The sequence below is a fragment of the Amia ocellicauda genome, chromosome 6 (genome assembly GCF_036373705.1).
Source record: "Amia ocellicauda isolate fAmiCal2 chromosome 6, fAmiCal2.hap1, whole genome shotgun sequence".
Classification (NCBI taxonomy): domain Eukaryota; kingdom Metazoa; phylum Chordata; class Actinopteri; order Amiiformes; family Amiidae; genus Amia; species Amia ocellicauda.
The window spans coordinates 11,046,897-11,335,254 of NC_089855.1; the positions used below are offsets into that span (position 1 = coordinate 11,046,897).

General features: G+C 37.5%; 7 protein-coding genes across 19 annotated transcripts; 3 read left to right on the top strand and 4 right to left on the bottom strand.

Annotated features, from left to right (window-relative positions):
- Window positions 1-12,942: 12,942 nt before the first annotated feature.
- mpc2b (mitochondrial pyruvate carrier 2b) lies at window positions 12,943-19,653 on the bottom strand. Its single transcript, XM_066706117.1, has 5 exons — window positions 19,297-19,653; window positions 16,228-16,268; window positions 15,907-15,991; window positions 14,662-14,773; window positions 12,943-13,497 (listed from the first exon to the last, which is right to left on the bottom strand). The coding sequence occupies exons 1-5, from the start codon at window positions 19,394-19,396 to the stop codon at window positions 13,443-13,445; spliced, it is 393 nt and encodes a 130-aa protein (XP_066562214.1). The 5' UTR covers window positions 19,397-19,653; the 3' UTR covers window positions 12,943-13,442.
- A 706-nt stretch (window positions 19,654-20,359) lies between these two features.
- dcaf6 (ddb1 and cul4 associated factor 6) lies at window positions 20,360-61,021 on the top strand. Of its 5 annotated transcripts, XM_066706118.1 has the most exons (21): window positions 20,360-20,642; window positions 31,225-31,286; window positions 35,409-35,501; window positions 36,582-36,767; window positions 37,568-37,681; window positions 38,699-38,834; window positions 40,511-40,722; window positions 43,404-43,497; window positions 44,034-44,153; window positions 44,282-44,563; window positions 45,213-45,371; window positions 48,178-48,237; window positions 51,099-51,213; window positions 51,812-51,927; window positions 52,362-52,698; window positions 55,300-55,341; window positions 57,031-57,169; window positions 57,618-57,774; window positions 58,163-58,251; window positions 59,341-59,446; window positions 60,495-61,021. In XM_066706118.1, the coding sequence occupies exons 1-21, from the start codon at window positions 20,555-20,557 to the stop codon at window positions 60,557-60,559; spliced, it is 2,772 nt and encodes a 923-aa protein (XP_066562215.1). In that variant the 5' UTR covers window positions 20,360-20,554; the 3' UTR covers window positions 60,560-61,021. The 5 variants fall into 5 exon arrangements, with proteins under 5 accessions (XP_066562215.1, XP_066562217.1, XP_066562216.1 ...); XM_066706120.1 differs by lacking the exon at window positions 55,300-55,341 and having other exon boundaries at window positions 52,362-52,674; XM_066706119.1 differs by lacking the exon at window positions 55,300-55,341 and having other exon boundaries at window positions 20,361-20,642.
- Window positions 61,022-61,349: 328 nt separating this feature from the next.
- Window positions 61,350-69,621, bottom strand: gpr161b (G protein-coupled receptor 161b). Its single transcript, XM_066706123.1, has 6 exons — window positions 69,300-69,621; window positions 66,860-67,262; window positions 65,064-65,788; window positions 64,034-64,141; window positions 62,989-63,114; window positions 61,350-62,734 (listed from the first exon to the last, which is right to left on the bottom strand). The coding sequence occupies exons 2-6, from the start codon at window positions 67,216-67,218 to the stop codon at window positions 62,439-62,441; spliced, it is 1,614 nt and encodes a 537-aa protein (XP_066562220.1). The 5' UTR covers window positions 67,219-67,262; window positions 69,300-69,621; the 3' UTR covers window positions 61,350-62,438.
- A 6,400-nt stretch (window positions 69,622-76,021) lies between these two features.
- On the bottom strand, window positions 76,022-127,833 carry LOC136750945 (inositol polyphosphate-4-phosphatase type I A). Of its 9 annotated transcripts, none has more exons than XM_066706131.1 (26): window positions 127,690-127,831; window positions 116,955-117,061; window positions 108,603-108,798; window positions 108,018-108,062; window positions 106,962-107,080; window positions 106,476-106,592; window positions 105,334-105,413; window positions 104,937-105,048; window positions 104,033-104,123; window positions 101,301-101,448; window positions 100,960-101,090; window positions 99,261-99,365; window positions 98,684-98,792; window positions 97,576-97,593; window positions 94,644-94,830; window positions 94,246-94,464; window positions 93,651-93,789; window positions 90,560-90,592; window positions 89,429-89,601; window positions 88,463-88,586; window positions 87,752-87,878; window positions 87,060-87,200; window positions 86,628-86,725; window positions 86,099-86,211; window positions 83,961-84,115; window positions 76,022-76,931 (listed from the first exon to the last, which is right to left on the bottom strand). In XM_066706131.1, the coding sequence occupies exons 3-26, from the start codon at window positions 108,700-108,702 to the stop codon at window positions 76,799-76,801; spliced, it is 2,817 nt and encodes a 938-aa protein (XP_066562228.1). In that variant the 5' UTR covers window positions 108,703-108,798; window positions 116,955-117,061; window positions 127,690-127,831; the 3' UTR covers window positions 76,022-76,798. The 9 variants fall into 9 exon arrangements, with proteins under 9 accessions (XP_066562228.1, XP_066562230.1, XP_066562225.1 ...); XM_066706129.1 differs by lacking the exon at window positions 76,022-76,931 and adding an exon at window positions 77,653-81,064 and having other exon boundaries at window positions 127,690-127,832; XM_066706133.1 differs by lacking the exon at window positions 90,560-90,592.
- Window positions 127,834-145,569: 17,736 nt separating this feature from the next.
- slc9a2 (solute carrier family 9 member 2) lies at window positions 145,570-162,300 on the top strand. The gene is made up of 12 exons (XM_066706134.1): window positions 145,570-145,910; window positions 148,851-149,314; window positions 152,141-152,391; window positions 152,643-152,860; window positions 154,332-154,531; window positions 155,125-155,214; window positions 155,459-155,529; window positions 156,053-156,217; window positions 156,328-156,424; window positions 156,873-156,989; window positions 157,526-157,613; window positions 159,205-162,300. The coding sequence occupies exons 1-12, from the start codon at window positions 145,646-145,648 to the stop codon at window positions 159,621-159,623; spliced, it is 2,445 nt and encodes an 814-aa protein (XP_066562231.1). The 5' UTR covers window positions 145,570-145,645; the 3' UTR covers window positions 159,624-162,300.
- Window positions 162,301-168,688: 6,388 nt separating this feature from the next.
- slc67a2 (solute carrier family 67 member 2) lies at window positions 168,689-173,959 on the bottom strand. Its single transcript, XM_066706135.1, has 6 exons — window positions 173,843-173,959; window positions 172,855-172,942; window positions 172,125-172,168; window positions 170,723-170,852; window positions 170,106-170,315; window positions 168,689-169,772 (listed from the first exon to the last, which is right to left on the bottom strand). The coding sequence occupies exons 1-6, from the start codon at window positions 173,942-173,944 to the stop codon at window positions 168,991-168,993; spliced, it is 1,356 nt and encodes a 451-aa protein (XP_066562232.1). The 5' UTR covers window positions 173,945-173,959; the 3' UTR covers window positions 168,689-168,990.
- Window positions 173,960-177,115: 3,156 nt separating this feature from the next.
- On the top strand, window positions 177,116-183,420 carry tmem182a (transmembrane protein 182a). The gene is made up of 5 exons (XM_066706136.1): window positions 177,116-177,368; window positions 178,447-178,567; window positions 179,714-179,809; window positions 180,801-180,938; window positions 181,625-183,420. The coding sequence occupies exons 1-5, from the start codon at window positions 177,222-177,224 to the stop codon at window positions 181,846-181,848; spliced, it is 726 nt and encodes a 241-aa protein (XP_066562233.1). The 5' UTR covers window positions 177,116-177,221; the 3' UTR covers window positions 181,849-183,420.
- The last annotated feature ends 104,938 nt before the right edge of the window (window positions 183,421-288,358 follow it).

Below are 288,358 nucleotides of genomic sequence, written 5' to 3' on the forward strand. Positions count from 1 at the left end.
ATGCCTTTCATGATTTTGAAGACTTGAATCAAGTCCCCATATAGTCTCCTCTGTTCTAGGGTGAAAAGGTTCAGTTCCTCAGTCTCTCAGTAGGACATTCCCTTCAGACCTGGAATAAGTCTGGTTGCTCTCCTCTGAACTGCCTATAGAGCAGCGATATCTTTCTTGAAGTGTGGAGCCCAGAACTGTCCACAGTATCCAGATGAGCTCTAACTAGTGCATTGTACAGTCTGAACATTACTGCTACTGCTCAATTCTACACTTTTGACAATATACCCCTAACATTGTTTGCCTTTTCTTTGGCTTCCCCAAATTGTTTGGATGGAGAAAGTGAGGTGTCCACATAGACTCCCAGGTCTTTCTCATGCGTTACTTCATCTAGTTCTGTTCCTCCCATAGTGTAATTATAGTGGACATTTTTGTTAACTGCATGTAACAATGTCACTAAAGACCTCTTATCCCTTATTTCACTTATATTGGTACTCCAGGTGTAGCCATCTGAGGTCAGAGATCCCCACCTGGGATTTGAACTGCGCACCACTCCAGCGCAGCAGTGTTAAGCCCTCTATGCCAAAGGGCCTGTCCCACTACTGCAGGCTCAACACTGTAATAATTTTATTGAGGGATTATGTCACTTTGCAACATGCTCATTATGTACCGAATGAGCCCAATTACACAGACAGATCTCAAACATCTTTACAATATACATATACAATAAGACACTACTTGACCCTCTGCACTAAAACCATTACGTGTTGTATAGTACACCTAACGCCACAACATCCAACATGTGCCCATGTGCAATATTCTCCTTTTTGTGAAGAACAGGAACAATGGGGAAAGAGTATCACAGAGGAAGGAATAATAGGTCATTGTTCTGCAGCACATTGTAATTATACATTACAAAAGGGTCTTTTACAAATAGAGCCATACTGTAACAGGAATGTTTACTTCCCAATGGAAAGCTGCTTCATTAATATACATGAAAGGACCTCACATGACAAACAATTTACTCAGTTGCTTTTAGTAATGGACTTACAGTATTATTCCAGATTTTATGGTTTAATTCTAAGGTGTCTTCATTAGTTTTCATCTCATCTTCCACAGCTAGGGCAGAGAATACTGGATGTTCTTTTAGAAGTGGGGTCAACGTCAGTCAGGGTCATGTAGCAAGTCAATTTAAAAACAGTGTTCTTAGACAAGCAACAGTCAATTTCAGCCAGCAACAAAAAAGCCAAAACTCAGTTCTGCTCAAGTGACAAAATGAACTAAACCCAAAGACTTCCTTATCCACCCAACTCAATATACAGTGGGTGCTTTACCCTAATATTTGAGGGGCACCAGTGCAAGAGTGATCAAGAGGCATGTAGTGTTTTAAACATCCACCATTTAAAACAAACATGAAAACTTGCAAGTATTTTAAAGACACAAACCACCTCACCCTGGGTATGGGCTTCTGGGATGTTGTGCAGTGTTTGACCCCTTACCACCTGTACCAGGGTAGTGAGCGTTCCATAATCTAGGATCAATGCATCATATGCATGCAATTGGTTTAATATAGATGTTACCGCCTTAAATAGGGGCAACACACTACAAGACCATGCCACCTCTTGATTTATGAGAGGGGAACTCATACTATCCACTCTCTCCCACAGGCAGGCTTGACAGGATCCCAAGACAATCTCCACATGCACAGGTAAAAGGAATAACAGTTTATTACATTAAATTCCAGTCAGGGCACAAAGACTGTCCTGGATATCAAAAGTTGTACAGAAGCAAATTAAATCCTAGCTAAAACCACCTTTAATCCCCAAGCACTTAACACTAAAAACCCTACCCAAAAATATAAGAACTAGTAAATTATAAAACTACCATTTCCATACAACTAACAAACACGCAAGGACACCAATAACTTCCTCTTTCACAGGTGCGATTAGCCCTCGACCCGCACAGGTAAGTGAGGTGGCTCTCCCGTGCCCTCTTCCCAGGAGCCCAGCCAGCGCCCTGTTGGCCAAACGGACAACTAAATGATATAATAAGTGAAAGAATAATATAATAATTAATCAATTAAGTGATATATTGCCCGTCATTCCCCGCCTAGATTCATTCAGTTGTATTTAATAATCAGGAGAGTCTTTAGACTGCCAGTGAGAGAACAACTTCAATACTGGAATTAAAAATCTGAAGACACTTGTCTGCATATCACAAGACATTTTGTATAATATATGATTAACTATGTATTATTTTCTTTTATAGTATGCATGTTACTATCAGTGAAAGTGTGTGAGATATTTTAAGTAGTAGTGGTACTTGCGTTAATATAGATACGCTCAGATAAGCTAGGCGGAGCCAGGGCACACTAACTTCCCATAGGTTACGAGCCATGTCACCCTATCTTACATTATTGTAAGGGGAGATTGAATGGCTTTAGCAATTCGCTCAACATGACGCTTTTAATGGGCAAATGTCTGCCTAATTAGATAAAGACAAAATACGGTATGTGAAAGAGAAAAAACCCTCAGAATTTTAATTTTAAAAATCAAAATTTCCACATTTAAACTAGAAATGTTCACTTTAAAACTAAAATGCTGTAGCTCCAACAAAAATGAGGGGGTGCATTGTGCCTCACAATCTACAACATGCCTCGAATAACAGATCTTATAAGATTCTACTTTACACTTGCGTTTAGTAATAATGAGATGTTGGCAATATTAGCACATGGTCATTGTGTTATTATAATTTACAGAACTGTCTTTGAAGAGAGTTTGCTGAAAACAGCAGCATAAAAGGAGAAAACAGTATTGGGACTTGGTTTGAATTATAAAAATGATCCGATTATTGTGTAATGTTCTATAGTTTGAAAGAATGATGTATCAATTTAATAAATTAACAATCTGAGCCTTTTCCTCATTATTTTGTTCAGTATGTCAGGGAACAGAGCAGATTATTTTCCCCTTTTCCTGTACTGTTAAATTCAGTCTGAATTATGTATATATATATTTAAAAAACAACAATTGTTCATTATTTCCCTCTCCAATGGCATTTCAATCTGAAGAGAAGGGAATTGTGAATAAATGAAAGCAGAATGCATTCATGTATACATTAAATGGTGTTTGAGGGACTCCCCAAAAAAGTATCCTATTAAACAAATCCATTAGTTTTACACACACATATATTAAACGTTTTTATATATTTGTAATCTATTCCAAATAAGACTGAAATAGATCAACATAAAAATGTGAGTCCTTCCTATGGGCTTTAACGTAGCCTATTTGGTTGAAAAACAAAACTAATTGTCTTGCCATTACTCATTACGTCATGTTCCTACACCTCATAATTTTCTCAATCTCAGATTCCCAAAAGTCAGAGTTAACAATTCTGAATGGTAATATTCATGTCTGGAATAAGGCAAGACATCTGTCATTTTGTCCAGACCCATGAAAATAAGTGCTATTTTCATGACCTAGAGATATTTTTCAGTAACAGGGTGTTCTGTCTGGAATTGAAGTATGCTTTATTGGTCTCTTCACATACAAACCTTTCATTATTACAGCAGTGTGTTCAACGTTCACTGACTGTCCTTTAAATAACGTAGTTTTCTCTTATATTGACACAAATCAAACATATTGAATGTATTGGCTGTGACCAAGAAACTGACAAAAAAAAACACATTTATTTTAACACAAGGCATCCCCGTCCTCTTTTTATTGCTATATATATCAGGAAGTCCAGATGAAAAGGAGAAACAATAGTTCTTTGCGCCTCATTGAAGCACTGCATATAATCACCCACTCACAGTAATTATGGGTGCAATTTGTGATCAGTGTCTCTAGATCAAACTTATACTTGCAATAAATCTATCTGGTATATCTACACTCAGGATTTTTTTAAACTAAACCATTCAACATGTGTTGTTCTTTACACATTACACAGACTAAGCATTGTAATATTTAGGAAAGATGCCTTATTCTTTACAGTACATGCTAAAAGCTATACAGAATGTCAGTATTATTAACCCCTATTTTGTGTAGAATTTAAACACATTCTATTACAATTGCACTGAATCAACTGAGAGCACATGAATCTGACAAAATAAGATGGAAATGAAATAAATGTGATTGTTTTCTTAAGGGATCTATAATGAAAGCTGGTCAGTGCATATGATCCGCTTGCTTTCAGTAGTTACTCTACACATATACCTCTCTATAATCTCTCGAAAGTGGACCTGCTCTGCTTAGATGCTTAATGTAGGCTGAATTGCAGGGTGCCATGGCTGCTGGTTGCTGGATCAGCCCGGACTCTCCACCTGTACAGAGTGCTGCTGTGAATTACAATGTGTCGGCTCAGCGTTGCTATCTGCGGCTGACACAGTTGTTATTGTAACCAGCAAAGCATTGTAGCACAAGGAGCCATGTCTTCACAGAGCAGCAACCTCTAAAGAGCCATTTGGGAATGTGACTTATGTCTTTTAATGTTATTAAAAGCATGGATAAATACAAAACTAGCTGCATTAAGACAGCCCATGTTTCACTTATTCTCTATATGCTCATCTTATAAAACCTCATGCTTCGTTTCTTTCAAGCTGCTCTTCGGTAAATCCAGGCGCTTGTCTCAGGAGGGCTTTTAATGTAAATAGAGGTGAAATGAGAACCAGTTCTTTGTGCTAAATGTCAGGCAGCCTCTGAGACCAAAATGGCACGTGTATTTCTTATTTATATATTCATAAACACATTCAATAATATAAGCAGTGAACATATTTCAGATTCCAAATGTGCTTTTTACAAATGTGCTTTTGTCCTAATGAAATCAGGTCAGAGATGTGTAGTGGAATAACCCATTGTTACCATATTATGCAATGGTCAGTGTAACAAATGAAAAGATTCCCCATGCTTGTAATCTAAGATGGTCGCTAAGAAGAGCGTTCATGCTCTCTCCAGGACACAGAGGTCAAACTGAACAGCTGCAATCACTGGACCGTCGGTCTGTGTTCATCCTTCAGGTGTTCATTGTGTATTTGTATTAAGGCTAAAACCTGCAGTTTGTCAAAATTAAAACTACAAAAAAAAAAAAAAATATATATATATATATATATATATATATATATATATATATATATATATTAAACTATAGTGTAGAGTCTAATCTCTGTATGCTATACCTCATACCCTCTAGCCATTAGGTGGTGATACATTTATTAGACCTCATAGGTTTGTATCTGCAGATCAGGGCTGGACTGCTGTCACTCCGACACTTCTTCAGGGACACTGCAGTCGGCCCAACCAGTGTCCAGTGATCCCCAGCTCGCTGGCTCTTTTTCACACACCGGCAGAGGCTTACACAGAGTTGTTTTTCTTTAAACCCGCCCTCTTTGAAATTAATGAGACCTTTAGTGTAAAAGGCTTTGTGATGCCCTTCCCACAATCTCACTCTGTGCAAACACAATGTGTGATGCATGTGTTTTTCATATGCCACAACTGGTCCCCTTTTTTGTGTATTTAAAATATACAGGATGTATTTTAAATGTATATTAGTCTGCGATCTAAATATTTATTTTATAAGTTGACAATGTATGTTAAGGTTAATGTCTACAATTTATTTTCAACTTATAAAATAAATATATGCATTGCAGACTAAAACATATTTAAAATATATCCTATTTATTTAAAATATATACAAAATTTTTAATAAAGGATCACACATTTCTACTAGGTATTAAAAATGTGTTCCGTATCGGCCACTTTAAAATCAAAATGAAGAATTAACACACAAACAAGTTATTTCTATGTACAAAGACTTTAATCGGTTCCAAGTATCCTTGAATGCCTTGTAGAAAATCGAGTAATGCTCATGGAAAGCTTGTGATGCCCTTATCAGCTATAATGTATGGGTACTGAATCTGCAATGTTTTTGGGTGACAAATTTGAAATTGATTAGGTTGGCTGTCAATGTGCAGAACATCCACGCCGTTACTGTCACTCTAATGTTTCAAGAAATCCATTCCTAGGCCGGCTGATTTGATTGGTATTAACATCAGATCTGTGTGTGCTGTGTGAAGAAGAGCAATGCAGCTGACAGCCAACAGCAGGCATTATAAATGTGACGTTAGGAGCGATTTTGCAACCTGGCACTTTGGATGCTATTTCTGTACTCCCTCTCTGTAGCTCATTAATCACGTAGCCCTCTGTAAACGTGCATTCCCACGGGCACGGGCACCACACGCCTTTTGTACCTGCTGGCCAGGACACATCGTACATCATGAAGCACTGCAGAAAGGCATGGCGTGTGCGTGTGTGTGTGTGTGTGTGTGTGAGCGCCTGCCTGCCGTGCAATTGTACTAATTGTACTCATAGGCGTGTGTGTCATCTTGTGCCATTGTGGACAATCTCCAAAAAAGCTGCTAAACTGGGTCTTGTCATATGTTTCTTGTGTTGGGCAGTGGGACTTTGGATCCGATAGTGTTAGGGATTAAACAACTTTGAAATTGCTGCAGCACATACGCCTTGACAGTACAACTTATGATGAGTCATCCCTGTTCCCTAGGCAACCGCCACTGGAGGTTCGAGCTGCTAATTTAACCCAGTCGGGCTCCGGTCCACAGCAAGACAATAACAACTGCAATGGAGTCGTCTGTTTAACACTTCTTTTCCCCCTCTGGTTTCCTTCTTCTTAACACTTGGGGTTCCTGAGATTGAAAGAGCTGTTAATTTATCTTTTGGTTTCTATAAGAGGGATTCTGAATTTGAACTGGAGATAGTTATTATTGCATTAACCCCATGTATTATGCAATAATTGCACTACATGTATGCACGAATAACGTGCGTGTGTGTGTGTGAATACACGTATGAAATTCATAATACATTAATTTATTTCTAGGGATCACGAGTGCATTTTCTCAAGGGATGGCAAACTGGCTAATTTCTTATGTCTGCTAAACCTCCCAGAGCTTCCAGAGCAATCATTTCTCAAACCTCTACTTTGTTTCAGTTTATTTTTTATATGCAATGGAAAGCCATATACTATAGAATTAAACAATCAAAGAATCTGTAGACTTTATTTGTCTTATCTGCATGTAACCAGGCTCACAGTGATGAGCTTGTTATGGTGAGGTAATGCCTTTTTTCTAATAGTAATATATTTCCTTCTGACATAGTTAACAGTGATTGCATACTTTATCACTGATTAAGATGTAACTCTATGTATCAAATGCACTCAATATATTAATAGCTGCTTATGGTAAGTATTTTCCTGTTAACCAACACAGTGATGTTAAAAGGTTTCGACTTTGTATGCAAATTAAATGCTGCCATCCAATTATAATAAATTCAAATATTTAAATTATTCCACTTCTAATTATAAGTGATACATGGGCTATATCAGGCTGTCATATTTTGAAACATATAGTTCTTAGGTTATTGTGCTCCTCTGAAGGTTATTTATGGGCATTTACACTGACATTCCCTGTAATCTGCAGCCAAAAATGCAATTCCATTTTGTTCCAAAGATATGCGCCAAATAGGGAGAAATTTGAATATATATTAAATGCTTTTACTGGTCATGCTGACATGTTCTGGTATCATTCTGTGACTCAAATGCCTGCTCTTTATTTTCAGACCTTGGATACATCTAGTTGTATCTGGAAATTAGTTTGCAATGCATATTGGGAAAGATGTTGCAGATGTCAACACTAAGTGTCTAATTTCAATTACACATATCCACCAGCGCTTGAAATGTATCATGAGCTGAGGAAATTGCCTGCCAAACTGGAAAATAGAAAGTAACATAAAGAGAGACAGAGAGAGAGAGAGAAAGAGACTGGCAAATGAACAGGTAGAATTTAAAATGCATGACTGATGTATTGCTCCTTGCCTGCTTCCAATAGCTCTCTACCTACATGAATCACATAATTCACGTTGTCTGCCAGGAACAAGTAGAACAGAGTACAAGTACAAATTGCAATATGGTGCTTCTCCACTAGATGCTGCAACCCTCATATACTAACTGTAATCATGAACCCTCCTTTTATTCTTAAAATACATAGTATGTGAAATATTATAGCAGCGCCAGGAAGGTGATATGTTTGTAATTATTTGACAATTCTCTAGACACACACATGGTCCATTTGTGGGCTTAATGCTCCATAGAACTAATTTCACACTTTTCGCACCAAGGTTGGGATTCATGAGCATCGTTCTACCGTTTTAATGTAGAGAAGGTGGGAGATTGCAGTCTTACTGTAAAAAATCAATATTATCAACAGACAGGCAGCACTGGATACTAGTTCGCAGTGTCTACAAAAAAGGAAGTAATCCAAACCACTGTCAATATCCGGACATTCAGAATGATTTATTTTCAATGAAGGGGACCTTTTCTTATTAACAGATATACATTCTTGGTCCTTTCATTTGATTTTCGCCACCTTCTTACAGGTTGTAGGTCTACATCATCTAGAGAATCCAAAAGCAGCTTTTCACTCATTATAATTCAGCAGAAAGAAATAGAAAACTAGGAGAACAGAAGTGCTCTGTCATATGCCATAAATGTTAATTACAATTGTCATTGTAATAAAAATCCTTACCTTCTATCTACATGCTATAAAAGAGCTGAGGTGGGTGAGAACAGATCTGAACTAGACAGAGGTCTCGGTGGACAACAGTAAACCCCAAACATCATAATGTGTTTAAGGCCTACTAATCACATTAAATAATTTTTCTGTTGTCCTTATTCAAAATACATTGTTTCTGTGCCAACTGTGAAGAGCATGCATAGGCAACAAATTTGTGCTGCCTTTATAATATTTTATTTGTTTTGTTTATTGCTCATCCATTTTATTTCATATGGAAAGTGAAGGTGGCTGGTCCCAGATCCATTTTAATAGGCACAGTTTTATTGTTGTGGAGGATAATAACTTACTAGGATGAATACTCAGAACAAACCGATACATAAAAGATGAACATTAACAGAGTGCTGAGATACTGCGATGTAACTCCCTCAATAATTGATATTGCATTTCCAGAGAACATGCTGGGCTTCCTGCATGTTTACGATTCTCAGAACAGATAACTGCTCGTGGAAACATGGATATCTGGAAACATAGGAATCCGATTCATGGAAAGTTTGAAAAAAAAAAAAACAGTTTCTATAAACTGATATCCATCCTTTATATCTGAACTCCTGAATATTTACAATATCTTTTTATAGGACCTAACTTAAGCCATTTGTGTATGACATTGGACAAGTCCATTCATTTTGTAGGAACAACATCTAATTTTTTGGCCTTGTGGTAAAATATGTACCTGGTGAAAGTATATATTATTTGTCAAGTAGAAACCTTGTTCCTTAGAGTCAGCGTGATGCCTAGGCAGAATTTAGCTTGGATCGAAATTATAATATAAGAGCTCACTCAATTAGTGCATAGAAAATATAGATGGCACTGATATCACTGGTATTGATTTCTGTGCCAGGAGCAGCACAGGGAATTAAGTAACTTGTCATTCAAAGACTAAAAGATTTAAAGCTATCTTTAATGTACAGTATTTTCAGTAGCCTCCGTATTGCCTATGGTGGAGTCACTGCTCCACCTAGTGGGCCTCATTGGTAACAGCAAGCTCACAATGCAAAATGGATTCACATAAATAGGCTGTATTTCTTTTTAAACAATACATTTCTCTGGATGAATGTTCAGACTTAGACGTTAACTTTCAACAATGCGTTCCCTTTCTTTCCACATGATTTATATGCAGTCCCTTGCAAATTATTCAGACCATTCTTATTGTGTACCCTACCCTTCCCCAGTCTGCCAATAAATACATAAAAAAAATATATATATATATTTTCTCCTATAACCATCTGCCATCCAAATGAGTTTTAGTTTTTCTCTCCTCTGTGCCTAGTTTATCTTAAGGTTTAAGGTTGATGTATTTTATTGATTTACTTTGTTGTTGTATGTTTATCACCCTGTAAAGTGTTGGGTGGCTGGCTACCCTGCAAAGGGCGCTACACAAATTGTAGTTTCACAATTTTGTTGTAGTTTTTCATATTTTTTAACTGAATATTTTATTAAAAACTTGAATGCTCAACAGAAGAATTAAAAGGGTGAGATAAGCTACAGTAAATGTCAGCAAAAACTAAAGAGAAAAACAGAAATATGTTGATTGAATAAGTATTCAGAACCATCAACTCTATTTGACTCAAATCTCCACAATATTTGGTGGAAGCACCTTTGGCAGCAAGTCTTTTGGGGTGAGTCTCTACCGACTTTGCACAATGGCTTGGTGCAATTTGTGCCCATTCATTGTGGTAGATTTACTCAAACTCTCTCGTTTGCTTAAGGATTGCTTAAGGACCACAGCTCTCAAATCTTTCCACAGATTCTTCAAGTCAGGACTTTGACTTGGTCACTCTTATTCTTTAACCACTCCAATGTAGCTTTGGCCTTGCGTTTCAGATCATTGTCCTGCTGAAAGGTGAATCTTAAGTTTTAAGTCTTTCGCAGACTGTAACCAGTTTTCCTCTGGTATTTGCCTGCTTTGCATTGCTTTACTTTGCTCCATCCAATTTTCCATAAATCATAGCAAGCTTTCCAGTCCCCTCTGAGAAGCATCCCCATAGCATGATGCTGCCACCTTGAGCATAGGGATGGTATTGTCTGGTAGATATGCTTGCTGTGTTGGCTCTGCATCAAACATAACACTTAGTATCTACACCAAAACGTTCCAATTTGGTATCATCAATTTTGCAGGTCCTTCAGATGCTTTGTTGCAAACTCCAATACGGGCTTTGAGATGTGTTTGTTTTTAGTAATGGCTTCCTTCTTGCCACCCTGCCATATAGACTATTGTTGTGAAGTGTTCTGGATATTATGGACTGATGCACATTTTCTTCTATCTCAGCCATTGAACTGTGTAACTCTTTCAAAGTTTCATTGGGCTCACAGTGACACCATCACCAGTTACCTCCTGGCCCAGCTGCTCAGTTTGGAGTTACTGCCTGACATATATCTGGGTGGTACAATGCACCTTCCATTTCTAGATGATTAAGTAGACTGTGCTCACAGGGATACTCAGAGAATTTTACATTTTTGTACCTTTCTCCTGACCTGTTCTTTTCAATTATTTTATACCTGACTTGCTTTGAAAGCTCATGTTTGAGTATTTACTTGAAATTCACTACCTGACCAAAGAACCTCACAGAGTCAACTGTTTCTATTCTGAAATCATGAGAACCACAATTATGGCACACAGAAGGAGGCCTTTCAACTAATTGTGTGGCTTGTTAAGGTCATTTTGTGCACCTGAATTAATTTAGGTTTCCCACACAAAGGAGTTAGAATACTTACACAATCCACTAAATTTAGCTCAGTTTATTATGGGAATTGTTTGCCTCAGTTTTCACAGCACACAGAGTATCTGTGTGGTGGCCCTGCATCCCTGAAAGAGAGAATAGCAGTACACATTGAATAACTAGAATGTATTAATTATCCACTTTGAGATGTCAAGATTTACCAAAAAGAAACAGAAAAGATACTTTAGTGATATAGTCACTTTGTTTCAGTTTCCATGCAGAGGTCAGCAGGTTTTCATCAAGTTTTCTACTTTTCTCCATTCAGTTTCACATACACGTGCCCCAGCCCCTGCCAATGAGAAACATCCCCATAACATGATGCTGCCACCAGGATGCTTCACAGAAAGGAAGGTGTTCTTTGGTTGATGCGCTGTGTTGGGTTTAACTTAACGCTTTGCAAGTTCGTTTAGTTTTGGCAGACTGTCAGCCACAGATGGCTACAGAATTTACCCTGTTTTTTTTCATACTTCAAACAGGACTCAAGGTAAGCTTTTCTGAGTAACATACAGGCCAGATTTGTGGAGTGCTTGGGATATTGTTGTCATAGTCACACTTTGACAAGTCCTGGCCATAAAAGCCCATAACTCTAAGTTGCCATTGGCTTCTTCGTAGCCTCTCTGATCAGTCTCCTTCTGGCTTGGTCATCCAATTTGGAAGGACGGCCTGGTTTAGTGAAGGGTCTTGGTGGTGCCACACCTCCCACTTCTCAATAATCATCTTGACCGTGTTCCAAGGGATATTCAAGGCCTCTGATGGGTATAAAAAAATAAAACAAACACCGGTCTCCTGATCTGTACCTTTCAACAACTTTGTCCCCGAGTTCTTGTGAAAGCTCCTTGGTGCTCATGCTTGAGTCCTTGCTTTGAAATGCAGTACTCAGCAGAGGGAACCTACAGGAGCTGCTGCATTTATCCTGAAATCAATGAATCACTACAATTTAGCACAGATGGAGGCCACTTAACTTGGTGTGCGATTTTGAAGGTGATTGGTTACCCCTGAGCTAATTTAGGATTATTACAAAGGGCATAGACACTTATCCAAACAAGCCATTTCAGTTTTTATTTTTAAATCAATTTTCAACAAATATTCTAGAACGTTTTTCACTTGGAAGTTGTGGGGTAGGAAGCGTAGATAAATAAAAATATATTTAATTCCTGGCAATAAGACAACAGAAGATGAACATATTGGCACTTTATTATTAAATGCATATTTGTGAAGTGTGTGTCAGCTCCTAGTGAAACTATAAACTATCATAAAAGACAATAGAAAAATTAATTAAATCAACCCTCGCTAATAAAGCCTTTTTTGCTAATGTACAACCAAATAATCGGAGTGCAATTTCCCAGTAAAGAAAATAAAGGCTTGTGAGAGTTCATCGATCTTTCAGTGCATTTTATTACCAATGATAAAGGATCTGAGTAAAAAGTGTGTTTGAAATATCTTTGGTTTTAAAACAAATAATATGAGTAAGGTTTACAATATCAAGAGATGCATGAAATATTGCTTTACAGAGGACAAGCCATCTTTGGAATATCCAGAAAACGTATTAAAATACAAATCATCTTTCATTAAAATCTATACATATAAATAAATAATGACAGAGACTGTTTTAAAATTTATTGGGAGACATTCCTTATACAGTGTTCAAGACAATACCAGGCATTAATTAATAGAAAAAAATAGGGTGATGATGTAACTAAAAACAAAGCAACACCACCACATACAAACATTAAACTTCTACTCAGATTACTCTGACAAATATTAACAAAAAGGATATTTTTATGTCAGGAATAAGCAGCGATACAAATAAATGTCTCGAAATAGTCATTTTAAATACATTGCTATTTAGTTTTGTTTCATTTGTGCGTTGCGAGTGTACCGTTATGCAAGTGTTTTAAAAGTTTAAATGTGACACCGGCAATTTCTTCAACCCTGATAAGTTAAATGATCTCCATTTTAAAGCTAGATAATAAAAATCTTTTTTCGGCTGCTTTTCTCTTAACAAGAAAGGCACGGGACGATTATAATTTAGAAGCAGGAGACAGTAAACCCACTGGAGGGTTCCCTTTGAGTCTATGGGATCGGATTGCCTGGATTCAGTCTCAAGACTGTAGCGCTGCCTGTTCCTTCTCCTTAGCTTTGAGTTCCTGTTTGTACCTGTGGGAGAAGGGACAGAAAGAACCATCCTTAAGCACGGTCAGTTCATTAAAGAAAGAACATTACTACAGTCACTTGTAGAATAGCCTATTTATTCTTTTTTTTTTTACTTAAAATGTATGGTTTCCATTCAAATACCATCACTGATTGAAATGGGAATATTTTTCTCCCCCTTTAATGCTGTAGAGATACAAGAGAGCTCTGTGGTGAATGGAAATGCATGACCTGCAAGTTTTCAGAAGCCGAGACATCCTGTATTTCCTAACTGTGCGAACCTCATGCTTATAAAATCACAGTGCATCTAGGAAACCGATAAGGGAAGCTTACTTAGAACAAGATATGGCCGTTTAAAGACAAAAAAGAAGCAGAAGCAGAAATATAGTCAGGACAAAGTCAAGTACCACAGTATTTTTACAGATTGTTTAAACAGATCACCTGACCTCTTTTTACCAATATGGAATTTGTGTTATACGTACATGTATATTTTAAAGCGAGATCTCCAGTAACTAAAATGTGTCGGACAATGCCGAGATTACAACAATGATTTAATACATTTAAATGTAATTCATGTTTTTGCATGGTGAACACACTTTTCTACTGATTTTCTGAGCTCCCAATTCAAAATATACCATTTAAATACCATTATGAGGTGGTTTCACTGACTCGTCATAGCAGAAGTCTTGAAGTATCCAATTTTACATAGAGTCTCATCAAGGTTGGTGAAACCAATAAAATGAACATTTACTTTGATCCCTGCTGCTTTCGCCTATTTATTAAAGCCACCGAAGCGATCTTACCCTCTGTAGGAGACATTTTTTATATTTTAGCAAATTATGTTCATACACTTTCACCCCTGGATGACTAAAGGTCAACCTTCTAACAACAACAAAAAACAGCTTTTCCTTTCTTTTCCAATTCAGCTGTATATACTGCATTTTTCTAATTATTATAACCTGTTTCACCAGTATGCGTAGGAAAGTGAAATGTCTGACCCACATTGAATCTTGGACAGACAAATATCAAATAATTGAGTTGAATGCCTTTCTAGAAGTTAGATATTTATAAAAACTGACATGACTATGTGAAAGATGCACAATCTGAGAGGCAGGATCCGTCTGGTCTCGATATAGTGTTGGCATTTTCTATGGAAAGAGTGACACTTACTTCCAGATTCGGTAGAGCTGAGAGCTGCCAGCACAACCTACAAAGAAGTTAACAGCAAAGAGGTTCCAGTTTTTGGGAATAATCACCAAAGAATATCTGGACCATATTAAACCTGTAGAGAAAGGGGAAAAAAGTAAGGTCTTAATACATTTTATTCTCACTGAAATATACAATCATACCTGTGCTGAAGATTCCAACTTCCAACCAATTAGATAATGAAGATATTTTGCACACTTCTCACATATATCCACCCGTGTGCTTACTGTATGTGCAATACAAAAATAACACTTAATCGCACAGGACATGATCATAAATCCAGCGCTGGTTGTAATGCCTGCAGAATATCACTCTAGAAAAAGTTAACCATACTTGGACACCAAGTGTACACCCATCCAGATGTATGCGTGTGTGTGTGTGTGTGTGTGTGTGTGTGTGTGTGTGTGTGTGTGCGTGGTGGAGGGGTCTTGCTAAGAGCAATGCATCGGTTGTAACAGAGTACATAGCACTTTACAGATAGCTCTTTAGGTTGAGATGTATTTTATGAAAGCAGGGCACATCCACAGGGTATACTGCACACCACACAGAGACCTTATTTTGTACTTCCTGCATTTAATGCTGCAGTAGGGATGGTCAAAGATAGACAAGCCAACAAGAGAGCAGAGAGTGTAGGCTGTATAAAGATTTACACCTGCACTTTATAACATTTCATCAGCTGGGTTTGGAAACTAACCGCTTTATAAACTAAACCAGTCAGTCATAAAACCTGAAATGTGTACAGTGCCCTGAACTCTACCCAGTTTGAGAGCTTCAAGAATAACCAGATAACTAGTCTTGATTTTTAGATGGCAGCAAAGAATGATAGTTCATTTTTCATTTTGGTGATGCCACTTCGAGTAAACTGCCACATCTGGATCCAAGCAATGCAGCCTCCATGTTATAGGTACAGCATACAAACCGACAATTGGTGAGATATTAAGACTGGGGGAAACTCAGCAGCCTTTAGAGATTCTTGCTCTTGTGTTGGGGTTTAACAGTGGAGTGAGACAAAGCTTCAGAAACAAATGCATATGTTAGAGGTTCATATGCACATCAATATAATATTAAATCAGCGTGGTTAGAATTCAAGGTGATTTTCTTATAATAAGATTTGCCTAACATTTTCCAGCTCTTCAGCTAGCATGACCAAATAAAGTTGTAATTGGCTGAACCCCACCCATATAATGAATACAAAATGTAAATTATTACCTGTGGCTGTCAGTACGCAGGACTGAGAGGTACTGAGTTTTTCTGCAGGTCGGGTCATATCTGCCAGGCCAGCAGCTACCAAACCCTGGAAACAGAGTATCAGTTAGAGCCTACTCCCACCAACTGATCAGGACACCACACAGGCCCCGGGGTTGTGCAACAGATAGAAGTCATTTTGAAACAATTTCTGTAAAACAGAGAACATCGTCCTTTCTGACTTGTGAAATTTGAAGTAGCAATATTTCAGGTAAACAAACAAACAAAAACATACAGCCCAATAACAGATTATACTTATTTTATAAACCGTAAAAAGACACTTACCCATTTAAATACTGGTGCCCAGAAGAAAACTGTTTTTGGCCCTGTGGATAAGAGATAGATAAAAATGTATCAAATCAATTAAGTTGTACAACTAGAAGAAAACATAAATAATCTCTTAACTCATACTATGACATGCAGTAAAGTAAGAGATGAATGTAAAATTACTTTCATTTGAACAGAAGCGTTCATATTGTAAACATTTCATGTAGGGCTGGTTTCACAGACCCAAATTAGCACTAGTCATGGGCTTCCCAATGTTATTTTAGGTAGAGTAGGTCCTAGACTAGTGCTAAACGTGGTCTGTGAAACCAGCCATTAGTGTTTAGAAGATAATCCTAGATCAAGACGTTAACCTTTCCACAGAGGGGTGCTAGCTCTTACTAAGCGTGATGCTCATTTTAAGAAGATAACTGCTGACAAACGTAATGTCAATTACAGATCACTGAACAGATCAAATACAACCAAAAACATCACAAAGCGCATTATACTGCTGTGTCAATCTCATTGTGTACAGTTTCTTAGAGGTACTTAATGCCCTAATTCAGTCAAATAAATGATGCATACATAGAACCTAAAAATACTAGGCCTAATATATAATATAAATGTGCAAAACAGATTTGTTTCTAAAATAACAAATACCTTTTGAATATCAGCAAAATACAGAGAAAAATGTGACTCAGTAGATGCCGGTTACTTTCATGTTAACAGCACTTAATACATTTCAGATTATATTTTTGCTCTAAAAGACAGTCGTGCCCTTCAATCCAAAGCCTCAAGACCAATTCCTTTCTTTTAGAGGAAGTATTCCACATTTTAAATTGATGGAGTGAGCCTAGAGCCCTCAGCCAATCAGTGTGGGGGGAGTTGGCCCAGTCCCGCCTACTCAGTCACATGCAAGGAATGTCCTCAGTCAACTTTGTTCAAGGGAGACAATATTAACTGTTGGTTTAGGATCACAAGTGAAGGGAAACGGTTTCATCAGATTATGCAGTGATAACCCCATACAAATAGATCACCGGCCCTGGAATTGGGTAAGGGGTCAAGCATGTTTTGCAGTGATTCATCCTATTAATAGTGTAACTTGCTTAGAATTTCAAAATACACAACATTAAGAACAAAAACAGACAACAGGTGCACTAGCCTATATATCCACTACAAGCACAAACAAATATATCGTGCAATAATAGTAATAATAATAGTACTACTCCAAACCCCCTCCCCAGATGCTAAAAACACATCTAGAGCAGCAGAATTTGCCTTACAAGTGAAAGGTATGAGAATACACTACCTATGCTCAGAGTGTAGGCCGAGTTCTAGACTGGCCTGATCGAAAGAACAGATGGTGAAAGTATCAAATTATATTATGGATATCAAAAGCAAAGAATCGGTTCTATGATAGATGTTTCGGGGCAACGATAATTTGTGTCTTTGTTTTCTCCCAGAATCTGAGGATTGCTTTCCTCAATACTTCATCCTGTACAAAAAGTGCATAAATTCAAATATTAGGGTGTCCTTTTTGCTTGATTGAAAGTGCATGTGTGTTTGTAATATTGAGACAATGTAGTTACAGCAGACATGCAAAACGAATAAAACAGTGACATTTACAACTTGGGATGAGTAGAAGGAAGGGAGTGTTTACAGGTTTTACTTTCAGCCCCTAATTGTGTTGTGTCCGACTTTGAAGCAGACTTATTACTGAAAAACAGGTTTCACTGCATTATTTAAACAACTATTTTATTATGGTAATATATATTTGACACTTTTTTTTCAATCCAGTATGGTTCTATAAAAAGTCTAACTCTATACCTGTACAGCAAATTCTAGGACACACAATGCTGCTCATAATACACCATCTAGCAATTAAAATATTTGTGTATAATAACGATTGTATAAATTGAAGAACACTTTTTCCATGGTATGCAGATAGAAGGCCTTGCTGCTTTTCCTTAAATGCAGCTTGGCCATTTGACACAACATTATATATCTGCAAGGTGGCATAAAGGTCTTGTGGACAGATTTCAACAAAACTATAAACACTGACATGTGAGCTACCTGAAGGATGAAGTATTCTGTGTCCTAGTGTATATTTTCACCTTCTGGATGACGCATCTTATGCAATATAGCAAATGTGTGCATCTTAAAAGAAACTTAAATGAATGTAAACAAGATAACATTAAAATCACAGTTCACTTCTGACTGTGCCTGACACCTAACTTTGTCTTGGTTAACCACAGATTATTCACCTACAGTAGACGTTTATATTCTACACTATCGAGTAACGTTATTCAATATACAGATTCCTGCAAACAAAGTTGTAGACAGCTGGTTCTGAATTAAATCCACTGATTTCAATTATGCATCATGTAAAAGAGCATGCGTAAACAGTTCACTGAAACGGAAACACACCAAAGACGTTGATCTTTTTCAAAAGCAGGCCGTGTAATATGAATTGCAACCCAGCTATATTTGCACCAACCAAATTAGGATTATTCATGTGATGAATACAATAATAATTTGAGATTATATTAGGCAGACTTTAAAAAGGATCCTCCTAATATCAATTTGGTGTCAAAGTGCCTGCAACCTTATTGAGTGGCATAAACTGAAACCACACAAGAGCAGCTATTGTTTGACACGGTCACTCCTAGATACATAGGCAGCTCAACAATAATAAGGTCAAACAAATGGCGTGACTTAAAAATCCCAACATAACATTGTTGCAATACATTAAAAACATGATGTCAATCTGTATTGGCCAATGCATGAGTCAATAAAAAACATCCCAGTATTGATCCTACCCCCCAAAGTACCTAATTCCCTTACATTTGTTTATATTAATACATGTCAGAAGATTGAGTTGACAAATCTGAGCTCACTGGCTTTACTGGACCAATCAACGTGCACACAGTGTGTGAAGTGTCCCGATTCAGTCTTAAGACTAAACATAGTGAGCAGGACGACATATATCAATATACCACAGTATTTTCATAGAAGCAAATATCCGGTGTCAAAAAGCAACACGTTATGCTATTTCGACAGAGCCGTAGTGTTAAAACGCGCCACCATTACCTGCTGGATGGTTGTAAATGGGTCTCAGTTTAGCCGGCAAAATATGCTCGATTTTGTCCAGCATCCTGTGGTAGGAAGCTCGGAGCCCGATCGCAGCCATTTCTGGTACTGAAGTGAACGAAAAAAGCCACTAGACTGAAGAGCACTATGGAGGGTAGAGCAACCTTACTGGTACTGTAGTAGAGACCTAAGGCAAATAACAATCACACAACAATGGTCCCTATCTATGGCTTATTTTCCCCCAGCTGATGCCCTACTTTCGACCTTCCAGTGTAAGCCCTTTATATTGTCCTTTACGCTCCCTCCTACTGACAGGAGGCAGTACAGACTAGCATCACGGGAGAGACGGTGGTGTTTTAGGAAGTCGGAGCAAGAATCACTAAAGCGCGGTGCAACCGAACCCCCAACAAGCGCGTCTCTGATTGGCCAAGTCCAGCCCAACCCCCCAGCTGATTGGTCCATCGTTTACGGACAGGACTGGACTTGATGCTGTAGGAAATCCACATTCTTTTTCGACTCCTCACTTTTCACGTCAAATTAGTTTTATTATATATATATATATATATATATATATATATATATATATATATAATACAAATCTGGCACATAATTGGATGACTTTGAATATAAACCGAGCTGCAATAAGTAGTACACACACAACTATGGCCAATGTTTTAAACCTCAAAAAAACATGTCCTTTCTATAGCTCTGAAAAATATTGATATTCTTTCAGAACACTGGTTTCTTTGAATCGTCTTGCATCTTGTGTTTTGATAGTGATTGCTGAACTTAGAAAGTGTTTGAACCAACATGGCGACACAACAACAGTTTCTTCAGCGGCCCGGATTTCAAAGCAGTATTCTCGAAACCCACTAATAAAAAATCAGGTTCGCGATCCATTTGTTAGCGAAGCACGTTACGCTAGTAGCGTGAAGAACTTCTCAAGCTTAGACCTTACGTCATCGAAAATAAAAAAAACATCCTCCCGTCCCCCTTCCGAGATCTCGCGTTGTTGTGTGGACGCCGCTCATTGGCTGTTAGATTCGCTGGGGCTGGAGGAAGGAGAGAAGTAAATAACAAACACAGTCGGGGACACCGAGGCTGTGATGTGGGACGGAGACGGAGACTCGGGGTGATTTAACACACGACACAACGGATTGAAAGACCAGCAACGACACCTGAGGAAAAACGACCCCCGGGGGGAATGGATTCCTAGTTATTTCAATGTTATGTTTACAAGGAAGAGGTTTTGAGCACCATGTCCTGCTCCGGTAACCTGCTTTGGGACGTGAGAAAGCGCTCTATCGGGTTTGATCAACCTAATGCCGTCAGGATTAACTACCTAGGTAAGAAACACGGAGGTGGCGAAACTCACCCCGCTGCTCTAATGCTAATGCGATTCCCGTTCACATGACAGCTGTCAAGCCGAGCCATTGGCCAAGTCTTGCCTTTTCTGCAGACCTTTTCCTTTTCGGTGGGTCTATTTAACGTGAAAACAAACGCTGATCGATATTGCTGTGCGTTCGAGTAACTGCGGTGAAGTTGGGCAGCCAGAGCCGCGCAGGGGGCGAGAGAAAGCCGGGCTCGCTGCGGATCTGCAGGCACTGTTTCTGGGCTGTTTTTAGGAGGCGTTTGGCATTTCCGCAGTTCGTCAGCACTACGGCTCTGTACTAGTATAACTCCTGCGAGGATTGACGTGCAAGTCCTGACTTGACACTGTGTAGCCCAGCTGTGGTCATCTTCATTACCCCTTGCATGGTTTTGCTACTTTACTGTACAGCACTTGCACCTTTATAGCATTGGAGCAATAACAACACTGCACCTGTTTTGTAGTGTGCATGGCAGCCAGCAAGGTTGGTGTGTTATTTATGACGAACATGTATAGTTGGTTGAACTTCAAATGCGTATTAGATTTTCCTATAGTTGAGTGAGTAGCTGTCCGTTAAATGGAAATGTATTCTGCAGTGGAGGATTTAAAATGTTCCCATAGTAGAAGTTATTCAGCATATGGTTAAGAAAAAAGCAACCCATACATCCCTGCATTATGATGCTTCCATGTTTCTGAATGCTAAACCTCACAAACCTTAAAATAACTCGCTTTGATATTAATTGAAAGACAAGAACACCTGTATAATATTTTAGCTTGATGCAATTTCCCACCATCAGTTCATTCAGGGATGTACCATTTTGTGGTAGGAGACCATCTCAAAACATCAATGAATACAATTGCATCAATCGCAAACGAAGACATGTTTTTCTTTAAAGAAACCCCAGAGAAATCCATGCATCACCCCACACCCCCTCACATTTTCTCTTTATGAATTGTGACAGGCAGAATCGCTTCATGTGAATTATGGACAAGTTTAGGTTACACCGAATTGCATGTCATATCATATCATATCATATCATGATATCGTTCATGTGTTACCTTTCTTTCTCCTGTTTTCGTAATCTTTCTCGGAAAAAAATAGAATAACACGAAATAAATACCCCATTACCTACTCCTCTTATACAGTTGTATTCATAACTTGCACAAGTGCTTTAGTTTGATGATATCCAGTGTATAATGAATGGAGGATTGGAGGAGCACATAAAATCATAAAATCCAGGGTTGTCACAAAGGGCTGAAATCTATCCATTATTCTGCAATGGAGGGTTTAAGATGCTCAAATAATAGAAGTTGGCCAGCATATGTGCCCAAAAAAACATAACATGTTCTCAGAAACACCTGCACTCTTTAATAACATGTTTCCACCCTGCATCTGAAAAGGTCTGGTTTAGTAGGTGTTTCAGAGCACTGGATCTACTTCATGACATAAGCTACCTACTCTTCAAAGTCTACTTGAGATAACATTTATGAAGTCATACTGCTTCTTATAGTGTAGTGGCACTGAATTTGTACTATACATGTACATTTTGCAATAATAATGATGATCTATACAGAAAACCCAATTTGTCTTATTTTAAGAATGGTCACCATTAGAAAGCATGATATACACATTTTCACTGTTCTTAGAATTTATTTATTTTGTGTATTTTTATTAGGAAAATGAAGATGAATTGAGTGTTTGCAGATATTTCTGGAGGGAAGTTTAAAAAATAATCCGCAAGCAATATTCTCTGGACTGCACTTCCACATAAATACAAATAACTATCTTAAGTTAAACTTATAGTCATTTCAACAGGCTGTGCCACTGTAATCAACACTGAATACCAGACCTGCATTCTTAGACAATTATACTATTTTCATGTAACTGATCATAATACAGAACTTTTTTGTATTATCAAAAATATAGTTCTGTGCAGAAAAATCACAATCTTTTAACCAATGGAAGAAAATATCATGTTTAGAATACTTTTTCAGTTCAGGTCCATAAGGTTTTTGTGCTAGGAGCATTCATTTCATAAATATCTGTCTCAATGTGTGTTCAGTATTTATTTGTTTAATTTTACGCATTTCGAATTTAGCCTTGCCACTATTACAGTATAAATGGGATAGACTTTGGGAACACATGATTATGAAAAATAATCCACTTCTCAGTGGCAGTGCCTGCATGGCCGATTTGTATTTATCTCATAGGGTGTGTGGCTTGTTGCCAAAGGATGAATAATTTATCATAATCCAGAGCTCCCCACTGTATATCGTGTACTTATCTCCATAGCTGTCTCTGAAGGATAAGCACCAAATTCCTATGCGCCATCACTAGCTGAAAGTTGGATAGAATCTGGCACTTTTCTAAAGTCTGTGTATTTACAAATGCTCATTTGATTGTCGAGTTATTGAGAAATAAATGAAATAACTGACTAAGATCATTTTGGGAGCATTGTTTTGTATGATATAATATTAGGAGCTTTATATTTCTTTTTTTTACCCAACACATTTTTAACAACTGTCATTGTGGAGAAAACTTACTAGTCTGATCATTGGTGTTTAAAATATTGTACAATCCAAAAGTAATGAGTTGAAATGGCCACATTCAAATTTAATTTGTGTTGTATGCTTTAAATAAAATATGAAGTGAATTATTATTGTAATATATCTCTTAGCATTGATTATTGTATAGTCTGGGTTTCCTAAGGTAATTCTAGACATATTTTTTATTTTAAAATATAAAAAAAGTTTAAAAGCAATTGATAAAAAAAATATTCCTTCAATTAGAATTAGAATTGACCATTTGCATTAAGGATGTTTTTATGCCTCTTTGGATGTGGTTCTTCTAATAACGGTTCTTAATATTATAATACATTTCCTATAGTTAAACCAGTGGATTATGCTATTGCATGTTTTCTTTACATTGTAAAGATGTAGACTTGACAAATTTAGAGTTTGAAATTTGTTCTCCACTTGGATGTGGGCACAACAGTGTGCTTAGATAGTAAATTGTGCTTAACAGGCATGTGTCCCAGGCAAACCTGAATTTGTGTCCTGTGACAGAACAGCGACCTCTCATTCAAAAAGGCCTTTGTTTGCAAACAGACTTGGGTCATAATGCCACACTGTTATGCAAAGGATGTCTTTGGAGTGGTTCTCATTTGAAATTCATGACAGACTTTTCTAAGCGTTTTTCTAAGTAGTTCCCTGTGGAACAGGTCCCAGTCATGCCTGTGCTGTCAAACAAAGATAATAGTATGTTTTCAATGACATTGGAAAGAGACTTTTACTTTCCATGTTCTCTCATATAGACTATTAATAATAATACAAGTTTTCAAAAAACAAAAACATGTAAATGGTGTACAAGAAGTGGCGATGTGTCAGCACTGAAGTGGATGTAATCACATATGGGTAGGATTGCAACATGAATATGGCCTGGCTGGTGTGTTATTTCAGGACGTCCTATTTTTCGGATGGTGTGGTAATTTATTGTTTAATAATTATTAATGTAATCTCATATTGTATTTGACACACAACCATGTTATTGAGCGTGAGTTTGAGTGTGGATTTGAACATCAGATACGCTCCCTTCACAAGCCTGGTCCCGTCTCGATTGCTGTCGCAGCTGTTGTGAGCTGTAAGCATAAACCCTCTATAGTATTGAAAGGGAAGGGTGGAGCGAAGTAGTTACGTTTCCATTGAGGAACTTGCTTTGGAAATGGGTTTTTTGTTATTTTCAGAAATGAACTAGAAGATGTACTATTTTAACAGTCAGTAGAAAATGGGTGTCAAAATATGTTTGGGATAAAGCACTGGTCCGTTGTAGAAATTGTGGAAATAAGAGATTATCCATGGAAATAGTTAGGACTGCTGTAATGTTTCTTAAGATAACTGGGAGTGACTGTTGTTGCTCCTTTTGCAGTTATTATTTTTTGTTTATGTTGTGGGAATCTGTCAATATATGGGCATGTGGCATGAGGCCATGTTTTTTTTATTTAGTTTTTTGTACTACCTCTTATGGCTTTTTTTTGGCTTTCCCCTACAACAGTACGATGATACTGCCATTCTGTCTGTTGCAAAGGGATGGTAAATCCCCGGCGTCCCACACCACAAATGGAATCGCCCTATGTATAGTGTTTTCTTCTTCATTCTGACAAAACTGAGGTAATTGACACTTCTTATGCCACTTGAAGTGATTTATTCATCACACTATGATAATTATTGCTACAATAGGATGTTGGGGTCTATAATTAGTTGTCTGACATAATTACATTTTTGATTACAAGATTGGGGATCCAACATTATTTAATTTGTTTCATATGGTGCTTTATTTAGATTAACAAAACCTCTTTGGGAAGTGGCCAGCAGAACGATTGATTCAGCTTCTTTGTCTTCCTGTACCTCTGTGACATACTGCTTTACTGTGTACAATTAATCTGTTACAGCCTTTAAACTAACGTCTTTGTGGAAATTATTTCACACTATAGAATGCCTTCCTCTGAACATTTTAAATGCAGTTGAATAACTGGAAAAACTTTGCATCAACTAAATGGGTCTATGCTAATTTGTTTTCACTAGATGAAACAAAGAAAATAGTTCTACAGTGCATGAATACACAAACATCTTTGCACATCATGCTTGTCTTGACATGTAAGGTGTACAGTATTACACATTACCTGTTTAGCATATTAAGCTATACTCATGATACAAAGCAGGAGGCACAGATTAGTGGTAATCTACTTTTGTAACACTACGTTGTACCGCTGGCACAAATGTGTTTGTTTTGGTTTGCTTGTTTTCTTTTTCTGGTAGGAACTTTTCTGCTTCACTTAATTTGCACTTAGGCAGAAAGCAACACTGATAGGGTATCTTTGGCAACAACAACAACAACAAAAAAGTTTTTGTTTTTTAATGTATTGTTTATTATTTTTTTATTATTATTATTAATAATTTTATTTTATATACAAGTATATTGTATAATTGTATTACTACTCTTCAGAGGCAAATTGATTGGAATCAATTGGTTCAGAACAGTAACTCCTCCGAAAGTGTAGTAAAATTGGCTTAGATCATTTTTGACAACCGCTGTGAAACATGCACCAGTGCTTCTCAACCCAAGTTCTGGGCACCAATAGTCCTGCTGGTATTTATTTACTTAACTGGCATCTTAACTGAACTAATAATATGCTTAAGTTGACTTTTTCAATCGAGAAGAATTAAAGTGCTTTGTATAATGAATGTATTAAACTTGAATCTATTTATAACTTAATTTGGCACACTAGCTAACAATCCTAATTTCAAATGATGTACATTAATTATTTTTGTCCATTTCTGATGTTAACAATGTAGTGTACGGCTTTTGCTGCCCTTTTCTCAAGTAAGTGAAAATGGTTTGGCATAGGCAAAGTGTAGCAAAGATGTTTCTTTGTAATGAGAATGTAAACCATGTGGCAAATAATTATCATCCATGCAATATCAATAACACTATGGTAATCTTATCAAATGCAATTCCATAACAATAGGCCTACTTACTGAAGCATTAACTTAAGTCACATCATACATTTTTATTTTTTTTATTTTTTTTCCCCCAATCGATGATAGTGTGGTCTGACATTTTCATAACTGTACATAACAATTTAAACCATAGCGTATGAGGCTTCAGGAGTGCTATTGTACTTTGCAATATCATTCCCAGTCAGTGTTGGAAGATCTCTCTGTAGACTGGAGCGTTGGTTTGCGGGGGACTGTCGGGAGAAGTGACACGCAGTCACTGAAATGCCATGCTGTTGTTCATCAAACGTAGTCTATTTTTAATAGCCCTGTCCAAGGTTATTTTAAGAACATATCTTCTCTTGTTAGCTGCAGCATTTAGAGTAACTTTATGTACTGAAAGATACATTGCATGAAAGGATGACTCTTTACTTTCTTAGTATTGTAATAAGATAGATATTTAACTTTGGTGGATCAATTTGTTATTTATAATTTTATGAACAGGAAAAAAACAGATTGTGTTAGACATTCTTGATTTAAATTACAGTTTAGACCCATCTATACACAATTCTGTACATAATTACTATAATGGGTGTAGGTGTAGAATAAGACCACAGAACAGATGGGAAGATGAAATAAGACATTTTGCAGGTGCTGGAAAAGGAGGACATAGATCAAAGCAAGTGAAAACATCTTGGGGAGGCCTTCATCCCACAGTGGATTAATAATGATGAGATAAAATACACACACACATATAGTACTTTAATTTATATAGACGGTACTTCAACTCTTTCTGGCTTAATCTACTAGTGATCATACATTGAGAATTTCTTGCCCCAAAGGTCAGGTCAGGCCAGGTTTCTAGCTATCAGTGTTCTTCTTTGGTGTGTCTGTTTTCACTCTTCCAACTCTTGGTAGGAAAAGTCACGTTCTGCTAGGCATTGAGCTTTGTATTATAGCATGTTGTTAGGAGCTGTCAGTGTTAATAGAGAGTGAATACACACAAAAGTGCTTGTAACCAGATCAGGGAGACAGGCTGCTGGGGAATCTAAATATAGATGTGGACTTGCCTGGAGTCAGGGTTTGTGGTATGTAAACCCCGATGAAGGTTAAAAAAGATTTACCTAACTAAGGCAGACAGCAGGTCTGTGTTGGTAGCACTGCAGTGCATTCCATGGCAGGACCAGGCTTTTTGTCCTTGGGTTGCTTTTAACTGCTATTCTGTTGTGTAAATTGTCCGGTTGCAATCTCGAGTTGACACTCCAGGAGACTGATTCTGCCGGGGAAAGGGGGCCTTGGAATTCCACTGACCTAACGGTGACATGAAGTGAGTGATGATGACGTGTCTGTTTAGCAGCATCAGGTTCATAAACAGCAGTGACATTTCAGAAACTCACAGCCCAGTCAGAATCACTTTTCATCTCTTGCCCCACATTTTATTTCACAACTGCTTTCCTGCTTCTCCCACGCATGTGGGCATTTTTAGTATCTAAACTATATGCTGCTGTGCTGAATTGTGGATAGTATGTACTCGGTAATTAAAACAATCACACTAAGATGGTGAAACTTGAATTGGGGAGATGGAGAATGACACTGTCAGTTGTATAAGACGGGCCAAATTAAGTTTAGCTCTTTGCAGAAGTAAAACTAATACCTAATACACACATGATGATACAATATTCACATTTTCTTTCATAACAAATAAATACAATTATTAAACATAAGGAAAGGAATTAAAAAATATATTTTTGCAATGGATGATACATGATAGATGTGGTGGAGATTAAAGCCTAATGAAACTCAGAAATGTAATCTTATACCAGTAAACCAAATTATATGAAAAAATCAAGGAATATACATATTTTATTATATATATATATACAGTTAGGTCCATAAATATTTGAACATTGACACAATTGTCATCATTTTGGTTCTATACGCCACCACAGTGGATTTGAGGAAACAATCAAGATGTGCTTTAAGTGAAGACTTTCATCTTTAATTTGAGAGTAATTCCATCCAAACTGGGTGAACGGTGTAGGAAATACACCAAAGCTGCAGTCCAGGCCTGGCAGAGCATCACCAGGGAAGAAACCCAGCATCTGGTGATGTCTATGGGTTGCAGACTTCAGGCAGTTATTGACTGCAAAGGATTTGCAACCAAGTATTGAAACTCACCATTTAATTCATGATTATGTTAGTTCATCCAAATACTTTTGAGCCCCTAAATTAGGGGGATCACACATACAAATGGGTGTAATGCCTATACCGTTCACTCAATTTGGATGTAACTACCCTCAAATTAAAGATGAAAGTCTACACTTCAAGCACATCTTGATTGTTTCCTTTCAAATCCATTGTGGTGGCATACAGAGCCAAAATGATGACAATTGTGTCACTGTCCAAATATTTATGGACCTAACTGTGTGTGGGTGTGTGTAATATATATGTATATAAATATAATTTTATATATATTGTTATGATATTCAGGGAAATGCTTCTCTTTCAAAAGACCAAGAAATTCACGAGCTGCACCAGACTGTGATTGTGCTGGTTGAGAGAAACGGATGCTGATAAGACAACACGAGATTTGCTTACAAAGTTCATGATGTGATATAAATGTGCTTTGTGAGTGGTATTTTTTCCATTCATTTTGGTGATGTGTCTTAAGAACAGAACTGTATGAGAACTGTGCAGGCAGTCAACATTATGAATGTAATGGGAACTCTTCTCTGGAGAAAACAACATGATGTGGAATTGAAAACGATTGCTTATTTCTGCTGGGAAATCGTTCCATTACTGAGCTTCAAATGGCCTTTTTTCTTGGCTGTTATTGATGAGCCTCACTCTAAAGCGCCTAATGAACTGCCTGCAGGATAGCCATCACCAAAGCACTGTTATTTCTCAACCTGGTAGCCAAAGCCATTGATATTTTGTTTTGTTTGGTTTCTTATTTAAGCCACTACATTCATGGTGATTTTCAGGTAAATATGGAATTTCATGTTCTTAGGGTGTATTACAGTCCTAACCTTGCCATAATCCTCAACTACCAAATGCTTTTTTCTGCCTTGTTTCGTCCTGCCACTGAGATTAAATTGGACAATACTATTAAGTGTTGGTTTGTGACCTCATTCCAGGTCACGGTGTCTGTTTGCACTTCTTAGCTCCTCTGTTTTTTGAGGCAGATGATGCTATAGTTTAGCTGTTTTTTATATGTAAGGATTATCTTCATTGGTAACACGTTTTACATTCAGATCACTCCTCTATTGTTAGCCAGTGTTTATAGTAGTCCTGCTATGACTTTGAGGTGCATGGAGATGAGATTTACATCCCTTTCATTTTGTTACTGTTAATAAACTGAAACATAAAAGTAAACTGAGACGAGCAGTTAAGATTCTTCAAGCTAAGATTCTTCTTAAGCTTTTTTTAATTTTTTTATTCAATCTCTATTATTTTTCAAATTAAATAATTAGTGTACATTTATAATTCAAGCTACGGCTACGTATGATAATCCATATATAAATACAATACAATATAATACAATGTAATTATTTAATTGCTAATAACTAATTATTTAAATATACTTTGTTTTAAAGGAGTTTGTGTTTTTAAAAAAATCAAAGGTATAACCTCTTTATTGTGATGAGAAACGATCTTAATATGAAAAGCCAATTATTTTTTTATAAGAAGCATATGAAAGACCATATGAACTGAAAAAGTGGTCCGGCAATATAATTTATGAGGATTCCTGTGCCCTATTGCTGAGAGTCCTCTCTTTTCAGTGTTCATAACTTTGGTATTCAGTTGTACATAAGGTAAGTGCATTTTGTACCGTGTGTGTTACTGTATTAGTTGGTGGCTGTAATCTCCATTTGTCAAATGATGTTAACAGTGTTTAACAAAAAGTTTGTTACAGGGAGTGTCAGCTCTTTCTACCAGTTTGTTTAATTACTCGTCATAGTCATTCATTCCAAATTACATTAGTCCTTTAAAACCAGAAACTGTTATTACACTTGCACAGCTGATAACCCGTCAGGTGAACAAGTACAGAGTGCAGCAGCTGTCTCTCCAACAAATGCAGCACCCAAAGAACAGCTGGTTACACGTTTCCTCTTGTGAACAATCTGCCATGCTTCATGTTCACGGGATTGGAGCTATTCATTACAGTGCTATAAATCAACAATTATTGATTTGAAATGCGGAGGTGGTATTTATCAGAGACTCTTTAAATAAATGTTTAGGCCATACCTAAAGAATACTGTATCTGGCCTGTCCGATTTCAGTCTGACCGGTGTTTGTTGTAAACGCATGACAGACAGGTGAGAAGAGGAATTATTTTATGTAGCTTCAAAAGACAATGGAGAATAAAATCCTACATTGCTTTAATCGTCAGGGGTTGCCATGTTGTAACCCAGAGGTACCTGATTGATTTGTCTAAGGTGCGCTGTCCCCGGTGTCTCGGCACATGTCCATAATTGACACTATCCTATATTCCTTCCTATACACCTTGTGACAAAAATGTTTGAGAACCTTATGGTTTAGTACTGATGTGTCAGGCTGTAAACTTCTTGGAACAACTGTCATTTCTAATTTAAATCACAATTTGATAGAAGTCTGACCTAGACATTTTTCATAATAGGTGTAACAAAACACCAATGCAGAGGGAAGTTTGTTTGGAAACTTTAAGATTCATTCTTGGGAATGGAAAATGAAATAGCCTGTGTAAATACGTTAGAAAAACCAAAAATATTTCTGTACATTAATCATGTGCAGCAACATGTTAGGGCAATCTAAAATCACTTTAAACACAATTGAGTGATTATAACAGGCTTACAGGCTTTATGTAACTTGAACATCAAATCCTTTAACAAAGTGCAACTGTAGCTTGCCAGTAGCTTTGTTGCATTGCATTCTCAAAAGGATAACGGACTGACAAATCATTATGGTCAAGATATGTGTTTCAGGACGGAAAGGCTGACTTTGACAAATATTATTTTCATGCACTGTACCTGAATATTAGAAAATTACATGTTTAACGGCATTTTTTGTTGTTGTTCTTATCTCAGGAAGAAGAGAATTTGTCCAAAGATTAAAACTTGAAGCAACCCTTAATGTGCATGATGGTTGTGTAAGTATAAATGCATTTGTGTGCTGTAATACTTGCAACAAGATAAGAAAATCTCTGCTGCCTCCAGTATGGTTCCAGTATAGATGGTGAAATAGGAAAATTAAGTTAGTCTGTCCTTTGTTTTATGGGCAGCATTGTCTGGAATTATAATAGTGTCTCTGTTTCTACTTATTTAAAATAAAGGTCATAAGATCATTTCAGTACATTCTGTAAGTGTTTTTCTTTTTTTTTTGGGGGGGGGTAAATCATGGGAATTGTTTCACTGTTCGTGGGAATTAAATTCTGTACTACCGTTCAAAGGTTTGGGGTCACTTAGAAATGTCCTTGTTTTCCATGAAAACATACATGAAATTAGTTTGAATAGGAAATAAAGCAAAATGAATGGCAAGGTTAGAAATTATGATTTTTAATTGAAATAATAATTGTGTCCTTCAAACTTTGCAAGAATTATCCATTTGTGGCAATTACAGCCTTGCAGACCTTTGGCATTCTAGTTGTCAATTTGTTGAGGTAATCTGAAGAGATTTCACCCCATGCTTCCTGAAGCACCTCCCACAAGTTGGATTGGCTTGATGGGCACTTCTTATGTACCATACGGTCAAGCTGCTCCCACAACAGCTCAATAGTGTGCTGTCCACTCCATTATAGAATAGACAGAATACCAGCTGACTGCTTCTTCCCTAAATAGTTCTTACATAGCTTGGAGCTGTGCTTTGGGTCATTGTCCTGTTGTAGGAGGAAATTGGCTCCAATCAAGCACCATCCACAGGGTATGGCATGGCATTGCAAAATGGAGTGATAGCCTTCCTCCTTCAAGATCCCTTTTACCCTGTACAAATCTCCCACTTTACCACCACCAAAGCACCCCCAGACCATCACACTGCCTTCACCATGCTTCACAGATGGCGTCAAGCACTCCTCCAGCATCTTTTCATTTGGTCTGCATCTCATGAATGTTCTTCATTGTGATCCGAACACCTCGGACTTAGATTCGTCTGTCCATAACACTAAATTCCAGTCTTCCTCTGTCCAGTGTCTGTGTTATTTTGCCCATCTTAATCTTTTCTTTTTATTGGCCAGTCTGAGATATGGCTTTCTCTTTGCAACTCTGCCTAGGAGGCCAGCATCCCAGAGTCGCCTCTTCACTGTTGACGTTGAGACTGGTGTTTTGCGGTTTCTTGGCAATTTCTCGCATTGGAATAGCCTTCATTTCTCAGAACAAGAATACACTGACAAGTTTCAGAAGAAAGTTCTTTGTTTCTGGCCATTTTGAGCCTGTAATCGAACTCACAGTGCTTCAGATACTCAACTAGTCTAAGGAACGCCAGTTGCTTCTTTAATCAACACAACAGTTTTCAGCTGTGCAAACATAATTGCAAAATGGTTTTCTAATGATCAATTAACCTTTTAAAATGATAAACTTGGATTAGCAAACAACGTGCCATTGGAACACAGGACTGATGGTTGTTGATAATGGGAATCTGTGCACCTATGTATATATTCCATTACAAATCAGCCATTTCCAGCTTCAATAGTCATTAACAATATCTACACTGTATTTCTGATCAATTTGATGTTATTTTAATGGACATAAAATTTGCTTTTCTTTCGAAAACAAGGACATTTCTAAGTGACCCCAAACTTTTGAAGCATAGTGTATATTGTAGATCAAAATAAATTCTTAATCTGAAGAGATTTTAAATTATTTAAATTAAATTAGATTTTCACTGTTATTATTACTGTTGAGCTCCTTTAGTGCAAGTATCCAAGTGTTCTTTACATGGGGACAACAGTAAATTAAGAATACATTGAGAATCCTTAAGACCAATTTGCTACATTAATGTAGAAACACTGAACATTGAACAGAAAGTAATGTTTGTGTATATGTAGGTGTGCCGTGTGCCGTGTGCCGTGTGCCGTGTGCCCAAGGTTCTGTAGTTGTGAAATATCTGCCTCAATTAGGAACTGTCAGTTTCACCTGCTCTACCACAGCAAACATAAGAGCCATGCTATGTGTTTATAGTTGTGGTTGAAAGCATTCACACATTGATTTAATTTTTTAAACCCAAATAACTCAAATAGTATTATGTCAAATAGTACGGCAGATTTGTTTCCTGTATAGTAAAGAGTGCAGATTTGTTCTTCTTTTTAGTATTTTAACTTTCTACAGCTGGATTTCCTTTAATTACAAACAGTCTTGGCTAAATAGTCCATGTTTGCCTAATAACCCAATAAAAAATTGTCATCCTTCAATCTTTTCTTTAAAAAAATCAGAACAACAACGTGCTTGACTTGCATTGCTTATGCTATAGGTTTAGATGAAGCATCCAAAAAACCCTTTCACTTGACGCAATTTAGACGCAACTCGCCGTATATCCCTGCAAAAACATGACATTGCCGAGGTGCTAGTTGCCTACGACTGGTGATATTTTTGTTAATGATAAATCCGCACTGATCAGACAGCCACGACGAGACCATCCTGATTGTTATGATGGAGCAGCAGAATTTTTACAGTGCAGGCTGTAGTGTTCACTGATTCACTGTGGCTGCACTTTCAGGCGCAGACGCAGGGTATATGAAGTCAGATTGTGTTAGCGTACACTGAAGGAAAAGAAGGCGTTCAGCTCAGGACAGACTCTTGCTGGATGAATAGGGCAGTATTTGCGTTTATGTAGAGTTATACAGCTCTATGGGATGTGTCACTGTCGCAGACATCGCTGAGGCGTACATTAGGCACGGTTGTTCGGAGTAAACAAATCCCTGCACAAAATGGAAAGACTAGAGGGAAGAGAGCAATTTAATGTGGTGTGCATCACATAGGGAACACACTTGGACACTGTCAATCAGCCCTATGAGTCAAAGAATGTATAGAAATTATTTTCCATTAACTCAAACGCACACGTGTATTTTGCAAAGTGACATGTTTTTCCACAGTGCATTATAAGGAGAGCTCTCCTACCTTCTAGATATGGAGATACTAAATTAAACATTTATATAGATACATTGCTTTAATCCTTTTTATATTCCGAGGCCTGACCACTGAGCTGGTTTTTCATAGCCGTATTCATGAGACATCTTTTTATTGAACTAATCGTAGAACAGTACAATTGTCCCATTGTCGGGAGCAGACTCCATAATGGTGTCCACTGTGCATTTCAGCTGAAGTTCAGTTTCTATTCAGAAACATGTAGGCTACAATATGTATTTAATCTTTACATTGTAGTGAAATTAAATTTTTAAGGGTTTGAAATGCGTTATACCCAAAATATATTTAACACATTTCTGCTCTTCACTTAACTTCTATCTTTTTGGAGAATGGTGATAGTTATTCTTTAAATAAAACCGGTTTCCACTAATTTATTTTTAGATACGTAAAGTTCTTTGTTTTTATTTTAACAATATTTATGTGTATTCTTCAAAATAGAATACCGAATTGGAGCTGAACACAGAGGCATTTTAGGCAGAGAAAGGAGTGTACATATTGCTTTGTATGAAAGGAGTGGCACAGAAGACTAAAAATAGGAAAAAAATAAGCTTTGCTAACGGCTGCCGCAGTTTGGGTTAATGAAATATTGACTGATCAGACTCTTAAAGGCTAAGATGATACTGTCTCACACTAGAAGATAATTCAATAGCCACTACAGCAACCTTTCTTTTTTTAAGAAAATGGTAAAGAACTGTTATATTTACCAGTTTTAATTTCTCTCTCAGTTGCACATAATTTCATAGTAGGTAAACCAGATAAGATATGAAGTATGGGATTTGATCAAATCAGCATGCATTCACAAGTCCCTGGTTATTACAGTTAGGTATGATTCCTGAAGTAAACTAAAATAGATTTGGTTAAGCAGCCAGCATTTTATGTGTCTGCATAAAATATTTTTTTTAACTTAAAATATACTGCAAATTTTACATTTCGTGGTATGGGCTGGAGGCAATGTTTTGTTGAGCTTTTGCACAGCCTTAAATGTTAAGATTTTTGTTTGAAGTTTCAGAATTCCAGGAATAGTATTACAGTGTTCGTTTTGCATGTCTTTATTTCTTAACCTTGACCTTTTTAATATAGATAAATCAGTAAATAGTTCTCTTGTGATGATTGGATTGCATTGTTTTTTTTAACAGGTAAATACAATATGCTGGAATGATACGGGAGAATACATTTTATCAGGATCTGATGATACCAACCTGGTTATAACCAACCCCTACAGCAGAAAGGTAGGTTAATAATAGGGCAGCAGTGTGGAGTAGTGATTAGGGCTCTGGACTCCTGAGTGGAGGTTCGTGGGCTCAATCCCAGGTGGGGCACTGCTGTTGTCCCCTTGCTCCAGTAAAATGCCAGCTGTATAAATGGATTATTGTATGTAAAAATAATTTGATATATTGTAGCAATTGTAAGTCGCCTTGAGATACAATTGTCTGCTAAGAAATATAATAATAATAAATGCATTATGTACAATCATTTATACCATGTATATTTGGTATTAAAATAAAAAAGTCATACACGGCACTAACAAAATATGAATTTGGTTGTTTATAAATATCAAATATATCTTGCATATTCTTTCTTTTGTGTCATTAAATCTTGGTGGCATCAACCTTTGTCTTTTATAAGGCAGCCCCAAGCTCACAGACTGTGTAACCCCATTTACATCGATCAGCCATAACATTATGACCACTGACAGGTGAAGTGAATAACACTGATAATGTCATTATCATATCACCTGTCAGTGGGTGGGATATATTAGACAGCAAGTGAACATTTTGTCCTCAAAGTTGATGTGTTAGAAGCAGGAAAAATGGGCAAGCGTAAGGATCTGAGCGGCCCCACCTCACAACTTACAGGACTTAAAGGATCTGCTGCTAACGTCTTGGTGCCAGATACCACAGCACACCTTCAGAGGTCTAGTGGAGTCCATGCCTCGACGGGTCAGGGCTGTTTTGGCGGCAAAAGGGGGACCTACACAATATTAGGCAGGTGGTCATATGTTATGGCTGATCGGTGTATATTTTGGTAGGGTTATGGATACAGAATTAATGTGTTTGTTTCTAAACTCGGGCACCCATTTATCTCTGTCTAACCTAGGGAATGTGTCACTGTTACAATTGTATTCAAGGCTCACCTTGTCAGGTGTATATATATATATATATATATATATATGGTTATGGCAAAAGGAGCTTTTAAGGTTACTTTTCATACTTTTTTCTTCCTCAGAAGGGGATATGGAAAACGACAAAAAAATGTGAAGCTTCTCTATGTTGAAACCCATCTCAGTCTTGTCACTCTCCTATCTGCAGGTCAAAGCCACCATTCGTTCAGGGCACAGGGCAAACATATTCAGTGCCAAGTTTATGCCACACACCAATGATCAACAGATTATTTCCTGCTCAGGAGATGGAATCATATTCTATACAAACACAGAAAAGAGCCCAGAGGTCAACAGACAGTGCCAGTTCACCTGCCACTATGGGACAGCCTATGAGGTAAGAGAACAGGCAAACCACAAAAGCAAAATATTAAAAAAAAATACAAATGCTGTGTCTAATAATTTAAAAGTGTGATGGTGTCCTGTGATTATGAAAAGTATCCCTTTTATATTTTTTGATATCAAATAATAAATATACCAAGTTAAATGATTGCCCTTGGCCTCTGTATTATTCGTTTTCTTGTATGTCCTGTCTGCAGTAATATTTCACTAGATATATTTCTGTGTGCATTTAGACCATTAAGGCACTAATATACAGAACATAACATGCTGAAGGAACAGTACATTAATCATTAAAATAAGTGGCATTGAATCAATTACTCTGAAAGAAATTGATGTGACATTCCTGATCAAATGTGTGGTGATAATTTGCATAATAATAATAAAACAGTATCAGCATTCCTATCTATGTGGTGACTACCATCAGAGTTGCATATTCTGCAATGCTAAATAATATATGAAACACAAGAATACATTTTGGATAAAATCATTTTTTTTTACCACTTTCCAATTGCAAATTTCAAACCATCTTATTTCTACAAAACGGAAACCCACCATCAAACACAGAGATGTCTGTGATTGACAAATTGTAAAAAGATTAAATTGAGTCTGGGTCTTGCTCCATAACTGAGGCTGTATAATAATAATGTATTCATATATTTGTCAACTTTTATGTTAATTTGTTTTTACCACATGTTTTTAATAGTGAGCAACAGAAACTGATAGCATGCTGCTTTGAAAATAAGTCTTGGTCAGTGAGTGCATAGATGTGACTGGATTTGTTTCCTCTGTTGGCAGATCATGACAGTCCCAAATGACCCCTATACTTTCCTGTCTTGTGGAGAGGATGGGACTGTTCGGTGGTTCGATGTCCGAATGAAAACCAGCTGCACAAAAGAAGAATGTAAAGATGTAAGAAATTTATTTTAGTTTATTTCAATGCCTTTAAATCCGTGCACGTCCCATTTTCTTTTTAAATGTATTTAATATACCAGCAGTAAAAAATGTATTGGTTTCCCAAACTCTCACACTACACAATTCCACCTGTTATCTGAAGCTGAGCAGCGTGGGATGAAATCTTAATATTAAAGCACATCCAGGTAAAGTATTCTGGAGAAATAAAGAATGCTTCATGTATTTTTTGTCTTCCTGTCAAGGGGATTAGCCTCCAAAAGTTTCTTTATTATTTCTCATGCAGAACTTTTGTTTTTCTCATTTCGTTTTCAGACCACACATGTTCAAATACGTCTCTTCTTGTTAATGTAAAAAAATGGGTGACAAGCCATTATTATGTTGTTGTTGTTTTCTCTACCCTTGTGGCTGAGCATTTAGTTGGGAATGGGATTGCTGTAATGCAGGTTTCTGTTAACCTCATCACAGACATTTTCTCTTTCTCTCTTTTTTTTTTTTTTTTTTGCAAAATCAATTAAATGCCCTGTTCTGAACCATGATGAGCCTTTCATGCAAGGCTGCATTTTGATTAGTTGTTGAAATATGTGGTGACTATGTGCTACGTGCATTTTGAAGCCAGAAACACTTTTGTGGAAAAGTCCCATTGAAAAGCAATGCTGTATTCGCATTGTGCATAATCAGCATTATAATGTTTTTGAAATCCTTGTTAGAACTCATTAATTATTTTTATGGGAATGATTTTGCTTCATTGTACATACATTATTGATTAAATACTTATTCCTGTCTTCCTTGGATTTTCTGTTGATGCCATCCTCATCTTCCCTTAGGCTGCCTAAAATATCTATCTACAAATACATTATATACCCCCTACAAACAGATCGATTTAGACCAGCATTCCTCAAATTTGCAGCTATTACACGTTTGATTTTGGGATATGTAGGCTACTCCTTTGTTGTTACCACTCTGTCTGATTTAAACAGGCTTTTGAATAATGTTTGTTTTCCTCTTTTTGATCAGGACATTCTTATTAATTGTCGGCGTGCTGCTACCTCGATCTCAATCTGTCCTTTGGTCCCCTATTACCTAGCAGTGGGTTGTTCAGACAGCTCTGTTAGAATATATGACCGGAGAATGCTAGGCACAAGAGCAACAGGTGAGCACAATTGTTTTGATCTGAAAGCCCTTTGTGAAAAGTCCCAGGTGGTGATAGTGTTTTACTTAATTCAAGGTGTATCAAGTTCAAGTTCTTATCAGTCACCAGCATATATGACTCAAAAATGCAAACTTAATTTCTATCCTTTCTACATCAGCATCCTTTTTTGACAGAGAACTGCTACTTTCAATATGGCACCATGAGAGTCATAAAGGCTCTGAACATAATGTGCTGTAAAGCCCAGAAGAGGCAGTTTCAAAGGCATTTGTGTGGTGCCAGTATAACAATTAGTATGAATAATGTAATAGTGACATGCCACAAATCAAACTGCAATATGAACTACTTGCACTACTTGCTACTTTCCCTCTAATTATTGATTTCAAAAAGATGAGAACAAGCTAATAGTTAATTTAATTTCTGAATCTGATGTATCATGATTCAACCAATAAGATGCACCCTTTTCTTCTCAGACAGAGATTTGTCTCCCCGCCCCTTTATTAGATTACTGTTATGCTCTATCTTTGTAGATACTCGAGGTGCAGTACAGTCTGCATTGTAGGGGCTGAGGAGCTTCTGGCCCAGGAAGTTGGATTGATTGTACCTTACTTTTTCAGACATGCTTATTATTATTTCAATTTAAGTACACTATTAAGTTGGTATTTTTTAGCTCCCACTAGAGGGCAACAAATTACAATACATTTTGAATAATACTAGAATTACAAGACCATCAAGTTTATTGTAATTTGTATTCATCAGAGTGATTTGTAGAGAGATTGTTTATAGCAGAAATTCATTGTTGTCGTCCCCCACATCTTTAAAAACATAAACTACTGACACTTATTTTGTGATATTTTGTGTCGACTACTTTCACACTTTCCAGAATAATTTAATTTAGACACCTTCAGCAGAGAAATTCAAGGTTTAGCAAATACTGACTGTAAAGACTTTACTAGGGTTTCTGTTGATGTGACTGGTTTGTTTTTCATTTTAGGCTGTTACCTTGCATCCACCCACTGTATTTGCATTTCACGGTACTGAACCACGCAATATGCCCACATAGGCTGCGTCAGTGTCCCTAGTGGGCTGTTTCTTTTGTGTCTTTTTCTGCACATCAGACAAATAAAGTAATGGGAAAGGACAGGCACTTTCATTTGCCCGGTGGCCCTTCCCTGCCACTGTCATTCCCTGCTAGAGTGATTTCAATCTTAGAGATTTAATTTCACCACTGAATACAGAAGTGACCCGGGATTGGAAAATGTTTGTCTGTGTACACAACCTCTCTTCGGGATTGTCTTAACCTAGTTTGTTTAGGAAGTAAGTATTGGCCAATAAAAGATTAATGCAAAAGCAGTTTTAAACATTCATCTTGCTGCAGTTTGAAGAAGCGGTTTGGTTCTTCCTCGAAAGACCAGTGACCAAAGAAGCCAAAGTACAATTTCAGTGAGAAAGCTTTCTGTAGAGCCTGAGAGGTTGTAAGGACTTTAACTTAACCATGAGTTTCCAGGTGTGTGATTCCTTTGAGCTTTTTCTGCAGAAGAATAAGAAAAACAACCCGGCAATTTAGAGTGTATTGTTTGGGTTGTTTTCTTTGGTATTTCACTGTATTGAACAAACTTTGTACGGAAGTGTTTTGCTACGTGAGTTTGAAGTTTCTTTCGTTGATTCTGCTTGGGTAGGCAACTACATGGGCCGAGGCACGACAGGGATGTGTGTGCGCTTTGTCCCGGCTCACCTCTCCAACAAGTCTTGTCGTGTGACGTCCCTGTGCTACAGTGGAGACGGCCAGGAGATCCTGGTCAGCTACTCTTCGGACTACATCTATCTGTTTGACCCCAAAGATGACCAGGCACGCGAGCTGAAGGGGCCTTCAGAGGAGAGGAGGGAAGAGGTCAGTCGTGAGAGTCATGCCACCGATTACCTACTGTTTGCCAACTTACTGAGTCTATGGCATTTGTGTCTTAGACCTACACCAAACAAGAATTCTGCTCTGTCCACGATTTGGAAATTACAAACTTGTACCCTTTTGGAATTAAAATTATTGTCAGAGGTCACATTCTACTAAGATACGTCTCTTTAAGATAGTCCTTGAAACTACTTTAAATACGTTTTTTGTCATTTTGTATATCGCATATACAAAGAAAAAGTACAAATACAAACAAATATTCAGACCAGGCAGAGTCACTGAGTTACATTAGCTCAACTGAATATACAGTTGCAGTAGCACGGGACTTGCACATCTCCTACTGGTCAGAAGGATAGAAGGGGAACTTAGTCATCAACTTATTAGTTAACTATTTTGGAGTTTTAACACTTTGAAGAACCTGCCTTACCATTTCTGATTGAAACTTATTTTTAATGTGTAAATATTATTTAGGATAGGATATTATTTCGAATATTTTTAGGCCTTCAAATTTTCAGCTTTTCATTTTGAATTATGTCCCTCTAACTATATTTTGAAGCAATTCACTTTGAAATATTCAGAGTTTAAGTTAATTTAATAATGACCAATTATGTCTCCTAGTCAGGATGCAGGTTACTGACAACCAATTAAAATGAAGTAATGATAGTAATGAAAATCGGAACAGAGAAGTTCGGTCCCCAAATATTTTGTATAGTTTCAATTTATTATGCTTTTCGGTGCATTGTGCTTGTTTCCATAACTTAGGCATCGATTGTAGAAAGAAAGAGAGTGAATAGTCTAGAACACCTTTTCAGCGGGGAGAAAATCAGATTCCTCTTCCGAGTATTCAGTGAAGAATGGGACCTCAATGCACCCTTTCAGATGTGATCTATGTTTAAACATGAGCCGTCAAAAGAAGCTTTTATACCCATCAATCCTCGTTCAGGAAGTGTCGATGCCAACAATGAGAGCGCAGCCACAGTCGACAGAGGCTTCTCTGAGATTACTACTGGGCTCTTATCAGCCTGTCACAAATACTCTTCGTCTGAGAAGCAGAGACAGTGAGCACTAACGTTAAGAATGCATCAGAAACGCATTGTTCGCTAAAGTGTCTTTGGAGAGCAGAATGACCCTGGTGACAGAAACCAGAGACGGCCGCACCAGTGGCCAAGTGGCTCTCTGTTGAGCGTCACAAATGTGACGAGTCCTTAGCAGAAATACTCTGTGGGCTTATGCTCTGAAGACGGCCCTGGGAAGCGACAGCATTGGTTGTATAAGAAGGTTTGGAGTATATGTATCTGAAAAGTGTATGATTATGTTATCAAAACATTCAAATAAGGTCTAATTTTTATTTAATAGCCTTTTGTCATGCTCCTTAACACCCAAGTTTTTAGTTTTGAAATCCATGCTTAAAGCTGAGGTCTATTTGAAACTAGTCTGCCTTTATTTACAAATTTGTACCCCTCTTTGCTAGTGTTGATGGTGCAGTGTTGTATGATCAGGCATCTCTGGATGAAATGTGCTCAATCATATGCCTTGTCCCTCAGCTGTGCCTGCATGTGTTCAGCTGCGTCTGCTTTTACTAATATCAGATTCCTTTCCAAATACAGCAACAGGCATCTGTGATGTTAGTGTTGACAGAAATAGCTTTGGAGATCGAGCACAATGTGAACCAGAGAAATGTGTCTCCCTTTTTTCCTTCCCCTTGAATAACCCATGCATTTTTACAAGGATAAACAGATTGTGTTTTTGATCCTTACAAAACAGTGAGCTTTTTATCACATTCTTGGTGTGAGGGCTATGAAAAATGTAGGATTTTTGCAGGACATTTTAAGAGTAGATTTTTTTTGGCAGGAATGTATGAATATCCCATATACAATAAGTGAATCATGAGAAGAACCTCAGAATCTTAGAAGAATGAGAGAACAAATGATTTTCGAATTGGTATGTTTTTTGGTTGTTGTTGATGTTCTATTCTAAAGGTATGCTGAAGTTATGCATTGCTTTCTTACATACTGTATTTTGTAAGCAGTTTAGAAAACGCACTGTTCTGGTGAAAGCACAGAGAAAAGTCATATTTCAAAGTGATAAGGTTTCTCTAAAGTATGCCTTATAGAGAGAACCTTTTTTTAACTGCCATTACACATGTTTTCGGTTAAATTGGTTGTGTGTGTTTGCAGATTTGGGTGGACAGGTAATGAATCTGCTGAGATAAGCAAATAAATTCAGAACACGCACAACAAAATTGCTTTGTAATATTTCATGTGCGATACAGAAGACCCTAATAAAAAATAAAAAAAAATAAAAAAAAGCTTGATTCATTTTGCGGCTTAATGTTGCTATCTCATAAACACCTAGTGTTAACTGACTGCAGATCATAAATATGCCATCTTTACCATCTCTTTCATTTTGAATTTATTTCATTATTAAATATATATGAAATAATTTACGTCAAGCTGCCTTTCTATAATACTGGAGCCGTGTGACATTCCATTAACTTTCAAGGCATTAATATTGTGTGAAAAGGAAATATAAAAATGATTTTAAATGTACTAGTCATTTTCGACATGATTTCAGTTTCTGTCTCTTAGCCTAGTCACAGCTTTCACTCAGAGAGCCAAAGTGGATCCCTATACACCTTGACAGTGTGCTGTCTTGTGTGTTGGTAGCTGCGGCAGCCTCCGGTGAAGCGACTGAGACTACGGGGGGACTGGTCAGACACGGGGCCGAGGGCGCGCCCCGAGAGCGAGCGCGAGAGAGACGGTAAGATGGCACAGACACTCGCACAGGCTGAACACAAGAGGGATTCAGGCTTAATCTGGAGGTTTAGGAGGAAAATAAAAATGGGAATGGCAATAAGATTCTCCTAGTGACCCCTAGAGTCCCTCCTACATAGTTGTTTCAAACATGCTGGAAAATACTTGTGTTTATTAAAAGGCTCAAGATCTGCTAAAAAAAGAGGGATGTGATTTAAAATGCAATCTCCTAATCCAATGCAGGCACTCGATGTTCCTTCAAGAAAAAGTGCTTTGTAGCAATCTCATCTCCTTAACAGTAATAGTCTTAGCTGTTTAATCAGTCTTTACAACACACCAATAATCTGTCGCTTGAGTAGTTACAGATACAGTCTGATCGGTTAGTCTGAGGTCTCCTGATCATTGGCTACCGTGAAGATCATAACGTAATAATCATAATCTTACTACGCGTTCCTTGTAGCCCTTTCAGATTTTTTTTTTAGATTTATGCCTTTTATTAGCAATATCAGCAAGGTCATTAATGAGAACGATTGGCTTTTTCAGGAGAGCAGAGTCCCAATGTGTCCCTGATGCAGAGGATGTCAGACATGCTGTCTCGATGGTTTGAGGAGGCCAGTGAAGTGGCCCAGAGCAGCAGGGGTCGCCCACAGCCACGGCCTCGGGGTAAACCACTTCCTCCTTTGATAGAACTTGCACTTCCTGTGGCTGGCAGCTGCTTACAGTCCTGTGTGTCTGGTACCTTTTTACTTGAAATGTGTAATCTCCCGTTTTTTTTTTTTTCTCTCCCCCAGGCACCACAGCTCGCCCCGAAGTGGCCTCGGCCAACCCGGAGCCAGCCGCCCAGGAGCAGAGGTCGTCGGAGGGGTCAATGGAGGTCGAGGCTGCGGCTGAAGCGCTCCCCAAGTCCGCCTCTTCGTCCTCGTCCTCTGGCTCCTCTTCCACATTGACTGCTCCTGCCCCCTCTACCTCCTCGTCCACTGAGAGTCCCCCCTCCTCGTCCCTCCTCTCGTCCCCTGACGCCGAGCAGCGGAGCCAGCCTGCGGCCCCCTCGCAGCCAGAGACGGCACAGTCTGGTAAGGCCAAGGAAAATGGTCACCCGAACACCGCACTTCGCACACGACATGCGCTATGACCTCACTGGATACCTGGGCTGGTTACAGCCTTTTCTTTATTTGTGATTTAATATCACTGTCACGGCAGCTCTCAGAGGTAGGAATTTTATTGTAGGAACATGGGGCCACATAATAGTACATGGGTGAAATTAGGTTATTTTAATTCACAAGGTAGTGCTTAGTTTGAGCATTTTAGGGAAAGCAGTAATGTTTTATGACCTTACCCTTTCGCCTTCATCGTCATGACCATATCTGTCCTGCAATACCCTGCTCTTTAGTGCCACCCAGCAGTAAATTATATATAATTGATAATACCTCAGGTTTTCTCTTTCCTTGAATACAAGTCTGGGGAGAACAACATAAATATGCAACATAAAAATCAATGCAAAGGTTCATGAGTTTATAACTGTGGTGTTATGCTTCAGAAAGTATTCAAAGAAAATCCAGGACTCCCAAAACATTCCCCCAACTTTTCTGAACGTGCTTCATAGGGGATCCCCCGTAAAGCAGCAGCCACATAGTTCTTTTCTTTGCATCGTGATATTTCTCTCCTCCTCCTTGCTTTGCCTACCCCCCCCATTCACTCTTCCTCTATTTTCTGCCCTGTCAGAGCCCAGGCGTCGTGGGGTACCGGTAAGTGTAGTGTGTAGGCGTTTACAGCGGCTGCTTCTGATGCCTGACCCTCCGGGACGGAACGAGCGCCCGCCCCCCCGCCCCGCCCCCGAGCGACCCTCTCCGGGGGCAGACGCACAGCCCACCCCCCCTGCAGGTTACCATTTTTCTGAAGGGGCTGCCAAAGCTCCTGTCAGAGTTCCCTAACATCCTACTGGCTGCTTAATAAACCAGGCTTTTTGGAGTGATGCACACGTTGCCCCACAGCTGCCCTTGCACTGCTTTTGACAGCCACACACCCTCACCTTGAGCACCTGGGATGCACTGTGTACGCATACAACCTCGAGGGCCGTCTGCCGGGCTTCATAACCACGTTCTCTTAAGGAACAGAGTCATAGACCTTGAACTCTACCCGTGACATTAAAGTGGGTTGTGTCATTAATTGTGTAGTTTCTCTTGGCGGGCAGGACCTGTTCCACAAATTCTGATGCAGAAGTTAATGCTCTGCAAAGTTTGCTTTCTTTTTTTTTTTTTTTTTTACTTACAAAAAATAAGTAACAAGTTTTACCAGATATAAAAAGAAAAAAAACGAAATTTATAAAGATGTTCACGCCCAATATCAGGATTATATGAGACATTATCAACTTTATTATTTCAGTCTTGCCTTTTTTTTAATACTGTACACTTGTCTGTTGTTTCTGATCTGGAGAGTATTTTAGAATTTGAAATTCTTAACAAATAAGTTAATGAATTCCTCTTTTTTTATGTTTACCTATTTCTTATGATGATAAACAATATTTTGTAGATGTAATGTTTATAGATTAATCTGAGTGGTATCATTTAAAGCTGCTTATTTGTGGCTCTTATCAGTAACAAGTGCCAAATGCTCAGTTTAGCAAGTCTTCTTTATATTGAAGACTACTCTGCAGATTTGATTTCAGCCGAGTAAACTCCAACTCCTGAAATCTGCCCAAGAAGTAGTGAGTCTTTAGAGAAGATGTACTGCATATAATTGGAAATCAAATTATATTTATTACTCTAAGTGGCACAGTGTATTAATATATTAATGTGAATGTATAGACATAGATTCTGATGATGACAGTTAATTGTAGGACCAAACCACAAAGCATTTGAAAGCACATAAATTTGAATGAACGTAAAAAAAGATTCATAACTTTCAGGCAAACGATGTGTAATTCTGTGCTTGGATTGCTCTCTGCTGGGACATTTTCACACTTTTTCTAAAATGAAAACTCTTGGTTGCCCGAGTTGGTCTCTCTTTGGTAGTCATGTTTTCTAAAGATCATTAGGCAGGTTATAACAAATTTTGTGAAGGTTACTTACTAGTTAAGTATTTATTGTTAGAGTTCCATTCATATCTATATTTTAAATGGTTTCGCCTCTCATTACAGTCCTGGATAATTAAGAAATTGACTTTTCAAACCATGTATAAGTTCTCCAGTTTAGAATCTGTTCTGTTATGCTCTAACGTAGACAATCCAAGTTAATGGAAAAAACATACATTTTTTAATATAAATTAAAAAAGCAAATGTGCATCATGGTCATGTGAATTCTGATTGGATAGCTAGTCTAAGATATTCTTTGTAGGCCTATCAGTGTATTGTGCTGGTCTTGTCATTTCCCTGATTTGATTTGTTTCACTAGATTCCTTTGGGTAGCTGCAGGGAGTTTTACCATACAGAAAATGTTTTGATAGCACAACTATGATAAGTGCACTCGTGCTTCATGATTTTATTTATTAGAAAAAGCCATTTGAGTTATGTTGATGGTGGCTTCTGAACAACAGAAAGAACTAAGTTTGGAATAGTTACATTGCATGTGAGAAGCCAGGTCTGAAGCAGTATGATTGATGTCTGATATGTAATCTAAGCTCCTCAGAGCTCCCTGCGAAACAAGATCCTCGCCCAAATCAGTTGACTTTGCAGGTGTTGCTGGGTAGCATTGCAAAGCAGGACAGAGTTTCTCTGCCGGTGTCCTCACTCTTTATCTGTTGAGTAATGAATATGACAGCCTTATTTTTTTGCCGGATATTTTGTCGGGTTTCTGAACTTGCAAACTACAATGATAATTACAGACACCACAATGATAAGCATATCTATAAGGAAATACTATGGGTCTACACTTTCAGTGAATTGTGTGTTGCAGCTTCAGTGTGCTATGTCATACTGCTGTGATCTTCACTCCATCGCACCCCAATTTCATGATTTGCTTCGAATGTCAAATCTTAAACTGAAAGAAAAAGAGTATTTTACCTGTTTGACCAGTTTATCATTTTAATAATTTGAATGATTTTACTACACAAATTCCTCGTGCTTCATGGTTGTATTGTCGGCACACTTGGTGTTCCTGCTGTTTTTGTCTTGTGCTGGTGTGACCCCAGCATGCTTGAGTGTACAACAGTGCATGCAGTGACTGAAGGGAGTGAATACAGTGGAATAGAAATGCATGTTTACAAAATTCTTCCAATTATATTATTATGGAAACATTTTTTTTTTTTAATTTAGGAAAGGTAATCTCCTTTTAAAGTAAGTGAGAAGAGGGGGGGTGGGGGCAAGGGCTGGGCAGAAGGTTTGAATAGAAGCTGGAAATGTCATTATAAAACGTGGAATGTAATTGGGTATTCTCACATGCCGTTGGATGCTCTGTTTTTAGTGTGCAATTGAACTGTCTCTTGGCCCTAATCTAATTAAAGGTGAACTACTTCGGTTTTGTATATTTAAGGCAAAGTCAATACAAGAGAGTATACCGTAGAGAGTGAGTACTGTAGTCACAGGACTGGCATTGAACCTGTTTTTTTATGTCCTTTTCCACGACTGGCTGATCTTGCTGCTTTTACACCTCTCATGACTCGACATTCTTTGCAAAGTTCTTCTGCTTCCATTTTTTTTTTCCTTACTCTTTTTTTTTTAAGTTTTTTAGTTAAAGTCTCATTTTTGTTACAGATTCTCCCTCCTCTGTGGTTAACAAACAGCTCGGATCCATGTCTCTCGATGAGCAACAGGGTGCGTTCAGCCAGAGTTCTGGCGAGCCCGTCACATCTCTCCTTACGTTTGCAAAGCTTTCTCTCTCTCCATCCCATTCCATGCAAGTAGAAATGCCTGTTTGCTGCCGTGTGGTTCGCTGTGCACAAGATCGTCTCACCTCGCTGCACAGATCAAAGATACTGCATGTGTTGGCTTCATCGTTTTTTTTTTTTTTTTTTTCCTTTTTTCCTTCCATCTGTGGGTTTTTCCCTCTGTCTCCAGCCCTCCCCTCTCCTTTTAAAAGAATGAAGGAAGTCATTTTAGAAATCATGGTGTGTTTCAGAACATTGATGCTCAATTATAGATCAATAGTTTTCGTTTTTTTTGTGTGTTAATTGTGAGCTTTTTTCTTATTATTTGGAGATTGATGTGCTTTTTTCATTTTGCTTTTAATTTCGAAATTTGATGGAAGCATGAAAAGCAAAAAAGCCTGTTGATTTTTCTGTGTATCCATTACAGACATACGGTGTGTGTATACAGTGTACAGTGTAGAGTTATACGTTGTGTGTATGTGCATCTATATATGCGTGTGTTTAATTTAGTATTTCTCAGTCCATTTTGTTGTCAAGCTTTTTACTTCTAGACTAGCTTAATCCAGATTTCTTCTGTCCTTTGCTTTTTAACCACTTGACATTTAGAATTGCAAGTGAAATTTATTTTCAAATACCCTGCTAATTAATTAAAAAAAAAAAAATCTAGTGTTTTGAGCCCATTGCCTTTATCATCACTGTAAAAATATACACAGGTCCATTTGCCTCTTTGTTTGTGCACCACTGACTTTTATTGGCCCTGCAAGTCAGTAGTAAAAGCACTATATTTCTCTGGTCTTATTTTTTCTGCTAGGGTTCTTTGTCCCACCATCCAGACAGGCAAACTAGCACAGAAAGGTTTAATTGTCCCTAGATTTGCCCCTTGACTGAGCCATCATCAGTGTCTTTGAGCTGCTTGTGTTTCATGTAAAACTAGACATAACCTCTCTTTCATTTATCTCTTACCATTTTCATTATGCTTTTCATCTTTTTGTGCTCAGATCAGTTCAAAACCTTCAACATAAAAATACAGATATGCCTTAAATTCAAATAAATAAAAATACAATAAAAACAGAGGCAATACAAATATTGTCCTGCAGTTTTGAACTGATGTGAGATTTGTAATCAATAGTAAATATAAATATAGATGAAGCTAGAAGAGAAGTAAAAGACAAGCTCAGTCTTGTTTCCTGAAGTGTTATTTGTGTACATTCCTTCAATTTGGTCATAAAAAGAGGAGTCATTTGACAGGGTTATAACTGTAAGTGATGTTTATCTGTAAGGGATTTGGTATGAAACCACAGTGCTGTCCCGTGATGCTGTTTATTGCTCATCTGTCTTTGTAAACCTAATTTTTGTGATCAAACGCTTTTGTCAATTAACATACTCCTTATTAATTCACCATGACACGCACTGCATGCCTCCCCCGATATAAATATATGCGTGCATATGCGTGTGTGTGTGTGTGTGTGTGTGTGTGTGTGTGTGTGTGTGTGTGTGTGTGTGTGTGTCACCTGTGTGTACATCTATGTGTGTTTTTTCAAGCAAAAATAGGGTAAAAGTGTAAAGAAGTGTAAAGAAAGATTAATTCAATTCAATTACAACAGGCCCTTTATTTTGAAACCGAAAACGGCACACACAGTTTGTTAATATTATTTGAATTAAAATTAGTCTCTGAATTTCTTATCAATATCTAATATGTGACTTTGTATCCTGTATTCACTTGGACCAAAATGCTGACAGCATACTCAGACCGGATAAATATTAGTTAAGAAGTAACGCTGAGCTCAAGAAACATTTCCTTATATTTATAATTTATACTTCAGTCTTGGAGATCTAGGCTGTGTTGTCTTCTCGTGTATGTAATGCATGATGTTTCAGAGGGGCCTAGGTGTAGGAGAAATTTAAGAGGGACTATATGAGATTCAGTAAAACTCCAACAAAAACCCAAAGTGTTTGAAATCAGCTAGCTGGTGTAGGGGGTGAGGTTAAAAATGTTTACTGCAGCAGCTGTAATATTTTAAAACTGTATTAGAAACTATTGTGTTCTGGTGACTCACCTAAACAGAAATATAGTACAATGTTGATGTTCATTTTTACAAGATCACGCACTCATAGTTTGTACATTGTGAAGTCATAATGGTCTTGATTTTCCATTGATTTGTTACTATTGTAACAGAAGTTGTTTTACAGTTGCAGGCAAATACTGAGGCAAAGTGCTTTCCTATGGAAACCTTTAGGGGGTTCCACTTTCACTTTAAATCTCCATGAAAAAATAATTTAAACATCATACCTTTGTATTTTGTGAATATTGTAAATTATCTTCATACTGGTATTTAGCAGTAGAAGAATTTGACTTGAATAAAATAGCCTAGGTTTGGTTTTATATTCACTACTGCATGGTTTACTTATTTGATTTCATATGACCTAAATTTGCAGCTCCAGTGACATTCCTGCCTCTGCAGAAAACAGACATTGAATTGTTTGTAATGAGAATTGGGATTAGATTTCATCAGACCCATAACGTATGCTTGGCTGAAGAAGATTTACTCTGGCTGAGCTGTAAGGCTTGGCAGAAATTACAGAATTAAATTTTTCTTCTCAATGTTGTAGCCCTTCTGTAAACAGCCCTAATTGTCCTTATGGTAGTCTATCATTTATCATAAGCATGTTAAAGGAATTCAAAGTGTGGACTTAAAAGGACATACAACATTTGCTGTTTTCGTTAGTTATTTGACAGGAGAGTAGAGATTTGGGCCCCCTCTTGGCTCCAGTATGTTAATTCCCCTTCCACCCCTGCGATTGTTTCAGGCAGTTCAGAAGGTGCCAGTCCCCGCACTGGGACAGGGGAGCCAGTTCTGAGTTTGCACTATAGCACCAAGGGCACCACGACCAGCACCATTAAACTGGACTTCACGGACGAGTGGTAAGAGCCAGCACAAAGCACATATCCCCAGTCTGGCTGGGAGATCGAATTAAATGTATCTAGATTTGATATTTCTTTCTTTCTTCTGGGGGTGGTATTGGATTCTCACAGTGGCCGTATTTTGTCAAAAGTCACAACATTTATTCTCCTGTGTTCTGAAGAGAGAAGTTATTAGAAGATCTCAAAACAATTGACCATGAAACTCAAGTAAATCGAACTGAACTATTTACTGCAAGTAAAAATACACTTGTTTATAAGGCAGTACTATTATTTTGCATAGAGACTCGGAAAATCTGTAATTAATTCCATAAGGATGATAAGCTTGGTGATTAAATTAAATATTAATGCTAATTCTGATTGGTTTATTAACGGTTATCTATACATATCATTTATTGCACAGAAAATTCTTTCCTCCATCTGCATAGCCTGTGCCAGACCAGTGTTTCTAGGTTAAGAGGTTAACCGAGAGTATGTTGGAAAAGTAAACAATGTTGGGGCCAGCCATGGTGGCACAGTGGTGGTGTGAAGAGCTTCTGGCCTGTCCTCCCATGGGGCTGTGTGCTTGCTGGGTGACTGTTTCCTCTCTGCCTCCTGATAGGAGCAGCACTGCCTCCAGCTCCAGAGGTAGTGGTGGCCACAGCAAGCCCGCAGAGCAAGAGGACTCCACGAAGATGCAGAGAAGAGAGGAGTCGGCACCGGAGAGCATGGAGGCAGGTAGGACTGGCTGTTGGTGTCTTGTTTGGTTATTGATTATACCGTAGAGACTTCAGGCATTGAAAAACAACAATTTCTCTTTGAGTTTAGACATAGACTGAAAGTATTGGTGAAATTCAGTTTCATGAGAACTTTGATCTAAAATCCTTTCAGATCATGTAGGCTTACACAGTTATCAGTTTTACATATCGCCCAAATCACATCTTCACTTGAGCTCTCATTTGCCGCGACCTCTGCATGATGATGCAATCACTGTTAAAATAGGAAAAAAGACAATCGAAATTCGTATCCTTCATTTGTACCTACTTTGTAAAAATGTCAGGAATTTAGGACACTGTTCATATAGTGCCATGTAGTGGCACTGTTCAGCTCTTATATGCGTTTCCAAATGGTGACTGCCAGACTAAAATGCATTGTCCTCTGTCTGATCTCAGCGTCTGCGCTGGCCGTACAGCCCGAGCCACAGGAAACTGGCAGTGTGGAGCAGGCTGGCGACCGCAGCACAGAAAAGGCCTCCTCCAGCACTCGGGACAGTCCTGTGACCGAGCCCCCCGCAGAACCACTCCCGGCTGGAGAGAGCGCCTCTTCCCCAGTGCTGGAGGCGCAGCAGGGGGCGGCTGTGGAAAACCCCAGCCAGTCGTGCCGGCGAACCGAACCGGCGGGAGAAAGCAGCGGGGAGCAGCCCTCGCGCAGCTACCAGGACTCGGATGACAGCGACGACGACCCCATTTTAATACCTTCAGCAAGGTATCGTGCAGGACAGGGGCAGAGGTATGTTACGCACTATGTTCTCGCAGCAAGTACTGCAAACCACGCTCCTCTGTTGGAGTATTTTGAAGGGCTCTTACTTGAGATGTTTGTGTCCCGAGTGCAATAGTAAGTTCGTGAGAGCTGCTGTTGTGGAGGGAAGTTTGAACACCTTATGATTGTTGAATATGCAAAACATGTTGCTTTTGATTTAGTTAGTCAGCTTTATAGATGATATACTACAGTGTCATCAATAATATATTGCTTCACAACTTTTAGTTTTCTGGCTGTAGTTGTGTTCAGACATTAACGGGTGTGTCTATGCAAACCGTGATATGGATGCATTGTATGTTTCTGTGTTTCTTCCTCCTCAGTTTTTAAAAGTCTATTAAAATAAACATTCGGATTCACATTATATTGACACATGCAATGAATAAACGAACAAAGGAAGCTTAATTAAAAGCAGTCTACTGAGCAGGGCTAGGCATTTAACCAAGTACTAAATAAAAACTCCAGAGGAAAATGTTTTTCTGCTTTGTTCCACCCAGTCAGAGAAGCTGTTCTTCCTCACGGCTGCCTTCCCAGTTTTCTCCGTGTTTGAATTAGGTCCCTGATGACATTTTCTTGCCAACCAGATTTTGAGATGTGTACAATAAGTCCTTTGAAGGAAGAGTGAAAGGGACATGCTTGTTCATGTCTCGACTGCCCTGCTTTACATAATTTGGTTGCGTACCACCTTGACCTTTGTAGATACTGTATGTTGTTCTAAGTGGGGAGAATTAAGTGTGGTTGGCTTCTCTTAGTGTACCCAAGGGACTCGTGAGCAGAGGGAACAAACGCTTAACTCTATCCTACAAGCTTGACTAGAAAATTCTCAAATGATTTAAGTTTTTAGGAGGTTGCTCTTTATTATTAACTTCAGTTAAATGTCTTTTAGACCATGGAATGAAATGGTTAATTAGGCCTCTCTACTATGTATGTGTGATAAAGTATCATGTCAATACAATTACATTTATGTGTCCTTGACGTAATGGATTATAAAGGGAAAATAAGCATCTAAACACATCTTCTCAATTGGTAGGGCTTCTGGCCTTTGCTTGTTGTTGCCCTGTCAGCAAACTTCTGAATTAAAGTGCTCTTGGCCCTCATAGGGACTGTGCAAATCTTCAGGATGGGGATTTCCCTATAGAGGCCCACATAAGTTTGATGTAAGTGCTGGAGCTGAGAGTTACAGTAGAAGCCTAGCAGATCTGAAGTGTCCTATGCTTTCTGAGAGCAGTCTCAAGCACAGCCTGCCAATCCCTGAATGTGCTAATGTATCCTGCGTTCAGTGGCATGTTGAGCAGCCTGGGCGCGTTGTGTGAAGGCTACCTTTCTTGACCTGACCTGGCGATGCAGTCTTAATGTGATGGGTCAACTCAAGCTTGATGTATTCAGCATGGGTAGCAACTAGGTTATTTTTCTGAAACAAATTAAGTTTCATTTATGATGATCATTTATTGTTATTATGATTGGCTGCAGCAGTGTCTCTGCTTATTATACGTTTCATTGGCTTTTCAAAAAAATGAGGTACAGCACTGACACCAGTGCTGGGGCTGATGAATGTGCCTCTTGTTTACACAGACAAAACCTTTTAAAAACTGAAGGTCAGTTTCACTCCTTATGCAGCAGACTTCAAAGGCGAAGACCAATGGAAAAGCACAAGAACAAGGAAACTAATTTGTCATAGATGTGCTTTTTAAAAATCAATGGCTGTTGTTCCCTTAATGCTCAACAAAACAGAGTTTCCAATATGACCAGTTCACGTTGGAAATCTAATCGCATTTGGACAGCTTGTTACTGTTGTACATGAGACATGTGGCATTGCTTTAGTGAAAGAGAAAACATACCAGTGTGAATATCCAATATCCAATATTCTCATCTGAATATATTAGTTTATATCACCTGCCTTTTCACATTATAGCATCTTTCTTGTTGCAAGCTGTGTGTCTTCTGCACAATTATCTTGTTGTATTAGCTGCTTTTATTATTTGCCATTCTAGCAAAGGGCAGAATTGATCAATTTCTGCACTTCTTTAGCCATGGCAAGTAACGCCCTGAGCAGAACGAATATCAGAGAATCAATCCAATCATAAACACTATGGTGTTTGACCAGCAAGAAATGAAAGCGATATGTATGAGGATATATTACTCGTGTAAGGCCGTGAGAAATCAAGCTAAACAATGTGTAACCTGAAACGTGGCTCAAAGCCTAACTTTTGATGCCTAACCTTTGATGCACAACAGAAAATTGCTTCATCCTGAAAGTGTTTTACAGATTTGTGTCTAAATGATTTGCCCTTGGTGGGATCGTAATCAATTTCTAAATAAGACATGTCTTACTCTTTGGAGAGATGTTTGAGTGTATGATGTAATTGTTCATATAGAGGTGGATGACCGAGATCCTTACATTCCTTACTTACTTTTATGCACATATATTCATTATATTTTATCATTAGCTGTTGTAGCCAAAAGTGACTGTACAGTTTGTAAATATATATGTGCATTGTTCTGTTCTGAAAACAGATTACTTTCTGTAGTTAGTTTCCTAAGTAAAGTTTGTAAATATTGTGTTCCCTCCAATAGATTTAATTTCAGAGGATCAGCAGTAGGTGATAGAATGATAAGGTAATTTAATATATTTCTTTCTTACTAAAGTGATGTTGATCTGCTTAGAATGATTCTTTTAACTTTTTAAATATTACAAAAATAGAAAAATAAACCTCCAGGGTTAATTTGATCTATTTGCTATGCATCAATGTGTCTCACTAGAGCTGCAATGTAAAACTAACCTGTAGAGTGTGTGGTGTGAAAAGACACTGTTTGTGTGCCACTGCATGTGTGCATGTATTAGTTTAATGCACTACCATTCAAAACAAACTGCAAAGGAGGCTGGGGTTTGCAGTTTTTCTCCCGATTCATGCACCAATAAAAGCATACAAAGTAGGTAAGCAGCAATGACAGGTCTGCTAGGTTGATAAGGACAGCAACACATTTAAATTGCGTGCCCAAGGGCATGCCGTCAGCTTCTTCAGCTTTAGGCTAAAGTAGGGTCACGTGACTCTTACACTCAGCCTTCTGTTCTCCAATACTTTTAAATCCTGTTGGCACAGCACCATATTGCCTGGGCTTGCAAGTGTATCGTAGATATATTTCCTTCAAAGTGTACCACCTGTAGGACTTGAATCAGTTGCTAATAAAATGTCAGCACAACTCGATCCCATACAGTTGAATAGCTCATTAAAACAGCTTTGTAAATTTTGGAGAAAACAATGACAACAATATAAGAATATGTATATAAGAATTAATTGAGGTCCTAAATCATGAAATTATACCCAGGCCATGTATTCTAGGTAAAATTAAATTATTGTGTCTGTTTAGATCAATGCAATTTAAGCATCTGCTTCAAACTAGTTTGGGCCGGACTGCAGATTCCTCCGGGCCCTAGACTTTTGATTAGATGATTTCATCAAACCAGCATACTGCAGGGGCAGTCACAGCATTTGTGAGAGCAGTCTGGGTCATAAATTATGTGTAATTCAGAAGGATTAATCTGTAATTAAACACATCAGATAAATAAAGCAGTTTCATGCTTGTTTACTATAGCTTTTGGGAGTATAAATTTGCTAACCTTTTATTAAAATAATCCAAATGGTTTGTATGATAAAGGTATGCATACCTTATACACAGTTTAAAAAAAAAAAGAAGGACCGGTATCCGTCTAAAATAGAATCAAACGGTGATCAAGCTCTTACTCACAATGTGTAATAATAAGCTTGATGTTTCTCAAATTAAAGGCACTTGCAGTTCAGATGGCCAGCCTATTTTGTTCCTCAGAGTTTGGTCACCAAGAGCACTGCCTCCCCTGTTTAAGAGAACCAGAACCAGAACAAAAATGGAAGTGCTATTTTCGATCTCTCTACAAGTAATTGAAATAGAATTCAAAACAGCTGAAGCTTCAGTCATATAAACATCAGCTACAGAAATGAATCATACTTCTCAGAATTTTCCTTCCAAAATACACAAATATAACTATTACACATCTTAAAACTGAACCACGAATCCATGATTTACTATAATGTTTCACTGGACACACTGAAGTTCATGATAATATCATTAACCTCTGATCGGGGATCTGTAACTTACAGATGTAGAATTGACAAGTGAAAACTGTGGCTGTTTTCGGTGTCACCTGAGCAAACTCGTACAGTCCGCCCCTTTACCCACCGCCTTCAGAAGAAGCGTCTCGGCTTGAGGGAGAGAGGGTGACGCGTGGTCGGTTTGGGAAGGATAACAGCTGCCGCTTCTTCCCCGCAGGCGCTCCGCTGCTGCCCGCATCCAGGAGCTCTTCAGGAGGAGGAAGGAGAGGCGCGAGATGGAGGAGAGCGAGACCCAGAACATCAGGAAGCCCACCGTCAAGATGGTCTACAAAGGCCATCGCAACTCCAGAACAATGGTACAGTAGGATATCGTCTCTCGCGTCTCTCGCCATGTACACTCCTAACTCACCGGCCATTTCTGCAGTTATTTATTGAGACTAAGGTACCCTAACATCTCATTTTACATTTACCTAAAGGAAGAGAAGACTGAAAAGTAAATACAATAATTTCGTTCTTAACTTTCATACTTTTAAAGGAAATCTGGGAATTGTAAACCAGATTCGGTCTGTAAAGGTACATAGCCATATGTTTTAGATTATTTGCACAAAATAACAAACAAACAAATAGTCACACTGGATCAGAGAGGAATGCATGTGATATAAAGAGGATTTAGCTGGCAGGCGTGTAGAAATTGCTTGAAGGATTTTCAGATGCTGCTGTTGTTTGTTTGTCTGTCTGTGGGAATATATGCGTTTGTTTGTTTACTCGTCTTCTCTTTTTTCTTCCATCTCCTTTTTGTTTTAGATAAAAGAGTCCAGTTTCTGGGGGAATAACTTTGTGATGAGTGGCTCTGACTGTGGGCACATCTTTATCTGGGATCGGCACACAGCTGAGCATCTGATGCTGCTGGAGGCTGACAATCATGTGGTGAACTGCCTTCAGCCCCACCCCTTTGACCCCAGTAAGTGTGTCCAACTAGCATGAATTCTGTATAGCGCCTTTCACCTTGACAACGCAGTCCCAGTCTCCAATGCTACATTCAGACATACAAACCTTTAAAGTGCACTAGTGTAGCTAAAGGGCCTCCTGCTCACATCCCAGACAGCTTTACTCTTGTAAAGTCCGTAAATTGGGAGCTTTTGTGGCATTCCTAGTTTCAGAATTTGTGGAAAATGCCTTGTTGTGTTTTAAGACGACATTGTGAAAATGTCACTAATAAATAGTGCTGTCAGCTGTTTTACGGAGCAACACCCTGGGGTTGGATTCTGCCACATGTGCTTTAACTGCGAGACATAACTTCTACAAGCATGTCTGTGTGAAGTCCGTCTAAGCCTGGCTGTATTTTCCAGTTCTGGCTTCATCCGGAATAGACTATGATATCAAGATCTGGTCACCCCTGGAAGAGTCTCCAGCTTTCAACCGGAAGCTCGCCAAGGAGGTAGGCTATGTTTCGCTCTTCTTTTTCCTTGCATCTCAACAGGAGAGATTCAAATATTCAAACTTCTGTGCGTAGAGGCCTGCGTCTTATAAATAATACAAATAAATAAATAATGGGAGCTGGAGTGTAAAGGGTAAATATTTCACTCAGCTCTTAGTTTTCATGGTTGTTACTTCCCTTTATCTGTACAGTTATAGTTACGTCTGCATTTTGGACCACTGAGACCTTTTTTCAATCTTTTTCTTTACCATAACTTACAAGAGCCCTTCCCTCCTCTGTCTCCTGTACATGCCTAAGAGAACAGCTTGGTTCATGCTGTTAGAAAGTCAGTTCTCCCATACATCTCTCACTGGCAGCGCAGGCACGAGCTCCCAGAGGTGTGGGTGTGTCACCTGTGGGGCGGGTTTGCTTGGTCTAGCCGTAGGCAGCCGAACGCTAATGAACTAATGGAAGCGCTGACTCCTCTGGCCCTGAAGAATGAGGCCTTTATTCATCAGCCTGGTCCAGCACTGGCTCTGAACTGCTGCAAGGCCTGAAAAAACACTACTGGCTTGAGAACACATGCGTCTCTGCAAGTCATACTTCTGTATTTCACTTCATTGCAGTGGGTTGTTACAGGAGAATTTGTATTTTGCCTTTCCAGTACACATTTTAAAATCTACATGGTTTGATGGGTATTTCCCATTCTTGCTCCCACTGCAGAGCGGTGTAAAGGCTTGGGTTGTAACATTAAGCATGCAAAGCCATTTTTAGACCTGCTTTCTGTCCCTTAGCTTCCACTTCAGTTTAATGAAATCTGGAGGAGGGGGAGAAATTGTAAACCTGTCATGTTTATCATTATATCACTGCAGGAAGAGAACATGTCTGCCTTGTCCATGTATGTTTCATATTGCATTCTTATACAACCTTTTGGCATAGAGTATTGACAATATGAAAGTAATCTTGCCTGAGTCCGAGACCAGATAATTGTATGTTTAGCATTTTATATTGTCTGTACGAACAATACCATATCATAAAATAAAATAAACTTCTCTGTATTTAGTCTGCCAACTCTAACTAATTCTATTCCCAACAATTGCCTTTCTGTAGGTAATCACCCGTAACGAGCTGATGCTTGAAGAGACGAGAAACACAATCACAGTCCCGGCCTCTTTCATGCTGCGGATGCTGGCTTCACTAAATCACATTAGAGCAGGTGAGCGCACACTTCACACGAGCAGGATTACTGCAGTATTTTTCAGAAAATCGTTATTGGAATTCATGTAAACACTGTTTTCACAAAATATAGCAGCTAGTTCTAAAAGTGAGATTCATGATTCACCTCGAACATGGGTTTTCAAATCGGTCCTGGAGTTCTCCTGCCCCGGCTGGTTTTTGTTCCAACCGAGGTCTTAATTGAACCCTTAATTGAACTAATAAAAAGCAATATACTGGTCAATTAAGTAACTGACATCGGTTGGAACAAAAACCAGCAGGGCAGGAGACCGGTTTGAAAAACACTGCCCTAGAATTTCAAAAGTCTTTTAAAAGAAATTCCCAAAAACTGTACAACCTTTATTATACTTAGCCTACTCCTTGAAATTTGAAATCTCGTCTAGTTTCCCCTTTTTTGTTATATACAGGTCACTGATCAAAATAATTCAGCTTCACATCCCAGACATGGAAAAAATTTGAATACCTTTCAGAAAAATGTACTGCACTACCAAATATAAATGGAAAACAAATCGTGCCATGGGATCCAGAAAACAGTGGGGTTTAAAAAAAAGTTAGTTTTTTTTTTTTTTTTTAACAGATGTATGAAACAAGGAAACTACTGTATGAGCTCATTAACTGCCACGCTTGGCATTTTAATCCATTCGGCCCACTTGCTACAGCCTAAACAAACCTTTCTTGTGAAACCTCCTGTATCGTCTACATACTATTAAACGTGTTCTATTGAACATTGGTTCATTTACCAGGTGTGGGAAGTTGTAGGCTTTAAGGCTTGCATGTACTTGGATGGCAGGTTTTTTGGTATCGGGGGATGAATCTGTAACCCTTTAATAGACATGTTACCGGTCAGTGGCTAAGCAGCTGATGGCAGAATCTGGCCACTAAATATGGTCTGACTGTTCTTTCAGATTTATTTGTACAGGAAAGGAAAAAAGGTAAATTGTGCAGTAGGAAAATGCATTTACAAAGTGCTAGCAAAATCCATATATAAATGATTGACCAAAACCCTTGTCATTTTATTCCCCCCACAGACCATTCGGAGGGCGATCGCTCAGAAGGTTCTGGTCAAGAAAATGAGAACGAGGACGAAGAGTAGCCATTTTGATTTTTGCTACAAAGCACTTGAACATTGAGATTTGTACAAGTAAACTAGAATATTTTCCTTACAGAGCATTAGTGCAATTTTTAGCTTTATTTCTTTTCTTTTTTTCCTTTTTTCTTTTTTTAAGAACATAACTTTATTACTAATGTTTCCTTGTGGACGAATTGCATTTGGAGAAAGAGAGAAAAAAAAAAAAAAAAAAAGGTGTGAATGCAAGCTGTGGCAATCTAACAGTGGAAATGAAAAAAGATTTGGATGACCGGCGCTGGCGGATATAAAGTGCAATATTCTTTTTCAAGAGAAAATGTTTGAGCTTGGATCAATGTTAAAGAGTGAGTTTTCATTAATGTAGCGAAGGGAAAAGAAATCAAAACTTTGTATACTTGCTGTTGTGCATGCAGATTTAAAAAAAGGATAAATATGATGCTTTTCAAGTAAACAATTTTGTTGTTTAAAGAGTTAGTGACGTTTCATTATCAAGGATAATCAAGGATTCCCTCAGATGGGTCAGATCTCCCTGTCCGAAAAAAAACAGAGAACCAAAGATCAAAGATGAACTGTTACGTTCAGCTATTGAATGCCTTATTCACACTACAACACCACCTGTCAGCAAAGGAAGGTATCCTTTCTTTTGTGGCCTACAATTAAACCATTTGAAAGAGTGATATCCAACCACAATTTTCAAAATGGTCTTGTTCTGTTAGCATTCTCCTACTACTAGTAGAATCCTCTAAGGAGTTTCCTCTAAACTTCACAGGAGTTACACAACAAAAAAAGGCACAAATGATTTGAGTATTTTTTAATACAATATAAAAAAATGAGGGGAAAACAGACTAACAATATTAAAATACTGCTTTTAAAAGCACAAAACTAGAATAGTTTACATGACCTACTTGATTGAAGCCTCTCACTGCTTCCGTTTCTCAGTCCCAAGATGCAGTAACATTTCATTTCAGCAGTTTCCAGAAAAAACAAATGTTTAATAAATCCGATGAATACTATATTACTCAAATACAGTACTTTACAGCATGTGGCATCAGTAACCACGATAGGACAAGACCCCAATGGAGTCTTCTACGCCTAGTAAGATACCGGTTTGCACACAGGATCCAGGAAACTTATTTTAAAACCGAAAACACTGTGGTTATTAAAGCTTAAACAGTAATCATTTGTTGGGAACCGTAAATGGAAAGAAGTACAAATTCCCAATATTTTGGTCGGCCTTTGAAGAATTTGGAATGCTGACCTGCTTCCTTTCGAATTCCTGGATGAACTGATGACCTCGGCTCTATGAGGCAATTGAAAGTGTCCGAAGGAGCAAAACGCTGAATACTGCATCCTCAAGTGCAAACGTACCGACACACTTCACAGGTTCTACAGATAAAATTCAACTTGGTCTTACATTTTCAACACCACTGCATGGATAATATATTTCCTTATATATTCATGGCAACCGTACTAATTTGTGGTTTAAAATGGTAGTACCTTATGCTCTACTTTAAGCTTCAATATACACATGATGTAGTTGCATATTTCACTTGAACACTTGTTGTTCTGGAAGTTAAAAATACTGCATATGATTCTCCAAAATAGAAACTTCTACCACATGTATGAATACATGAAAGTACTTTCATGTATGAATACATGAAAGTACTTTGTTCAATAGTAAGATCTGCACTTACTGATTTTATGAGTGGAGGGCGAGAATTTCACACACATTTTCACACACGGGCTTACATCACGTCCAACTATAGTCTCGGTTTCAAATGTTTTATTTTCCTCATGTAACAAAACTACAAAGATGATTCAGGATCTGAGCACCTCTACAGCACACGGAAATCTCCACAGAGGAAACTCATAATAGTGATTAATTTCAGGCACAGATTTCTTCGATTTCATCTTCGTCCTCCTCATTCCCGTCATTTACTATTCCTTCATCGATGCTCTCCAGCCTCAGTCTCTGCCCATTGAGGTACCTGGGCCCTCTCTGCGTGCCCCCTGTGATGCCCGGAGCGGTCCGCAACGCAAACAGGCTGCCCGGCAGGGTCTCGTCCCCAAACAACAGGAGCTTGGCATCAGTCTCGATGGCTTTGGCAAGGCAGGAGGCGTAGCTGTCCAGGGACTTATGAATCTCTGCCTTCACTTGGACTGTGGAAGGAGTGGAATTTTCTAAAAAAAAAAAAAGAAATTAGCTTTAGAATTCAGATTGAGTAGCTGACATATTTATTATTAAATCGCTTAAAAAGGAAATTTTCTATAGCCATAACATGAATAATTATTTGACACACATGTATAAGGCAGACAGTAACAGCTCTGCCTTCATCTGAAATGCCTCTGGTATGAATTTCCACACAGGAATATCCATATTTCTTGAATCGTGAGTAGAGGGTGTCTTCAGGCAGTCGGGCAACTAATGGAGATACCTTTGGAGTGTTGCTCCAGCTGGTCCTCAAAGGTCACCGAGCTCCGCCGCTTGCCGGAGGCCCCCCCGTGGTGCGAGGCATGCGTGCCGTCTGACGTGAAGTCATCCAGCAACATGAGGTCGGTACCTGCAAGAAATACACTCTTTAGATGAGACCAGACACCAGAGCCTGTTTATTCAGGTGCCAGTGAAAGGTGCCGACACATTCATTCTGGTTTACTCATAATCACAGGTAGCCATTTTCCTTAAAGTTAATAGCAAGGCTACACATTCTCCACATCCCATTTACAGTCATAAACCCGACCCTACTATTTACACATTCTTCAGCATGATCTGTACAGATTGATTCTGAATGAATTCTGCTCAAAACAGAATACAGTGAACACTGCAGTATCACAATACAGGAGAGGACTGCAGCATTGAAGCAGTGAGGCTGACAAATGACCTCCGATAGCCAAGCATAACAAAGGCCCCGAGGCTACTGCCATGAAACCGACAAGTCTGAGCTCCTGCAGTGATTCAAAGAAATGTTTGCCTTAACAAGCATAGATGCATGAGAGTTGTGATGAAGTGGATTCGAAGGTCACAGTTTTCAGATTCCCTAAAGGGGAGGATCCCTTTTGCATAACTAAGTGTTCTGACAACCAAGAACCTTTATACTCTGTAAAGATATATTTTGAAATGTCTCATTGCTATAACTTCATCAATAAAAGAAATTACATGATAGTATCATACATTATTCAGTTGTTTTTCTGTCCAATTTTGCTTTAGGATAAAACAGTGTAACGTCAATTATAAATGTGCACATTTGTCTATTCCCTCAGCAACATACTGAGCAGCATTACTGCCAAGAGACTTTTGTGCCACCTTTAATGTCACTTGCAGAGCTCTGATGTTGTGATCAACAATCCAGGTTACTGTTCTGAATAATTACCTGGGAACCAATTAGAACCCTGAGATGCAGAGGTGAAAGGCCAAGAAGCTTAATTAACTCATCAACTGACAGAAGACCGACACTGTCCAGAGGACCCATTCAGGCCCCTCACCTGAGTCTTGAGAAAAGCTGAAGCCGGTGTCTCCAGTGCTGCTGCCGTGTCCCAGGATCTGTCCTCCTCCTGCCAGTATTGCGGTCAGATGTGGAGACATCCCCAGATCTGCGATACACAACACCATCAGCACGGCAAACACTGCACTGCCCTCTGCACCAGAATCTGTGCAGAACAACTAGGGACTAATGCTTCAAGTTCCGTCTTACTTAGTACCATGTTGAATCAACAAAAGGTTAGTTGTTTATGGGAAAGTAAGATTAACCAAATTTATTTTTGACAGGTGAGGGATTATTAAATATACACGTCAATGTCTGTTTGACATCTTCATCGTGTGTGTTGATAAAACTAAAACAGAACCCATACACACACACACTTCTACAGCACACAATTCAGAGGAGCTCAAAACACACAGAAACCACACAGATATTACTCCAATAATGCAGTGGTCAAGCTGGGACAACAAAACAAGGCCGTAATCTGGATTTATTTAATCTGTGAATTGGTTTTGGGAATCATGAAACAAAGTTAATATGGAAATCCTATTATTTAGAACATTCTCCTTACAAAATAAGTTAATTCTGGATTAACTGACATACATCGACTGTATTAGATTGTATTAGATTGAATGCATGACTGAAGGCCCATGTTTTCATGTTGTTGTCTTTTGGTTTTGGTTTTTTGGGAGAGGGTTAGTTCAAAGTCATATCCACATGACCTGAAATAATTATACATTTAAATTTAACTAAAATTAAAATACTAAATTAACTCTGGAGAAAAACAAGCGAAGCATGTTCATAGGCACTATTATATTAACACTTGTAGTCAAGTTCGAACAAGATCTATACAAAGAGTGAGGCTTAACCCTATATCCTAGAAGTGAAGAGAAAAAAAGTGAAATACATCGGGGGGCTGGCAACTCAGGACCCTATAGCAGAGGCTTAATACAAGAATACGTAGTGGTTTCCTGCCTCGCACCTCAACCTGGCCCTGGTCTCCTGCCTAGAACAGACAGAAAGCAGATGCTCACCAGTGATGCGGGTCGAGATGCTGACCAGCCTCGAGGTCCTGTGGCGAGTGACGAAGGACTCCCTGTAATAGCGGTCTCCGAAGCACATCCCCAGCAGCTCTTTGCGCACAGTCTTGTTCCACAGTCCATAGATGAGAGGGTGGCAGATGGCACTTGTGAAGGATAGCCAGGTCACCAGGGTCTCCAGGCCAGGAGAGACGCTACCTTTCCCCCACAGGGTTTCAGTGCTGATGACGGCCACATAGGGGCCCCAGGTCACCACGAAGGCCCCCAGTACCACCAGAATAGTCACGAAGGCCTTGCACTGGTTTCCCGAATAGACCAGGCCGCTGCTTCTGCGACTGCCGTTGGAAGAGGTAGAAGTGTTGGAGTTCTTACGGCCGTTCTTCTGCGAAGAGGTCTCTTCCTGGGCCACGACCACCGTCCTGCAGTGGATCTTACGGGCTTTGATCCGTGCCACCCTGAAGATAAATCCGTAGCAGACTGTCATGGCCAAGAAGGGGAGCAACGTGCACCAGGAGATCCAGAAAGCCGTGTAGCTCACATCCTTGTGCCAGGCAGCTGTGCACATCCATTTGTATTGATCAAACTCAAAGGTGGACCAGCCAAAGAAGGGCGGCAGGCAGCCCAACAGGGCATGTAGCCACACGTAGACAATAGCCACCACTGCACGGTTGCCAGTGATCTTCATGGGGTAAACCATGGGGTAGAGAACAGCATAATACCTGCAGGAACAGAAGAAGGTTCAGGTAAAGGTCTCTTCCCCAGTTGAGTTATTATAACAAAAGTCAGGGATGGTGGGACAGTGAATCATCCAATCCACTCATGTCCAGGTCTTTGATAAAGCTAGCTCCTAAATTGTGTAATTGAATTAACTAAATCAAAACCATTAACTTGCTGATTGTGCCAAAATCATGCAGCAGAACGAATCAGAAGATCCAATATTTGACAACCAGGCAGCTGACTTCTGCCACAGGGCTGCCAGACAAACAATGAGGATTTTCATCTGAATTTCTGACTGCTACGAGTACTATTTGGAAGACGAATGTTACTCTCTTTCTCCACGTATCTCAGAAACAAAATCATTACGATGTTCTAGTGGTGAGAGTGGGGTCAGTCTAGGGTAGCTGACTCAAAACATTGTGCACTCTCTTTCAGGACTCTTCCCCAAAACAAAAATATGAAAGCATGATCATACAATTTTAGCCTGGCTGCCACGGACGCTATTTTAAAACAACTCCAGCTGAGACGCAGTACATACATCGGTCATCAAGAATGCAAAAAGCAACACTTTGAAAGGGAGCCAATTCAAGGTATTTTGCATTGTTTTACATTCAACCGTTTAAGTGAAAGCTGAGATTTTTTATGGTGATCCTAAATGTGCGACTGCCAAGGACAAAGTTAATGTTGCGGTTTACAGCAGTAGAGGCAGTGTTTATCTGATGGTGCTCTCTGCTCCTGGTGATCATCCAAAATCCTCATGAGGAAGGCTGCAGGCTTATAACACTGAGGGTAGGCAGTGAGGGCAGCTTTAAACAAACAGCCTCCAGAGACAGTCCATGCAGAATATTTTAGCCACTTGAAGAATGTAGCCTGCCAATGATCTTTGGGTAAATCTGCCTCTATAGGCCTGCCAAGCCAAACAAACATCAATCATTTTGTGTGCTTGTAAAGTAAAAGCACTTGGAATGGTGGGAAATGTGTCATTTCTTATGAGTGATGAAAATAACCCCTCATCTTCCACCCTAACTTCAGTCCCTTCACTATTAGAAGCCTTTTCAAAAATCATATCTTACCTGTCAATGGCGATGGCGCCCAGGGTGAGCATGCTGGCAGAGCTGATGAGCAGGTACAGCAGGGCGGTGAAGTTGCACCACACCACCCCGAAGATCCACTCGCGCCGCACCGAGCTGGCAACGACGAAGGGCAGCACCAGCACGGACAGCAGCAGGTTCGACAGAGTCAGGCTGAAGACAAACTTGTTGCTGGGCGTCAGCAGATAGGGCTTCTTGTACAACGTCACCACGATCAGCAGGTTGCCGAAGAAGACGAGCAGGGTGATGGCGACGGCAAAGATGGACTCGACCACCACGACCCCACTGCCACCCCCGGCCGTGTCGTTCGTGGGAGACGTCCCATTGCTGCAGCTGTTCATTGTGGGAGACGGAGAAGTGGAGCAAGGGGAGACATGCTTGGCAACTGCAGGAAGGAAGGAAGAAAAATAATTAAAAACAAGATGTAAGCCGACATCAACTGCCACAGGGTTGCCCGAGAGACGCACAGCAGCTCAAGAGCGGGAGTCAGGGCTGAACAACTGAAAAACTTGCTAATTTTAATCTGAAACTGTATGGTACACATTTCTATAAAATGTAAAAATGCTGCCTTTTTTACATATGAGTGAGTCTATATTTTTGTTCTGGCAGTGAACAGCCCATTGTGAAAATCATGAAAGGCACCTTTTCCTTGCCTGAGCATTGCCAGTCAACGTCAGCACCTACTAAAAACAACTGGAAAATGGAGAAACATGCCAGTTCTGAAGTGAAAAAAAAACAAAAACTGTACACACTTTTGGGAAATACTGAGAAATTGTACATCTGCAGATCATTTGGATGCACAAAAATTGAGAATATGCACTATGAAAAATCATCATCAACAAATGTATATATGCATTTAACAAAACAACAAACACGATTCTCCCTTTTCGGAATATTTGAACACTAGAACTATACAGGCTGCAAGCCTTTCTTCTCTCTTGCAGATACAGCTGTAGTTTTAATAGAAACCCCTGTTTGATCAATCTGAATAATTTACACCTCATGTAGATTTAATTGGGGAACATAAAAGAGAGACTTCAATGATAATTTTGATACAGAGCTCTGTTTCAAACTACTGGAGCATTTCAGACCCACAGGTGTATATTTCTTGGGAATACCCTGAACTTCTAGTAGTTTTCACTGATTTGAATACATCAGTGATGATGCTGACTTATTTTACTTTCTATTATTGTTTTCAAAAGCTGTATATAAGCTGTATATATCAAATTGAACAGTTCTCATTGTAAATCTAAACATACTTATATATTAATCAGCTATTTCAAAATGTCACAAAACAGTCCTAATGCCAATGGGGTAACACATAAAGACTTATTTTTGTGTTTGGACACGCATTCTAGATGACCTTTCTGCCTGAATTGCCAATTACAGAGGGAGCTATATCAACACACTCTGTGGCTAGCAATTTAACCTGTCCAATGTGCTAGTTTGTATTTATTATCATCATTATTTAAAACTAGTAGATTTAGACTAGGGGTGAATGGAAGATTAGTTTTACATTATACTTTGCACAGAAAACCTCCCTCACTTTTTAACATTTAGGGCCTAGAGCACATGAGTAGCAGTCAATTCAATCTGGATGCAGAATTCTCCACAACAAAGTATTTTTGACTTATTATTGCATTTTTATAGGGATACACCAACGATAATATAATAACTAGCAATTCTACTTGACTGTACTTAAAGTAAAAAGCTTTGCAATCTGTAAAGAATGGATAATGAAACAAGGCCACGGATCAATAATTACTTAATAGGGGAAATTATAGGTCATTTTTGTGCTGACGACGTCTCACAACCGGCTGCCGCACTACTGGAGTCGCGTCTCTATTTGGACACATGAGTCTCCCTTAAAACAACTGTCGGCCTCATTATTTTAATGGATTTCCTCTCGTCTAGCCATTCGTTTCCCCTGTAAGGAAACAATGTGACATCCTTTAAAAAAATAATAATACTAATAGACAGACATCAAAGCACTCATTGTATCGATTACTGAAGACATACTAACAAAAAATAATAATTAGTAGATTAAACGTCTGAAGTTTATAACCATGCATTTTTACACACACAGATAGATATACATAATATACAAACAGATAAGCATACTTCTGTGTATGCACAAGTTTCCACATGACTTTGCAAACAAAGATCATTTTATATATACACATCACAGATTTGCAAACACACACACACACACACACATATATATATATATATATATATATATGCAAACAACTATCATTTGTTTAGAATTTATAGTGAACCTTTGTGGCCACAATTTGCCTGGGATGGAGCCTAAAGGTCATCAAACATGTCTAAGCCCAATGAAAACTTGAATGAACACCCTGCACCCAAAACATAAAATGCAAACAAGAACAAAAAACGCATGCATTTGATGTAGATTTACCTGATCTAAAACCCCTGTCTCACGCCGACTTCCAGCCATGGGACGCAGATAAAACACTGCCCGATCCCTTTGTGTGCACCGGAGCCTCCCGGTCTCTGCTTTAAAAGTTCCTACCTCCGCTTCACTCCCATCCCCTGAGACGAGAAGAAAAGGGCGAGAAAACACGCAAAGAAGAGCCCGGTGCTTTCGCGGGGTCACAGTGGCAACTTTCCATGTTTCCTCATTGCAAAGTTTTTTTTCCTTTATCAGCTGATTCAAATCCAGCCCAGCAGTCCCGGCTGCAATGGCGCCCGCCTCTGCTCCTCTCTCTCTCTCTTTTTCCCTCTCCCCCCTCTCTCTCTCTCTCTCTCTCTCTCTGTGGGTGGTCTGCTCCGGCCCTGGCCTTAACCCGACATGTGTGATTCAGAAAGACATGCATGCACCTCTTTCCTCGGGTTTCATTAACTTTTCTTACAAGCAAACTATTTTTTAATGTAATTATTTAAATTGCATACATTTAATTTTAGCCCCCGCTACATAAATAATGCATACAGAGTGTTTCTGTCGAGTGAACAGTGCAAGTAATATTGTGGCTTATATTTCTTAATTGTGATGTACATGACCATCAGAATTATGAGTATAGTCGATACTACTAGTATTAATAATTATATATACATGAACATATTTATATATTACGGCACTCCAGGTTGCGCAACTCGTCCGTACAGTTTCAGCACTCTGGACCACCAAGGAAGATCAAACATTCCCGCAGCGCCGCTCACCCGCGTCACATGGGCGGCTTGTAACCTATCAGAGGGAACCACACTGAAGCCAACATGGAGGCGGCCATGGTTAAAGCCTGCAGCGGTGCCTGTGTGGAAATGTTCAAATGTGAGGTTGAGATTGCAGATTAGCGTCAAATTTGGATATTTAGTCAATGGCTGCTCGGATGTATTAAACAGGAATCAAAACATCTGCCCATAATCTTATTTAAGATCAGACAATGAAATGGCCATACAATTAAAAAGATTGCACTAAGCATAATGTGGTCCAATCATATGTTGAACATTTACGTCTACTATAATGTACGGTTATCTTTTGTTGTTCCTTGCAATTACCTCTACGTGGTTTTGGTCGTGTATGCTGTGCTTTTATACTTAATTTTAATTCAGAAAACTGTTGATGTAGTGGCTGACAGTGTGGTATTTGTAAGCAGAGCGTGTGTGTTTGGAAAGAACGAGTTTTTATTTTTCTGGCGATTAATTTCCTTCTCAGCTAAATTATGTAAAGCACAAAGGTGAAGAAAAGCTAGCGAGGAACTCCACCAAGTGGCCACTTTTCAAAGCGTTTCTTACTTTACATCCATGTCTGAGTTGTTCACTGGACAGTCAGATGCAACGTGTGTTATATATGGTTATTTATATCAATCTCATCATCACCATTAGCTTATATACATTACTGCTGGATGAAGGCCTCAAGATTTTCCATTTCCATTCTGTATCACACCTTAAAAAAGTTTATTTCTTCTTCCCATTTTTTTATGTGGTCATCTTTGTCATCTCTTGGGATCCATTTGATCGCATCCTTTTTCCACCTCTGATCTGTTCTTCTTGCAACATGTCCAGCCCATATTAACATTTTTACTCTTTCAATGTTACATTTGTTTGTTCTCCAATCCATTGAATTATTTCCCCTCTTTTTGTTATTCCACGCATATATCTTTCCATGCTTCTTTGTCACCTGCAGGTTCTGTAAGCTTTTTGCAATTAGTGACCATAAGTGAGCACTGGTAGTATGCATTGATCAAACAGGTAGATTTCATTTCCACAGTGTGCGGTTTCTTCCAAATGCACTCACATTTTTATTCTTTATTTATTCCATAATATCTGTCTGTGCTGATTTGTTGTCCAAGGTAAATTAAAACTGAAGTGCCTGGTTTTGGGATAATTGGGCTCAGTGCAGCACATTAACTATACTATCGAGAGCCAAATATCTTAGAGGACATTGATTACTGTGAAAACGAAACCGTATCTCGGGTTGTAGGTGGTTTTATAATTAAAATAATGAGTTTAAGAACTCGGCTGTTTCTAAGGGGAGTTGCTTTCCTATCATGCAGGAATCAAACAATAATAATGGTAATACTTAGATGAATTTACTACACGTGGGCTAGGCGTCCACAGTGTTGTAAAAATGGGTCAGTTTGCTTCTATCCATCTCAAGATGCTCATCTCACTTGAGCATTAGCTGCATCACTGTTCTCCCTCCTACCTGCAGTCTGTCCAACTCTTCTCATCCTCCCCTGCTGGTTGCCTGCTGGTGCCTTCCCCTTGCTCTCTTGCTCCCACTCCAGCTCCTTCTCCTGCCCATGGTGGAGTCAGCCGACCGCAGACATCGGGGCCGCATCACTGCCACTTCACACACACGCAGGCAGCACTTGCACCGCAGATCCTGCAACCTGCTTCTGCCCACGGCTACGCTGTCCCACTGCTCCACAACAACGTGGTCTCGTTTCACTGCACACATGACCTGGATTGTATTTTCTGTCTATTAACTTCTGCTCTGTATTCTATACTGTACCACTTTTTTAATTAGTCTTTTACACAATGTCACTTCTTACATGTCTGAGATTTTTGCTTTTATAGAAAGCTTGGCATTATGCCACCCTTGTACAATGCCTGGATAAAGGTGTGATCCAACTAAAACAGTCAATTAATAAATACATCATGTAACTAGAAGTGCTTGAAGTTCTTACAATAGTTGCAGATGTAACACTGGCCTAATCCACTACACAATTGGAAATAGTGGCAGGAGAATGTAGTCATGAGTTCTTTTGGATTACATATACTAGTAGTGAAAAGACTAGAAACTACACCTTACTTTGGGACTACTCAATTAGAAATATTAATTTCTTTACAGTGTGACTAATACATCTAATACATTTGAAAGTTATACTTGGAAAGAAACTAAAAAAAGATTAATATGCAGTAAGGAGGACACAATTACTGCCACATTCACATTCATTGGTGTCATACTTTTAAAAGCAGTTGAACATTAAATACACATTTTTAAATGAAGAGGAAGTTTATCAGGACATTTTTCCTTACTGGTTCCCTCTTTTGAATTCACTATCCCTCTGCCAATTGGTTGTCCAAATGTATTTAACACATTAAACAATTGTGAAATATAACAATTTTCACATATGTCTATGCCATTTACATTGGTGGGAAGACTGGCTATAGAGAAAACCAGTTTACACATGTAGTCCATCCTTACTGTACTGTAAAAGGGTTTTCACAGCTTATTACCACAGAAAGGGTGCAACTCTTCCCCTGGAATTAAATAATGTAGTTCTCGTTTTTAATATACAAGAGATTATGTCTTAGTTTATTACCATCTATTAGTTGTAGTATTCTCTACTACAGTGTTCATACTTTGGGGATTGTAGAAGAATTCCCAGTGGTAATTATCTCTTGCTGTAAGAAACAGATGTGCTTTCAGTAGTATACACCAAATATACAGAGCATATCAGAAGACACACATTGTATTATTATTATATTATAAGTAGATTATAATATTAAGAATATTAATAACTTCAACAATACTCATTTGAGGCACTATAACATGTACAAGTGAGTATATAAACCATTTCTGCCTCATAATGTAGTCTTTATTTATCTTTCTACAGGTGTGGTGATTAAGAGTTCCCAAAGAAGTTATGGATGACCAAAGAAATAACAATTCACTAGAAGTCGTAAGATATTACTGTCAGTTCATTTAATTACTTAAGTTATTGAGGAAAGCACGGGGGTGGGGGGGGGGGGTTGAAAAGCACATTTTTACAGCAAACCTATATCTAAAAACATCTGCTGTGAGTTTAGCAAAACATAAAAATGTTTAATACAGTACAAAGAAATAAATAAAAAATAAAATCCAATGCATAAAACTTGGCAAACGGCATAAATCTTGAATTATACAGTGTTTATAGTTAAGGAACGTGAACTAAATAAAAATTTAACTTTAGGTACTATAACAAAATAAAAGAAAAAAAATGTATGGTTCTTAATATTTTACAATAAAATGTGTTGGGGAAAAAAGTAAAATAAGAAAATACTGAAGTGTACACAGTACAATTAGACAATACAAATTGCATTTCACAGTAGTTCTTATTAATAGGACCCTTTTAAGCAGTACATAAGTACCTTTAAAGTACATTTATATGTTAAGCTTTGCTACATGCATTTAAAGTAAGACACTTTCCATTCGTAGTAAATACAAAATGCTAATAACTTGGTGCTCTCATCAGTTCTGCAGGCCAGTGAATTTCACACACTTTTTGTGTAGACAAGACAGAATAGAAAGTAGTTAGTTTAAGGGATTTCAATGCTTAAGTCACAACAGACGGATATGCTAACTACTGGTTGCAGTGGCATCCATCACCTTTAAATACCTAATTGGGTGAAACATGTCCAAGCAAATTATTTGGGGGAAAATGTACTGCAATTGCCTGTATTGAACTGTTATTTTCCCTCAATGAACAGCACTGTGAAACACACTAGATTCAATATACACTAAGGATAACCATGAATGTTGAAGAGGATTTTCCTTAACCGTACATATCTGTGCAGCGATTGTCTAAATGGTTTGTCTAGTAAGTGAATTTGAACCAAATATAAAGCAGATATTTGAAATACATCTAAAAGTTATTTTTTTCCCCTTCCTCTTAGTACATCTACATCTTTGTCTTTCAGTGAAAATGTATTTAACTGAGGAATGAAGGTTAATTTGGCTGATGCTATGTGAGAAAAGGTTCCTTCATTGTGCCAAAGCAGTGCTGTACACTGCAAAAAATAAAATCATACAATAACATTTTCTGGATTAAAAGGTTGAGTCCTTTAAAATAAATTAAATAGATAGTGAATTTCAAAGGCACTGTATTTCGAAGCAACTGTGGTGGATAATGCATCATTGTGAAGGACTGAACTGAAACAAAACAAACTTTCAGTACATGCCTAAGTGTGAAATGTAAACACTTTCAGTAATATCCAATATTAAAATGAACAGGTGCATATGGAATGTATAATTATCATAAAGGAAGTGACAGGTTTTTTTTATAGTCTTTTGAGAGCAGTGTAGTAATCAACAACTGTAATTAGTGCCATCACACATATAACATACCGAAAATAACAAAATCACTGTATCAATGGGACTGACACAGCAGAACTCTCCATAAAAGCACATTTACTTCTGAATGCACTGATAAGGCAGTTGTCTTATATATATATATATATTCCCATTTTCTATATATTGCCATTCTTTAGCATTTTGTGGTTCTACCAAGCTAGAGTGTCTCTCAGTCTCTTTCCCAACGGTGATATACATGTGAAGGCAAAGCTTTAATCAGCAGCTAGGCATTCAAGATATTATTTATTTCTCTCCCTAACCCCCACCCCCAGAACATTTGCTTGGTATTCTGCTGTGGTATTCTGTTGTGCAATTTGAGGTTGTAATAATCTAGTGTCTGCCTTCCACCCCAGTACTGTCAGAGCCGCCCACTTGTAGGTAAGGGAATTTCATAAACCCACAACATGAATCATGTCATGCCTCTTACTATGCCTAGATGATCTATCATTATAATAATTACTATAATAATAAACAACATCATTTAAATTAATTTAATAAACTCCCAAAATGGAATAGGCAGTGTTCTTTAATCACTGGAAACAAAGGGTATTGTTTGGTAGGCAGACACTTGGTATTCTAACCCTGAATTGTTCATGCTCCACCAGTAGTCCTGATTTGCATTGCATTGTCCTTGGGCAGCCAAGGATTGTACAGTGTACGTGGATTCCACTGTATTGGGAAAGCCGTGTCCCATATGGCACAGGCAGATATAATGTAAGCAGCAAAGCTCCATGAGAGAGGGTGACATGGTCATCAATTCAAGCAGCTGCACATGAACAGTAATGGTAACAGAAAACAAAAAGCCAAAATGGCTGTGCTATGTTTTGCACTTTTGCTGTAATTTTGTTTATTTTTATTTGTTTTATTATTTAGTTTTGTGCAAATTTGTTGAGACACAAGAACACAGCACACCCAAGAGCATAGCAAAGCATATTCCAGGGGAAATTGGGTTTTGGGACTTTGGGGGCACGCAGCTATAAAAATCAAAGAGCAGATAAAATCTTAAGCAGATATGCAGTCCATAACAAGCTCAGAGACTTCCTAGTTAAGTACAGTACTGATAGCAAAACTGTTTTTTTTCAACTAATGCATTTGCTGGATGGGATTGGTTTAATATTAAGTTAAGGATATGAATGATTGAAAAGTCATTTTCAATTATTAAAACCATTATTGCACAGGGTCTCTGCTATTTTAAAACATTTTAATTTCTAACCTTCGGGTCTGATTTTCTCAGAACACGTGGACTGCATTTCACTATGAAATCACTTCCTGGACTGTTCCAGCCCTGAACATCTTTAAAATCTCACACTGAAGAGTTCCCAGACCACAGTCTGCAAATTGTCACCCTCCATGTCAGTGACATATGAAACAAAGCAGAATATAAAAGAGCCTTGACATTTTAACATACAAGTCTCATTATGTTGTTTGGGTTGCCTGAATATTCAAACATTTTAGATAAAACAAATATCTGTGTATAATTTATATATATATATATATATATATATATATATATATATATATATATATATATATATATATATATATATATATATATATATATATATACATACACACACATATACATATATATACACACACACACACACACACATACACATACACATACACATATATACACACAAATACACAGAAATATTCTCATTAATTGTATTTGGATATATTGGACACTACACGTTACTGCATCTACCAAAATGAAAGCAGCTTACGTACAAAAGTATCCATAACTATTAACCTGAAATAGTTGCACTGCATGTACTTTACAGACGGTGGTGTGTAAACTCTCAATGATAATTGATGCAAAACCCTGTGATATGATTGTGCTGCTAATCTCAGTGCGATCCTAGATCTTCATACATAAAGCATTGTTTCTGCAGAGCTACCCAAGCATTCGATATGTTAGCATTCGATATGTCTATGATTATCCACTAATGTGGGTGCATTGTCATGAATGTGTTTTCCTCGACAACCACAATGCTGGTTTCTTTTTCTTATGAAAGGACTGTTGTGTCAATGTGCGAACATACACTAAACTGGTATTCAGTCAAGGGTTATTTTTTGTCCTCTAAATCTGAGAAAGCATGCTCTACCTACAGTATATTCTTCCATGGACAGTGGAATGACTTATTGTGTTGAGACCTTAAAACAGACTTGCTGATATGTTTCTACTGGTCTTGTTGAGTTGCAGGTGAGTGTGGTTGTATTTAAATTATATATACAGTATATATAGATCACAGAACTTTCACACCTATCATTTTAACAGTGAACTGCATTTCACAAACGGGCATTTGTTGCTTTTAAAATGTGTCTGAGGCGTCCTATCAAGTCTCAACCTTCCCATAGGTTCCCTCCGGAGGCCTGTAATGTTTTGGAAAAGCCTTCAACTGCAGAGTGTTAAAAGCATACTTGCGACATCCCACATTCTTCATGGTGTTTTCCCGCCGACAACCCTCACTGGGGGGAGAACAAGTACAGAGAATGACAGCAGTGAAGAAACAAAAAGGCTGTTAAGACAATGAGAAACTGAACAACCTTCTAACAAGCGCTAATAGCAATGGCTGATGGCAAGAGAGGGTGAAAAATGGACTGCAGTCAGCTTTAGAAAACCATTTTCACAGAACAGAACCTAACAAAGCAAAACAAAATCAGAATTTAACCAAAACATACAAGATTGATGCAGATAATCCTTTCACCATAAGTAAATGGATTGTTTAAATAGGCCATACACACACAGTATTGGTTGAGTTCCATCACCGTACAAATTAAAACATTGTTCAAGAGATTGAGACAACACCCCACGACCTAATACAGATAAGGGATTCTGATATGCAAGTGTGGATCTGATTACAGACATTCTTTGGCTAAATCCCGTTTGGCTGAGGGGCGGCAGGCATGCCATGGGGCAATGCTGCCACAGCCCCTCCAAATGAAGCAAGCCAAGGGGCACGGACTCATGAGGGGGAGGAATACAAGCAGCACACTCTAGCGAAATAAGAGCTTTTCTTGTATCTACAGGAGGACAGGACGTAAAGTGTGATTTTGGGGGTTGTCTTCACTTCCTAACTTAAATGGTTTTACTATGGCTTATTTAATTGCAACACTGGGTAAGGGGTTTAGCAAGTTATATGTGAAAGCAAACTCAGTTTAACTACTGAGAGGTTGTAATTCGTGTACAACAAAAACAACATCATGATACTGCGGAGAGAACTTCATGTGTGTAGAAACAATGGAGATTTGACATTGAATTTCCATACATTTCCACATTGCAGAACTTTAGTTCAGTCCTTCCTGATTCAAAAAGGTTATGCAATTTTTAATACTGTCTGCATGATGGGTGTGCTTGCCTTATCACAATCAGTTTTAAAATAACTAGTATTAAAAAGTCTACTTCGATTTTATTTATTTTGTAACAATGCATTGACTTCATATACAATAAAAAGGAATGCCACATGCTAATGATATAAAAGTTATTTTGTATATTAATGTATTCTCTTAAGACAGAATACTATGAAAAACAAATATAAAGTAAAAAACAAGAACCTATTCCCTTTGCCATGGACACTGTAAGCATTTAATATTTTCTATAAACAAGACCGAAATGTTCTGCTTCAATACCATATGTTGCCCTACAGATAAATAGACATTCACTTCACAAGACCTTGTGTCATGGATTACAAATGTATTTTTATTTATCAGTATTTAACCTTGTCTTTCACTTTATGTGTCATGTCAACATGTCTGTATGTCCTGCTGAGGAGATCAGTGCAACTTACTCCTGGAGCAAGCCGGTGACAGAGTTAAAATCTGTATATGAAGTACACACATCAGTGTCAGATCTCATCTGGCATCTGTGTTACACCACCGTGTCTGGGCTGCCTTTCCACATTTGCATTGCCCAAGTATTGTAAGGCTTTGTCTTTGAAAGCTGTATCCTGTGCTTAACACAGACTGTACAGAATAATACATTATGATGGGCTGATATACTATGGACACCTGGCAGAATCTGGGCAGACCACCAGCTGTAACTGACCAGCTGTCAAAAGCTCAACATCATGTACCCATACCCTGGGCAATCACCTGTTCTGAAACCTGTTAAGCTTGTTTGTTCTTCCAGGACTTTCCTCTAAAGTCAATTTCAGATTAAACTAGAGACCTCCGAAGAAGGTCCTGTAAAGGAAATGGGCTGCACTTGCACAACATTCGAAATGATTCAATGAGTGCTCCTTTACCCATGACAATGATGACAATTACAATTAGTAAAAGTCTCCATTTTCCCTTTATACAGTTCTCAATTTTACCTTATAGGGAAGTGTATTTGTGTTTCATTTCTCCTTGGAATTTTCTGTCTTGCAGAAAGGTGTTACTTTCTTCTTCAAAGACAGAAGAAGGTTAGTTATAAAACAGATGGTATAAAATAAATAATTCAATTCTTGTAACATTTACACTGTGCCACAAAATATACTGCTTGTATATATTCTTAGGTATGTTTAGTTAAAATGTAAACAGTAAGAAGGAGGTGTTATATATTACAGATCATCTAATTTAATTTCACTTCAGATGTGATATGTTAGAGGCTTTTAAACTTATTTGTGATGGAGAGAGGTATAATCTGAACAGAGCATGTTTTTGACTAATCAATGTGGACAATAATCAGGTTTATTTTTGTTAGTGTTATTCACACTTGTCTTTGTGGTTGGTTTCCTTATCATTATGACCTCCATACCTGTAATGGCTACTCAACATTTGAAAACAGTTTAGGTTCATAGATTCATGCTCATCTGTACATCCAACTGCATAGTCATTATATCAATTTCATGGATATCTTATGGGTACAAAGTGGCCCTTATGAAGCTTCACAGGTGAAGATCAAACACTTTATATCATGTCAAAACTGCTATTGATTTCCTGGACGTGGAACTAGTTGAATTAATTGTGAACAGACATAGTTCCTTTTCTCAGGTAAATCCTAAATTGTTCAGTTCTTACAATTATGAAGATAAATAACTGAAACCAAAGTAGTTACTCTCGATTACAATGAATGGTCCACATTTAAAACTATTTTACCATTTTAAGCAGGGTGAATCACTTAATGTCAAAGATCGGAGGATAAGGCTTTAGTTTTAGTGTTGAAGAAGATGTGTGTGATACAGAAATCCCCCTTGTTTGTGGTGTGTACAGGTATCTACATCATCTTTACTAAGGTTTTGAAATGCATATAAATGCTGAATGAAAATCAAGGCGTGTCACATCCAGTCTAATTTTGTACCACATGTTATTGATGTAGAAAAATGCATCTTTTATATAGTGGATAGAGATTGTATGTGGGTGGTGCAGTAATTAGTTCACTTATTACTTCTCTCCATCATATCGGAGAAGAATACTTAAATCTGTTGGATTTTGGTAGCCTATATAGAAACCTCAAATCTCAAATGTAAACCGATATAGCTTTTGGGAACTTATATATATATATATAAAAAAATGTATTATTAGATATTATAATTATCATCATTATTGTCAATAAAAACAACAAATACTTTTGTATATGACACAGGAAACGTCGCAGTTCTGTAGAATGACTACCATTAACTTGCTTTCGTTTCAGAAGAATATCCACCCTAACTCATTATGCTTCCTTAACTGAGCCTAAAGAGTTATTATCTACAGAGTTTTGTTTAGTAAGATCTCTGAAGGATTTATAACCATTACAAATATTTGAAAAAAATAGCAAATTTTATCAGCTCATTCACACACAAAGTACAGGGACACCAATTCTGCATCCTTAAGCACGTCCTCCTGAAATACATTCCTCGAAAATAGTAGCTAATTTAATCGATCCTAACTTAGCAAGTTAATCCATTTTTCACATAAAATAGTAATAAAAGTGCATTAGTTTAACTAAAGCAGACACAATCTCCCTGCTAAAGAATGGGAAGACCTGATCTGGACAGCAAATATCAACATCAGTATTGTCCAAAAACTGGCAAATGTAGAAAGTCAGCTAATTAAAAATAGTAGTACTAGCTCAGTTTTGGCTCTTGCCATAAGAAATAAGATATATAAGGAAGACTTGAAAAAACCAAGCAGACAGCGACAAAAAGGTCTAGAAACAGTAGGACAGAAAAATGGACTGTATAAGAAACCCTTTGTATTTATTAGAACTATGAGGTACTGGGAAACTGTGATAAAGGATATCTTTAGTGTTTAATATAACTTTTTTTATAATTTCTGCTAAAATAATTTAATGTGTATTTACATCAAGGTATGTTACAAAACTCTTCTTTCTTGTAAGATAAAGTTTCTTTGAAATAAAAGTAAGGCATAATTTTGAAATGGCAGGGGCCTGGGCCACACATTGCCCTGTGTCTCTTTGCGAACGGGCTGTTACAGGGTCTTGGGACTGCTGTCTTCACTTGCAACGCATTTTAGCCAGTAGGTACGCTACACTCAGAAACAGCCAAACAACAAGTAAGTTGGGGCTCAGGGCTAGTAAAGGGATAGAGTAGAGAAGGCTGGGGTCTAGCCTGCAATCACGGATGGGCAACAGGCCACTCAAGTTCTTCTGTGTGACCACTTCCCGTGTTCCAATGCTGTGAAAAGGGAGAAGTCGGAGGGAAGGGGAGCGAAAGAGGAGGTATGGAACAAAGACATGCAAGGGGGGCAAGATTGCCATGGAAATAAAAAAAATATATATAATAATTCATAATAATAATAATAATAATAATAATAATAATAATAATAATAATAAAATGGAGACCAAACAAATGAAACAGATACAGGGGAGGAAAGCCCGGTGAAATGGTATAGAGGCCAAAATATATGAAAACAAGGAAAAGGAAGGAAAATAATAATTGTGAACCCAAGGTGGAAACAAATTACAAGAATTAAAAAAAAAACATCACCAAAATCATATTATTAAAAATAACCATCAAAATAAAAGAGAGAGAGAGAGGATAAAAAAAGAAGAGAAAAATAAGAGATTTTCTGTAGACTTTTGGAAAGAAAAGAAAAGACAGGTAAGAAGTGGTGATGGTTTTTCATGTTCAGTCTTCGGGGAGGCCAAGCGGAGGGCCATGCAGCATGGTCATGCTTGTGCATGCGGCGGTCAGTGGGCGGCTGGGCAGGAAGGCAGGTGAACATGAACAACCATCTTGGATTTCACCCTCACTCCTCCAGAGAAACTCTGATGACATTGCAAGGCTGGATATTTGGATGTTTTTCCTATGTTTAGTACCATGTTTATGAGTCTGTCAGTTTAAAAGCTTTATGCCTAGTGAAACATCAATGCTGGTTCAGGATTTTTGTTTTTTTTCCTAGAGACTGATCAGCTAAAGTGTTGGTCTTCAGAATGTACTAGCATTGTAGTCGTTTATGAGTGCCATCAGGAAAGGCCTGCATGGTTGGCACTGAAGCAAGATTTATTATCAATGCAGCATCGGTACTTAAACCACTAAGACAAAGGAATATATCCAGTGACACAAACCAATGTGTCAGAAAAAAAAAAAAAATCACAAATAAGGTTCATTTTTAACCCCCTTGCTTCCCAATACTGACATTTTTTCCCATTAAGGTTAAACATGTCCAATTTCAAGGCCCGTTAAGTAACAGACTTTGCAGTAGTCTCTTGTAAGAGGACAGCAAAAAGTGTTTTGGTGTTAGAACCTGGTCAGATCCTCTTAAAGTATGGTCCCATGTTTCCATGAGAACTCTTACACAGTCATCTTAACCCACTGTTTTACTGACCAGTCACTAAAAAGCATTAGGAACACTAGGAATAAATCTCCTAAAGGACGAGATTTTAGTTTTTGTATGGTAGCTCCCTGCACGCCATGTTAGTTAGTTCAGATGAATCAGGGTCAAATCACAGAGAAATGTAGAAAGGATAAGAAAACTGAATGCCAGGAAATTTATGACAGTACACACAGAGGTATGTAAGAATGAAGGCAAGCAAGGACCAAACAGCATTGAACTACTACAGCAAAGGGTTTAGGGTCTTATCCTTTCTTTTTTTGGGTGTACTTTATAAAAGTAATCATGAGACGATTTAGACAGCATCATAGCTTGGATCGCACTTTGATTATCCTTTAGGAAGCAGTGTCTCAGCAAACAGGTAGTTATGAATGAGATATGAGCGATGAAAAATGCATATGAACAGGTATGAACTCCATCTGTAGTTTGATGAAACATTCTTGTTGGCAATTTGCTGGACAAATAACAAGCAAGTGTTATTGCTGAAAAAAAATATTAAGCATAAGGAACAAGTGCCAACTGCAGAGAGAATGGGTTCAGAACGGTTCTCATATTTGTAGAGGATGTGTTGCACTCTTTTTGCTTTGGCTCAACAAATTCTATATTTTTAATGAATAAACCACAGAATGGGAAAAAGCCAATTGTATGTCTGTTTATTTTCATCCTATAAAAACATAGAAAAACTAGAAAAACTGTCCCCTCTTGACGTGACATCTTACTTTGTCCAGAAGGGAATTGTATTAGATATTGCTCACTCACTTCTGATGGTTATGTCCCCAGATCTTCCACCATTCCCACCTGCAAAGACCTGATCTCCTGTATTAATGAACAACTGGTCTGCCACAGTCTCAACATAATGTCTAATTCCTTAATAGGCAATACGTATATATACAAAGCAGCAAACTAAATATAAACCCGATCCCTTATGGAATTGCAATTCGTTCCTTCTTCCAGACAAATCACAGTTAAAGTTTGGCTCTACAAAATGAATCAATTAAAATGTCCACTTTTTACTGCATTGCATTGATTTAATATCTCTCGCTCACTGGCTCAGCTATGGATTCAATGTGTTAATCACGGTTCTCTTTGTAAATCATTCCTTTTAGGTGCATGCACATAAGAAAGCCATTATTCTATTTTTACGAATGTGTCTTGTGATTAAAATTAGGGAACTAAAAAAGTGCAAAACAGTAAATCATTAACCACACAGGAAGAATACCTCAGACTGCTAAACTATAAGATACTTTCCTCGCTTTAATCTTTCAACATTCACTGCCACAGACACCCCAATTAGAAATACCATTACATAAGGTTGTTATTTTCTCTCCATAGGTAAACCAATTAAAAAAAAAAATATATATATTTGTTTGCCAATTCTGTCCTTAAAAATAAATGCAAGGCACGTGACTATTGAAATAGATCAAAACCCCCAGAGTATTCCTTGTTAGATGAATTTGTCCAATTTCTGTAAAATGCCAATTATCCTGAATTAGCTAGATCAATATTGTATGCATAGATAGAAAGAGAAATAGGCAGAAGATCAAAAAGAGGAAAAAAAAACATACAAAGGGAGCCTAGAAAGATTGTGAGGAAAATGTGCAAATATATACATTTCATCTAGTGATGAGAGGTAGATATCGCTCAAGGCTTTTTTACGATCATTACTGAAATTGGCGATAGTTCCATCTGTAGTTTGCACTGTCCCATGTTAGGAGCGCCAGGCAGTGGGATACCTACCTCCGCATGCAGTCCAGCGCCTGTGTGAAGACCTGGGGGGCCATGCCGTGCTCATGCTGCAGAATGAGACACTGCTCCAGGGTCACAGACATGGCCGTCCTGTCCTTGGCACTTTTACAACTCGTGAAGCGAACCCCATTTAGGCGACGGCAGATCTGACAAAAAACAGGAAGACGCTTCTATCAGGGCCATTCACTCAATAATCATTTGAAGGACATCCCTGCCATGGACCCCACTGTTTTCCAAGCCCCTAGATAGTGAAAGCCATTGCTGAAGGTCCCTTAGTGGACAGTGGGACATGCAAACCTGTCTTAAACTAAAGGCCAGTTTTCATCCACAGACTGGGATCCAAATCAGTTTGGATACATTCACAACTCTGCAGGAAAGAATTATGCTTCTGTATGTAACACGTGACTGACTAATCCTGGCGTGAATGGGTTAGGCAGGAAGACTTACTCCAACTGGAGGAAAGCATACGGCAGTGCCACCTGCTTCACTGTATTCTTTCTGTGCCAATAACAATATCAAGATACAGTGAGGGAAAAAAGTATTTGATCCCCTGCTGATTTTGTACGTTTGCCCACTGACAAAGAAATGATCAGTCTATAATTTTAATGGTAGGTGTATTTTAACAGTGAGAGACAGAATAACAACAAAAAAATCCAGAAAAACGCATTTCAAAAAAGTTATCAATTGATTTGCATGTTAATGAGGGAAATAAGTATTTGACCCCTTCGACTTAGTACTTGGTGGCAAAACCCTTGTTGGCAATCACAGAGGTCAGACATTTCTTGTAGTTGGCCACCAGGTTTGCACACATCTCAGGAGGGCTTTTGTCCCACTCCTCTTTGCAGATCCTCTCCAAGTCATTAAGGTTTCGAGGCTGACGTTTGGCAACTCGAACCTTCAGCTCCCTCCACAGATTTTCGATGGGATTAAGGTCTGGAGACTGGCCAGGTCACTCCAGGACCTTAATGTGCTTCTTCTTTAGCCACTCCTTTGTTGCCTTGGCTGTGTGTTTTGGGTCATTGTCATGCTGGAATACCCATCCAAGACCCATTTTCAATGCCCTGGCTGAGGGAAGGAGGTTCTCACCCAAGATTTGACGGTACATGGCCCCATCCATCGTCCCTTTGATGCGGTGAAGTTGTCCTCTCCCCTTAGCAGAAAAACACCCCCAAAGCATAATGTTTCCACCTCCATGTTTGACGGTGGGGATGGTGTTCTTGGGGTCATTCCTCCTCCTCCAAACACGGCGAGTTGAGTTGATGCCAAAGAGCTTGAATTTGGTCTCATCTGACCACAACACTTTCACCCAGTTCTCCTCTGAATCATTCAGATGTTCATTGGCAAACTTCAGATGGGCCTGTACATGTGCTTTCTTGAGCAGGGGGACCATGCGGGCGCTGCAGGATTTCAGTCCTTCACGGTGTAGTGTGTTACCAATTGTTTTCTTGGTGACTATGGTCCCAGCTGCCTTGAGATCATTAACAAGATCCTCCCGTGTAGTTCTGGGCTGATTCCTCACCGTTCTCATGATCATTGAAACTCCACGAGGTGAGATCTTGCATGGAGCCCCAGACCGAGGGAGACTGACAGTTATTTTGTGTTTCTTCCATTTGCGAATAATCGCACCAACTGTTGTCACCTTCTCACCAAGCTGCTTGGCGATGGTTTTGTAGCCCATTCCAGCCTTGTGTAGGTCTACAATCCTTGGAGAGCTATTTGGTCTTGGCCATGGTGGAGAGTTTGGAATCTGATTGATTGATTGCTTCTGTGGACGGGTGTCTTTTATACAGGTAACGAGATGAGATTAGGAGCGCTCCCTTTAAGAGAGTGCTCCTAATCTCAGCTCGTTACCTGTATAAAAGACACCTGGGAGCCAGAAATCTTGCTGATTGATAGGGGATCAAATACTTATTTCCCTCATTAACATGCAAATCAATGTATAACTTTTTTGAAATGCGTTTTTCTGGATTTTTTTGTTGTTATTCTGTCTCTCACTGTTAAAATACACCTACCATTAAAATTATAGACTGATCATTTCTTTGTCAGTGGGCAAACGTACAAAATCAGCAGGGGATCAAATACTTTTTTCCCTCACTGTACATCTCTGCAAAGAGCTGGGTTTCCAGTACCTCTGCAGCTTGCCACAGGATGTCCACATTTTTGTTTTTTCTCACATGGACATTCTGGCCCAGGAATCTCAGTAGTTCAGGCAAGCACGTCTGACTGCGTGATCGAGGTAGACCTGCAAAGACAATCACAGGACGAAACACAGTTCAAACTATTGGGATACATTATTTAAAAGTATTTCACCCATTTGTTCGATTTTCTAGAGATAAACGTGCCGTCACGGGCAGAAAGACAACAGGTAAAATGACCACGTTTCTTATTTCCTATTTTTGTAAAACAAGAATCTGAATTGTAGATGATTCTCTTCAGCATGCTCTTTGAAATGTATGTATAATGATTTGTAATAAAAATGTAAAGATATACATTATATTATATATATTAAGTAGCCATAACTCCATTAAATGGGACACTATAATCGCGGGACACAATAGATTACTGCACTTGGTGAAATAGTTGACTTAGACATTTGAAGTTGCACAATATTTATGGTCATTGTATCTTACGTTGAGGACAAAACTAAAGTGTACTTACAATCTTCAGGTAAAACTTCTTTGAACTGTTCGTAATAGGAATTCAGGCGAGCCAGGCTCTCCATGTTAATGATTTCTTGCAATGACGTGTCTCCAAACCTTTTAAATAAAGAAGTTGATAATGAATAAATTACAGCAGCTGATATAAATATTTCAAAAACACACAAAAGCACATCCTACACAAGCTCAGGAATTAAAGTGTTCTCCATCCAAAAGGCATCATCACACTACAGTTCTCAGTTCAGTACACCTGCCCCTTAATGTCAGGAACATATTATGCCAATATGAAACTATAACTACTGTGATGCCAATGCGTAGACGTTGTATATATGGTACATCACAAAGTGCCTTATTTTATAAAGTGCTTCAAGGTCATATCAAGACTCGACAGATTCTAAAAATAAGTCCACTTTCTCAGACAAGGTGGTCTTACTTCTCAGCGAGGGTTTGCTGTTCGTTGATTCCCACGTTAAAGAGCACGGGCTGGACTCTCAGCAGCATCCCATTCTGGATCTCCCGTGGCAGCGCATCAAACATGGTCCCCGGCAGAGGAATCCTCACATTAAACCCGTCTCTGAAATCAAAGGCACATAGAAGTCTGAGGTTATCAAGTTGATTCGGCCCTGACTGAACTGATTCAGTGTGGGCTTCTGCTTTGTTTTACTTTTGTCTTCCGGGCGGAGACACAAAAATGTACTGAAATCACGGCTATTAATTTCTATGAACCCCAAAGAAGGGAGAACAGTCTTGACTTCCGATTTGCACAGTACAACTTCACTGCAGAAAACCCCACAGAAAGCATGTATCTGTCCTGCCTAATGATCATTATGTGGATAAAGGTCAGCTGCAAAATCATCAATCTGAAAATAATATTTTCTGCATTTCCTACGGTTTTCATTATGAAATATTTTCCAACATTTTAATCAGAAAATACAATTCTAGAATACTCATCAATCTGCACCAATACAGAAAGCTATGGTTGTTTTTCTATCACATTTATTGAGTTTATTGACTGTCTTTCAGTATGAATCTCTTTTAGTCATATCTACTTGCAGGAATGTGATGTCATAACTAATTATAGCAGACACAGACTGACTCTGTGAGCTGCTGTCTGTGACAATATACCTGTTCCCTGTGATGACTGGCAACATGTCCATCGAGGAGCTGGAGGTAGCCTGGGTCACCTTGAACGTCACATTTCTCAGGTCCAAGATTCCGACGCTCATGTCCTCCAGCATGGCCAGTTCCTCCCCTTAAACAGAATTACCACAGGGAAAGTGCATGAAGGAAACCGGCCTCATACGTTAAAGTATTATTGAGGCTGCACTTCATCAGTCAATCATACAATCAAGCAGGCAATTCCAGTGAACGCTTAACATCCCATTCTCTAGGAAGGATCAGCTTCTCATATTGTTGGGCCCAGCATTGTAATCTGTAACGTTATGATGCATCTGAAATGTGGGTGTTGACTTAAATAAGCAATATGGGTGTGTTTATCTGCTTCTTCTTCCAGCCCTCATTACCAAGGGTAGTTCACTTTCGGTAATGTATGGTCCTTTTCCTTGATTTAGCAGACAATATCGATACTACCTAGTATAAAGAATGGACTATGTACTATGGGAAGAAAGTTTGTTTAAATGATTATCACCTACATTAGTTTGCTTTAATGTTTCTTCATAGTAGCTTAATGCATGTCAAGTGAAGGCCTTCAAAGACATTAAATGCATTTGATAAAAAAAAAAAAAGTCTTCCATTAGCCGGATTAGTCTCTCAGCAAAAGCTTTTTCTCCAATTATTTATAGTATTACATATGTATAAAAATATTTTTATTTTTACCATAGGTACTTAGTAGACTCTCAAACTGCGCAAGGAGGCCAATGGTATAAAGTTGACGTAAGAAGCCATCGTCACGAAGGCAATTTCTCAGCTTGATGATAAATCCGCAAATAAGGGCAGTCAGCTGAAATGAAAAAGTATATATATATTCATATTTGGATTTAGATAAGCACATCACAAGTTAAAAATAAAAGACCTGAAGAAGAAACTGCAACATAATTTTGTGAAAATGTTTTGACATGGAAAGTGCCTTTATTATATGAATATAAAGCAGAACAAAAGTTCTATCTGAGCATGATTACATATATTCTGTGACCAAATAATCAAGCCAAATAAAGCCACTCTGTCGAATAAAACTGCAGTTTTTTTTAGCGAGCTTCCAATCAGATCTGGTCGTATCTTTAGGCGCTGCTGGTAATCCACTTATAAACAAATAAGGTCAAAGATGGCATCTTATTTATTTGGTTTTATCCTCTCTAACATTCTCCTTCTCTCTGTTGGAAAAATAATTAAAATAACATTAATATAGGAGATGGAACACAGCAAAACCCCGGAGACCAAAGCAGTTTTTTCTTTCAGAAGCAGGTTAACTGCAGCGCAGGCACATTACTTGTGTAATGACAACAAAACTTTATTTTTGTAGACTGTTAATTGACTAATGAGCTGACCATGTATTTCTATCTAGATTTTTCTTCACACTTACATTACAATAGATTTGTGACATGTACAGCTATTTAATTATCCTTATAGAATGATGATGCATAACTGCACTGTGTCATGAAGAGATTCATTATGGTCCTGGCAGAAGTTACAGTAGCAGAGTTGCTGCTACACTAGGAGTTGTGTTGTGTCCGCACACTAGACTTATTAGCGGCAGCTGACCAATGTCAGTGATTCGAATCCTGGGGCGTAGCTGATCAAGAGAAAGTGTGTTTCATAACACAGTAGGGAAGCTCATTTACTCACCGTCTGACAGAAGACCACATCCCTGCGATACTGCAGGCTGAGGTCCATCGCGATGGTTGGTGCGGTATCTTGCATTAGCAGGAACACCATCGATTTCTTAGCTTTATCGCTCATCATAGCTACACATTCGGTGAGAGTTGTGAGCAAAGGATACAAGGCTTCACTCCACTCCCCTGAAACAACAAGGCCAGGGCAGTTAAACAGACTGTCTTTTAAAAAAAAACCACACACATTTCAGTCTTTAAACCCCGAGGTGAAGTAAAAATCCTCTTAAAAATTGGAGTTAATCAAAAGTGAATCACCGTAAACTCAATAAATACTCTCTATTATTCACAATTCACCATACTAAAGCAGTAGGAATATCAATGATCAGAACATGACAGTATAGGTGTTGGGTCAGTGTGGTCAAATAAAAAACAGCATGGTGTGTCTGCAGCATTGTGCCCACAGTGGCAGTGTGAATCCAGGCAGAGATTACACTGATGGTGCCATCTTCCGGCTTTCCATGGGTAATAAATAACTATAGACTAGGATCACTGTCTGTCAAGCAAATCATCTGGTGAGACTTGAAAGCAATAACTGATACACAATTACTCAGGAAGAAATAAATCAGGACAAAAAAAGATTTGCGTCTACACCCTGCCCCACCCCAGAAAGAGACACTTTCTTGTCACTCGATGCTGTAACTATATTATATATATAACTTGAGAGACTTTGTCTTCAGCCATTAGGTCTCTTTCCGGTCACAGCTCTTCAGAAACAGGAAACCTCAACACAAATATTCTTTATTTAGAATGTTGCGTATATATTTGTGAGCTATCATTGTAAACTGTGGCATTTAGAAAAAAAAAAAAAATGAATTTCACTGCACTGCTACAGATTGGTGTCTTATCTAAAAGCATGTTAAAGAAAGAAAGAAGTAAATCACAATTTGAAACTAAGGTTCTCTTAAAATATCAAATTCTTTTGTTTCAGAATTCATTTATGATGTACGTTCACTTCAATGCCTTATTTACAAGGGTGGGGGGGTATTGGAACAGGAAATTACTTAAAACTAGCGGAAGCACTGCGTTGCAGCAACAGAAGAAGAGATGTTGTCAAGCAGCAGCACTGCATGGAAGGAGCACATACCTGGGGTGGCCTCCTCAGCGGGGGAGCTGCAATCTAGACAGAAATGGAGGTGCAACATGCATGGTTAGGAAGCAGCACAGTCAACACGGCTAGCTCTCAGACACTGGCTTCATTCACTGGCTAAACTAGGCTTAAAGCAGTCAGAAAAAGGCGATCATGAAGCGAGGAGCAGGCTGCTATATTCAAATCAAAACGGATATACCTAGGTCTTGAGTCAGCAGCAAGGAAATTAAATAATAATAGTAACAGAGCAAATCATCAATCAATACAAATAAACAACAGGATTTAGCTAAAGGCACAGTGGCATCGGATTGCCATCTGAAAGCTTCTGAAGAAAATGTTCTTATCTAGGGTTGTTTGGTCAAAATGTGTTTGTTGATTCATCATGAATCCTTTCTGTATTTTCTGCCCATTGTCAGCCTACCCAAACTAGGATTAATATAATCAAGAGAAGCATGTGCACCTTATGTCGAAAGGAAACAGGTGTGTTTGAACTTGCTCCTTGAATAAGAGTACATTAAAAGTGTTGTATACATAATTAACCTTTCAAGGGTCCTTAGGGTAGAACCAAGCTTAGCTGAATAATTCCTAACCTCCAGGATCCAGCCATGCAACACGCAATGTTGGGCTTATAGTGAAGAAATCCTCTCTTCATGAACTAAAGTTACTTCTGTATTTATTGTGCACACTTGCACTTTTTTCAACATCTGCTATAAGGGGAAAATGGCAGTGAGAGTCAGTGAGCAGCAGGAAAGCCCAATTGTGAAATAAAGGATCTTAATCAGATTTTTAAAACTAATTTTGAGAAGTAAAAAAAAAAGTTACTGTAGTACAGATATTCCGTTAATCCAGCTGTTGATATAAAAAGGGTTGTGAATCTGAAATATTTAAAAATAAATTAAAGTTCAGTTTTATCTTGAATCCACCTGACATCTACTGCATTGCAGCTGGGCATCAGAAAAAGTGTGTGTGAACATTAGTCTTTCACCTGCTTTGTGTCTAATGTAAAATAACCAAACAATTCTCACGTATGTTTTCAAAACAGTGGCTGTAGCCATTTTTGATCGACTGCCTTTTAGAAATAAATGCAAATTAAATAAAAACACTGAGCAGATTGCATGGCATACAGGACAAAGTGCTTTTTGTAGTACTTTAGATAAAACCTTACATTTTCTTTTTAGGGGGAAGTTGATAACATAGAAGCTTTTGTGTGACACATAAAGAAAATGTCAGATATTAATTCCAGTATGAATACATTAGCAGGAAGTGAGTGACATATATTGTCTAACCAACAAGAGGGCCAAAATGTCTGCTTAAGTGCTTAATAGTAACATTGGACCAAACCCAGATACGAGAGGAGTAAATCAGAAAAAGGCTGGAACAGCAATATACAGCAAAGCAAGGCAGTTTGCCAGTCAGTTTGCCAGTCGCAGGGATTGTTACGCACACTGAGAAATGGGAAGAAACATTGTGGAGCAGCAGCAACCAAGCTTGCATGGAGTTACACATGCATTTCTTAGCAGACTATTACATTTTTACCTTTAGATATATTAGATTGCTGGACAAACTAAGCACATTGTTTCTGTGTTGACCCACAAATACAGTTGTACTCAAGGTATTCACACTCTTCATTTAAAATAATGTTATATGGTCCTTAATTTAGAGTAATAATTACTGTTAAACTATACTTATTGATCAATATTATATTTCCATCCACTCAAGTAGGCTCTTTGAGGTAGAAATGCTAGTGGAGCCCAGGTACAATACTATAATAACAATATTAAATAGAGATGCAGAGGACAGGGATTTAATATAACCAAATTTAAAAAAGAATAATAAATAAACACACTTAAGTTTTTCATATGCCTTTAACAAACTATGTGAAAATATCTTATCCCCCCAAAACAAAACACCTGGATAGCCAATAGTGGCCAACAATGAACAAACACAGGATCAGACCTTCATGAATATACAGCTAGTAGGACAACATACAAGATCTTAATTTTGGAGTGAATGCTTTTACTGTAATTTAACCATATTCACAATATCAACAATTTGAAAGATGGAATGTAAACTTACACACACACACACAGCCAAATAAACACACGCAACAAGGGAAGGAAAGGTCAGAGGAATAAAAATGCATACTTTTCAGATGTTAAGCCACATGTTTTGGAACCAAAGGTCTGAGTAACAAAACAAATGTGGAGAATTAGCCATTTACAAAATAATGGTCTTAGCAGAGAAAGAAAGAAAGAAAGAAAGAAATAAAGAAAGAAAGAAAGAAAGCCATAAATCAGCCCTTGTACTCCCACAACACACCATGAAAACAAATTAAGTAAAAATGACATGCAGATAGAAGTAATAATAATCTGAAGACTGGGAATGTGATGAAAGTGTGCCTTTGTGCCACAGAGAGAGAGCATAGGCAAACCTTTTGTATGTTAAACTGGTTAAAACAAGAAGAGCATATGTTACAATTTTTATTTTTTATTTATTTTGCTAACAAGACATACCAAAGTTGCATGTGATGAGCTTGGCATACACCCAAACTTTTCTTTCCTATTTCCCTTGCCTTTGTATTCTGTCTAGGTCACCATTGTCTGCATGGCTATCATGTACTTCTGTACTCATTGAATGTAAATGATGATGTGTGCTTAAAACAGAGCTAACAGGAATACAATGTTTTGAATGGCTAGATGAAATGTCCAGGGTTTTGAAACCTAACACCTAGAACTAAACTGCCATAACTCATAAGTGCCATAAGTGAGGCAAATATTGTGTTTAAAGCTGCTGAAGGCCTTGGAAGATGAAGAAGATGCAATTCACATCAAGTCTTAAAAGCACATTTTGTTGCAGATGTAAATACGTCTCAGTCAGATGAGTCTAGCATGGATTCTAGAACTATCAAAGAAAAACTACTAAAGAGAAAAAGAAAAAAACAAAGAGGTTCACCCATACGCACTTGTATCACAGGGAGAATGGCATGCAGAGAGGGCTGGAGATGATGAGGGTGATGGTGAAGATGAAGATGAGTTAGTTTCTTCCATGCAACCTGGATTTATCCAGTATGCTCTGCTCTCCAGGTTACCTTTCTTGCTGGAGCTGCTGAGGTCGCACTGGAACACGTCCTCACAGCTGTCACTCTGCAGCCGGTCTTTCTGCAGCAGCTTGTCCACACGCTGAATGATGCACTCCAGGCTCTTGTCAACATTGAGCCACACTTTCTCCTACAGGAAGAAGCAGCATTATAGTCATAGAAGAAAATAAAAACAAAACAATTTCTAAAGGCCTAAAATGAGAAATTCCTTTCTTTGAAGCTCACTCTACAGGGGAAGCTGGGAATTTCCTTGGCCTTGCTAGTTTAGCCACTGATGCTTCATAATGTTGACTTTGTATACAGACCAAAGTAAATGGACCAGAAAAGCGTAAATTATAAACTTTTACCGTATCATGTTTTAGTTGTAGTAGACAGTGGCTTCTGTCATCAAATTAAAAAGATACAGGTTTGTACTTTGCAATTTGCAGATAGATAGTTTTGATTTGGTTTAGCCCACTGTCTTGATGATCAACTGAAAACATCCAACATCTTTTAGTGGAAAATACCAAACAGCTGTAATGGAGTCACTTGGAGAATGCCCTCCCAGATGGTGCGCCCTGCTCCCTGCTGTCATCTGCTAACGTACCCATTCCTCCTCGTGCCAGTTGACATGCAATGACGAGCGGCTGTTCTTCCCAGTCCACTTGGCCACCAGCGTGTCCTGGTCATTCCGCAGCATCACCTGATCGACGTCCCCAGCCGTGGGTGAAGCTTTCGAGGCGATGTACTCCGGTCGAGCCGCGTTCAAGGCCTGGATCGCATTTGCCAGAAGCTTGCAGTCGCACACTGTAACCAGCTGCCTGGTCTGTGTTTCAGAACAGGGCATAAATGTGAGGAAAAAAAAAAAAATAATCACAAAATGGGAAGTCCACCATCCTGAAAATAGATTTGATAATATTTGATATTCACTCCTCTGCAGATCTAGAGGCACTCCAATGAAGTTCACCCCAGGCTCTGCCTTCATGTACCTTCAGCCAAGCTCACCTTGTCTGCCAGGATGGCAAGGGTCCTCTCCAGCCCATTGGCAGAGCGATCCTTGGCTGCTCTGGAGAGCCTCTCGGCGTAGTAGCTGACCTGTGTCTTCAGGGTGTTGATGTGTGCGATGATCTCCTTGGCTCTGACAATGTCCTGAGGGATGTAGACAATGGACTGCGAGCTGGACACAGCGCTGCTGGAGATGGGAAAGCTCGTGTCAACCTTGGGCAAGGTCTTTAAGGTGAGCTGGATTTACATGGTATGGGGGTAATGATGCAAGGGGCAAGATTGTGGTGGGTACCCTTTTTGACAGACAAAATGCTAAACAAGTAAGAGCTTTAGGCATTTAGAATCATCCTTTTGGCTTTTCTTGGCAACAGTTTGAGTTTCCTTTCACAAAGCATGGCACAAATTACTTTCTAGTAAAATTATCATAATAAATTACACACAGTTGCTCTTCTTGTCCAAATTACACATCTGTTTTTATACAATTCTAACACCAACAAAAAAACAATGTTACATCCTCAACTTGGGAAAAAAAAAAACAGTCACCTGTGTTTTGCCGTAATTTAAATTATGTTCTACATCCTTCTAATGTGTACACCTGATCCCCAGTTTCTGCTCATTAAAAAAAAAAAAAAGTTTTAATGCTAATGTGTCCTCTACCCATCTTCTGGTATTAAGCTTTGGGATATATTGTACTGTAATGTTGCTGCTTTGTTAATAACTAATTAAGGCAATAGCACTTCTAGTAAAGATTAAAATAAAATCCGGAATAAAACTATCTTATTCCACTTAATGTCTATCAAACCTCTGAGCTGACACCATTGCGTAAAACGAATGTAAAACTGTATTTAAAATAAAACTAAAAAGTACACTAACAGTAAAACTATAAGATAGTCAGAGCTGAAGTGTCATTTGCCCCATGTTTTGTAAAAGAAAATCCAGAAATGCAGAACTGCAGAAGCATGGGGCTAAGGTTCTTATTGAGTCCTTACTGAGCCGTTTTTCCAGCCCACGGGCAAAATGCATCCGAGTTGTGCATCAGCCCTGAAAATCCAATATGCGGATAGTAAAGGTTACAGATACTAGAAGGCCATGCAGCCAATCTTGCCTGTCTGGTTGCTAATAACTCTTTAATCCTCATCAAGCTGCTTCTTGAAGGACATCATTGAATTAGCATTTACGTGCTCATTTCGCATGCCCAATCAAGACCAATGCACCGGTTCACGATTCAACTGTAAATCCTGGCCTTGGTTATTTCTCTCAGATAGCTAGGGTGATTTAAGAACAACAGTTTCTTGTTGTGTGTAGTAGGAGAGAAAGTGTTTTTTTTAAGTTCCCATATGCATAATGCAATAAGATAAACGTGCCATTAAAGCAGTGAACAGAGGTGAACTGAATCAAACCATGCATCTCTCATAAGAGTTCCTCCACAAATGGTGATGCCTGTTCTTTCAGTTTTTTAAAACAAATTATATTCTAATTTCAATGTCAAAGGGAATTTGCTTCAGTAAAAAGAAGATTTAGTGAAAATGTTTTTCAAACTTTTTCTACAGGGAAGTAGCATTTCTATTGAAACTTAACCTGACTTGCTTGCGTCAAAGCCAGTAACTGGAACAAAATAATGACTTACAGACACACAGACTTACAGATGTACATAGATGTATACACTGTATAAATGTACATTGTTTTCATTATTTGTAAAGGGGTTCCAAAATGTTAAGTTACTAGATTTTTAGTTTACTAGAGTAATGAACAAATACAAAACAGTTCAAATCAGAATAATTTAAACCCACTGACAGATTAAAATAAATCATTGTTATAAACTCATGACCTATGTATTCCTTAAATTATTGCTGCTTTAAAAAAAAAAAAAAACGTTTTTACTTCTTTGTCTTAGGTGAAGAACGAGAGGTAGACATTGTTTATTGTATTGCACTAACATACAATCTACGTCTTTATGCTTTATATCAGATATTCTGCTAACACACCCAGCTAATCCTTTGAGTGAGTGCATGCACAGTAATAATAATAAAAATAATAATAACGATTATTATTTTATTCTTAATCGTTAAATAAAGGTTTGTTAACTTAAGTATCAACAGTGATGCAGGTGATTCAGACTGCAAGATGCTGAGTTATAGTTGCTCTGTTGCCTCTGTCAGATGTTTTGCATACTGTATTATCAGGTGCTGTATGCTGCTTACGTCTGATCTAGGGAATTCAGGTCACTTTCATACCTCAAGCATTTGGGTTACATAATGTCTGAGTAAACAAACCTGTGACCGTATATAAGGTCTTCAACCATTAGTGGCCATAAAGTAACTGAGCATTAGTTTTCTGAATTGTGTGTTAAATAATGGCCAGTATATATATATATATATATATATATATATATATATATATATTTTTTTTTTTTTTTTTTACTACCCAGAAACTTAACATATATGAATACACCCCCATGTCATTGCTTAATTAAAACATGGCGATTTTGATCTGTCACAATGTATGAAGATTTAATCAGAAATAATAAATGATAAAATAAATAAAAATTCACAGTTACACACTCATCCTTTAAGAACACAATGTTGCAGTTTTCACTGTGCCATCACATATATTTCCTTTTTTGGAGCACTGATGGATTTCCAGAGCACAGTACGAAATCTGTTAAAGAAACCCCCCACAGGAGCTTTCAAAGCAATTTGATTCAGATACGTCTGACCACACAAAAACTGGGGTTTCCAAACAAGCAGCACCATGGCAGGAAAATAACACATAACAGTTAAAGACAGTCAAGGTCAGACATCTTCGAGTCACAACAGACAGGACACATGAATAAAGACTGCTTAAGATTTGCATAAAAAACATTCATTGTTTCATGCAGACTGACAAGGGAAAATTAACTGAAGAAAAAATAATTTAAATACTAGAAACTCACCAACCCTCCTCATAAACGCTGATTAGAAAACAAACAAGCAATTAAAAAGCAATCAAATAATAAACCTTTTTAGACAGAATGTTGCTTTTTAGGCAGCATTGCAGAACAGGCAGGCAAATCAAACGCAATTTAAAGCACATAAATAACTAGCTTTGCAAAGGAAGAAAAATATCCGTACAATATATAGCCAGGCAATTATAGGAGAATTGAGAAAACACATTTTAAATTAAACACTTCTGAAACATAGCTAAGATACTCTTTATGTATAAATATCTTTCGTATAAGTAACTTTATGTTAATAGAATACGTAGTTAAATAGACTCAATAACATGAATTGCTTACAGGTAATGTCTTAATGATAGTTCTGGGACAATAAGGGATGCAATGGCTTCCACAAAGTCCACAAATGTATACAATATTTGCTTTAAAAATGTATTTAAATATTGGTGATGATATATGTTTATAGACAGTTTGCCTCACTCTAAAAAAAGCAAAAAAAAAGTCAAGAAATAATGCAAATAATGTAGAAGGCATTCTAGATTTATGATAGAAACATTGTTAATTTAGGTTTTTTTAAAGCAAGGCATTCTATTTAAATTTAATTGTTGAATAAATCATAATTAAAGTAGGAATGAACAGCATGCTTGGCTGAATTTATGCCTGCATTATGTCAAATGGTTATAATTATGACTTACAGAAATCAAGAAAATTAAGCGATTTCATTATAAGTAATAAATACCCCTGGCATGGTCATATGATCTGGTTCTCATGCAAATTAGTTCATGTTAATTGGTTAAGTTAGGGAAATAAAACAGAATAACAGCCAATCACAAGTGTGAACTGACTTTCTCCCGTTTTATGCATCTGAGAAGGCATCTCTATTTTCATACAGATTATAATTTTAAAATACAAAATAGACAGTGCAGATGTATGCTTTCAAATTCATGTAAAAATTAAATAAAACCTTTCACAGTAAGCGTAAAAATAAATTAAAAGCTGGGAAGCAAAATGAGTCAGAAAGCACAGACAGAAAGGCAAACACTGCACATTTATACAAGCATTTTTTACAGTCATGTCACTGAGATCATGATTTCCCTGCTGGACTTACTGCTTTTTGGCCTCTTCAAACTTGTGGATGAGCTTCCGGAGGCCACTGTTTTTGAAGCCCTGGCAGTGTGCGGCTGGAGCTCCGATCGTCACAATGTCATATGTGTGATCTGGAGAATAAAGACACAGAAATACCATATATAATTCACAGGCTTCAACATTTAGTGATTTCTGATCCAGAAATAGGACAATCACTCAATCACTGACCCTGTTATCATAATGTATTAACCATGCTCTTCACGGAAACACTGTAGACATAAAATGCATCTACTTAGACTCATTAACATCCTTGTTTATGTCTTCTGCTTTACTAATGGGTTCCCCTGAAGCCTATGCAAACATTTTGCTTCAACTCTTTAATGGCACTCAGCATGAGAGATGTATGGTATATGTAATGGGGTTGTGAAACATTATCATTGACAGTTTAATCATCATAGATTATGGAGGGAGGAGTCAACTTAATGTGCTTGACTCCTGTCGCGCTGCCCCTGAAGCAAAAACTAAATACTCAAACGTGAAAAAAAAAAAAAAGTGATTTTGTTGTTCGTCCCTTCATCTCAGAAGAAACTGAGCATTACCCGAGCCAGATTCATCCTGCACTCTCATCCTCTGGATATGGAGGTTTGTTGGCATGAATTCTAGCTTCTTTTCTGCTTTCAGATTGCTGGCTTTGAAGGAGGGCCCTGTGGAGACAGAGTGATAAACTGCTAAAACTTTGAGATAATTCAACAACTCGTTCAAAATCTATGATTAGCTCTGAGGCAACCGAGCTGCTTTCCAGATATCCAGACACAGATTCAAGAAGGCATGCATTTATTTTTAACTATCAAACCAAAACACAGTCCACAACCGGTTATCATGATTTATGAATTTAAAACAATCCTCCCAGTAATAAATGGGTCTAAACATTGAAAAGAATTATGAATCCCACATGAAACATTTCAAAACACATCTACAAGTACAGCTTCTGGTTACATTTTAAGTGAATTGTTTTCCTTTTTTGAAATAACACATCCTTGGCCTTGTTTGGTCCTTGTTTTTAGTCCATCATTCAGTGAACCTTGATAAAATGAGTTCATTCAACAGGTGCCTTGCACCATGTCTGAGTAGCTAAGCTCTTCCTAAAAACACACTCATATCACAAAGTGCGTTCACTGTATTGAAGCAATACAGATCCATACAGTGTCAAGTCATTTAATTCTACTACTTGTACTACTAGTACTACCACTATAAATAATAAGACTACAAATCTTCTCTTCTGTAGACCTCTCTCATATGTATGAACGTACTTTGAATACTGTATTTCTTGGGTACATAGTATAACCACAATGTTCTGTATATCTATATACAAAGGCATTATCTATATATAAAAGGCATTCTCATAACATGCTAGGCTATATATTACATTATGCATTCTGATAACATGAAATATATACTTCTCCAACTACATGTTGCTGTAAAATAAAAAACTTTACTTAATTAATATTTCCGGTAGAAAACTTTGCTTCATTAATAGCATAAAGGCACTAAAACAGGTGGAATCATTTCTTCCTGCAGTATATCATTTTTCATAGGGTTACTTTACAACCACAACCACATTTCTCTTACCCCTTGCTGAGAAGTAGCCTAGGCAAGGGTCAATAATAGCAACACACTGAAACACACGTCACAATGTTAACCACCAGTAGATTATGAAGGAAATGAGCTGCATGCATCTGTAAGCACTGTTCAATAATTTTCTACAATTTGAAATTTATGTGGGGGTGTGTGTGTGTATTTCTTCAATGACAATGTCTTTTTAAATTGCTTTACAGCTCAACAATCTCACGGACATGACAGAAACATGCATTTCCCTTCTTAACCAAGGATCAAAATTGACATATGATCAAGATCGGCCTTCTTCCTGATATGAAAAAATAAGACATTTCAAATTAGAGTGGGCAATAATTTTAGGTTTGAGCAATAAGCAGACCGTTCCACCTTAATTGGTGGAATACTTAATTGGTTTATACTTGTCAAATCCTGTATGGCTACAAAATGGGCAGAGAAATGACTAGATATTATTAAATTCCTTGGTGGTTCAGATATGATGAACTACAGTGAGCTGAAGCCCCAGGTAAAATATATCAAAGGTGTTAAAAATAAAAAGATGCCAAGGAATAATTCGTTTTTTTGAATGCCAGAGTACACAGGTTCAGTAAGAATACAGACTCAATCTTCAGGAATAGAGACAGCATGTCACACAGCGTGGCTGGGGAGAACCGAGGGAGTACTGACCTTTGTACTGGTGGAGGTCTGTCAGGGTCTCCTGGTAGGTGAGGATGATGGTTTGGTATTGAGTGACAATCTGCCGCCGCAAGCTCTCCCAGCAGGGAGACAGTTCCCCCAGCTCCTCCAGCTCACAGACTCTGAGAAACACAGCAGCATTACAGTGGACAGTCCTTGTCCTTGCAGTGCCACAGAAGTGACTGTACTACAGACATAGTGGACAGCTCTCCTAGTGCAGTTTTTGTAGAGAATCATGTAAATATGGGAAAATTGGGAGGGAGTGATCTTTTCACAGACAATAAAAAACAACAACAACACATCCCTCATAAATAAATGAATCCCCCCTTTACCTAGCAGCGTCTTCCTCGAGAAGGAGCTTGACAAACTGGCGAGGTATATTCAGAGAAAGCACGCTCTCCGCCATCTGCTCCAGGATGCGCAGGTGATTGCCGTCCGTGGTGGGGAAGCGATACATTCGGCTCATGGTGCCCCCGAACACTGGGAGCACAGGACAGGACACACTTATTTCAGTAAGGCTTCAGACATGGAAAGAAGCCTTTGTGGCAAAAAATTGGCAGTGCGCTGCTGTCCATTTTCCTTGTTGGCCTCGTATATAACTCGGGTAGGAACATTATTACTGAAGAGGAGTCACAGACCAGCGGGAGATCTGTACCAGTGGGGCAAGACGGCCCATGCTGCAAGACAGGTTTGAAGCGGTCTGGCTGAGACATGCATTTCCACGTTTATTCAAAACCGAACTTCAGAGAGTGAGATTACATCAGAAACAAATCTTGTCTGATGATGCAGCTGACAGATAATTGATGACAAATACTGTTGGAGATGTGGACATTTCATCTTCACAATTAGTGGTTATACACTTCAAGAAACTAAAATAAACCAGGTCATTTTTTCAATAATAAAAATAATAATTATTATAATAATCATCATCATCGCCACATTACATTTCACCTAATGTACCGGAATATATTTTGTGCAGAAGCAACAGATCACATATTCAATAAATGTTTCCAAAAATAAATTAAAATGTATCTGTGATTAATTACATCCTTGCCAATATTTTATCTCTGCTTACAAACAGTTTTTTTAGGTTCTCTCTCACACTATTTATAACTGTGCTGCAGTGACCATCCACAGGGAAAAAAAAAAAAAAAAAAAATCTACAACACCCACAGTATTCAAACTGGACTGATGGAGGGAGTTGTTGAAAAGAGACCAGCTGTGCTTCTTTATATCTCAGCTTGCAGTGTTTATTAGCGGCCATCTGCTCTAATGGTATTTCACAACACGCCAGAGCCGTCTGCCACAGGTACGATCCTCAGAGCACAGACACTTGTGCCAGTTTAAGGTTTGATTTATAATTATGAAAGCAAGGGGTGCAATAAAGATGTAAGCCCATTTTTGCTTTAAAATTCATTTTAGACGTGTTGTGTGGTGAACGTGTCTCCCTCACACTGCACTGCAGTTCAGTTCAGTTCATTTGAACACGTCCACAGTGAACAGTTTGGGAAATGTTTTTGTGGCTATAAATCCTGTGAAAGAGACAGTCTCTGATGTATTTTATTCCCCCCTTGTTAATCTGCATTCACTTATCACTGCAAAGCAGCACAGGAATTTTAATGTTTTATTTAAGCATGTAAAAGGTACTTAGACATTTCCATTTTCATCTTAAGTCTTTGAAAGAGATTCTTCCGCTTCAGGCTAGAAGAGGACACGTGTCTTAGGACTGTTTTGTTTTTTTGTACTTTGGCTGCACTATGGTTTTGACAAAATGGTGTGAGACAACTATTGCAGAATTAATTACCAAGAGTATCGATACAGATTGAATTAAGGCAATTTAAAGTGCAAGATCTAATAAGAAACATTTCAATTGCCTCAAAAGGGGAGAGCAATTCTAGATTCAATTTTATTGGTACAGAATACCCAAACTAAAACAAAAACTGAAATAATTATCTTTAGAACATGAATTACCACAATGTTTGTGACTGCTTAGTTAAGGAACTGGTTATTTGCAGATAGTCTTACTGAAGTGGAAGTGCCCCACCTTGCTAAGTGTGAAGTCTGAGGCTGAGCATGTAAACACATATATGAAGATTTTACTCCAACATAAGGAGCGTCATGTTGCGTTCTGCAGCAGTCTCCGAAAATTGATTCTAGGTTATTATGTTGATCAGTTAGGAATACATTATGCAGGACATGTGAATTAGGAGTACACAGGCATATATTTGAGGCAGTAAATAGAGGTGAAGATATAGAAAATCTAAATATATGGGATTCGTGAGTTTATAATGGTGTGATTATTTAACTCACTCTCTGCTTTAATAAAAGCATATTGCACAAATTGCAGGGTAAACTACAACCACTGGCAAGGTGAAAGAAAATGTGACGTACATGTACTCATAGTTATTCTTTCTGGAACTTCTTACAGAAGCTAATTGTGGCCTTGTTATATAACAAAATGGCTGATATGATTCATCATGCTAGTGCCCACGACAAAATGATAAAGCTTACACAACTCAATATACCATTAAAAACAAAATAACTTTTTAATTATGCCAACTGTGTCTCCCGTACACAGATTTTATATGGCCTACTAATTTCTCTGTGTTGATCATTAAGTGCAATTACTGTCTTACAGAAGCTATTTTCTGCCGACGTAAGCAGACACCTTGAAGGTCGTTTTTATCGGTCTTGAATTTAGTTCATATATTCAGTGGGAATTGACTCCACAGATAGCTTACTTAATCGATATTTCCCTGCCTGAAGTGCAGCAGCTGGTGTCAGGCCTGTTTTTCCTCAGTTTCACTCACTAAACCCAAATACAAGATCCACTGATCTAACAGTTAAACAAATACAGATTTACAACCATTTCCCACACATGCAAAATAAACCTGTTATTCAAACCAAACCATCTTTACCCGTGGGCCATGGTGTAATTCCATATGATCGTGTATTTCCCGGTTTGTTGCCGTGCCAATTGTTAATCAACTATGCTTAGTACTAAAAGCCCACAAAATACAGCACAGAAATAAGAGAAGAAAGGGAAAACATCTCTAGGCCTCACCTGATTTCAATAATGTATCCTTGCACAAAGACGCATATTTTGCTCTGATTCCTAAAGACTCTGTCAGGCTTTCATCAACCGGGAGTACCATCTGAAACAAAACATAGCAATCCTGATATAGTAGGCACTGCAAAACTAATTTAATTAGCACGGGGCATTACCAAATCAGATGAAAGGAATGGCAGACCTGAAGTAGAATAAATAATCAACCCTGGTGTCTATTCATTGTGGCCGATGAGCTAGTGGGTACAGACAGAGCCCATGTCCTTGGAAAATAAACCTCTCAAAGAATGTGTGCCTTTCATATTTTTACAATTTCAATACTCAAACAGATCAGTGTGCTATTTTAACTTCATGAAAATATGTATTTACATATTCTGCTACTTCTGCTAGAGTCATAATCTCAAAGCTTTTGATCTCTGTATAAAGCAGCCTAAGTTGCCTACTGAAAAGGAAGTCATTTTTTCTCCATTTAATATAAACACTGTCTGCACTGGAGGCACAACAGTGTACGCCGAATACTGAAGGAGGCACCTAGATACTATTCTGATCTTAGTTTAACTTTAAAAGCAATACACCTCAAAGTCCAATCTAAATGAATGTAATAATATATAACTGTGGAAATTAGATAATGTTATGTGATGTCAAGGAAGGCTTTGCTCTAGTCTGTTACCAAGGAGATGGTAACATATGCGCAGTGAACACCTGAGAGTGTTTCGAATTCAACAAAACAAATGTACACAAAAAATCTGAATCCAAGGCTTGTTTCATGGGTCACTTCGGGTGTCATAACATTTTCATCACTGTATAAAAGGTTTAGCTGCTATGGTGACAGTTTATAATGAAATATACCACGCTTACTTTTGCACACAGTGGAATACAAACACAGAGAGACATTGTTTACCCTTCCATTGATGGTATCAGGCAGCCTTGGCACCGGAGCCCTTTGGTCTCTTTTCTCCTCCATCTGCCAGGCTATGATGGTGATGTTGCCCACTCGCTCATTCTCAGCAGATCTGCAGGGGCAGGGAATCCCTGGTTGTTACTGTATAGCTCTTGACAGTCATTGTGTGTTGATTTGGGAACAGCCCAACAGGAATCTATGCATTGCACTAGTGTAATTACAAAATAATTGAAGGAGAACTATGACTTTGCTCTCATGCTGCTTAGTTGAACAAATGCACCAATGCCATACCAAACCTTACAAAACACATACATAAAATAACTTAAAACTGGAGGGAAATCATCAGCAGTGAGTTGTTTGTGGGGACAAGCTGCCCTTATAATGCATCATCATTTACCTTAGCATTAAGTGTAGCCGGTGTTGCTTCTCTTGCAATAGTTCTTTCACTGGGAACATGGCAGACCCCAGCAAATACATCTGGTGAGAGACACAGAATGGTAGTTTACTTCAAAAGGAAGACCCAAGGTTGAACACACATACTTCATCAGACACAAATATGTGCTACTCATAGAACCTAAAGTACCAGAATGTTTTATTTTTTTCCCCAGATGAGAAACGTAATGTTCTCTGTGCTCCTTTAGCAAATGACATGTGAAAAGTCATTGTACTGCACTGAATATTTCAACTCATGTGAAAACTTAAACTATTATTTGAGTATCTGTTGGTTCACATAGATATATGGCTTAAGCTTGAATCGACCGATATCAGACAGAAGAACAATGTACAAGTGTTAATACAAATGGAGAGAAATGCACACGCAAGGTGAAAATAGCCGCCAGGTCTCCGCTCCAGTTTGCTGAGCTGTACGAATCACCAGGACGATTGCAGCGTGTTAGTGCGTCACATTGGGCAGTGTGGGGCGGGCTGCTCTCATCTGTCAGTGACCAGTGAATCAGTATCTAACCACGGCCCATTTATTTAAAATAGAGAACGCCCACTTCAGTCACGGAGCGGTACTTGTTCATGAATTAATCAAGAAATTGACCGCTGAGCAAGTGTGGGAAGTCAAAAGGCAGCGTAGACTTAATGGGGAAGAATGAGGAGAATGATAACACTATATAACACAATTTTTATTCCTAGGTAGTAAATGTTATTTCCTAATTGCTTATGCCTCAAAAGTATCGAAAATGGCTATTATTCCCCACAAACTTTGATTTTGTGACCAGGACATTGATATTTTGAAATGTAACTATATCCAATGAGGAAACGGGCGACTGTGTCTTTTCGGTCACATGAAGTCAGGAAAAAACAACATATGAATCCAAATTAACTAAAGTAATACAAAAATGACTACAAAAGATTTAGAAGCGAGTAGTTTTTCGAGATTAAAGTAGGATTGAGGTGCCCTTATATAAACACCAGCACAAACAAAAAAACATGCAACCCCAGGATCATCCCGTGGGACGAGTATTCCCAAACCTCCTCGCACACTCGCACCCCAATGGGAATAATTTTCACAAAGGCCGAGCCTCTCCTTACCGTGCCCTGAGACCGGTCCTTGACATCATACACAGAGAGCTTCACCTGGGTCTGCTGGTTGATGAGCGAGTCCTGGAAGAAGGCAATGCTGCTCAGGAATATGGGGTTACTTGTGCCCTGTGAGGAGAGAAACAAAATGTCAACAGGGTCTCAAAGTGTTCATTTCCTTTGTGTGTAAACATACAAGAGCTTTAACTTGATCCCCATTTCATCCTCACAATGTCTTACTTAGACACATGCATGTGGTGGAACAGATAACTGCAAAACAGCATTGGATTTTGCAAGTACAAAATAATCTATATAAGGCATTGTTTTTTGTAAATATTTGTATACAAATATAAATCTACAAACAGGGATTATATGTGTTCTAAATTACATTTAACCCCCTATGTCTTGTATAGCATATTCAAATATCTATGACAAAAGTAGACAACCCTCCATTTAAAAAAGGAATACAACTATTTATTTTGATAAGGATTTTCTCACCTCTATTATCTCTGTCTGGGCATGTTTTGTCCAGAATGCTTGGGGTGGTGTAGTGACACTGACTGCAACAAAACTATTTGGTTTTCGATCCAGTGCTGGTGTGATTAATTCACTGCAAGCTGGGGAAATAAATCACAAAGCACTAAATTAACTACAGAAAGAAAAAAAAAATATTGCATGAATGCAGTTGGTCACGCCTTCCAGATTTTTTCCGAACTTTCAAAATATGAGCCATGTAGTTTCCCACCACGTGAAAAAGAGTGAACCTGTCTCCTACTAGAGGTTTACAACATGACTGTGAGGTCATCTATTGTTACATATACTAAAAAAAAAAAAAATACAGTTCAATAAACATGCTGATGTTATGACAATAATAAACACCTTCACAAGATGTAAACTTGTCATTTTCTTTCTGTGACACTGTACTGAAGCAACTACAGTTCACATTATATAATTTAAACCTGTCTAGTATCTCACTACTAAGCATGTTTACACTGGTCTGTTTTTCATCCAAGCAAAAGGTTACTCTTTGAATTATCTTTATTTAATTTGGTCTGGCAGCTAGGCAAGACTTGGGAGTTAATTTATATACCTGGGACTTACACATAGTACAGTCTTATCAAGCAACGAAATGTTACCATCATATGATAGCAAAGCATTATAAAACTATGCATCCATCTTCGAAACTGCTTATCCTGGTGAGGGTCACAAGGCAGGTATACACCCAGGATGGGACGCCAGTCCATCACTGGGCAACAGACAGAGACGCACACACACACACACATACACACAATTTAGAGAGACCAAATCAACCTAACCCACATGTCTTTGGACAGTGGGAGGACACCGGAGTACCCACGCAGACACAGAGAGAACATGCAAACTCCACACAGAGCGGGGACTCAAACCCAGGTCCCCGGAGCTGTGAGGCAGCAGCGCTAGCCACCGCACCGCCCCGAAGCAATACATGTAAAAACAAAATCTGCATCTAGTCATTTAAAAGAAAACATTTTCCATTCTGTCCACACACATTCCTGCCGGATTATGTCTACTCACCAACACTAAACTCTAAAACTGGCTCGTCTGGATCTTGGCTGTTGCCTAAAAGAGAAGAGCAAACATGTATTAATTGATGTGACAGTGTCAAACAAAAAAATAATGCAGACCAGGGGCTAGACTAAATGAAAACTAAACCTATATCCTATCGCTTTGTAATTTATTGTCAGAAGCCACATTCTTCCGTTTCCGAGTTCAACTCGATTCATGAGGAGGTCAAAGTTTTCATTTGGTCTAGCCCTAGCAGTCAACAAACCAGATATACAACTCCTGTGCAAGAGCTTAAAATATAAAGTATTCATGAGGAACTAACTGCCATAGCACCAGATAAAACCTCTCGTCTATTTCCCAATCGTAAAGAAAATATGCCCGCTTAGATTACAAAGCTATTTATTTTCAAATTCTGACTTGTTTTAGACTGTAGGATGATGTTCAAGGTCAGACTCCTACAGAGAGATTTTCAGTGAGCTGCTTTTTATCAATTATCAGTGAGTCTGGGTATTTTAAGCCTCATGGGCCTAAACATGAGGTGTGGAGGCTCAGCTATGCCACCACAGCACCCCAAGAAGCACAGCGTCTTCACACCTGCCAGAGTGAGGCCCAGCATCTCTGAGGAGAGGTCGAAGGTGTTGGCGCGGTACACGGACCATGGCCGGTGGCGGGGGCTGCGCTCTCTTACGGACATCTTGTCATGAGGGGGGCCAGCTCCGGTAGCGGGCAGACCTTCACGGGAGCTGGGGGATGCCGTGCCTGCCGGTCCTCTTCAGTCTCTGCTGTCAATCTACGCCGAGGCATAGAAGAAGAGAGATGAGGTGAAGAAAAGAAAACAAACCCAAAGAACACTGCATTTACATGCAAGTGAAGGACAACCAGACATCTCTGCAAGACAGGGAGTGACAGAATTATTTGGGTCATATTTATTGTTAAATTAAAGGCTTGAAACGATGTTTAAATATTATTGAGTTTGGAGAAAAAGGTAATGTGCAGTATATGGTACATTTTAAGTCAAAATAAGGCGTGAAGTGCTGTATATTCGTGTCCTACTTCTGCATTAATTTTTTCGGGGTTATAAATAGTTGTTTCACCTGGCTGAGATACATTTCAATACAATCTAACTATTGCAGGAAGTTCATTTTATTGGAATGAAAACAACTATGATAGGACCTTTACAAAATCTTTGACATAACATGGTATCCCGTCTCACTTTATTTGTGCAATGCAAATTGTCTCCATTGCATACTTATTGGCCATATTTCCTTCTCTGATATTTTTCATGCCATAATTAGTCATGGTGGATTATAATATCAATAAATAACAATAGGAGGGGTAAGACAAGAGCACAGGCTATGCAACAAATAATATCTCGGATAATAGGAAATTACAATGTGCAATTGCCCTTAATTGGATTACTGTGTGTTGGTGACATTTTACTGATGCTCTTCATCTGTTATTACACTTCACATTTGCTGCAGGAGTACTGCAGACAAACAGGGCAATGTGGAAAACAACTCCACAGGGTAAATATGGTCCAGATTCAGTGAGTAGATTGAAAGTGTTGATTTGCTTTTTCTAGCAGAGAAGAAAACCAAACGCAGCTGCAGCTTGGTTAAATATGAAACCCGTTTGTATATATACATGTCTGTAGGTTACAACCTATGAAAATATTTGCTGCATCACTTTAAAAAAAAAACAAATCTCAGACATTGCAGTTCATAAAACTTCTTCATATTAATATTTATTTTAATGTATCAATTTATTTCAACAAAACCTGCATAATAACACTGTATGATGACCATGCCATTTAGGACATTATGTTTAAAACACATCTCTGTGATTGATTCTAAAAGATAAAGTCATTTTATGTAAAGGAATTATAAGACCGATCTTGAGGAATGCTCTAATGCGCAATGTGAACAGTACCGTACCCACGCAAGCCTATCATCACTGCCTGAAACACTCAGGGGGAGCAGACGCTTCCTGATCATTAAGCATGCACATCAAACGTAATGAACATGGCTGAAAAAGACAGGATACTGTTCCGACAGTCATTGAGTGCAATTCGAGCCTCAGTGTTTCGAGACCACTCATGAGCAACCCACATGTTGGTGCTGAATTGACAAATTAATAATTATTATTGAGCAGCGGTGGTAGTCGTATTATTTAAATTACAAAGCACGTAAAACATGAATTGCTGATTTCAAATGCCTATAGTGTCTATCTCATTAACCACACGATCTAACAAAGATGGAACAGCTAACAGCTTCGACTGTGAAGACCCAAGTTTGTTCTAGCCGGCTTCTGTCCACAGTCCCGTGGCAGCGATTGGTCAGTTGTGCACTGACCTCTGGGAACTCCAGCCAAATAGCCAATAATGGCAAATAGCTTATAGGACAAGCCCTGTCCTATGGTGGAGCTCCGTTACTGGATAAGCCACTCAGGGGAGTCAACCTGCTCAGTTCATAGATGGAAAAATACATTACCCTCACAATGTATTTTAATTCACGTTTGTGCTCAATTTCACCTCAAGTTAGTTCAATCAAAGATTATTATTATTATTAATAATAATAAATAGAAATTGTTCAAAATCCAATTGACCCTCTGGTTAGTCACCCCTGCACTTTGTAAATGAGTATGACTGCCCAAAGCAATACAGTGTAAACAAGCTAGAAGTGAGGAATATGCAAATAAAAGCATCAAGTCTTTTTCTCCTTCACTCTCAAATAATGAGAAATTATTCAGCTTTTCTCTCAGTTGGAGCCTTCAAATTCACCGGATTTTTCTTTATATTAAAATTAGTTTAAAAAACACAAAATTATTTACTCTACTGTAACCCAACTGTTTCACAATTGAGTGTTTAATCCACAATACAGATACAGAGAACCTGAATACCACAAACACGTTAAAAGCAATTTATGCTACTAACACATTTGCTTATAATATTCAGTATTTAAAAACAAAGAAAGAGGAAGTTTGCATCACTGGTATATGCTGACAATTTAAAAAGCACACAGTTTATTTGTTTTAATGATTAATGAACCCTGATTCTGACAAGTTTGACAGTTCTCTTCTGGTTATTGCTCAAACCTCCTTTAACTTATACTTCATCTGCAGAGAGACTGCTGTTCTCCTGCCACCTGGGACACACGCTCTCTCTCCCCCTGCACCTTCAATTTAGAAGTGCTTCTCATTATGTTTGAAATTAGCAATTAACCCATTTAAATCTAAACCAAGAGCCTCCCAACAGGAGACCTAGGGGCTCCTACAGAGACCAAACCACGTGTTTCAATACAAAACTCCCAATATACAAAAGCTTTGAATTGCTACTGCAAAATATTACAGAAATTGTGTGTTTTGGGTTCAAACGAACAACTACAATATTACTAGTTTATAAACTCATATTTTTTTTGCTATTAATACCGTGGTACCCTCGTCACTGTCCTGATGTAGTCTGAAGGTGAAAATGACGTGACAAAAAGCCAACTCCATTTCTGCTTGATGAATTCATTTTGATATCTATAAATCAATTTAAATCACACTTCAGAAAAAAGTGGACAATCCAGCAATAAAATATATTTTAAATCTGGTTTAGGTTTGTGTGTATTTAGGAAAAATAGAGTACATAATTACCAAAAGCCTATTGAATTTATTCATAAACTAAAAATTGATTTCTGGAGGATAAACTCAACAAGTACTTCAACAGTTACCTACAGCTGTTCTTATCGATTTATGTCTCAGGTTAAAACAGACTGTAGTTTGTGTAAGTACTGCAAATGACAGGCTCGGGGGTGCTCTTTTAAATGTATATCCTACACTTGACATCTCCTTGTTGTCTGTTAGAAAACAATGGAGAAAAATACTTTTTTCTCAGTAAAACTGATGCATAAAATTAAACTAGTAATAATAATGGGCAGAATTTTCATATTATGCTGAAAACTTCAACTCAGTCAAATGAATAACATAATAACATAATAGTATATGTTTAATAGTCAATGACAATAGTCATAAGGATTGTTTCATTTTTAAATTTGTACATTTTCTTGTTTTTATTTTTTTTCCTTATGAGCAAACCATGAGCACATAATTCTTGGATCCTGGTTTATTAATTTGTACTTCACTACATTGTCCACACAAATGAATAAACTATGTGCCCAAATTAATGAAGCATGTACACAAATGGATACACAAATGCATGTGCATAAATTGATCTCATGTTTGATTTTTTCAACCTTGTCACCCAGGGGATTGAAATGCATGGAAACATGGAGTTCTTCTTCACAAGGTCACAACAAATAACATTCAGATAGACCTAATTTGTAAGATTTAGCCTGAAATGGGCTGCTGATATATAGAAGGGGTGTCCTCGTTATAATTGGAAGATAATTATCTCTACATCTCTAGGGGGGACCTACGTGCATAACCTACCTCAAAAGCTCATTTTTTGTAATAAAGAAAAGTTCCAAACTAATTGAGATGTAATAGTTGAATAAGCAATAACTTTAAAACTGTGCTGGAAATTATTTTTGGGAATTACAATAATTTATTGTGTGCATTTTAATTAAAATAAGACTAAATACAAAAAGGGTCGATGGTGTTAGGGTGTTCAACTAAAGACTGATTTTATCATTCGTAAGGACTGTGTTTTGATCACTGACTGTCTAGTGCAGTACACAGGATATAATAACAGGAGGAAATGTGCCTCTAGCTTCCCAGCACTTGGCTAGTTGCTTGTAAGAGTGAACTGGAGAATGGGGTCATTCAAAAATAGTTGCATTCAAACTACAGTATTGAGGATGATGTGAAAGAACACAAACAAATGAATGACATAACTAATTGCTTGTTTATAACAAAATAAATACATGTTGAAGGGCATATGAAATGAACTTGGGGATCAAAATTTTCCTCCAGTCTTGTTTATTCTGTTTATTATTTCATTACTCGAACATGGGTTGCTGCTAACAATCACTTTACAAAGCAGACACAACAGCATTTCCCTGCCAAGTGCAAAACAAAAATCAATTTCAAATCGTGTTAGATTTATGTGGAAAAAGTGCTTGAATATATTTTGCAATAACCAGATATCTTTTATGCCATTCACAATATAGATTTTTTATGAGAATATCTGCACAGCCTTTTAATTCCAAACACACTGAGCAACATTTGACTTTCAAGCAGGAGTGAGAAAAAACTAAATAACACCATTTACTGAAAAGAAACTATAAAAAGTTGATAAACTGATACAAATTATTTAAAAATGCGCCCAGTAGGATTTTATATGAAATAGCTAATTTATTTTCTGAATTGTTTAACTATCTTTGAACTGCATTAACATGGAGGGTTGAAGACATATTCTAGGATGTATATATATACACATATATATTAAACATGGACAGGATCGACATAATTCCTCACACCAGGTGATTCCTCTCTGTGCTACAGTAGAAACCCTGAAAGGTACACTTCCTCCTCCCAGTTAAAATATACTGTGATCCTGCAGGGCTGTAAAACAAAGCCACTGTTTGTTTTTACATTCCAAAAGCATAATTAACAATTGGAAACTAGCCAGCACCTGCCTTTAATGACTACTGTAAGGGGACATATAACAGCAAACCTTTTTGATGAGTAATCAAAGTATTGTGCATCAAGGAGATGGCCATAAAGTTGCACTCATTTGCATTTTTATAAACCTGGAGAGGATCTACAGGGAAGCATACAATTCATATGACTTAGCATTTGGATTGATGTGAGGTTCTACTAGCAGCAAGCTCTTATATTAATCTCGAATGAGAGAGATGTAATTTCAAGATGTTTATTAAAAATTGGAAGGTGTATGGCACCACCAAGACCCTGCCTAGATTTGGCAATCCTTCCCAACTGGATGACTGACTGACCAGACAGGGTGCTATGAGGCCAATGGCAACTTTGCAAGAGCTACAAAGGATCATGGCCAAGACTGGTCAAAGTGTGTATGCGACAACTGTATTCCAAGCACTCCACAAATCTGGCCTGTATGGTAGGGTGGCAAGAAGGACCCAAACCCAACACAGCCCATTTGTGAGGCATGGTGGTGGCAGTATCATGTTGTGGGGTGTTTCTTATTGGCAGGGACTGGGGCACTTGTCGGGATAGAAGAGAAAAATCAATTAAACAAAGTACAGAAATGTCTTTGAGGAAAACTTGCCCTGAGCAAGAAAGCTGAAACTGGGACAGAAGTTCAGCTTTCAGCAGTGGCTAAGGAACAAAAAGGTAAATTTTCCTGAGTGGCTCAGGTAGAGCCCTGACCTAAATCCAAATGAAATATTGTGGCATGAATTGAAAATTGCTGTTCAACAACGCTCCCCAAGGAACTTGACAGAGCTTGAACAGTTTTGTAAAGAAGAATAGTAAAATATTACCAAATCTACGTGTGGAAGAGACCAATCCCAACAGACTCACAGCTGTATTTGCTCCCAAAGGTGCATCCACCAAGTTTAAAGTGAGGGGGTTGGAAACCTTTCCAATTATAATATATTTCAGTTCTATATGTGCAATATATATTTCTAAAATACATTTTTTTTTCCACTGAACAGTGTGGAGTATGGTGTATAAGTGGACAAAAATCTAAATTTAAATTCATGAAACTTTGAGGCACTAACAGCAAAATCTGAAAATGTTCAAGGGGGTGTAGACTTTCTATAGGCACTGTGTACAAACCATAATGGGAACTATGGGAACAGGGGGGAATTAGGGGGGAAATTTTGCATTTTTAGTGCAGCAGCCTTATACAGACATAACAGATATGTTGGGTAATGCTGTGAACATTAGTGCTCATTTACACTAGCCATGCCCCACTTCTGACGCATAAGTGTTTTGGAACATATGACTAACTTTGAAGATATCTCATAGCTTGCATTTTTCCTACAGCTTTGCCAAACCTGTCCATCCTCAAATATGATTAGGGAGACGGGGTGTTTGAACGGTGTCTATTAACTGCATGATTACTTGTATCCCATTTCCACCTGTGTATGTGTTCCAGTTTGCTTTCTGATTTATTCTGTGTTGTTTATATTCATTTTTAATTTTCCACACTAATTCCCCAAATCTGTGGGGCACATCCTCCATCTGCCTCACAAAGCTACAGATGTAGCTTGTTCTTACAGCAAGCAGAGACAGTTATTGTTCAGATTACTAGTCTTTCTGTGTGTCCTCTTCTAATGAAATCAGTTTATGATCATGAACATCAAGCCATATAGCTTGACAGATAGCCCAACTAAAAAAATGGTGTCCCAAATTCATTTGCACAGAAGACCTCTTGCTGTAATATTTGACCTTCAGCTAACCCAAAACCTGAGATTTGGCATTTAATGAACAAACAATACTTTCTTTTTTAATGGAGTTTATAAATTCAGGTGGAAGACAACACCCATCTCGTGCCTGACTTCTGCCCAGCCAAGCATAAGTAACGGGCAACACACTCACTTTTCCAACATTCATTGATTTGCACATCTTGTCATATGATAGGTACTATAACATAGCAAATCATAAACATGGCCCATGCGGTTTATCGTGTCCTTAATCGTCCTATTACTGCCCATTTGGACACAATTCTACATTCTACTATCACTGCCTTCTCAACTCCCAATTCCCCTGTTTCACTAAAAAGATATTTAAGCAAATTAATACACTCCAGTCAGTGTCATACTCCTAATCTAGGCCTGCACCTCTGAACCCATGCAATAGCCAGGTACAGAGCTTTAGTTAGAGATTTGCATTGCTCACAGAGATTAGTTATACTACATTACCTTCTAAATCAATTCCCAAGCCTAAGTGTTTTGGTTTTATTTTCAGGCTCCATTGCTGTAGAAGTAGTCTGAGATTTTGATGCCCAAAAAAGGACAAATCCAACATTTTGACAGCTCTGGCTGCTGTACAGGGGCTGAGGAAAACATGAACTCCTCGGCCAAGATACAGAGATTATTTTGAGATATGGGCAACGTGCTGATGAAACAGTGAAGAATGGGACAGAAGGACACCAGCTTTGATCAGAGTAATAAATCTATGCACAAACCACATCATTTTTTATTTTAAAATTGGTGTCAGAACTGGTGGATAGCTGATAAGATCGCATTAAATATAGAAAGAACATTTGCAAATAACACATGCTTTAAATAAAAACGTAAAGAAAAATCCAATTACCAATGTCTCATCTGGCAGATACTTACAGATATGTGCTGTGCTTTTTTTTATATATATATATATATATACTGAACGCAACAGATATTCTTCAAATAATATAAAAAAATGTATTATAATAAAAAGTGATGCATCAGTGGGAGCTGCTAATTATAATGCCAAAACTAGGCTACATCTCATTTGCGCAGTTCTGGCCATTCACAGTGACAGACTTCTCACTATGCTGCCACTACTGTGTATGTAGTGAACAAAATAGATCAAACACAAATAACACTATTATTTGTCTACCAAAATGTGAAGCTTACTTTTTCATTTACAAATCAATGCATCACTGTAGCGTTCAAGCACTGGTATCCCAATGTGACAGGTGTTCGTTAAGCAAAAACAATTATTCCGCTCACGTCAGAGTCACAGACATTTAAACAGCCGTAAACAGTAAGGGGGGTACAGATTTCATTCTCTAACAACTTCACTTCAGAGAAAGAAATAGAAATGTCACAAGGTCAAAATAAAAGAATACGCATCACCCTCTGCTGTAACAAAAACACTTGAGAACCACAGCTCCCTTAACTGCAGGTCTAAAAACAGCAATCTGAACTCCCCAAAGCACGGAAATAAACAAACAAGTGTGCCGAAGAGATGTGCATGGCAGTACATTGAAAATGAACAGAAATACCAAGATCAATTGAACAATGTAGTAGAGTATTATCACTCTGGAATTATGCCACTGTGATCTCCAGTGGGCGTCAAAACCGTCGATTCACTTACTCGCTCTGCTCGGAGGGAGTGGTGTCTGTGTGTGTAGGGAGGCGTGAACAGCTCCTGACAGCGAGGCCGATTCGTTGAGTGCGAATAGTGAAAGCCACGCGGAGGTACTGAGGAAGATAGAGGCAAATGGCAAAATGAGGCAAAAACACTCCAAGGCTAAAAGCTTCACTTTGATTTGAATAGGCATAATAAAGTAATGTCAGTGAAGCATCAGAAGACCAACGTTAAAAAAAGTTAATTAAGTAGTTTCTTTAGATTCACTGTAGGCCTATATGAAGCAGTGTACACTCTAGCCACTTTATTAAATGAATTTTATATTTTATATTGTTGTTCCCCCAGGACAGCACAGTTTACCCCTTGTTGTGCAGTCCCACTGAGGAAACTTCAGCCAGGTATATGGAAAAAGTAAATACGAAATAGAAAAGTATAATTAATGTATAATCTGAATAGATTCTATGAAACTTGAATTACTTTGGAATTTGGAAAGCAAATTACATTTCTTATATATGGAAATGGAAATGGTTTTGGAAAACACTTTGCCAATGCAGAATAAAACTCCTGATACGTCCGCATATCACTCACAGGAAAACATTGAGTGACCTCAAATACCAAGAGAATAAATTGTGTAGCTCCTGCTAATTCATAAATAATGTTTAAGTTACATGCAAAGCAGTCACTTAACAGTGCATTTATTTAGGTTCCAAAAAAATCTAATTTTCCCAAAAGCCAGGACCACTCGCCCTCGAGCAATTAAAGCATAAAAATGACCTTCGGCTATTGCAGGAGCCTGATTTCCAGGAATTGTCTCCACACAAGTTTCACATGGCAAGTACTAACTCATGCTCATTTAAGTAGGCTTCTTATTTAACCCTTACTCACAGAAACAAAGAAAATACTTTAACTGAACTCATGTTGTTGTTGTGTAACTGCCACTTTAAGGCAGAGAGCCTATTGTGGATGTTTACATCTGTACGTCATGCTCCAGTATCCACGTGGTCCATTTGTAAGAGCAAGTATGCCATTGAGGCTGTCCAGATGGTTTAATGAAGTCATTTAATGCATCAATATGAATACAGATCAATGGGCTACAATATCGTGGGTTACATTTCATTTTAAATAACTTATCTAAAACCAGAAAATAATCATAATTTACATGTCATGTTGATGAAATGTATTCAAAGTTATCAGATCAAAATACTTCTGGTTCTCCACATTATTGTGGTTTATATAAGAACCATATATATTTAATTCCATTATGTTCTATTAGCAGAATAATTTGGAAAACAAACAAGAAATCAAAAGTCTTAAAGCTATTAAAAAACAGCAGTTGTATGTAAATCACTTAAGTAAATTCATAGAAAAGTTGTGATGATGCTGGTCATGACACATGTAAATATTCTTTCAAAATGGCACTAGCTAATTCAAGCACAGTTCTCATACAAGAACATGTCCTGAATATTTCACACTGAGGCCTGTAGCTGTACAAAAATACACAAAAGAGGAACCGTTGAGTACTGCAACAGAAACAGAAAATGTAAGCACTTGCTAAGACACACACAAGACAGTAAAATGGGGCATATCCATATCACGATCCATATTAAAATTTTACATCATAACCAAAGATCATGTCACTATATTCATACACAAACAAACAAATTCATAAATAAAATTAATTCTGCTCAGATGTGAAGTTGGTGAACAATTGTGCTATAAATATATTCACACACTTCAAGATATTAAAAGAAAATTATTTCAGTTTCTATCTAAACATACACTATTCACGTTATGCATCTCAAATGTGGTCTTAATACCACAGAAAATGCTAAACTATACTTTAAATGTAATGTAATAGTCAACCTAAAATATAACAAAGAGTATTAAACACCTTTTAGCAGAAGAAAGGCAGTATTGATATATTTAAGCTATACGTCTATATAAACATGATGTAAGGTAGGCAAAATTAAATGAGAAAAAGTTCCGTATGAAAATCACCTATTGAGAGCAACCTTACACATAAAAGATCTGTTACATTTACATTTAGACTGTCTTCAGATGTTCAGCAAATCTGTAAAACAGTTTTGTTTTGTAACCATGTATAAAGTGACAAAGACATTACTGAAGTATGGCTGCCTATATTTCTTATAATCTATATTTCCATGCGAGAGGAAGATGTCATTCACTCAAAGTAATGTATTACTTAATAGACCTAGTGATGTACCAAAGGGATTAGTAATTACACCTGAACACCCTTCGAGCTTTACCAGTTAATGTGTCTTGTTGTCTGTGCTTGTCTTTGCACATAACATGCATAATTATTCACTTACCACTGCAGCCAGAAACCCTTTTGAGCAAGTTTTCCCAGCTTAACAAAGTAGAGCTAAGCAGCTGGTTAGGCTGTCAAAAGGAAGGAAATGCATGCAGATACGTTCATTTCAAGGTTCACTGAATTTTCACAAAAATAAACAACCAACCAACCTTAGGCTAAAAAATGAAGAAAGTCAGCTTTGTATTTTTCCCATATACGTATATGGAATATATATATTCCATATGTTTGCTTTTTATTATTTTAAAAAGCACAAAATATTTGAATTACCTTAATTTTAAAACTAACAAAACTGTAGCTACATTTAAATGATTTTCAAGGTCTGCTGAAGTGACTTCAAAAATACAACTCACCTCAAAACAAGGAACTGTAATCTTCCTTGTTGAAACACACTGGTTTCAAAATGCACATATCAACACATCCCAGAATCACACAGACAAATCACCTCCACTAGGCACAATTACAGACCTTGTGGTTTTGATTCTTTACTCATTCCTGTCAGAGCCGTCAAACGTGTAACAGTCACATCCACTTCTGCCATTTTTTGCTTTCATAAGACAAGTTCTCCAGCAAATATAAATAAACGATATACCATTTGCAAATGAGATCACCCGTTGGCCAGTTAAGACAAGAATGTGAGTGGTGTCAAAATTGTATATCCTTTTTGTTCTGTGTGTTGTTTTGAGGTCTATTTTTAAAATAATGGCTGTGAAAGTAAAAAATGACACATTTCAGTTGGTGTGATGTCAATATCAACAGGAAGAACATGTTTCCGAGTCACATCAGGGCCATATAATAATAACTTGATCTCAGCCACTCTCTCTCTGTCTCTCGGCTCCCATTCTATTCCACGTTGCCACCACACATTAAAAATACAGCATAAGATAAGATCATGATAACACTGATTGCAACATAAAATAAAAACACTTTCAGAAAAAGAACAAAAAATAGCATCTATTTTAAAAGGGATAAAGGATAGGTTTCCTTTATTTTCTTCAGGTTTATGTTTTTTTCTAAAGATAAAAAAAGGTCAGAAGAAAATCATAGAAGATCGTACAGCATGTGGGTATGTTGTGTTCATACAGACTGTAAATCTCAGCACAAGCATAAAACATTTACCAGGCCAAGAATGCTGCAGTGCTCTATGATGTATGTGCGGCACTCTTTGCCAAGGACAAACACACCAAAAGCTCCTCTCTGCTACACTCAGGCTAAGAGCTGCCCCTTGCAAAGAAGACCTCTAAGGACCTCCTAACATGGCTGCCTCTTATCATGTTATATGGCATATTCGATCATACAGCGCACTCCCTTCACTCACAATTTCCCACATTTATTTTCCCACTATTGATTAGCCTCTCTCTGCATCTTGAAAGAGACAACCCACAGAATGAAAGACAACAATTACATCTCAGTTGGCATCTTATTAAAATCAAATGAATGGGATTCAAAGAGAAGGGGTCTTCATAAAAGTCGGGTTCCTCCTGTTAATGTAATGCATTAAGATCCCACCCCACACCCCTGCCATTCAGTGAATCATACCTCATATCCGTATGCACTGAAGCATCGTTTCAAGCGATCGGTAGGAGGAAAAAGGGCTAAAGCTATAAATCCAAGCTACGGAGCCCGACTGCTTTTTTCTGCAGCAGCAGCAGCAGCAGCAACAGATAATCAATAGGAGTCTGCTAGAGCTCCATTCAGGGTACTGTTATACTGAAAGCAGGCTGCCGTGACTGCTGGTCCGTGTGACTAAGAGCTGTGAGTCACAGACACACAGGAGGAGCCTCGTTTTACTACTGGCAGCTGGAGTGCTAGGCAATGCTCCTTGAAAGACAGACCTCAGGACAAGAGGGTTCAAACATGAGGCTTGCCTGTTCACCTCTGAGATGTCCAAACACTACTCTCGTTGGTTCTCTGAAACCCAGACCTCAAGAGCACAATGAGAAAAACATGAATATCCTCCGTTAGAAGAAACAAAAACCTAGAATTTTGCATGAATCAATGATAATATACTTTGGAGATCTTTCGGTATATGCAGTTTAAGATTAGAGACGTCAGTCATGGATTAACTATAAAAATATATAGCCGGTGGCTCCTCGATACCTCAAAAAATGAAGAAGGGCAGATGTACAGTTTTAAATGATTACTGCCAACCTCCAGCTACCACTGTGCAAAAACATCACAAGGTCACACAATGTCCAACCAGTCACTAGACAAGATGGCTAGAGAAGATATTGAAATTCACACTAAGCAGTGTTGAAAACCTAAAAACTTGTTTGCAGTGAATTGCAATCTTCAACAACTGAGGCAACCACCAATAAAATATGTCTTTCACTTCTAAGGAGTGAAGCCTTGTTCCATTTCTGTAATTAGCCACAAGAAAATGTATTTACAAATTGTATAATTAGATATGACATACAAGGACACAAAAAGTGACCCAACACATAGAACACATTATGGGTTACAGCATATGCAGGAAGGGAAAGTATGTACAATAGTCCTTTCAGCAATCGTGGCTCTTTATTCTTTTTTTTGTCATAGTAAACCAGAGGCACAACTTTTTCTACCCAAGTGGATTCATACTCTGTTTCCCAGTGTCAATAAATGATTTAGTGCGGTTACGCAAAAGAAGCAAGCAGTTTTCATCCAGTTGCCCGTCAATGTGCAATGCCATTCATGTTTAATGAAGAGCTATGTTCTGGAAATTATTGGTGAGAATAGATTCAGGATGTGAAATAGGATTAGCCTTTATGCTTTTCATTAATTACAGCAACATAAGGTACACTTAAAGGCCCAGCAGTGAGTCATACCCAGGAACCAGGATTCATTACAGATAAAATGGGTAAACAGATCCAATATTGGTAATGCCCAGCTGACTGTCTAACAGAGGGAACAAGAATTTAAATTGATGCAAATGCATTATCACAGAGAGTGCAAGTACACTCCTTAGTCTGCAAAAGACTTTGCCAGCTATAGAATAATTTGAAAGGATACTAAAACAGGGGCAAAAAACAGGTTATATTTAAATTATTAATCACTGGCTCCACTCCAAAAGAACATACATGATGAAAGGCAGCAAGATACACATTGTGAATCTACGTCATACTCTTTACTGTAATAATACAGCGCATCATAATTAAGATGAACTGCAATGATGGGTACTGATTTGAAACAATCACAGAGCTGATCCATAAATCAGAGCAGGGTAACTGCCATTCACAAGTTAGAGCAGTACTGGTACTGGTACTGGGGGACCACATGCCCTGCTGTTTTTCATTCCAACTGATCTCTCAATTACTTTATTACTAGTAGAGTACTTAATTGAGCCATAATTTAACTAATAATTTGCGTAATCTGAGATCTTAAATTATTTTAAACAGCGAGTGAGTTAGAGTAATGCTTATTGACCAGGCTCCCACAGAAGCAGCCCGAGAGGATTGAACGCTGCCCCTGTGTGTTGCGTTCAATGGCTAAGAAGGTGATCGCATGGATTGTGTACATGGAGAACATCCATTTATCTCCAATTCTCCAAGGAAAGAAATACTCTAAACATGGTTAAATAAGTTTAACTGGACACAACAGATTATTAAAGAAAGAGACATATTCTTTTGTATGTGTCACACAGCTCATTGCATGTGTGAGCTAGTTAGGGTGACATAACTCCTCTTGGTTGTCAGGCTCATACAAATCCCCTGGGTTCAGGGACTGGTCGCTTGGCATGGAGGGTTTGCCATTTGTTTGGGCTGCCTGGCTCGAAGTGCTTGGAGCCATGCCTGTGAAAATTAATTCAAATAAAGCAACCAACAACATAAGCTGCACATTCACGCTTAAGATTCCCAGCTCTGAAAATGACAATTGGATTCTGCTGAACATAGATGCTTGGAGGAGGAACACTACTATACCTTAACATTTCAGAATTATTTATAAATTGATTAATAAGATTTGATGTTTGCTCTTTCAGAAATGAAATCTATAGATGTGCATCCCCTGATAATAAACAAACAAACAAACAAACAAACAAACAGATCCTCTGGAGATGCCCAGTGCAGACACATTTGCCTGATGAATGTCATTCATGTATGCAGTAGTGGGAGAACGCACTGAGTCAGTGTAAAGCTGGCCTCCTACACAGCATCCTCCCTCTGCCGAAAGAGTTCTAGGCAACATCACTTAAAATGCACCTTTTATTTCCACTTTTACAATTCACTTTCAACACCGAAATAACTCTCATAAAAGCAGAACCAATCAAGACATATAGCAATAGGCACAATCTTATAGCAAAGAACTGAAAGGGATGGAAACAACACTCTGGATGCAAATCAGCATTTTTTGTTAATTACGTTTTCAGATTCTGTAAAACACATTTATTTGAAACTGACTTAGTATTTTGTAAATTACAAAAACTATACAAAAAAATAAAATAACAAAACAGCTAGACATAAGTGCAAGACAACCCAAATAAATAGCTTTCATTGTTGATTTAGGTATTTTTCATAATTTAATGAGGTGATAATTAGTTTACAGTGAATTACCAAATACTTTCATAATTTAAGGGCTCATAAACACAGATGAAGCCCATGAGGAAAAGTAGCAAAAGATATAGTCCTAGTGGGGGCTGGATTTCTTAATTAACTAAGTGACAGAGAGGTTTCCATCAATACACTCTGAAGCGTAGTCTTATTTAATCCCCATGATCATATATCACTCTGGAGGTCAAAAGGTGAAATACGTCTGCAGTCCAAATCCACATATCAAAATGGTCTTGTTCTAAATGAAGCTCATTAATCATTTGCTAACCAGCAGAGAGGTAAAGCTGGACAGATAGCACATGACATACCATGTTTCGACAATCAGACAATATTTCCATTCCAATAAAATGAACTAGGGTTTTCAAAACTCAAACTACAACAGGCATCCTGATTTGAGAATACAAAAATGAGAGCAAGACAGCTTTCAGTGGTTGATATATTTAAATATGTTGTTTAAAGTCTTTGTTCTTGATTCAAGACAATGTCTGTAAAGTTCTCAACCTTGTATTCGCAGAGAGTTTTACCAGCCCCAGGACCCCAAACTATAGTGGAAATTTATGTTAATTACGTCAAAGATGTTCCTCGCAGACCAGCAACTGGTAAATTCATTTTTTTTTCTGTTATTAATGATCTTTCAATGTGAATGCAGGAATCTGATTCTAAAAGGCCATCATTTAAGTTCGTGTTTTTAATTACAAACTGGTAATTTGTGGAAATGCAAAGTTAACAGCAGGATTTCCTGAGTAGTGTAAATACTCTATGGATTATTATGTAACACTTAACATTGACAGAATAATATTACAACAAAAATGTGTTAATTTAACTGAGCCTCAGAAACTCATCTTTAACTATAATTTGGACACTACCGTAAAACTTGGAGAAATCTTCTGGGTTTTGGCAGAATGTTTATAGCAAGATAATTATTAATTATTGTTGCCAGATTATTTATGTATTTACTTATTGTTAAAATAACCTAATGCAGTGGATTTCCTGTATCAAAATATCATGGATTAATACTAAGCTGTGGCACCAATACAAACTATTACACAATGCTGTCAGCTTTAAAGTTACCTTATTTTGCTCAGATAATGGGAGGCAGTTGCTTAAATCGCACCAGCTTATTTGTTAAGAGCTGTGTCCCCAGGGATTTTTAGTTCCTAAAATACCTAAATAATGGAGCAAGACCACCACTTTTGAACATTCTGCACCCAGAACTGAGAAACCACAAATTTTCAAGCATGACACTGTAACTATGCTGTTTCTGCCACTGGACATGCAGTGTTATATGAAACTAAGGCCTTCTGAAATAGTTTCAAAATAAATAGGCGACATTCAACATCAAGTTTTGCAGAGTTTTCTTGTTGGTTGCTTAGTAACATTCTGTTATTGCTCAGTTTCGTTTTAAATCTGCTTGAAATGTTTGGCAACAAGTAGTAAGTATTTAAAGTTTATAATGAAGATAAAAGTGGATCCGTTTTCTCTATTATCTTTGTTCCAAAATAAAACAATTCCAACAAGTCTTGAAAGATTCTGTATCTTCATTATGAAAAAGATTTCTCACTATCTATTTCCTGAAAGTAATAAACTAAAACTGTTTTTTTAAATAGCATGAGTAAACATAACTATGGAAAGGGGAAATTAAATTTATATTTTTCAGTCTTTTTTTTTTTTTTTTTTGTAATTGCTAGCTAGAGCTTCCTTGAAGTTAAAAAGAACGGATTCAGTTTTTATGCTCAAGAAACAGATCTGTGAGTCAGTTCATTTTACAGGTGCTGGCAGGATGTTTTGTTCAGTCTTTGGTGTTTTTGTTCGCTCAGAGAATGCAAATATTTTACTCACATATTTGGAACAAAACAAATGTAGACACAAAGTGGATAAAAAAACTGCCTGATAACTGCACAGCACAATTCACTTCCAGCTTAATTACTTTCTGCTCAAATGTATATTTTAATGGACAAATTAAACTATTTTTATTAAACAAAACCTAAAAACATATTAACGATTTGACTCTGAATTAGCATGGAGTAGCCAATGTCTTTTGTGAGACACTGGCTATATAGAAGAGACTGAAGAACAATTGATAAATGTTTCAGTTGTTCTTCCAGTCAAAACACTGTTCCTCTCTTAGCTTCACAATGAACTGCTCTTAAATTTATTGCCAAAAGAAAAGCAGTTCATCTACTGTCAAGTTCTGAGAGAGAGCTAAATGATATACATTTGCACACAGAGACACACAGTGTAGAATCTATACACAGCACTACAGTCTGTATATGACATGGATACTTAATTAGGATACATGTGATGTCCGCAGTATTACAGAGCAGATTTGATCAAATGGGAATTTATCAAGCAGTATACCTTAAAAGATGTAAAGTGCTGATAAGGATCTACAAAGGCACATGGAGAGTGTGATGCAGCATGATGCTTTATTTAAAGCCACCTGCAGAAACTATGTGGAGACCTGTGCATGTACAACTTACAAGTGGACTTTAGTCTGTTGACTCAACAAAAAGGAGGAGCACAACAAGCTAATCTGTATCGGTTTCTCAAGTTGACTGCTCCGAGTGTAGGTTTGACAAAAAGCAGCCTAACAGTTTTGGTGGTATGATCAATGGCATTTGTATTCCTGTGGGACATGGTAATCATTTCACGGAGTCAATCATAATAATAGTACCCCTAATCCCGTTGAGCCGTCCCCATGGTCAGACTGACTGGTGCCATATAACACGATTATAGCTGCATACACCATTTCATGGGATTCTTGTTTGTAACAAATAGTTTACTCATGTATTATTATTATTATTATTATTATTTCTATAATTTAAGAACTCCTGATCACTCATCATCCTGAAACCTCTAGCCCATTCTGACACCTGTGTTTTCCTACATTAGTAACCTGATTCATGTTTTCCTCATTGCATTACTGTACAATGTATCACCTACACTGCCAAGCATTATATAACAAGCATGTACTCACTGCCTTCTACATTGCACTGCTATTTTGTGTAGCCAAACAGCATGACCACTCTTCAAAAGCATTAGCTAAACAACACACAGATTTGAGATGTACACTAGAATAAGGTCAGAATAAGGTCGAGGCAGTTAAATCATGGTCCAGGCTGGACACGCATGTTATTTTTGCACAGCACACTGATACCCCCATGTGTGATGGGAATGCACTAGTGCAGTAGGTCGATCTGGGTCCATTGCATCGGAGGATCCTGCTACGTACTCGGCACTCACTGGAGCTTATTTTGAAAATGGCTTCATGCAAATCCCCGACACAGACAGCACTGCACAACACGCAGGATATGAATCAATAATTCAGTTTGCCCTGACGATTTGATCAGCTACACGAAAGTTTATATCCTCTGCAGGCGTATTGGGTCCTGCAAGTCTGCCTACATGGTGCCTACATCTCACAATGGGGACCGGCGCTACAGAGTAACCCTTTCAATTCCAGACATGCGCTTATTTCACTCATGTTTGCAAGCTAAAACAGGTGTATAATCGGTGTTATAAATCTAATATCACACATGTGCATCATTCTTGACATGTCGGTTTAGAACAAATAAAGAAACATATCAACCGAATGCTTATTTCCACATTGCACTGGATCTAGCGAAAATTACCATAATTGAAATCAGTGTAGCATCCTCATCCTCATCCTCCTCCTCATCATAAGATGCTGTTGTTTTTTCTGCAGTTGTTTATCACGCCACTTCAAACCAAATACACTAACTTCTCATCTGACGTTCAATTGAATCGGGAAACAAAGCTAACAGAGGCTAAATCATACAAACACCTTCTCGCAGCCTATTCTTTTCTATGGGTGTGCAGATATAAAAAGCGAGTGCATTAACAGACTATACAGACTTGCACTTACATTGACACGACACATGAAAGGGGTCCTTCCTGGTTGACAGTCGCTGTTTCACTTCATTTTAAAGCCATTCTGCTCAATTCCTTGTCTGCTCGTCTCTGCAGTCGCCCCAGCGCGCACCGCCTCTCCGTGACGCACAGTGACGTCACGCCGCCGTCTCCCACTTCCTCTCGCACTGGGCCAGCACTGGCGCAATGGTGCTTTCATGGTAATACCCGTAAGGAGTTCAACCAGTGCCGCTATTTGAAAGCCATATTGTAATTGCATCATAGTTACAGCAACCATTTGGCAGTATACAACACTCGTCTCAGCTCTAGTGTGGCAATCAGATTATAATATAATATCAAGCACTTAATTGTGTTCATGGTATTCTTTCAGCTAATCAGAGACATTGTGGTTTACTGGGAATCGTGCTCCAATGATATGCAATCACCTGTCATGCTCTCATTCACATGGTCCAGTTATTAGCTAATGTACACTTCGCCACTACAATATATCATGTTACTGACCTGAACTAAAACACTGCGAACATCTCACTATTATTTTAAAACCTGCACAAGTTTTTCATTTAGTGCCTGCCTTATACTCAGATGACACAATAACTATGTAGGGCATCAGCAGTGGATATTGGAAGCAGTTTCCTAATATAATTCATTTATTGTCCTTCTGGAGTTTCATTAATCTAGGTAAATCCTCAGGTGGGAAAATAAGGAGATTGGGCTCAGCCTCTGTAGAAAATGAGAGTCTGGCATGACCTAATAATTGTGGAATAGCAGTGGTCTTATTTTACTGCCCATTTAAAAGGTGACAAATGCATTTTTCTCCTAAAATCAACCCTTTCTATTACTAACTCAGGCAGTGTTTCACCCTGCTCTAAAAATGTCTTCAGGTTGTTGAACAATTGTTCTTCCCCCCCCTGCCCTCAGTGGCTGAAGATAATTGAACAGCTGCTGGAAATCCAAATGGTCACATGATTTACTGTTAATGTTGTCTCCCCTTACCTTGCTCATTAGTTTGGTTGTAAAAGTAAACCAGAATCAGTTGATATTTAACACACACACACACACACACACACACACACACACACACACACACACACACATTTCAACTGGCCTCCTTTATTAAAGTCACTGTATCCTTCTGAAACATTGTATCCAAACACATGGACTGTTATACTTTCACTCTTATATGATGGCAGACAAATCTTCAATCTGAGGTGTGTATTAGAGGCTGTCAAGCTATTTTACAAATAAATGCTGTTCTTTTTAAATGCAGCATCTGTAATTCTAGTTGGTATTCACACCATTAACCTGAAACAATATTATTCGAGATGTATCTAGTTTAATACATATTAATTTAACTGTGTATCATTGATGATATCTTTTCATTACTGAACACATGATTCAGCCTAGAGACAATTGTAGAGAACCCAGTTGAATGAATGAAGACAGGGCGTGTGGAAGCTTTGGACCGCCACTAATATTTACCTGTCATTAAGCTACAACCGTAAATAATTTCAACTTCTTATACACTTCACATGTTCCTATGATTCATCTAAAATATGTCTTAGCATATTATATTTTGGATATGCTAAACTTTGATCTTCAGTAGTGGTTTGTGTAAAATATTGAAATAATACTCTATTAAACTAAACAAATCTCTAAATTAAATTCATTCAAATAAAGGATGTTAATATTTCTGAGAATACAAGATTATATATGTGTAAAAATTCTTTTTTTATTATTATTATTTTGACCAGCTTCCTTTGAATATTACATCCATGCATAAACATAGAACTGCTTCCATCTAGCGGTTTAATATCATATTGCAGTGAATCTTAATGACCCATTTGGTTTAACCACACAATGGGCATTTTTGTGCTTACAATTATAAAGTTAAAGCTGTCTGATCATCAATCTGTCATCTTGTTTTCTGCCATTAGTGGGCCCTTTACATTAGTTTATATTTTGTATAATTTGTAGGGGTAGCAATGAAAAGAAGAATGCCACAGATTCAGAACAGCACAGGCACAGAACAGGTGACATTGCCAACGTGATTGTAAGATATGATGGTTTAAGATGTGAAAGAAAACGAGAGGTAGACATGTTAGAGGTGGATGACGAGTTTTGTCGTATAATCTTTTTCTGAATAACGAAGGAATTTTTCAATGATAATATCATTTTTGCCAGGGTCGTGGCATCTTTGCCAGTGGATGTTCCTTCGATAATTTCTTGCTGCCCGATGGACGCACATTCTTCCCAGGCCAAGGCATCGATGTCTGTGTTCCCAGGTGTGGCTCTGGGGGGAACAGCCTGCAGCTTGCACCACATCTCTGATGACATCTCCCTCACCACTGCAGAGGTACAGCCCTCTCTGCTCACCTCTCTATTTTAATACCTTGTTTTTGTTTTTAATCACACAAAGTCACATTAGTTTGAGGTGGCGGAAATTGGGTGAAGAAAAGATCTGCACTTACTCATGGCACCATGCATATGAAAGTATGTTACTGTTTTAGAAATGAAATGCTAAAGATGGACAGGAGTGTTGAGTATTTTGTGGCTTTCTAAGTCCCAGTGGTTTAGTTATTTAGTTCAAAAACTTTGCAAATCAGTACATTTCAGTTCTTAAATAATGTGTTTGATATTGATGGTAACAAAAAGCAAGGTGCCATGTTGTTGGATGTTGGACTGTCCACAGTTGGTGAAGCAGCAGGACTTCCCACACTGGTTCAGACCTGGACCAAGAAACAATACCAAACAGGCCTCAGGAGACAGACTCAGGCTGGGATGACATCAAAACTCTGCTCAGAGGCCACTTCATTTTTATCTTAAGAAGTGTCTTTCTTCTCCTCCTAAATGTAACTGCTGAGAAGCCCACGTCTGTAGTTTGCTGATAGCAAGTGACTCAGTTTTGATCTTTTATCTTAATGTCACATGGGGAGATGAGGTTCTTTATTATTTATATTCTTATAGTGTGTTATTTTTGCTTTGCTTATGTTTCTTTATCCTGTTCTTGATTGGTGTGGGTGTTATTATGATTACTTGTTCCTATTTATTATCTTCGTTTCACATGTGCTTTTAATGTATTGCTTTATGGTTTTATTATTTAATAAATTAATCATGGGCAGACGGAGACAGTGAGTGCACTGAGTCTTGAGAGAAAGACTTTGTGGACCTGCGTGAATGAGAGATTCGAAGCCGGGGACGGAAAATCCCAGATTGGAGTGCGTGAGAGACTGCTAAGGGGATGAGGACGTATCCAATAGACGAGAAGTGCCAGAGACTGCATTTAAATCTTAAAAACAGCATGGGCTGAAAAGAGGTGAACTCTCCATATATAAGTAGGAAACTACATTGATATATTTTATTCAATATTAACTATTATTATTATTTATTTCTTAGCAGACACCCTTATCCAGGGCAACTTACAAAATATAAGAGAATTATAAAAGTGCAATACAGTCTAGAATTACAGATGAAAGCATAGCACAAACTACAAATTCAAAATTACAGTTAATACAAGTCCTACATCCTAGATTTTTGAGCTAATAATTGCAGCCTAAAGGGTTTGTATGTGTTCTCACGTTATGTAGCAACAGGTTTCCAAAATGAACATGATACACGTGCTCTAGAAAAGTGAATGTTGCACCTGATTCAAAGTTTGGGGAATGTGCTGAAAACTAAGATGTGATGGATTGTCTTGTTGTGAAAAACTGTGCTCTTCTGCATGAGGGGGGAGTTTATATGGGTATAAGTAATATGATTTTGTTGTCTCTTCTTTGTACGAAAAGCCCATAAGTGATTTGTCTGGTTTCCCAAGCTCTGTGTAGTGCTGCTTGCCTTCTGTACACTCTCTGGCTGGATGCTGGGTAGGTATCATTCATTTTCTCTGCCTGTTTTAACGATAATTAATCTACTGGCTTGGGCCTGGGTGTGCACTGAGCTGAACTCTCCTCTTTCAGGGCACATTTATATTAGTAGACCTCATTAGGAATGTAACCACGAACATAACTTCCCAAGTTTACAAACTAGATGAATAACGTCAGCAGATGGCATTGTAATAAACTTTTTTAAAGGAATGTTCCTTAGAATATGATTCGAGATGTCAGTGCATTAACTCTTTGACAGTCTGTTCAGATAACAACTAATTTGTTTCTCTTTATAAGCAGAGTGAGGTAAACTATCCTGAAGGTGCCAGTGGTGGGTAAGAGACAGGTTTCTAATTCTCCTGCCTCCTGCCTCCTCCTCTCCAACTACATATTATTTTGCACGCACACCACCCTATTGGCACTGGTACGCACCTGTCCTGCACGGTCATGGCCGGTACATTCAGAGCCCAAGGGGATGGGAGGACTGGACACCAGTGTATGTGCCTTCTGCTCCAGCTGAGGGACATGACACTGAGATGAGCCGGGTCTCCGTCTGGAGAAAGGAGAAGGATTTTAACAAAAAAACACACACCCTATACCAATCAATTAAATTCTGCCAATTTATAGACTACTCTTGCACTGAAAATACTGGGAATTCAATTTCATCCCAGTGCCGGTAAAGGGACAGGTGGACAAATGTAACTTAGTCATGGCTGCTCACTCCGTGTCCCACAGGTGGCTACTGCATGTTTAAGGGGCCTGTTTGGGCCCTAGTGGTTCGGACGCCTCTCCCTTTCTGTGGGACAATGGGGTGTGTTGAGTAAAGCTCAGGCAGACACTTCAGGAGCACAATTAGTGACTTCTGGCCAGAGCAGCAGGAAAGTGACAACAGTGTGTTGGTGAAGACTGTTAAGTAGAGAGTCCAAAGAATAGAAATGTGAATGAGTCACTAAAATAATTTTAAAAAAGGTGATCACTTAGAAATCCTTTCATCCCTCATAATCAGTTTGTTTGCATTACTTACCCTTTGCCTGCCTGCCTCCCTCGTGCTGAGATCAGGCATTCTCAACAACCAGACTTTCCTGTGTTTTATACACACGACAGTCAATTCTGCTCAAGCACTGAATTAAATCTGATCAGAGAAACGGGACTTATGAGTGTGTGTGAGTCCCGACCTGATTGTGGTCAATTACACAGAACAGCCATTTCTTTGGAGGCCAACGTGAAACAAACTAATCTCATTGTGTGTGGTTCCTCCAAAATATGTGGACATTTGAATAGACAAAACAATTGAATTGACCTACAGTGCCATTCAGGCTATAAGCTTTAACTTAAAAGTAAGCAGGATCTATCTGGAAGGGACTGGTCATTCACCACCATAGCCCTGCGTCTCCGTCACAGTTGGCTTCTGGCTTCGGGGGTCTGGGATAGGCGACTCCAGCGGGGGGCTTGTGCTCCTCCTTCTCCACAGACACTCACTCCTCTGTGTCCATGGCATCCAGGAACTCCTTCTGGGGTTCATCTGGGTGCTGCCATGGCAGAGGGACAGCACGCCAATACCGTGGAAGGTGAAGTGGAGAGGAGGCAAACTTAATCTTCTGGCGCAGGAAGACCAGAGAGGTCTGGAGAGGATGTACAGAGAGATGAGATGAGGGTCTGAATGTAGCTTGGTGCAGTCTGGTTGAGACAACGGTTCAAACAGAAATATACAAACACTCTAAGTACATAAAATACACATATATATTATTCATGTTTAAACATTCCACATTTATTTAAAATAAAAACAACATACCCCCAACACAAAAGTAAATTAAGTGCACCTGTAGGTTTAAAACACGTGCAGATAAAATGTTATGCCTACATAAAAGGGCCTGTATATTGCTTGGTCTGTTCTAAATACATTTTTAAGTTTAATTGTAAAATATGTGCTGTAAGGCATTGTTAATGTGTCTTTCTATTCAAAATCTCATCAGGGCAGAGAAAAGGCACTCATCCCTACATAGGCACTTGCAGTTATTCTACGGTAGACAAAATACAAAACATTACTGCAAACATTCCATATGGGCACATGAGTGTGAAGGGAAGTGGAAATTTCTGCTGCTTAGTCAATCTCTGCTATGTTTCTGGCAGTGATATGGCATTAATATCAAGTTATTTATGTGGACGTAGTACATATATAAACCACCCTCAACCTTAACCCTTCTTGTCTTGAATTATTTGTATTTAAGAGTGCGTATATTATTTGCTTACAGTTAGAGCAGCCATTATTAAAGAAGTAGCTTTCCTAACTTTGTGTATTCCTTTGTTTACCCTTCAGTGATGGTTTGTATTTCATATTCGAAAGGGAACGTAAGGATATCTGTCATAACCCTGGTTCCCTGAACTAGAAATATTAACCAACACTCCTTGTGGTCGCTGCGGTGCCGCACTGGCTTGAAGTAAAAAAGAGGAATAGCATCTGTTCCTACATAGTTTTATGTTTTCTGTTACATAGGAGTCAGTATCGTGAGATTTAGCATAGATGCTCAGAATTCTGAGTTCTTAAGGGGAATCATCCATTAGTGATGGTTCATATTTTGTACTTGAAAAGGAACTATCTAAAGGTTTTATTTTGTTATCAATTCATGTTATAATATCAGTCTAAATTCTGAATATAAATTCTGTATATTTTTGTTTCAGAAACAAAATTTGCAATTTCCATGGATACAGGATAACTGCTGTAACACCCTGGTATAGCACTATCATTCCTAAAACCACTATGAAGATTCCAAAGCTATTCATTTGATATTTCTAAGTAAAGGTCATGATGACCACAAGTGATTGTAAGATATTTAACCACAACACACCCAGTTTTAGCCTTTAAATCAGATGTGTATTCTTCCAAAAAGCAAAAGGTGTCCCCTAAAGAACTCCTCACTGTACTAACATCCCACTAAGGTTTCTATTATAAGAGGGCACATGCCTTTATTAAAAATTTTCAAGCATCCTGCTCCCTTCAGTATGAGACCTTTTTTTTTTTTATCCCAAATTTAAATGCCAGTACCAGCACCATAACTTAACAAAAAGGGCTCTACATGTTCATGGTTGTAGGTCTGCTTTGATACTAACATTAAAAGCAGGAGCTGAAGTCATACAATTTTTAGAACTGTCACAATAATAGTATGAAATCAGTAAATGTTAAGACCTGAAAATACATATTTTGGATGGCCACTAGGAGGGCTCCTAGATCTCAGAAACTAAATGCACCTGAAATATTATATTATATGGTTAATCATAGTTCCTCATAACTATCCTAAATACAAAATATGGAGGAATTTTGCTGACCTCCATTTTCCTGGTTTTCCAGATTGTGCCTGGTTTCTCATGCAGTAATACTTAATATTTACTCCATAGTAGGCCACTACTCCCACAAAAGATCTGTTATAAAAAGGAACCAATTTGTAAGACAAACAGTTTTTGAGAACAACGGAAAAAAGCAAGAGCACGATTAATAAACGAGTGAATTAAACAAATAAGTCATGAACAAATACGTAAAAAAACATAACTGAAACGAACACTGACACATTGCTGAACAAAACATCATATAAAATGGCATTCAATATGAACATATTTTCTCTCTGTGCACGAACAATAGCAACAAAAACAGTCTAAATGCCATAAAAACCGAGAAATAGATCAAAGGGGACACACTGTCCTGTGTTCAGTCCTGAGAGACAAGGTGTGTTTCTGATGGCACAGTCTGGGTGTGGTGGCCTGGAGAACACTTTGATCCTCAGTTTATCGTCTCCATTGTTCAGTCTAGAGGCAGTCAGTGCTGTTTGGGGTCTGAATAAAGGCTGTTTTTTTGTTTGTGAATGGCACTTAAACCACCACTAGGCCTATAAGGTGTTGACATTCTGGTGAGCACTGTCCTGCCTGTATCAGCACTGATGAAGTTTGATGGTGTACGCCTGTATGTCTGCATCACACCATGAGTTGGGGGTGTAACACAATGGTTCAAAGAGAACAGACCAGAAAAACATGCCATGACCTTTTCAGTGTTCAGGCCACAATCCCCTAGAACATCTCCAGCCTGCTGTTGAAAGGTACTGGAGAGTATCCATTCAATAATTACAAAAGCCACTAACGCCAAAAGCATGGCCTATATCCTGTTAAATAGGCTATGCTGGGTGAATAGCTACTTTTTGTGAATTTAATATATATTGCCAGATCTGGTAACAGACAGGTAGATATTTTATTATCTTATTATCTTTATTATTATAGAACAAATAAATATTACAGTACAGTAATTAGTCCTACATGATCTAATGAAGTATACCTTACATACCCTAGTCTATTTCAACTAAAGTATTTCAAGACTTTTACCTTGGGGTGGACAATAATAAAAAGTAATTTGTCAACATGATGTTAATGTGCTATAAATTGACAGGCCATCTATGTAGTGTATTATCACCTGCAGCAAATAAGCTGGAATCCCTAAAGAGAACAGCGCTGATTGCCTCCAAACCTTGTGTATTATAACCAGACCTGGGTCAAATACTATTTGATGCATTTTCAATTACTTATAAATATATATTTGAAAAGGTTTTTGAATTATTTCCCCATTTACAATTACAGTATTTGACAATGTTAAAGTATTTGGAAATACTTTGGAAAAGTGACGGTATGTAAACTAACATTTAGAAGCATGTAGCCAATACAGTGTCAGGTTTGCAGAATGATTGCCTTCCTGGATTAACTCATCCAAGAAGGTTTAATTTGTGAACGTTGTCAACAGGTTGAAATCCTAGAGATCAAGGTTCGTGATCTTGAGGCTCAACTTGTCGATCTGTGCTGTATTAGGGATATACACTCACCTAAAGGATTATTAGGAACACCTGTTCAATTTCTCATGAATGCAATTATCTAACCAACCAATCACATGGCAGTTGCTTCAATGCATTTAGGGGTGTGGTCCTGGTCAAGACAATCTCCTGAACTCCAAACTGAATGTCTGAATGGGAAAGAAAGGTGATTTAAGCAATTTTGAGCGTGGCATGGTTGTTGGTGCCAGACGGGCCGGTCTGAGTATTTCACAATCTGCTCAGTTACTGGGATTTTCACGCACAACCATTTCTAGGGTTTACAAAGAATGGTGTGAAAAGGGAAAAACATCCAGTATGCGGCAGTCCTGTGGGCGAAAATGCCTTGTTGATGCTAGAGGTCAGAGGAGAATGGGCCGACTGATTCAAGCTGATTACAACTGAGGTATGCAGCAAAGCATTTGTGAAGCCACAACACGTACAACCTTGAGGCGGATGGGCTACAACAGCAGAAGACCCCACCGGGTACCACTCATCTCCACTACAAATAGGAAAAAGAGGCTACAATTTGCACAAGCTCACCAAAATTGGACAGTTGAAGACTGGAAAAATGTTGCCTGGTCTGATGAGTCTCGATTTCTGTTGAGACATTCAGATGGTAGAGTCAGAATTTGGCGTAAACAGAATGAGAACATGGATCCATCATGCCTGTGCAGGCTGGTGGTGGTGGTGTAATGGTGTGGGGGATGTTTTCTTGGCACACTTTAGGCCCCTTAGTGCCAATTGGGCATCGTTTAAATGCCACGGCCTACCTGAGCATTGTTTCTGACCATGTCCATCCCTTTATGACCACCATGTACCCATCCTCTGATGGCTACTTCCAGCAGGATAATGCACCATGTCACAAAGGTCCAATCATTTCAAATTGGTTTCTTGAACATGACAATGAGTTCACTGTACTAAACTGGCCCCCACAGTCACCAGATCTCAACCCAATAGAGCATCTTTGGGATGTGGTGGAACGGGAGCTTCGTGCCCTGGATGTGCATCCCACAAATCTCCATCAACTGCAAGATGCTATCCTATCAATATGGGCCAACATTTCTAAAGAATGCTTTCAGCACCTTGTTGAATCAATGCCACGTAGAATGAAGGCAGTTCTGAAGGCGAAAGGGGGTCAAACACAGTATTAGTATGGTGTTCCTAATAATCCTTTAGGTGAGTGTAGAAGAATTGGTCAATCAGACCATGAGAGAGATGATGTGCATGCCAAAACCTAGGAGAGTTGAGACCTTAGAGCAGGACAGCGTAGAGAACTGCTGGGTTACAGTAGGTCGTAACCGCAGAAAAGGGCGTGCACAACCCCTAGAGACACCCCAAGAGCTAGAATTGCCCAACAGGTACCAACTGCTGGACACCGAGTTGGACAGTGACAGCTCAGAGGGTGATGGGGGGGCAGTTGAGCACCAGAGCACCATGGTGCCCACTCCCCCCCAGAAGAGGGAGGTAGTTATAGTAGGAAACTCAATGCTTAGAGTTGTAGATCACACAGTGTGTTCTAGTGACAAGGAGACCCTCATGATATCTTGCCTGCCTGGTCCTCAGGTTGCAGATCTCCCTAAACTAGTAGACGGGCTACTGGCCAAAGCCGGGGGGAATCCACTGGTCATGATCCACATTGTAACCAATGACATAGGAAAAGGTAGGACAGAGGTTCTGCAAGACAAATTTAAAGAGTTAGGAACAAAACTAAAGAGCAGAACCTCCATGGTACTTTTCTCTGAAACACTTCCGGTACCATGTGCCAGGCCAGGGAGACAGGCAGAGATTAGAAAGTTTAACACGTGGTTGAAAGCTTGGTGTAGGGAAGAGGGGTTTAGGTTTATGGAGCATTGGTCTTTCTTCTGGGATAGATGGGACCTGTACAAACCGGACGGTCTACATCTAAACAGAAGGGTGGCTAATGCATTGGGAGAGCTTATGTGCAGTGAAATTGAGAATCATTTAAACTAGGAACCAAGGAAAGAAAACCAAGGGAAACTGCTAGTAGGAAAGTCCTGAAATGTGTGTAGCTCAATGCCAGGAGTACAAGGAACAAGATGTTGGACTTGGAAGCCACAGTGCTAGCATGTGGCTATGATATTGTACGAGTGACAGAAACATGGCTTACAGAAAATGATAGAGATGAATACAAGTTGGAAGGATACACACAGTTTAGGAGAGACAGGCAAAATCGAAGAGGGGGTGGGGTAGCAATATATGTGAAAAATGACATTGAGGCAGAAGAACTCATATTAGATCCCAGTAATGAAATAGAATCTTTGTGGATGAAACTTCTGAACAAGAGATCTGGAGGATTAGTGGTAGGAGTGTGTTACAGACCACCCAACTCAGATATACAGAAAGATGTTGCATTGTACAATGTAATCAGGACTGCATGTAGCAAGGATGTGGCTGTTATCATGGGGGGTTTCAATTTCCCAAACATAGACTGGGAAAGCCCAGTGGGGACTACAGAAGCAGAAATAGAAATGGTTGAGATGGTAAATGACTGCTATCTAACTCAATTTGTCAGGGAATCAACCAGGGAGAGTGCATGTATTGACTTGATCTTTTCAAATGACCAAGATAGAGTCAGGGGGACAGTAGTTAGAGAACCAATGGCAAATTGTGATCACAATATGGTTAGCTTTGAGGCATTCTTTCAAAAAACAAGTTCCAAGTCTAAAACAATGGTCTACAATTTTAGAAAAGCAAACCAAAGGTATGAGGCATCACTTAGAAGAGGTAGACTGGAGCACATTGGATACAGAGTCAGTTGAAAATGGGTATATTTTAAGAATATACTACTTGAGGCTCAGGAGAAATTTGTACCAACATTTAGCAAATTGAGGACCAAAAAACAGTGGCCAAAATGGTTTAATAGAGGTATGCAAAAAATATATAAAGAGGAAGAAAATGTTGTATAGCACATAATAAAGGGATGGAGATGAAACAAAATACATAGAATATGTTGAGCTGCAAAGAGATCTTAAGAAAGGGATCAGGAAAGCACAGAGGGCAATGGAAAGAAACATAGCTCTTGGAGCTTAAACTAATGCAAAGAGCTTTTTTCAATATTACAGCAAGCGGTCAATAAAGGAGGAAGTGAAACAGATAAAGGGCAAAAATGGAGGTATCTTGGAAAACAAACAAGATGTGGCAAATGTTCTAAATGAGTATTTCACAGAGGTTTTTACAAAAGAAAAAACAGATAACATGCCACAGGTTAACAATCAGTCCAGTCAAATCCTAAGGGAGATCAGGATAAATGAGGAGGAGGTACTAAAGGGACTAGCAGAATTAAAAACCAACAAATCACCTGGGCCAGATGGGATATTTCCAACAGTACTTAAAGAAAAGAGGGTGTCGATTAGAGTAGTCGCTTCTAACTGGAGTGAGGTTGTTAGTGGAGTTCCACAGGGATCAGTACAAGGGCCTTTGCTTTTTCTAATCTATATTAATGATCTGGACTCTGGGATAGTTAGCAACTTGTTAAATTTGCAGATGGTACTAAAATAGGTAGCTCAGCAGATACAATCTTGGCAGCACAGGCTATTCAGAGGGACTTAAATAATATTCAGTTGTGGGCCGACACCTGGCAGATGAAATTCAATGTGGACAAGTGCAAGGTAATACATGCAGGTAACAAAAATGTCCACTATAATTACACTATGGGAGGTACAGATCTAGATGAAGTAACGCATGAGAAAGACCTAGGAGTCTATGTGGACTCCTCACTTTCTCCATCCAAACAGTGTGGGGAAGCAATAAAAAAGGCAAACAGAATGTTAGGGTATATTGTCAAAAGTGCAGAATTGAGAACAAGGGCAGTAATGTTCAGACTGTACAATGCACTAGTTAGAGCTCATCTGGATACTGTGGACAGTTCTGGGCTCCACACTTCAAGAAAGATATCGCTGCTCTAGAGGCAGTTCAGAGGAGAGCAACCAGACTTATTCCAGGTCTGAAGGGAAAGTCCTACTGAGAGACTGAGGAACTGAACCTTTTCACCCTGGAACAGAGGAGACTACATGGGGACTTGATCCAAGTCTTCAAAATCATGAAAGGCATTGACCACATCAAACCAGAGGAGCTTTTCCAGATCAGCAGGGACACAAATGGAAATTGGGCTTCAAGGCAATCAAAATGGAAAACAGGAGACACTTCTTTACACAGAGAGGCGTCACAATCTGGAATAAACTCCCCAGCGATGTGGCTGAAGCTGAAAGTTTGGGAACATTTAAAAATAGACTGGATAGGATCCTTGGATCACTTAGATATTAATGGACACCAAACGAGCACAATAGGTCGAATGGCCTCCTCTCATTTGTAAACTTTCTTATGTTCTAATGTTCTTATGTATTTGTAGCAAATACAAAATACGTTTATCGTGGATAAATAGGTTAACCGGCTAAATTTCAGGTTAACTTGCCATCAACACAGGATTTTCCGTCTCCGAGCGAGTTTAAAGTTCAGCCAGCTGTTATCACAGCAGCATGTCTAGCATCTCACACCTGCTGCCTGCCAGGTTAATTGAGCTGGATAAGACTCAATGTGTTTCATCTGCCCAATGAAATGACAGACACCGCCCAAGAATGACGGCACCGTTCTAGTTGTTAATAAGACAATTTCCATCAATCATTAATTCTGACTGATTAAATATTCTTTAAATCACACAGATTATTAAACCAACCAAGACCAGACCCCACATGCTTTGCTCGTGTAATAATAAGTGTAATACATGTAAAGGGCTGATATTGGCCCCGCTGCCCTTTGAAAAGTGCTTTTTGAGCAGCGCTTATCACACGCACGAATTGTCACGCTGTTATATATGCAGTGCAGCTCCAGGTGCTCCCGGCTGTGCTCTGTCGTGTTAATAAAAGAGACGCTGCTGGCGGTGATGCCCGGAATCGAACCAGGGCCCAGTGAGCTTGAGGCACGCGCTCTGCCACTGAGCTACGTCACCGGACATGTGAGTGGCGCCGCGCGGCCTGATAACTGTCACCGCTCTGACTTCCGGGTTCGGCCTCACCGCCTCGGAGATGGACACTGCAGTTGAGACTGTAACACTGCTAGCTTTAAGACACATTCAGATTAAATAGATCACGTAGCTGCATGATTCATCTGGCAAACTACACCAATAGAGTCATCAGGAGTTGCAGACAATGGCATTATCTACGACGAGAGGACAGGCCGTATAGAAATGTCCCCCAGAGTTCAGTAGAGATGAAGTCAAGTGTTGTCAGTGTTGAGAAATGTGTATTTTACAATACATGCACATAAATATCACCTTCTTATTTCAGCCATAGACTACAGGGAGTGAGACGGTGATTTTAATGTGGTATTTTCGTGTAATCCGTGCTAGTTCATTAGAATTGATTAAAACATTTACAATCAAAAGTATTAAAATTTGTTTTTATCCTTGTGAATGTTACATACTTAATAAAAACAGTATAACATCTTAATTGATTTTTATAAAGAAATATTTTATATAAATGAGAGAGAAAAAAGCTAATGTGCCCTACAAACACACTACCTGTCCAGGTAATTTGTTTTTAAATGTAGTCACCCAGTATAAATAATATGGGGAATACTCTGGGGTCTTGTATAGTATTTACAAATGTTTTGGCAAATAACTTGCTAGGTGTGGCCATAATCATAACCCTATATAAAGCAATTCAGAAATGTATATAGAGGTGGATTTTTCGGTATCAATGGTGTCCCAAAACAATGGTATCAGTTATAAATTAGCATAAAAACATGTTCATTTCAGTCTTCATGTATTTTATATGTGTACTTTGATCGAATACAAGACAACAACAAAAAACACCTGAATGACAAGATGACATAGTCAACGTCAGTAAGTTTGCAGCAGAAACCCATCCCTCTTTGCTGGTGCTAAGGTTACGAACAAACCTGAAAAAATAGATATAAAGGCATTAATTTACATTAAAAACCTTTTCAAAATGGTGGATAAGCTACTCTTCCATCGCTCTTGACACTTGTTTGTTTCATGAGCACCACTCACCAGTGCCCATCTTCTCCCTCTCGAATCAGCTGCACCATTTCTCCACTCTTCACCATCAGCTGCTCCAACCCTCCTTTGTCGTAATCGGCCACCACAGTATACTTCCCAGGAGTCTGAAAGAAAGTCATTTGAAAGATCGATGGGCTGTGCTGTAGATTGAGAACTTTGAGCACCCTTCTCTGCTGATGTATCAGTGATGAACTAGTTAAATTAGTTTAGTTTCGGAAGTCATTTAGTGGCAAAACTGGAGTCCTAATTAATATTCCCCTATAAATATCTCGGGATGATAGAGAAGGCTGATGCAAATTTGGCAGAAAAAAAATATAAATCTTCAGAAGGATAAAAAAAAAAAGAAAAAAAAAGAACACATTTCAAAATATAAATGGGGGGCAAAGCTGTCCGAAAATAAACCTGTAACCTGTGGCATGTTATCTGTTTTTTCTTTTTTAAAAACCTGTGTGAAATACTCATTTAGAACATTTGCCACATCTTGTTAGTTTTCTAAGATATTTCCATTTTTAGCCTTTATCCGTTTCACTTCCTCCTTTATTGACCTCTTGCTGTTGTAGTATTGAAAAAAGCTCTTTGCATTAGTTTTAGCTCTGAGAGCTGTTTCTTTCTATTTCCCTCTTTGCTTTCATGATCCCTTTCTTAACATCTCTTTGCAATTCTATATATTCTTTGTATTTTGTTTTGTCTCTATCCCTTTCGTATCAGTTTTTACAATACAGGATGTAAAATATTGTTTACTGTATATCTTGTATACACTTTAATATTTAAATATGTAAAATGTATTATGCCTTGAACTGCCCTGTATTATTGCACTTTGTATTGCACTTATTTTGTAAGTCGCCCTGGACAAGGGTGTCTGCTAAGAAATAAATAATAATAATAATAATAATAATAATAATAATAATAATAATAATAATAATAATAATAACTTAAAACTCCTACTGTTTAAAATGATAAAAAAGCTCTTTATTATTCATTCAATTAAGTAATTGAGAGCTTGGTTGAAACAAAAACCAGCAGGGTAGGACAAGGTCCTCCAGGACCAGAGTTGGGAACCATTAATGTACAGTCTAAGAAATTATTAAATATGCTCAAGACAAAATTATATAATTTGTGCCATTAACAAAATAATGTATTTGATTATGTGTCTGAGGGGCTTAGAGGCACACAGGTTTCTATCAGGTCTGGAGAACAGGTTTTAGATGTTCCTATAACAGGAGGTTGAGCTTGTGCCCTTTGCCATGTCCAAAGTCAAATTATAACATCAAACAAATAAACTATAAGCTGTCCCGGATAAGGGCATGCACTACAAAAATAAATATATAAATAAAAATATTAAGTTACAAAACATCTCTCTTTAATCAATTCTTTTTTAATTTGCTAAAAGACACCAAAGAAGTTTCATTAGACGCAGGCAGATAAAGAGAAGGTGTTTAAGAATGGCCAATAAATAACATAGCAAAGCTGATTTTGCCTTCCGAGTACTCTGGCATTTGTGGAGAAGTGCTGGTTCATGTTTGCAATCAAACACTTGAAATAAAAGCACGGCTTATCACGCCTTCACCCGAGAGAAACAATAGGGGCTTTAACAGTTGCAGGTGAAGGTAAAGTTTCGGTCTTGATAACAAATTTTCTTCCATCCGTGACCAAATAGAGAGCTATGGCTTGCAAAAGGCTAAATGTTCAAACAGTGTGTGTATGTGTGCGTGTCAATATTTCAGCCTGCATTTGCTGTAGTTTTTCTTTATACCTGGTATGTTTTCTGTTTTATTATTGTAATAGTAGTAGTACTACTGCATTAACAGGTTGAAAGCTAAATATGGAAATATCAGTAAAAGCAGACATAATAAGAGAGGATATTAGGCATAAATCAATTAAGAAATAAAATGATATGGGAAATGCCACTGCTGATCAGCTAATGATAGAACAGGAGTTCTCAGGAAAAGCAGAATATAAAATTTAGATTAAATTCACAGATGTCTGGTTTTAGAACAGTTTCTTTTTGCAGATTTGTCAAATAGCTAAACAGAGACATATGTTTTAAACTTAATATTCTGTTATTCTTAAATATTCCTATATTATTTCCTGTCCTTGTGTGTTTGTTCATGGGATGCTGTATGGGGAAAGCCTGTTGGAAAGGGAAAACATTTATAAATGGTTATGAGATCATTTACACTGAGTTTTATAAAACTGTACATTCAAACTATTCTCTTTCTCAAACTAAATATAAATATATGAAAATATTGAATAAGATAATTAACTAGTTCCAGCATATATACACAGTATCACTGGCTGTGCTGTCTTAATTAATCATAAAACAGAACAGATAATACAATTAATTAACTGATGTATAAATAGTGATAAATCACTATAGTTTATTTACAAGCCAAAAATATTCTATTCAAAAAGAAATTAAGCTAATCACTTTCACAGTAAGCAATAGAAAAGGGTAGAAGAAACCTTAGTACTATTTGGCATTACATGCTATTCATTATTGAGCAGTTATAATAATGTAAAGTAAAATAAAGTAAAATACCTACAAGAGAAGGGAGATGATTTGTGCCAAAAGTCCACCCGTCAAAGGGTAAGCCCAGGGTACAAATCTCATCTCCTTGACATATAAAAACATCTCATACAGCGACATGTACACAGACAAGCCTGATCTGAATTGTTTCCAAAGCAGGGACCAAAGTTCACTAAAGTACCACAAAACAGGCCTATTATTTTTTGAAATTATACCTATCTTCCACTTTGCTGAGGTGCACACATCGGATTCTGCAATTTGAAATGGAAACCCACTACAGGTGTACTGCAGGTTGAAGTAAATACTTTAAAGAAAAGGTATGGCCTTGGAGCAGATCATTTGACCATATCTGTGTTTATTGTGTAGAAGTAGCTGGCAAGGCGGTGTTCATATTGTATCAGTCCTTCATCTGACACACACCTTGGGCCCCACCCTCTATGGTGCGCATATGGTTCCTCTGAGTTAGCCTGGGAATGTAGTCACAAAGGTAACAGCAAGAGGAGGAATGCACCTGGGCTAATTGCTGCTTTGATATACAGTAACTTCTGTGATTTTTATAGTTGACTTTGAATCTTTTTTATAATACCCAAACACTGTTATTATTATTATTATTATTATTATTATTATTATTATTATTATTATTATTTATATTTTGATTTTGAAGGGTTCTGATGTTAGTATAGATGGAATATTTATCTCATTGGAAATTGACAATGACTTCCCTGGCTTTCTGGATTGTCTTGTTGTCTCAAATCCATGGATCCTGTGCAGAAGTTGGCAAAATGTCTACAATACCCAAACATCCACAAACGCAGTCGACAAATGAAGTCCAGGCCTTCCCTGATGAGGAGAAAAATAACCTTCCAGTTTTCACCATGAACTACCCACGCATACAGGTGCCATTAGAAATAACGCTGTGGGTGCTTTTAGCGTCCTTTGCGAAAATTGGTAAGTTTATTATTATTGATGAAATACATACACATCTTTTTGCGTTTAAACGGAAAAAAGGAAATAATATTTGAACTGGCAATTAATTAGGCTAAATGTAAACTCAAATGCATTATGCCTAATTGTAGGTCACAACGCACGGATTAACAGAACATTGTAAGTATTCATTTTTTGTTTGTTTATACATTATAATAGGTAATAAAGGTAATAATGATAATTATGATTAAAAAAGAGAGAGGAGTACTTGATACACCGGTTAATATAAAATCCTTACATTGTAGCAAAACATCATCATTATTATTATTATTATTAATAATAATAATAATAATAATAATAATAATAATAATAATAATAATAATCGTTTAAATTGTGTTATTGTAATGGTAAATAATCACTTTGAGTGTGTTTTCAGCCTATATAAGACCATAAGAAAGTTTATAAACGAGAGGAGGCCATTCGCCCCATCGTGCTCGTTTGGTGTCCATTAATTGGATCAATAAAGTGATGCAAGTATCCTATACAGTCTATTTTTAAATATGATAGCTAATGACGCGTTGTCAGCTGAAATAATCTTGTTTGTCTATAAAACTAAATTGGATTAATTTAATTGTGTCATTGTTTTATCCACCTTCAAAAGCTTTTTATCTCAAGTCTCTGCTTTCATATTATAGCGGGTTCAATTATGGAAAAAAGGCTTGAAAAAACAGTTCTGAAATACAGTGCATTTAACGCAACGCCATTGTAAAGGCTACTTTTGAAATGTGAAAATCAGTGTTGTAGAGGGACTGGGAGGACATCTTTATTGTGTATTTCATCACTGTAACAGTTAGTTAAAAAAGGAATAAGTTTCTTTACCCATCCCTACCTCCCAATAACCTCACCCTTCCCTCCCATCCAAGACCGTCCGTGGCCAGGAGACAGACAACCAACAGAATAAACAAACAATTACATGAACAGGTGGACAATTAGACAGACGGACCGATGACACGTCGACAAACTAAGATATAAACATAAAATTGTGCGCATATAGGGGACCAATTGGGATGTATCACTCATGTCCAAGCATAAAAAAATCAACACAAACATAAATAATAAATAAATACATACATACATTTTTAACAGACTGTTTGGAGTTATGTGTGTGTGTGTGCGCGCACGCATGAAGCATTAGTTATAATGGTAAATGGAAAGAATTGAGAAATTGTGCCCAAGTTTCATTAAATACATTTTCCTGGTTATTGTTGGTGGTTTTGTTGTTTTCCTGTGTAATATAATCTGTTTACAGGTTTAGCCATTGTGTGATGCTATGTTTGTGTCTGCTTTTCCAATTCAGGAGTATAGACTTCTTGGCAATAGCTAACGCTGTGAGAACTGAGTTGGGTTTTGTTCAGGGAGGTTGAGTGTGGATAGGTCTCTGAGCAGACATGTGGATGGAGATGTGGGATGCTGCAGCCCAAAAAAGATGATGTTTTGTTTATCACTTCTTGTCAGAAGTGTTGAGTTGGTGAAAGTAATTGTCAGGGGTGTTCAGCGTACAGTGTGAACAAGTATCAGACTCTATGAAACCCATTGTAAACATTTTGTGCTGTGTAATGTGTGTTCTGAGAATGACTTGTATCAGTTGTGTGAGGGTGTTATTACTCATTGTAAATATATTCTTACAGATTGGTGTCCAGAAGCTGGTATCAGTGTGGATTGCTAAATCTTTTTCCCAGTCGCAGTTGGAAGGGATATTGATGAGTCATTTTTGGATAAGAGATTATATAATTATGATAATGGTTTCTTGGAGAGGGTTAATTTGTCAATTGTTTTTGTAATGATACCAAACTTGTGTTCCAACCATTGAATGCGAGGAGGTTATTATTTTCAAATATATTATGTAAATGTGTGATACCTTTCCTTTTCCAAATGCTGAAGACTATTGGGCTTTTATTAATCAGGAAGTCAGGATTCGACCCTATTGGGGTGAATTTGCAGGGTGTCATGGTAGAATGAGTGATTCTGTTAATTTTCTACCAAGCTGTCAGGGTTGTGGAGATTACAGTGTTCTTAAATTGAAATTTCTTTGTATACAAACTGTTCAATTTCTATCCATGGTTTGATCTGTTTATTTGAGTATAGCCATTTTGTAATATATTGTAGTTGGTTAGCCAGGTAGTAATGATAAAGATTTGGTGCACCCAGACCTCCTTGTAGTTTACTTGTATGTAGTGTGGTTAACTTAATCCCAGGTTTTCTATTCTTCCTGTAAAATTTAGTAATTATTGAATGTAAATTTTGGAACCAATTGGTTGTAGGTTGTACTGGGACCATAGTGACCATACCATATTTTGGGTAGAATAGACATTTTAACTGTTGTAATTCTGCCAATAATAGAGTGGTATGTTCAGATCATCTTCTATGATTTTTATAAGTGGCATGAAATTGAGAATTTATATTGTGAAGTTATTTTGACGTAGGTTGAATGAATGTACTGCAACAGATCTGTATTTTTTATACATATTAAAGGAGTCTAAGTATTCAATTTACAAACAAAAAGAAAATGAAAAGAGAGCAGAGATTTACCCGTTGGTATACTGTACAGCTACACCATGTCATGTTTCTGAAATTTATATTTGTATAATTTATTGCAGTGGATCTCTTGCGGTTTTCGATTGATCTCCATATCAGACTCAAAGCCAGGCATGACGCTAAATACAGGTCTCATATTATCTCGTATTAATTAAATACTATGTCATATGGACATAATTTTTTCCAACACTTGCTTTCCAAAGCTTCTGTACTTTTGTTTTCCAATTCATTGCACAGATTAGGAGGTGGAACTTTATATTCTGTGCACCAGTCCAGTTATTCAGACAGCCAACACCTCTAGAAAAGATCAGTTGTTGAAATCATGGTTATTGTAGGATGCTGCTGGATATTTACTTTATATTTTCACAGGTTTCCATGTTTACCACAAGATAACCATATGGATCCCGGAGTCCTGTCTTTTGATTTCCATTGGATTAATTGTAGGAGGAATCATGTACTCTGTGAAGGAAGTGCCTCCAGCTGTGCTGAGCTCGAATGCCTTTTTCCTGTACATGCTGCCCCCCATTGTACTTGATTCGGGCTATTTTATGCCCACCCGACCCTTCTTCCAGAACATTGGCACAGTGTTGTGGTTTGCTGTGATTGGCACCCTGTGGAACTCCATCGGAATCGGAATCTCCCTTTATGCCATCTGTCAGATTGAGGCCTTTGGTATCCAGGACATTAACCTGCAGGAGAATCTGCTCTTTGGCGCTATTATCTCAGCGGTGGACCCCGTGGCAGTGCTGACAGTGTTCGAAGATATTAACGTGAATGAGCAGCTTTATATCGTGGTATTTGGGGAGTGTCTCTTCAATGATGCTGTCACTGTGGTAAGTGTCCTTCAGATACCGTACCTGAAGTGGAATCAACTACTGCATGCACCTATATACACCCATATCCTTCCCAGAAAAATAGTTAATCAAGTGATGGCTTGAATGGGGTTTGTTGGTGGACAGCAATCTTCTAGTCTTTTCACGGATTCTCAATTAGAATAAAGTTCAGACATTGACTGTCTTTGGTCTTTTGTAAATTGAAGCAGGTTTTCCTAAAGGATTTGCCTGTATTGAGCGCCATCCATTTTGCCCCTCTACCCTGACAAGCTTCCCCATAACATGATGTTGCCCCCACCATGCTTCACAGTTGGGATGGTGTTACCTAGGTGATGTACTGTGTTGGGCCAGACATAATTTGCATTTAGTTACAAGGTGGTGCTGTTTACCTTCCACTTCTAAATGATTGTCTTGACTCTGCTCTAAGATGTATTCAATGCCTTTGAAATCTGTTTATACCCCCGCTTGATCTGTGCCTTTGCACAACTTTATCCTGGAGTTGTTCATGGTAGTATATTTGCTACCTAACTGTGGGCCTTACAGAGACAGGTGTATTTAATCTGAAAACATGTGAACCACTTTTATTGTGCACAGACTCCATTCAACATATCGTATGAATTCTGAAGGCAATTGTTTGCACCTGAGCTTATTTAGGCGTGTCATAGCAAAGGGCATGAATATTCCTCTAATGAACACTTTTCATGGTTTTATTTTTAATTGATTTACTTTAATTAAAATTCAGAAACTATGCATTTGAAAAGAAGTGATACACTTTTTGTGGAATCCCATGGAAAAAGAAAACTGTTTGGTTCTGGTACTACATTTTACACATCATGTTTTGCATAGGGAGTAAAGTTTTTTGCAAACTTGTGTTTTTGGGGCAGTTTAACAAAGTAAAAAAAAAACATAAATGTACTACCAGTAGATAAGTGCTTAATTGAAAGAACTTCAATTGATTGATGTTCTAGTGTTCAGGCACACACATTGTCAAAACCTTTATTGCTTCAAGAACATGTAGAGCAACTTCACGATAAACATATCTTTCCACAGATGTGCAGGATGATTTCTATTATTTTGTCTTGAAATGTTCTAGCAATTTGTTAATTCAATTGTGACATTTTTAAGGTGCAAATCTAGCCAAAGAAAACTCAGGTATGGAATAGAGCAATTCAGATAATTTGTATTATATTTGTACTTAAATGTCTAACATTGAAAAATCAAGTTTGTTATGTTTGGAGTAAGCATTAATAATAAATGTTTTTTTTCCTGGAGCAATCCAATTTGAAAATGAGCCTGCATGCTAGTAGTGTTTAAAACAATGTAAAAAAACATCTAACTTGCAGAGTTAGTACTAAGTTGCGTACTAGCTAGTACAGTACTATCTCAAGATCATCCCCAGGTAGTACGCTGCATTCACTTTTTGCAATTGACCCATATGCAATTTCTGTGTTTTGATAGCTAATCAGTATTGACCAACATTCCTAAGATACTAAGATTCTGATTGGTTTCCACATAGTGACAGGTGTGGCTGTTAGGCTTTTCAGGTCTGATCATATGACTTACTTTTATCCTTATACCTTTTACAAGCCCTATAAGAGCATGCCAAAATAACTGATTAGTTATGATTCAGGTCTGTTTTAATATTTTGCAGAGGAACATGATTTTTGCTAACCACCATTCTGTGTTTTCTCACAAGTCAATTAATTCTAGCTTTTTCTAGTTCAGAACATATATGGATATGGTTATACCTTCATACCTTCATAACTAAAAATAGTTAAATGAGACCCTAATAAATAAACATTTTTGTAGGATAATAGATTTAAACACTCAATAGTTTTTTTGCAATGTTATAATCTCGCTATTCAATCTCTAGCTAATTTACATCAACAGCAGATAATAAATGGATGAGGACTGGAAGTAATTCATGCTGATCCATTACCTTTTATTTTCCTTCATACATTAGAAAATCATTACTGGTATTTTAGTTATTGAACTTTTTAAAACTAAACAAAACCTAAACAAAGGGGCTGTTAAAATGGAAAATATAGACTCCCTCACTCCCATAGGAATCTCTAAAATGAACGGAGACTGTGATTTGTATAGATGCCATCAAACAGGTTTTGTAACTCCCTTGTTTTCTAAAAGTTGGCATCAGCAGTCTGCATGCAGGTGGGAGTGATCACAGACATGTGAGTCTCACGGAAACTAGCTATTGAAGCTACGAGCATTGTCATTTCAGAATATCAAGGACATTTCTTTGGATAATAAAGGGAAATATGATACTAAGATACTACTAAGATACTTGACAAACAATGTGGTCACTGTTGCGAGAGAACCTGAATTAACGTTTCTTTCCAACTTCCTTGAGGTTCTTTTGAGAATGAGTTCCACACCTCGACCCTTCTGTTGCTTCATTAGCAGTGATCTAAAATAAAGACCTCAGGCTAGAAAAAGAAAACCGTTCTGACAGACAGGGTTGAGAGACAGCAAATGCTCAGGTGTGGCCTCCATGCTGACCCTACAGAACATGAGTATCTTCATGCTCATTCCCTGAGGCAGCTGTTAAGTATAAAGGGGGGCAGGTGTAATGGAGCTCATTATTATCAGCCTTAAGATGATATCGCACCCCGCATCCTCCTCCTTTCATGGGATGACTTTATGATGTATTGGTTTATTTATGGTGTGCCATACCCACGTAAATCAATTAACCAGTAATGCCAGTGCTAAATTATCTAAAAATAAAACAAAATAATTTTTACCTTTCTCAAACAATCTGTAGATTACCATTATTTCACCTTTAACCTGCTCTTTCTGTCATTCTCTCAGGCATTATACAACATGTTGACTTTTGTGGCAGAAATGCCTGAAGTGGAATCCATTGATGTCTTCCTTGGCTTTGGAAGGTTTTTCATTGTCGGCTTAGGAGGGGTGCTCTTTGGGTTTCTGTTCGGGTTCGTGGCAGCGTTTACCACCCGGTTCACCACAAATGTCAAAGAAATCGAGCCTCTCTTTGTCTTCATGTACAGCTACCTGGCCTATTTGATAGCTGAGCTGTTTTCCCTATCCAGCATCATGGCGTAAGTATTCATAAAAAGTAGAACAGAAGCTGTGTGTGTGTGTGTCTGTGTGAAAGTGTATGTATGTAAAAAAATAAAAATTAACCTTTTGAGTGCATGTGTATAATGCCGGAATATGATTTATCTGGATTAAACATGCACGTTTTTGTAAGTATCTATACATGCATTTCCCTCTAACTGTAAGTGATTTCCTTCATGTTTTATGACTTGAATATTATCACTGTGCAATGATGTGCTCTGCTCCTTTTCAGCATTGTAACGTGTGCAGTGACCATGAAGTACTATGTAGAGGAGAACGTGTCTCAGAGGTCCTGTTCGACTGTCAGGCATGTCATCAAGATGTTTGGCACTGTCTCCGAGACCCTCATCTTCTTCTTCCTGGGAGTTGTGACCATTACAAGTGATCACGAATGGAACTGGGCTTACATTTGCTTCACCATCTTCTTCTGCTTCTTTTGGCGAGGCATAGGTAGGGAGTTCGAGTTCACTTTGTTTCTTTGTTGATGTGTTACTCCAATGTGCGTGGGTACGACAGGTTTGGCTGTAGGCATGCCGGACTTCAGAAGTCTCTTGAATTAAATATACACGAGGAAGGCCACTACTTCCTGCTAGATTAATTGAATAAGGGTTTTGGATTACTTGACCTCAGAGAAGTGATCTGGGGTCACTCCTCTGTAGTTAGTAGAGGTGACATAAAATTGGTAGTAGGTAACATTTATGCACAGGTTATTTGATGATAGTTATGATATGCATCTGTAAAGATCTGATCTTATCTTATACTTTCATGTTATTCACTGTAATGTGGGAATGGCTTGATGTTACTGATGCTATCCAGGTAATTTGGGGAATACTATATAATCCAACTTCTAAGGTTTAAGAGTGGATGAAGGAACCTGCTAAATTTTATCCAAGCTTTTTGTGATGGAGAGAGGGTGGTCTTTGTGTTACAGTTATTATATATACACCGATCAGCCATTACATTATGACCACTGACAGGTGAAGTGAATAACAGTGATAATCTCGTTATCATGGCACCTGTCAGTGGGTGGGATATATTCGGCAGCAAGTGAACATTTTGTCCTCAAAGTTGATGTGTTAGAAGCAGGAAAAATGGGCAAGCGTAAGGATCTGAGCGACTTTGACAAGGGCCAAATTGTGATAGCTAGACGACTGGGTCAGAGCATCTCCAAAACTGCAGCTCTTGTGGGGTGTTCCCGGTCTGCAGTGGTCAGTACCTATCAAAAGTGGTCCAAGGAAGGAAAAGCGGTGAACCGGCGACAGGGTCATGGTCGGCCATGACTCATTGATGCACGTGGAGAGCGAAGCCTGGCCCGTGTGGTCCGATCCAACAGACCAGTCAGGGTGCCCATGCTGACCCCTGTCCACTGCCGAAAGCACCTACAATGGGCACGTGAGCATCAGAACTGTACCACAGAGCAATGAAGGAAGGTGGCCTGGTCTGATGAATCATGAGTTCAAGGTGTTGACTTGGCCTCCAAATTCTCCAGATCTCAATCCAATCGAGCATCTGTGGGATGTGCTGGACAAACAAGTCCGATCCATGGAGGTCCCACCTCGCAACTTACAGGACTTAAACGTCTTGGTGCCAGATACCTCAGCACACCTTCAGAGGTCTAGTGGAGTCCATGCCTCGATGGGTCAGGGCTATTTTGGTGGCAAAAGGGGGACCTACACAATTATAAGGTGGGTGGTCATAATATTATGGCTGATCGGTGTAATAGTGAGTACAAATCCTTGGGTACAAATGTTTGATCCCATTCGGTTGTGTATTTTTTGTTTTTGGTATTTTGCTGGAGTTCATATGTGTGCCCCTAATTTGATTGTCATTATTATCTGATAGTACAGAAAGAACTATGCAGCTTCTGCTAAAAATATTATGCAAAGTTTAACTCTTTATTTTTCTCCTCCCCACTGTCCAGGTGTCCTTGTCTTAACACAGATTATCAACCCTTTTCGCACCATACCCTTTAACTTCAAAGATCAGTTTGGCTTGGCGTATGGTGGTCTTCGGGGCGCTGTGTGCTTCGCTCTGGTCTTTTTGTTGCCTCACAGTATTGGACGAAGGAATTTGTTTCTCACTGCCACCATTGCCGTGATCTTATTTACTGTCTTCATTCAGGTAATGTACACCTTTTCTAAAATCCATGCTTTTACATGCTAGAGTTTTAAGCATTTTGTTAATATAGGTAACATATCAGTTGTCCTTTCATTGACTGCAGCCATACAGGAGTTTGGAGGTGTTAAATTAGGAAATTATTCTAAACATTACAATCCTAGTAAAACCTTATTACTTACCTTTAGTTTAGGTCTTTAGAGAGTCATTGAAAACACAGTGTTGGACTGCAAAACCGGTGGCCCTACCACATTCCTGGTTTTCACTCTTTAGATGGGTATTAGTCTGCTCCCCCTGCTGACTATGGATGGGTGACAAAATGCCCAGTTGTTGGAGGAACATTGTGCATTAATCCACCCTGCCACAATAATGCTGCTAGAAGTTACTTTAGTGAGGAGTTGGTTATTGCTGGTTGTCATTAGAATTTCAGAAATTCCTCTTAAACTTAAACAATGTAGTCACAGCTTTTTGTACCAAAATAAGGGCCTTAAGTAATATGCGATACAGACATTATTACTCTGCAGTATGTGATGCACAACCTCATTTCACTTGGACTTCAGCTTTAAAGACAATGATCTCTTCTTTTTTTTAATATGCAGGGTATAACCATTCGGCCTTTGATTGAGTACATGAATGTCAGGAGGACAAACAGGAAACTAAATACTATTAATTTTGAAATCCACAGTCGGGTAAGTGGCTACATGCTTCTTTACTATCAGTGCTCTCTCTGCATTCATTCAGAACATGCTGCAGGTTCATATGGTTAGTGAGCTTGCTGTTGTTACAATGTTTGGCTGCTGCTTGCAAGGATTGTGGAATATAAAACCTAGCCATGAATTGTGATGGACAAGATCTGTAAACTTGTTTGCATCTCAGGCCATCGGATTGGACATTTGCAATCAAATTTGAGGTGAATAAATTTGATTTCCACAGGTCATGGAGCACACAATAGTGGGTATTGAAGACCTGTGTGGGCAGTGGAGCCATTACTACTGGAAAGACAAGTAAGCCCAATCTGGTACTCCACTACAGGAATTCATAGCTTCAGATGTAGTAACTGCTCAACACCCCAACATGAAGTACAGTGTGTTAAACTAAATGCTGGTCATTTTATAATTTCTCTTTTTTTTCTCCTGCACCTATGCCACCCAACCTGTGGCCACAATAGATCCTCACCTTTTGTGGACTGCATCTTATCTGTGGTCTGCCTCCTTCCACACTCGTTCACTTATATTTTACTCCCAGCATCCTTATTCCTCTTTTTTCTTTTCTTTTTTTATCCTCCACACATGTTCCTCACATACTTTACAAGCCACATTTAAATATTCCAAATCTTTTTCATCTGTAATTTTTTTTGTCATCTATTAATCTATTGATCTCTCTCTGGAAAACCTTGCTAGCTGTAGAAACAGAAACCTCTCCCATTTGGGAAAGAGATGACTGTTCAAAAAGAAAATACACAAAATGTCAGCTTGTCCAAACTTGGAGCTTAGAGCTAAAACATATGTTTGTATTTTTCATTCTCAGGTTTAAACGATTTAATGACAGATTTCTTAGGAAAATTCTCATCAGGGAGAACAAGGCCGAGTCCAGTATTGTTGCTCTGTACAAGAAGCTAGAACTGCAGAATGCGATGGAGCTTCTCGATACAACTGGAGACATTAGTGCTGCTCCTTCTATGACTTCTCTACAGTAAGTGTTTCTGTCCCTCCTGTTCTTCATAAGTGTATGAATTATAGAATTACAACATGTATACTTTTCTTCATTCAATCTTATAATGATTCCTTTTCCTAAATCTGCAGGGACCCTAAACCTCCCAAACCAAAGACATTCTTACCGGACGAGCTGAGGAAAATGCATGAACTGTTGTCCAAAAATATGTACAAAATTCATGAAAGGGTAAGCTTGTCACAAATTATATACTGAACGTATATAACGTAGCGTACAGGGTAAACTGTGTTTAGAAAAAAGTCAGATTGGCTGTAGCTAAAAAAATACTCTTTTGCCTCTGATTGGAGAAATTGTTGTAATTGATATAATTTGTTTTTCAATTTTTTCCACCTCTAATCTTTACTACAGATGCTTATAAATATGTACTTCATACTAAATACAATAAGATGTGTTACACTACTGGTCAGAAATGCTTTATTCAACCCATTAATCAAATAATTTGACTAATTGTGTTAATAATATTGACAGATGTTTTAATTTATGTCCCTCCAGGAATTTAAACAATGTACATTTGAGGAGGTTGGTCCTGAGTATTATGTTAATCAACTGCAAGACACTGCCTGTGGTTTTTAAGTTTGTAGTCGGGTTCATGTTATCAGTTTCCATTCCTTTGCAGACCATTGCATACACAAACAAACGTGCGCTGCCCGACGACTCAAAGACTAAAGAAATTCTTATCCGTCGCCATCTCAGCCTTAGAAGAAGTATGAGAGGAGGAAGCTTCCGGAGAACTGTGAGTAAATGGGACTAATAAACTAAATATAAAGTGAAAAATTATAGCAAGGGTATGGGCCCCTTACTGTAGTGAAACATTTTCTGGATTGACCTATTATTCGATGGCACTGTATGATATTTATACCTATTTAGATGAAAATACTGGCAAAGTATTATAGGAAATGACAGCATATTAATGTAGATGTTTTAAACTACTTTCAGTATTCCCCACCCCCTTGGTAATTTTGTTTCTGATCGTAATGATTTTGTTATTGACCTCCTCCATGTATAATGTCAGTACTCTGTCCAATAGGTCCTCCAATAACATAATTTACTGATCTTGTTCTATTTCAAAATATGTCAGGTATTGTCTTGTTCCTTAGACAGCATATAAGCTAAAGACTTCATCCCCAAAACAAAAGGCGGGGTAGTTTAATGGCAACCATTTTGCACAGTGCTATTTATTTTAATGTCATCTGTATGGAATGCACCTGTTAATTAGTTTCCTGGTAGGTAATACGAGAAGTACTCATTCTTAATCTTATCGCTCTGCAGGAGGTTGACCGGCCCCAAAAGTTCTTTTCCCTTCCCACTGGCCAGAGCCTTCACTCACAACTCAAACACAGAAAACCTAGTTTTACAGGTATGGCTTTCCACAGTGACTCAATTATCTTAGTATTTTGTTTAATCAATCAAGTGGTATCCAAATAATCTATATGCCTTTCAATCCCCTAGCACTAAAATTCAAGGATCACATAGGATTTTACATACCAGGCTTGCTGTCCATAACAAAATACACAGATCAGCCATTACATTATGACCACTGACAGGTGAAGTGCTATCCAGGTAATTTGGGGAATACTATATAATCCAACTTCTAAGGTTTAAGAGTGGATGAAGGCACCTGCAAAATTTTATCCAAGCTTTTTGTGATGGAGAGAGGGTGGTCTTTGAGTTACAGTTATTATATATACACCGATCAGCCATTACATTATGACCACTGACAGGTGAAGTGAATAACAGTGATAATCTCGTTATCATGGCACCTGTCAGTGGGTGGGATATATTCGGCAGCAAGTGAACATTTTGTCCTCAAAGTTGATGTGTTAGAAGCAGGAGAAATTGGCAAGCGTAAGGATCTGAGCGACTTTGACAAGGGCCAAATTGTGATAGCTAGACGACTGGGTCAGAGCATCTCCAAAACTGCAGCTCTTGTGGGGTGTTCCTGGTCTGCAGTGGTCAGTACCTATCAAAAGTGGTCCAAGGAAGGAAAAGCGGTGAACCGGCAACAGGGTCATGGTCGGCCAAGACTCATTGATGCACGTGGGGCTGGCCTGTGTGGTCTGATCCAACAGACCAGTCAGGGTGCCCATGCTGACCCCTGTCCACTGCCGAAAGCACCTACAATGGGCACGTGAGCATCAGAACTGGACCACAGAGCAATGGAGGAAGGTGGCCTGGTCTGATGAATCATGAGTTCAAGGTGTTGACTTGGCCTCCAGATCCAGATCCAGATCCCCAGATCTCAATCCAATCGAGCATCTGTGGGATGTGCTGGACAAACAAGTCCGATCCATGGAGGCCCCACCTCGCAACTTACAGGACTTAAAGGATCTGCTGCTAACGTCTTGGTGCCAGATACCATAGCACACCTTCAGAGGTCTAGTGGAGTCCATGCCTCGACGGGTCAGGGCTGTTTTGGCAGCAAAAGGGGGACCTACACAATATTGGGCAGGTGGTCATAATGTTATGGCTGATCGGTGTATTCACAGTATTGAATAGTTTATCCACTTTCAGTTCACTGTAACTGAAGTCTAAATAGTTACTGTTAACTTAATTACTCAATCCACAATTGAAGGCAACTGAAGGCATTTATAAGGAGAATTTGTATTACAGGCCATGTAATCCTCTCAAATAAGCTGCTGTCACTTTATAAAGCATTCGAAAACATTGTAGTAGTGATTGCAAATAACTTTCAATGTACACTAAACAATTTGTTAATCAGTCAAAAGTAACTGCCATGGTTGAGGTGGCTGACTGCAAAGGTAGTTAAATAAAGGTAGTTGAAACAAATACCACTTTAAATAAAAATGGTAAAGTAATTTTTATCATAAAGGCTGGCTGCATAAGCATGACTGAGTTGTGAACACCATCACAGCAGTAAGTGTTGGAAACCCATTTTATTTTTGGTTCCCCATTATATTTTGGTTCCCATTTTATTTTTGGTTCTGCAGGCAGCAACGCAGAATCGGAGATAGACTATCCTTCTGCCAGACCCACCGCGCTGCCGAGAAGGGTGCAGCCGGGCAGGACATTGTCCCATGCAGGTGCCATGATGCCGCTCCGAAGACTGGACACTTTGACGGAGGCGGCTGACTACAGCTCGTCATCACAAGTGGAAGTTATAAATGAGGGAGGAAGTCGGAGGAACAAGGGTGCCTACAGACAGGGGTCAAGCGTGAGTGATTCTATGGTGCATGTGCCAAGATGGCGGTTCGGCCCTCCTGCAGACAGAGCCTCCAATGCCAATGAAGACCAGGAAGAAGAGGACCCTCGGCCTCCAGCAGGCTGGACACCAGAGCCTCACAGCCGTCGGGACAGAGGGGCCGACAACCCCTTGCTGAGAAGACCCAGGGACCCTTACAATCATTGAGTGCACAGTCCTGTTGCCAGCCTTTGGAAGCTGCTCTCTCTGACCTCTGACTGGGTCTGTTCACAAAATCTCCGCCACGCAGATGGGAAGCAACAGATTTGACTTAGTTTTGAAGATGAACATTCTGTAACGTATATATTTGCAAGAAAGATTTCAGATTGCTACGTTTGGTTGAATTGCAGAGTTCTTAGCGCTTTTGAAATATTGTAAAGTTAATTTTGTTGAACGCAACATTAACATTCAAAATCTCTGCAGGTACTCCAATTAAAATCCAAACCACTTTGCATATTCCTCTTGAACCATGAGCTAGACGGAAAAATGGACCTGAGACAACACTGCATATGAGCTGGAAATAGAAGCTGATTTTCAACTGAGATGCTTCAAAGTGCTTAAAGAAGAAGAGCTCTTTTAGGTTTAGGATAGTTCATGTAGTTTTATCCTTTACTGTTGAAGGGGTTTTGTCTTTTTTCTCATTGTTATATATATTTGTGAATGCATATAATAATAATAATAATAATAATAATAATAATAATACTAATAATAATACTAAGAATAAAAAGTGAATATTGTGTATACCCATAGAAAGCAGTATTTATCATTCGACAACTTTACATATGTTCTTTGAGTTGCAAGTTTATATTTAAATTATTACCCAGTAGCATTAGTCCTATTCTATGCAATGTTTCTCTTTTGGGAAAAACAAATAGGAATCAGATTACCCAGACCATGTTGCTAACACTTTATTATTGGCTGTTTGAAGACAGGGAGAAGAGTCCATAGCTGCCTTTGATTCTTGTATAATACATAGATGTACGAACACAGACCAACACAAGAAGTATATTTGAACAGAAAATAATGAGAACAATCCAATGTCAGAGTTTAAAATAGACACAGATGGAATTGTTTTTCATGTACTTATGAATTGCACTGGTCCTTTGTATTGCAAAAACATATTTTCGATGTAAATACATTTAACAGCCGATCAATAGTTAATAGATTTCTTCATGATGCCATAACCATCTAATATTAGGGCATATATTGATGACTATATGGAAATGGTATCAATAGACAAAATGCGTAGTAAATAAAACCTTAATTGAATTATATCAGTGACAGGATTGTAGAGAGGAGAGTTAAGTGTAATCTGGACATGATTTCAAAATATTTTTCCTCCCCTCTCATCAATTGCTAAAATGCATGCTCTTAATGGAGGGACATTTTAAAAATAACACTTGTCCTTTCTTTTACCCCAGTTTTTGATATCTTAAATGGTAGCAGGAAATGTGGAATTTAAACATACACAAAACCTCCTTCCCTTCCTCCACTGAGGATTCAACTGAATGTGATCCGGTGTCAAATTATAGAACTAAAAAAATAGTTCTGGTGTCACAATGGCAAATCAAATAATTGGGAACTCAAAATAAACAGATTGATGGCTTTCTGTACCATGACATGCATGCATTGAAACATCCATCAGATTAATTCATGTACTGGTTAATGCTCTGACACTGCCCTGGTTTAAACTCAGCAACATACTGTGTTTTCTTGTTCAGGGAGATTTCAATATCTTTAAAAGAGAGATGTACTGAAGATTGGTGCATACTCATTATTTGCTTTCAAAGCTTTTGCTGCAGAGCTTGAATCCCTTAATAAAATAGCATCCCTCCTGGCATGTATATAATACTATTAGTTTTAAAAGAGGGCGATTTGTCTGTTAATGTTTAAGGAAAAGTAAAAGGACTTTGCATTTTGGATGGACTGCACCCTTTGTAAGCAAATAGTCATGCAAATAAAGAAATGCATTGTGCTTACCAGCTCTGCTAGGAAAATCAAGATACCCAGAAACTCCTGAATAGCACATATTGATAATTGGACATCAGTTTGTCTTATCACTTATGAAGTGTGGCAAGTTATTTTTATTGCTTGCAATTACATATATAACTTACTTAAGTTAGAGTCTTTCCCCATTCCAAATGAGTGTGTAAACTGGTAATGTACAATTCAGGAGCTTTTGCCGAACCCTAGTAAGACTTCGACGGATGGAGTGTAATAATAGATTTAGATTTGACTGGAACTTGCTTGGCTGAGGGAATGATTGGCAGGCCATAGGGAAAAGGCATCGGAAATCCCCCCACAGTGTGAAATCGACAGTTTGCTGCAAAGGTGCTGTTTGGGGAGGATGGAGGGATACGAAGCAATGCAAGCTGGGAAAGTAGGCTTTGAGCCTGTTTTTATATGTGCTGTGGGCATGATTAGAGTCTGACTCCTCACCCGAAATGTAGTTTAAAAGTCCAACAGGCATATCCCACGGGTGCAGAACAATGGTTCCAGAGTTTTAGTCCTGCAGGCATTAAACATAGAGATCTCAACCAAATGCATAATGTTAAATAGTAAATAATGAGAGACTCTCAAAGATTAGTGCTTTGCATAAACTGCCTCAGTATAAGATCTGTAATCACATCTTCAGTGGACAACCTTAACACTATGAACAAAAAAAAGTGTGTTTTACTCCTCAAAAACAAAATGCTTATGCTCAGTGTGATGTATGATTTTTTCTCATGATGTGTACTATTGTTTGACCATATTTAAGAATTGCTGTTAAAACAAGAAAAATGACCTTGCTTGTTAACCTGGATACTTCCTTACAGTTTTATACATTTGTCAAATAAAGAATATACTTTTTGTAATAAACAAAAATAGTTCACTACAATCTTATTACACTGGATAAGGAAAATATGATATCTAATACAATTATGCCTCATCTAAATCTGTATCCACAAATGTTTATGATAAAGTTGGTAGAAATATTTTGGGAGATGGAAACCTTCCCAACACATTTTTTACTTTAGACAGTTTGACTTAATCTGAAACCAGGTTTTAAGAATTATATATATTTTTGCCTGGAAACAACCATAGGAAACCTGTTTTGCAATACACTAGAGACTTTGTCTTCTAATGATTGTGCTCAATTTCACTGATTACATCCACATGAAATAAATGTCTGTTATAGACATAGATAGGAAAAAGCAATATCCATATGCATTATGCTATAAACACAGTATATTATTGTGTAAGCATTTCAATGTAGATTTACCCACAATGTTTTACTGCCACCTAGTGGCATGGCTTTCACTTGAAGGACTTTCAACAGGTGGGTGAGGCTCATTTAGTATAAAGTTTTATTAGCTCACATTTCTCCACCTATGAAAGCTAGCTAGCAAGCATTCCTTATTATTGGTCTCTTTGGAGAGAGATCCTGCTTAAAACATAAGTGGTTTATTTTTTGTTTTAATGTATTTATCTACATTTACAAATTACTGCAAATGAGCTCCAGCTGATGTGAATTAACTAAGGAAATCACCAAACAGGATCTCTCAAGACACACTCTGAGCTGTCCTGAGTCACTGATAACAGCAGCGGCTTGTGCTTTTGTGTTTGGATGGGCGTGTGTCTGGTGTCATGGCCACAGCAAATATTCAGCACCGCGCTGAAAGAGTGTCCCATGACCTGTTATAAGTAAGTTTTGTTGTAGTTTAGCTTCCAATTGTGATAGGAGGCTAGTATATTTAAGAAACAAAATTATACTAATGTAAGTGGAGAGAAATGTACACACATAAATTGGTATTACAATAAAGATGTTTAAGGTAATTGTATGTAAGCTTATTACAATGCAAATATCAAGCCCGGAGCAACTCTGAAAATGAATGTAAAGTTCTCTAAAGAGGGGGTTTGTACAGCCCCATGACACAGGGCTATAATGGGGCATAAGGTACAAAACCAAACAAACAAAAACAACTGGAATAAAATTGTTAACAGGAACAAAGCAGGTTAGCAGCTGTTGAAGAATATCACTAATAAGTGCTTTTGTTAAGTTATATTAATACATACAAACAACATCTTGGGCAAGATGAAGCTAGTGACACAACAACTAACATATTAATAAATTACACATCATCCATACAATGCTTTGTTTTAGTTAACTGAGTCCAGCCTAGTGATATGCACATATTGTATATCTCCCATTTTAAAAATACTTTATTTTCTTTATTATTTATGATATTCCAGGCAGGATCCCATAACAAGAATCAATGTTTATATTTTTATTTGAAGATTTTTGTTCTCATTTTCTGATTATTTCTTTATTACATAAAGAAAAACAGTTTGACACAGTTCCTGCTTACAAGACTCCCCTGTTATAAGAGCAGTCTCCTTCCAAACAGACATGTTAAACTCAGGCAGGATATAGTGTTAAGTGCTACCCATGCCTATTTGATCATACATGGGAGTGGTTAACTGGGACTACTGAGACTAGTTTGAACCCTAAAGTTTGAGGAAACACATACTGTATTGCTTAGTGCAATTTGTTTAAATGGGTACCTGGGTATAGATTGAAAGTTAATTTAAATACCATGTTGTAATGCAGTGCACAGTTATTTAGTAAAAAACCTGAAACTATTGCCAGGGATTTGATATGTTTAGATATGCAAAACAAATTTCCATTGACAATCCATTGGATATCCAGACAAAATTATTAAAATGAAGTTGTCATTGATGCTACTTATTTATGAAAAATAAAATGAGTATTTAAATATAGCAAAATATGTCAAATAAATATGCATGTGGCTTAACATGTTTGTATATACAGCTCTGGAAAAAATTTAGACCACTGCAAAATTATCAATTTCTCTGGTTTTACTATTTATAGGTATGTGTTTGGATAAAATTAACATTTTGGTTTTATTCTATAAACTACTGACAACATTTCTCCCAAATTCCAAATAAAAATATGAATGAATGGAATGGCTGCCATACATGTAGAGATGCTGATTTAAGAAAAAATTGCAATGGTCTCTTATTTTTTCCCAGAGCTGTATTTATTTGAAAATGTAGATATTAGTTTACATTAAAAAAAAAAAAAAAAAAAAAAAAATAATAATAATAATAATAATAATAATAATAATAATTAACTTTGCAAATATATTAATAAATATTCCCAAATGTATTTCAGCTTGTATGTACAGTTATAGTCCACAATATCCACAACCTTCTTTTAAAATAAATTGTATTAATTGATTAATAATAATTATAATAATAATAATAATTTTTAGACTATTCATTTGTTGGAAACTTTTTCAGCCTAGAGAAAAGTAAAACACATCTTACTGGCACTCCATGCTTACTGGGGATTCAGGATTATAATTAAGCTTTCATTACAGTCAATACTATATTCAAATATTTCATTTCCGCAAAGTTATGTATATATTTTAAAATAAATGTAATATAAATCTATTCATGACATTCATGGCAATACTATTAAGTACTAATACATTACTAATTTCTATCTAACTAACTATCATTGACCCAAGTCTTGTAACAATAGACTTGCAGGAGATTTCATTGTTGTCAATATTGATATCCAAATATATGCCTACAATTATATAACTAAATTAAGTTTGAGTAATCTCTATTAAACAGTAACCCTGCAGTAGACATTAAAGGAATCCCCATCACTCTAGAACATAAATTAAACAATTATTAATTTCATTATATAAAGGTTAAAATCACATTCTTAATACTGGTCACATTTGCATTTAACTTTCAGGGTTTTTTGTGCAAGGATAGGTTTAGATGGCACTTTCTGTGGAGTTACTACAATTAGTTTTGCTCTACATCATACTGGTCGATCTCAAAGCATTGCAAAGTAATATTTAATATAACGGAGAGCCATAAGGAGAACTGTGCTGAACTGCAGAAATCTTTGCTATAATAAGAGAATCAAAGATCTTTGAAAGCAGTCGTGGGCAGAACTTTGAAAAAGAAGGTAAACGAACTTAAGATCACGCTGAAACTTGGATTCAGCAGGCAGTGTTGACTAATAAATCACCAAATCCAAGACAGCAACAACTGCTTCATTTTGTGTCGGTTATTTGATAACTACATGAAAAAAATTTTTTGAAGAGGGTGAACTTTATAAAGAAGCTTTTCTTGAAGCTGTGGATGTGCTGTTAACGACAGTTTTAAAAACAAATCAGAAACAATGTCTGCGATCTGCTAGTACCACGGGACATCTGCTCTCACTGAACTTCAGCAAACTGGTTGATGATATGTAATGCTAAGCCTCTTACCAATGGTAAGTTAAGTTTATATATATATACAGCTCTGGAAAAAAATAAGAGACTTAACATTGATTTCTGAACTTGGAGTGGTCTCTTAATTTTTTCCAGAGCTGTATATGTTTTGCAATCTACCTACAGGGTCTCATATACACTCACCTAAAGGATTATTAGGAACACCTGTTCAATTTCTCATTAATGCAATTATCTAATCAACCAATCAAATGGCAGTTGCTTCAATGCATTTAGGGGTGTGGTCCTGGTCAAGACAATCTCCTGAACTCCAAACTGAATGTCTGAATGGGAAAGAAAGGTGATTTAAGCAATTTTGAGCGTGGCATGGTTGTTGGTGCCAGACGGGCCGGTCTGAGTATTTCACAATCTGCTCAGTTACTGGGATTTTCACGCACAACCATTTCTAGGGTTTACAAAGAATGGTGTGAAAAGGGAAAAACATCCAGTATGCGGCAGCCCTGTGGGCGAAAATGCCTTGTTGATGCTAGAGGTCAGAGGAGAATGGGCCGACTGATTCAAGCTGATAGAAGAGCAACTTTGACTGAAATAACCACTCGTTACAACCGAGGTATGCAGCAAAGCATTTGTGAAGCCACAACATGTACAACCTTGAGGCGGATGGGCTACAACAGCAGAAGACCCCACCAGGTACCACTCATCTCCACTACAAATAGGAAAAAGAGGCTACAATTTGCACAAGCTCACCAAAATTGGACAGTTGAAGACTGGAAAAATGTTGCCTGGTCTGATGAGTCTCGATTTCTGTTGAGACATTCAGATGGTAGAGTCAGAATTTGGTGTAAACAGAATGAGAACATGGATCCATCATGCCTTGTTACCACTGTGCAGGCTGGTGGTGGTGGTGTAATGGTGTGGGGGATGTTTTCTTGGCACACTTTAGGCCCCTTAGTGCCAATTGGGCATCGTTTAAATGCCACGGCCTACCTGAGCATTGTTTCTGACCATGTCCATCCCTTTATGACCACCATGTACCCATCCTCTGATGGCTACTTCCAGCAGGATAATGCACCATGTCACAAAGGTCGAATCATTTCAAATTGGTTTCTTGAACATGACAATGAGTTCACTGTACTAAACTGGCCCCCACAGTCACCAGATCTCAACCCAATAGAGCATCTTTAGGATGTGGTGGAACGGGAGCTTCGTGCCCTGGATGTGCATCCCACAAATCTCCATCAACTGCAAGATGCTATCCTATCAATATGGGCCAACATTTCTAAAGAATGCTTTCAGCACCTTGTTGAATCAATGCCACGTAGAATGAAGGCAGTTCTGAAGGCGAAAGGGGGTCAAACACAGTATTAGTATGGTGTTCCTAATAATCCTTTAGGTGAGTGTATATAAGCTCTAATATATATACATACATACATATATTGGCTGATATATATTGTAGTGTCTCAGGCGGGTTCCCCCTCATCTAGAGCTACATGAGGTGTTAGAGAAAACAGGATTATTCCTGTTGGGAACTAGTTCCTCTCACATATCGGCGTAGTAATACTCTATGCAACAGGAGTGCTATGGCACTTTGTACTAAGAGGGGTCCCTACTAAATAAAGTCCCCATCATGCATTTATGTTATTGGTTGTGGTGGGTCATCATGTAGGGTGCACGTGTGGGGATAGGTGGACTAGTGGCACGATGGTTGGACCTGCACTGTAGTCACGCATTGGTGGGATATATATAGGGGGATTTGGCGGGGTATTGTTTAGTTGGTGCCCTAAAAGATTGGAGCTACCTCAGCGACCATTTTCCCTTTTACTTTGCTAAACTTCGTAGACTTAACAAACCCCCTATTTTTTCCTAATTATAGCCTGATTTGCATTATTGTTACAGTATATTAGAGCCTGTAGTTAGATTGCAAAAGTTTGGGTATACATAAAGTAGCTCCTCATCAGAAAAAAGTTGGGGACCCCTTAGGGCTGTGCAATATGGCCAAAATACAATATCACTGTATTTTTCACATTTTTGACGGTATGGCGGTATTTTTTGACGGCCATTTTATACTGTTCGTAAAGCAAAAATAATAGGACACAACTGACATTGAATAACGTTTTCCTGTTCTGTGTCAGTTGTCTTGAAACCAAATCATGTCCACACTATCAACTACGCACCTTTCTTCAAGACAGATTCACTGGGGTCACTTTGCTGTGAAGTTTCACCCACACCACTCTCCTCCATCTCGTCTTCATTCATTGTGCATTGATCACGTTTGTTTGTTTATGTCAACACACAATACACATGGAATTTATTTTCGATATTTGGCAGCATTCATTCCAAAACAAGAGTCGTGCTGAGAAGCGCAGTTCTGCGCAGAGATTCAGAGATGTGCGTTACTGCAGTGTTTCTGCTTGATGCCACTAAGCCCCGCCCACAGAAATCTGCACAGAATCGCACAGCCCAGCGCAGCTCTGAGACGCTGCTGCGGGAGGCAAGCTGTCCGACAAACGATTATGCAGAAATCAAGAGGGATGTGTTAAGCTGAATGAAAACTACTGCTGCCCACTTGTTAGCGGAGGGGGCTTCATTACACAATGAAGCCGTGAACAGCATTGTCAAAACCATAGATATAGAATTCTAGATCGACACTTTAGCATTGCATCAATTATTTAAAAAAATATAATATAAATCTATGAGATACATTTCATGTCAGCCAGCGCAGCAAGTTGTGGGATACACGAACGAGATTTATTTGTAGCCGAATGCTATGACTGAATGACACGGTAATTAGTAAATTATTCAATTTAGCATAGAAAACTTTAAAATACCAATATGAAGGTATAGTAAATGTCCAAACCGATCTGTAAATGAATACTGGTATATAGTTTTTTATGGTATACCGCCCAGCCCTATGACCCCTTTGAATACATGCAAATTCAATCTGAAAACAAAAGACTGAGCTCCCCTGTTTTCGTAAATGTTGGAATATATAAAGCTTTTGTTTGTTTGTTTAGAGACACCTCTTGATACCAGGGCAATATGTTTTTCACATTTATGAAGCTGATACACATTTCAATACCAGTAGGTGAGGTCATGACTTAAAATTTAGGATTTAAGTACAAATAACAGTGTAATGCTGGTGTTGATCATCTGGGTGAACACAATCGATGTCTCTCGAGAAGATCCTGTGAGCACGCCAAGATGAGCTGCACAGTTAAATCTGGAAGATACCGTTGACCAAACAGCAAAATGCCCAACCCTCAGCCACCTCCTTCCGGTTTTCAAAGATTCAGACTTTTCTTTTTAACTCTGGCATCCGGTGGCATCTTGAAGATCAAAAGCAATATGGCTGCTAATGCCAGACCAACACCTAGACTTGGAGGGCCACATGGACTGAATTCCTGGGCAAATCCGGAGAGTAAAGGAGCGACCACTCGCCCCACCGCTGTCACTGACTGTCCTGCTCCTATTAAGGTCCCACTGGCCTGCGCCCCCCCACGGCTCAGCTCGAGGTCTGTGATGCAAGTCCTGCCGATCGTGGTGGAGATGGCAAAGAACGTGGAGCAGAGCAGGATCTGCCACACGTTCGGGGCCGTGGCGTACAGGAATATGAGGGAACAGGTGAGGATGCTGGAGTGCAACAGCATAGACAACATGTCATTGTTGTAGAGTTTGGTCACTGGGCCCACCAGGAACCCGGCCAGGGCTCCGAGTGTGCTGCTGTAGCTGATGAGGTAGCCAGTCACCTTCGGCTTCAGCGAGAACCTCTCTTCCAGGGCCAGGGAGAAGTTGCTGTAGTACAGCATGATGGCTATGGCCATAAGGAGCCGGACTAAGAACACATCCCACATGTCGGAGGAGGACAGCGCGCTGATCTTCCGCAGAACTGAGGAGACCTGTTTCCACACGGGCCGCAAGTGACTCTCACCCGAAGTTGTAGCTTCTTTCAGGTGGTTACTGACCATGTACTTCTGTCTGGCGCTCTTGCTACTGTCGATGCTTGGGATTGTGGTCTGCTCCAGTTTTATTAAGGAATCGTTCCAAGGCAACATCCACACAAGACCTAAAAAGTTACAGATCAACAGGTCACCTCTTTTGTGATGGTGACTGGAAAGGATAGGAATGGGCTTTACATGCAGTGAAGAGTATAATGATAGAGAAGGCTCCTTTCACCAATAAGATTCATAGAGTCAAAGATATGGGGCTTTTTGGTCAAAATGAAATTAAATGAAACTGAAGCTAAACACTCTCTAAATAGTTTCAATTCTTCTCCCACTTCTGTAAGGTTTGCATTCAACTAAGTCATGACAAAGACTCAAACAAAGAGCTAAAGACTTAAATAATAATACAACAAAATAAGTAAATATCAGTATCACAGGTTATCTTCCCTACATACCTGCATTTAAAACAAAAATGGCCGAGCAGACAAAGGACGATGTGTAGAAGCCGCCCTCGTGCTCTGTGAGGTAGCCGCCCACCACCGGGCCCAGGATGAAGCCTACACTGGAAGCTGCGTTGAAATGACCCATCACTACGGGGCGCTCTGTCTCTGACACCAAGTCAGACAAGAGGGCCCTGCAGATGGAAAGGGAATGTTTAAAGATTCCTGTAAAAGAAAAAACAACAAACAAAAAACGATTTAACACTTATTGTTAATCATTTGACTGGAGTGTAGTACAGCAGAAGTACACAACACAATTTCTGCTTCTAAAACATTTCCTGCATTTTTGCTTTTTACCTGCAATCTTCAATTTCAGAATACCAGACCTGTAGACATGAGTTTACTATTGGAAGTTTCACTAACTCTAATACTTAAAACCTTAAACAATAAAGAGGAAATTAGCCCTGACATTGATGCAAAATCTCTGCTATATTTGACTAAAGTAATGAGGACAAAAACACAGATTCCAAACTGTCCTTTCATTATATTATCAGTCATTTTGTGCATTAAAGATTAATGTGTGATGTGCTGAACTGTAGTTTTGGAGAATTCGTTCAAATACAACAACTTACCAACTGGAATTCGGGCCACTATGAATAAAACAATACTAGTGGATAGCCCAAGCAGTATGTAACCCAGTGCACTCATTAAAATACAGGTCAGCAACGAGTATCGTCTTCCTACTACATCACTCCAGCTACCCTGTGGAGAACAAACAGTTAAAATTGTCCATATGTGAAAAGTTCAACTATATGCTTTTTAATTAATATACATGAAGATGAACCATGCATCTCTGTTACTAATATAAACATATATAAATAGATTTTCAGCCTAATTTATCTTTGAATACTCATAAAAAGTACAATCTTATTTAGCATATGACACTAATTATATAAACTGGACCAACCCTTTCATTGTTTAATTAATTAAACAGGTCCTGACCTCACAGTGGTGAGAAAATGGCATCACATTCACCTGAACAATCTGTGTGCTTTAGGGAATATCAACCTGTGCTCCCAAAGCACTTACATGCCTTGATTATTGAAAAATAAATCAGTTTACTTCACTGAAATAGTTTTGTTCCAGCAGCATTTTGTATCATTTTGCTGTTCATTTTGATTAGGTGGAGTACACTGATTAAGATGTTTAATCCAGCACCAACAAAATCATGACAATATGTTTTCAAATTATCATATATTTGTTAGAAAATTAAGCAAAATCCAAATATATTAACACTGCTTTATTAGTAGCAGAGATCACCTGGTCTGTTCAAGTATTTTTGTGGGGAATTCAAGACATTCTTCTGTGATTTACAGCTGCTTGACTAAGTATGGGTGAATAACAAGAAGAAGAATTAAGTATACTGAAACACAGTTATTCAACAAGGTTGTCTTAGAAAGACTTGACAGAGCTCCTGATTTCTGCCTGAGAGTTATTAAGGTATGAAAAGCATGTATACCACATAACGATATAATTAAATCAGACCAATTTAATTAATCTTGTTCAGTTATGTGCTTACAGCAGACCCTTCTTATTTATTCAAGCAGCAAAGGATAATATAGATACCTTCATTATAGTTCAGTCTCATGACTGAAGAATTTAAACCAGTTTTAAATCCAATATGTATCTCCTTTTATAAAGCAGCTCAGCACACCAAGAATGTCTCAGTTAAAAATACTGTTTGCTGTTTACATTATTATAGGAACCTAACTGCGATGTCACTCTCACACACAACCAAACTGGTGCTGATGGACAACAGTCTGGACAACAGTTTGAGAAAATATCGTCTTTTATATACATATTTCAAACATACAATTTAACTCTTGCAGTTCAGTACGTAGTCTGTGTCAAACTTTTTTATCAACTTAATAACATCTGCATTTCTCTTTTATTTAACTACATATTTTCAAGACAAACAGCTCTAAAACAATTAAAACAACAAGTTCTGACATTCCCAAAATCCCAATTACTTACAACTAATGTACTGGAAAAAAGCTGTAGAATGCCATAAGTTGAACCTGAAATTGGATTAACAAAATAATATTTACACTCACATTAACATTTTTGGCTGTTTGATTCAGGTTTATCAAATTGTAATTAAAACATTTAATAGTGCAACAGGTAAAAGGTGACATCTGACTAAGGCTTATTGCAATGTTCCATACATATTGATATTGATTTATAACATATTTCAGTGTTTTCACAGACCCTAATTAGCACTACTCTTGGAACTACCCAATGTTAAATTGCATAGACTAGTCTAGGAGTTGTGTTAATCAGGGAACATGATACCAGACCATAGAGCATTTTTGCAGACTTAAAATAAGTCCTTATATAAGGGGGTGGTTTCACAGACTCTGATTAGCATTTGTCTTGGACTACCCAATGTTATTGTAGATAGTGTAGTCCATGACTAGTCCTAGGTCTGTGAAACCAGAGGAATACGTTTTGGGACGGTTTTAGATTAAGCTAATTTACAGAATATTTTGCAACATTCTGTTGGAAAAAACATTTTATCATAATATGAATTTGTATTGCCTTGAGGTAAAAGTACAAAAATAATACAAATTATTATTATTTATGTAAAAAAATTGTACATTATAAGATTGGTTAATTGAATATCAATACAGTTTTTTACTCAAACGGTACATCAAATTATTTGTTGATATAACACACACGTGAAAGAAAAGACAGTTACACTGACCTACTATCCCAGCCAGTGTGGGACTCGCCCCAAGGGACTTGACATGATGGCTCAATAGGGGAACAATCATGCTGACTCCAAAAAGGTCCTAGAAATCAGAAGAAAATGTGCCAAGTTAGTTGAATCAAGTATGCCATAATTAGGGCCTCAGAAAAATAATTGGTAAAAATGAAGGGTCTGACTAATCTGCACCTCCAGTACCTTATATTTCGTTCAATTCACTCCAATCAACCTGATCTGCTGTATAATTAGGTAATGAACATATCAAGTAATAATACAATATGTCCCTTTATAATGAAGATCAGACACAGATATTCTACAACTGATGCGATGAAAAGCAAAGCTGAACTCGAGTAGACTGACATTTTTTCATATTTAAAATCAGTGTACATTTCAGATGACCTTTCTTTTCAATCAGAATTGCAGGTACAGCACTGTCCTGATGTAAAAGTTAAAATGCTCAGATTTGAAAGTGCCCAAAGGACAGACATCTGTTTACTGGAAAGTGAGGTGACCTAAAATGTCTTCTCTAACAAAGCCCCAGCAAAATGACCCTTGCAAGTCAATATATTAGGAAGCGTTCGGTTCTTTAGACGCAAGTCTAAATGTGGAAACCTCAGGTCGCCTTCCTGTAGCGCAGATTTCCGCAGTTCTGCGCAGATCTGCAGAATCCCACCGATCCCATTGGTACAGAGCCGCGCAGAAATGAGGACATCTGCGCTACACGGACGCGACAGTTTCCCTCAGGTGTAATAGGGTGTGCAGGTGCACAGATCAGGTCAGGGTATACACAGCTTCAAGATTAGTGCAAAAACACTAACTGATCATACACATAACAGGAATCTACAGAGCACTTTCCACCGTTGGATATCTAAATCACAGTACTGTCCTTTGCATTGTAGGCTAGGCATATATTTACGTATACACTTTTGGCTAGTACTACTTAATTACACATTCCTGTAGAGTTACAACATGACGTTTCACTTACCATGAATCCTACAACATACATGCATTGTATGAAACGCCTCTGTTTGAGTGGTCTCTGAAATGCACTACATTTCGGATGACACATTCTGCCTCTGCTCAACATGCGGAAATGCGCAGCGCGCTGCGGCACTGTTTACTGGACTGGCAGCGACAGGGTCCTAATAACGTCAGCGATTTGAAGGGGGTGCTCACATATATCTCAATTGAAATATAACATGTGTGTATATATTTAATAGCATTTATAAAATCTATTTCAATTTCAATACATTACAAGACTGGGTTGTATAGATGTTAGTTGTTCAAATTGCCGAGAAGCAGTCTTAACTGTTTTTTACAAATACTGATAAGATGGTACAGTCCGTTTGTGCTTGTTTACGTCTGACATCACAGGCTGCGGAAGCGGCGCATTTGAAAAAAGTGCTGCCGTACAGCTGATCGTGTTGTTAGTTATCTTATGTTTTATTTCTTTGCACTTCTTTGACAGACATCTTTTATTGTATTGTAGATGTGTCTTCGTTTTCAACAGACTAACTTTTTAGCTGAAAGTAGTCTTCTTGCATGTCTGTAACGAAACGTATTGTAAACTAGCTACCTTTAATGTAAATTGGAAAGGAGATTCACCAAATATAAAACAGTATGGGAAATAGTATTAATCGAATGAGATATATGTATGTGTTTTAATGATTACAGTAATAATACACCCTTTATGAAAACGAAGTAGGCCTATAGTATCACTTTCACAGACCTTGATGATCACCTATCTAGACAAGTAATAATATGATGCTGTGATAGCAGACCCTATTCTGTGTAAGTATACGTAGTATACCAAAACATATTTATCCACATTTTCCAAAGACCTGATACTATTTTACTAATAGTGATATTTATGTTTGTGTTGTTTTTTAAATCCAATTTGAAGCACTTCTGGGCTTGATATGCAGACCCTGTAAAGAATTAAAATATTACATCTGCTATCTTCCTTCTAACTACAAAAGCTGCTTCAGGAAATATCCTTTGATGATGTAAATATAACTTTCCAAATTCAAATTTACAAGCAATGTGTTTTACTTGCAAACTTGTAAATATGTTGGCACCTCCACTAAAAGGCCTACAATTGATCACAAAGCTTTCATTAAGATGCACAGATTTAGGTAAAGATCTGAGAAACACTAGTACTTTACTACTCTCTAAAAATGCATACAGGTTATGCAATACTTAAAGACAATGCTTTAACAGCATAACTGTAATATTTACTTACTAAGTATATTCATTAGATTTAAACTAAATGAAATAATTCGATTTTGGGTACTAGTCATTTATTGTATTGTTTTCATTAACAAAATTACTACATCTCAATATGTCAGATGTTTTTAGTTGTTAAAAAATTCTGCACAGTTTGCTGTATTTAATGCATTTTACATTAGCTACAGAAGGCTGTGTTTAGTAGATATGAATGTGTGAAGATAAGTAGTTATTTTGTAAATGTTTGAGGCATTAAGGAACATATTATAATTTGTATGTTGTTAATAAATGTAACAATAAACAGAAGGGGAGGTGTAAACATTATTAAATGTGTGGTTACTTTCAGATATTCACTTTAAGTCAGTCCTTCACCTGAATCAGTGCCCTCTGCCTTTCAGATCTGGGCATGTCTGTCTATTGCCTTACCACCCCAAGAAAGGAGTGCTGTGTGCTGTTTTTTTTCCCTCCTATGGTAGCTTCATATTGCATTTACCTACCTCTGCTTTTAAGCATTTTGAATGAGCACCTTTCTGGACTTTCTTCCTTCTGCCCCAACAGAGCCTCCCACAGCATGCTGCCTCTTCTGCTTCTCCCTGAGAGGGGGAGGGCTTTAGCAGAAGGCGTGAGCTCTGAGTAGCTGTGGAATGGGTTGGCACTGGGTTGTTACAATTAGGCCATGATGTTAAATGCAGTAGACACTGAGGACAGTAGATGAGAGGTGTTGGCATGGGCAGGAGGGATTGGCTTTGTGTAAGGAGAGGCGTGGCATTGCAGTGGTTAGAGTGGTATGGATCAAAGAAGTTGAGGCAGGACTTACAGTGGGAAAGGAGGGGTATGTCTCTAAAGGAAGTTCTTCTTGATGAGATGGGGAGGGAGAAAGGGCTTCTGTGGCAATCAAAATATTGTGACTTGACTTATTTTTAAACAAGCAATTGCTTCCCGTTCATTCTTTCTAAAGACCAATCAGCTGCTCTTGAAGGTGTCAGGTAAGATACAAGTTCTCATGGGGGAAGACACCAGCAGTCTTTGAAACTTTGTATTGTATAGTACTATTTTTCAAATTCATATCAATTATCAACATATTACTGAAAATAAAGGTCAAGTGATGCTCAGGGTATGTTTCCAACAGCACCCTCATGTGGTTTACTTATATACAATACTTTGAATAATTTGTAATGATTAGTTTCCTGAAGTAGTCAGAAACGACTTGGCTATTTTGCTGAGGTTCACATGAAGTTATTATTATTATTATTATTATTATTATTATTATTATTATTATTATTATTATTATATGTTTTATGTTCTCTAGGAAAATGGAGGGGAAGCTTACCAGATCCGGTAGAGAGAACTCTCACACAACTGTGTTAATTAACTTTGTTCTTCTTTACCCAGCTGTAAAATGTGCCACTGTATTGATAATTAGTTTTTAATTAAAGAAGGGTTGTAACTTATTCACTTATGAGGGCTTTCAAAATGTATTTCATGGATTTTACACAAAATTGAACCTAGTGTATTTATGAAAGATTGTGAATTACTTTCAGGTTAAAAATAAATAAATATAAATCCATTAACTGAAAATGTAATGTGCTTGGGAAGAAAACAAAATAACGAAAATATATTTGGATCATTGATGCCAGAACATCTTTTTCTTAATTATCTGGGTAACATGGCCAAAAAATAATGCTTTGCAATAAGATTATGTACACAAATGTAAAATAAATGTACAATATTTTTATTTACAGCAGTTTAGCACATTTTTAATATATGGAAGTAACAATGTATTTTACCTACATTTTATATAACCATAGATACTTAAACAAATTACATGTATTTTTACCTGTTCATCTTACCCACTCCTTGGTAGGTCTATTTAAAAGAGTGTAACTTCTGTGCTCCTACCAACTTATTTTAGTGTCACCCTTCCTTGTGCTGTCTGTGGAGGCCAGTTGCCAGTTATTTTTGCTTGGCCACACCTCTGAGCAGTTAGGATCTTCCATCAATATCCAAAAATAGATGGACAGTTCCATTTGGCAGTTCAATGTGTTTGGAGAGACCAGCACACGAAAGCCAACTGTGACAAGAACTCAGAACTCCTTCCAGCTGAAGACAGAAAGCAGTGCAGGGCAAAGCCAACAGATATGAAGCTTAGTGTTGCATTGTTCTTTGCGGGGTTTTTTGGAGCTCTGGGAACCGTGTTTTTCTTGGTGTCATTTGGGACGGATTACTGGCTCTTGGTGTCTGAAACTTGTTCACCTAATGAGACAGCAAGCAAAACAGTAACTGAGGTGTGTTTTTGGGGGGGGGGATTACTAAGCTGTCTGTTCGTTTGGGCCAAGATCACTAACTATTTTCTAAAATTTTAACAATTTAAGCTAAGTTATTAAAAATATACAAGTGTGTATGTTTGTGTCTATATAGTAATATATACTGTACTATAAACTGTACAGGATTATCATTATTTTTTATTAATACCATATTTTATATATATTTTTAACTCTATAGTAAGAATAAGAAGTAATGTAGTCTATAAGAAAAAAAATTGAAAAACAATTAACATATTTTGGCCATTATTTGACAGGGGTTGGTACAATTCATAAGCTCATAATTCTTTAATTATTAGTAATTAAGTACTATATTGATTTGTGACCTTTTTTATGAAATACCTTCTTGCAGAAATTTCCAGAAGCTTATTATGGTTTATGTTATTAAGTTTGTATTCATTTTACCAAACTATAGTACATACATATTATTAAGGAGTATTTACTATGTATTACCCTTAGATAATTGATAAAAACAATTATGTAAGTTGAATAATAATAGAGAGCAAGAGAGAGAGAGAGAGAGAGAGAGAGAGAGAGAGAGAGAGAACTTACATATTGGTTGGGAAACTTCAGTGTGGATATATGGTTCAACGTCATTGTGCAGTAAGTGTAAAATGAAAAGTTATTCAGGGGATGTACAGTAACTCGGTAAGAGCACATGAAAAAAAGAAAGAATCGGCAGCAGCTGTTATCTGTGGAGCTTACTGTGCAGCTGGGCTAGCTGATTCAATGTGATGGATATAGAATCGACTGACACCCAGATATTCGTTTTGCCTTTCCTGTCTCAGATCATTGAAAGTATCTACACCCTTCATTTGTCGACCTCTGGTGAACACTAGAACAGAAAGGTTATGGACAAGGAAAGTCAAACATCTGGTGATGATAAAGCAGGGTTCTCACAGTTCTTGCAACATCCAAATGCCTTTGCTTAACAAACGCCTACAGAAACAGCCATTGAATTCTAGCTTGTCGACAACTGGAGGTGATCTGCTTAAGACAATGAATCTGAGGTTGTGTGATGCATTTTATTCTTTTTTTTTAGCGTGGAGATGGGGTATTGTCACAAAAGGACACTGATACGACCTTTTACCACGAGGGCCTCTTTTGGAGATGCACTTTTGGTGGAAAAATGGGAGAGGACAGCATGTGGAAGTTCTGGTTCAGTAAGTAATCTCTAACACATATTCAGTTAAACATACTGAGTTTGCATTAAAAAGCATATTTAATTTTCACACAAGTAACTACAAAAAACATGAAAAGAGACAAGGAAGAGGAAGGAAACAACCAGCACTTTCACCCAAAGTGATTATCTTGTGAATCACCTAATTCCAGAGAGGCTAGTCAACTCTACCATGTTATATTTTATATCCCTCCTGCTTTCCATGCACTGATGTTACACAGGAGCATTTTAAGAAGGACATTGTTTTAGCTGGAAAAATAATGACTCCAATGGAAACATTCTTGCCCCAAACTGCTGACACATTCTGTTAGATTTGTAGAATGTCCACCTCTTAAACCATGGGTTAACTTTTACCTGGACCAAGTTGGCTATACCTTCTTAAGTTTTTCTTTTCTTAATCTTAATTAAAAAAAGCCTTTCAACACTTTAAAAACACACTGGTATCATAACCACTACAAAGATAGGTGTGGTTGTCTTGCATTATAAGCAAGTGCACCACTGGCAAGAAAATCCAATAAAGCTGCAATTGCAAAGCCATGTGCATCTAGGGCCTTGAAGTCAGCATCTTTAAATGAAACAGATAAGTGGGAGGATACAAACCCAGTAATCCCAAATTTGGAAAAATTCACATGATATATTTTGGAAAGCTGGCTCTTGTACTCTCTCATTCCCATGCCAAGACTAATGCAATATGGCTTAGGCTTGATTCAATGGTTGAAATTAGTGCTGTACTGAATGATTTTTAAATAAAATAAAATACAATAAAAATATTTTTTTTTCGATTAATCGATTTACTTGATTTTTATTGTTTTCATTTAATAATGGCTTCCTTACTGGATGATATTCTGTAATATCAACTCTACAGTATTAATTTGGTCCTCTCACTCTGTTCATGTTCTGTATCCAAATAGCAAGTATGAACTAAACAAAACACATGACATTGAGAGTTCATTTACCTCTGATAAGTTAAAAGTTTGCTTTGGCATTTACTGTCCAAAGGAATTGACTTCTTCAGGATCACCAGCTGCTTAGCTATCCCCATTATGTTGGCTTAAGCAATGCTATGAGCTTTATTGCATTAAACCTTACATCCTGGTATCACATAAATGAATGTTCTTCTTTTTTTTAGCCAACCAGCCACCATCAAAGGTCTGCTCACATGCCTATCTCTTTCCATTCCCAACTTCAGCAGAGACTAACAATTCCACGGCCTATTCTCCTGTCAGTAAGTACTGCCTGCTGGCCAGTGTGCTCTGCAATTACTCACACACAGGAAAGGTATTTTATCCAGACACAGTCAGAAATACTGATATACAAAATGCTAGGGTTTTCTTTAAGATACTTCTTATTTTTTTCAACTGCTCTGTTGTCATTTATAATCTACAGAACTTATTTTAAAATAAGTATATGTTATGCAGTGGATCCAGTCCAAGAGACAACCCAAGCATGCTGTTGGTGTTGTGTGAAGCAGCAGGAGTCTGCAGTTTGAAGGGTCATTTGCAGCTCAGCTGGGATCAGTCTTAGCAAACCTACTGCATCGCATGCTTACGTGCAGCTGCCCTGGTCTTTCCCATTCAGTGCAGGGGATAAAAATATTTTAAAAAGCCACATTGTAAAAGTAATTTTGACTTATGAATAGAGAGTAAATCATATAGTAAATGAAACCACCATGCAAATGGCATCCTAATGTAGCAACAGAACACCTCAGCACATACTACTGAGCACAGAGCGCTATTTCAATAGAAGTCATTGAGATAGAACAGTATGAAAAACATCTAGGGGTTTTCACACATATAGTAAAAAAACAGCATTTTTTCACACCATGGCCATGTTTGTCCTTGTTCAGGTGTTTCTTTCTTTTTTTTTTTACCACAAAATGAATTAATGTATATGTATTTGTATTTAAATTAAGTATACATTTTCTTAATACAACACCATGGGGAACAAATCCATTGTTATACAGCAATATGGTGTGTGTAAATTCTAGAAATGAAATGCTTGAGGTTTAGATGTTTGTAGAAAGTTAACTGCATGTTAGTTAAGGACACAGACTCTTCAGAAGTTGTGCTAATGGGCGGGCTGAGCTGAGACGTCTTGGCTTTTCATGAAAGCAACTGTGAAATCATACTTGGTACAGATACCCTAATGGGCAGTAGTCTTTGACATCCTGGTTGCCATATCAAGATCATCAGTGCGGGATGCTTTTTGTTTTGCAGTCTACCGAGGGTTTTGGAGTATCTTCATGCTTATCGGAGTGGCCGCTGTAGTCATAGGTGGATTCGTCATCATCTGTGCTGCTCCATTTGCCAGCCATAAGCTTTATAAAGCAGGTGGAGGGCTATTCTTAACCTCTGGTAAGTCACAGTACTTGTGTGATTAAGTAAGTTCCATTTCACTTTAAAACATTTGATAAATCTACTTGCCTCCAAGCTGTGATCAACTTAAACAGACATGGATTAATTTTAAAGAGGTATTCATCATTTTGTGTGTCCGTTACGTGAAGAGAAATGATGTGCATGACAACAAAATCATTTCAATAGTAAGTCTAGGTGTTCTTTCAGAGTATGGATTTCATAACATCCTTTTTTTCTGTGACAACATGGCATTAAAACCTGCCATTGGAAAAAAATAGAAGTTGTTGATTGATTTAGTGATCAGTAGGGCTACATAGTAAAGCACATCCAGAGTACTGTTGTTAAGTAGCAGACTTGACAAAAGCTGCCCTCTGATCAACCTCTATGTTTAGTACATTCTATCACTTTATTGTGGACCCTAGCACGATGACGTAGTATATTTTGGAGCAGTTCCACTTGCCATGGTGAAGATTGTGTTGTAATTTGATACCACAACCTTTAAAACAAGGATTACTTGTGCTGGTTGGAAGGAAGCAGAGTGTACAGTGTCAGTTCTATGCAGATCAGGCCACATGAAATGAAATTAATCATCATTAAACCACATTTCTGGGGCCATTCTAAGTTAGGTATTGTATAGGTTGTTTACAGCAATAAAATGGATCTTGTTTTGTACTCTCTTTTTGCAGGGCTGTTCTTCCTTGCAGTCATCGTCATGTATGTCATCTGGGTCCATGTCTTAGATGGGCTGACTGAGTACACCATTCAAAAGCAGTCCCAGTGTAAAGACTTCACCGTCAACGTCAGATATGGCTTGTCCTTCATGTTTGCACCTGTGGGAGTCTTCTTTTGTCTGCTGGCTGGCTTGCTCTTCCTTTTAATAGGACGTACAGTGCAGTTGCATTACAATTAAACACAAAGGCCATCGAGCAACGTGCACATTGGAACAGAGACTGGATGTTTTATGCTTGCCAAAAAAAATGTGCATATAAAATCAACATCATGGATATACGACAGGAGAATGATCATCAGATAGTTGTAGCGATACATGTACAGGTCCCAACTGAGTATTGTGAGTTAGTTCAAAACACAAATGTTTATTAGTTTCAATATTGAATGTTCATTCATACCTATGTTCCATTAAAATTACTTTTTTGTCTGATGTTGATACACACAGCACTTTTATAGCATGAAATTGAAGCATAACTGTTAATCTAAGGATGATACACCAGTTTTTTTGCTCTAACCAAATGGTTATTTTCAGTCAGTCAGTTGTGCTGTTGCTCCCTGATACAGTAGAATATACTGTATATTAAGTATATTATGTTTAGTCGTATTTAATTCATAACATAGCATAGCATTATTAGTTTGATTTACACAGAGCACTTGTGCTCTAACAATATTTTTAGTAGGTTTGTCACTTTCAGATACATTTCAGTCTTTCCTCTTAGTGTTCTGGGTTTGGGTGGGATTTGCAATGAAATTACATCATTTTACCAGGTGGATCCACTATAATCTTGATCGTTTTAGCATCCCAGTGCATTAACCCTTGGGCTGCCAGTGACTTGCCCATATATGTGAGTGCTGCTGTTTGAATGCAATTATTTTTTAATGTTTCTTATTTGTGTTTAGTTTGGCTTCATTTTAATTTAAAATCAGTTTCAGAAAATTACATTACATTATTATGAATTATGAATGATTTCAATTAATTGTATAATGTACAACTGCAATACACAGTGCCTTCTTTGAAGAAGGATATATAGGATGAAGAACCAAAGACAATTTGTTTTTCAATTGACACAGAGGAAATTATGAAATGTATATTTTATGCTTTGTAGTTTTTATTTTTATTTGGCAATAAATGCCAACCAGCCTGTGGTTTAAATAAATACAATTCCATAATTAACAAACATACAGTGCTTTAAGAAAATGTAGTTATGTTATATTATAATATTATAATAATTATTATTTTTTGTAATTTAATTATTCAGTTTGCTGTATAGTAAATTGTACAAATAGGATCAGGTCCTGGAAAAAAATGTTTTTTTCCTTTTCTGTATAAAGAATTGTAATGCTTCTGTATTAAAACCATCATTTAAAAATAGGATTTGATAAACAAATACTGTAAGCTTATTTTCTATTTGTGTATTACTGATAGTTTAGGTATATATTGTTTTCCACATTGATTTTGTAGCAATTCAAGATCAATTTTAACGTTTAAATATGCATGGCTGTACAGTTAAAGCAATAAAGAAAAAAATAAAGTATACATGTACATACCTATTTTGCAGTTTTACATTTCCAGTTTGAGGTAGTAGATTTAAACATTGTTCAGTGTTTTGCCTTTCACATTGAAAATGCTTTTCTTAAGGTACATGGGAAAAGATATATATGTAACCTCTTATGTTAATTATATATATATATATATGTATATGTATGTATGTGTGTGTTTTGAGTAGACTTTATTAAATATTGACAGTGCTGACTACTTACCTACAGTATTTGGTTAAGATATTCATCTACAGAGGTACGGTAAATGGAAAAATATTTCTAAAGCCTTCTAAAAGTTAAACTTCATTTCTTAATTTGGCTGAAATATAGACAGTGGGTAAATGGTAATCCATTTAATGTAACAATCTCAGAGATATATAAGGGATTTAGGATGTTTGATAATTGCCTAATTTAAGGTTATAGTTTTTTGTTTTCATATTCTATGTCGCTTTGTAAATTTGCTCATTTTTGGAAAGGTTAGAAATAATGATTCTGAATAATATAATGGTCTCTGGGGAAAAATTAAGGCATATAACACAGGGAATAACCCCTGTTTAATATTTATTAAACTAATAATTGAACTACATTGTAGTTTTATTTGTATGAAGATTAACAAGCCTCTCTGCCCTTTCCCTTCTCCTAAAATAGCCTTGTTCTCTCTGTCCTGGAAGAACATCAAAAAGTTTTGCTTCCTCATGAGCCCAGGTTTCAAACCCCAGATCATCAAAGTCCTGACACGGCCTCCCAAAATCTCCCACTGTGTAGGCCTACTACTGGGATGCCCCACTGATGAAAACATCCAGGCCCTTACTTTATGACTCTCTGATCGTCTGCCAAAGAGAGAGAGACATGCAGATGGCAAAGGAAGAATTCCACACATAGCCAAGTGTCTCTGTTGCAGGGTGGGAAGACGTTGGCCTTGGGTCCACCTTCATACTGACGATGGGAGTGCCGGTACTACCCTCAGGAATAGTTTGAGTTATCTTATGCAGTTAAGACGGGCCAGAATTGTACAACTGTGCTGGAGTATCATCTGTGTTACACAAATAACCCCTCTCAGTGGATTGCTACCAGGCGTGGCTGTTGTATGTAGTTGTGAGAAAATATACTGTACTATAATTGATTGACAGGCTTGTGATGCTGGCAAGACATTTGTAGGACATTCAGTACATCTTCATGCTGAGAACTTTGTAATTGTGATACCTGTCCATTATTCAGGGCTCTCGTCAAAGGAAATATGTGACATAAAGAGAAATGTTAAGTTTGGAAAGAGAAGGTTGAATGGCAAAGCAATCTAGGCTGGCTTCACAGAGTGGTTTAAAACAACTGAATGCCATGAAGCAGCTGGCAGGATTTCTGACCATAGCTATAGTGTTACACATTACTGCCAGAGATCTTGTGCTGGCTTGGCAGCTATTTTAAAGTCCATTCATATCAAGTTACCTTGTAGCTAAACTAAGTTAAGCAAATAGTCATAGGACTCATAAGATTTTTATTATATATAATTTATTTCCCCACTAAATCAATTTAAAAACATTAATTTGGACTTGGGATGTTCTAGTTCATATTGGTTGATAGGTTGTAGTAATAGTTTATTTTCATCTCTGCTAATCCCGACTTCATCTATTTTCATCAGCTTTCTCCTGCTTTTTAAAGAAAATCTTGATTGAAATATTAAATCTATTCAGGCACTCATTTGCCCAATACGGCCACTGTTTACAGACGGTATATACAACTTCAAGAATGAGATGATATGTCTACAGAGAGATTAATTGAATATATGGCAATGTTTAGTTTGTCCACTAGGGGATAATAATATTCTGTAATAAGAGGATTAGTGTCCTCTCCTTCAACCTGGGAGTATGTGAAGCAAGGTAGTGAGTGAAGAAGCCAGAATAGACCATTCATGTCAGATCCTATAGAATGGATACATCTTATTCACAGTCAACTGGATGTAGGACATTTCTCCCATCCCAGGCTTACACATCATTCACACAGGAACTACCAGACCCTTAAAACTGCAGGGGTTCAATACAGGTACAGGTGAGTCTTATTTAAAGGCTACAGAAATGAAAACTAAACCCAGGTAGATCCCAAACCCAAACTATGATCATTGCAGTGACAGGCATCATTCATAATACTGATCCGCATAAACTAAACGTGGGGACACACACATGAGGATCATCACAGATGCGATTGGTGATGCACATAATGCTCCTTTATGTGCTTGACATACAAATAAGATTGTCAGTGATCGTAACTACTTCCTTTTAAGTAATGAGCTGATCCAGTAATTGTTTAGCTAAAAGATTGAGCATCGAACACAATAACTACTAGATTATAAACAAATAGCATTTACTTCAACTGACAATTGTTTGATTTTGTTATGGTGGTGGTTAAATCTATTCTCTGCAAAGAATGACTGATACGCTGAATATAAGCAGACTTTTCCTTAGCTGATGGTTGGTATTTAAAACGAAAGAAAAAACAAAATATGAAAATTGAAATTGAAATCGTTCTGCATTGAAGCTCTAGAGTTGTTGAGAAATCAAATTCTCCAGGCTTTTCAAAGTAATCAAAACCATCATAAACAGATGTAGGGATTTCACCTTTTCTATGGCCTATTTCTTGCTAGATAATTGTGAAAACTTGAAATGATTCAGCATCTTAAGTCTTTTGCAGTTGGACATGTTACTTCTTATAGTTTCACTCACAACATCTGTTCCTAATCTACCCCAGCAAATATCTATTTAGAAAATGGTTAATGAAAGTGATACTTCATAAAAGATCTTGTGAAATATAATCTGGATATTTTTCAAATGTTCTTTACTTATAGTATCCTGTTCTATACCTACAATCATAAATGACTCACTTTCATACATTACAGTTAGCAAAGGACAGTCAGCAGTGTGTTTAAATATATAGTTTAGATCAGACTTACATCAAATACATTTGTCAATTGCTCCAAGTGTGAAACTACTATCCTTTCTTGAAAAAAATCTTGAAAGGCATTTGCAATTTCAACCCAGCTGAATTCTTCTAGGTTGTCTCAAGTGATTTGCTGGACATACAGCTCTGGAAAAAGAGCCCACTCCAAGTTCAGAAATCAAAGTTAAGTGGTCTCCTTTTTTCCACAGCTGTATTTAGATTCTGGTGCTATGCAGATCAGAAATGTAGTACAAATATTTGTTTATTGTCTTTGAGGTTATACATATTGTTACTTTACTATTGTGTCAGTGGCAACACAGTGCTGTGTGATATGGTGCAATAGCCATGCTTATGTATAGTAATTGAAAAAGCCAGAAAAAGGTGTGAATAGTCCAGAAGGAGAAGTCCCTTTCTACCTAGAAACAAATTATTATTATTATTATTATTATTATTATTATTATTATTATTATTATTATTATGCTTTTACATTCATTGTCATTTAATTTGACTTTAAATTTCTAAAATCCATGCAATATGCACTTCCCCACTAGGGGGCAGTCTTGTTTTACCAGTAAAATAAAGTCAAGCAATGCCTGTTAGTCTTTTTCTTTCTTTCTCCTTTTTCTTTCTTTCTTTCTTTCTTTCTTTCACCAGTACTAACATTGAACAAAATACAGAAATCAATATATACCTATTGACATATTTTAAAATTACATATTCATCGACTATTTCTATTTACAAGCATTGAGATCAATCAATCAAGTCTCTGAGACTTTCCAAATGTTGTCTACTATAGCTTTTTTGGAGAACCTGTTTCACACCAAATTACTATATGACTGCCCTTACTTTTCAAAAGGCAAATCTAACAATGTATCTCAATAACATGTGAGTGTGGCTGTTTGACATCACCTTCCTAGAGGCCAACTAGCCCACCTTGAAGAAGCAGGTAGCATAGTCTGAGAACAGGCTTAACAAAAAAAAGGTTATATAGTTTTTAATACAAGCATGTTCTGAGACTAATACAAAAGGAAACACCAGAGACCAATGCTGTTGCAGTCTATGGTGAGACATGAATATTTCAAATGCCCAATACACAATGAAATTAGCAAGTACTGAGTTATCATGAGATTCAATTGATAGACGAGTTGAAAACTTTAATGAATTAATACTAAAATTGTTATATATGTGCATTTATTTATATTTATATATACATATACATGTATATAAATGATGGAACTATCACAGTTTGATGATTAAATATGTAAAGCATGACTACAGGTGTAGTTATACATTTTATAACTATATTTCTGTTTGTTTTAATGCGTAATATACTATTCACCCCTTTTTAATCTCAACAGTGTACAAGGTAAGCATAATTACATTTCTGTGTCACATTTGTTGCTGTAATGAAACACAGCTTAAATATCTTTGTCATTCAGCACAGAAGGCATCTAACCCCCTTGAAAGCATTGGAATAAATTGATATTTTAAGGTAGATTTTAATGAATACTGTGGCTTATTCAATCATAACTTCCAGTTAAGTTTGATCTTTTGGCAGATTCATTACCATTGTATTGCCCCCTGAATTTCATATGAAACTAGTCGTACTGCTCAGCCTTACACATTCTCACTATTTTTCTTTCTCTTAATCTAATTCTTTGTCTCTGGGAGACGAGAGTGTCCATTGCAATTACAGGATGAACATTAAATCCATGTGCGGTGAGGCATTTTAATCTTTTCTGGTGAAAATGTCATTAAAAGAGAGCCCGTAATTTTGAAGTACAGTGTCGTTTGCTAGAGGTTTTTCAGACTAAGAAAAAAAAATCTTGTTTCCAATGAAGCTAAACGTCAAACTGAGCTGGTAATCACTTTGCAATTCAGTGGGAAACATAAAGGAGCTTGCAGCTGGCCCCATATCATAAAACGCACTAGCTTTGGACGGCCTCTTTTGTATGTGATGTCCAAGCCACTTGTTAATTTTAATGCTACTCAAGGTGCCTGAATCCACCCGTTACGTGTGATTAAACTGCAGGATCCTGTAAGGTTTCCTTTGCAGAGTGTGCTCTACCAATTTCCTTTACTGTTGATAGGAATTTTACGATAGTGTTTCAATCTAAAAACACAACAACCCGGCAAACAAAAAACCTGAACAAAAACAGAAGGTCCTATTCTGAAACCATGGAGGCAAATTAAACAATTCCGAAGGCCACCAAACAGTAAGTTACTGCTCTGCACAGAAAATGAAACACTATTTCCTTCAATTTCATTCAGTCATGCTAGGTTTAGGCCTTCCCATCTGGGGTAACTTGTGAACGTTTACTGCAGCTTAAGTGCTGGTCGAAAAACACAAAAGAGACTTTCTGCTGATACACTTTACATGCCATAGTATTACATTTTATATCAATTTTAACATCCATAGATGCTGTGACATTTTAAAATTCACCATCTTTTACATTGCTTTGATCTTCCCATCTGACTTATTTGATTACTGTTTACTATTTCTTTAAACAATATATATATATATATATATATATATACACACACATATATAAAGAGAGAGACAGAGTGCATGTATGCAAGAAAGAGAGAGAGAGATGCCTATTTATAACCCAAGGATACACATTAATAAGATTTGTGATTAATTGAATCAGTTTAGAACAACTTCACTAGCCCAGGGATCTCATAAAGCACAACTGAACTGAAACAACCTGGGACTATTACATTTATACAATGGATCATGTTTTGCAAATATTAAAATGGAACACTTTCTCAGGGAAATACAGCTGTTTAGGAGCAATTTAATGATCTCGTATTGACGACTGCCCCACACATTTTTGTCAGTCTTCTTGGCAGCTCTCTCAGGAAATCACATCCAAAACAAACAACATGACCCCACACGAAGCGGTCAGTGAAAGCATCTTGCAGTTGACTGCCTCTACAGCCCTGCCATCATCTGGAGATGAGATTAGAAACTCTGAAAGAAAAAAAAATATATATTCCATTTTAGAAGTAACTCCCTCAAACTAACACTGCCTTGATGCTGTAATAATCTCAAAACTAGTACAACAATTAATCGAGCATGACTCTAAGAATAAATATAATTAATATAGAGGCAGATATAGTTAAAAGCCACAGTCAGGCACAATATATAAAATAGAGTATGTAGGATACACTCAAAGTGACAATAGAATTGTCTACTTTCTGCTTATAAGGCTTCACAGTGTGGTTTAAACATTTTAAACCATTTATGTGGGCAATGGAAGAAAACTGCAGATGTGCAAAAGCTGCAGAGAAAGAAAGGGCCAACCCTAATTGGCTTTAACGTGGGGCCAGCTAAAAACAAAGCGGAGAAAAGACACTTGGTAGAATCTTCTGCCTTTGTGCTGGACAGGACAAGTGTCTCCGGCGCAGCGGAGAGCGACTCTCCTGATTGTGCCTCGTATCAGTTCTGATTAACCTGAGTGATGCTTTCAGCTGGCTGTGCCGTTAAACAGCTGTCAATCGCCCCCCAACCCATTGATCGGCCTCCCTCTCCATCGCCACTGTCCTCTCATCTCTTCTGGCTGACCCGCTCTGTCCGCATAATGAGGCCCTGATTGCTCCCTGCTCTGCACTGTCCCCGCTCACGCCTCCGAGGGTTAATGAAGATCTGAGAGATCAACAAGCGCCTGTTAAACATGTCATTAATGTGACTCCAGCTGCAAATGAAACTCCAGCGCCGGGATTACTCTCTGAGCGCAGGCTGAGGGATGAGCTTTGTCAATCTTGGCTGACCTGCTGTGTACAGAATGAAACTCATATTATCTCCTTCTCTCTCCCCCCCCCCCCATCTCTAGGCTCTTGTCATCCTTCCCTAAGAATTACCATTCAGCTCTCAGAAAGATTGATTACTTGCACAAATAAGAGATTCTGGGACACTAATCATATAAAGAAGACTAGGAAGATGCAACGAGGGCTTTCCTTTATCTGAAAATGGTAACTTTCTTTACCTTCCATTGCCATGATTATATTAGGAACTGTGTACATTAGGAATGGCCATCTGATTATTTTTAACTAGTTTTTCTTTTCCCTCCTCCGTGACGAAAATGAGCTTAAGCCTCTTTTTTCTTTCTTTTTTTTTTCTCCCCTCTAAAGAAAATGATCAACATAGTGTGTTGGATGAGAGAACGAAAAAAGATTAAATCCAGCTTTCTTTCATCCATGAATGCTTTCATCTCTTTTTCAAACACAAGGAATTATCACTGCCGCTACCAGATTCAGTCCGTATGAGTGAGAAAAGGATAAGAATATATTGAAAGTTTTCGAGCTGGTGATTGGATATGTTATTTATCGGGCACCTGCTGGGTGACTCATAATGTCATTTGTTTCTGCGGCCTTGGATTTTGAATTCTTAAGGCTTGAATCCAGAATCCACAGGGAGGGACCCCAAATGTAGGAGCTCTTCATTCACTTTCTGAGATTGCCCTTCAAAAAAATCTTCATTGGCTCATATCGCCAAATGTGAAGAACAACATAATTCAAAATGATATGTATTGTGCAGGACTTTTTACTATTTGCACCTTCGGGTCGGTATAGGGAAAAGTAATCAAATGTTGCAACTACCTTTTTGTTTGAAAATTAAATTTCTCTGCATACATGGCATGCATCCAAGCATAACAAGGTGTAAAACAATAAGTGAATTAAATGCAGTGGGAGAAAATAATCTTATCATGAAAATAATTGGGAGCAATCCACTGTTTTTCCCTCGCTTTCTGGACTACACTCACCAGCGTATATTTAGTTAGTGAAGATAGGGACATGTCCCTACCAATGTCAAGGGGACGTTGAATTGTCCCTAACAATAATTGTGATAAATCTGAAATGTTGAGTAATTTTATGCGCACCAGAAAGAGTTAACTCTATCCAGATCATTACTCCTACAGCCTGAAAACCAAAACGCTAATTTGATTGTCTTAGACTTTAGGTTCTGAAGCCGGGGCACAGTGAACAATTCAATAGCAAATTGCTCCCGATTTCACCTGTGAGTACAGAGTTTAAAGAGAAAACAAAATCCTGGCGCATTACATTTAATGGCACCCTGGGATTTGTAGGTGTTTGGAGTTTCTGTAACTTACTCTTGCTTGAGATTTTTGGTATGTGTAAAAAGCAAACTTGAACAGTGTATCATGTGTATTGCTTGAATGGACAGTGTGACTGTTCGGGGTGCTGAATAAACGTGTAGCACAACCCCCAATTAAGCGGGTTGCCCTCTCAGGTTCGTAATTAAAGCTGCTACCAACAAAGGTAGTGGGGTAGCGTGAATGCTGCCACCACCTTTTGCAACCCAGTATGGTCTGAGAGGTAAGTGACCAGGAGGAGGCTTTCAGAGACAATAACCAGGATTAAAGGAATTGATCTTTATATTAAAATAGATAAAAGACACATACAGTTAAAAACCAGGTTATCACAAATCATATCCTTCCCAATAAAACCAAACTATAACAATTACCACCATTCAATAGATTTATAAACACCCCACCCTCCCCTATTGTACATTTAATTATTATAGACCATATAACCAGTGTTGGGGGTAACGCGTTACAACAAACGCGTTATGTAAGAATATTACTTTTCTGAAGTTACGAGTAAAGTAAGGCATTAATGTATACATTTACACATTCATATTTGAGTTACTTTAAAAAAAGTTTAATTTAATTAATTTAATTAATTAGTTTAAGTTCAGTTTAATTATTTTTTATTATCCTTTTTTTTTACACTAGAAGCGCCAACATTTCGAACTACCTACAAGCGCCAAAGCCGGTCATTATAGCCGAAAGCTCGAACAGCTGCGATATGACAATCAAAGGCAAACCATCGTATAAAACTCAGAAGTTTTATTCATGAACATCAAATCCAACATTTACATAGGACAAATGTAGTATTTAAATTGAAATATGATCATAAAACATTAATATTATTGCTATAATTAAAAAAGCACTTTTTTCTAAACGCACACACTGCAGTCAAAACATAAATAACGATATAGCCTACAATATGCAAAAAGCTCTAAAACGGCATACAATAAGATAATGAAACAAGTGTAAACATAAATATTGGACTATTGCTAAAAAGCAATATTTACTAGTTAAAAAATAACTGCATTTATATTGCATTTATCAAAACATAACTGTACACTAAAGTAAACATTCTCAACATCGTGTAAACTTTGTTTTCAACATATACTGCTTGTATTCACTGTAGCTTCGTATTTCAATAAACGATTTATTATATATTTATCCTGCATAACTGTCAGCTTAACAGTCCACACAGGACATGTTTCTGCACTTTCCCTGCATGAGCTCGTCCCTCACACTGCATTTTGACAGCCCTTTCGAGGTGAACACTTTTACTCCACAAAATATAGCATCGCAATAAATGCTCCTCCGCTGATAATGTCCGTGAATCATTATTTTGGTGGATGTGCTGTGCTATTGCACTCTGTACTGTGCAGTAGCAATCGCATATTGATCAGTACAGTAAAAGCACTCGGTGCCATTTGGACCTGGCGTTTCACTCGCAGTGTTTTCACAGCACTGGCACAAACCCACGAATGATCTGTCATTGCCAGTATCACTGATGCCCCTAAATCAGTCATGTCCATATAAACAGAATGTCCAAAATGAGCTCTCTTCAATCTTCGTTTCCAATCCACGCGTGTTGTTTTTTTTTTGCATACATTGCAGAAATGATCTGGACTTTTTTGCATAAAAATTATTTTGGTTTGAGGACACTTGATAAACTTAATAGAAAACTCAAAAAGAGTTTTGGCTTGTTGGAATCAACTTATACATTTGTTTAGAAGGCCATTTGAAAGCTGAGAGATTTATGTTTAATTTGTGATGTAGTTTGTTCTCTATTGTTTTAAGTTATTAAACACTTTAAATGTTTAAGATATGTCTTTTGCCTTATTTTGTCAAACATAACCTCATTAAATGTGTTTAGCTGTGCTAATAATTATGCACAAAATATTAAATCTATCTGTTATTATAAACTAGAAGAAATGGATTCTAATTTAAAAGAAAATGAAGGTGTATGTTATATAGTCTGTTGTTCAATGCATTTTGCATTAGTGCAAAAAATAACTTCTCAGTCAAAAAACACCTGCAAGATCAAGCCTCAGCCAGGTAAGAAAGTACCGCAAAAGTAACGTAACACATTACTTTCCATAAAAAGTAACTAAGTAAGGCAATTCGTTTCTTTTTTAGGGAGTACCTCAATATTGTAAAGCATTACTTTTAAAAGTAACACTGCATATAACTATTTAGCAGCCTTTATCCCAATATGAAAAATACTTGCAGGATAAAACAGATCACAACAGCTCCCCCTATATGCAGTACCACACTCCATGCCAAGTATAACCACAGATGCATAACTTAATCCACACAATATAAAACTCCAATATTTAACTCCATATGATACACACAACAGTAAGTGCTAATTATAAATATAACAGGAACATAAAATATAAAATACAAATCAAACTAGACCGCAATATAGGTTAGCTACTCATCACAGCACTGTCTTAATTGCTAGATAACTTAGGGAAATCATTCATGGATCTCTTGAATAAAAGTGTATAGCATACTGCTCAAAATAATTAAGGGAACACTTAACATTGATGTCTGAACTTGGAGTGTTCCCTTCATTTTTTTGAGCAGTATATAATATATAATAAAGGGGGAGGGGGAGCTGATATAAAGAATGGGGTTTATCAGAGGGAAGGAAGTAAGACTAAAACAATGTAACCCATAAAACCTTAAAACAGCAGGAATAAGAAGGAGGACACTGCACAGTCAGGAGGCGGTCTTACAGTAGTCATTCAATGCAGCGTCTTTCAAATCACTTTTCTCCACAGCAAAGACCACTATTTTCTACAGTCCAATAATCCGTTGAGCCCGTTCTCGGTGCCCATGTTTAACTGAGCTCTCTCTCAGAGCTACGCGTCTCCACACGCACTCAGCCCCTCGGTCTGTGCAGTCTCTCCCTCTTTATTCCCCACTCGCCTTCTGGCAAACATCACCCTAATTACATACCAATTATCACCCATACATTTCCACGAAGACATATCAATTCAGTTTGGACATTACAAACGCAGTATATTTTATAGGCCAGGCCTTTTTTATTTAAACATTCATTTAAAAAGTGGGGGTAGATATTAAAATACATTTCAGTGTGGGTATGTCTTTGGTGACTTTGGTGAGCAACCTTGGTTGTAAAAACAAGCCCAAAACAAGCCCAACCTCCCATGAGCGTAATTTGCGGTCACATGGACAATAAATTCGGTAAAGATGGTTTACTGTCAAAAGTCATACATCATGGCAAGACTGAGCACAGCAACAAGACACAAGGTAGTTTTAATGCATCAGCAAGGTCTCTCCCAGGCAGAAATTTCAAGGCAGACAGGGGTTGTCCAGCAGTGTCTGTGAAAAAATAAATACAATAGTCACTCTTCAGTATCATGGTCTCCTGTCTTGCCCAACCAGAGAGAGGAATTGAGTACCCTGGAGGAAATCAAGAAGCACAATGTAAAACCATGTTTTTTCTGCCCAATCTATGGAGCGGGTTGTTGATGTGTGCCTTCCCATCTGCAGGCGATGTGCAGGTCGTCCCTGGGAATTTCACAGAGCTGCTCCTCCGAGGCATGGCCGCCCAGGGCAGCATCTTCACCCTCGCCGGGATTGGCGTGCTGTCCCTGTGCAACGGAAAAGTCCTGATGAACTTCAGGAAGGAGTTCCTGGATGCCGTGTCCACAGTGGAGCGAGGGACCGTGCAGAAGGAGGAGCACAAGACCCCGCTGGAGTCGCCTCCCACAGACCCCTGCAGCCGGCTGTGACGGAGGCGCAGGGCCAAGGAGGTGACTGACGAGCCCCTTCATTGTTCATTGCTCATTGTTTAATTAAGGCTAATTAACTGAATGGCACTGCAGGTCAATTCCATTTTTTTTTTGCGTCTGATTGAACTCAGTTCTCTTGTTTGTAATGCTGCCTGTGTGAGAAGATGTCTGATCTAGGCTGCATCGATGAGTGCAGGGGTGGAATATGCCTTTTACACAAGCTTTGTGTTCATGTCTCAGAGCCCCAGGATGCGAGGCAGGTCCTCCGCTCACAGGCACTGCTGCCAGGAGAGACTGGAGTGAGCGAGGAGCCGGACAGGAGCCTGAAGCCCACCACAGCACGAGGGAGGCAGGCAGGCAAAGGGTAAGTAATGCTGACAGACTGATTACAAGGGATGAAAGGATTTCTAAGTGATCACTCCTTTTTTTATTTTCGTTCACATTTCTATTCTTTGGACTCTCTGCCCAACAGTCTTCAATTCCCAATAACAGGCCCCTTAAACATGCAGGAGCCACCTGTGGGACACGGAGTGAGCAGCCATGACTAAGTCACATTTAAACACTCCATTTAAATATTCGTTTTTTTCAATCCACCTCAAACAGTGCTTGAATAATGTCTCCCTGATGTCTGGAGCAAGATGAAGTCTTTCTCTGAGTCATCTGTAACCTTCTCCTGCTCAGTTTACTCTCTCTCCCTTTTTACTCTTACTGAATCTCCCCACACAGTGAGATGAAAGGCATTAAAATTCCTTCTCCTCTCTCCCGGCAAAGACTGGACTATTCCTTGCCATCTCGGTGTCATGTCCCTGGGCTGGAGCAGAAGGCACAGACACTGGCGTCCAGTCCTCCCGTCCCCCTGGGCTCTGAATGTGCCGGCCATGAGCGTGCAGGACAGGTGCGTACCGGTGCCAGTACGGGGGGTGTGCACAATAATAAGTTGTTGTTGGAGAGGAAGAGGCAGGAGAAGAGAACCCTGACACCTGCTGGTGTCTGGAATCGACTCTTCCTTATCTGAGCCTGTGACCCTGCATGCCGTCCTTTAGGTGAGGGAGAGACCAGCAGGTCTGCAGGACCAGAGAAGGCCCATGGATCAGCCAGGCCAGAGAAGGCCCATGGATCAGCCAGGCCAGAGAAGGCCCACAGACCAGCCAGGCCAGAGAAGGCCCACAGACCAGCCGGGCCAAAGCAGGCCCACAGACCAGCCGCACCAGGAGCCACGCAAGAGAGTAACCCTCATAAGAGGATCTCTCTTTAACAGCATTCTTGTTCAGATTCAGGAGCAGGAGGCGCTCAGGAAGACCAGGAAGGAGTGAGTGGTCCCAGGGGAGATGTGGGGTGGGGTAGACTTTATAATACAACCTGTAATCATGTGGCATTAGTGTTTTGTTCTGATGATCAGAACCACCTGACATTTCCACGGTGAGAAGGATGCTTGCTTGTTTTTATAGAGCCTCATTGAATCCATGTGGTCTTAGGCCTGAAGCTGGTCCAACTGCACCTGACAAAGTGTCTGTGGGATCTCTGTACTGGCTGGGCTCGCCCTGAGACGTATCCACCTCTTAACACTGCTCTCTGTTCTTCTATCAGGTGGGTCGCTGAACGCATCACCCGCTATGAGATCTTCCACAGCATGCGGGAATCGCAGGACATGTGGGCCCACAGAGCCGAGGGCAAACCCCAGCACCGAGAGCAGACCAAGCACAGCTTCATCAGGTAACAGTCAATCTAAAACTTTAATTTCTTAATTTTATTATTTTACCATTTTTGAGCTTCAAGTGGCTTCGTCAATATGATCTGGTAGGATGGGAGCCAATTACCATGGTGCATTTTCTTTTGGCCAGCAAGTTGTGTAGTTGTCACAACGCAGGGGGCAGATATCTGATGTCATCTGCTGAAGCATGCTTGGTGTTGCTTCTTGCTCCAGGTCTGGCAGCCACCAGCTTATGGACCAGTGTGTGAAGTCCTGCCGAAAGAGACGCACCACCAACTGTTAAAGTAAAAACAGCCCCTAATCCTTGCTTTACCTTGTTCTCCTTTTCTGATTACAGGGCAGATTTCCGTGGGGACTACCGGCCAGCAGGCACTGCAAAATAATAAATAATAAACACTTTTAAAACAAACTAACTGTCTCTAATGCTTTCTTATGCGCTCTCAGTGTTTAGCAGATATTGAGCTCGGCTAACGGAGTCTGTCTCCCCGTCTCTAGCTCTGTTCATCCCCTCAGCAGCCTCTCACGCATGCCAATCTGGGATTGTCTGTCCGTGGCTTTGATGGACCAGTGTGGGTCATCCGCAGAGAGTCCAACATCTCGAAGGACTCCAGAAAAAAAAATAATAATAATTGCCCCTAACCCTTGTTTTACCGTGTTTACTGTGTGAATTCAATTTGTGTTATGTCATGATGGTTGAGTTAATAAGTAAAGAGTTAGTAAAGCACTGGGATTGAGAAAGCCACTCAACACTCAAAACTTGTCACCTTCAGCATTTCATTTCTGAAACCGTAATACTTTCGTCTGGTGCCATGGATAAGTGCAGATCTAGGTGTTGAAATTGAAAATCATTCACATACAATACACTCGATTGCTTTTATATTGTAATTTATTGAAAACTGGCTTCATTCCTCATTAACAAGCTGTCATCCAAATTCACAAATTCATTCACAAGAATGTAATTTACAATTTTATATTTTTTGTGAGACAAATCAAATTTCAAAGGACATTTATTGAAAGAGCTTTTTATAAGAACATCGCTGCTATGTTTTCCTCATAATGTTTTTGTACAGTGTGGAGGCATATAGGCATCTCTGCTTTTATAGGACATTTGAAATGCTGTACTGAACACACGATCCAAATGTAGAAAACAGGGCAGATGTTTTGGTTAGTGGATTCGACTGCAGCACAGGTTTCAGTTCTAATGTTGGGGAAAAAACACTATCAATACTTTACAAGAGACGATCCACGTTTAAAACATGATGAACTACACAGTATTCACAGCAAAATTACTTCATTCATCATATTAATATATTTGGTACTTGCTTCATTTAAATAGTGCAGTACACAGTGTTTGGTAGGCAATAATACACCAAAAATAAGCCGGACACTTACAAAGAACTATTCCCAGTAGAAACAGAAATCTTCATGTTCAATTATAAAGAAGGCTGCCAATTTAAAATGTCTATATATTTTTAATTAGTGAATTGTGTTGTGAATATTGAATATTGTGTTATGCGAGTGTTGCAGGACTACATTAATACACACTGGGCTCTGCCAGTGAAGACTCTAACAGACTCCTCAAACTCTGGGATGAGTGCGATACTGCCTTTAAGATAGCAGCGGTCTGGCCTGAAAACCCACCCAACTAGACTGAAAAGGTCAAGTTCAAGCTCAAGTTCTCGTTATTAGTCTCACACTTTATAGCAGGTGTTATTGCAGGTGTAGTGACATTCTTGTGTCCCTGTACTCAGACAACATTGCAGTACGCTAAACTGTCTATTACTTTGTAACAAAAATTAATTTCATTATGAAGTTAAAATAATAACCTTTAATGTACACTCACCTAAAGGATTATTAGGAACACCATACTAATACTGTGTTTGACCCCCTTTCGCCTTCAGAACTGCCTTAATTCTACGTGGCATTGATTCAACAAGGTGCTGAAAGCATTCTTTAGAAATGTTGGCCCATATTGATAGGATAGCATCTTGCAGTTGATGGAGATTTGTGGGATGCACATCCAGGGCACGAAGCTCCCGTTCCACCACATCCCAAAGATGCTCTATTGGGTTGAGATCTGGTGACTGTGGGGGCCAGTTTAGTACAGTGAACTCATTGTCATGTTCAAGAAACCAATTTGAAATGATTCGACCTTTGTGACATGGTGCATTATCCTGCTGGAAGTAGCCATCAGAGGATGGGTACATGGTGGTCATAAAGGGATGGACATGGTCAGAAACAATGCTCAGGTAGGCCGTGGCATTTAAACGATGCCCAATTGGCACTAAGGGGCCTAAAGTGTGCCAAGAAAACATCCCCCACACCATTACACCACCACCACCAGCCTGCACAGTGGTAACAAGGCATGATGGATCCATGTTCTCATTCTGTTTACGCCAAATTCTGACTCTACCATCTGAATGTCTCAACAGAAATCGAGACTCATCAGACCAGGCAACATTTTTCCAGTCTTCAACTGTCCAATTTTGGTGAGCTTGTGCAAATTGTAGCCTCTTTTTCCTATTCGTAGTGGAGATGAGTGGTACCCGGTGGGGTCTTCTGCTGTTGTAGCCCATCCGCCTCAAGGTTGTACATGTTGTGGCTTCACAAATGCTTTGCTGCATACCTCGGTTGTAACGAGTGGTTATTTCAGTCAAAGTTGCTCTTCTGTCAGCTTGAATCAGTCGGCCCATTCTCCTCTGACCTCTAGCATCAACAAGGCATTTTCACCCACAGGACTGCCGCATACTGGATGTTTTTCCCTTTTCACAGCATTCTTTGTAAACCCTAGAAATGGTTGTGCGTGAAAATCCCAGTAACTGAGCAGATTGTGAAATACTCAGACCGGCCCGTCTGGCACCAACAACCATGCCACGCTCAAAATTGCTTAAATCACCTTTCTTTCCCATTCAGACATTCAGTTTGGAGTTCAGGAGATTGTCTTGACCAGGACCACACCCCTAAATGCATTGAAGCAACTGCCATGTGATTGGTTGGTTAGATAATTGCATTAATGAGAAATTGAACAGGTGTTCCTAATAATCCTTTAGGTGAGTGTATATATATGTGTGTGTATGTTCGTGCTCGAGCATGTTTTGATGTATGGAGTGAATTCACTGTCAAAATTCAAGAGCGCAAAAATATATATACAAAGCGGGGCTACAGAGATTAACTCTTAAACCCTCCACTTACAAAAGCAAGGCTGGCTGCTCTACTAGTGCAGCTACAGTGAGGGAAAAAAGTATTTGATGCCCTGCTGATTTTGTACGTTTGCCCACTGACAAAGAAATGATCAGTCTATAATTTTAATGGTAGGTGTATTTTAACAGTGAGAGACAGAATAACAACAAAAAAATCCAGAAAAACGCATTTCAAAAAAGTTATAAATTGATTTGCATGGTAATGAGGGACATAAGTATTTGACCCCTTCGACTTAGTACTTGGTGGCAAAACCCTTGTTGGCAATCACAGAGGTCAGACATTTCTTGTAGTTGGCCACCAGGTTTGCACACATCTCAGGAGGGATTTTGTCCCACTCCTCTTTGCAGATCCTCTCCAAGTCATTAAGGTTTCGAGGCTGACGTTTGGCAACTCGAACCTTCAGCTCCTTCCACAGATTTTCTATGGGATTAAGATCTGGAGACTGGCTAGGCCACTCCAGGACCTTAATGTGCTTCTTCTTTAGCCACTCCTTTGTTGCCTTGGCTGTGTGTTTTGGGTCATTGTCATGCTGGAATACCCATCCACGACCCATTTTCAATGCCCTGGCTGAGGGAAGGAGGTTCTCACCCAAGATTTGACGGTACATGGCCCCGTCCATCGTCCCTTTGATGCGGCGCAGTTGTCCTGTCCCCTTAGCAGAAAAACACTCCCAAAGCATAATGTTTCCACCTCCATGTTTGACGGTGGGGATGGTACTCTTGGGGTCATTCCTCCTCCTCAAAACACGGCGAGTTGAGTTGATGCCAAAGAGCTCGATTTTGGTCTCATCTGACCACAACACTTTCACCCAGTTCTCCTCTGAATCATTCAGATGTACAGGCCCGTCTGAAATTTGCCACTGAACATGTGCTTTCTTGAGCAGGGGGACCATGCGGGCGCTGCAGGATTTCAGTCCTTCACGGTGTAGTGTGTTACCAATTGTTTTCTTGGTGACTATGGTCCCAGCTGCCTTGAGATCATTAACAAAATCCTCCCGTGTAGTTCTGGGCTGATTCCTCACCGTTCTCATGATCATTGAAACTCCATGAGGTGAGATCTTGCATGGAGCCCCAGACCGAGGGAGACTGACAGTTATTTTGTGTTTCTTCCATTTGCGAATAATCGCACCAACTGTTGTAACCTTCTCACCAAGCTGCTTGGCGATGGTCTTGTAGCCCATTCCAGCCTAGTGTAGGTCTACAATCTTGTCCCTGACATCCTTGGACAGCTCTTTGGTCTCGGCCATGGTGGAGAGTTTGGAATCTGATTGATTGATTGCTTCTGTGGACAGGTGTCTTTTATACAGGTAACGAGCTGAGATTAGGGGCGCTCCCTTTAAGAGAGTGCTCCTAATCTCAGCTCGTTACCTGTATAAAAGACACCTGGGAGCCAGAAATCTTGTTGATTGATAGGGGATCATATACTTATTTCCCTCATTAACATGCAAATCAATTTATAACTTTTTTGAAATGCGTTTTTCTGAATTGTTTTGTTGTTATTCTGTCTCTCACTGTTAAAATACACCTACCATTAAAATTATAGACTGATCATTTCTGTGTCAGTGGGCAAACGTACAAAATCAGCAGGGGATCAAATACTTTTTTCCCTCACTGTAGGAGCGAGGCTGAATCTACTTGCACAATATCTGGCACTGGCAAATAAGCAACTTGTGATCCAATAGGAGTGGGGCCACAGATCCAGTGAAAAACACAACATAATACATTGCCAGCAAGTCAACAGAGTAGCTGAGCTGAACAACAATATACAATATGTACATTCCGTGCGACAGCAAGACCTTCATGCTGTCAGCATGCAGCACTGGAGCATCCAACTCAACTGAATAGTACAGAGTGGAAGAGCTCTATTGTGCTGACAATTAGATTTTGTACAAACAAACTATATACACTACGGGGAGCAGGAGCCTGCTCATGCGCCACATGTGGGACATCAGAGTGGTGGCCGCTTGCTCCACTAGCACAGCTAGGAGCAAGGCCACACCAGCTTGACTGTGTCATGACAAACTAAATATATACATCACGGGGTGCAGGAGCTGGTTCATGCGCCACACATGGAAAACACAGGAGCAGTTGACACCTACTGAACAGCACAGTTAACGCAGGGCAACTACAGCTCTTACTGTGTGAATAAATGAACTATGTATACAGCGTGGCACTGGAGAAGCTAAAGCGCCCTCCGCTGGAGGACAGCAGCAGCGGTCTCTTGCTCTATGGCACACAGCCAGAGTGGGCCACAGACCTGCTGACCAAGGAACTATATACACAGCGAGGCAGCGAAACTCAAGCGCCATCAGCTGGGAACAGCGGCAGTGAGCTCCATTCTACACAGGTGAGATGGAGCCACAGTCCTGCTGTTTAACACATATTACATATATACAGAGCAGGGTACAGGCCAGACACATGCACCACCGCAACACATAATGAACAAACTATATACAAGGCAGCCTTGTAAGGCAGTATGCCTGTAGGCCTCATGACAGACCCTGGGAACACATCGACAGGGCTGACAGTAAGTCCAGGAGCAGCTCGCATGGGTGCACCACTGGAAGGCATAGTCCGGTGGAAGGGAAGACACGGTTCAATAGCTCCATCAGGATGCACTTAACAGGGGTGGACTGGGAGAGGAAAGGCAGGAGCCAGAGCCCGTAGTCTACTTGGGCTCCACTGCAGCCAACACCGTGTTCCCAATGGAAGGGACCGGTCCCATCACGTCCAACCTGTAGAACCGGGCAAATGTAAGGAGCAAGGCCCAAGGGGGTGCCTTGAAAAAAGGCCCAAGATGCGGCAACGCCTCGAGTCGAGTGGGCCACCAGGTGTTCAGACACTGGGGTCCCAGTGGACTCGTAGGCCATGGTAATGGTGTCCACAATCCAATGTGAGAGGCACTGCTTTGAAAGCGCCTGGCCCTGTTTCCACGCTCCATAAGACACAAACAGTTGGTCTTAGCGCTGAATGTCCTTAGTGCGTTCCAAATAGCACCTGAGGGCCCGCACAGGGCAGAGCAGGTGAATTCGACTCTCTTGCTCTGAAGCAAAGGGAGGAGGATGAAAAGCCATCAACTCAATAGGCCTGTTGACATGGAATGGAGACAGCACTTTCAGGAGGAACGCAGGGTTAGGCCATAGCATGACCCTGGAGCCATCTCCTGCAAAACGGACACACGATGGGTGTATGTACAGGGCGTGTAACTCGCTCACGCATTTTGCAGAGGTGATTTCCAGCAAAAAAGCGACACCAGCTTCAGCTCAGCTGAGTTCAGTGGTTTAAATGGGGCTTGGGAAAGTGGGTCCATGGCTCTGGACACATAACCAGAAGGTTGTGAGTTTAAATCCCGGGTGGGGCAATGCCGTTGTACCATTGAGTAAGGTACTTCACTTAGATTGCTCCAGCAAAATACCCAGCTGTATAAATGGGTACAAATGTAAGTTGCCCTGGCTAAGGGTGTCTGCTAAGTGCCAAGTGACAAGAAGTCCGCTCTCACTGGGAGCTGCCAAGGCTCTCTATGGAGGAGAACCAGAATCTGCAAGGCCACCAAGGGGCTATCAGCAGAACTGTTGCTCATTCTCTCCTGACCTTCTCCAGGATTACTGATTACTGAACAGTGAGAGCCCATAAAGGAGACAGTGCTGACATGTGTGGGCTAGTGCCTCAATCCCTAGGGTTCCTGAGTGGTCGTGGGCAGTGTGTGGACTCTGCCGAGGCAAAGAGATCCACGTCCGGCCTGCTGAACCAGCTCCACAGTTGTTGTATCACAAACAGGTGGAGGTGCCATTCTGAGACTGGGGGGCCAAGGAGCAAATGCTGGCCTGTGTTGGTCTGATCCAACAGATGAGCTACTGTAGCTCAAATTGCTGAAAAAGTGAATGCTGGTTCTGATAGAAAGGTGTCAGGTGCATTGCAGTTTGTTCCGTATGGGGCTGTGTAGCTGCAGACCAGTCAGGGTGCCCATGTCCCCTGTCCACTGCTGAAAGCTCCTACAATGGGCACGTGAGCATCAGAACAGATGCTTTTTTTCAAGCATCTGTGGGATGTGCTGGACAAACAAGTCTGATCCATGGAGGCCCCACCTCACAACTTACAGGACTTAAAGGATCTGCTGCTAACGTCTTGGTGCCAGATAGCACAGCACACCTTCAGAGGTCTAGTGGAGTCCATGCCACGATGGGCTGTTTTGGTGGCAAAAGGGGGACCTACACAATATTAGGCAGGTGGTCATAATGTTATGGCTGATCGGTGTATAAGGCACTATATAAATCCGACCATTATTGTTAAAGTGTACTATTTGTAGCCGAAACTGAAAACGAAAGTGTACTGGAGCCGCGGAGCACATACGGAAAAGAGTCGGACTAGCTATCAATAATAACTAATTATTCAAATAGACACAGGATAATAAATGGTGGTGAACAGCACAGCTGTGAAGCCAACCAACCGAATAATAATTGTTAAAGAACAATAAGGGTCTAATGCACAGACAAGACACAGAGAGCTCACGTTTTCGGCTCCAGGTGAAGTGGCAAAAGAGGATGAACCTGCACTGACATCTCGTTTTATGGAACAGGATGTGGGAAGGGACCTGTTCTGAGTGACAAGCACAGGGGCCAATGGCAGCTTTGATAGAGTGATGTTTTGATCAGGTTCCTATGGAAGTGCGCAGAAATCCCTCCCCCTTGGGCAGTGCTTCCGACTTGAAAAATAACTGTGTTTTCTACACATTTTTTATTTTACCCCCACAGCTCCACTCAATACAATTTACACATGTGCAGTTCTGTCTGCTCACGCACAATACTCGCTGCGCGTTCGAGACATGCTTGTAATTATTTTTGAGAGAGATACTCTTTTCTCACTGACATCAAAAAACTGAGTGTAGATAAGGCATCCTAGATCATGCGTACTATCAATCTCCATTCTCATCAAACATGGTCCCCAGCAGGGCGAGAGTCTGCATAAATACATATGGGAATGGGAAAGTGAATTATTCTGACTTTAGTGATAATGAAAATGCTTTTTTAGGCGAACTGCACAATCTAGGTTTTCTTCCGTCGAGGCTGACACAACCATAGATTGAGAGACATTCATAGACAAACATTGCACTTATTTATGAGGTGTTGTTAGGGACATAATTCACCCTGTGGTACATAAACTATACTGAGATGCATGCACTATACACTGAGAAGCACATACACTTTATACTGAAATGCATACACTACATACTGAGACACATACACTACATACTAAAATGAGATTTCACATCCGTTTACACTGAGATTTGACTTCTGTTTACACTGAGATTTCACATCCGTTTACACTGAGATTTGACTTCTGCATACAGTGAGATGGGTCATGAGTCAGATGCCTGCTCAGGTCCACCCATTAGCTCACACAAAAGCTATATTTAATATATAGTGTGAGGTGTAGCCATGGCAGGGTTTTATTTATTTAAAAATCCATTCTTGTCTGCCAATACATCCCACTAGAATTAGCTCTGTCTGAATAAAACAGCTGTCTCCTGCAACAAGTGTATGGATAATTATGATAATGTTGCCATATATAAGTGTATTGGTGTAGTCCAGTCTTGTGTTGTTTATATTGATTGCCCCCAGTCCCCTTCCCCTGAGCTCTAACTATGACTTCACATCTTGTCTCAGTATGTAGTGTATGTATCCCAGTATAGTGTATGTACCACAGGGTGAATTATGTCCCTAATGGTCCCTCATACTATTTACCATGTTACTCTATGAATTGAATGATTTGTTCTTTTTAGTGAGCTACTTTATACCCTTAAATGTAATATTCCGCTACTTCAGTAACTTAAGTTTACTCTAAATTATATTTGTTCTCTGGTTGTCAGCTTTCAGCAGCCCTTTGAAGTTTTCCCCATAAAATGTACTTTCTATTTATTGTTGTTGTTTTTATTTGATTTTTCCAACAATATAAAGCACTTATATAAAGTATGTGTCCTTATGACAGAAATACAGTAATATAAAGTAACAGTCAGAGTTTAGAAACAAAATAATATATGAAGTGGTGTGTGCCACTTCATATTTACTTTGTGTATGTTAATTACTGATTTTTTAAATTTTCTTGGATGACAAGTAGTATATTCAGAGCATGACTGGCTTAGAAATACTTAAATCCCCCTCTGAAATGTCACAAGAAACAAGCATCTAAAGGCTTTTTAAAAAAAAACAAATCTTACCAGGGAGGCATGGCCCTAGACCCCCCTAGCAACCATTACTCCACACCCCCAATATATTGTATCATTACATTACATTTGTCATTTAGCAGACACCAGGGCGACTTATATTTGTACCCATTTATATAGCTGAGCATTTTACTGGAGCAATCTGTGAGGTACCTTGCTCAAGGGTACAACAGCACTGCCCCACCTAGGATTTGAACCCACAACCTTCCAGTTAAGAGTCCCGAGCCATATCCCCACCAATGTTCAAACTGAACCTACACCCTTGACTACACCTATACCCAGCCTTGCTCTTGCTTGAATATATTTATTTGATCATTTATTCCATGTGCCACTAAAGTTGATCATTTTATCTATCAGTTTGTTCTGTCACTGTTAGTCTTCTTCATCGAGATGTATACCACAAAGTTCTCAGGGAGCTGTTGTAGTTTTTAATTTTACTCTTTGAAAATGTTGAATTTCAACAGGCTACTTGTCAGGAGATATATAGAGGATAAACTATATAATGTAGGGTACAAGCAGGGTAAAATAGTGCATAGTGCTGTATTGGTCCCCATATGGTTTCAGTGAGTCGAGAACCTACTCGACTGCAATCTAAATCAGAACTATCGGCTCAATAAAAATGACTACATCTGTGCTGCAGTTGTGTTTTCTGTAGTAGATTAATTCAGTTGGGAACTCTACTTTATACATATTACCTGAATCTTTGACCCCGATTTTTATCATTGCCCAATACTGTGTTGACCTACAGTACTGTGCAAAAGTTTAGCTTCTCTCTCCATGTAATCCCAGACAGACTCGATGATGTTGAGTTCAGGGCTCTGTGGGGGCCATACCATCACTTCTGACCATTAATTCTGACCAAATCCTCAACTCCATTTGCAGAAATGCAGCCACAAACTCGCAAGGAACCTCCACCATGCTTCACTGTTGCCTGCAGACACTCATTCGTGCACAGCTCTCCAGCCCTTCAGCGAACAAACTGCCTTCTGCTGTAGCCAAATATTTCACATTTTGACTCATCAGTCCAGAGCACCTGCTGCCATTTTTCTGCACCCCAGTTCCTGTGTTTTCGTGCATAGTTGAGTCTCTTGGCCTTGTTTCCACGTCGGAGGTTTGGCTTTTTGTCCACAAGTCTTCCATGAAGGCCACTTCTGACCAGACTTCTCCGGACAGTAGATGGGTGTACCAGGGTCCCACTGTTTTCTGCCAATTCTGAGCTGATGGCACTGCTGGACATCTTCCAATTGCGAAGGGAAGTAAGCATGATGCGTCTTTCATCTGCTGCAGTAAGTTTCCTTGGCCGACCACTGCGTCTACGGTCCTCAACGTTGCCCGTTTCTTTGTGCTTCTTCAAAAGAGCTTGGACAGCACATCTGGAAACTCCTGTCTGCCTTGAAATGTCTGCCTGGGAGAGACCTTGCTGATGCAGCATAACTACCTTGTGTCTTGTTGCTGTGCTCAGTCTTGCCATGGTGTTTGACTTTTGACATTAAACTGTCTTCAGCAGCACCTTGTTAGCTGAGTTTGGCTGTTCCTCACCCAGTTTTATTCCTCCTACTCAGCTGTTTCTGTTTCAGTTAATGATTGTGTTTCAACCTACATATTGAATTGATGATCATTAGCACCTGTTTGGTATAATTGTTTAATCATACACCTGACTATATGTCTACAAAATCCCTGACTTTGTGCAAGTGTACCTAGAAGAATTGATTTGATGTAGATTTTTCTTCTATTCTCTCACTTTGCATTTAGTTAATTTATAAATAGAATCTATTTACATGTCCATGTACTTTTGCACAGTACTGTACATTGTAAAGTGGGTGACTTAATGGGGGTCTATATCCCTGCTAAGCAAATGTTTAATGGACACTATCACTGAGCACATCGTCAAAATAGAAAATATGTAGGCAGTTTGATTGTCCTGGCTTATGAGGTTGACAGTAACATTGTTTTTGATCAATGGGCACAGTCAGTCTGAAATTATATTATATCTGGGTAAGTTGTCACATATGACTGCTCTTCTCTGCATAAAGAAGCATCAGCAATCTTTATTTACTGACCTTAATTTAATGTTCAGGTGGGCTCACTGGAACTATAACATCATGTCTGGGGCTTAACTTTCTTGATACATCTCTGGTTTGGGAGCCTTGTTTATTGAAGATCTATAATAAATATGATTAGGAGTCTTAATATAGTAGAACAAATTGTAACCTGTGAAACTGCAGCATCTGGTGGTGATATTATGCTGAACAAACAGTTTATGTATAAACTATATAACATATACATATACAGGTCTATGTATTCTAAGTGTTTCTTTATTATTATTATTATTATTATTATTATTATTATTATTATTATTATTATTATGATTATTATTAATTTTGTGCCAATATAAAGTGAACATGTGTGTCACAGAACTGTCATGTTCCAGCACTGAGCTCTTTAGATAACAGCCTGAGTGAAAGAATGAATGCTATAGAAAGAAGTGAGATTACTGAATGGGAATAGGGGTACAGCAGGAGTGTCAAACTAATCACTGTAATATCATAGGCTTGCAGCCCAGTTGTGCCAAATCTGTTATCTGTTTCCATCACTGGTATTAATTATCAGACTAAAGCCGCTGTTGCATATTGATTCATCAAGCGCACACTTGTTATTATCTTGTATTAAGCAGAAAAAGGAAGATTATGGAATCCTTGAGGGGTATTTATGATTTTTTTGTTTAAATTAAACCATGTCATGGACTTTAGACTCACACTACAGTCATTTTATATGCCGCTTCTCTGTCTGCTAACATGCATTCAAAATCCCCCACTCTTGATTATTTCTTGCAATTTTAATTAGCAAGCATAAAAGGGGGTTTTGAAAACAGTTTCACTGATGTGTGATGGGGAGCTATAAAAACTAGTTCTATGAATGTAGGTAGCCATTTCTCTTGCAGCAGCTATACTGTCAAATATGTCAAAGCCTTAATTTAAGAGTGTTTCTGTTACAGCCTATAAGAACAATGGAATGAAGCCCAAGTATTTGAACATGCATAAGAAGTTATTCTGGACGAATGTCATCAACTGCAGAGTAATAGTCTTAGCCAACTCTGATTTCACAGAATGACACCACAGAAAAGCCGGTGCTGGAGACTGCATTTATGAACATAATTAACTTTTCTCTTAAGAATGACTACATACTACTAACATTTTCCTAACTGGATTATTATTATGCAGGTACAAGTTAGATGCATTATTCTTAGCCAATAGATGTATTTATTAATCATTTAGGCCTGTAATATACCATTTGCAACCACTAAACATCATCGTCACCAAAATCACATTTGAGAATAAAATGAGTGTTATATATACACTCACCTAAAGGATTATTAGGAACACCTGTTCAATTTCTCATTAATGCAATTATCTAACCAACCAATCACATGGCAGTTGCTTCAATGCATTTAGGGGTGTGGTCCTGGTCAAGACAATCTCCTGAACTCCAAACTGAATGTCTGAATGGGAAAGAAAGGTGATTTAAGCAATTTTGAGCGTGGCATGGTTGTTGGTGCCAGACGGGCCGGTCTGAGTATTTCACAATCTGCTCAGTTACTGGGATTTTCACGCACAACCATTTCTAGGGTTTACAAAGAATGGTGTGAAAAGGGAATAACATCCAGTATGCGGCAGTCCTGTGGGCGAAAATGCCTTGTTGATGCTAGAGGTCAGAGGAGAATGGGCCGACTGATTCAAGCTGATAGAAGAGCAACTTTGACTGAAATAACCACTCGTTACAACCGAGGTATGCAGCAAAGCATTTGTGAAGCCACAACACGTACAACCTTGAGGCGGATGGGCTACAACAGCAGAAGACCCCACCGGGTGCCACTCATCTCCACTACAAATAGGAAAAAGAGGCTACAATTTGCACAAGCTCACCAAAATTGGACAGTTGAAGACTGGAAAAATGTTGCCTGGTCTGATGAGTCTCGATTTCTGTTGAGACATTCAGATGGTAGAGTCAGAATTTGGCGTAAACAGAATGAGAACATGGATCCATCATGCCTTGTTACCACTGTGCAGGCTGGTGGTGGTGGTGTAATGGTGTGGGGGATGTTTTCTTGGCACACTTTAGGCCCCTTAGTGCCAATTGGGCATCGTTTAAATGCCACGGCCTACCTGAGCATTGTTTCTGACCATGTCCATCCCTTTATGACCACCATGTACCCATCCTCTGATGGCTACTTCCAGCAGGATAATGCACCATGTCACAAAGGTCGAATCATTTCAAATTGGTTTCTTGAACATGACAATGAGTTCACTGTACTAAACTGGCCCCCACAGTCACCAGATCTCAACCCAATAGAGCATCTTTGGGATGTGGTGGAACGGGAGCTTCGTGCCCTGGATGTGCATCCCACAAATCTCCATCAACTGCAAGATGCTATCCTATCAATATGGGCCAACATTTCTAAAGAATGCTTTCAGCACCTTGTTGAATCAATGCCACGTAGAATTAAGGCAGTTCTGAAGGCGAAAGGGGGTCAAACACAGTATTAGTATGGTGTTCCTAATAATCCTTTAGGTGAGTGTATATTACAAATAGAACATACAGAATGCCTTAATTAGGGATTAAGAATAAATTATCATTTTTGTGAAGTGATACTGATACACTTGGAAATATGAACAATTGTAAATGCAAGATAACTTATCATCTACATTGTAGATAAATATAACCTTCTCCAAGCTATAACTTTGTGTTCCTCTTTTTCAAGAAGTATGGAACTCTGTTTTCACAAAACAGCAGGTTGTAAATGTGTGCAGAGCAGCATCAAATTAGAAAATGTATTTGCATGGTACCAGTGTACAATTTCTAGCTCTGATCTACCAGAAACAATAATACACAAACCATACAGGAACTCAACATTGAAAATGGACTTCTACCACCTGCATAGCATACAAAGTAATTGCTTCGCTTTATTGATGTTTGATCGACAGAGTGTGAGGGAAACAGGATGACAGCACCAGTTGGACCACAATTTAAAATGTGAAATATTATGAAGGATGAGAAAGCATTATCAGTAATGATATAGAATTTATTCAGTGTTAATTTAGTGGAGACCACTGTGCTTCTGCAAAAAAAACCAAAAAAAAACACTAGGACAAATGCCTATACTTTTCCAGTAAGGACTTTGGAACAGTTGATATATTTGAAGCTTGAGAGCATTTTTTTGATAACATCAGTCTCTTTCATTTTTCTGTATGCAAGTATATGGGCATAAATCATTTAAATAATCCCTAACTGCGCTTCATACATTTTTTTTCTGTATAAGATCGGTCTCTTCAGTTGTAAATATGAAAGTAAGACTATAGCTCCTCTCACGTTGAAATGGCATTCTTTTTTTATGCAAAACTATATTTATAATACTAGTTTCTTATTTTGACATGAATTGATATGTATGTCACCTATCCACTTTAATCTTGTACAAACCTACTGCATATATTTTTTGAATGCTGTGAAGTTTATCATCCATTTACTTTTTATTTTTTTTAAAGAATAAAGGTGTATTCAGACATTGAAAATCTTCATGATATGCATAAACTGTACATTAACTTTCACCATAAATATTTAATAATGTGAGCTTTATTGTGCTTATATATTTAGTTAAAAGAAATAGTCAATTAAGTGCATGGGAACCACTAGATAATTGCAAATGCACTGGATGTTTCAAAGCTTTTCTCCATTTTGTCAAATTAAATTCATAAAACCAGAACAGTTTTAGGAAAAACAAAACAAACATTTGCATTTTATTTCAAGGGCTATAAAATTATGCTTTGATTATGAACTTGTGGAAAGTGCTATGATTAATAGTAATGCACATTATATATATATATATATATATATATATATATATATATATATATATATATATATAGTGTTTTTCTGTATGTGTTTATGCATCTATTGATATGATATGGACTGCTTATTAACTGCTATAGATGTGTCACAAACAAAACTATTTTATGTTGATACTTGAACTACAGTTAAGTAGTAGAAGCGTGACAGTGGCAATGGCAATAATCATATTAAAATAATTCAGTGCAAGTTTTGTTGACAGCAATAAAGCAGAAAGTCCTAAACATTTCCTTCCCCTTTTCTGGTTTGGGAATTCTTAGTGTACATTCTGAGCAATACATGCTGGTGAAAATAACCTGACCAGCTATTTAATCAGGATCGTTTGTTGATGCGAGCTGAGCCCCTATGCTATGAAATGAAAAAATAAGAAAAAAAAAAAACAGAGAAAAAAGAAAACCAAATTTTCTCCAGCAATCTCACTGTTCCTGCTTCAGGTGCTAGGCCATTTCACTAAAGCAGCTCAGACGAGAATGTCATTAGTTCCTAAGCCCCAGGTGAATTTGCTACTGTTCCACATGATTAAGTCAGATAATTGTGTGTTGATAGCGAATATGGTCGGTGAAATACAATTTCAGGGAGATTCCTAAACAAACAGGGCAGGAGTGAGTCAAGGAGCTGCCAGGCATAGGGCTCAAACTCTCTGCGGCTCTTTTCAGCCGGGCTGGCGTGGGAGTTATGGCGCTGGGGTCAGCCCCCCGAACAGCAGGAGTCCTACATGCGGACCTAGCACACAGGATATTTAATCTGCCATCTTGCATGCTTCATTATTTTATTTTGATGGTTTGATTTGTTCAATAACTGCATTAGGAACTACTATGTGGGGCTGTAAAACCCTTACCTAACAAGCTTTAAACGGAAAGGCCTGTTTCTATAATAGGGATTAGTCTTACTGTGTAAAAAAAAAAATCCTTTCAAGCAACAGCAAATGGAGAGTGGGAGTCAAAAATAAGTTCCTGTTGCCAAATGACTCAAAGGTATTTGTTCTGATAATCTGGCTCAACAATTAAAGACATTTTATTTTTGTTGAGGTGCTGGGTATGGTTCTGCTTGTCATTTTGTTGTGGGCCTTTCACAGCTGAGCTAAGGGGCATTGGAATTGCAATTTCAAATACGTTGCATTCATGTCTATCACTGAGTCACTGATAATTACAAATAATCTAAAAAGCCTAAGCCTAGTTCATGAACTCATGAGATCTATCCTAACATGTCATTTATGAGGCATCTGACAAGCTACATTAAAAATAAACTATGATTTATTGTATTTTCAGCACCCAGAGCCCCACAGTAGGAAAACATGTAAGATAAGCAATCTGATGTTGAACTAAAGAGCAAACACTTAAGGAAAATAAGTAGACAGATCAAGGAGTATATTTTAATGTCTATTTAGCGCAGTAAAGTGATATATATTTAACAAGTTTACAGTTGTTAAAATGAGTGACAGCTACATTCCCTTTCCTTTACAAAAGTTAAATCCCTACCCTTAAACACCTTTATAATCTACTTATTTGGGGTATTGCTGGGGGTGGAGAGTAATTACCTATTACTGCCCCAAGTCTCTTTGGTGGAGCAGTACAGTGCCCCCCTGCAGTTGTTTTACTTCCCCCAGTGGCAGGTTTCACCACCTTGCCTCTTCAGACCCTGCTCCTCGGCCAGGGATACTTTGCAGGAACCTTCTACTGCTAAAACGTTTCTTAAAATGTGTGGAAAAATAAAAGACGTAAAATAAAAGACTCTTTCTGTACATCTGAAGCTCATTCAAACTGCAGCTTTGTAACTGACATGATGATACAGATTGATTCATCAAGCCAGCTTCAATTTGCCATCCTTCACTGAAAAGGACCTTCAGCACTCTATAGAGTTTCCATGGTGTCAATTTGAAAACCTTTTTGGCCCACTCAGGGTACTCCACTGAACTGCTCTTGAGTGGCCCAGCTGGCAGTCTTCAGCCACAGTAAAACCACACCTGCCAATTCTTGGTGTTGAAAAGGACAGAACTTCTGTACCTGCTGGCAAAGTCCCCAAACCCAGAAACTAATACAAATAAAGAAGGTTTTTTATTTACAATTACAGTGTCTTCAATTTGAATTCAGAAGACCCATGTATAAATTAAAATATCCTGTTTTATTTTGGGGGGTACAGTTTAAAGCCTTGCTAACAATTAATTTCTTGGAAACATGAATAATAACTCCCAAGAACAACGCATTATAGTAACATAGGCTCTAATCCCTATTTATGAAGGCAAAATAATACAACTTAGGATCTTAGTAAACTTAGTAAATAAACTTTCAGAGAATGAACATTGTACTATAATGGTTGACTGAATATACAGTAATTATTTTACAATTTCTTGATGAAAAATGCCAGTGTGAAATGCATGCCTAATAAAGCTAAAACATGTAAGAGTAAACAATATTTATTGAAAATAAAGTAGACAAGGAAAAAATAATACGGTGTAATAGAAGAGTAGAAAATCACTTACAGTGAACAATGTTTTGCTTTCTCTTTGAATATACTTCTCTTTGATTATGTGTATAACTAAAGGGTTCTGGTATAGTTGAGAGTTTATTTCTCTAAAAGGATTTCCAGGAACTTGAAGTCTGAGTACATAAGCAAGGCTTTCCATTTACTGAGGAAATGCTTTCTTTAACTCACTGTGAAGAAAAGGCATATAAAAGAAGAGAAAAGGGGGAAATGGTGTCGATTTGAGAGTGAGCAGTAATGTGAATCATCCTGTATGCTCTGGGGGTGGTCACACAATACAAGGGGAAAATTACTTCAGAATTTAATTACTTAGTATCGTTTGCCTGAAAATCCCTTTTAGTGAAATAACACCCCTGTCCAATGGTTGCCAATAAGAGAGAATCTGACATAGATTACATTCTGATATCCTTGCCTATAGTCATTAGAAAGAGATCTGTCAAGCCCTCTCAAGCCTAAACACATCACTCTCAAATAGCAAAATGAAGGTCCTTAAAGATGGTCACTAAAGGATGTGATGGCCCCTTTACAAATAAAATACATGCACATCAGTAAGTGAATAAAAATAATCACATAACTATTTTAATAGATTGAATATATGGACGATGACTTTTGTCCATGTAATTATTTTTACAATACTGGTAAAATTATTTTGCCCTCAAACAGATAATTGTGATGTGGACACCCAGTAAACAGGATTCATTGGACCACTTCACCATTGGCTCACCATCCTTCCTTAGTGCAGTAGATGCCAGGCAAAGTGAATCTTTCTATTTTTGCTAGTTAAGGTGTACAATTGGTGAGCCACTGATTATCTTTCCAGTCAAGATTACTACCCAAAGGTAACTTAGACGACTGGTTGGTGTGTTTACACTCCAGGGAGCAGGTCCTGAATCACACGGGAAGGAGGGAGGTCTCCAGTCACCCAGGCTCACTCGCGTGGCACACTGTCTTCTGCTCTGGGTGCAGCCCCAGCTCCACTGCAATAAAGCAGCCCACCTCGCTATACTAAACAGCCAAATGGACTATAATCTGTGGGATTACAGAATCCTGGTAAAAACAAATACCAACACCTGCTGTTTATTTTCATTTAAGATCTCAAATTCCATGAAAATATCACTACATCGTCACGCAAAACAGTTTGCACACTCTCCTATATTTCCCAGTCTCACTAATAGTATTAGCACTTTGGAAATGTGAAAAAGTGTATGCACTATATATGGAAATTATTTTTCTAGTAGTCTTTATTACACTGTTAACTAATGTGTAAAACATATTTATTGCAAATTATGAAGTGAGATATGTAAATATGTTTTTTTAATAATTTCCAGTTTAATCTCATTGTTTTGAATTACTTTATGAATTCATAATTTAAAGATACAAGTGTGTGTGTATATCTATAGACGGGTGACAAATTAAAGGAAAAACATGAGTAAATGAGTGGAGGAACATAACGAATGCAGATGCCTCCAAACAGGTGTACTGTATGATACAATTAAACAATTAACATCCTATCATGGTCAACATGGCAAGAGGAAAGGATCTAAGTGACTTTGAAAGAGGGGTCATTATTGGGGGACGAATGGCAGGATCTTCAGTCACAAAGACGCTCAACTGGCTAGTGTTCTCGACAAATGTGTGAGTGCATGTGTGGCGACACCAAGAGAACGGTACAGGCCTGAGTGCTTGACCCCTACAATGAGGAGGTCCTGAGGCTCTGTTATGCTGTGGGGGGCATTTTCCTGGCATGGTTGGGTCCATTTGTCCTTAGAAGGAAGGGTCAATGCAAATCATTATAAAGTTATTCTGAGTGATCACCTTTATCCTATGGTGAAACATTTCTATCCTGATGGGAGTGGTTTCTTCCAGGATGACAATACCCCCATCCACAGGGCATGAGTATGAGTATGATGAGTATGAAAATTATGTGAATCATATGCTATGGCCTTCGCAGACACCAGATCTCAACCCAGTCGAACACCTATGGGACATTTTGGACCGACGTGTTAGACAGCGGTCTACACCACCTTCATCAAAACACCAAATGAGGGAATATCTTTTGTATCTTTTGTATCCTCCAGTAGAGTTCAGAGACTTGTAGAATCACCCGTCTATATATATATATATATATATATATATACACACACACATACACTCACGTAAAGGATTATTAGGAACACCATACTAATACTGTGTTTGACCCCCTTTCGCCTTCAGAACTGCTTTAATTCTACGTGGCATTGATTCAACAAGGTGCTGAAAGCATTCTTTAGAAATGTTGGCCCATATTGATAGGATAGCATCTTGCAGTTGATGGAGATTTGTGGGATGCACATCCAGGGCACGAAGCTCCCGTTCCACCACATCCCAAAGATGCTCTATTGGGTTGAGATCTGGTGACTGTGGGGGCCAGTTTAGTACAGTGAACTCATTGTCATGTTCAAGAAACCAATTTGAAATGATTCGACCTTTGTGACATGGTGCATTATCCTGCTGGAAGTAGCCATCAGAGGATGGGTACATGGTGGTCATAAAGGGATGGACATGGTCAGAAACAATGCTCAGGTAGGCCGTGGCATTTAAACGATGCCCAATTGGCACTAAGGGGCCTAAAGTGTGCCAAGAAAACATCCCCCACACCATTACACCACCACCACCAGCCTGCACAGTGGTAACAAGGCATGATGGATCCATGTTCTCATTCTGTTTACGCCAAATTCTGACTCTACCATCTGAATGTCTCAACAGAAATCGAGACTCATCAGACCAGGCAACATTTTTCCAGTCTTCAACTGTCCAATTTTGTTGAGCTTGTGCAAATTGTAGCCTCTTTTTCCTATTTGTAGTGGAGATGAGTGGTACCCGGTGGGGTCTTCAGCTGTTGTAGCCCATCCGCCTCAAGGTTGTACGTGTTGTGGCTTCACAAATGCTTTGCTGCATACCTCGGTTGTAACGAGTGGTTATTTCTGTCAAAGTTGCTCTTCTATCAGCTTGAATCAGTCGGCCCATTCTCCTCTGACCTCTAGCATCAACAAGGCATGTTCGCCCACAGGACTGCCGCATACTGGATGTTTTTCCCTTTTCACACCATTCTTTGTAAACCCTAGAAATGGTTGTGCGTGAAAATCCCAGTAACTGAGCAGATTGTGAAATACTCAGACCGGCCCGTCTGGCACCAACAACCATGGCACGCTCAAAATTGCTTAAATCACCTTTCTTTCCCATTCAGACATTCAGTTCGGAGTTCAGGAGATTGTCTTGACCAGGACCACACCCCTAAATGCATTGAAGCAACTGCCATGTGATTGGTTGGTTAGATAATTGCATTAATGAGAAATTGAACAGGTGTTCCTAATGATCCTTTAGGTGAGTGTATATATATATATCATCACCTCAGTTCTGGGTTAATCACATAAACAACAGGGTTAGGATTGTGGTCTGCATTAGGGTTATAGGGTTAGAAGAACAAAGAGAGATTAGGGTTAGACTAGGGTTAGGGTTAGGGTTTATACATGTAATCAGCATCAGAGCACAGAGAAAGCATGTGAAGTATTTATTCTTGTGGTATTTATGCATGAATTTATTTGGCGTTGTGCCCATTTTTGTAAATCTCTACCCATACATTTCTATGGTTACTCATATTTAATAATATCAGCATGAATTAAAGCACTTTACATTTGATATTATGGGAAGTTGAGGAAACATTTGTCCACCAATGTTTGGAAATATAACAATTATCAGCTGATATCCCTGTTCCCATTAAAACTATGTCCCATTTTTTTATGTTAAACTAATTGCCTCTCATAATATGCCTGGTTTATACAATCAAATTATTTTACCAAATGCAATAATTACCTCAATTACTAAATACGTATTATATTTAAATTGAGTTAGAAAACAACAGACTTTCAATGAATATGAATAACAAACTTAAAATGTTTTTGCATCATTAGTATCATATTCAATTATATGTATATGGAAAACAAGAAGATACAATCCCCCATTTATCTAAATCCCCATAACAAAAACTGCCTGTAGCCATGTTAACATGTATGCAAAAGTAATGCGATTAATTTTATTATCACTTAATGTTGTCACTTGTCATTGGAATAACCTCATTTATGAGATGTGTTCTTGTAGGACTCCTAAACAAAACCATCCCTCATTAATAGATTCCAATTAAAGTCCTTTTTCTTGTTTAGCTGAACACTTAGAATTTACATTTTAAATACACCATAGTCAGATATGGAAGCGACAATACATTCCTGTAAACAGCAACTTACACCGATCAGCCATAACATTATGACCACTGACAGGTGAAGTGAATAACACTGATAATCTCGTTATCATGGCACCTGTCAGTGGGTGGGATATATTAGGCAGCAAGTGAACATTTTGTCCTCAAAGTTGATGTGTTAGAAGCAAGAAAAATGGCAAGCTTAAGGATCTGAGCGACTTTGACAAGGGCCAGATTGTGATGGCAAGACGACTGGGTCAGAGCATCTCCAAAACTGTAGCTCTTGTGAGGTGTTCATGGTCTGCAGTGGTCAGTACCTATTAAAAGTGGTCCAAGGAATGAAAAGCGGTGAACAGGCGACAGGGTCATGGGTGGCCAAGGCTCACTGATGCATGTGGGGAGCGAAGGCTGACCCGTGTGGTCCAATCCAACAGACGAGCTACTGTAGCTCAAATTGCTGAAAACATTAATGCTAGTTCTGATAGAAAGGTGTCAGAACACACAGTGCATCGCAGTTTGTTGCGTATGGGGCTGCGTAGCCGCAGACCAGTCAGGGTGCCCATGCTGATCCCTGTCCACTGCGGAAAGTGCCTACAATGGGCATGTGAGCATCAGAACTGGACCACGGAGCAATGGAAGAAAGTGGCCTGGTCTGATGAATCACGAGTTAAAGGTGTTCACTTGGCCTCCAAATTCCCCAGATCTCAATCCAATCGAGCATCTGTGGGATGTGCTGAACAAACAAGTCCGATCCATGGAGGCCCCACCTCACAACTTACAGGACTTAAAGGATCTGCTGCTAACGTCTTGGTGCCAGATACCACAGCACACCTTCAGAGGTCTAATGGAGTCCATGCCTAGACAGGTCAGGGCTGCAAAAGGGGGACCTACACAATATTAGGCAGGTGGTCATAATGTTATGGCTGATCAGTGTATGTTGTTATAACCGTCCATTGTGTTGCATATATGGAAGACCATTTTAGGATAATCACAAAGCTACAGATATAAGCAGATATAACTGTTTCCATATATATTTATATTTCATCATCATCAGCCTTTATGGATCCACTGTTGTTCAAGATATATCCACTTATTTAATCTTCCCATCTTTTATGTAGTCTTCTTCTAGGTATTTGTTCATCTTGTGGGATCCAGTCTATAGCTTCTTTTGTCCATTTTTGGTCTGTTCTTGCCATGTGTTCAGCCCATTGCCATTTTCACATTTTCAGTCTTTTAACAATGTTACATACTTTAGATTGTTCTGAGATGTTTTTCGGTCTTGTTTTGTTATTCCATGCATCTTTCCATGCTTCTTTGTGTTGTTTTCAGTTTCTGTGTTTTTGTGTTTTGTGATGAGTTTTTACAACCACAAAGTGAGCACAATACTTCTCTTATTTACTACTAACACAGACTCACCAAAAACACAGCGGATGACTTTTCTCATAATAACTGCCTAACCACTTAATGATGTGGCCCTGGGTCTATAACCTTCCTCTGTAAGGTCCCCACAGGCAGAGGTGGTATCTTCCCAATGATTACTACACACTATATTACCATAACAAGAGATATTTTCTTGCCTCCCATTGTTCAGTCTGTCATCCTATATTCTACATCTGTCTAAACACACAAAGGCACTTAATCGAGTCCTCACTAATGTATCATATGTGTCTGGATCCCACCTTCTAGCTAACTCAGAGAAGGCTATTTGTCAGCAGATGCTGCTTAAATGTAAGCATTTCCTACAACACCTCAGAAAACACAGAAGAATGGCCTGTTTTCAGGAGAGGCTGTAGAGGGGGGCAATTTTCCTAATATCAGCGATAAAATTAATCTGATTGAAATCACTTGCGATTATTGTGTGGGATATTGAGTGGCAGTACAATCACTTGTACTCCTTTTATATTTTGCTTTGGCAGATGAAAGCTAATTACAAAGTAGTGATGTGAAGCAGCAAGGAAATAGTTAGGAGAGCAGAGAGCACAGGCAGCTAATTGGGGTTTGTGATTACACAGATTGCTGTTAGAGGGAATTAACTAACAACAGTCTCTCCTGTAAAGCTCATCATCAAGGACAGAAAGAAACAGGCAATGGCCCTGATATTTCTCTAATTATGCCATACACCTTCTCCCAATCATGCAATGCAATCTTTAGCACTCACATCTGAGAGAGGGGGGAAGAAGGCTTAACTGTTTGTAGACCTTGTGCGACGTTTACAAGGTAATTTGTACCATTAAATTCAATGTTTTATTCCTGCAACAAATTGCAGGGGTTGGAAAACATCGTGTATTCAAAGGTTTCACTCTGGCACTTACTTCCTTATTATAACCTTCCTTGTTTGCAGTAGTTTTATGTTACACTGTTCAGCACACCTTTATTCTCTTGGACTGATTTAGGAGGAACTAAAATCAAATAAACATTTTAACTGAAGTGCTAACTAGAAAAGATGTTCAGTCTCGCAGCATGTTGAACTGTAGAAACACATAGAGTCACTAACTGAGCTCAGCGGAAAAAGTAGTGCACAATGAAAAACAATAAGACGCAAAATGTGCCTACTGTAGTTGTTTGGTCCTTTACCAGAGGTATATGTAGGGTATATACACACCATGTACAAATGCTTAAGTATCCACAAAAGTCTTATACAATCCCTGCCTAATTTAAACAGGACTATTAATACGAGTACACTGAAAGTGGAAGTGGCAGGTAACTTTAAAGGATTAATGAAAACTGGATAAGCAATTAAATATTTCTAAACGTAAGCAGAAATACAATAAGTAATACATCAGGGATTTCGCCAATTACAATTAGTAATACCTCTTCTGACAAAGTAATTAATTTCATTTACTGTTACTTGGACATTTCTAGGACTCTTTGGGAGTGAAGATGGTTACCAAAAGAACAGGCAGTGTTCGGCACTGCATACTGTGTTTCTTTCTTTATTGGGTAAACCTCAGGCCCTTACACTTACAGTGAACAAAAACTTACAGTCCTGCTTTTCCACACTTTGTCTCTCCGTGAACCAGTATTGGTACTGGTCTTCTTATTCTTATCCCCCAAATTAGGATACAATTAATAAATGGACATGATAGACAGGCCAAGACTGCATGATAACACAACACAAAAGTATCCACATAGTTTACTTTGAGCAACTTGATTCAGTCATATAATGTGCAAATCACTAAAAATCTATTCACCTACATAATTGCCTTAATGTAGTATTCTAAAAGTAAAGCTTGTGCGTGGGAGGGGGGCATGGTCCACACAGTGCCAGCTATCCAATAAATATTCATTTTTATTCTAAACCGAACGGTAACTTAAGTGTGTCTAAACATTTTTAAAGCAAAACTAAACAAACAAAATTAGGTTTCAGACAATTAAAAAGTGACAATGACATGCAGCAGGAATTAAATTTTATAGGACTAAAACCTGAAAAAATTAGTTTTGGTGCAATTAAAAAGTATGTTAATGTGTAATTCTGTGGGCATCAACTATAAGGGGGTATATCAAGCAAACAGGTTAAGGGCATGCTCTTACTTTCGATAACACTTACAGTAATAGGCACCAATTCTTAATTCATTCATGTGTAAATCCCACAGGAATAACTTACGAATGCACTCATGCACTTCCACTGAGTTCTGATGTTGATCACATTTATAAACCCTAACCCCATTCCTAGTCTGACATCCTATCCCTCACCCTGACCCCAAGAATTGGTGCCCGATATTCATTCCTTCATCTCTACCATCCTCCTCATATTTGCAACAACTTTCTGGCTGTCCAATTCCATAGCAATTGATATTATATAAGGTGTTGGTGTTGGGAAATAAAAGCCTATAGAATAGCCTGCCACGTACAGATCATTGCCTCGGTGTGCTTTGCAACGTTGAAAGGATATTAAGAGAGACTTTCCTGTAACATTTCAGTTTCTTCAGTTTGGCGGAAGATTATAGAAAGTCAATGCTACTGGAAGAAGAATTACAGTGCTACCAAATGAGTGATATGAAAGTGTCACCAAGAGAAAAGCAACACTACAAATCTTAGCCTATTCAAGTCAGAGAGTGGAGGGAGTGGGAGGTTGTGAGACAGTTACCAGCATTAGCATTACCTTAGCATTATCTGCATTTCTTTAAAGTACATCATAAACTGGCCGACTCAATAATGTTCTGACCAGAATTGAGGGGACATTTTTCAGTCTGGATCAGTTTAGTCAAATTAGCTGGCAATGGCAGTCACATATAATACTTTAGTATAGTTTTGCCATTCACGAAACTTGCTGCCTTACTAAATTTGGCACATACATATACTGTTCTATTTTTTGTTCACTTTTTTTTTTCAGATACAAAAGTGACAAACAAAAAACGTATGTATTCCACAAAATAAAACCACAGGGGATTCAGAAAAAACTATTTCAGAGAACTTGTCATTTTTTATTTTTCACATATTAATTCTTATGAATAGTCCACACGTGTCACGGTAGCTTATATTCTCAGCACAACAGACTGCTTGTCTGACGCTTTTAATATTGTTCCAGTTCAGCTGAGACACCAGTTAACTTAACTAACACCCAACACATATTTTTTTTTGCAACTGAATTTGTCTGCAAACCCACCCAGTTGTAATTTTGAAAACGCATGAATATGATTACAGCATAAATACGAATAAAACGACATCTCTAGTTTGCCAATAGGGGGAGCCCATGATACACCAAACCCACAACAACGGCTACCCACGTATTTTAGTTCAATAGAAGAAAAAATAACATGGTCTCATTCGTGGTAGCATTAATACTGTTCTCTTGTTTATAGTATTGAAGAAGAAGAATAAAAAACACCTCATATTCACTTTTAGTTCATGTGAATATGTGAAAACAAGTAAAACAAAACAAAAAGTTATACGTTACATATTTGTCTGCTTACCTTCTCCATCCTTCTTAGATGAGATCATTACTACACCCTGGACATGACCTCTTGATAATTTAATAATCTTGAAAGCTCTATTTTATGCGACAGGAGCTGTAGTAGTAGTAACTGTAACAGTACTCAGCCAGTACTCAAATCCCAGTTCCTGTCGTGTACAATATTGATGCCTATGTGTAGCACGCACTATCTTCAAAATTGTACAGTGAAGCAGATTTTTGTAAATGGTGTACAATTATCAGAGTATTCTCAGCCCCAGGCAGGAGGCTCTCAACTGTGTCTCTGCGTGAGTGAATAAATGTGTTTTACAAATTATCTATGAAGAAGGAAACATGGGAGAGTGGCAGAGGACACTTGTAAAGAAATGAGACATGGTAGTAACTGATGCCCTCTTGCAACACATGCCAGTGAGCACCTCAGCACATCCTGGAGTCGACACCACACTGTCTGCCATGCGTTCCCTGCCACGTCTGCACAGCGAGACAGGGCTAAAAGGAAGCATCAGACAGAGGCTGGCGGTGTTGCATTATCTGCACAGCATTCGCTTTAATTGAACGGAGCTTTTTAAAATCTCAGGATAGACTGATTTAGGAAAGTGTAAAACTTTGATCATTCATATTTTTCTCTTTAAAGCCTGAGCTTCCCTTGAGTTTTTAGTTACAATAATTCTTCGTGGATATCTCTTTACCACCATGAAATCACCTTTTATTCCTGTCTGTGTATTCAGAATACTTAACTTGAGCCTGAAATATACATTTAATTGTGTAGTGTCTAATGTAATAACAAACAGATGACACTTAAAAAGTTTTGGTTGGATACAAATGATGTTGACTTGAAGATGACCTGTTCCTGGGATAGGTTTTCATCTTTGGCACAATCTCAGCAGCAGCAGAACGGTATTGATTTGCACTTTATTTAAAGCTTTGCTTCTGCTAATGTGGCCCTTCTCTTTTATCCCTTTACACAAAAGCATAACCACTGAAAAGATTGAGACAAAACACATTAGGGGCCATACCCTTTTCAGACAAAACCAAAGGTATCAGTCGACTTCATGTCAGCGATAATATACAGATGTAAGCATTCATTCCTGCTGAAAGAAAACCAATTTAGAATATGGATACATTTATCACTTTGGAACCATTATCTCACATTTAAGTGATTTCTGTTTTTCCATAACAAATCGTTTCACTGGGTCTCCAACATTGATTATCTGTCTTCATTGAAACATCTGTGTACTGAGATGCCATTCTGTTAAGTCATATTATATGCCATCACCAAAGAAACTTGGAACCATTTTGGCTTAAACAGTATTGCTCTCCTGTTCATTATATTTCATGTCTTACTTTTATGTCTCCTTATATGTGTTTTGTTGTTTTTTACTGCCTCGACAGAAGGGTCATTAGTCATATGTGTTTCCAGAAAATGTAAAAAATATGCCTCTTCATTCTAAACTTTTGTTTCTGTTCTTGTGGCTCAGTTATCTACAGTTTTCAGAAACAGCAAAATTAAAATTAGTGGACAGACACAAGATTACTTGTCAATGTGTCCACTACCAGGAATCACATGTTGGAATGAATGGGAATAATATTTAATACTTGCTTAAAATGTCCTTTTAAAATGCTAACAACATTGACCAAACATTTAAAAGTAGATATACAACGAGAATGTGGAAATTAATGAAGGTATACATATGAAAATCAGAAAACAATGCTTTAATAGTTATTTATTTATTTATTTATTTATTTCCCTGCCGGCGTATGAGAGCAACACTGCATCCTCTTCAGTCTCACTGAAGCCTTGCTATGACTTTAGATATCAAAGCTACAGGTGGTTTACAAGTGCAGCACATCAAAGGCAGTTTCGATTTAATGAAACAATGTTGTAATACGCAGCCTGCATCTTTGAACTGCCTCTTTTCAATGTGAGCTACAAAGGTCAATTAAAGAAAGATCAGAAGATATATTTTTCCTTAATGGGTTTGTCTATTTTTTCAGTTTGTTTTCTGTGACATTAAAAACAGAGCTGCAACTGCTTTCAGACCTCACACTTTGCAACCTAATTACTAATGACAACAGTTCATGTTTACATTTAACAAAGATCTCCCAGAGTTTTTCAAACAGAAAAACCTCACACACACACGCACAAACACACACACACAACCACACACATACTGACACCAGTTTGTCTTATGGAGCTCAGACTTCAGAAGTATAGGAAACAAATTATACTCTGACCCTTCACACTGTTTAATTAGGAGTATTAGATTTTTTTTAGATTAACTGGTGAATTCAATATTTTGTAAGAATGATATTTTTCAGTAGGCTCAGTTTATTTTTCAGCAGTGATCTTTCTTCTAAAAACTGCAAATTAATTGGACAGTTTAAGTTAATAGATCAAACAGGATACCCTTTTAGATGAAAGTTAGAAATGAGGGTGACACTTCAGTATAATGTGAACCCATTCTTAATGAATTGATGTATAAATTCCACAGGAATAACATTTGAATGCCTCATGCACTTCCACTGAGTTGATCACATGTACAGACCCTTGCCTCAATCCTAGTCTGTAACCATATCCCTAACCCTGACCCTCACCTTGTTATACCTGTGATTAACATTCATGTGTTATTCCTGTGTAATTCATACATCAATTAATTATGAATTGATACCCATTATTGTAAAGTGTGACAGAAATAATAAGTGTGACAGTGAGAATTGTTTGTGTTATCCTCCCCTAACCACACCCCATTTTTAAAAGGTAGGTAATGCTTGAATATTTTTTTATTAAATAATTTAGGAAAAGCAAACAACAAAAACACTCCGTTAATAATACTTACATTACATACCCACTAGATGGCACTCTAAGATGTGCAAAAATCAATGGATAAATATTGCTTTTTAACTGTATAAAAAAAAAAACCAGAAGCCTTAGCTGCTTATAATAATAATAATAATAATAATAATAATAATAATAATAATAATAATAATAATAATAATATGCCAATGTATTACTTATTGTAATGTAACTACACATTCATCAAAAGCATTATTTTAGCATTTTAAAACTAAAATATAATTTAAATTTAAATTTCAAAGTTTTAGTCTCAGGAGCAAATAACTATCTCATATATATATATATATATATATATATATATATATATATATATATATACATTTTACCTGTATTATAACCAACAGGAAACATTTTCTCTCCTGCCTCTTTCTCTACTAGTGGGCTATTTGTGCGATTATGTTGTAATCTTATCTTATAACAAAATGTTAGATTGTAATAAAACTGTGGAGGAATTCAAATTACATGAAATTGAGTCCTGTCTATTTAATCAACCTTGTGCTACTACTACTACTACTACTACTACTACTACTACTACTACTACTAATAATAATAATAATAATAATAATAATAATAATAATTAACATGATTTCATTTGTTAATCTCTAAATACTAATAATCTGTATTTATATATAGTTTATATTCTGTAATTTGATCATAGGAGGCTGTGTCGTTTGGAGAGCCCAGTTGTTACCTACAACATGTAGCCACTGAGTAAATGTATTTAATTTGATCTCTGTAAAATACAACAATACAGATCTCTGCTGATAAGCTGCCCTTGAAGCTCAGAATAATAAGTAAAATATAAATTCTATTGGAAAAAAATAATAAAAAATAAACAACAAACAAAAGCACAGATAAGCCCCAAATCTTAGATCACAGTCACATAGAAGAAAAAAGAAGAAGGAAGGCGAAGTCAATACAACCAATGTATTTTTCATTACATGGGATATAATATATATATATATATATATATATATATATATATATATATATATATATATATATATATATCGCCTATGTATGTATCTGTGTGTGTGTGTGTGTGTGTGTGTGTGTATGTATCTGTTTGTTTATATGTCTATATACACACCTACAAAAAGAGAGAGAGGGAGATTAATATACTCTTATTATTATGTATTAATTTACTTATTTTTCGATGGGGGTGTGTTACATTAAATGTAATGCATTAGTACTGTATGACGAATATCACGCAGTGACTAAATAAAACATTGTATACTTAAAATGCGAAGACATCTTTATTTTGACATGCATCCATGCCATGGCCAAAACCTTGATTTAGTTTCAGACTGAAATAATTATCCAGTACTACAGGATACATCACACGCCCTCTAAAATGCGTTGCATGCTTCGGAGAAAAATGTTGCTTTACCTTTATTAAATGCAAATGTAGAATATGTTTTGTTTGAGAAAAGGGTAGTACACATTTAACGTTTTATTTCTAATCCTTTCCTCAGATCACCTTAAGATGCCCATCGCCCTCTGGTGGTGGAAACAATCTAACAGGTTTGATTGACACCAAACACTCCGTCATAAAACACAAACTAACCGCAACTTTATTCTGTTTGAAAGTGTTAAAGTGAAATAACGTTTTCGGCTGCTTATCAATTCCCTGCTGTTTGTATTCTGACTTTATACAGAACCCATTTAAGGACTTGGATCTATACATTATTCTTTCTGCTACCCACCATTGAATAGACTTGCTGATTATTACAGAAAACAGGCACAAATAAATGTCTTTAAATGAAAAAAAAAACGTGTTTGAATTCAGGAATCCCATGCATCTGAGAAGTCTTCCCAGGAGTTGTGGCGGTATGTATAGACGGGAAATGTAACAAACAAACAAACACAAATCCAAATACAAGCAAATTATTCTTTGTTTTTCTCTCTCCATACTATACACCAAAGAATATTTAGGACTAGTAGAAATCTCGTAATATATAAATTAATAAAATAAATGTTAATATCTTACTTACAGTCTACTGAATTTTTGAGAACAGGGAAAATAATCCTAATAATTAAATTGAAAAAAATACATGCATTATTTTATTATTTTTACAGACAGCTACAATGTAAACTTTTACATTATTTAAACGTTTTTTTTTCTTTCCAGTGGCCATATGTCAGTTCCTCATTTTGCAATCCAAGCATATTGTTGTATTACCACAATGTAGACACATATGGACCAAACATCAGGCAGTGCAAAACCAAACATCTGTAAGAAACTCGTTAAAAGAGATGATCTTATGAGTGTTTGACAAAAACCTGTAGAGTGTCATAATTTATTGAAGAACAACAGCACCAGAAAGGGTTACACCAGAGAAGCAGGGAATCCTTTTCATTTTCCGGCAATATAGGCTTTTCATTAGAGATGCATTCCTAATATGACAAAGGAGATTGAGGATAAAAAGCTCTTTGAAACAGTCAGAGCAATGCATTTCACTAAACTCACTCGGGATTCACCAAGGTCTCTACTTGTTGAATATTTGCTTAACTGAGACCCATAAAATGCCACTTCAGTCCAATGCAGATCTGAACAACCATTCAATTCTTCTTTTTCTGAGACCTTCCTTTGAACTTGAAGCAGGCCGTAAATGGACGTGCGCATGCGTACTGCCAAGTATCCATAAATCCTGAGTTTGATTTGTTTGGGACATCTGATTCTATCCTACCCCTGCGTCAGAGGTTATTATACGTAACTTAAAAAAAGTAAAACATATATAAGAAAGCAAATTGTCGAATTTTCTTTTCTAGCTTTTTACTCCTTCCTGTCTTTTTCCTTTCTTGGAAAAGCTAGAGAGTCCAAGGATGATGGAGAAAGTTATTAGCTCTCACCACAGTGGTTTTTATTTTTTAATTATACTATCGCATCTTGGTCCAGAAGTTATTTTGTGTTTACTAGCTGCGTATCGACCAGGCGTGGGGTTGGTGGTGCTGAAGCACTCATGGCAGGCTTTTACTTTGGTAGCTGATGACCAAATTGACAGGTTGTGATTTCCTTTGGCAGATGACCTTGCTGATGTCACATCACTTATATCCTCTGAGTAACATTTACTCAAACCCGCTGCCTGCATTTGATCATTTTATATGTCTTCTTCTACTTCTTGCTATTCTTCTTCTTCTTCTTCTTCTTCTTCTTCTTCTTCTTCTTCTTCTTCTTCTTCTTCAAACAGGCTTCAGACCTCGCTATAATATCCCACCTATATAAAACGGATCTTCATCTGTTCTGTAGATTTAAAAACGAGAAATAAATCAAATGCACTTGACTGCTATAGGAACCTATTCAGTGGCACATTTGAATCTCTCCCTTTATTTGAATGCATCTTTATACAAAAGGTACTGATGGGATTTGAAAATCAAAACTCCCCTTTCCTCACAATAAACCCCGTATATTCACACCATTTAGTGGCTCTTAACTTGCACATTATGGGCATATAAATGTAATTTCAGGAGTCTACGATTTGAAATGACTTGTTTTATTATCTTCTAACAAGCTAATTCATTAAAGGCATATTATGTTGACTGGTTATCAGGAGCTATTGTTGAAGATAAATTACATCTATTGAATGTCCCCTGGGTTTAGGCTTTTGTTAATAATTGATATAGCCTAATCGTTTGAATAAAAGTAAACGATGCTGCTGGACTCCTTGGGAGCTGCTATTGAAGTTAACCAAATCTTTAGCAGCCATAATTTCATACGTGTAGGTTAGGTTTATCACCAGAAACTGGATTATTGCATTTACCGTCAGGTGAACTCATGTCCAAATTCATAAACTGATTTTGCCTTATTTTATTTTTTTAGCATGATAAAATGAAATTGTATTAAATTTAAATGTATAATGATCCCATCTGACATTTAAGATCTAGTTTATGCTTTTCAGATTTCTTTAATTATTTGCCTTTCAGGAATTGAAGTCCTTATTAGAATTGCATGAACAAGTTGGCAATTCTTATTACACACTGAGCTTTAGTTTAGAAATAGTTTTACATAATTTCAAAAACGACTTGAAAATATGAATAAACAATGTGTTATGCAAATCTCAATATTTACATCTCAGAGCAAGTATGTATAATCATGAGGTGACTTACGACAGGAAAGTTAACTTCAGTTCGCGAGAGGACAACACCTGTTCACTGTGTTTATTAACCAATCAAACAATTACATTAATCAATAAAACCCACCACCATGTTTTATTGAATAATCCCTTTTACATGGGTGGGGCCTCTTCAGGTTAGCGTGTAGACCTTCAGGCCAAGTAGACAAATAATGCAAACTAACATCAATGATAATTCAGACTACATTAAATACTTCAGTTTTATGTCTTGAAATTCGGGTTAGGTTTAATTAAAAATGCATTAAATACATAAATACAAAGAATAAAAATTAAAAAACAAACATACATCTGGATACGAGATTAAACAAATTACAATGAGAAAGTGTCCAGATAATTAACATTATTAATAACATCAACAGACAGAACTAAGCTGTAAATTTGTTTACTAGCCAAAATCCACTTCATATTAATACATGAATAAAAGAGATGAAGGGTGGACATGGATCCAAGCTGTTCTGTGGTCCAGGCCTAAGTGAAATTCATGTTTTGTTCAGTTTTGTGCAATGAAATCGTAGCTATGGCTCTCCCTGTAGTTGTTAAACAGTGATATTTTAAATGTGTTGGCCATGCAAAATGCATGACGATTATGATGATGGTTATTCATATTTTATCTCATTAGACATTTAGCCTATATCTATTGTTCCTAGCACAATTTCTGTATGGATGGTATATGTTAACAAAATAATAATAATGCACGTTGTGTTTATTTATGTCTGTTTACCTGCCAACTTTGAATTGATTTGCTGACTTTGAGAGCAATGTCTCGGCACATATTGGTTAATGGTCTCTCCGCTCTGAGCCGCATGATACTGGCGCATGTGGGTGATCAAGCGTCGAGCCGCCATTGGCAATACGACACCCGGACAAAAACAAAGGGATGTTGAGTGGGGAATACGTGAAGGAAATAAGCCCAAATAAGAGACTTCTTACTTAAATCAATTCGGCGCACAGTTTTAATAGGCCATGATACACAGTTCAATGTTGTTGGTTTATATAAACACACTTAACAAAGGCGTGTGGGCTCCCATTTCAAAACAATATGGGGTAATTGAACTTTATAATCAACCTCCTCTCGTTGTTAGACAAGACTACCTGGCTTTCCTTTTACCTGCTGCCAAATTGCTTGTATTTGCATATCACTCGGAATCAGTACGCCACTGTAAAATAATACTTATTACATCACATTCAAATTAACCTCTACGAGGCAATACTCTGGGATGTATTTTGAGCGGCAGGCATCTGCTCCCCTGCAACATGTTATTTACTGGTACACAAAGGGTTATTGTGGATCGTTAGATAGGCATGTAGGCTTTTGATTTTAATTGTAATTGTAATCCTCTTCACTCGAAGCCTCGCATGCATCGTTTGAAATCTAGCGGAGATGTGAAATTTTCACTGCAGCCACTTAATGCTCGTGATACATTAAAAGGTGTAATCCAACTGAAATGTAAATCACAGTTCTTGAAAACAAATTACAAATGAAGATAACAGGGCAGTGCTCTATCACTAAAGCATCAGAGAGCCCATCTGAGGCAGACTTCTTTCAGCCCAAATTGCAGCAGCCTTGTTATCATGGGTAATAGGGTGCTGCTGGGCAGGTTGATTGCAAGGTTATGGTAAACAAGCCTTTTCAACGCACTGGCTGAATGGGAAAGCGCACACAACATTCATCAGCTGAATTCAAACAGAAACACTGGGCGAAACGGTCGCCCTGCCTCTGTTTCTTTAACTTTCAGTAATTGTTCACTGTATTTCAGGATTTACTTATAGCCCCGTTATCTCATTTCTGAATCAGCTTGTGTTAACCCTTAACTGGAGTCCATCAAAACCGCTTTCCTCGCTTTTTGAGGCAAACAGCAGGTCACTACAGAAAGACAGGTTCAATGAGTGATAACTTTTCATTTTATTGTATGTTATCTTCTTCTTCTTCTATTATTATTACTTCTACTTTGATGATTATTATTTATTGTGGTGGTATTATTAAACATGAGGCAAACCTACACTGGTTTTATAATTTTAATTAAATAACCTTATGTGGTAAATAATACGTAATGATCAGATAATAGATATTTTCCAAAGCCGACACAATTTCAGATCACATATGTTTATTAAATAAAAAATAATTGTGTGAAATCTGATATCTTAAAACACTTAAAATAAATATTTTTTATAGGCAATTTTTTTTTCTTTTGTGACCACAATTTGTACCCACCCATAACAGGCACATTATAAACACAGTGCTTGATGGTAGACTTGCATTAGAAGGATAAATCCCCAGTCAGACAAAAAGGATAACATCAGGTATTGTAATTGTAATTTCCGATTGGCAGGGGGGGTCAAAGCTGTGATTTGCTCTGGGCCTCAGTTAAAATGGTTTATCATGTTTATAAACCTTAGACCACACAGACACGAATGATGAATGAGAGGTCTCCTGCTTTAGTCCAAACCCTCAGTGATGCTTAGGGTTCAATACAGTGCCTGGATCAGAAGTGGGAGGTTGCGTTCTCATTTCGTATGTTTCATTTTGATAACACGCTTTGTCATCTTGACAAGCACAGAGGCTCAGACCCCTGTCAGTGACAAGATTTGCAGTAACAACATCAACTATGGGGACAAAACTTTGACTTCTAATGAAACTGAGCATATTAAATCAGTAGATGTGAAGGGTGTGCTGCCATTGTCATGTTGGCCTCAGTGGGGTTTTATTTGTGTGGTATATGTACACTACATACACTACAGAGCCCTGCTTTGTAACAATTAACAGCCTTTGCATAGTAACAATAACTTCACTATACAACACCAATAATTTAATGAAGCAGGGGAGGAGTGGTATCTTGTAGCTGACCTTGTGCATCATGGGCGAGACTGATATTTAAACCTCGGGTATGTAAGTGTGGGAAAACGTTTGCACAATTGCACTATGTTCAGGGATTGGCATTTTATTATAGCAGGGCTCTCTATATACAAAGTCTACAGCAAACAGTTTCTCCTTGGCCTAGAGAACAGCAAATCTTCAAATGAAAAAAAAAGATTTTCATGGTGGGCATTTCGTAGGCAGAAGAATGATCAAATAAACAGTTCCTTAAAATGTAAACTGAACTGAGTTGCATGAGGGGTGTACATTGTGATGCTAATTTTCAATAATAATCATTATCGCCCCCATCCTTCTCATCACAATAAGAATAAGAATAAATAATGTTTTATGTGACATAATTAACAATGTAAACCTTTTGCAACGGGAATGTGTGCTTTACTGAGTTAAACAAATCTTACAGGCACAATAATTTGGATGCTATTATTTGTTTAAAGCTTTAATAGAGTTTTCTAAAAATGATGCACTCTGAAACATTTATTGGGGACATTAAATGTTTTAAGAAGATAACATAAAGCAAGAAAGTGTTCCAGCAATAACAAAACAAACAATCTGCTGGCTCAAGGCGCCTTCGTGTTATGCACTTTTTTTTTGTTATGCCCGTGTTCTTCATTATGCAGACCGGCTTGCTTCTGTAAATATAATCAGCTAATTCAGTCATTTGCCAAGCGTTTTATCTGTAGCACCTTTTTTGAGTCCATTCTTAAATAGCTTTAGTACTTCTGCACATTTAAGCATTGATTAAAATCCCAGAGGGGACTTGTTAGTGGGAAATTGAAAGCATACTGTTAGGTAAATCATAGAAACTAAAACATTTTGAACAGCACCTGCTTTTCATTGTGCCTAATCAGTCTCTGAAAGATTTCACAATATTCGTTCTTTCTTGACAAATCTAATTTCATGCCAGATCTTCCTGGCTATTTCCAGTCAGGAAAAGGTTAGTATTTAACATTTGGCTTGCCATATATTAAGTCAGTATCACCAAGAGTTTTGCCGAAACATCTTTAAGATTGTACATTGCATTATCCTCTTAATTTTACATTTTTGTGTACAGTACATTATGCACATAGAGTTATCTATATAACGAAGTCTGCCCAAGAGCTTCACTAGGACGTATTTTGCTATTTGATTCATAGTTGATCATCCCAATGCGCTTTTTTATTAAACCGTAATTGAAGCTAGATGACAATGAATTGCTTAGGTGGCTGGGGTTACAAATTTGTTACAAATTAAACCCGGTGAGATCCTGAAAGCTGAAAGGGACGGGGATTGTTTTTGCAGGCCGACCTGCCGAGTGCCCCTGTCCTGTTTTCAGGCCGATAATAATGATATACCAGGGCCAGCGGATAAGGCCTGCTTTCTTGGGTCCTCTCCATTACGGAACAACCCTGCCATTGTTGCCCTGGATGTGATGAGGTTGCAAATGCAACCCTGTAGAGGAAACAAAGATGTGGGAATCATTTAGAGCAACCTGACTCCGAGACAGGTGCCCCTCATGGACACTTTAATTGATCTCATTTGTTACTTATACCTCCCAATCAAACTGTTATCATCGTGGCTCGAGCAAAAGGAGCTCCGTATGTGTCACTGGCTTGGGACGGTAGGGCAAGCCACGGCATAAACTGCTCCGATAGACTTACTGGCTTAATTTCACTGCGCTGAACCGGGTTGAAACAAGACGCTCGCAAATATCCCAATTACACAAGCACTTCATGTCCTTTTGTAACAGGTTTTCTAGGGAGACAAAGTACACAATTGTCCTCAGCGGAACTAGTATGATCTGCTCAAATGGCCATGTCTGTCTTGGATGTAGAAAAGCCCACAAACAGTATAGAAGTTCCAGTGCATTCAAAACGGGCTTTGATAAAAAAAAAAGAAAGTCCTTCATAGCAATGGATAATTAGAAGTAGTAAACTGCAGTGCTGTAATGTTAGGATATTCATATAACAAGCCTGCAGAACTGTTTATTTGACATCCACAGCTACAGATTGAATTTTGTAATTCGTAAGCCTGCTGTAAGTGGCAGGGACCAACTAAATTGGCTCCAAGGTGTTACATTCTTTAGCTGTTCACATGCGGTTTGATTAATAGATCAAGCAAAGCATTCATTCACTTGAAAACAAATACATTAATGGGCCTACTGCAGGTGGAGAAATTGATTTAGTCTTGCCTTAGCATGTATATTTACTGTACGCACATATACTAGGCAGTTAAAATGGAACAAAGCAAGCGTCTCCACGATAATCGCTGTGGTAACTGCATTGCATATCATGGTGTGTATCTTCCTAAATGTGACATTGTTTTCAGAATTTTCACTGCATACTGAAAGCACACTTTCTAATTTATAAGATACAAATTATAATTTTACAAAGATACAAATACGCAACAATAAAATAGTTGAATAAAAAAGCAAAATACAGAGAATGGGATTGAGTTGAATGAAAACAATCTATCAATGATATGTGTGCATGCGAAATGTTTGATTTGTGCTTTATATGTATTGACAAATGGACCTATGAAATGGGCATACAACATTACTGTGCAACATTAGCAACATCGTTTTGTCTGAGAAATACATTTCTACAACATTTTTCACACCATATTTGTCAAAAACATACTACTTCACACAACATTGCCAGAACAAAATGTGTTAGCTGGAAAAGTTTTTCAGTTTTACTCCGTAGTAAGCCTATTTCCATATAATTACAAATTACTGAATTAAATTTGAAAAACTCAGTATCATATGTTGTCATATAGCAGTGCCTGTGGAATTTAACCATTATAAACTGTGTATTAGTTGATATGCTGCCGGCAAAATGGCTAGATGACACACTTCCAGGTAGTTTGACCAAAACTAATTTCCATATGAGTAATAAAGTATCGTCTTCCCTTGGTTTTCAGATAAAATGATACCTGGAAGCCAGCAATTTATAAGAAGAAGAAGAGCTCATGGTACACATGTGGAATACTGTGCACTGAAAATGTACCATTAGAAAACAAATGTAACAAAAAAGGATAATGCACACCACAGAAAAGCGATTGATTGGAAAGATGCGCAGACAGTGTTTTGCAGACTGAGCGAATTGTTTTGAGGTCAAACACACACACAAACACACAAAAAGATACTTATGAATTGGAATTGTTTTGTTTTTTCTGCTGAACCTTTCATTCAACAACCCTAATGTAGGATTGCAGGTAAGGTTGATAACCTTTCAAATCCAAGCAACAGTTGTTTCGCTTTTGGCACAAGTACCTTCAGTGTCTGAATTAAACAATAACAGCAAAATGACTTTGCAAATAAAGTCAAAGTCATTATTTTAAGTAAAACAGAGTCAGAGACCACACTTTGCAACACAAAGGTCACTTCAGTACAGAGCCAGCTATTTTATCCAGCAGTATACAAAAGTTGGCACTGACCGCCACATAAAGCTGCTCAACTCTCATCATATTTTTATGTTGGCTGTCAATGAAGAGGTAGGAGCTATTCAATCCAATTAGTTCAATTTTTTTTAATTTTGAAATGAATCACATTTCTATTTTGCCCCCATCTATCATCCGCTAATTTCGCTGGAAGTAAATGTGGCACCAATTAATAATCAAAGCCAGCGGCACCAGTTCTGGCACAAGTGCAGCATGTTTCAACCGTCGGGTGGCATCTTGCAAGGCCTATTTTTTGTCAACGGTAAAGAAAATGAAATTAGACTAATACGAGTCTCGTTCCTGCTCTGATTAAAGGCCTAGAATCACCTTAGGCATTGCCTGACCAGGTCTTGAATTGCGAGATATTCAGTGTTCTTGTAATGTCATTCGGAGGGAGTGCGTCTGTCTCCTTAGGTCATCATTCTTCAGATTCACTTGTTTTACATGGAATATAGGCTAGAAAATCTACACTTCCTTTGGGGTGTTAATTAAGGAGAGCATCCAAAATTAATCAGCAAATTCACTAGGGCGAAGGGGATCTGTCTGAAGGCCGGGATATAAAATGCGCTTGCAGTGTGGAGAAATGAGCCCTCGGCTATTGACAAAGAGAAAAACAAGTGCACAGACGGCAATGTGACACAAAAATTCATATAAGTATAAAATTTTACATTCATTTTCCTTGTCAGCCTGTCACATTTAATTATAAAGGTTGATTTGCTATTTGGCAGGACTGAAATCGTAAGAGCCTGGTCCTTTGAATATCATCATATGGTCAATGTCTTCAGAAAAGAACATGCCACCAGAGCAGTAAAAGTAGGAGGAACTGGTAAAAAAGATCTAAAAAGAATATATCTCTTAAAATACTATATATTTACTGGCCTGCTATGAAAATCTTAATTTGAGAAGTAGAAATGGTAGGCTTAAACACCTACTGCACTCCAGTCACTTTTTCTGTTTTTAGCTGCACAAAAGAGAAAAACCTTGAAAGATTGTGTGCCTTGTGGATGCACCATTCCTTAGTTTTCTTTCTTCTGTAAAGGATTTATTTTTCAATTTATATTTGTATATTTGGAGTTTACAGTAAGTAATTAGCACAGGCCTTGAGGCTATGTGTGACCTTTACTTATATGAAGAAATCATGGTCTTATTTATTCATGGAAAGACAGGAAGAAATGAGTAAGACACAAGTCCCAAGTAACACTCTGATTTGGGTATGTTGTAATTGCAAAATATACAGCTTATAATGAGCTATTCCACAAAATATTCTTTATTATCTATACATTAGATTTAAAAGATTTGTCTGTCTGCCATAATGTTTGGCAACTGCTTACTATAATGGGTTTTCTATATCAAAACAACCTTTTCTTTTTGCCATTTAATCAGTTATATAGTATGTCTTCATGGTGCAATTCCTTGGGCACATTTGGAGAGATTGGGGGTACCCGGCATTTTAAATACATTATTCAAAAACTGCTGTTAATGTCAGCTGTTAATGTCTTGTTTTTTTGCTCTCAGTAAGTAACATTTACAAATATTATAGTGGTAAACAATCATGTATGACATACAATTCTACAGACTTTGTGGAAATGGTAGCAGACATTGGTAAAAAGTGCCATTTGCACATTTGCTCCAAATGGTTTTGGGCATGGGTTAAAGTCTTATGTTTAACAGTGTCCTTGTTTATGTATTTTCAGGTGTTGTTTCCAAAATTGAACATTACATTATAAGATATTTCTATGTGAAGACTTAAATGAAGCTACTATAAGACATTTCCATCTGTATAATATGAGGTGGTAATTGATTATTGGATCTTTTACAATACCTAATTGCCAGATTAAAAGGACATTGTGTAAAATAAATAGAATACACTGTAGCAGAGAGAAATCAAAACAGTTTAATACAAACTTTAAGAGATAATGGAGCAAAGTATTCAGAATAATATCTTGTGGTTGATATTGGTCATTCTGCTCCAAATATCTGCATTTCACTTGGTGCAATTTCAGTACATAAAAAAGTTTTTTCCTATCTTTTTTTGTATACATTGGCTTCTCATGAAAAAAAACAACAACAAGAAAACCAAAATAATTGTGTTTGTAATATGTTTAGGACAGGCCAGAGATCTTTTTCAAATGGTGTGTGGAGCTCATTCTGAACATATAATTTCTATTTACAGTCCAACAGTCCAATATCTAATATAATAAACAATATTAAGAAATGATCACCATACCAAAGCTAACCAAACCAAACAGAAAATAAACACAAAAACTATTTCCACTACAAAAACAACCAAGATTCCCTTCTTAAATGAGTACAAAATATATATTTTTAATTATTGTAATCTGTAATTCTATAGAAAGGCAATTCAAATTCCCAGTTAAATAAATAACCCTCCCTCTTTTTTACTGCATGAAGGTTTTTCTTTGTTGTATCTTGTTGCGCTTTCTTATTTTGTCATTAAGTTTAATTACGAGAATAAATAAAGCCTTCCACATTTCATGGCCAAATTAGAACAACCTCACTAATCTGCTTTTCAGTCTGAAACCCCACATTGACGATTAAGCCACTCCAATAGAACTGATCTATATAGTAATTAAATAATCAACACATTAGTGTCTGGATAATTACATACATACAGCATCTCCATATACTGAGGTGTAGATATGGGGATCCCACAATCCATAGTTTTAAAGGTAAATTTGAAAGTAGGGTGAAATCAAACATAAATAATACATACATACAGATATACATTAATAAAATAAAGCAGAAAAAAACTAAGAAGCATGGGAAATTGTACTTTTCAATCTTTTAGCTATTTGTCTTTACCTGAATTTACCACAATGATAATTATTTCCCTTGATGACGAAAACAAAGAGGACGTTCTCTACCTATACATCAGGGAGATTTCATCTCTTTTGCTCACTTAAGTATGAACAGTAATGTACACTGTTTTTATTTATATGTACAGTCTTGAATATGTAATTCACTATAATTGAAGCAGGTATACAAAGAAAGTTTAGAATCTCAAAATAGCATTCTAAGGAAACAAAACTGTATATCATGCAGTGGCCCTGTGCCACTTGCCCTGGAGTCTGTGCTGTAAATGCTCATAAACTTTTGTGGAACCACAGCCGCAGACAGCCTGTTTGTGACACATGTACAACGATTGGAATTGTTCTTCTAAAGTTCTGTCTTCTGATAACCCCTAAGGCTACCTCCGGTAACCCCAAGTGGACTTGAACTGCTGATTGGAAACTATAGCAAATGATTAGCGAAGCTGGCACTGGATTTCCCCTTAATGTCCGTGGCACGGTATCTGGCCGCAATACCCATTTGCTGCTTCTGTCAAGTAGGCTACTCCTGAGCCCAGGACGTTAGAAATGTCAGTTTCTGGCCATGTTTGTGATAAACGGAGCCTCATCTTCCCCTGCTCTTCCCCGAGCAGCTGGGTTTCCTCTCTAATTACTGTTTTGCTGTCTCCTCTGTACCACTCCTCACAACACCAGGTGTCTGGCTGCTAGTTACATCGCAGGGAATTGAAATTACATTGAGTAGCAGCACATTTCCAGACTCCTGCAAGAAATCAGAAAAAAATGTAAGTCTGCCACTTTACATTATTGAAACAATAATGAGAACAATGTTTTTTTCAAGAGATTAACTACTTATTTTTTCCATGTGATAAACTAAATGTAGTGGTTGGTAAGAATTATGTGATTAAGGCTTACATTTGAGTTACTGATGAAGAACAGACAGTGTCAATAAAAATACATCTTCATCGCTTCTACACATGAATATCCCCAAATCAATATGAAGAAACACATGAATATATTTTCTTGACAGCTACAGTCCTGGCTTTCTTCCTTGGGAATTATGCTTTATTTGTATATTACAATTATTAAAGAAAATAATTACTACTATTCAATTGCTTTAATAGTAAAGCGCTAATGGTATAGCCCCAAAATATGTCAAAATGTAATTTAACTGATTTGAAACTTTCAGTATCTGAGATGCTTCTCTTGTTCTCTGTGTTTGAGAGACACTCTACAGAGGGGGTCATGTTCAGAGAAAATCATAGTTTGTAGTTCTGTAAGTTACTAGCTTTGACCAGAGTCTTGGTTGATTTGTGTCTGGGTAAATCTGATGGATAGGAGTGCAAGTGCAAAACTGCAGACAGAAAGGGTATTATAAACCTTTTCCACAACTGGGGCAGGGGCATGTGGGAACTGGAAAAAATAGCAAAAATGTGATTTCTGTTTGTTTGTTTTTAAGCTTTAGTTTGTTTAGTTTATATTATGAAAAAAATATTTTGAAAGGTATTTTATCTAAAGTGAGATTAATTAATTTGGTTGTATGTATATATAGTTAAAATATAATTGGTTAAACCTAGTAAATACCCTTTCCCCTTGGAGTTCTGAATGTGGGCAATACATGCCAATAAGCAAAATGCCTTGAATTTACTACATATGATTCGGTGGGCTGCGTTAGTGCAAGGAATCCATGGAACAATAAGTGACACAATAAGAGAACGTCATCATCCACAAATTATTTTAAATTCTTAGATGATTACAGTATGACACGTTTCAGGCCTTACGCTTGCTACATCAGTTAAACATCCTACAAGATCCTATATAAAAAGTATAAATATAAACAAACACACAAACAAATCAGTATGTTAGTAAATACATAATTCTGGACAGGTAGAAATACAAAATCATCATCATTTACCAAATTGTCATTACATGTTAACTACTTCTACTAAACATAACAAAGGAATGACAATCAAATTCAAATTACACAATAAATAATCAAGCGAATTTAGTCATTCAAGAAGAAAGGATTTGAGGTTAAAACTATGTATGGCACTACAAATGTTTATTCATTGACTCACCACTTGTATATCTCATGTAAAGCTACATTAATATATCTATTGCATCATACATTTACAGTTTAAGTACCACTACTTGATTTATAATTCATGCTTCATTCTGAAATTTTTCTGTAACCTTAATTTCCATATTTAAAGATAACTAAGATAACAGCATGCCTATTTAGCCAAAAAAGGACACAGATGCACACCGACAATGTAAATAAGATAGATCCACAAGGTTAAGCCATCAAAGAACTCCAAAGGTATGCTAACATTAACAATAACTGCAGGGAATGTATTGCAAAGATCACAATTGCTGTGTACCTAAAGAAAGCCTCCACTGGGAAGTTGACATTAACCCCATTAACTGCTTGCTCAATCAGTATGTTTCTTACATTTGACTAAATAAAGATATAAATGTATATTTTATACTAACAACCACTAGGCTTAATGAGTTGTAGATATTGCAGTGTCATGAAAATTGTTCATTTCACAAGAAGTATTAATATGAATTTGGAGTCTTGATAAGCAAAGTACAAAAATGAATGTTACTAAACAATTTTACATATCAATCAAATATAAGAATGTCCCCATAAAGATGTCTATAAAACAGGAATATGAAAAATAAACAGATCAGCACAACATGAAAATATAAATACCTTGTTCAGCTCATTTAAATATGTATATATATATATATATATATAGTGGGGTTTTTATTTTCAGGAAAAACAACATAAAAAACAAACCAATAAACAAACACTACTGCATCACCTATTTTCTCTTTATTATACATTTTATTCCAATGCGATATTATTAAACATATTTTGACTGGATTAGTAACATGGTCCTTTAAAAATGTATTGTCAAGATGTGTTAGTGTGTGTTAAGTACACATTGGTGTGCTGTTTCATTATTAATCCAGGGGCAGGCTGTCTAGTTATATAATTATTACAGTAGCATTCTGAAATTCAACATGCATGATTAGTCTTGCTAGTCTCGTGTGTAAAGGGTTTTATGATTTAACCATTATTTCCGAATTGAAGGTTGAATAATCTGGGTATCATCCAGTACTTTGAATCTGAAGCTTGTTTAAATTAATTTCTTAATTGGAGTTTAGCAATTTAAGCTTTTGTGCTCCGTTTTTTCTCCCGTCTAAAGCTCCCGTTTAACAATGGAATCATATCTGTGTTTAACACGTTGTAAAACCTTTCATCCTATAGCAAATACTTTTCAAGTGATCTACCATTTAAAATACTGAACAAATGACCAACCTTCAACAACAACAAAAAAAGGTCAACAAGGATAACATACATTTTTGGATAGGTCAGTAGGAACAGATCAGAACACAATACACAACAGCTGTTTGGTACATTATCTGTACACATTTAGTCTATGAAAGGTATATGGAAATTGTACATTTATCCAGAAAAAAAGATACAAAAATAAATATATATATATATATATATATATATATATATATTCACGTACTAATGAATGTCTCCAGAGGAACGCTCTTCTCCCCTTAGCAGTATTTAATATTTCTTAAGTAGATAATTGCTGATCAAAGGCCACATTCCATTCTGTGTGTTATATAAAGCTTTCTTGTTAAAATACAAATTTATAGATGCACTATTTACATGACAGGAAAGGAGTTAGGGGTAATGCAATAAACACTAGCTTTTTAAATTTCAATCTACATAGATCCACATCTGTCGGCCGTCGATAAAAGACGACACGGACCATCCTTCTCAAATACTCCATTCTGCGAGAAGGTAGATAAAGATAAGTTACAGTGCTTGTAAAACATACAACATGAATCTCTCCACCAGAGAGTCAGAGGTCCATAGTGCAGTTAAAGCAGTGATTCTAGTCTTCAAAATGCCTTAAACCATTGATGAGAAGGAGGGCATCTGATGTTTTGTGCATCCTTCACTAGACCTGCCTAATTGTGTTGGATTTTATAGCAGGGTTTTGATTTGGATTAACATCCACTGGGAGCTTAAACAGAGCAACCGACCACATTTCACATGCAAGCGAAGCCAGATTTGAGACTTGGCCAGATGCGAAAGGCTGAAAAGACAAAATAACACAAAAGACGGTTAGTTATGTACCTGCTGCTAGTTAATCCTATACTTTGCGCCAACTACAGAGCATCAGTATTTTAAACTATATAGAATGGCTCCCTATTTTACATTTACATTACAAAAGTGAATGTGAGTCTCATTCCAGTTCTCCTTTATTCACTCCTTTAATGACAATTGAAAGGTTCTGTTTATGATAAAGATGTATATTGTTGTGTTGCAATTCAGGTCAAGTTATATTTATTTATTTATTTATTTATTTATTTATTTATTTATTTATTTCTGTTGGAACGCTTTGAAAGTAGAATACAGATACAGAAGGAAATAAAAATGTGAATGAAATACATTTCTAGATGATATTATATTCTGTTTAGTAGCGTCATTTTTGGAGTTAGCTATTCGTTTCCAAAGGCTATAAATCACAGCCAGTTTGTGGTGGTTTACAAAATATATGTTTCAGTCAAGAAACTCTAATTTAAGCATTCATGTTTTCCAATCATTATATTTTAAATGCTAAGGAATTGATTATTGCAATTAAGACATCAAAACCATCAATAATGTTCATATTAAAGAAAAGCTCTAATGCTGTACAATTTTTCTCAATTGTGAGAGGAAAATTATATATAGATATTATTACTTTTACTTTCTTTTCAAATCATTTTTGTAATTTACCTAGAGCATGAAATTATTTAAAATGTAGTTTTTCACGTTCCCTGTCTTGTTCTGTTAAATTTATAAACAACAAAGTTATAATTTTCTAGTTACATACAATATATGTAGGCTATGCAGTATTGTGATGACATTAAAAAATAATAATAAATCTGTAACTCAATTTAAATAGCTTTGAAGACAATTAAAAAATAATTAAAAAGAAAATCTGATTGAGCAAGAAAAAGACGTTTCACTCATAAAATGTGAGGATAGCAAGTTTGTGTTCTCATGAAGGTGTTAATTAATGAAAGACAAACCTTTGCCAATTAAGCACACGTTTTCCCTAACCCTGTTAGCTAGAATGTTACAGGGAAGTCGTGTCTTGTTGGCAGTGCTCTGGGTTTCACATACAAAGAGGGTTGAAATAATTCATTTAATTTGGAGTGCTTCCCTTCTCAGCAGGTGAAGACACAGAGCTGTGACCGCTGTAGGGTTTCTGGGGGTGAAGTGCACAACCCCAGAGCTCGGGCTTGGAGAGGAACCATGTCACACTTCAGTTCACACAGCTGCAGACCTGTGGTTTGGTCATATTATCCCCCGCACTACAAAGCCGGCCCTAATTATCTCTGAATACCAATTTTATTGAACCCTAATTTGCGGTAATGGATTGTGATAGCTAGTGAGAGAGACAAAGGCAGATTTTTATCCTAGGCCCGTGTTTCTTGGCGGTGTAACAATAGCAACTCTAATTCAACTTGAAAGTAAACATGAACCAAGCTGGTGTTCTAAATATGCTGCTTGTTCTTTCAGGAGAAGAAAGAGGTCAAGGAAAATTACTGATTTTATTGAGGCCAAAAGAATGGATACAGTAAGCTGTTTATTGTCCTGCACACACCACCGAAAGGAAACTGAGCACTAGGGGTTGTTTTTGCTTGTTAAACATTCAAGAAATGGACATTATGTTTTAATAATAACAACTTTGGTTTTATTGGGGGACTGATACTTGTTTTGCACTTGCTTCCTTGCATTTTGAACATTTCTTTTTTCATTGTCTGTTTCTTAATGGTCTTCCACTCTAGATGCTTAATGAAAATCTGTTGTGAACAATGTTTGTTGGAAAGGTCACAGCCTTTTCCTTTGTCTCAATTCATCCTAATTTGAGATGCTTTCACTTTTCAGGTTTTTGAAATCATTTAGCATCTACTGAGTTGAATGTTTATCTGTGACAAAAGAGAAAAATAAACACCTTCCCTTTTCAGTTATTAAATAAAGCTGTCATGACCGTGATTTACTTATGTAAATCTATTTATTAACAAAGAAGCCTCTGAGTTTCAGCGGTCTTTTTTAATAGAAACTCACACAAATGATAGAACTTTCTAAAAGAAAATACAATTAAAAAATATATTTTACAATGTTCCAGACAACCTGAACGTATTGTCATTTTTTATACATAGAATGAAATCTCAGCTCTTTTTTGTCAGGAGGATTGTAAGAGCAATGTTTGATGTGGATTTCTGCTTTGTGGACTTACATTACAATGTGTAGATTTAGTGATTATGAAATAAGTCATCAGATTCCCCACAGAAGTACAATCCCCCCAATTCACTGTCAGAGTTACCATCAAACAGATGGCAGCCCCTCTTGTAATAAAACACAGCATTGTTAAGCCAAAGTACCTGATTACAATTCAACGGTACTATTCAGATATGATACCCTGGCTTAAATTTAATTCCTCAGTAACAATATCATTTATTTTTTTTCATGTATTTTTTATCCTAGTCTTACCGGGCTTCTCTGCCACAAAGCCTCCAACAAACAGATAATAGTAAAGACACTAAAGAGAAACTAGAGCCTGCAAAATTAAATTTTCTATTACATTTTTCATTCTGGGGTTTGTGTTAAAGTTCACCTTTTGGCTTAAGCTTAGATGCTGGAGCTGACTAAGTAATTTCAGTTTGGCTTCTAAAATGAGTTCAAATAATAATAATAATAATAATAATAATAATAATAATAATAATAATAATAATAATACTTTTATCTATGTTATTGTAACTGTTTGGTTAATATATTTATATATCAAAAAATTTAAATTGTAAAATATCTGTTATTTAATAACATTTTAGTACTAACCTGGTGAGAATAACCCATGGTTTGTAATGGTCTTCAAATCTATGAGAACGATTGACAATGATATTATTATTAATCCAAATGCAAATAAGATTCCAAACAATATCAGAAAATATATAGTAATTCAATAGCAATAAATTAAACAATGCAGTTGTTCAAATGTCAAAAGCCTATATTCAGGCTACACATATCATATGCCTGTCATCATTTTAAAATCATATTTAAAAAAGGGATACATCTTCTTAATTATTAGAAGATAGAGAATATTATTATACTGTTTTAAGAAAGGTTTATTATGTTTCAAAATGGTTTCTTCTCTCAATAGGTTACACCATTTATATTGTGAAAGGAACGAGATATTATAAAATCAGACACTTTAATTTAATATCACTTAATGATTTGTTCTGAAAAATTACTAATACTAAAACTACTACCAATAACAATAATAATAAAATAAATGCTTGTTGGTCAGTAAAAAGTTGAAAATGACATTAATGCACACACACACACACACACACACACACACACACACACACACACAGTAAATATAGTATATCTTTTTCTATTGTTTGCAGCCTTAAACTTGATTGAAGAAATGCTTGAAACACTGATATGTTTGTCCTTTTCTTTTGAAGAGACACAAGAATAAAACATGGAATATATATAATGTTAGCAATTGTTATGCACAAAAAAATAGGTCTGGTATGAGGTGTGGGGGGTTGGTTCTCATTCATTTGTAGAAGTTTAAGTTAAATAGCATCTTAGCTATATTGATTTTTTGTGTATGGCAACTATACTGTATATATTTGATTTGAAAACTGTCTAGTTTTCATTTTGTGAGACATTCAAAAACAAACAAACTAGAAAACAACAAAAAGACAATAATACAATAAAATAGATACAATAAAGTATTTATAAATAAAGGGTGTTCAGTCATTTTACCGTCTATTACAAATTTTTCTACAGATATGCAACCAAATACCAAATCATTCACTTTTCAGTATCAGAATCACAATTGGTAAAATATAAATAATAATTGAAACTTACAGGGTGCAGAAATGGGAAGACTTGGCTAGACAAATTGCGGAAAAGTATTTTGATCTGGAGAACTAAATTTTGCAGATTATTCATCTATAATTAATGTCAGTTTTCTTCAGTAAGCGGGTATATATACACATGGAATAAAGGTAGTTTTACAGACAGCCATACAAGAGAGAGCTTAACAACATATATATGCAATTAACCTATTAACAAGATATTAGGTGTGGATCTGACAGATTGCAGTGTCTTCCTTGTAATGAACGAGGTGCCTCTGGTAGGATTGTGATCTGTTGCAACATTTATACTTTCAGCACAGACAGTAACTGTCTAGATGCTATACCTTGTCAGACCTGCACAGCCAACGACAAGCAGCCATTAACAAAAACTCAGTCTGCATCTAACTACCTTAATTAGTAATTCCACTCCTTATTTTTGTTTTAGATTCCCCTCTGGCTACTAATTAAAGCTTAATCGAAACTGCTGAACTGAGGTTGTAAAGAATTCATTAATATTAAAATTAGCCCCAACAATTTTTGGGGGGCTGGTGTCATTTGTATTTGTAACTGTCAGGGGCTTGGAACTCACCCTTTCATTACAATTCTTACTTAAAAAAACAATCCAGATGGATTTACAATGTACTAAATCTGTCATTTTATCTGTTTATTATGTGAGATAAGCACTGGTTTGAAGCTGTTAGTGCAATGACTTTTGATTTTCTTGCAGATGTTACATGATTTTTAGAACATGAATTTATTGATAAAGTAATAAGAAATATGTTTTGTTTAGTGTGCTTAATTTGTTATCGTGCTTAATTTGTAATTAACAGTTTGTTTGTATGTGTATGTATACAGGGAGATGTATGTATGTACTGTCATTATATTTAATTGAATCCTATAATATTTAATGAAATCCTTCCTTCTTAATATTGAATTCAGAGATTCTCAGGTTCTTCGTGATATTTAACTAAACATGCACAACAAACTAAGAATAAACGAAAAAACAAACAAAAAGAACAAATAGGTAATATTACATATTTTTTAAAGTAAAACTTGTAAAGTAAAAGTATTGAACTGTGTCAGCATGTATTTTTACGATGTACAATTTACTACATACAAAAATAAAAAACTTTGATTGGACAACAGTGTGAAATATGATGATATTTTATTAAATAACATGTAAAGGTTAAATATAATATACATATTTTATTGTCCTGATTTCTGGAAAGTTTGTTAAATTATAGAATAAATCTCTCTCTCTCAGAGGATAAGTTGTTCTTTTTATTTTCATATGAAATGCTCAACCAGCAAAAGGAGCACAGAAAAGTCACTTTATGTTATGCATAAACTCACATGATGTCTAATTTTCATATCTGAAGTTCACTTCTTAATTTTAAGTTTTGTTTCTTAGTAGCTGTTAATGGAAAATGATTATTAATGTTTCCTTGCAGGAGAATCTGTCATGTTTATTTGTGGAAAGTACATTTGTGTGCAAGAAATAGTTTTAAAATATACACTAACCCACGCTGTTTAACATATTTTATTAAATATAAGAATTGAAATGTATTTATTCAAATGTAAAACTTTTTTGTATTATTATTCAAAAATATATACAAGAATTATTTATGCAACGAGACTTAATTTAAATAACATTTATGACAAAACAATCATGCACACATTTAAAAATCAACATATGTCTATTTGTTACTCACTGACTAAATCAACAATGGCATAGGAGGCACACGATTTCAAATCTTGGTGACAATTTCTCCAAAGTTATTCAAATACAATTTGACTTCTGACAAGAGGATGTAATTTATAAAACAGAACATGCCTATCAGTGGAACCTAAATTTGCATAATGAGGATACTTTCATTTCCGCAAGCAATGTTTTTGACATCCCAACTTGGAGCAGTAGAAGAATGGAGTGAAAAATGTCAATATACATAAGCAGAAAAATGATGAATAAAGCAGCTAGAACATTTATCTGAGCTGGGTAAACAAAATACATTTAGCTTTCAAAAAACAATTATTGCCCCAACAGTGATAAAGTATTGTCTAAAATTACAACAACAAAACAGAGTGGCACAGCCTTAAGCAGCAGTCATGACTTTAGCTTGGAAACATTGGAAAGTACTTTTGGGTTATGATGGGATGACAAAAGTGACTGCGCTGACATTAATTTTATGCAGCTTTTTTGTCTAATTGTTGATTCAATTTGCTAATTACTAATTTGATTTAAGCAGTAGACATTTCTATGCGTTCCGGACATGAAAATGGACTGAGATGTTATGATGGGTTGTCATGGAAGGATGCACGGATATGAATTTTTATGAGAATTCAGTCTTAATTGTTTCTGATTTGTTTATTTTTTAATACAGTGCTCGGGAACACACTCCAACCTTCTGATTCCCCCCCCACACACATATTTACAAGTGGTGCTTAAACTTCCATCAGGCTGAGAGACAAGCCCTATGATGGTTTATGACAGTAAATTATTGTGCTAATTTAGCAAGGCATTTTTGTCCAAGGTGAGCAAATCTGGGCCTACCAATGTTGAATTTTAAAAGCACAAGGAAAAAACAAACAAGGAAAAACATTATTTTCTTCGAACAGATCAAAACAAAACAAAACAAAACAATATTAGTAGTGATTATACACTATATATATATATATATATATATATATATATATATATATATATATATATATATACATTGATAGACAAAGTATTTTTTAAGTTGAGTTGACATTGAAAATTGAATTAGTGGGGGGAATTATAGTTTTAAAAGCTTTTTTCACACAGATAATTTAAATTAGGGTGGTTATTCAATTGGTAGGAAACATCAATACTCTAATATTTTAAACATTTTAAAATGTCTTCTCAACTGTCAAATTGACATTTGCATTTGTGATTTTTTTATGTATTCATTAGTAATTTGTCTTATAATCAGTGTGATAAACAGAAACTACTATTTTAAAATATTTCTTTCTGTTGGAAAACCGTTCAACTATTTTTCACAGGAAGAAGGATTAACACCATCAAATGATAACTCAATGATAAGATTTTTTAAGCCTCTTACTTATTGTCCCTATTTTCATCCACTTGAAGAGTAACTTGAAAAACTTTCATTATTACATCTGTAAACATTTTATTAAGAAAATGTCAACATACAGGGCAGACACAAAGCCACCAAATGGTTAGGACTGCATTTGTCTGTGGCAGTTTTATTTGTATTGATAAATAAACATTATTTAAAACATCTGTCAAGGCCTGTTAAATATTTTGTAAGTGGTTCAGTAGGCTTGGAAACCCAGGGCAACGAATATTTAATTATTGTACTTACTGAATAATCAAAAAGTCAATTTTAAACAGCCTCTTGCATGCAAAGACAATTGCATATATAATATCTGCATACTAAATGTATTCCTGTCTTACACAAGAAAAATAATATATTAAGATAAACCCCCTTGCTTTCAGTTGTCCTTACAACTAATTAAATTGTTTTAGCCATTTAGTATTTACATGAAGATGAATTGTATGACTTGTGTTACGCTAACATTTAAGTGGCCCTATTGATCTGATTATACATGAAATGTCAATGAAATTTAATTATCCTATAATTGATCATTAGTCAGGGGTAAACAATCACAGACACTTGAGGTATGTATCTTCGTTTAATTTGCTTTTCAAAAGCTCTTGAAAAAAGTTAACAGTTTATAGTAAAAAAAATCTATCTAGTCTTCTAGTTTCTGAAATATAGTGTGGCACAGATGGCAAACTTTTTGTATGTATGTATGTATGTATGTATGTATGTATGTATGTATGTATGTATGTATGTATTTATCTCACAGAAAATCCACATCTATATTTTGGTATTTTAATAATGCGATACCTTTTTATCATGCCACATCACAAAGCATAATATGCAGATTCTTTGTTCAATACCAAATGCTTTGCATATTTTGTAAACATCTAAGCTAAGATATATTACATTCTAATGATGGTCTTGGGGCAATAAATGTGACAATTAAAAGTAGTAGGCTAGGTTGTGGTTATCATTTTAAAAGAAATGCTCAGACTTCTGGCCCTATAGTTACCTGATTTCATCAGCTGAATAGATAAGCTCATTGCAACACATTAGTTTCGTGAAGGGTTTCAGTTTATGCAAAAAGCCCTCAATTTATTAATACTCTGTCTTTACACCACCACCAACAACAACAACAATACTACTACTACTACTACTACTACTACTACTACTACTACTACTACTACTACTACTATTAATAATAATAATAATAATAATAATAATAATAATAATAATAATAATAACAAGGTCTGAAACAAAATGAAATACAACTTGGACCTGAAAAATGTGTGTAAATGGTCAATAAATGGTGAATAAAAGACACTCAAGACTGCAGTGTGTAACATTGAAAAGGTGAATTAAAATCAGAAATGTCAAAGAACCGTCTTTAATTTACTGCTTACAAACAACCTTTTAATTTTATATTTTTGTAAAACAGTTTTAGAAGCTGTTACATTCATAATATACTTTTATGATTGACACATTGTTGTAATATAATGTCTAGATATAGAACATAAATTGCATTCAATTTATTTAACCACTAAAACAAGTAACCACACTAGCAAATAAACAAACATGCTTAGCAATTAGGTGATTTTTTTTCTACATCCTCTGCCTTAATGTGCATCGTTTCCTTCATTACATTTTAACAGTAGCGATGAATGCCGCTTTGATATGGGTTTTGTTTCTGATCTGTTCAGTCTGTGACATTATCAGGGCTTGTGTGGGTCACGGGAGCTCAGTTGTGATTCATAATGTGACCTGCCACACAATTTCACAACCTGACTTACTAGACCCAGCTAATTTTGCTAATTCTGAGGTGAACAAAATGACCTCAGATTAGTTTCCAAGCTGCATAATCTCAATAGGGGCCCAGCACACATTTTGTCATCTCTTTTTATTTTTGGCCTCTTTCTTTCAGAAGCACTGTATACATCATGTGGCAGCTATCTCTCGCAGATTTGTAATCCTTTAAAAAACAAAACAAAACAAGATAGAGCCCTCACTCACACACATACAAACACCCAACAAATTCAGCTACTTACATCTTTATCTTTTTTATATTTCACAATGCAGCCTTAAAGCTGAGCCTTTCACTTTCCTTTTCATACACTATCAGAAATGATTTACATCAAAGTTGTCTAACACTAAACTGAGGCTTATTTTATCATTCTGAGAGACGGAGGTGAAAGCGCCCGACAGAATGCTAGTTTACTACCACTAGATGGAGATGTAGGTCAATGGTCTCCGCTGGTGTTTGACAAAAAGCACTACATCACCCAAGGATAGTGCTAGCTGTAATAGTAGTTCACTTAAGCAAACCCTCTTTGTTACATTTTTGAAGGTCTTAAACAATTAAAGGGGAAAACACAAGGAACAGAGGTGTAGAAGGAGGAGGATATATAGGCTTGATAAGACGAATTCAGCACATTTAATATTTTAAATATTTTTTTTCAAAGTATTCACTATTTAGCATGAAGTAAAATGTAATATTCTTTGCATAGATATTCCTTCTTTAAAAACCCTTTGTCTCATCAGGAAGATTTGCTGTTAGGCCAAACCTACCATTTTGTATGATGGTAGGTATCTGAGCAGAATAATTACACTCATTCATTCAATTGGAAATAATATATATATATGCGTGTACCAAAATAAATAAATAAATAAATACATACATATATAAATATAAAGATATAGCTCAGAGATGTCATGGCTGTTGAAGAACTGTACAGCGTTTGAACAACATGTGAAACCCTTACGTGCCTATTGCGTTCTTTTACAACAAAGATTTTTTTATTCCTTTCTTTGTGACACAGAACTGCACTTCAGAGAACATTTAAAAGTCTGACATTTTTCAGAATAAGGGGGAATGTTTGCCTGGGATAAAACACAATCGTTCTCACAGGGATTGGCTATTAAGTTTGTATATAGACCCCTTTGAAATATCAACAAGAAAATTATACTAGGAGTTCAGATGGAAACATCTGAATAACTTTACAGAGAACTATCTGTTCTTGTTGTTCACATTTTACGGTCTGTTTATTGTTCAAATTGAACCCTGGAGTTGGTTAAATGTCATATGAATGTAAGGCTAAAAAATAATATTAACAATAGATTCATAGTTAATATCCACTATCTTATAACTAAATCATGTGTTGTGTTTCTTTTTGTACTGATGGGAATAGCTGTGTAAAACACCGACACTAAAACACATGTGCTATTTTGTCAATGAGGTGTCTGGAAGTCACTGTAGATAAGATGATATTAGATATATATGATGGAATGGTTAGGATTATCCTCTGAACAATTTGATTAATCTGTAGTTTTGTTTTTCCTAATGAGTGGATCAATTGGATTAGCTTTGAATTATTTAGTGAGAAACAGATTTAGTGAATTACATGCTTCTTCTAAAGAAGTACTGTAACAGTAAGCAGTTCCTCTGCTTTTGAAGTGCTCTGTAGTCTACATTTGTAGCACTGTATAAAACAACAACAAAATACTACTACAACTACTACTACTACTACTAATAATAATAATAATAGCAGTAGTCCCCCTTTTGAGAGAGAGTTGAAGAAATGTTTTTGTATTAATAGCCAGGGAAACAGGCAGAAGGAGCTGTCACCTTCCATCTGTAAGCTCAAACAGAAATGAGAATGATTTGGGGTCTGTCACCTCCGTCTAAAAGTAATTTTCTTTTCTTTAAGGACGCCAGGGGAAAATATTATGGTCTGAAGATTTTGTTAGTAAACAAAAACATAGACAGGTAGCAATGACAGCATATGCCAGTGGAAATGAAAATTAGCCATCCTGTTTTGGCCTTTCATCTTCTTGCTTTGATGACCGAGTCTTTTCTCCTGGTTGAGGAGACAAATTCAATCGAATATCTGAGAGACTGCAGAAGTTTTCTGCCTTTTTCAGCAAAATGTAGTTTGGAGCATGGTAGAGGGCACGTGCTGTTGGCAGGGTCACATGTAATTAATGACAATTGCTGTAGCTAAATTTGGGGTCTGTTTGGATAAATGGTGTCCAATATGGTAGAAAGTGACTAGGAAGGATAATATATAACCTGTTTTTACAGAAAAGGGTATAAAGTATGTTGTGTGACTTGGTCATGGGTATTGAAAGTTTCTCCACAATGGCCCTCTAGAATATATTATATCATGGATCCCAAGAGAAGAAATACCTAGAAGAAGACCACATAAAGGATGGGAAGATGAAATAAGAAGATTTTCTGGTGTGAACTGGAAAAAGATGAAAGTTGAAATAGCCTTGGGAGGCCTTTAGATCTTTTGTGCGTATACCACCAAACTGGTGTAAAGGCTTGTGAGCTTTCTTAGCAGGATAGTTCAAGATGTGGAGTTCCACAGGGGTCTGTGCCGGGGCCCCTCTCTCTGTTTTCTGATGATACGAATCACAAGAGATATAGATGACACTCATTTGGATCTAAGGGAAATCCAAACAGATCTAATTCATATACAGTCATGGGCATGTGAACAGTTAATTAAGTGTACGATTAATACGTTTGACGTGTTGCATGATGCTGGTACATATTGTTTAGCATATAACTGGAAAAGGCAGTGCTGAAAAAATATGTAGATAAATTCATTGTCAATTGCACTTATTCCAGGGATGTAATGTATGAGTTACGGAGAAAGACTGAAGGAGCTGGATGGCTGAGGTATAATCATTAAAATAGTAAAAGAAAAACTTTGATTCCTGCAATTACATCAAACATATTTCAGCAGACCACAGGCACAAAACATTGATTTCAGAAAAAATATTTCACCATTCATAATTTTATGGTTAGAACATGAAGCTAAAATGTTGATTGCAGTACACCTGAAACCTTCAAGAATCACAGATCACTTTCTAACCTGAATATTAGGAACACTACCAGTGGGTTTGGACACACGAGACCATGACCTCTCAAGACAAGTAGAAATATTTCAGCCACTGTCAATGTCAGGACATACACTAAGAGTGTAGACGGAAGTCAACCAAGTTTAAACATATATATTTTTAAAATCACAACTGCATCTGAACACTAGAGAACATCACCAGGATAATGCATCAGAGCTTTTTGAATAACTGTTCTACTTCTGTACATTGAAACCCCACATATATTCCCCTCTCATATTATGTACAATTTTACTGGATCACTCAATCTTAAAACATCTGCAGTTAAACTGTAGGGCATAAGGAATGTCTGTATCATAATTAGTTTACATCTCATTTAAAACTTTAAAATAATATTTTTCTACTGGGGATTTCTTAAAATACATGCCTTTCAGAAATTACTGTTTTAAATCATATTTCTAAGACCATTCCTGTACTTTCACATATGATTATCAACCAAAAGAAAATGCTTTTATGAAAACAGGTAAAAACTAATTAAAAATAAATATTTAAAAAACATGAATCAGTTCAGTTACTACATTACTGAAAATGTATGTTACAAAAATATCCACTAGGCAGAGCTGTGAGCATACACTGCAGTATTTTACATTAATTGATCTTTAAATATAATTTTTTTAATGGTTTTTTTTTTCACTATGCAAGTGTGTTTTTAACATCTGTATTATTCAAAGTGATTCATTTTCAGAAACTAAATCTGAAACTGGTAATGTCTTTTCTTTATTATTTTTTTTTTTTTTTACAGATTGATACAGTTTACTTAAATTGCTTAAAACGGCCAAAAGAGAAACAATATTTGAAACTTTTCAAAATAACTGTTGTGTCTTCAGGTACATCAGCAATTCTAACTAATTATTATTATTATAATCATATGACAAGGGGAATTCTAAGAACTTTATTTAATAATGATTTTAAGTATATTATAATTAGTTGTTTACACAAGGGAATCACATCATATGGGATAGTCTAATATCCAATCAAATACAGACATTCACACACATGACTCCAATGTTTGCATAAGGAGTAAGGATATTTCACAGCAGTATAATAGGCACCAAGAAGGGAAACATTAGTTAAAGAAAAGCAGCCTCCTTCCTGTTATATCCAGTTTTTTGTTTATGCTTTCATTAAATTAATATGGTCTCAATTTAATGTATTATTGTATTGAATTTAAGTACATGCATTAGACAGCACATACTCCCCCTCTCTTTGCACAGTGTCTTGTGTTGCAAAGCCTGCTAATGACATCTCCAACAATTTCTTTCCTACCAGATCCATTTTCATTTATTCTTAAAGTGTCAGCATTAGGCCAAAAATGTTCTGGCATGAAAAGGCTTCACTATCAGTGGGGAAATAGTGCATTTAGTAAAATGCCTGGAAATCCCTTGAATGTTAATGCTGAATCTTGGCTAGATATAAAATAGAAGCAATGCCGGGATTCCACCAGACGAAGCTACATTAGCTATGGTTGCACCACTGTGAATTTTATTTTTCTGCATCCATGCATTGTTCAGAAAAGCTATTTTCGGGATTAACTTTTGAGATCTATTATTTGTTCCAAGATTTGTTTCCATTGACTGTAATGTCATTTAATTTATCTGAAACTATATAAGATAATGAGCTAATTTCACTGTGCAAATTACACAAACACACACACACACACACACACACACACACACATATAATGTATTTTTATAAAAGACCCTTGCATATGAAAATGGAATAAATACAAATGGTTTATTCAATGTTGTGCAAGTCTCAATGGCTGAATTTGGGGCTTGCCTATTTATTTATTTATTTATTTATTTATTTATTTATATGGAGTATTGTTTTAGACCTCTCTGCTCTTGTTTCAATCTTTGCCTTTCAGATGCTGCGTTCTTAACTAAACGTGTGGCTTCTCCTTATTAACCTTTCCTAATTAAATCCAGGGACAGCATTGTGCTCCTAATGAACCTTTAGGAATGGGACAGTCACTTCTTGTGTTGTATAGCAGCTCAGGAAAATGAGATTTTCAACAGGATAAGTTTCTGTACTTAAGGCGAAATAAATGATGTCTGTGAACAGTGTCCTTTGGCTTTTTAGCTGCGAGAGATGGATGTGCATCTTGTGGGTTATAGAAGAGCCCTGGGTAGCATTACCCATCATTAGCACCCCAGTATGGATCCAATTCACTAATTACTTATGCTGCCTTGGTTCACTGAGATTTAAGTACCAAGTCAATCCCATTATCTGCAGTCTCCCAAGCCTGCCAGAGTCATCCATCTTTTGTGGAAAAGAAGCGCAAGGGTTATCAATAGGCTCACTAAAATACTCGGGATTTTCCTGCCACCAGATTAGACCTGACCAAAGCCACTGCAACTGTAAGCTGCTTCTTGGGCTGTGATAAAAGTGGAAGGTGACAATTATCCATAAAAGTACCAAAAAGAGAACAGGGAAGCAAGAGAGAGAGGAGGAGGTGGCGGTGGAGTGTTTGTATGGCTGTGTGTGTGCGTGTGCGTGCGTGTGTGTGTGTTGTTTGGAAAGGGAGAAACCTGCCACGTTCCCGCAGTTTCCCTGTTGTTTCAGGCACAGTCTCCAATCACCTCTGAGCTACAAATTACAATTCAGCTGTTACATTCACTGGATAATATAGTCAGGAATCAGAATTAAAATATTCCACCAGCCTAGGGCTCCCTCGGAAAGGGTGAGACGCAATCTATAGCTGCCCATGCTGTGTGTGTGCCCCTTCCCGAGCATCCCACACATTGGGTCTTTTTGGCACGGGGTCATCTGTCTATTTGAGACGGTTGAGTGACATCTGCTTCGCCAAGAGGAATGGACTGGCAGCTATTGGCAAGCAACATATTCATTTGAGTGCTGTACAATGTGGCGGCAGAGGCAGCAACAGCGGCAGCAGAGAGGGTATATACTGATAGAAAAGCATTTTGCCTAAACAGCATGACATCTCCTGGAATGACATCTTTTTCCCCCCCTTCACAAATTATCGCACTGCTGCCAGTACTTGACATGCTCCTCACATACATGTGTAATTGTTGCAGATTAATAAACTATTTGCATATTTAATATTCAAGCACCAAACTGAAAAAAATAAAGTTTATAGGATATTTAAACAGTCTTTGTTAACAACAGGGCAATGAATCGAAACCTGCCCAAAAAATATCAACACAAATTAACTATATATATATATGTATATATATATATATATATATATATATATATATATAGAGAGAGAGAGAGAGAGAGAGGGGAGTCAGAGATTCACTATTTGGTTAAATATATGTACATATTTTCATTTTGTGTATAGTCATATAGGTATTAACATACACATCATTAATGACCTGCTCTGCTGACATCGGCAGGAACGGTGCAACTAAATGAAAACAAGCCGTACTTATCAAGCCTCTGCATTCGAAATCTCATTTGGAGTATCTCAAAGAGAATACACAACCATCCACGAAGAGATGGTTTGAGAAATAAATAAGACCAAACATTCAAAACTAATTTTGTTCTCTTAAATACATATACCATATAGGCATTTTCATTTGATCAATATATAAGCTTAAGATTTCTCTCTCTCTCTCTCTGTGTATATATATATATATATATATATATATATATATATATATATATATACACACAGACATAGATAGATAGACATATAGATGTGGATACCACTTGAACCCCCAATATATATGTGTGTGTGTGTGTGACTGTATGGGTGTATGTGTGTGTGTGTATGAACACTTATGACAACATTATTTCTATCTAAAATTATTCACTGCTGTTTTCGCAAGTTTATAATTACCAAATCCTACATTGTCAAGAAGGGCACCACAATAAACTTGATATGTTGTAAATTGATTTCAGGGAAATCTGATGGATGAATAGAAAATTAACATCTTCATTGGTGACCTTCTGTCTTATCATCAGGTTTGTTCCTCCACTACTCCCACATGATTGACAAGCCAGCTAATGAGCACTGTCTTTGGTCATGTAATGATTTACCTGCACCGAACAAGCTGCCGAAACATTACTTTTACGGAACTGTCAAATAATTAATTCTAAAAAATCTTCGGCTTTAAAAATGAAAGAAGAAAAGCTGTGAGATACTACTTTAGTCCATGTAAAATTAGTAATTATAAACATTTATTTATATATTTACTTACATAATTACTTACTTACTTACTGTAAAGAGATTTTATACATGTAGCCCTACAAATTGTGTAGGAGTTATTTAGAAAATTGCACATTTTAGTTTTTCAGGGCTGCCAGTCTGTCTTCTTGAGAGATTTTTATCTTGATCAGCTAAAGTAACAACCAACCCTAATCTTATAGATTTATGAAGTTTGAGATAGGACACCTGTAGAGAAACATAAGATTTTTGGAGTAAGCCATCAAATGTAAGCTTCCTTATACACTACAAAAAACACAAATTGTATTTTGTTGGGGTCAAAGGTGTTCTCATTTGCCATGATAATTGTATGGACCATGAATGAGAACTTCATTATGAGGAAATAAACACAACTGTTTCCTGAAGAACACAGGGCAGCAATATGAACAAGCACAATAAGTAAGATTACTTGGAGTGCTGAATGCAAACCCTTAATATTTTCATTTCAGGGAACCTTTCAAAAATGATTTATTCGTCATTGCCTTACCTACATTTCTTACAACTCATAAAGCAAACCCTGAAACATACTGTTGAATGGCAAGTTTTTGTCTATCTTCACAATAGGGGTGCACAGGGGTGCCTGAGAGTTGAAGGGCAAGCTGAATCTTCAGAGATAACTTACATAATCTGTTTGGATGTATAGTCTGACAGCTGCCATTCAAAAATAACTCAGTATATAGCTTTTGAGGATGATCAGACTTCTGATCATAAAAAGCTTAGGGGTGCAAAACCTATACTCACCTTTCTGTGAAAATTCTGCATAGTTTTCCATTTCAGAATATTTACAGAGTCATAATGGATCTACACAATCTTCGAAGCCGCAAGAATGATCGCACCTCACAAGTTTAATTGAGGATTGCTTGTATTCTTGTGACTATGGTATTTAACATTTCATTTATTTAATATGTTACAATGGGTTTCTGTGGGGCAGTAAGATTTTATTTAATATACATTTTGTAGGTAATATATTTGTCTATTTGGGTTTTATTATAATTGTTGTGTACTGAACAGAGTCTGGTTGCCATGTAAATGTAAATATGTAAATAAAATGCTTGCATCCTGAAAATGTACTATTTTTAATAACCATTAAAGTTTAACAAGCAGATATCCCAATACATCAATGATTTACAATTGCATGGTATACCTAAAGAAAGCATTATACAGTTAGGTCCATAAATATTTGGACAGTGACATAATTGCCATAATTTTGGCTCTGTACGCCACCACAATGGATTTGAAACAAAACACTCATGATGTGCTGCTTTAAGTGTAGACTTTCATCTTTAATTTGAGGGTAGTTACATCCAAATTGGGTTAACGGTGTAGAAATTACACCCATTTTATATGTGCCCCCAATTTTAGGGGCTCAAAAGTATTTGGACAAACTAAGATAATCATTAATTAAATTGTGAGTTTCAATACTTGGTGGCAAATCCTTTGCAGTCAATGACTGCCTGAAGTCTGCAACCCATAGACATCACCAGATGCTGGGTTTCTTCCCTGGTGATGCTCTGCCAGGCCTGCACTGCAGCTGTCTTTAGTTCCTGCTTGTTCTTGGGGCGTTTTGCCTTCAGTTTTGCCTTAGAAATCAAATCAAACCAATCAGAGAGATAGCAATAACATTAGGTGTGACCAAATCAACTATTTGGTACATTCTTCAGAGGAAAGAATGCACTGGTGAGCTCAGGAACCAAAAGGTACGGAAGACCACAGACAACTGTGGTGAAGAAAAAACCCTTCACATTGGTGACTGCAATGTCACCAATCCCTTATTTCTATAGGAATATCTTAGCTTGAGGAACACTGAGTTTTTAATGATGTTTTCACCAAGACATCCAACTTCAGGCCCTTCAAAGTACTGTGTTTTGCAATATTGCTCTTGCCATGTGGGAGAGTCCCATTTATGGGAGGGTGCCATATTGTCATTTCTGCTGACGTTAACATCATTTGTTTACTTTTGAGTAATTTTTTTAGCAACCTCTCAAATAATTCAAAGATACACAACCTAGACCAGAATTTGTAAAACCATGTGATAACAATGTCATGGGTTAGATTGTCCAGAGGATGTTTATCCAAGGACAAGAAGAAGGGGTCTATTATGTGGCATTATGATTGATTATAAGCATTGATATACACAATGAATCACTGACTGTACTGTTTATACCTCCATTGGGCAAATAACCACTTCCTTTTTACTTGTATGTCTTTCTGATTGGCTTCATCAGAAGGGGAAGTAATTATCTGATGATTCACTTTGCAAATAGTCAGCTCAGTATGAACTGGAGAAATTCATCCTACTTGTTTAATGATTAAAAGGTGTCAAGGAGCCAATGAAGGACCAGCGTATAATCACTTAAAAATGTGCATGTCTTAAAAATAAACAAGAATTGAACAAACCTCATTAATTTCCATTTGTGCTGAATTTACTTTTGAACGAGATTTTCTTCTATGTTGCTAAAAGCACAAGCAAACATGGCAGACACATGGAAAAAAAACGATACATTTGTAGCTCCGATTCATTCTGACGACGGAGTATGTTGACTGTGCACATTCTTTGCTTTACATATTCTCATTGAAATGCTAAGTGTCATTGATTTTAATTATCATGTGAAATCTTAAACATGTATTGAAACCTATCTTTTTATATGCAGAGCACATTGGAACCCTTGAAAACCTGTAACTTACATCAGATGCTGATTAATTCAGTATTCAAACAATTTGTGAACATCTCATTGCTCTGTAAAGTCTCTCATTTGTACACACTTGCCTTCCTGCCATTTTAATACTGATATGTTAATTATAGTGACATATTAAAGATACAATATTCATCAATACATTAGACATGACTTGCAATGAAATTAAAATTATTGAACACCAATTAATGGTAAAACAACATTGTATAACTATTGTGTATCCATTGCAGAAAAAATAACACACTGACAGATAAGCACAAACGGGATACATTTCTCTATTTTCTTACCAGGAGGTGCTTATTTAGATTAGAAATATACTATAATTTTCTTTTTAACACTGAAAACACCGATAATATTATCCCCTGGGTTATTATATTCCATAAATATTTGTCTTTTTTATTCATACACATCTTCAATTTTATTTTTGGCATGTTTACTGCTCCTGAACAGGCACTATGCATCACACAGTGTAAGGTACTAGTCAGCACTTTTTTCTTCTTCTTGTGAGATGAAATGGGTTATTTACTGCATATCAATTTCATATCCAATTTTGTCCATTCTGTATTATTCTAGGCTGCTAACTATTTGTATATATATTACTCGAGTTTATTCACTTCAGTTTCTGCTGCCTGTCAACAGGAAATTGTTAGTATTAGCACCTGGTTATAATTATAATTAAAATTATAATTATGATAATTATTATATACATTTCTTTTGAGTCACCCCTAACCCCTGTTTCCCCTTATTAGACAGGTCATCCAGGGATCAGGGCAGATGGGAAGACAGGGAAGTCACATGATCTGTGAGGTAGGAGACACAGATGGAGTACAGTTTGCAGAATGAAATTAGACTATTCAGATCCTTGTATGATGTGATGAAGGAGCTGCAAGAAGTATTGTTTCTACATGTGGCAGTGAAGTTGAATCCTTTTCACTGTGTTGATCCTGTCAGTTGGACAGAGTATACATTATCAGAAAGGTTTCTTTCTCTGATCTGATATCTGATTTGAATATTATCAGACAATGGATGAAAAATATAGTGTGGTATTAGAAAAGCCCACCTAACACCTAATCTAGGTAAATAGGTAAAATAAAATACTCACAGTATGCTTTCAAAAGGGATGCATGTTCAGCACATAAAGGTACAATTCCACATTATTTAAAATATAAGCATTTTCCTAAACCATCTTTCATACTTTTTCTTCCTAATGTTGTGGACTGCTTGCTCATTTAATGCCATCTCAAAGCGCTTTATTGTACACTCACTTGTATTTGGAAGCCCTTTAAGTTAATTCTGCCCATTGGAATAATGCAACATCATCTCAGAGTATTTTTTCATTTTGCGACAATATATCCATCTCTGGAATGCATCCTGAGAATCCTGACATTTGCAAGATAAAATGCTTTGAGCAATTATCTCATTTACAGGCTGATATTAAACACTTTAGCATTTATGAATTATTAATACAAGCCTGGAATCACATGAACTCTCCCCAGTCATTCTGAAATCACATACACTTGTACAGATTCAGTCACATTCTGCTGAAAAGCTAAAGAATACTGCTATTCTCTTTTAATCTTTTTTTTCATAGAAATAAAACTTTGACAGAATGTTAAACAATGATTCTTGAAATTGTATGATTATGTAAAGTACAATGTATTTCTGACATTTATAATTCAATTTCAGTTGATGGCACGCATTGGACTTGGAATATGTTCTTTCTTTTACATAAAAAGATAAGTATTTCAAGTTAATGTGTTTGTGTGTGTGTATATATATATATATATATATATATATATATATATATATATATATATATATATATATATATATGTATGTATTTGACTACATAGTTGTATATAAAACCCACCTTATTTATTACATTGTTTAAATATCTTCTTTAGCCTTGTCTGTCCCTTTTGCATTGCTGTTGCTGTTATTGTGTGGTAATGATATCAGCCTTGATATCGGACCTGGACCAAAAGGTCAGACACCAAACGTTCTCCACCTTACATGTCGAAATAAATAATATCATATAAGCACATAGAGTTAAACTGCAGTGCAATATTTTTGCTTGTTATAGACATAATTGAGTTTCTAATGGTTTCTAAAGACTCATAATAATTGTATCCTTTGATAACAGCTTACATTATGTTTTGTTAACTGAGCATGATTTCTTATTGAATACTCTGTCATGAATGTTTGAAATAAGAACTATTAATTCAATCATTTCTTCATCATAGAAAGCCAACCCAGCATTCTTGAATTCATGTTTAATTTGTGAGTTCATATTGTGAGTCTTCATACAAGTGTAGTATAGAGGTGAGTGCTGAGTATAAAATAATAAAATAATATAAAACACTGATGGAGAACATTACTGTTAAGGTAGGTTGACCTAATGGCTTTATGGTCACAGGGACACCTGGACAGAACTGAAAACAAACTTCAATTAAATGGAAAAATGTTTATATTGACGTTAAACTATACAATTTAGCTTTATTGAGTACTATTGCTTAATTACCCTGCACAGTTGTACTATTTATTGTGTTGTTTACATTTATTACATTATACATCAAAGTAATTATTTATTTATAATTTGAAATCATTAGTTATTTATCATTTAATTAATACATCATTAATTACACCTACTGTGCAATTACAGTCCCGTGGCAGGAATAGTGAACAGTTATTCAGTAAACTTCAGAGTTAAGTTTCAATTACATATCATGTCTTTCCATCTCATCCAGTCTGACAGGGTCCCTGGGTCTTTGGAGTCACATGGTTCCAGTATGCTGCAGCTACTTCTACAGCTAGGTAGACTCAAACAGGCAAAATATTAAAGATTATTTATGCTATTCTGTTTTGCAGGTACAACATAATGGGTGCTGAATTTGAAACTGCTGTGATATATTTTGAAAAGATGAAGTGAAACATTAAAATGCTCTTTCTACAAAACATTCCAGTTGACATCGTTCAGAGCTTGCAGAAGTAGTGAACTGGTGTGTAATTTGGGACAGAGAATTGCCACCCACTGTTCCCAATGTGCATTTTTTCTCTTAGTGCAGGTCTATGCTGGTTAGACTGCTCCTGACCTCTTTCACCCAAGTGTGGGGGAACATCATCAGAAAATAACAACATTCAAAATGCATGCAAGTAGTGTATTTTTCTTTCACCTATTAGATTCTCCACTGGGGAACCTAGACTGCAAAATCCCTGATAGGACTGAAAGGTACTGTGGCACAGTGCATCAATAACAATTTACACATCATTTTTAAATAAGTTTGTCAAGCTAAGCTTTCTCAATAAACTTCTGATGACACTATTACCATATTTTAGAAACTTGAGCTAGTCCCTATAAATCAAAACACAGCAGGTGAACCTGACAATATAGGAACAAAACAATAAGAGTTTAAAACAACATAACATTATGGATATTAAAATGAAACATTATATTTTCATAAATGTTTTAGCATATTAAAGTTGTATGACATCATTTTGTGTTGCCAACCCCTGTATGTACAGGCCTTTGTCCATAACTTTAAGAAAGGGAACATGTAACAATCACCAATTCCATAATCACACAATTATCCACAATCCAGTCAAAATGTATGATGTATTGCAGGCCAGAAAAACTGCTTTACTAGCCTTTAAGACTCCAGCATGACTCTTAAATCTGTTTATTTCTGTTTTTGAATGCAAAAAAGTTGGTTTTTCTTATTTCCTTCCAGTACAAATTCAACAGAAATAGCAGAACAACTGAATTTTGCCTCTGATTTTCATTCAGTTTCTGTAAGAGTGGAATGGAAAAAAATGAACAAATTGCCATATTTTGGGGCCTAAGAAAAAGAAAAGAAAAAGGAGACTTGATAAACGAAGAGGTCTTTTTTCCTGCTTTCTCTCATTCTTTTTTTTCTCTCTCAAAAGGAAATGTTGAAATGAAACTGTTCACAAGAACTGGAAGATCTGAGACTTGAGGTTTGAATGAAGCAGTCAGCTAACAAAACAGTTCACTACACAAGAAACTTCATCTGCTCCCTCCAAATCCCCCTTTCTTGCCATCCTTTCTTTCCTAATAACAGCTGCCCTCTCGTTCCCTGTTACTCTGCTGTGAGGAACAAAACGTCCCTCTGACTATCTGTTTTTCTTTTCTTCCCAAGAGTAGGTCTCATTACTGGTGATTAGCAGATGATTAAAACCAATTCAGCTCCCCCAGTAGATATTTTCTCCCTGTTTGTGACGAGCGCATCAGTCTTCAGTGAACGTGCTCCTAAGCTTATTAACAGACTCAGAGGATTAGCCAGCGCGGGGCATCATGGTGTTGGTATTGTGATGTGGAAAGTGACATGAAGCGGTTTGAAAGTGCTGAGACTAAATGTCTCCAGCACAAGCCTGGTTTCCAATTCCTTTGCTTTTATGGCCCCCCAGACTCCAACTGAGCCTAGTTTCTTTCAGTCTGATTAAAAAAAAGTATGAATTATCAAGGACAGTCTTCAATTAAAAAGAGAATCTTATGATTGTTAAATGCTTTTGCATGTCAGTTGTAGTTCCTGTACGTCCTGACCAAGATGACTCTGAAAGTATACTGTGAGGGCTTGAAAGAGTATCAAGACACCAGAGAATAATACCATTGATACACACAGTAGTTTAACATAGCGAGTACTGATTGACTCAAATCAATGCAAAAGTAACTAGATTAATTATAAAAATATATTAAAGGAAAATACATTTTAAAGTTTCCATCACTGTGTGAGACATAACAGGAGACACACATTGTGTGTGTGCTTTAATGATGGATTCATCATGTTAATAAGTTTGTTATCTATGGGTTACATAGTTGAAGAAAATAAAACATAAAATGTTTCACCTTTTGTTGCCATATAGCCTGGAATTAAAATGCATTGAAACACACACACACACACACACACACACACACATATATATATATATATATATATATATATATATATATAGATATATTAATCTGCAGATCCTACCACATAACTTCCAAGTGCATAAAATAATTTAGAAATTTGAAGAAAATGAATTAAAAATAAACCCTGCCTAGATCAGACCATCCCTCCAAACTGGATGATGGAGCAAGGAGACTGATCAGAAAGCCTATGGTGAGGCCAATGGCAACTTTACCATAGCTCCAGGATTTTATGGCCAGGACTGGTCAAAGTGTGCATTTGACAACAATATTCACACATCTGGCCTGTATGATACTCGAGAAAGCTCACCTTGAATACTGTTGGAAATATGGAAATATGGAAATATGTGGCAAAATGTTTTCGGTCTGATGAAACAACAATTTAACTATTTGGCCTAAATGTAAAGTTTGGTGCAAACCCAACACAGTGTATCACCCAAAGAACAACCTCCCTACTGTGAAGCATGATGGTGGTGGCAGCATCATGTTATGGGGATATTTCTTATTTGCAGGGACTGAGGGACTGACACTTCTCAGGGTAGATGGGAAAATGAATGGAGCAAAGTATAGAAAAGTCTTTGAGGAAAACCTGCTGCCCTCTGCAAGATGAAACTGGAACAAAAGTTCACCTAAGGAACAAAAAGGTAAGTGGCCCAGCAGAGCCCCAACCTAAATCCAATCTGCATGACTTGAAGATAGCTGTCGATCAACACTCCCAGAGGAACTTGCTAAAGCTTGAACAGTTTTGTAAAGAAGATTGGTCAATATTGCCCAATCTAGGTGTACAACGTTGGTAGAGACCTATCCCAACAGACTCACAGCTGTAATCATTTTTTCACATTAAAAACTCTCCCTCTTAACATTGTGGAGTATGGTGTGTAGATACATGAAAAAACAAAAATCAGAAACTCTGAGGCACTGACAAAACCTAAATTAGTGTTTTTTGTTGAGAGGTCTGTATCAGTGACACAAGAGATGCTTTTTTGCTAATGCATTTGGCGCGTATATTTCTAATACTGTATATTGTATAATCTATGAGTAATTCACTAGCAGTATCTGGCACAAATTGCCCATGCTTAAAATTCACCTCACTGAGTGTTCATCTCACTGAGGATGAGGCTGCTCCGCTAGCCCTCTTTCAGTACATAGTAATGAAGAACTGGGTGAAAACCTTCAGCCTTAAACCGGACTGCACTTACAGCCCTAGAACCAATACAAAGAAAAATAATCCTCACAAATAAGTATAAACAAAATACTATTATAAGTAAATCATAATGATGCAGATGATGCTTTCCTTTTATTTTCAATTGCTTGTCAATGAACAATACAGTTGCACATTTACAGATTTGTTTAGCTTGGCAAATTGTACACTTTTCATATTTTCTTAGTTTCAATGAATATTTCACAGATGTTTTAGTTTGTTTGCAGTATTTTCATTTTGTTTACTTTTTTGGGCATGTATGTGTAAAAGACTGTCAGACCTTTAACTTAAATCATTCTAGTGATTTCCTAAACTGATTCTGAGCCTTTTAAAAACATACTGCCAAAGATTTTGTACAATTACAAACAACCTTTCTATATTTATTGATTAGTTGATTTATTTACAGATTTATTTATTGACTTTGGATAGATTTTTCCACTCTACGTGCAATACGTTTAACCATGCAACTTTGGTTGTGTTGTGTTTGCCTCTCCACAAGTAGGGTATATGTTTGGTTAATTAAGAAAATGTCATGCTTTTGGGGAGGAAGTCTTGCACAATCAACCTGTTAACCATGCGACACCCATACTCTGTCATTACTGACATTTAACAGACCACACTCCACCTCCAGAAATCAGAAACATGGACTAAATTAAGAAAACATAACCTTAATTATAAAAATACACAAAAAGGTGTTACATACACACACCCCTATACAGACATATTGTTTTTGTCATTAGATTTAATGACTCTCTCATTAAGCAGTCACTGCAGTTTAACATATTAAGCAGCCATTAAAATAAAGTATGGGTCCCTGTTCAAAATGACCACATTTACAAGAGAAAATAAATATAATGAATTTGCCCATAGTTATGGACAAAGTTTATTTAATTTTATAAATGTATGAATACTTTTCTTTAGGTAGGCAATTTGAGGATCATCAAATATCCCCCCCACAGTAATCTGACTTTTCTTCTTGATTTTCGTTAGGTGAAAATGACATAGGGCGTAAAAACAGATTCTTATCATAAGTCATTCTACGGTCTTCTCTTTCAGCCATTGCAAAAGGAAGTTTAAACACTAAGTGCAACTTATTTAAAGTATGACAAAGTCTTGCATTTAAAAATCGTCCAGGGTAAGGTTTTGAAAAATGTGTTGCACTGAATATTTTAATTAAAAATATCCGTATGCAGGTCTGCACAGAGAATTATTACACTGCATGTTTTTCCTAAACTAAGTAAAGGAAAAAAGACTTGAAAGCAGTTTCTTCATGTGAGATCACTGAATACTGTATTAATCAATGTCTCTCTTAGTCCACCTCCTCATGAGTTCTCCTGGAGTTCTGTGCATCTATTACACCGAGTTGCAAAGTTGCTCTCAACAACTTTTTCAAATGCAGTTTTGACAAAGCACCATGTCATGTATTTATAAAAGGTTTAGGCATTAAGAAAAAATATTTTCCTTTCCTTCTTAGGTTTTTCAGTTTCGGCAACATTGACCAAATATCAGCGTTTTCCTCACTTAATACTAATAAATAAATCAACTATTTTTAATCTGGTGGATAAATGTCTCCCTGTCTCTGGAAGGAGGAAGTGACTCATCAAACTAATGTTATAGGCGCAGGCAGTTTGAACCTCATACTTGGGCATTATCAGCACTGCGTTCTGCCTCTGCCAGCCATGTTAAAGAATAGGAATGTGTTGTGTCTTGGCTTTTTTTCAGCACTTCCATGTTTTACTTTAGGCAATATACACTATTTTGACAATCTCCCCCTTGTGATCTTTTAACATACAAAATGTTTCTTTACAATTAAAAACATGTATTCTTGGTCCAACAAACATGGCCTAAGCTAGTTGTGTTTTATGCTTTATTGGTGAATAAAAAAGAGAATGTACGCATCCAAAACATTTTAAGGTGCCAGGCAAAAAAAATAAAAAATTAAAGTAAACAAGATCTTGTGGTCCAACCTGTTGAAATTGTAAACCATTTTAAATATCTAGGCACTTTCCTGGATAAAAGATTAAGCTTTTTGGAGAATACTGACGATATCTTAAAAAAATGTATGCAACGCCTATAACTTGTAATAGAAATTGATAGCTTTGGGATGAGTCAGAATATTCTAGAGATGTAAATAAATCCTTGATTGAGAGTGTATTGTCATTTAACATCATTGCCTGGTACTGGAACCTTAGCCTATAAAATAGGAGGAAGCTCACCAGAGTGGTAAACATTGCCAGCAAAATAGTGCAGAGGCCACAATGTCAGTTAGGAGATCTATATGCACTGAGAACTAGGAAGAAGGCCCAGATTATTCTGGATGAAGACTTGCATCTCTTGTTCTCAGAGTTTGAGATATTACCTTCAGGAAGGTGATATAGGGTGCCTGTGTCAACCAAAAATGTATACAGGAAATCTTTTATTCCCACTGCAATTAGCTTTCTTAACTCAAGATGATCTTAAATAGTATTTTAGAATGTATTTTTATGTATAATGTACTTATTGATTGTATGTATTGATCTATATGTGGATGGATTATATTTTTATGTGTTTTTCATCGAGTGAGACAAAGAAAAATTTCAACCTTGTGTGGACAATAAAGTATTATTGTATTGTCAAATTTCATACTTTCGAATACGATCCAAAACTGTTTTATTTAAAGCAGAGACAGATCAACATTTTGATCTACTAAAGATTTTCATCAGGATAACAATGTTCACACACAATCACACACAATTTGTGTGGCACAGCAGAGAAAAGAGAAAAACAGGTATCAATCCATTCTGTATGTAATGTATGCACTAATTGACTAAACTCAATCTGACATAGACCTGACCTGTTATGGACAATTTCTGAGATATGTAAAGAACACATTAAAAGTTATATGCAGAGTTAAATATTTTGTATGATTTAAGAAATTATTTGTGCATCTGAACTCAATCTATTGAAGCATATAAGACCAAAAGGTGAGCCTACATCGGTATCCTTCTTAGAGGTCTTATGTGGCCCCTGTAGTAGTATCCCTAATGGTTAATCTTGAATTAACACAGCATGATGAAATACATTTTGTGCTTGTAGAAGTCCTTCAGATCAATCCTTCTGGAATGAAACAATTTTTTCAAGTTACTTAAAGAAGCCCAGTGTACACTGATCCTGCTGCTACACCTGCTGTTCCCCTTGTTCATAATGCTTGTTGACCTGCTAGGGTTACGGCACAGTAAAAAGCATTTATAACTTCATGCAGAGCAACCTTCTCTCACAGAGTTACAGGTTGGTGAAAAAGCAATCGGTGGAAAAACAACACAGCCTCGGACATGTTATTTTTGTTGAGTGTGTTCTGATAAAGTTAAGCTAATCTCTTGTGTTCCTCCAACACTGTATTCCCCCAAACGGATACTTATGAGGCACTGCTATTGACTTGATGTAAGGTGCGTAGATGGACTAAGCAAACTTGTCTTGCAGAGGGTGGTCGCTTCAGGTTAGTTTCAGGGCACAGCAATGCGAGGAATGGAGGCCAACCTGCTGTGCCTAAGTGGCTTCACCGTTCAGAACTATTAACTGGGTTACTGCGTTTGACATGGAGGTACGGTATATGGAGAAAACTCACACATATACACGTGTTTTGAAATGTGTATATACTGAAAAGGTTTAAATATTGTACGTTTAGGCTAATAGACTGATATTCAAAACGTCACACACTTCCCTCTTCATAATCTACAGATACAGTGCCTTTAATAAGTGGAAGGCAACTGCATATATTATGTAATAACTCACACAACTCGTGGCAATGATGACCGATTTGTCTCATGTAAGTGAACAGTTGCTGGTTGTCAGTTGAGATAAGTACACGTTTCTTATCTGATTCCGTTTTTAATTTGTGCAAGTGATCAAGAGACTTTAACACCCATCTGTCACTAAGATAATAATAATAAATAATATACTAATTATATAGCAGAGTTGTGGCGTAATCTCTGATAGGGTTAACACTTCGGAAATACATTCAGTTGCAGATCCTCGTTAATGACATATTATGAAGCTGCGACTCCTGTGAACTTCAAATGCTGGTCTTTAATGCAAAAAATAAATAAAGACAGCCACTTGTATTTAACACTTTTGCCTTTTAATTTATATAAGTTTAATTATTCCAGACTTTAGAATTATTAAAGAGGATGGGTTGGAAGGGTGCCAAGCATGGTCTGAAAAGTGCTCTTTTTAATACTGCTGCCATTTGCTTTATGGGTATCGTTAAATTATAAAAGTTTATATTGACATAAATTAATTTGTACTTACGTTTTGTGGGATGTCTAGCAAGTGTCTGTGGTACTATAACCTCTCCATATCCTTCGAGCTATTTACATTGCTGCTCTTTCAACTAAAGTTGTAAATACTCCCCCACTGCAATATGGAGTCTAGAAACAACATCAAATGGTAAAGTTTTTGATGTTGTACTGAGACAAATTTGTTTGCTGCATTCACTGAATTGCAATATATGGTAGAAATACAACTGCTCTAGTTTGCATTTAATCAAATAATATAAATAATAATAATAATAATAATAATAATAATAATAATAATAATAATACAAATAATATGAAAAACTCTCAGTATTAGAGGCAATAGTTAACTGATATACTGTTGTATCCATAAATATTGATACAAGTCAGTGTTATTTGCAGTTATGAAACACGCAGCCATGTGGTCTTCCCATTGATTTCTGGTGAATGGTTTCATTCTCTGAGTTTAATTAGAAGCATACCACTTTTTTTTTTAAAGCTATATAATGGAGCATAATTTACGTTGTAGGAATACTTAGGGGAAATAACTAATGCTGTCATGACAAATATGTTGTAAAATAACAGAAGGAGAAGGGTTTTTGTTAAACTGGGCTTCTGTGGCATTTTACACTATAGATGAACACTGCTCCAATTACTGCCAACAATGGCACGAGAGATAGAGATATAGATTCATTACCTTTAACAACCCTCACAGTCTTTCACTGAATGTGCTTATCTGCTTCTTTTCTTCCCCCCGAACCAGTACCGAAGGGAAAGGAATAAACAACGGAGAGAATAAAGCGAATGTGTCACAAATTACCACAAACACACTCTGACTCAATGCACTTTTCATTTCTCTCCCCATTAACTGTGTCTTGCTCAAAATGAGAGACCAGGCCTAAACGTAATCAAGTCCTGCAGATAACAATTGCCGTGACTACTGGGGCAGTCATCGCCTTCTAGCTACTGTGAAATAAATTTAGAAATAAAATGAGTTAAAATAAAATTCACTCTGCTCTCTTTACTGTGCTCAGATCATTTGAAGGCCATCAAGGCCCACAGAAACAATCCATCTCCTGGTGAAAAGGAAAGCAGTCTATGCCAGTACCAATAAGGCATGTCTTTAGTGTTATCAAGAGTAAGTATAATTACACAGAGAAAGGGCCATCAAAGTGTCTTGGGCTGTGGTATTTTTTTCCTGAGGTCTTTATCAATAGTGCTGCCAGAGTACTGGGAATATGCAAGGAAGCAAAGACAAATAATATCCCCAAGACTGGTGCAACTGACCTTCAATCTACTAAAGCACATTATAATTTGTGCACTCCAAGTGAATTCTATCAACATAATCAGTGCCCAGTTTCAAGGGGGTGATAATTAACAAAGCTTTATTATTATAAAAATTATATATTTATTTATATTTATTATTATTATATTATTATGATCATATTTTGTTGCTGACCAAATCTGAGATGCATATTTTATGTTGAGTATGAAAATACAATTTTGAAATAAGTATATTGTGGACCATCGTATACATTCTCACTGAAAGGTTTTCAAAGCTCCCACTTGACATGGTCATTATATGATTTCCAAATTCCATTTTTGTTTTTTGAAAGTTATGTTCTGTTTCTTCAGGAGCGAACAGGAACTCTCTGTTTGTGGTCTGTAGTCCATGGGAGAAAAATAATCACTTCCAAAATCCAACCACTCCAAAATGCAATTGCTTTAAATAATTTATTCAGTAGTCCCTCAAAAGATTAAATTCTTATACAACTGCAAAACATTCTGAGGCCGAATTAATTCAGTTTGAGGATTCACAGGTAATTTACAATATGTGTAATTCTGGAGGCACGTCGAGTGAAAAGAAAGAATGTGACAGGGGGCAGCAGGGACACGGGAAACTGATTGGATTCTAAAAGCAAATATGATCATACTGAAAGGTAGGGAGAATGTATAAATTACTGTTCAATAATAGTCTAGCCTATCATTTCAGTTTTTATGCAGCGTCATACTATACAAGAAGACATCCAGTAAAGGATGGACATAATTAAACTTTATATGAAAATAAACGGTACAGTAGCAGTATCTTGCTTGTTTAAAGGCATTTAACAAAGCCTACTATAAGATTAATTGTGTGTCTTCCTAAATTTGTCGTGCAATAATGTGTCAGCAGAAATGGTCTATGCGTTCTATAGATACAGGGGTGAGAGAGATCCAAGGAGGCACTTCCATTTGGAAATCTCTGTCACAAATATGCAAGCACAGTATGCCTGCTTCAGCCTCCGCTTCCTCTCTCCATGTCAGCGAAGTGGTAACTGCTCTGTGATGTTGTGCCTGTGGTTTCTGTTCCTGAATTTCATCACAGAGGTGAGTCCTTTACACAAGTTGTAAAAGAGCCGACTCCTGTCTCTTTAAATGTGGGAAACGAAGATACCGAATTAGGTAATATAAATTCAATAATGCACTGCCACAAGGAAATTGTGTTGTTCAATTCATGTATGTGTGAATGTATGTATGAATGTATGCATGTGTGTATGTATGTTTGGCTTGTAATTGTAGAAAATAAACTTTATTATATTTGGAATCTGTGCTGCTTGGTACACACTTTACTACATTATCAAAGGATTACATGGCCAGCAGAAGAATCGCAACGTCATGAGTTAAATTACTGTCTGGGGTCAACTCAGCCCAGGCAGGCGTTGAAATGAAGCACTGGGGGCCAGTTCGGGCCTCTCTGGAGAATGCCAAATCTTTTTTGATTAGAAAATCACCATGGGGACAAGTGCTTATCTGAGTTGCACAGATTGTACTGGAGATGAGCTATCCCACCACCTACACTGGTATAGAATGAAAACACTGTATTCACACAATATATTTGCTTGTTCCATTTTAAGGAGACCAGAAGTTTATGTATGTATGTACATATTTAGTTATTTAATATCAGTCTTTACATAGTATTAGTATATACAGGGTTATTTTTATTATGTTTATCAGTTTGTGTTGTTCATATTGTTGGATTGTTCATCGTATTTATCTACTTTAATTTGTAAGATTTACAATAACAAATATTTAAATTATAAAAGGGTTTTAATATAACACTAGCCTTATTTTTAAAAAGCAGAAGAAAATCATCACAGTACCTTCGCCTTGGTTCAATATCCCGTACATCACTGCAGTTCACCAATAATGGGAAATTGGACTTCACATTGCCAAGAACTGGGCGTTATTTTCAATGGACCAAGAGCCTTTACATTTCCCAAAAAGTAAGATTTTAAATCTTAATTGACATGTATGCAGAAGCCGTAGAGAAGAAGCTAGCAGCCGTGTCACTTGAACGACTGGTCTTGTCAGAACTTAGACATGAATCAGGTCTAGAGTTGGTCTATACTTTGATGGGAGATCTCTGTTGGAAGAGGTGTTGGATTTTTTTTAATTAAATAAGTTCCTGACAGAATTTAACAAATATTGATTTGCTGAAAAAAGAAGAGTATGTGTGCCTTATTGTTAAGGCCCTGCATTTTATGTGACTTGTGTTTTTCATTTATGATTGAACTGATATACCATAGATGTTCCTGTAGCCTCTCCAGCAATAGTAATTGAATTCATAATTAAGAAATCAATACATTATGTTTTGGCTCCAGTGGAGGAATTAGCAGTGACGTAGACTTCCTCTTTGAAGTGCTTCCTCGACACTCCTACCTCACTTGGCTACATGTTTGGACCAACGGTGGAAGACATGCTCGACCATTTCCTACGAGCCAGGGAGCAATCGAGATGATTGACTCAAGTTTACCGCTGCATGCCTGCCTCGGCACCCCCTTGGACTCAGGAGACTCACTCGCCCACAGATGCAACCATCTGTGTTTCAGCCTTCTGGCGATCTGTATAACCACCTGACATCCTCTGCCCCCCCCCCCCCCTTGAGTGTTCAAGTATTGTGTCCTTCCTGGGTCCTGTTGTTTGCCCTCGCACATTCTCCAAGTGCATGGACGTTGTGCTGGCCTGAGAAAGCAGGTCACATGAAACACAGGGCTGTACTTATTATAATACATCAATACATTACCTACCTACTTTACACACTTAGATATTGACTTCATAATGGGAACTTAAGAGTAAGGGTAAGACCATTCCTACCTCATCTTAAAACTTACCATGGTACATTTTTAAATTTTGTCTATGGAACAGCAAAAGACGGCCAAGATATGAAATTAAAATATATATTCCTACCTGGATTAAAGGAATAGCCTTTGAATTATAATGTATTTGGGGATGAAAGATGCTATATAACTGCTGGATTTTATAATTATTAGATTCACACTCATTATTCTAAATGATGTGGGACATTAATAGTGTATCTACATTAAATACCTGACTTCAGTCTACTACATGCAGCACAAATCTTTGATAATCAATCAAATTGTATGAATGGCAGCATTCTCTCTCTCCCTCTTTAAGTTAGCTCAATCCAATACATTTTTGGTCTGCATTGGAATTCAACACTTCCCCATTCACTGTGTCTAGAAGGTTGTGGCCAAAGGTCACAGAGACTAATGAAACACTTTCATTGACTGCTTGTATACTTTAATAAATCACTAAATGCATGAGTTCAGCTGACTAAATTTATTATATTAACTAATTTCTAAAGACAGAACTGTACGTTATATCAAACATTGGCTATGAAAACAAATGAGAATAGAATATTGAATAAGAATGTATTTAGGAAGAGCATAGTGGGAATAAATGCAATGTCAACGCCAATGCAATTAGGCCAACGTCTAATTATTAATGCAAGATACACACACACACTCACAAAAACTTCAAGTAAATTATTCTGTCATTTTTATTTACATTTCAGTTTTGTTCAGAAATGTTTGTCTAAAGTCAATGAATTAATCAATCAATTTTTATTTTGTATAGCACCCTTGGCAGGGTAGCCACAGAGCTCTTTACAGATGGAAAACAAACAAAAAATAAACAAAATAGTCATCTCCACATTTCTAAAACATTCAGGTTTGAGCTCCAAAATGTGAAAAACAAATAAAACAAGACCCAGTGGTATTGATTTTCTTCCCTGCTTTTGCTCAGTACATTGTACACTCACTCCAATATAGTTTACAAACCCATTTTATGTTTGTTCCTGGTTGGCCTAACTGACAAATTCCTGCAGGTTTTTCCTCGTGACAGTTGGAACAGTTGTCTTACACAGCTGAATAAAAACATTAACAACAAATGGAGTTGCACTCCATAACTCATTTCAGCTGAAAAACATTAGTTTTGTCATCGGTTGCCAGAAATTGATCTTCCTGAAGATTTTCTCAGTGACAAATGCAATGTACTGTACACATTTTTTTTGTCCTGCAGTGTACTGTCAGACAACATCTTTTTCAATATGCTCCGGAAGAATTGATTCTGTGCTGATGTTCTATTAGTCACTGTCTGCACATTTGAAAGAATTTGAGTATTCTTAAACTCTCCAGGAATGTAATATTTGAATATCCATCATATCTTTCTTAGAATTCTTCTTAGCTGTTTGTTTTATTGTTTACATATGCATTTGGGACCATATGAGCATAGTACTATATTTTTCTTAGTGCTCACATGAAGGAGAAAATAGCCTTGTTCAGCTATGGGCAACAAGAAAGTTGAAAGAAATCCAGCTTTCTTAGTTTTATGAGGGAACATACTTATTGCAAAAAGACAACTTGAAAGCAGATTGACATTGTGACTAGTTAGTCACCAAAGGGTCACTTTGCTTTTACTATCACATTTTATCTGGGAAGGCCTACATGTTAACATATCTGTAAAGGCTGGTTATATGAACTGGCTGAAGGAACACAGAAATCTATTAATCAACAATGCAATCATGTTTTAATCGTACTACACTTTGCATAACTTGGAATAAGCACTAAAGTAATACATGGGTATTGACATTTTACATACAGCTGTGTCAGTCAAGGAGAATTAATGTCTTTTGCATTAATAGCAGCAGAAATATTACTTTACATTTGTATATAGAATACTTTTGACATCTTTAATTAAATTAACTGATGTAAATTGATGGTCATTTGGACCATTAATATGTATGTATTGTGTGTTTCAGCCTAAATGTTGATAAGGACATTTGAGGCTTTGTGAATGTAATCCAACATGCCTGCCAGCCCCACTACAACCCTTACGATAACTATGTAGGTTATCATCAGAGAGAGATGGATTATTGAAACTTTATTTGAAATTCCATGTGACAGTTTTTATGGTAACTCCATTAACTATTAACAGATCTCATATATTTCATAGAGTATGGCTCCAATACACTGCCAATTACAGAAGTATGGAGAGTACTTAAATTGCTGGTTTGCTGAAGTATTACTTATGATGTAATATTGATCCCAGAGAGCACTGAAATATCTACAATGTGTATAGTATTATCAGCATTATTTTATAGAAACAATAAGAATATTAATTGTGATGGTCTGTATGCTTTATATATGAGTTATAGTATGCCAGCCAAAAATAAATTATTATATGTAAGATGTAATTTCAGCAATATGATATGATTTTACTCTTGGCAAATCATTTGAAAACTGTGAGCTAGTCTGTAAACATATAGCTAGTTTTCAGAATAGCTGAAGTGAAATACAATCCATACAGACCGCAGTTTAGAAGGACATTGTTTACACAAAACATATCCATAATAATATTATATATATATATATATATATATATATATATATATATATATATATATATATATATATATATATATATAATAAGATCTGCAAGATTTAAGCAATGAATTAAAATGTATCTTTGTTGTTGATTTTGATTAGTTGGGCATTCTCACACAGAGAGGTTAAAGTTTGGTACTATTGGCTACATCAATTGCTTATGTTGCCAGACTGAAGCTCTGATATGCAAGGTTAAAAAAATAATTTAACGTATTTAGAAATTTTAGGATTCAGAGCTGATTTATAGTAGCCTGCTTCAGGTGTGGGATTCAGGCAGAGAAGGTCTTTAGCATAATTTTGGGAAATATATCAAAATAAAAATGTAATTGTTATTAATGTTGATATTGAATGTTAAATCAGATTTATAGGTAAGGTAAACTGCAAATTTATTTATTGATGAATGTTATTATTATTATTATTATTATTATTATTATTATTAATAATAATAATAATAATAATAATAATAATAATAATAATAATAATAATAATGCATGTATTTATTTTTGTATGTAAGTGTTTATAAGATACAACAGCATTTTGGTGACAAATAACATTGTTGTCTGTAACTACATTCAGGACAGGCCATTGTTGATATCTTCTTATCCAAGACTTGATACTGCCTATTGTGTAAATTAATATATGCCACAGGTGACAGCCACTATAAAAACGAGCATGTACAAGTCACCATTTTATTGCATAGATTTTAAATGTGATACCAGAAGAGAGGAAGGAATGTACACAATATGTATAGTGTACCAATACATGTAAGTGTTCCAGCATTGGCAAATTAATTATTTCATATCCTTCCCTGATACATTAGGTTTGAGAGTATATCCCTCATTTGACTCAAACAGATACAAAACTTTTATTTTTTCCAGCCGACCTGTTCTATAATTTCAATCAGCTGTGTCTTCTGTGGGCTTCCATTTTATTTTATGGTTAATTAGCCAGGCACATATGGGCTTCAGGAGCATTACTTATTAAGTAGATTGATAGATACATAGAGAGAAACAGAGGCAAAGCCAGAGACATCATCTCCTTGAGTGAGGCATTCTGATCTGAACGCTAGTCACTTAAAACCTCAGGATTTCCATATTCATACCTGGTAATAGCTCCATTCACTGGTGCTAGTATTATGACAGCTGTTCTGCCAAAACAAAAGCCACACTCGTATAAAGGATATTTTTCTTCATTGTTTTAAAAACAAAGTACACAATATCTCTTGATAAAAAGAATCCATAGAAAATAAATATTTTTCAGTAACATGATGCCTAATGTACTACCACTGCTACCTTGCTTCTCCCTTTGCCTGCGGCCTGACTGGGAACTTACAAATCGCTCAGCTGGTGCCCGACACTGTTCTCGAAGAAAGCTAGCAAGCAACACTTTGCACTCTTTCAAAAGGCTTCCCACCAGCTGTCACCCAGCTCTGGGTGCTGAAAAGCTCCTGTCACTTCATCCAAGGGGATTTATTTGGTCAGAGAGAAAAAATTTAAATACAAAGCAACCAGCTAAGAAGCTAGTGAAAGGGATTATAAGTGCACAAGAGCACATGTGTTGAAGACACTAATACATCTTTAGGAAACTTCAGCTCCCCAAAGCCAGGATTACTGACAGAGACAGGGTGGTATACGTATGCAGGGATCTCGACTGTCAGAGTTATTATCTGCCCACTATTCAACTTATTAGCTCTTTCATCCTGCCATTTTTTCAGGCTACAAAGCATTCTCCACTATTCCCATTGGGAGAGAAAAATGGGAACATTACTGCTGTTCAATTAATGAATCACCTGCATGCAAAATACAGCTCCTAACACTTTACAATAATGATATTAATAATCACACACACACACACACACATACAAAAAAAGGCAAGTGCTCATATTAAGTTCACACACACGGAAGCTCTCTGTTGTTCTCTTTCCAAGTGAGGTACTTTTTCAGTTGCCCATTAAATAATTACAAAGCTAGGTTCTGCACTGGCATAGTCCTTTTCAAAACCTGCATGAGCATCAGTAAGTAACTAAGCTACACTAAACTGGATACTGACTTTAGAATATTGTATGAATACTGGTGTTTATTATAATCTCAAGTACTTAGCTGGTAAATACAGGGCATTTCAAATACAACACAATATGGCTTTCAAAATGCAGGCATCATGACATGATTTTTAATCAAAATTATAACTTAATTTGCCAATAGTCACAAGCATTCAGAGTCAGTTGCATACAGAATGTGTCCTTTAATTGTGCATTCTTATTACAGGTATTCTATGATTGTGATTTCTTAGTATAGGCATTCTATGTTAGAAATGTAAGTTCAAGCAATGAGGGGAAAGTGAAAGCTATGGTCTGTGCAGAGCAAAACAACAGGAAGTGTTCCTGTACAGTTATATTAATGTGTCCAGTGCTAAATTATCATCATCATCGTCATCATCATCATCATCATCATCAGTCAAGCAATTTTCCAACAAATGTCTGCCCATAGGGGTCACTAGCACCTCACCAAACACTGAATTTGTAAAAGGCACTAAGGAGCAACACAGCAGCGCATACACATTGTATACCGTTCTGTCTCTTGCTGTGTGCCATTATCTAAATTTCTTCACATAGTCTGTCCTGTATCAGGCTTAGCAAAGCTGATTAGCAGAGCAACATGAATCTGACACATCCTTTATGCCAACTGCAAGCTGCCTTCTACAGTCAGTGATACACTGATGAGACAGGCCCCGAGCAAAATCTCAATGCAACCACATGCAAATGAGATACGGCCAGCGAGGCTGAAAGCGAGACGGCTGTAACGTATTGCATAGCAGCATGACTGGCACCACCTCCAAATCATAAAAGCAGTTTTGATTTCTACACATCTCCTAAGGACGCTGTGTGAAACCCTGCTTCAGAATGGCTTTACAACTTAGTTAAAAGCCAAATACATATTTTTCTTATATATATCACAAAAACTGTTTTAAGAGTGATGTGTTTTGGTTGAAGATAATTTTCCTATCTGACAGGGCATGATGCAATTGGAATTTGCACTCTTCTAAGCTGGGAGGTTTTGTTCTTTGAAATAATTAATATAACTGTGTTACAGGTACAGGTGTGGAGGGATAAACACATTGAGTGATCTGTGTGGCTTTACAACATACACAAATCACAAAGCAATGGGATATTTATTAATTATGTCTAAACGGAAGGTGCATAAAATGATTTATCTCAATTTGATCAAATTGAATCCTTACAAGAGTGTGTTTAACAAACTCTGAAAGGATAAAATTGAAAAAACTAGAGTTTAATTCATCTTTAACTAAGTGAATCATCAAATAACATTGTTTTCGATAAGCAATAATTATGTTGGCTATAACACACTGGAGATTCCTGTGTGTGAAATGAGATACAATGTTTGCTGTGATGCCTAATATACACAACATTTATTTTTAATCAGTTGGATATATATATATATATATATATATCTATGTATCTATGTATCAATGTAATATATAGATGTACATGTACATATCTATATATTAAAGAGACAGATTTTTGCATCACTAGGCAAAGTGTAAACATAAGTGTATTTTTACCAGTTTATTGTGTATACTGAGTATTGCCTGAGAATTTCAGAATCTTTATATTTTGAATTATTATATATCATAACACAGTATGAACAAAACAATAATAATCATTATTAAATCAATCAATAAATAATAATATGTATGAGGATATTTTAGAAAGCAGAGCAAATTCAAAATTAAAACAAGTGACCAGGTATGATTTTGTTATGATAAACAGCACATGAGCGATAGGGTGCTTTCAGAAGTACTTACATCAGTGCTGTTTGGCAATGTGACATTTCAGCACAGAAAACACTAAATGCAAAACATGGCCTTCATCTTCTGAAGTACCTTCATTTAATTCTTTAATATCTCTCATTCTCTCTCTCTCTCTCTCTCTCAATATATATATATATACACTCACCTAAAGGATTATTAGGAACACCATACTAATACTGTGTTTGACCCCCTTTCGCCTTCAGAACTGCCTTAATTCTACGTGGCATTGATTCAACAAGGTGCTGAAAGCATTCTTTAGAAATGTTGGCCCATATTGATAGGATAGCATCTTGCAGTTGATGGAGATTTATGGGATGCACATCCAGGGCACGAAGCTCCCGTTCCACCACATCCCAAAGATGCTCTATTGGGTTGAGATCTGGTGACTGTGGGGGCCAGTTTAGTACAGTGAACTCATTGTCATGTTCAAGAAACCAATTTGAAATGATTCGACCTTTGTGACATGGTGCATTATCCTGCTGGAAGTAGCCATCAGAGGATGGGTACATGGTGGTCATAAAGGGATGGACATGGTCAGAAACAATGCTCAGGTAGGCCGTGGCATTTAAACGATGCCCAATTGGCACTAAGGGGCCTAAAGTGTGCCAAGAAAACATCCCCCACACCATTACACCACCACCACCAGCCTGCACAGTGGTAACAAGGCATGATGGATCCATGTTCTCATTCTGTTTACGCCAAATTCTGACTCTACCATCTGAATGTCTCAACAGAAATCGAGAGTCATCAGACCAGGCAACATTTTTCCAGTCTTCAACTGTCCAATTTTGGTGAGCTTGTGCAAATTGTAGCCTCTTTTTCCTATTTGTAGTGGAGATGAGTGGTACCCGGTGGGGTCTTCTGCTGTTGTAGCCCATCCGCCTCAAGGTTGTACGTGTTGTGGCTTCACAAATGCTTTGCTGCATACCTCGGTTGTAACGAGTGGTTATTTCAGTCAAAGTTGCTCTTCTATCAGCTTGAATCAGTCGGCCCATTCTCCTCTGACCTCTAGCATCAACAAGGCATTTTCGCCCACAGGACTGCCGCATACTGGATGTTTTTCCCTTTTCACACCATTCTTTGTAAACCCTAGAAATGGTTGTGCGTGAAAATCCCAGTAACTGAGCAGATTGTGAAATACTCAGACCGGCCCGTCTGGCACCAACAACCATGCCACGCTCAAAATTGCTTAAATCACCTTTCTTTCCCATTCAGACATTCAGTTTGGAGTTCAGGAGATTGTCTTGACCAGGACCACACCCCTAAATGCATTGAAGCAACTGCCATGTGATTGGTTGGTTAGAACAGGTGTTCCTAATAATCCTTTAGGTGAGTGTATATATATATATATATATATATATGATTGATTATATATTTGTTACACATCTATTACACATATACTACAACTACATACAATATTGTACAATATACAAATGTCAGTAACAAGCCAAAATAAAGAGTACAATAAACATTAGTAAATTTAAATGGTTAGTATGTATTATCCAAAATTATGTAGCTGTATTTGACAAGTGGTCTAATTATAGGCAATTCAATTATTTGAATATATATACACACACAGCATAACACAATGGTATATAACATATAGCATATAGATAATACACATTTGGTCAAATTTATTTATTTATACATTTGTATTTAACTGCCTGAAAATAATATTTGTATATAATATAATATGCATATAAATAGTTTTAATTAAGGATTATTTGTTTAACAAATAAATTGCATGTTGATCGTTTTACAATAATCTGTTTTTATTTTCAAGGAAGTAAAGGAACATAATTTTCCACATAACATGTATTCATTTCAAAATATATGAATTTCAAATTCATATTCTATTTTTATTTACCTTTTCTTATTGATTTCATCTGTATATTATACTCAACATTTAAATTTTTCTCTTTTATCATTTCAGCGTTCTACATCTCTTATTAAAAGACTAAGTTTTCTCATTAGTGCCAATCATTCTGGCAGATCTGGAGAACGCTATCAAGGAATCAATGCTTTGAGTTCTGTAGATGTGAACTTAATATATCCAAGTCTAAGCTATGTTCATATATATATTTGGTGTAGTACTCCTGTATATTTAAAAAAAATACTATACTGATATTGTAGACATGCTTTGTTTTCATTTGTTTATTTTTTTAATATGTACATAAAATCACAAACTGAATTACTATATTTTCACATTTAAAGCAGTTATTGAAAGACACCTACAAAAGACTCTTGAGGATCAAAGACTTTGACCCATTTCACTTGTTTCTCTATTAACCATGCAAATCAAGGTTCAACTACTGGCTGAAGGGTTAATATAAAGTCTCATTCATTTCATTGTCATGAGAAAAAAAAACGTAAAATCACTGCTTTACTCTGTGAGTACACATTAACAAATACATATTTGAGAGCACTCAACCCAGGAAACATATGCTTTTGAGGTTAAAGTACAAAGCATGCTGGGACATAAGTCAAACTGTGTAAGAACTATTGCAGAGAAAGTGTGGGTATATATAAATGTGCTCTTTATTTTTAACATAAATGATAAACTATGTAAGGTTGGTTTCCTGTGACTTTACAGACAATAATCATCTATACCAGCCAGCAAAGGTTACAGGTTAATTCCCCATTCCCCAGTACCCTACCCGGTGTGTGTGCATTGTCTGCTTTCAGGCTAGTCTCCATGATAATGGTACTGCCTTCTTTGCATGCTGCTAAAAAACCCTAAAGGCTCTCCCTAAAGGTAGACAGGGGAATTGACCCCAGTATCTGTGCCAAATACATTCCCTCATTCTGTCTACACCATGATAAAGAAAACCCTTTTTGTCTTCTACTTGCTATCAAAAAAGAAGAAAGATTTTTCTTAGGAAATTAGTTTCATTCTGTTCAATATGGTTTAAGTCAAGATTACAAAGTTGCTTTTGTCAAATGTACCAGGGCTGACTTTAAAACTGTAACATTTTAACAATACAACACATATTTTTATACACCATGCAATATTACTGGTAAAAGACAAATGCTATCTTGATTGACTGATTGTATTTTCTCGTGTTATTATAATGGTTGACAATATTTTAAATGTATTTTGCACTGCCTTTTCCAATTACTCTGTGGGAAATTAGATGATCTACCATGTGCAGGTGCAGATTATTACATGGGAGTGGATTCACAATGTTTGCATTTATTTGATGGAATAATGTCAGCGAGAAGCACTTTCAACGTTTAAGTTTGGTTCATTTTGAAGACACTTACAGGATCTCAAGAGTGAGATCAGAGGAACGCAGTGCCGAGTGCCAGACTGACAGCGTGTGAGGTGGGAAAAAGATTACACATGTCTTTTGAGGATGTGTAAATGGACAGGCCTGCCTTTCCTTATTAGTAAAGATGGGCAACTTTACACCAATGGGACTCTGAATAGAAAGCTCTGAAATATATGCCTCACTCTTACAGAAGAGGGTCTTCAGAGGGCCATCTTGATATTTGTCTTATTAATGACACATTAAAGCTGAAACTAATATAGCCAGACCATGGAGAGCCAAGAACCGTACAGGCTGCTGCTTTTCACAATGGAAAGAGACTTTGTTACTAAAGGCAAAAAAAAAACACCTCACCACAGTGAAATGCTAGTGGAAGAAGCACAAGTTTGGACTACCCAGTCACAGCTTAGGAGCATAGCAAAATCCAAGCTTATTCCACGCGAGCTCCTTAAGGCATTTACGGTTTAGGTATTAAAGTGACAGGAGATTTTGACACGTAGACAATAAGCCGGCTCTTTGGCAATTTCCACAATACAGATATTTAGTCAATACCGATGCTTTGCTCAAGTAGGTCACATGTTTCTGTGCAGTCTGGTATGTGCCTTTAAATGCAATAAAACAACGAGGGATGAAACGATTAATTATGTCTCCAGATTTGCAGTCACAGCCTTTACATTTTAGTTTTTCATCGTTGTGGTATAAGAGGCTGGGATGTGAAGGGAAATCTTAGATTATGTTTTTGAAAATAAATAGATAAATATACACTCACCACATACACATACACATGTGAAAACCAAACACTTTTGCTAATGACAGAGCCTAACAGTCACTCAGGGACCTATTATTACAACCTCCTATTCGACCCCCTGCTCCTTTTGGCTGAGGAGGTTTGCGCAATTTAAGATCAAAACCGAAACCGTTTCCTGCATTAATCTTTCCATTGGTTTCAGTAATATTTTTTGATCATTCTTAAAACCATTCCTTTGGAGATAGTCTTTCTCTAGTTATTTATTTGTTTGTTTGCTTGTTTGGTAAATAGGTGGCTCCTGAACTTACAGTGGAGGTTACTGAAGTATTGAAATAGTTTGACTTTTGATGAATAGACATGAATCAGAAAAGGCTGATTAATTATTGCTTGCCTAGTAGGTTAAGCTTTTGCTTTTCACTTCAGTGGGCCAGAGTACAGATCTCGCCTTTGGCCATGTCAGCGGGGCTCATTATAGAACCTCCTGGGAGCTGACAGAAATTGTTAGTGGGATGTGATGTCCAGTACTGCTGCCTTTACCCAAACGGAAAAAGGATTCCCTCATCACCAAAAAAGCCTTAACAAGGCTGTGTGTACTACACCTGTAATCAAACTGCTTAAAAAAGCGTTTGGGGAGTACAGATACCACTCCTGATTGGTGGAGCACTAACAGAATGCAGAATTCCATCTATAATTGATGTGTGTGCACAATTACAGGCCTCCAGACATCTCCAAAGTGTTGCACAAGGATGCCTAGAGGATTGTTAAATTTTAACAGCCATCGCATAAAATCAAGGTTTTGATATGTATTGAAT

Coding starts and splice junctions, on each gene's coding strand:
- mpc2b (XM_066706117.1), bottom strand. CDS start 19,396: ATGGCTGCGATCGGGCTCCGAGCTTCCTACCACAGGATGCTGGACAAA. Junction 14,774..15,906: donor CTGCGTACTGACAGCCACAG/GTAATAATTTAC, acceptor CTTTCTCTACAG/GTTTAATATGGTCCAGATAT. Junction 13,498..14,661: donor CAGCTCTACCGAATCTGGAA/GTAAGTGTCACT, acceptor CTTCTCCCACAG/GTACAAACAGGAACTCAAAG.
- dcaf6 (XM_066706118.1), top strand. CDS start 20,555: ATGTCCTGCTCCGGTAACCTGCTTTGGGACGTGAGAAAGCGCTCTATC. Junction 37,682..38,698: donor CAAAAGAAGAATGTAAAGAT/GTAAGAAATTTA, acceptor CTTTTTGATCAG/GACATTCTTATTAATTGTCG. Junction 44,154..44,281: donor CCCACAGCCACGGCCTCGGG/GTAAACCACTTC, acceptor TCTCTCCCCCAG/GCACCACAGCTCGCCCCGAA.
- gpr161b (XM_066706123.1), bottom strand. CDS start 67,218: ATGAACAGCTGCAGCAATGGGACGTCTCCCACGAACGACACGGCCGGG. Junction 65,789..66,859: donor GGCGCCATCGCCATTGACAG/GTAAGATATGAT, acceptor CTGTTCCTGCAG/GTATTATGCTGTTCTCTACC. Junction 62,735..62,988: donor GCTGGAGCAACACTCCAAAG/GTATCTCCATTA, acceptor TTTTTTTTTTAG/AAAATTCCACTCCTTCCACA.
- LOC136750945 (XM_066706126.1), bottom strand. CDS start 108,702: ATGTCCGTAAGAGAGCGCAGCCCCCGCCACCGGCCATGGTCCGTGTAC. Junction 105,049..105,333: donor CGGCTACACTTAATGCTAAG/GTAAATGATGAT, acceptor CTGCCCCTGCAG/ATCTGCTGAGAATGAGCGAG. Junction 101,091..101,300: donor CTCGAGGAAGACGCTGCTAG/GTAAAGGGGGGA, acceptor TGTGTTTCTCAG/AGTCTGTGAGCTGGAGGAGC.
- slc9a2 (XM_066706134.1), top strand. CDS start 145,646: ATGGAATATTTATCTCATTGGAAATTGACAATGACTTCCCTGGCTTTC. Junction 149,315..152,140: donor TCAATGATGCTGTCACTGTG/GTAAGTGTCCTT, acceptor TCATTCTCTCAG/GCATTATACAACATGTTGAC. Junction 155,215..155,458: donor ATTTTGAAATCCACAGTCGG/GTAAGTGGCTAC, acceptor TGATTTCCACAG/GTCATGGAGCACACAATAGT.
- slc67a2 (XM_066706135.1), bottom strand. CDS start 173,944: ATGTTGAGCAGAGGCAGAATGTGTCATCCGAAATGTAGTGCATTTCAG. Junction 172,943..173,842: donor TGTATGTTGTAGGATTCATG/GTAAGTGAAACG, acceptor TCTGATTTCTAG/GACCTTTTTGGAGTCAGCAT. Junction 169,773..170,105: donor CATTTTTGTTTTAAATGCAG/GTATGTAGGGAA, acceptor GTAACTTTTTAG/GTCTTGTGTGGATGTTGCCT.
- tmem182a (XM_066706136.1), top strand. CDS start 177,222: ATGAAGCTTAGTGTTGCATTGTTCTTTGCGGGGTTTTTTGGAGCTCTG. Junction 177,369..178,446: donor CAAGCAAAACAGTAACTGAG/GTGTGTTTTTGG, acceptor CTTTTTTTTTAG/CGTGGAGATGGGGTATTGTC. Junction 178,568..179,713: donor CATGTGGAAGTTCTGGTTCA/GTAAGTAATCTC, acceptor TCTTTTTTTTAG/CCAACCAGCCACCATCAAAG.